The 288,358-nt window shown below is 46.5% G+C and overlaps 5 protein-coding genes across 5 annotated transcripts; 1 reads left to right on the top strand and 4 right to left on the bottom strand.

Annotated features, from left to right (window-relative positions):
• Positions 1-27,283: 27,283 nt before the first annotated feature.
• On the top strand, positions 27,284-40,100 carry LOC137535463 (zinc finger protein 605-like). Its single transcript, XM_068257295.1, has 7 exons — positions 27,284-27,362; positions 29,531-29,650; positions 29,846-29,980; positions 30,066-30,189; positions 30,310-30,407; positions 30,519-30,882; positions 37,614-40,100. Exons 1-7 carry the CDS (start codon positions 27,318-27,320, stop codon positions 39,149-39,151), a joined length of 2,424 nt encoding a protein of 807 aa, XP_068113396.1. The 5' UTR covers positions 27,284-27,317; the 3' UTR covers positions 39,152-40,100.
• A 30,014-nt stretch (positions 40,101-70,114) lies between these two features.
• LOC137535444 (zinc finger protein 208-like) lies at positions 70,115-265,638 on the bottom strand. The gene is made up of 15 exons (XM_068257272.1): positions 265,620-265,638; positions 258,629-258,748; positions 258,367-258,501; positions 258,158-258,281; positions 257,258-257,355; positions 256,710-257,145; positions 254,639-255,387; positions 243,922-243,926; positions 231,047-231,461; positions 207,921-208,646; positions 181,159-181,164; positions 164,039-164,962; positions 124,489-125,485; positions 109,990-109,997; positions 70,115-72,138 (listed from the first exon to the last, which is right to left on the bottom strand). Exons 2-15 carry the CDS (start codon positions 258,731-258,733, stop codon positions 71,245-71,247), a joined length of 5,622 nt encoding a protein of 1,873 aa, XP_068113373.1. The 5' UTR covers positions 258,734-258,748; positions 265,620-265,638; the 3' UTR covers positions 70,115-71,244.
• On the bottom strand, positions 75,601-84,737 carry LOC137535871 (gastrula zinc finger protein XlCGF53.1-like). The gene is made up of 6 exons (XM_068257750.1): positions 84,681-84,737; positions 78,769-78,888; positions 78,510-78,644; positions 78,301-78,424; positions 76,087-76,184; positions 75,601-75,975 (listed from the first exon to the last, which is right to left on the bottom strand). The coding sequence occupies exons 1-6, from the start codon at positions 84,735-84,737 to the stop codon at positions 75,601-75,603; spliced, it is 909 nt and encodes a 302-aa protein (XP_068113851.1).
• Positions 125,736-134,288, bottom strand: LOC137535870 (gastrula zinc finger protein XlCGF66.1-like). The gene is made up of 7 exons (XM_068257749.1): positions 134,244-134,288; positions 128,807-128,926; positions 128,545-128,679; positions 128,336-128,459; positions 127,433-127,530; positions 127,233-127,320; positions 125,736-125,755 (listed from the first exon to the last, which is right to left on the bottom strand). Exons 2-7 carry the CDS (start codon positions 128,909-128,911, stop codon positions 125,736-125,738), a joined length of 570 nt encoding a protein of 189 aa, XP_068113850.1. The 5' UTR covers positions 128,912-128,926; positions 134,244-134,288.
• On the bottom strand, positions 210,898-221,464 carry LOC137535869 (gastrula zinc finger protein XlCGF66.1-like). Its single transcript, XM_068257748.1, has 5 exons — positions 221,440-221,464; positions 213,080-213,199; positions 212,818-212,952; positions 211,830-211,953; positions 210,898-211,019 (listed from the first exon to the last, which is right to left on the bottom strand). The coding sequence occupies exons 2-5, from the start codon at positions 213,182-213,184 to the stop codon at positions 210,898-210,900; spliced, it is 486 nt and encodes a 161-aa protein (XP_068113849.1). The 5' UTR covers positions 213,185-213,199; positions 221,440-221,464.
• Positions 265,639-288,358: the final 22,720 nt, after the last annotated feature.

The raw sequence follows: 288,358 nt of genomic DNA, 5'->3' as shown, positions 1-288,358 counted from the left end.
ACTGAACAACGTAGTTTTTCTTCCAGAGGAGAAAGTACAGAGCGTCCAAAAATTGATGTATTGGACGATGGGCCAGACCAATGTTTCGGCAAGACAATGTCTCCAGATATTAGGTGTAATGTCATCGGTAATTCCAATGGTGAAATGGTCCAGGTGGCATATGAGGACTTTTCAGTTGAATTTCATAAGACAATGGAATCAGTCCTCAATGAACCAGAGGATCAAGTTATCAATGACTTGCAAGATTTCCCTCCTTTGGTGGACCAACCAGAACAATTTAAACCAGGGCTTCTCACTTATTCCCCACGAATGGAGCATAATTACTTCGGATGCGAGTCAAGAAGGTTGGGGAGCCCATTGTCTCCATCATTGGGCACAAGGTCAGTGGCCGAAGGTTCAGAAGAGAGTTGTCTCCAATATACTAGAGCTCAGAGCGGCATTTCAAGCAACAAAAGCATTCGCTCATATTGTGATGAATACAGCCCTATGCTTACAGATGGACAATCGGGCAGCAGTGGCATACGTCCAGAAACAGGGTGGCACCAGGAGCTTAACCTTGATGAGGGAGCTTACTCCCCTGATGATCTGGGCGGAAGAAAATCTGAAGGCAATCAGAGCAGTTTACCTTCCGGGGAAAGCGAATCTGCAAGCAGACTTCCTATCGCGGAATATGATCAAGAACAACGAGTGGAAATTGAGCTCAGTAATCTTCAGACAGATAGTGCTCTTATGGGGACTTCCTCAAATAAACCTTTTCGCATCAGATCACAACAATCAGTTACCAATTTTTCTCTCCAGACATTGGGTTCCAGGAACGAGTGGAGTGGATGCTTTGACATTTCCGTGGAAGGCATCCCTGGTATATGCTTCCCCTCCGGTTCCCTTGCTACTGAGATTTCTGAGGAGACTGTTGATAGAACAAGTGGATGCAATAGTTGTTGCCCCATACTGGCCCAAGAGGCCGTGGTTCCCACTTCTAGTCAAGATGTCCCTTTGCCCTCCCCTGAGGCTGCAGGTGACACAAGACATATTGACGCAGAACGGAATGAGCCATCAGAATCCAGAGATATTGTCTCTAGCGGCATGGAGATTGAGAGGCAGATTCTAATGGAAGCAGGTTTCTCTCAAACAGTAGTAAACACCTTACTACAGGCAAGGAAAATATCAACAAATAAATCATACCATAGGATATGGAGAAAGTTCATCGACTTTTCATCACTGAAAGGAATTAATTTCATGTCTCCTATTCCGCATATTTTGGATTTTCTTCAATCAGGGGTAGACCTCGGTTTAAGTGTCAGTACCATAAGAGGTCAGATTTCGGCCATATCAAGCCTGATAGGGAGAAGATTATCATCTGAGAGACTAATCCAGTTATTCTGCCAAGCTTTAATGAAAATTAGACCTCCCATTAAGAAGATACTTCCTTCATGGGATCTGCCGCTGGTGTTGGAGTATCTATCGGGAGCTCCATTTGAACCTATCGAGTCCTGCTCTATTTGGAACTTAACCCTAAAGGCAACATTTTTGATAGCAATATCATCTGGTAGGAGAGTCTCAGAAATTCAAGCCTTGGGAGTAAATGATCCTTATATTACCTTTTTCTCAGATAGGGTAGTTTTGAGGCCAGTATTCAGTTTTCTACCAAAGGTGGTTTCAACTAAGCATTTGAACCAGGAATGGACTTTGCCGGCTTTTCCGGACTCAGAAGAGGGATCATCATGTAGATATTTGGACATATCTAGGATTCTGAGGGCCTATATAAGCGCTACAGAAGCTTTTAGAGACTCGGATCATCTGTTCATTTGTCCTACAGGTCCCAGAAAGGGCAAGGAGGTTTCAGCAAGAACAATAGCTACTTGGGTAGTTAGACTTATAAAGTCAGCTTACAGAAATAGAGGTTCAGAGGAAATGCCCTCGACTTCAGCCCATTCAACTAGGAGTGTATCAGCTTCATGGGCAGCTTCATCTGGGGTTTCGCTCACAACAATATGTAAAGCAGCAAACTGGTCTTCCTCAAACACATTTATCAGACATTACAGAATAGACCCATCTGTGTTGACTTCTGTTAATTTTGGAAGAAACGTGTTGGTATCTGTTGATAAATAATTATTATCTACCTTTATATAAATATTTTGCATTATACCCACCCGTCTGGTTTTTTGTGTACTAGTTAGATCCCAGGAAGTATGGAGACGTGGAGGTATCAGGAAAGCCGGAAAATTTGTACTTACCTCTGTAATTTTCCTTTCCTGATACTACTCCACGTTGACATACGACCCTCCCTTATTTTTGTGGTGTCTGAGTACTATATACAAGAATGGGGAGTAGGGGGTCATGACCTTTATTTATAGTTTTACATGGGTCCTATAGGGGTTAGAGGGGAGGAGCTAACCCAGGAAGTATGTCGACGTGGAGTAGTATCAGGAAAGGAAAATTACAGAGGTAAGTACAAATTTTCCGGCTTTCTTTCCCTCATGCGGTGCCGCCTCTAACTCCGCCCCCCACCTGTCAAACACTTGTGACACGCATTCAGGCGCTGGCTGCAAGATAGGAGACTGTGCTTGTGCTCCCCCACTGTGCACCCTGGTTGGTCCCGCGTGTCTGCATTCTCCAAAACACATGGCTGCTTGTGTCTCCCCCAGAGTCCCAGTCACAGACCAGTCCAGGCAGACGGCAGCCTAGAGAAATTAAGGTGAGCCCCAATCATTGCTGCCTCCCTATGACTAGTTAGTCCCACTATTGGGGGGGGGGGTTGAGCAGTCACTAGGTGTGGGCAAGCTGTAATGGGCAGTTTGTGTGATGCTGAGTTTGAGTGACGCAGCTTGCAGCACCACTTATGATGATATTAGCAATCATTCTGTCTGAGGGGATGCTGCATTGCTGCTGAATCTTAAGGCTAGTACACACTAGCAATTTTGATTGACCAATGATTGCTCAATTTTACCACCTCCATGTAGTATGACCATTTACCTATATAATCTGCATAGAATTGAAAATCTGTTTGGCCCTCATACTACATGGAGGTGGTAAAATTGAGCAATCATTGGTCAATCAAAATTGCTAGTGTGTACTAGCCTTTAGCCTCAATCTGTCTGTCTCAGTGTCTCTGATGCTAAAAGATACATTTGTTTTTAATGAATTCTATATTCGACACCCTGTGTGTGTGGAGGTGCTCATAGGCTTACTGCAAGTCCCATGGCCCGGCATCTGTTTCTGTTCATATGTAAAAAGATCCTCTTCCAAAGTAGTGGTCGGTGGGGTCGGCGCTGGACTGGACTAAAGGTCAGTGGGGAGCATGATCACCAGATGCTCAAGCGGACATACTGCATGCATCAGAGGGTACCGCAAACATACTGCACCTGGGCCGACCACTACTTAGGAACAGGACCTTTTACAGATGAACGGAAACAGACTTTGGGCACCTCCCCCCACACATGGCATCAATTACAGAATTAATTAATGGTAACCTTAACGGAAACCAAAAAAAAGTTTCACTTTCTTAGGACATCTACCAACCCCCTGCAACTACCCTGTGTCCGTGCCATCACAGATTGAGTCTCCGGTCCCCTACTGCCACTTAGTTTCGTTCTTGCCGACTGGCCAGTCGATGGCCACTGTGCGTATGCAGCCCTGGCTGCGCATGTCTGGGAGTATGCGCAGTACGCTCCCAGCTGCTGGAGCGTGATCGAGGACCCCAATGGCCATCAACTGGCCATTCGGCAAGAACGAAACTAAGCAGTAGCAGGGAACCTTAGACTCGATCTGTAACGGCACGGGCACACGGCGGCTGCAGGGGTTTGATAGAAGCCCCAGGAAAGTGAAACTTTTTTTTGGTTTCAATTTAGGTTCCCTTTAAGGACCAAGGTATCATTTAAAGTGATCCCGAGCCAAAGCTCGGGTTCAAAATAAAATATTGAGGCTTCAGGCTTCCCTCGGTGGTCTGATGTCCCCCGTTGCTGAATGCACCACCCCCTGCCGCATCGGGATCGCGATCCTCCTCTTTTACAAGCGCGGTGATGCAGCAGCCATGCGAGCACAGCCGCACATGCATAGTAGCGTGAAGCCCACGGCTCCGGCTTACTGTGCGGGCGTTGCTTGTGCGGCTACTATGCAGCCACGCTGAAGAAAGAGGAGGTGCGCAGCCCCTATATGATTAGCGACAGTGCCTTGTCACTAATTTTCCCGGGGGCCACCTTCAGTGATGGGGGTCATCAGAACCCCAAAGGAAGCCTCAATGGGATCCTGAGGCTTCCCTTCACACTGTATTCCAGCCAAGGCACCATCTGCACGACGTTTGTATGTTCTACCGTGTCTGCGAGGGTTTCACTTCAGTCTCCTCCCACATCCCCAAAACATACAGATAAGTGAATTGTCTTCCTCCTAAATTGACCCTAGACAATAATACATACATTACATGATACATACATACAGGGGCGTAACTAGGCCCCACTGGGACCCCCTGCAGAAATTCAGAGCGGGCCCCCCCCCCCCCCCCGGTCGCAGCATGAAGGGAAACGCAGGCTGGTGGAGCGCATGGAAGGTATGTATCGTATCTGTTTGCTGCCCGCCGCTGTTCGCCGCTGCCCACGGACACTTCTTTAAGCTGGAGGGGAGCGCAGAGGGGAGAGCCCCGAGGTGAGGGAGGGGGGGGACGTCCCCCCTCCCCCCCGACTGTGGCCACGGCTTTCCCCTCATGCTGCAACCCCTCCAGCTCCCCAAAACGGCCCCGAGCGGGCTCCAGGGGGAGCATGGGCTGCAGGCCCTATAGTTACGCCAGGGAGGGCATACATAGACTTATGACTATGGTAGGGATTTTGAGTACCTCTGAGGTGCAATTAAGTGTCAAGAGACAATAAACTCTGTACAGTGTTGCAGAAGATGTAGACACTATATACATACTAAGTAATAATAGCAGCAACAACTTCTGTAGCACTTTACAGCGTATATAGTCAAGCCCCTAACTGCTCTCAGAGAGGCTCACACTCTAATCCTATCATAATCATAGTGTAATAGCCTACCATATTATTATTATTATTATGCATTTATGAAGCACTGACATGTTCTGCAGCACTTTACCGAGTACATGTCACTGACTGTCCTCAGAGGAGCTCACAATCTAATCCTACCTTAGTCATAATGTACTACCATATTATTATTATGCATTTATGAAGCACTGACATGTTCTGCAGCACTTTACCGAGTACATGTCACTGACTGTCCTCAGAGGAGCTCACAATCTAATCCTACCATAGTCATAGTCTAATGTCCTACCATATTATTATTATGTATTTATATATCACTGACATCTTCTGCAGCACATTACAGTCACTGACTGTCCTCAGAGGAGCTCACAATCTAATCCTACCATAGTCATAGTCTAATGTCCTACCATATTATTATTATGTATTTATATATCACTGACATCTTCTGCAGCACATTACAGAGTACATGTCACTGACTGTCCTCAGAGGAGCTCACAATCTAATCCTACCATAGTCATAGTCTAATGTCCTACCATATTTATTATGTATTTATATAGCACTGACATCTTCTGCAGCACATTACAGAGTACATAGTCCTATCACTGACTGTCCTCAGAGGGGCTCACAATCTAATCCTACCATAGTCATAGTCTAATGTCCTACCATATTATTATGTATTTATATAGCACTGACAACTTCTGCAGCACTTTACAGAGTACATAGTCATGTCACTGACTGTCCTCACAGGAGCTCACAATCTAATCTTACCATAGTCATGGTCTAATGTCCTACCATATTATTATTATGTATTTATATAACACTGACATCTTCTGCAGCACTGTACATAGTACATAGTCATGTCACTGACTGTCCTCAGAGGAGCTTACACTCTAATCCTACCATAGTCACAGTCTAATGTCCTACCATATTATTATTATGTATTTATATAGCAATGACATCTTCTGCAGCACATTACAGGGTACATAGTCATGTCACTGACTGTCCTCAGAGGAGCTCACAGTCTAATCCTACCATAGTGATAGTATAATGTCCTACCATATTATTATGTATTTATATAGCACTGACATCTTCTGCAGCACATTACAGAGTACATAGTCATGTCACTTACTGTCCTCAGAGGAGCTCACAATCTAATCCTACCATAGTCATAGTCTAATGTCCTACCATATTATTATTATGTATTTATATAGCACTGACATCTTCTGCAGCACTGTACAGAGTACATAGTCATGCCACTGACTGTCCTCAGAGGAGCTCACAATCTAATCCCTACCATAGTCATAGTCTAATGTCCTACCACATTATTATTATTATTATTATTATTATGTATATAGCACTGACATCTTCTGCAGCACTTTACAGAGTACATAGTCATGTCACTGACTGTCCTCAGAGGAGCTCACAATCTAATTCCTACCATAGTCATAGTGTAATGTGCCACCATATTATATTAGCAGCAATATTTATTTGTCTCTTACTGAAGATATAGAACATTGGAAGTATAGAAAATACATACAATGTGGAACTTTATGATTACAGCATATAGCGTTTATGTGTGTGTGTGGTGGTGGGATAAGGGTTGGCGCCATGTGGGGGGGGCACCAAAGATTTCTTTGCCTTGAGTGACAAAATGGCTAGAGATGCCCCTGCTCATCAGTGCATGGCATAGATTAATATTGCTCTATGGGGTAGGGCTTGGAACACCCCCTCAGTTACAGATTGCCCAGCAAGCTAAACAATCTATTATCATCATCATTATTTTCAGTTGCTACACAACAGCCTCATCTACAGATACATCTACAAGAACTCACACCCCGGAGTACTTACTAAGATGAGCGCATGATTCTGGGCTTACAGACGGGCTAGTCTTTGGCAGTACTCGGAAATGTGAGTATTTCTGAGGCTTCCTGAACAATACTGCAGCGCTATATTACCTGGCGGGTCAAAGAAGTTATACAGGGCGTAGCACAGTAACGACGGCCACTGACTGTCCTCAGAGGAGCTCACAATCTAATCCCTTTCATAGTCATAGGCTAATGTCCTATCATATTATTATTATGTATTTATATAGCACTGACATCTTCCGCAGCACATTACAGAGTACATAGTCATGTCACTGACTGTCCTCAGTGGAGCTCACAATCTAATCCTACCATATTATTATTATGTATTTATATAGCACTGACATCTTCCACAGCACATTACAGAGAACATAGTCATGTCACTGACTGTCCTCAGAGGGGCTCACTAATTCCTTTCATAGTCATAGTCTAATGTCCTACCATATTATTATGTATTTATATAGCACTGACATCTTCTGCAGCATGTTACAGAGTACATAGTTATGTCACTGACTATCCTCAGAGGAGCTCACAATCTAATCCTACCATAGTCATAGTCTAATGTCCTACCATATTATTATTATGTATTTATATAGCACTGACATCTTCTGCAGCACGTTATAGAGTACATAGTCCTGTCACTGACTATCCTCAGAGGAGCTCACAATCTAATCCTACCATAGTCATAGTCTAATGTCCTACCATATTATTATATATATTTATTTAGCACTGACATATTCTGCAGCACATTACAGAGCACATAGTCATGTCACTGACTGTCCTCAGCGGAGATCACAACCTAATCACTACAATAATCATAGTCAAACTTTGTAGAAAACCAACAAACATATTGGGCTTGATTCACAAAGCGGTGCAAACTGTTAGTGCTAAACAGTTAGCACGTGTAGTGCTTTTCGTGGACTTTTGTGCGTGCAAAGTGCCGCGATTCGCGCGATCGCGGACTTTTGCGCGCAAAAGTCCGCGAAAAGCACTTCACGTGCTAACTGTTTAGCACTCCCGTGCTAAACAGTTTGCACCGCTTTGTGAATCAAGCCCATTGGGTACTGCTATCCAGGCTGCACTCCCCAGCCCTTCCAAATTTGTTAATTACACAGGGGCCAGCAGGGGGCCCTAGCCATAATAAACACATTGCCTGGCTTTAATATCGGGTGGCTAATGATGCTGACACCCACATGTACTAGGCCCACATCAACACTCCATTATTGATGCAATGACTGGGAGCCTCTTCCGTATATAACACGGCCAGTGGAGCCAGTATAGAGCCTGTATTAGGCTAGGTACAGTGCTGCTCGGATACCTCTTTTTGGTTTCCGAGCGGGTTCGAATCCGGATAGCCAGAAATCCGGATAAGACCGGATATCCAAATTTGAACTATTCACCTACTCGAGTCGATCCGGATATCCGAACCCATTATCCGGGAAAATCCGGTATCCAAACTGAAATCCTGGACTGGCCTTTAAATTGCTTCCAAAACTTCTTTTATAGTAAATGATGCATGAAGCACCATGTTTTTTTTTTGTTTTTTTTTAAGAAAAACAACAATTGTTTATGTGGGGAGGCGTTAAAAACAGGCGTTGCTTCGACACAAGTGGCATAGGCGTTAAAAACAGGTGTTGCTTCGACACAAGTGGCATAGGCGTTAAAAACAGGCGTTAGAACACAGGCACAAAGAGAGAGGTGAGAGGAAGCAGGTAAGGACTATAATAAAAAAAAAAAAAAAAAAAACTTCAACCAATATTGCGTTTTTTTGCATTGGTTAGAATGTGCTAACACGTTGTGGTGTAGTCTTTAAGTTTTGAGGACTCCACCCCAGCTTCACTCACTCCCCCTCCCCTCCTCCCCCTCCTCCCCCCACCCCAAATTTACTCACTGCCCCTCCCCCCCTCCTCCACCCCTCCCCCTCTTCCACCCCAGCTGCACTCTATCCCGAACTTCACTCACTCTCCCATTTCATCTTTTACCGCCACAGTTTACTTTAAATAATTTTTCCCCACACAATAGTCATCATGTTGGAGAATGCAGTACAGTGTACATCCTGCAACATGTATGCATGCCTTGATCAGCGGATTGAGGGTGTTTACTGTTGCCCTGGGTGTGTGCGTGTTGCTCAGTTAGAGGCGGAAGTCGCAGAGCTAAATAAGCATCTCGCAACACTGAGACGCATACACAACATGGAGATGAGCTTGGATCTCACGATCCAGACACTGGATGGAACCCTTGAAGATGAGGTGGGTGGAGTAAAGCCAGAGCAAGAAGCAGAGGTAGCCGCTAGTTGGGTCACAGTTAGAAGGGGTAGGGGAAAAAGTGGCAGGGAGGCTAGTCCTGAGTTGTCCCTCACTAATAAGTATGCTTGTTTTCGTAATATTGGGGAGGATGATTCAGGAGTAGCAATGCTGCAGCAGGATGTGCTCCTTAGCAACCAAGGGGCAGACTGCTGTAACGAGAAAGGGAATAGGAGTGCAGCTAAGGCTAGACAGGTACTGGTGATAGGGGATTCAATTATTAGGCGCACAGACAGGGTAATCTGTCAAAGAAACCGTGAATGCCGTACAGTCTGTTGCCTCCCGGGTGCTCGGGTTCGGCATGTAGCGGAAAGAATTGACAGATTATTGGGTGGGGCTGGGGAAGACCCGGCTGTCATGGTACACATTGGCACCAATGACAAAGTTAGTGGGAGATGGAAGGTCCTCAAAAATGATTTTCAGGTACTTGGAGATAAACTTAAAGCAAGGACCTCCAAGGTGGTGTTCTCTGAAATACTGCCAGTGCCACGTGCTACATCTGAGAGACAGAGGGAGCTTAGGGAGTTAAATAAGTGGCTGAGAAATTGGTGTAGGAAGGAAGGGTTTGGGTTCCTGGAGAACTGGGCAGACTTTGCAGTCGGCTACAGGTTCTACAGCAGGGATGGGCTGCACCTTAATGGGGAGGGTGCAGCTGCATTGGGGGAGAAGATGGCTAAACGGTTGGAGGAGATTTTAAACTAGGATCTGGGGGGGAGGCGGGAGGATAAAGTCTCAATATGTAGACAAGATAAGGTAAAAAGACAGTGGGAGCCTAACATTAAAGGGGGTGGAGAGGGGGGTGGGGACAGTGTAAAGATTAAGGAGGTTGGTAAAACTTCAAGTAGCCCATTTCAGGTAAACAAAATTGGTAAATGTGGTGGTAAAAATATAAAGTGCATGATAACCAATGCTCGGAGCCTTGCAAATAAAATAGACGAACTAGAGTTCATTCTGAATGACAAAGGCTATGACATTGTGGGAATAACCGAGACATGGATGGATGAAAGCCATGACTGGATAGCTAATTTAAAAGGATACAATGTGTTTAGGAGGGATAGAACAGGGAAAAAAGTGGAGGGGTTTGTCTCTTTGTTAAGAATTCTTTTACAGCTGTCCTCAACGATGAGATGGAGGAAGATTGCGAAGATGTGGAGTCCGTTTGGGTAAATATTCATGGTGGAAATAAAAGTTGCCAATTGCTTATTGGGGTATGCTACAGACCACCTCATATTAATGAAGCTGCAGAACTGCGATTACTACAGCAAATTGAAAAAGCTGCAAGTAAAAATGAGGTCATAGTTATGGGCGACTTCAACTTTCCAGACATTGACTGGGGTATTGAGGCTACCCATTCTGGTAAAAGCAGCAGATTTCTGGCAGCACTACAGGACAATTACTTGACTCAAATGGTAACTGAACCAACCAGGGGGAATGCGTTACTGGATCTGATCATTTCTAATAGACCAGATAATGTATCAAATGTGCAGGTTCAAGAACATTTGGGAAATAGTGGTCACAACATGATAACGTTTGATCTGGTGACTGATAGGCCACGGGGCAGCGGGACCACTAAAACTATGAATTTTAGAAAAGCAAAGTTCAATCAAATTAGGCAGGCACTAAGTTTGGTGAACTGGGATAATGTACTACAAGGGGAGGACACTGAAGGGAAATGGCAAGCTTTTAAACGTATTCTCAATCAATATTGTAGTATGTATATCCCATATGGAAACAAAATGTCTAGGAATAAAAAAAGGCCTCTATGGATGAATAGAAAGGTTAGAGATAAAATGAAGAGGAAAAAGAATGCCTTTAAGGTCCTAAAACAGGAGGGGACCGAGGCTGCACTCAGCAATTATAAGGAGTGCAATAAAAATTGTAAAAAAGAAATTAGGCTGGCAAAGATCGAAGCGGAAAATCAAATCGCTAGGGATATCAAATCTAACCCAAAAAAGTTTTACAAGTACATCAACTCTAAAAAAAGAAAGGTTGACTGTATAGGACTCCTAAAGGATGAGGGTGGGAACTCAATGGTGGATGACCAAGGTAAGGCAGAGTTATTAAATGCTTTCTTTGCTTCTGTCTTCACAAAGGAAACAGCACTGTTGCAAATTACAGAGGCAGAAGAGTCTCAATCTTCTAACTGTAATATTAAATACTTAACGCAGGAAGAAGTAAAGGCAAGACTAAAGAAATTAAAAATAGACAAGGCACCTGGCCCGGATGGCATGCATCCTCGGGTCCTAAGGGAATTAAGTTCAGTTATAGATAAACCCCTTTATCTTATCTTTTGTGACTCTCTTGCAACTGGCAGAGTCCCAGTGGATTGGCGTACAGCCCACGTTTTCCCATTGTTTAAGAAGGGCAAAAAATCAGATCCAGGAAATTATAGACCTGTAAGCTTAACATCAGTTGTATGCAAACTATTTGAGGGGTTACTAAGAGATACTATACATGACTTCATAGTAGAAAATAATCTTATTTCTCAGCATCAACATGGGTTTACTAAAGACAGGTAATGTTTGACTAACATGCTCAGCTTTTATGAGGTAGTGAATGCTAATATGGATATTGGGAATGCTGTAGATGTGATATACTTGGACTTTGCTAAGGCCTTCGACACTGTTCCCCACAAAAGTCTGGTGCAAAAGTTGGGGATGCAAGAACTGGGGAAGAGTCTGTGTGCTTGGATAGGGAACTGGCTAATGGACAGAAAACAAAGGGTTGTGGTCAATGGATCATACTCAAAATGGGAGACTGTTAGCAGTGGGGTCCCACAGGGGTCTGTGCTGGGTCCAGTGCTCTTCAATTTATTTATTAATGACCTAGTGGATGCAGTAGTGAGCAATGTTGCTATTTTTGCAGATGATACAAAATTGTGCAGAATCATCAACTCTCAGGAAGATAGTGTCATATTGCAACAGGATCTGGATAGGATGGCTATATGGGCACATAAATGGCAGATGAAATTCAATGTTGAAAAATGTAAAGTCATGCATTTTGGTCGTACCAATGGTCTAGCACAATACAAAATAAATGGGAGACAGTTGGGGACATCAAACTTGGAGAAGGACTTAGGAGTACTCATCGACAACAAGTTAAATAATCGTACTCAATGCCAAGCCGCTGCAGCTAAAGCTAACAAAATTTTGGGATGCATTAAAAGGGAAATAAAAACTCGAGATGCGAGCATAATATTGCCCCTGTTTAACTCTCTAGTAAGGCCACATCTGGAATATGGAATTCAGTTCTGGGCACCACATTACAAAAAAGATATTGCAGTTTTAGAGCAGGTGCAGAGACGAGCAACAAAATTGATACGTGGGATGGAAGGTCTCACTTACCAAGAAAGGTTAGATAAACTGGGTTTATTTAGTCTAGAGAAAAGACGCCTTAGAGGAGATCTAATTAACATGTATGAATACATCAGAGGGCAATATAATAGCTTGGCAGATGAGCTTTTTGTCCCTAGGCCTTCTCAAAGGACTAGAGGACATGATCTGCGCATGGAGGAAAAACGTTTTAGCCATTTATTTAGGAAAGGGTTCTTTACAGTAAGAGTGATTAAGATGTGGAATGCATTGCCACAGGAAGTCGTTATGGCAAACTCTATACCTGCATTTAAAAGGGGCTTAGATGCTTTCCTTGGGTTGAATGACATCCATGGCTACAATTACTAGGTAAGGCCTAATGATGTTGATCCAGGGATTTTATCTGATTGCCATCTGGAGTCGGGAAGGAATTTTTCCCTTTTGGGGCTAATTGGACCATGCCTTGTAACAGTTTTTTCGCCTTCCTCTGGATCAACAGGGATATGTGAGGGAGCAGGCTGGAGTTGTACTTTGTACTGGTTGAACTCGATGGACGTATGTCTTTTTTTAACCAAAATAACTATGTAACTATGTAACTATGTATAAAAAGAAGAAAAAAAAAAGAAAAAGAAAAAAAGAAATGGCTGTAAATAACATCGGGACTCAGGAGGTTCCAGACAGCGCTCGTGAAGCCCACATTGTGTCCAATGCAAAACTGGGACATTACAGTTTTCAGCCCAGACATCTCAAAAAAATTAAACATTTTTTTTTTTTTTTTTTACAAAATACAGCTATTGTAGTGGCGTTCTAGCTGGTGGCAGACTGGCAGCAGAAGATATAGTGCTATGTGGACCCTGGCGGTGGGAAACACAGGCTGAGACAGCAGCAGGAGGAGGCAGATGCAGCTATTGTAGTGGCGTAATAACTGGTGGCAGTGCCAGACTGGCAGCAGAAGATATAGTTCTGTGTGGACCCCGGTGGTGGGAAACACAGACTGACACAGCAGCAGGAGGAGTAGGTAGATGCAGCTATTGTAGCAGCGTAATAGCTGGTGGCAGTGGCAGCAGAATATTTGTTCTGTGTGGACCCTGGCGGTGGGAAACACAGGCTGACATAGCAGCAGGAGGAGGTAGATGCAGCTATTGTAGTGGTATAATAGCTGGTGGCAGACTGGCAGCAGAAGCTATAGTTCTGTGTGGACCCTGGCAGTGGGAAACACAGACTGACACAGCAGCAGGAGTAGGTAGATGCAGCTATTGTAGTGGCGTAATAGCTAGTGGTGGCAGACTGGCAGTGGCAGCAGAAAATTTGTTCTGTGTGGACCCTGGCGGTGGGAAACACAGGCTGAGACAGCAGCAGGAGGAGGTAGATGCAGCTATTGTAGTGACGTAATAGCTGGTGGCAGACTTGCAGCAGAAGATATAGTTCTGTGTGGACCCTGGCGGTGGGAAACACAGGCTGAGACAGCAGCAGGAGTAGGTAGATGCAGCTATTGTAGTGGCGTAATAGCTGGTGGCAGACTGGCAGCAGAAAATGTGTTCTGTGTAGACTCTGGCGGTGGGAAACACAGGCTGACGCAGCAGCAGGAGTAGGTAGATGCAGCTATTGTAGTGGCGTAATAGCTGGTGGTGGCAGACTGGCAGCAGAAAATGTGTTCTGTGTAGACTCTGGCGGTGGGAAACACAAGCTGAGGCAGCAGCAGGATGAGGTAGATGCAGCTATTGATAGTGGCGTAACAGCTGGTGGCAGTGGGAGACTGGCAGCAGAAGATATAGTACTGTGTGGACCCTGGTGGTGGGAAACACAGGCTGAGAAAGCAGCAGGAGTAGGTAGATGCAGCTATTGTAGTGGCGTAATAGCTGGTGGCAGACTGGCAGCAAAATATATAGTTCTGTGGTAACCACAGGCTGGCACAGCAGCAGGAGTAGGTAGATGCAGCTATTGTAGTGGCGTAATAGCTGGTGGCAGACTGGCAGCAGAAGATATAGTTCTGTGTGGACCCTGGCGGTGGGAAACACAGGCTGAGGCAGCAGCAGGAGGAGGTAGATGCAGCTATTGTAGTAGCATAATAGCTGGTGGCAGTGGCAGACTGGCAGCAGAAGATGTAGTACTGTGTGGACCCTGGCGGTGGGAAACACAGGCTGAGACAGCAGCAGGAGTAGGTAGATGCAGCTATTGTAGTGGCGTAATAGCTGGTGGCAGACTGGCAGCAGAAGATATAGTTCTGTGTGGACCCTGGCGGTGGGAAACACAGACAGCAGCAGCAGGAGGAGAAGGTAGATGCAGCTATTGTAGTGGCATCATAGCTGGTGGCAGTGGCAGACTGGCAGCAGAAGATATAGTTCTGTGTGGACCCTGGTGGTGGGAAACACAGACAGCAGCAGCAGGAGGAGAAGGTAGATGCAGCTATTGTAGTGGCATCATAGCTGGTGGCAGTGGCAGACTGGCAGCAGAAGATATAGTTCTGTGTGGACCCTGGCGGTGGACAACACAAGCTGAGACAGCAGCAGGAGGAGGTAGATGCAGCTATTGTAGTGGCGTAATAGCTGGTGGCAGTGGCAGACTGGCAGCAGAAGATATAGTTCTGTGTGGACCCTGGCGGTGGACAACACAAGCTGAGACAGCAGCAGGAGGAGGTAGATGCAGCTATTGTAGTGGCGTAATAGCTGGTGGCAGACTGGCAGCAGAATATTTGTTCTGTGTGGACCCTGGCGGTGAGAAACAGACTGAGACAGCAGCAGGAGTAGGTAGATGTAGCTATTGTAGTGGCGTAATAGCTAGTGGTGGCAGACTGGCAATGGCAGCAGAAGATTTGTTCTGTGTGGACCCTGGCGGTGGGAAACACAGGCTGAGACAGAAGCAGGAGGAGGTAGATGCAGCTATTGTAGTGGTGTCATAGCTGGTGGCAGTGGCAGACTGGCAGAAGAAGATATAGTTCTGTGTGGACCCTGGCGGTGGACAACACAGGCTGAGACAGCAGCAGGAGGAGGTAGATGCAGCTATTGTAGTGGCGTAATAGCTGGTGGCAGACTGGCAGCAGAATATTTGTTCTGTGTGAACCCTGGCGGTGGGAAACACAGACTGAGACAGCAGCAGGAGTAGGTAGATGTAGCCATTGTAGTGGCGTAATAGCTGGTGGCAGACTGGCAGTGGCAGCAGAAGATTTGTTCTGTGTGGACCCTGGCAGTGGGAAACACAGGCTGAGACAGCAGCAGGATGAGGTAGATGCAGCTATTGTAGTGGCGTAATAGCTGGTGGTGGCAGACTGGCAGTGGCAGCAGAAGATTTGTTCTGTGTGGACCCTGGTGGTGGGAAAAACAGCAGCAGGAGGAGGAGGAGGTAGATGCACCCTGGCGGTTCAGAGCAGCACAGGCAGCAGGATACACAAGCAGGAGACAGGATGAGGAGGAGTGTAACGTGTGGCAATTGTGTTTTGGGCATAATATAGGTGGTAGCAGCAGCAGTGGCCTGTGGCACCCTGGCGGTGGGAGCAGCATAGGCAGCAGGAGAAGGAGTGTAACGTGTGGCAGGCAGCATAGATAGTCCACCATGGCACCTAGTGTTGGTACCACAGCTGTAAAAAAATTGTCAACCAGGCTTATTAATCAGGATGAAGCCAGGAGGTTGTGGTGGTGGTGGTAAAGGGTGGTAAGGCAGGCATAGTGATTCCCAGCCACTTCATGTCCCCCTCTTGCCAACAACAGGGGCCAGGAACTCACCAACCACCCAAGCCTGGTCCAGACAGACAAGAGCGCTTCTCGGTGACCACTCCACCGGCCGCACTGAAGCACCTCTCTGACAGCACGCTGGACTGTGGGCAGGACAGCACTTCCAGGGCATACTGCGCCATCCTGTCCAGATATCCAGGCGCTTGGCCCAGTACTCCAAGGGGTCCACAGGGGTGTCGGTGTCAAGCCCACTGTAGGACCCCATGTAGTCTGCCACCATCCGGGTCAGGCACTGGTTCTGGCTTTGAGAGGTGGATGCTGTTGCAGGCACCTCCTCTGTAAGCAGCTGTACCAGCATGGCATAGAGCACCTTTGTGAGAGACATCAGGTTTGTTGGGCGCCTGCTGCTGCTGGATTCAGGCACCTGCTGCTGTGCTGGCTGGACTGTGACAGAAGGGGGGGGGGGGGAGGCTGGGGGAAGGCTTCCTCCAAGCGCTGTACAAGGGACCACTGCAACTCCTTCAATCGGCGCACAGTGTCACCTCCTGCAGGCAGGACCAGAGCCAGCTTCCTGCTCCTGCTCTCTCCACCTTCTCACCACTGCAGCTGCACTCGGCTGTGCTCCCTCATCTTCAAGGTCAGTGACCTCCACCTCCTCCAACTGCAAGTCCTCCTCCTGCTCCTCCTCCCCCACAGAGGTGGACTTTGCAGCTGCCTGCTGTTCCTGCTAGATCACGGCTGCCTCTCCCTCTTCTACAAGACCAAAGAGGGCCCTGTCCAGCATGCATACCAGGGGCACCCACTCACACACCAACGCACGGTCCCGGCTGACCATGTTGGTGGCCTCCAGAAAGGGAGCCAGCACCGAGCACACCTGCTGCATGAGCCCCCAGTCAGCACTGGGGGTGATGGGTGGAAGGATGGTGGTGCCAGGTTCCGGAGATGGTGGCGGCCACAGTGGCATTGACCAGGTACTGGTTGACAGCCTGCCTCTGTTCAACCTGCCGTTTCAACATGGCCAGGGTGGAGTTCCATCGTGTTGGAATGTCTATGATCAGACGGTGCCATGGCAGGTTCAGCTCCAGCTGCAGGGTGTCCAGGGATGCTTTGGCACCACCCGAGTGGCGGAAATGACCCACGGTTTTCCTTGCCGCTCCCAAAAGAGTGTCCATCCCCTGGTAGGTGCGCATAAATTTCTGCACCACCAGGTTCAGGACATGGGCCAGACAGGTAATGTGGGTGAGGTTTCCCCTGTGGATGGCGGCAACCAGGTTGGCCCCATTGTCGGAGACCACTTCTCCGACTCTCAGGCCTCGGGGGGTCAACCAATTCTTCTCCTGCTCCCTGAGGTAGCGAAGCACGTTGGCTGCCGTCAGTTTGTGCTTCCCCAGGCTGACCATCTCCAGCAGTGCTTGGCAGTGGCAGGGCTTAACGCTGCTGCTGAGGTGGGGGTGTTTGGCGGCGGATGTGCCGGAGGATGGAACCAGATCAGAGGAACCTGCTGCACCTCCCCTGACCCTGCTGCAGGGTGGCACCACCCACTGGGTTGCTGGCTGCTGGTTCTGCTCCTGTGCCCGATGCTGCTGTCCCCTCCACACCCCCTTCCAGCAAACTGACCCAATGAGCCGTGAAGTACAGGTAGCGGCCTGTCCCGAACTGGTTGCTCCATGAGTCCATGGTCACATGGACCCACTTTCCCACCGCATGGTCCAGCCCACGCTCCAAGTTTGCCAATCCAAAGCGGTGCAATGCGGGAAAAGTAGTGCCGGCTGGGGATTGGCCAATCTGGCGCTGCACACTGCAGGAGCGCACGCATGTCATTCCCCCCTGCACAAACTAGAGGAGCTGGGAGGACATGGCCCATGCATGCAAGCTGTTCAGCTTGTAACGGCTGCCGGGAGACTTAGCCCTGATGAGGAAGGAGGGCTCACTCAAAAGGGTCTGGCGGCGTTTCTAGCTTGCACGGGAATCAGAGGAGGGAGCAGAGAAGGCCACTTAGGACTGGCTGCCTGAACAGGCCTCAGTGTCTCCAGACTTGGCAGGAGTGGCAGAGGGGGTTCTGGTGCTGCTCTGAGCCTGACCACTGCCAGCGCCACCTTCCTTCAGCCTCTTGAATTCCTCATGCTCTTCAAAATTCTTTTTGGACAGATGGGCCAGAAGACTGGAGGTGCCATATTTGGAGGGGTCACAACCTCTGCTCTGCTTCAGATTGCACACATTGCATGTGGCAAACTTGCTGTCCACTGTGGGCACAGTGAAGACCTGCCATATTGGGGATGTTAACATTCCCCTACAGCCTGAATCGGATGCTGCTGCTTTTCTCCCTGTGGTGGTTTGGGCCCGGGGTTGAGTGGTGCGGCTGGTGGTAGTGGCAGAAGATGAAGCAGCAGGCTGTGGGTCCCGCATTCCATGCCCACTGCTGCTCCTGCCAATGTCTGCAATGCTGATCCTCCATGCCAGACCCACCGACGCTTCCTCCTCCTCAGAGCTGACATCCCCCTCCTGTGGATCATAGTCACAGTCCTAAATCTAGTCATCAACATCATACTCCCCCTCCTCAAACAACTGCTGCTGGGATGATGACCCCCCAAACTCCTCTTCTGCTGCCACATGCAAGGACCCCCCCCAACAACCACTGTCTGCATCTGTGACTCCTCCACATAGCCCAATGCACCCAAAATATCCTCCTCAAACTCGCTGGTAACAGCCCTGATTGCGCTAATGATGCCTGGAGTGAAAAGCGTGCTCACTGAGGGTAGGCTGCCCGCTGGGGTCGACATGATGACCGAGTCCCCAGGCCTTGCTGGGCGGCTGCTGCTGCTCCTGCAAACAGGAGTGGTGGTGGGGGTGGAGCTCTCTGTTGTAGAGCTGGTGGTGGCCTGCTCATCCACCATCAGCTCCATCACAGGCTCTGTGTCTTTCTCCTCCAATTTGCGCCAACGACCCTGCTGAAAGACGGCCGCTACACGCTGCTGCGCCTCTCCAGCATGACTCCCCCTAACAGCTGGGCGCCCAGTGCATCCACGGCCAGTGGCAGAATGAACACTGACACGGCAGAACTGCCAACGGTGGCGGCAATGCTACTCCCTCTCCTCTTGGCCTTGCTGCCCCTCCCCCGGCTGCCAGTTTCAGCAGACATAGTACAACTTATATGTGATGATGTGACCAGATGAAGTGAGGTACTTGTACTTTATTCAAATTGGGGTACTTGTACTTTAACCACTTGAGGACCACAGTCTTTTCGCCCCTTAAGGACCAGAGCCTTTTTTTCCATTCAGACCACTGCAGCTTTCACGGTTTATTGCTCGCTCATACAACCTACCACCTAAATTTTTACTTTCTGTGCTGACATTTTTCAAATAAAGTAAAATTTCTGTATACATTTTTGTCCAAATTTATTGTGCTACATGTCTTTGATAAAAAAAAAACATTCAGTGTATATTTATTGGTTTGGGAAAAGTTATAGTGTTTACAAACTATGGTGCCAAAAGTGAATTTTCCCATTTTGAAGCATCTCTGACTTTTCTGAGCACCTGTCATGTTTCATGAGGTGCTAAAATTCCAGGATAGTATAAATACCCCCAAAATGACCCCATTTTGGAAAGAAGACATCCCAAAGTATTCACTGAGAGGCATGGTGAGTTCATAGAAGATTTTATTTTTTGTCACAAGTTAGCGGAAAATGACACTTTGTGACAAAAAAAAAAGTTTTCATTTCTGCTAACTTGTGACAAAAAAAATAAAATTTGCCACGGACTCACCACGCCCCTCTCTGAATACTTTGGGGTGTCTAAGGTATTACCCAAGGTATTCCGTTAGGAGTATGGTGAGTTCATAGAAGATTTTATTTTTTGTCACTGAGCGGAACAGCTGTGTGAGGAATCAAATTGCTCCTAGTACTTGTCCTAATGTGTGCTATAACATACAGCATTTAAAAATATATGCATACATCGATAGTACTAAGTATTCCTTTTAAGGGTTGGCATAGGGAGAGTTAAGCCATTGGGGGGTGGTTTGCGGGGGCAGGGGAGGTTAAGATAAGCTGCCCGGGGGGAGGCTGGTTCAGGTTAGGCATCGGTGATGGGGGAGGGTTCCGTGTGACAATAGGTTTAGCTTACAATAGGTTGCTCACAACCACGAGAATCCTTTGTGTACATTAGCCCCTGATCCCCTCAGCCAGTGAACTGTGGGCAGATCGAGTTGGCCGATCGCTGGCTGAGCACTTCTCCAACATCCCTCCACCTCCCCACCTCACATAGCCAAAAAGAATGCATCACTAGCTTGCAGGCTAGTGATGGGTCTGTACAGTATATCAGCCCTGCAATGTCGCCTGGATCAAGTAATGATCTCTGGTTGGCACTGTATGTGCTTACCTTCTGGCAGTAGGGGAGGTGGGTGATGGCACTGCTATCCCCTCTGGGCTCTGGCTCCCTGGGACTACAGTGTGCTGCTGTCATGCCTAGCCGGATGTCTCTGTCATGTTGTCTGTCTCTCCCTTCTCCTGATTCCAGCTTTCCAGCAGGTGAGGGTGACCACTGGAGGGCAGGCAGGTGACTGAGGTGCAGAAGGCTGATCCTCATTTAATGGCCTTCTTGCTGCTGCTCATTGAGTCCCCAGCTGCTCCTATATCACCCTTCTTTTTTCTCTCTCTCTCTGTATGCCCCACGGCCACTGCCCCCTCTTCCGGTGCTGTGACCAAGCAGACACATGGGAAGGGGCGGAGCCACGTTCAGTACCGGGTGGGAGGGGCGGAGCTATATGTTGGAGGGGGCTGGGTCACGCATAGCACTAGCAGGAGGCGGGGCTACAACCAGCGCTGCTATTTTGTGTTCCGGTCAAGCCAGGCCGGAACTATACATTAACCATTTAAGCCTTTTGGATGTAGAAGCTACGTCCAGAAGGCCATGTGCGCTCCCACGGCCGATCGTGTGTGTGCACGCGTGCTCCCAGCCGCGGATCGTTAGCCCAGGAATCAATTAATCGGGACATGGTGCTCGATGATTGATTCCTCTCCCCGGCAGAAAAAGCGACCGCTTCTCTCGGAAGCCTCGCTTTTTCTGCTTCTTGCGTCCCCCTACATCCCTCTAAGCGTACATGTTACGCTTAGAGTGACATCATGTAAACAAACTCAAGGTTGCCATCTTGTGGCCAAAAAGGAAAACTACATCTACATGTAAAAAAAAAATACATATTTACATAAAAAAAATACTATTTACATCCCACTCTCCCAAAAATACTCAAATAAAATGTTTAGTTAAAAAAAAACAAAAAAAAATTACAATAAAAAAAACAAGTAAATATTTACCTAAGGGTCTAAACTTTTTAAATATCAATGTAAAGATAAATATTTCTATTTTTTTTTTTTTTTTATTTTATTATAGGCTTGTAAATAGTGATGGATGCAAAACGGAAAAAAAGTCACTTTTATTTCCAAATAAAATTTTGTCACCATACATTGTGATAAGGACATAATTTAAATGGTGTAATACCCGGGACTATCAGGCAAATACAATACGTGGGTTTTAATTATGGAGGCATGTATTATTTTAAAACTATAATGGCCGAAAACTGAGAAATAATGAATTTTTTCTGTTTGTTTCTTTTTCTTCCTATTAAAATGCATTTAAAGTAAAGTGGCTCTTAGCAAAATGTACCACCTAAAGAAAGCCTAATTGGTGGCGGAAAAAGCAAGATATAGATCAGTTCATTGTGATAAGTAGTGATAAAGTTATAAGCTAATGAATGGGTGGTGAACATTGCTCGGATGCATAAAGTGAAAACGACTGAAGGCTGGAGTGGTTAAGTGTCGGGAAACATGCATGTGCAGAGAGATGGCAGTGAAAAAAAAATAGTCCCATTTTACCTGCCAGCCTCTCTGCTATAAGCGGCAGCCGGGGCCCGGGTTCAGGTGGCTGTGGGGCCCAGGGGAGGGTGTTACACTGACAGTCCGTGGGCTATTGAATTAATAAAAAAGCAAAAAACTAAAACAGGCAGCAGGCGAGGCGGGCCCCCTGTGGTGTTCATGAGCAAGGGGCCCCATAGCAAATGCTATGGTTGCTATGGTGATCCCTACGCCCCTGCTGCTAGGGAGATCTGCAGCAGCCCCAGCACTCACTCCCTGGGATCCAGCGCTGCAGTTTTCCCTCCGTCCTCCAGGTGGTGCTGTAACCCTGTAGTGAGATTCCCGGCTGTCGTCATGACGACAGATGGTGATCTCACCAAGGGGAAGCAGAGCCTTGGAGGAGAGGAAGAAGAATTGCGGCCGACGTCGGGATCCCCCGGGAGGTGAGTAAAAACGCCGCTGTGCACATTGCTCTGCATGGACCTCCAGATTTCAGCTCGGGGTTACCGCTTCTGGCTTGTTTTTTCCACCCCGAGCTGAACTCCTGATTACCGCTAAGGAGGTTACATTTTAAGTTTGAAAGACGTCTGTAATACCCACTTGTGGATCCTGGACGTGAGGTTCATGTCCAGTAGTAAAAGCTGCTGCCGCAATCGTGTGCGTAATCATTCACATAAAGCTAAGCGGGAAAAGAAGTGTTCAGGATAAACACCCTCAGAGCGTTGTCTTCAGAGGGACCAACAAGTGGAGCGTGTGCTCTGATTTTCTGGGCCAAACCCCCCCCCCCCCCCCCCCATTCACTATATGATGGTCATGTCACGGTTCTTTTGCCTACTATATATATTATGGTTACTTCTGATAGAAGAATGTGCATGTTCTTACCATAATGTCAGGAACCAGCCCCATATAAGTAACATGCTACTCTGTATATTATTGTGCTTACCCCCATGTATTGCTATGTTCTGCATGACTGTACAATAATCACCATGTATATCACCGCAAGCACTTCAGGCTCATTCACACTACAGGCGGTTTTGTGTTTCTTTTTTTAAGCGCTGGCGATTTTTCAAAATCACCCTGAAAGCGTTTCTGCAATGATTCTCTAGGAGAGAGTTCACATCTGAGCGGTTCGTTTCTGATCTGCTCAGAGAAGCGCTGCATGGACCATTTACAGGGCGGTTTTGCCTCAATGGAAGGTATAGGGAAATCGCAAAACGCTTGTAAAAGTGCTTTGCATAGCAATTTCCCAGCACTTTTAAGAATAAATACATTATATTTATTATTTTCCGGTTCAAAGAGTTCACTTCCTGTCTGACGTCAGGAAGGGAAAAAACAAATCGCTCTGCAAAAGCACTTAGAGAAGCGCTTTCACAAATAATGCAGCGCTCAGAGATCACCGGAAATCGCAAAGAAAAAAACAAAAGCATAAAAAAAGGCCAACGCAAACATTAATGCTATCGTAACGCAATGTGAATGAGGCATTACACTTTAATGTTAAAGTACACCTGAGGTGATGTGTGACATGTTGAGATAGACATGTGTCTATCCAAGCACACAAATAACTGTGTTGTGTTCCTTTTTTTCTTTCTCAGTCTGAAAGAGTTAAAGGGGAACTGAAGAGAGAGGTATATGGAGGCTGCCGTGTTTATTTCCTTTTAAGCAACACCAGTTGCCTGGCAGCCCTGCTGATCCTCTGCCTCTAATACTATTAGCCATAGCCCCTGAACAAGCATGCCGCAGATCAGGAGTTTCAGACTTTAAAGTCAGATCTGACCAGACTAGCTGCATGCTTGTTTCTGGTGTTAGTCAGATACTACTGCAGAGAAATAGACCAGCAGGGCTGCCAGGCAACTGGTATTGATTAAAAGGAAATAAATATGGCAGCCTCCGTATACTTCTTACTTCAGTTCCCCTTTAAGGCTGCTTACACACTAAGACGTTACAGGCGCACGTTAGTGCGCCTGTAACGCTCCCCCAACGCACAGCAATGTAACACAAGTGGGCTGTTCACACAGCCCACGTTGCGTTACATGTAACGCTGCACGTTGTCGGGAAAGTGCTGCATGCTACGGCGTTAGAGCGGCTATAGCCGCGTTAGACTGTTTGCACATGCTCAGTGGGGGGCGGAGAGGAGGCGGGGAGATGCAGCTACAGTAGCCGCGCACATGGCTACTTAATATTCACTGCACTCGCGGCCGCTGATTGGCCGGCGGGACCACGTGATGCGGAGTGTCTCGCTCCGTATCACGTGGTCCCACCGGCCAATCAGCGCCACTCTGGGAGACCTTATATGGATAGAGCCGCCTAACGCGGCTCACTCTACTGTCCTCTCCCGCACCACCATACGTTGCATTAGGTGCACGTTATGCGACCTTAACGTATGCACCTAACGCAACGTCTTGGTGTGCAAGTAGCCTAAATATCAAGTATGTAAGTGGCCGACTCAGTCCTGACTCAGACAGGAAGTGACTACAGTGTGACCCTCACTGATAAGAAATTCCAACTATAAAACACTTTCCTAGCAGAATATGGCTTCTGAGAGCAGGAAAGAGATAGAAAGGGTGAAGAGTTCATAGATTTTAGCTCTGGCATACTTCAATGAATGTGTCATTGAGCAAAAACAATAAAACAGTTAAAACTTGAAAAGTAGATTTAAACATAAAATAGAACTGTGGAATATCTTAAAAAGTCATTTTTAGGAGAAGGTAGATAGATGTAATCATTTATTTCATTCATTTATTTTCACTTCAGGTGTCCCTTAAGTTGGCCACACAGCATTCAAAAAATGTTCTATGTATTTCTTTTCAATTCACGGAGTACAATTCATTTTTCTGATTGATTGTAACATTTCAAAAAATCTGACTGATGCGTCACACACGTTTAATTTTCTCCCAATTATGAAAAAAGAAATTGCATCTATAATTCAAGAAATTGACAATCTACCATACACCATTCACATTTCATAAATATTGATGAGAAAAATCCAACACTTCTGATTTGACTTTTATTGAAAAAAAAAAAATAATAGAAATTTGATCAGATATCTTGAACAAATTAAAAGAAAAAAAGTTCTGTACAATCATTTTTATGGAATTGTTGTAAAATCGGATCATTTTTTATTGTATAGTGTGTGGCTACCTTTAGGCTGCTTACACACTAAGACGTTACAGGCACACGTTAGTGCGCCTGTAACGCTCCCCCAACGCACAGCAATGTAACACAAGTGGGCTGTTCACACAGCCCACGTTGCGTTACATGTAACGCTGCACGTTCTCCCGAAAGTGCAGCATGCTACGGCGTTAGAGCGACTTAAGCCGCGTTAGACTGTCTGCACATGCTCAGTCATGTTGGGGAGGAGCGGAGAGCGGACAGGCACATGGCTAATTAATATTCACTGCACGTTATGACGTGCAGTGCTTACTTCCTGGAGCGGCCGCTCTGTGCGATGATTGGCCGGCGGGACCACGTGATGCCGCATGCGCACAAGAGTACGCATCACGGCATCACAGACACCAGAGTGAGCTTCACAACGCGGCTCACTCTGACGTCCACATAGAAGAGCACCAGGCGTCGCGTTAGGTGCACGTTATGCGACCTTAACGTGGCACCTAACGCAACGTCTTAGTGTGCAAGTAGCCTTATGCTACGTACACACATGCAACAACGATCGTTCGTTGAGAACGACGAACGAGCTTTTAATTGATGAAAGAACGACCTGAGTAAAGTTAGTTTTTAAATGTGTGTAACGATCTGATCGTTAGAACAAACGTTACATCAGGTAAAGCAACTATTGCGCCTGCGCATAAAAATGAGAAGTTTCGGGGAGAAATAGTGAAATGCGCATGTCAAGCCTAGTAGGAACGACCGTTTCCAACGATGTACTACTTTTGCAAACGGGGATCGGGGAACGATCGTTACAAACGACTATAGTCGCATGTGTGTACGCACCTTTAGTCCGTTAGGCCTTGTTCACATCATAAATCGCAATCGATGACGCCAGTGTTGTGCGATTTTGTGCACAATTTCTGTAGCGACTGCCGGTGCTTACCTGCGCGGTATTTTTTTTTTGTAAAGCTCTTTTCTGAGCGCTTTTGCTGAGTGATTCATTTTTTCCCTTCCTGACATCAGTCTCTTTCACCTGGAAATGAATAAATACAATGCATTTATTCGTGAAAGCATTGGGGAAATTGCTGTACAAAGCGCATTGCGATTTCCCTATACTTTCCATTGAGCAAAAACACTCAGAAAATGGTACGGGCAGCGGATCAGAATTGAACCGCTCATATGTGAACACTCTCATAGGGAATCATTGCACAAGCACTTTTATGGCGATTTTGAAAATCGCCGGTGCTTAAAAACAAACAAAAGTGCCCTTAGTGCGATCAAATCTGTATTATTCTTATTATTTAGTATTTATATAGCGCCAGCATCTTCCGCAGCGCTGTACAGAGTATATATAGTCTTGTCACTAACTGTCCCTCAGAGGCGCTCGCCGCTCACAATCTAATTCCCTACCATAGTCCTATGGCTTTATTGTGTAGTGTATGTGTTGCAGTCTAGGGCCAATTTAAGGGGGAGCCAATTAACCTATCCATATGTTTTTGGGATGCGGGAGGAAATCAGAGTGCCTAGAGAAAACCCACGCAGACACGGGGAGAACATACAAACTCCTTGCAGATTCTGACCTAGCTGGAATACGAACCAGTGTCCCAGCGCTGCAAGGCAAGAATGCTAACCGCTATGCCACCCTGCAGCCCATGGGGGCCTCCTAATGGACATCTACAGGTGTTCTGTGTTTCACATCCATATAATTAACTAAACTAATTTAATTAACTTAACTAATGTATGATTCCCTATGAGAGTGTTCACATATGCTACAGACATGTAAAGACATTTTAGTACATAACTAATTCTGCCTGCAGAGGTCATCTATAGGCGTTTTCTCCCCCACATTACTGAGCCACGGACAGGTAAACGTGTTTTATATAAAGTTTTGGCTCAGAGACATTTTTTACTTTACGTGCAACTCTGACAACTGACCACTAGATGGCAGCAGAGTTCTATTTAATTACGTTTGTGTATTTTGCAGCCTTATGTTCACCACATAATTGTGATCTGATCTGAATAGTTCCCAGTGTATAGAGGTATAAATCTCCTATACATCTGATAACTGCCCACACTACATGACTCTACATAGTAAGGGCAGATAGTCCTATGTTTGGATACCTCTTACCAGTCTCCAAAATGGCGACTACAGCTCCACATATGCATGTATGATGTCATGATGCCCCCGCCCACTGGCTGCCATTACCCAGAAGTCCCTGAGGGCGTGTGTGTGCTGTACACATGGCAGATGCAGAGGTGCCCAATCATGGGATTCCATTGTTACAGGTAAGGCTGATTCCTTTATCACCCGCACCCCAGCACCTTCTACTCCTGATGGGCATTATAGCACACATACAGTGATATGCAGGCTGACATATGTATTTCCTTGAACCACTTGGGGACTGTAGTGTTAAACCCCCTAAAGACCAGGCCATTTTTTGCTTAATGGACCACTGCAGCTTTAAGGCCTAGCGGCAGGGCCGCACAATAAGACAAGACAAGACAAATAACATTTATATTGCGCTTTTCTCCTTGCGGACTCAAAGCGCCAGAGCAGAGCAGCAGCAACTAGGGCCCGCTCTATTGGCAGTAGCGGTGTAAGGGAGACTTGCCAAAGGTCTCCTACTGAATAGGTGCTGGCTTACTGAACAGGCAGAGCCGAGATTCGAACCCTGGTCTCCTGTGTCAGAGGCAGAGCCCTTAACCATGTCGCCCACCCCAGTAATGCCATGTCCTTCATGTGTCCCCCAGCATTGCCATTATCCTCCAGTATGTAATGTCCCCATCCCAGTATAGCCATGTCCCCCCATATCCCCAGCATTGCCATTATCCTCCAGTATGTAATGTCCCCCACCCCAGTAATGCCATTTCTTTCCCAGTATAGCCATGTCCCCCCGTGTCCCCAGCATTGCCATTATCCTCCAGTATGCAATGTCCCCCACCCCAGTAATGCCATTTCTTTCCCAGTATAGCCATGCCCCCCTGTGTCCCCCAGCATTGCCATTATCCTCCAGCATGTAATGTCCCCCACCCCAGTAATGCCATTTATTTCCCAGTATAGCCCTGCCCTCCCTGTGTCCCCCAGCATTGCCATTATCCTCCAGTATGTAATGTCCCCACCCCAGTAATGCCATTTCTCCCCCAGTATAGCCATGTCCCCCCTGTGTCCCCCAGCATTACCATTATCCTCCAGTATGCAATGTCCCCCACCCCAGTAATGCCATTTCTCCCCCAGTATAGCCATGTCCTCCCCTGTGTCCCCCAGCATTGCCAGTATCCTCCAGTATGTAATGTCCCCCACCCCAGTAATGCCATTTCTCCCCCAGTATAGCCATGTCCTCCCTGTGTCCCCCAGCATTGCCATTATCCTCCAGTATGTAATGTCCCCCACCCCAGTAATGCCATTTATTTCCCAGTATAGCCCTGTCCTCCCTGTGTCCCCCAGCATTGCCATTATCCTCCAGTATGTAATGTCCCCCACCCCAGTAATGCCATTTCTCCCCCAGTATATCCATGCCCACACTCCAGTATTTCTCCCTTCCCCCACCTCCATGCAGAGCAGTAAAAGGAAGGATTATATTGGTTTATAGCTACCAGTCAGTGTGTGCTCCAGTCCTCTGCTCCCATTAGCCTCAGTCTCTGCCTCTCCTCATATCCTCATCCATCTACCGCTACCAGCACTGCTGTAACATCACAGGAATGGTAACAGTGGGAGGGGGATGCCTCAGTCTCCGCCTCTCCTCATATCCTCTTCCATCTACCACTACCAGCACTGCTGTAACATCACAGGAATGGTAACAGTGGGAGGGGGGTGCCTCAGTCTCCGCCTCTCCTCATATCCTCTTCCATCTACCACTACCAGCACTGCTGTAACATCACAGGAATGGTAACAGTGGGAGGGGGATGTGAGGAGAGAAGGCCAGCTGGAGAGGAGGCAGAGGGAGGACAGGACTGCGCGCTGTGAGTATAGAGCACAGGTAGCTATAAACCAGCTTATTATGCTTTCCTGCAATACTCTGCATGGCCCCACCACCCACAAGTGACAGCAATGGGGAGTAATGGGGGAGGGGGATCCTGTGTCGCGTACGATAGATTTCGCTGCCGGGAGACTTGGGCGCAGGATACAGCCGGTATGGCTTATCCTGCTGCTGCACAAGTTCCCAGCGACGTTAATTACTATTCCCCCTCTAGGTCCACATGGATGCAGGGGAATGCAATAATTTGGCTTTCAGCAATTGCTGGAGGCTGAATTATAGTGTTTTATAAGTAACTTCAGCTCCGTCTTCTAATGGCGCTGAAGTTACTCACTGTGTAATAATTCCTATTATGGTCTATGGTGGCGCCGTCTCCGCCCAAGTCTCCTGTGCTTGATTGCCAGTGGTCTCCTGTATCTGTAGTTTCACCACTGACAGCTGTATAACCTATATTATCCTCCCATTATTATCTATCCAAAGGCAGCAGCATCCCGTACAGATCACATGACCACATCACTGAGGATGGATGAGGACCAGAGTCACATGACTGATAGGATATTCAACCTCACCCTGGAGATCATCTATCTGCTGATTGGAGAGGTGAGGAGGATTCTGGGAGGTCACATGACATCACCCTTATCACTATGAATAAAGCACACTTGACCAGAGTGGTGAGGAGGATTCTGGGAGGTCATATGACAGCACTCTTATCTCTAATAATAAAACACACCTGACTGGAGAGGGGAGGAGGATTCTGTGAGGTCATGTGACATTAATGTTGGTCTTTCTATACAGAGATTTCCTCCAGTGAAGTCTGGTGATCATGTGACCATCACAGTGCCCCCACCTCACTCCCTGATATCTAACGGACACAACAACAAGAAGATTCTGGATGTCATCAGGAGGATGATAAAGCTGCTGATGGGAAAGGTGAGCAGTGCTGGGAATTATGGGACATTGTTCAGTTACAGTAAGGGGTGTATCAGGGCGGTGACTGTATAATTATGTTTGTCAGGTTCCTATGAAATGCCAGGATGTTGCCACCTATTTCTCCATGGAGGAAGAGCAGTGTATACAAGGACACAAGGACCCCTACAAGGACGCCATGATAGAGAATCAGTCGCCCCTCACATCACCGGGTAAGAGGAGACTTTCATTTCTTCTAAATGAGAGCACAGTATGGAGGGTCCCCTATATCCCCCATCATCTGATAAACACATACAGACCATGTATTCAGTCAGTGTGTGTGTTTCCTACAGATGTATCCAGTAACAGAAACCCACCAGAGAGATGTACAGGTCCTCTTTATTCCCAGGATTGTCCACAAGAAGTTCCCACTATCCCCCACCATTATCAGGTAGATAGGATGAGGGTCATCAGTGACTCTGTACTGTATGACATTGTTTCCTTCTGTGAATGCCGTTATCTGTGTTCACATTTTACATTTTCTCTCATTCTGTGCACTTAGTGTGGAGAACTGATACATGGAAGTGCTGCTGTGGTTAAAGAGGAAGAAGAAGAGACGTATGTGAGGAGTGATCAGCAGTCTATGGAGGAGGGTGACATGATGAGGGCAAGTAAAGAGGAAGAAGAGACGTATGTGAGGAGTGATCGGCAGTCTATGGAGGAGGGTGACCTGATGAGGACAAGTAAAGAGGAAGAAGAAGAGATGTATGTGAGGAGTGATCAGCAGTCTATGGAGGAGAGTGAGAACATGAGGATGATTAAAGAGGAAGAAGAAGAGATGTGTGTGAGGAGTGATCAGCGGTCTATGGAGGAGGGTGATATGATGGGGCCAACGATAGAGGACCCTTTTACAGAGAGCAAAACAAGTGAGTAAACAATATTAATTTTTTTTTTTTTTTTTTTTTTTTTTTAGTTATTATGACCATGGCCTCAATTCACTAAGCTTTATCAAACACTTTATCGAACGTTTGACAATTTACCTAATGGGTAAAATCTAATTTTGAATTCACTAAGGTGTTATATATTTATCAAATGTTTTATTGATAAAACGTTCAAAAAATATATAACACCTTAGTGAATTCAAAATTAGATTTTACCCATTAGGTAAATTGTCAAATGTTCGATAAAGTGTTTGATAAAGCTCTGTGAATTGAGGCCCGTGTCACTGCCCACAGACTGGCCATATTAAGGGTTATACTAAATACTCATGTTAGATTTTTGTCTTCTAAAACCATTATTCTTGATTTTTTTGTCTTGTACTGTACAGTCACATAAGACACTTAGGGGCTCATTCATAAAGCATTAGCGCTTTTGGTAATGCAGAAAACAGCTGACTTTACCGAGCACTTAGGAAAATGTTGATTCACAAAGGCTGTTACCGCATGAAAAGCTGAAAGCACCGAGCAATGAGCTAAATTACGGACTTGTGCAGTAAATGCCTCAGCAAATGTCAGTAAATTCCAGTAAATTTCAATACATAATAGATCATCACCTCTGGTGTGGTGATTGGTGAAATGAGAGCGGAGAGTGTGCGATACTGTGGGAAGCCAGCGTTACTCAGACAAGCAGAGAGGGATAATTCATGACTGACAGGAACAAAAGCCAATAGAAACAGCCCCCGTCTCCTGTGAGTCGGGATGATGCATTTTGATAGGGCATGAAGCCTCCTCTGGCGTGTGCAGCTTTCATACCCCCAGGCAGTGAGCAGAGAGAACGGAACAAAATAAGTTTCCCCTGTCTCCCTTCAGCAGTTTAACCTCCTCAGTTTCTGTTTGAAGATGCAGAGTAGCTAGTGGGGAAATCATCTAAGCAGGGCATGTGTAAAGTCTCCTGGGAGTTCATCTAAGCTGTGGCAAATAAATAAAATGTTAAGAGACTAATAGATTCAGAGTGGGCAGAGGCAGTATAACAAACAGTATAGTAAAACATGTACATCTAAAGCAGTGATGGCTAACCGTGGCACGCCAGCTGTGACAAACCTACAAATCCCATCATGCCTCTGCCTCCCTGAGTTATGCTTAGAGCTGTCAGGGTATTGCAATGCCTCATGGGACTTGTAGTTCCACCACAGCTGGAGTGCCAAGGTTAGCCATCACTGATCTAAAGGGATGTCGGGATGCCTCTTACTATTGTAACGCTGTCTCTGCACAGAGTTTTGTCTACTGAAACCAGTACATTACCGAACTTCTACCGCACCTGTGAACATTTTCATGAATTACCACACAAGAGTCTAAAATACAGAATGTGGTGATTTACAGAGCATTTTACATTTACCGCACTGTGCTCTATGAATTGAGGCCTTAATGTTATTTGGCCTGTAATAAGCTGATAATGGTCACTGTACATTACTGTACACAGATTGGTCACAGTAGGGGTGACTTAGTGTTACCGGCCTGTAATAAGCTGATGGTCACTGTACATTACTGTACACAGATTGGTCACAGTAGAGGTGACTTAGTGTTACCAGCCTGTAATAAGCTGATAATGGTCACTGTACATTACTGTAGACAGATTGGTCACAGTAGGGGTGACTTAGTGTTACCAGCCTGTAATAAGCTGATAATGCTCACTGTACATTACTGTACACAGATTGGTCACAGTAGGGGTGACTAAGTGTTACCGGCCTGTAATAAGCTGATAATGGTCACTGTACATTACTGTACACAGACTGGTCACAGTAGGGGTGACTTAGTGTTACTGGCCTGTAATAAGCTGATAATGGTCACTGTAGATTACTGTACACAGATTGATCACAGAGGGGGTGACAGTGTTACTGGCCTGTAATAAGCTGATAATGGTCACTGTACATTGCTGTACACAGATTGGTCACAGTAGGGATGACTTAGTGTAACTGGCCTGTAATAAGCGGATAATGGTCACTGTACATTACTGTACACAGATTGGTCACAGTAGGGGTGACTTAGTGTTACCGGCCTGTAATAAGCTGATAATGGTCACTGTAAATTACTGTACACAGATTGGTCACCGTAGGGGTGACTTAGTGTTACTGGCCTGTAATAAGCTGATAATGGTCACTGTACATTACTGTACACAGATTGGTCACAGTAGGGGTGACTTAGTGTTACTGGCCTGTAATAAGCTGATAATGCTCACTGTACATTACTGTACACAGATTGGTCACAGTAGGGGTGACTTAGTGTTACTGGCCTGTAATAAGCTGATAATGGTCACTGTAGATTACTGTACACAGATTGATCACAGAGGGGGTGACAGTGTTACTGGCCTGTAATAAGCTGATAATGGTCACTGTACATTGCTGTACACAGATTGGTCACAGTAGGGATGACTTAGTGTAACTGGCCTGTAATAAGCGGATAATGGTCACTGTACATTACTGTACACAGATTGGTCACAGTAGGGGTGACTTAGTGTTACCGGCCTGTAATAAGCTGATAATGGTCACTGTAAATTACTGTACACAAATTGGTCACAGTAGGGGTGACTTAGTGTTACTGGCCTGTAATAAGCTGATAATGCTCACTGTACATTACTGTACACAGATTGGTCACAGTAGGGGTGACTTAGTGTTACTGGCCTGTAATAAGCTGATAATGGTCACTGTACATTACTGTACACAGATTGGTCACAGTAGGGGTGACTTAGTGTTACCGGCCTGTAATAAGCTGATAATGGTCACTGTACATTACTGTACACACTGGTCACAGTAGGGGTGACTTAGTGTTACCAGCCTGTAATAAGCTGATGGTCACTGTACATTACTGTACACAGATTGGTCACAGTAGGGGTAACTTAGTGTTAGGGCTGATCGGAACAGTTGAATTCCGATTTTTGTGTACCGCATGCGAAAACCGAATTTCGTGTTCCTGAATTTTCGTGTTCCGAGTGCACTTCTATTGAAGTCAATAGTTCCAACTTCTGCTTTTAATTGTGAAGCCCCCTTACATGCTATCATCACCAAATTTGGCATGTATATTAAGCAGATGAGTAGGAACATGGTAAAAAAAACATTTGTGAAAAGACCTTATAGATTTTGAGCAAATCAATTTCAAAGTTTCATAGGAAAAATGTTTTTTAAACTGTGTAAAATGACACTGCTGCAGAACAGGTTACTGCATTCCGAGTTCTGTATACATATTGTATACATTTCATGAAAACAGACAGCGTGGGGTCCCCCCTCCCAAGCCTCCTTAACTCCTTGTCTCCCATGCAGGCTGGGATAGCCAGAATGCGGAGTCCCGGCCACGTGGGGCTTCGCACCCTGAGCTATACCAGCCCGCATAGTCCATGGTATGGGGGGGCTCTGGAGGAGAGGGGCGGCCAATCTCCAATCCATGGACAAGGGGCTCTTCCCCACCTCCGGTGCCCCAGGAGGAGGTGGGGCCGCCGACGTTCTGGGGGGTTCATGGTTCCATCCGGGGTTCCCCTTTAACAAGCGGACCCGGAAGCCGCCCCCCTCCCCAGGAGAAATGAGTATAGGGGTACACGGTACCCCTTACCCATTTCAGCAGAGTTAAAAAAAGAAATAAAAACATGACAACGAAAAAAGTCCTTTATTGTTCTAAATTAACCAGGGATACTTACCTTGGGATAATCTCACGCCAGTAACCTCAGGAGTGCTCCCACGCCAGTATCCTCTTAGGACATCTCACCTCCCTCCCACACTGACGAACTCCCACCACTGAATGGTCAGTCAGCCTCTGCATCTGTATAGCAGAGGCTATGAACATGAAAATGTTGCCTTTCGGCAAACAGTGATGCAATCAAAATGGCCACTGGGAAATCCCCGATCGCTGGAGGCCACACTAGAGTGGCGAAACCAGTGATTTTACACATAGATGGTGGGTCCAGGTGACCAAAGCAGGAGGTGCCCTAATCCCCTGGACCCACCCATTCATGTGAAATAACGCGTATTCTGACACTCTGAGGTGGCCTCCGGGGAACGGGGATTCCCCAGCAGCCATTTTGTTTATGACACTGTTTGCCGAAAATACTTGTTTTAGCAAACAATTTTCGTGTTTCTAGCTTATGCAATACAGATTGCAGAGGCTGTCTACAGCCATTCAGCCCCGGGAGTTGGGCGGGTGCGTGGGACCACTCCTGAGGATACTGGCGTGGGATTATTGCAAGGTAAGTATCCCTGGTTAATCCAGAGCAATAAAGGACTTTTTTCGTTGTCGTGTTTTTATTTCTTTTTTTAACTCTCTGCTGAAATGGGTAAGGGGTACCGTGTACCCCTATACTCATTTCTCCTGGGGAGGGGGCGGCTTCCGGAGTCTGCTTGTTAAAGGGGACCCCCGGATGGCACCATGAACCCCCCAGGACGTTGGCGGCCCCCACCTCCTCCTGGGGCACTGGAGGTGGGGAAGAGCCCCTTGTCCATGGATTGGACAAGGGCTCTGGGGGAGAGGGGGAGGTTGGCCGCCCCTCTCCTCCAGAGCCCCCCCCCCCCATACCATGGACCATGCGGGCTGGTATAGCTCAGGGTGCGAAGCCCCACGTGGCCGGGACTCCGCATTCTGGCTATCCCAGCCTACATGTGGACAAGTGGTTAAGGAGGCTTGGGAGGGGGGACCCCACGCTGTCTGTTTTCATGAAATGTATACAGAACTCGGAATGCAGTAACCTGTACTGCAGCAGTGTAATTTTACACAGTTCAAAAACCATTTTTCCTATGAAACTTTAAAATTGTTTATTTCAAAAACTATAAGGTCTTTTCACAAATTTTTTTTTATCATGTTCCTACTTATCTGCTTAATATACATGCCAAATTTGATGATGATAGCATGTAAGGGGGCTTCACAATTAACCACGGAATTTAGCACTATTGACTTAAAGTTTCAAGTGCTTACTCGGAACTGCCAAATTCCGATGGCAAACTCGAAATTCAGAATCCGAGAGCTCAGCCCTGCTTAGTGTTCCCAGCCTGTAATAAGCTGATAATGGTCACTGTACATTACTGTACACAGATTGGTCACAGTAGGGGTGACTTAGTGTTCCCAGCCTGTAATAAGCTGATAATGGTCACTGTACATTACTGTACACAGATTGGTCACAGTAGGGGTGACTTAGTGTTATTTGGCCTGTAATAAGCTGATAATGGTCACTGTACATTACTGTACACAGATTGGTCACAGTAGGGGTGACTTAGTGTTACTGGCCTGTAATAAGCTGATAATGGTCACTGTACATTACTGTGCACAGATTGGTCACAGTAGGGGTGACTTAGTGTTACTGGCCTGTAATTAGCTGATAATGGTCATTGTACATTACTGTACACAGATTGGTCACAGTAGGGGTGACTTAGTGTTACTGGCCTGTAATTAGCTGATAATGGTCACTGTACATTACTGTACACAGATTGGTCACAGTAGGGGTGACTTAGTGTTACTGGCCTGTAATTAGCTGATAATGGTCACTGTACATTACTGTACACAGATTGGTCACAGTAGGGGTGACTTAGTGTTACTGGCCTGTAATAAGCTGATAATGGTCACTGTGCATTACTGTACACAGATTGGTCACAGTAGGGGTGACTTAGTGTTACTGGCCTGTAATTAGCTGATAATGGTCACTGTACATTACTATACACAGATTGGGTACAGTAGGGGTGACTTAGTGTTACTGGCCTGTAATAAGCTGATAATGGTCACTGGACATTACTGTACACAGATTGGTCACAGTAGGGGTGAGTTAGTGTTACTGGCCTGTAATAAGCTAATGGTTACTGTACACAGATTGGTCACAGTGGGGGGGACGGGTGACCGGGTACTACTGGCCAAACAAGAGAGAGATAAAGGGACATTACAAGGGCCATATGAGTGACACGAGGAAACAATGGTAATAAGAATGTGTAAGTGACACCACATTGCATTGCAAACAAAGAACAAGTTGGCCCTTTAAGAACCGCACCACAACTAAATAAGTCAAATCAAAAATAGCCTTTATTAGTATAATGTTATTACAGGATTAAAAACAAGAACACCTGGATGGCAAAGGCTCGATGAATCCAATACTATTATGCTCCATATAGAATATATCTCGTACAGTATGACAGGTAATACATCCAAAGGGACAAACACAACTCCTGCCCTGGGGCGCAAGGTAAAGATGAATGAGGGGCCGTGCTAGAGGTAGGAGAGTTTCTGCAGGACAAGGGACTGTGCACACTACAGAGGTGGAAAAGAAAGTGCCAATAGAGGAGTAGTGGACCGGACACTGCCGGAAGAGGAGAATCGCCCAAAGCGGAGAGGAAAAGAATGGCAGTGCAGTGATATAATCAGGGAGGTAGAACCGCCAAACAATTGTGTAAGTGCGCGCTTACCGGTAAGGAGATGAGAGAGGAGCGCGAGCCACCAGTGTGATCACCAAGGTGCTGACTGCTTTCCATGTATGGCCAATGCTGTAGCTGTAGGGAGGGTCAGTGACATGCAAATAACTGTGACTTGTATGCTAATTATATGTAACGTTATGCAGCTGCTGCATTTAGCTTGTTTCTAATCTGCATAAACTTTGCAACAACTTGGAATTATCAGCAGCTCACTGACCCTCCCTAATGATAATTGCTCCTCCCCTCAGAAGTCTCTAACAGGAAGTGATGATGTTTCTCTATTTGCAGGGCGGAGTCCCAGCATCAGGAACCTCTCAGAGACTCGTCTCTCTGTATCCACAGACTGTACAACGGATGATGATGACACTGGACAAGAGTCTCCTGCAGATATCCTGGGTACCCCAAATATTCCCCCAGACTCACCTCACCTGTCTAATCCCGAGCGGCCTTATACCCAGCACAGCTCTCCTGCTGGAGGGTCTTATTCCTGTTCCACATGTGGGAAATGTTATGCATGGAAATCATATCTTGTCAGACATGAGAGCTCTCACACTGGTGAGAAGCCCTATTCATGTGCTGAGTGTGGGAAATGTTATGCAAGGAAATCAACTCTTGTCAGACATGAGAGATCTCACACTGGTGAGAAGCCCTATTCATGTGCGGAGTGTGGGAAATGTTTTGTGAGTAAATCACAGCTTGTCACACATGAGAGATATCACACTGGTGAGAAGCCCTATTCATGTGCGGAGTGTGGGAAATGTTTTGTGAGTAAATCACAGCTTGTCACACATGAGAGATATCACACTGGTGAGAAGCCCTATTCATGTGCTGAGTGTGGGAAATGTTTTGTACTTAAATCACATCTTGTCACACATGAGAGATCTCATACTGGTGAGAAGCCCTATTCATGTGCTGAGTGTGGGAAATGTTTTGTGAGTAAATCTCATCTTGTCAGACATGAGAGATCTCATAGTGGTGAGAAGCCCTATTCATGTGCTGAGTGTGGGAAATGTTTTGTGAGTAAATCACAGCTTGGCATACATGAGAGATCTCACACTGGTGAGAAGCCCTATTCATGTGCTGAGTGTGGGAAATGTTTTGTATGTAAATCACATCTTGTCCAGCATGAGAGATCTCACACTGGTGAGAAGCCCTATTCATGTGCTGAGTGTGGGAAATGTTTTGTGAGTAAATTTCAGCTTGGCATACATGAGAGATCTCACACTGGTGAGAAGCCCTATTCATGTGCTGAGTGTGGGAAATGTTTTGTATGTAAATCACATCTTGTCCAACATGAGAGATCTCACACTGGTGAGAAGCCCTATTCATGTGATCAGTGTGGGAAATGTTTTGGGTATATATCACAGCTTGTCACACATGAGAGATCTCATACTGGTAAAAAGCCCTATTCATGTGCTGAGTGTGGGAAATGTTTCGTGGTGAAATCAGAGCTTGTCATACATGAGAGAACTCACACTGGGGAGAAGCCCTATGCATGTGCTGAGTGTGGGAAATGTTATGGGCATAAATCACTGCTTGTGAGACATGAGAGATCTCACACTGGTGAGAAGCCCTATTCATGTGCTGAGTGTGGGAAATGTTTTGTATGTAAATCACATCTTGTCCAGCATGAGAGATCTCACACTGGTGAGAAGCCCTATTCATGTTCTGAGTGTGGGAAATGTTTTCGGTATAAATCACAGCTTGTCACACATGAGAGATCTCACACTGGTGAGAAGCCCTATTCATGTGCTGAGTGTGGGAAATGTTTTGTACGTAAATCCCATCTTGCCAGACATGAGAGATCTCACACAATGTATTTATAAGTGCTCTTTTCTAATCTTTCATTTATACTAGATGCACATGGCAGTGTATTGCATAGAATCCTGAGGACTCTCTCATGCTGCTCAGTGCATTGCTGTGTAAAGCCCCTGAGCTGAGCTGAGATGATGAGATAAACACTGGTACATGTAGTACATAAAATGTAGGTGAATGTTCACATTTCACAGGTAGACCCAGGAAGCATCTCTATGCGGGATTCTGGCACAAGCTAGTGCAGCGTGTGATAATATGCAGCTCACTGTCAGTCATCACTGTGACTGGCTCCTCCTCCTTTATAGAATTTTATAGGTAACCTTATGGATCTGTATTGTTACACCCTCACAGAGGAAGACTGGCAGCTATATTACCTGATAATACTATAAATGTGATAGCAGCAAAACATGAGGTATTGTAAGTCAGATGTATTCCCAGGACATATTACACTCCAGCATAAATAATGCAGATACACCCCAATGCCTCAGTGCTGCACCCAAATGTAAATTAAGAGATGATTGGGTACAGGTGTTTTGGCTGGAGGTGAGATACAGGAATTCTGGGGTGGAGAGGGGACAGGTTACTGTTATGTGTTACAGTCACATGCTATAGACACCCCAATGCCTCAGTGCTGCACCCCAAATATAAATTAGGAGATGATTGGATACAGGTGTTTGGGCTGGAGGGGATATACAGGAATTCTGGGGTGGAGAGGGGGACAGGTTATTGTTATGTGTGTTACAGTACCTGCTATAGACACCCCAATGCCTCAGTGCTGCACCCCAAATGTAAATTAGGAGATGATTGGATACAGGTGTTTGGGGTTGAGGTGAGATACAGGAATTCTGGGGTGGAGAGGGGGACAGGTTATTGTTATATGTGTTACAATCATTGCTATAGACAAATATGGGAAGCTGTTGCTGGAAATGATTCTGTGTTATGTAACAAAATAAATCCTATTGCAATGGAAATCTGATGCGTCTCCAAGTGTCTCTCCTGTGATTACAACATACATAAATCAATGTCTGCACTTTTGCTGATATCTGCTGGTGACAGAGCTTTCCCTGAAGCTGATATTGAGGAGGTGGAGCTAATAATATACAAAATACACAACCCCTTGGCATTGATGGCCTAAACGCTGCATTGTACAGACAGCATAAGAAGGTTCTGGTCCCACACTTATTGCTGATGTAGAACTATGTGCTGGAATAGGAGGCACTGCCCCATCCATGCAACAGACCGAGTGCCCAAACTGCAACCCAAAGCCCACTTATTTATCACACAGTGACAACACGGCAATTTAAACACTGAGCTCTGAGATTAGAGGAAACCACTCCTACGTTAGACAATATCTTGGATGATGCAAGCTTGCCAGAGGTTCCTGTATCCACAACCACAAGGTATCAGGGCAATGGTCTGTAGTCCTCAGCGCTCACTGACAATGATCTGCAGCCACCTCCTGCACAATATACTGACTAGTGGTCGCCAACACAGTCCTGGGTCCATGAACACACAACCCCGGTACATCAACAAGCCTTAAAGTGACTCTGAAGCGATTTAAAAAAAATAACCGATACTCTGGGTCTTATAGATCCTACCCGCACCCCTCCTGGTCCCCTCATTCCTCTGCAGGCTCCTCCATTCAAATCCCCTGCTGCGAGAGATTTTGGAAGTGTGTAAGTGCTCCCAAAGAGGGGCAGCTCTATACTGTGCATGTGCGAGTGTGTGAGAGAGCGTGCTAGTGCATGTGTGAGTGTGTGGAAGAGAGCATGCTAGTGCATGTGCGAGTGTGTGAGTGAGAGAGCGTGCTAATGCATGTGCGAATGTGAGAGAGCGTGCTAATGCATGTGCGAATGTGAGAGAGCGTGCTAGTGCATGTGCGAGTGTATGAGTGAGAGAGCGTGCTAATGCATGTGCGAATGTGAGAGAGCGTGCTAGTGCATGTGCGAGTGTGTGGAAGAGAGCATGCTAGTGCATGTGCGAGTGTGTGAGTGAGAGAGCGTGCTAATGCATGTGCGAATGTGAGAGAGCGTGCTAGCTAATGTGAGAGAGACAGCGTGCTAGTGTATGTTTGAGAGAGAGAACATGATAGTGAATGTGCGAGTGTGTGGAAGAGAGCGTGCGAGTGTGTGAGAGAAAGCATGTTACTGCATGTGCGAGTGGGAAAGAGAAAGCGTGCGAGTGTGAAAGAGAAAGTGTGTGAGAGCGTGCTAGTGCATGTGCAGGTGTGTGAGAGCATGCTAGTGCATTTTCGAGTGTGTGAGAGAGAGCGTGCTAGTACATGTGCTAATGTGAGAGAGAGAGCAAGCTAGTGCAAGTGTGTGAGGGAGAGCATCCTAGTGCATGTGTGAGAGAGAGAGCAAGCTAGTGCATGTGTGAATGTGTGAGAGAGAGCGTGCTAGTGCAACTGTATTAGAGAGAGCAGCTACTACATGTGTGAGAGAGAGCGTGCTACTGCATGTATGAGAGAGCGTGCTAGTGCATGTATGAGAGCGAGCGTGCTAGTGCATGTGCAAGTGTGTGAGGAGGAGCATCCTAGTGCATGTGTGTGTGAGAGAGAGATCAAGCTACTACATGTGTGAGTGTGTGAGATAGAGAGCAGCTGCTACATGTGTGAGTGTGTGAGAGAGAGCGTGCTACTGCATGTATGAGAGACAGAGCATGGTAGTGCATGTATGTGAGAGAGACTGTACTAGTGCATGTATGAGAGAGAGCATGCTAGTGCTTGTGCGAGTGTGTGAGAGAGCGTGCTAGTGCATGCGCAAGTGTGTGAGGGAGAGAATCCTAGTGCATGTGTGTGTGAGAGAGAAAGAAATCTAGTGAATGTGAGAGAGAGCGTGCTAGTGCATGTGCGACTGTGTGGGAGAGAGCGTGCTAGTGCATGTGCAACTGTGTGGGAGAGAGCGTGCTAGTGCATGTGCGAGTGTGTGAGAGAGATTGCTTGCTACTGTATGTGTGAGTGTGTGAGAGAGAGCAGGCTAGTGCATGTGTGAGTGTGTGTGAGAGAGAGAGAGCATGCTGGTGCGAGTGTGTGGGCGAGTGTAAGAGAGCGTGCTAGTGCATGGGCGAGTGTAAGAGAGCATGCTAGTGCATGTGCGAGTGTGAGAGAGCGTGCTAGTGCGAGTGTGAGAGAGCGTGTGAGTGCGTGAGAGAGATCGTGCTAGTGCATGTGCGAGTGTGAGAGAGAGCTTGCTAGTGCGAGTGTGTGAGAGAGAGCGTGCGAGTGCATGTGTGAATGTGAGAGAGAGAGAGAGAGAGAGCTAGTGCATGCGCAAGTGTGTGAGGGAGAGCATCCTAGTGCATGTGTGTGTGAGAGAGGAAGAAATCTAGTGAATGTGTGAGAGAGAGCGTGCTAGTGCGACTGAGAGCGTGCTAGTGCATGTGCGAGTGTGTGAGAGAGACCGTGCTAGTGCGAGTGTGTGGGAGAGTGCTAGTGCATGTGCGAGTGTGTGAGAGAGACTGCTTGCTACTGTATGTGTGAGTGTGTGAGAGAGAGCAGGCTAGTGCATGTGAGTGAGAGAGAGCGAGCGTGCTAGTGCGAGTGTGAGAGAGAAAGCGTGCTAGTGCTTGTGCGAGTGTGTGAGAGAGAGCATGCTAGTGCTTGTGCGAGTGTGTGAGAACTTGCTAGTGCATATGCGAGTGTGTGAGAGAGAACGTGCTAGTGCATGTGCGAGTGTGTGGGAGAGAGCGTGCTAGTGCATGTGCGAGTGTGTAGGAGAGAGCGTGCGAGTGTGTGGGAGAGAGCGTGCTAGTGCATGTATGAATGTGTGGGAGAGAGCATGCTAGTGCATGTACGAGTGAGAGAGCATGCTAGTGCATGTGCGAGTGTGTGGGAGAGAGCATGCTAGTTCATGTGCGAGTGTGTGGGAGACAGTGCTAGTGCATGTGCGAATCTGTGAGAGAGCGCGTGCTAGTGCATGTGGGAGTGTGTGGGAGAGAGCGTGCTACTGCATGTGCGGGTGTGAGAGAGAGAGCATGCTAGTGCATGTGCAAGTGTGAGAGAGAGCGTGCTAGTGCATGTGGGAGTGTGTGGGAGAGAGCGTGCTAGTGCATGTGGGAGTGTGTGGGAGAGAGCGTGCTACTGCATGTGCGGGTGTGAGAGAGAGAGCATGCTAGTGCAAGTGTGAGAGAGAGCGTGCTAGTGCATGTGGGAGTGTGTGGGAGAGAGCGTGCTAGTGCATGTGGGAGTGTGTGGGAGAGAGCGTGCTACTGCATGTGCGGGTGTGAGAGAGAGCGTGTGCTAGTGCATGTGCGAGTGTGAGAGAGCACGTGTTAGTGCATGTATGAGCGAGACAGCGTGCTAGTGCATGTACGAGTGTGAGAGCATGCTAGTGCATGTGCGAGTGTGTGAGAGAGCGCGCTGGGTGCATGTGCGAGTGTGTGGGGGAGAGTGCTAGTGCATGTGCAAGTGTGTGTGTGTGTGTGTGAGAGAGAGTGTGCTAGTGCATGTGCGTGAGTGTGTGAGAGAGCGTGCTGGTGCATGTGGGAGTGTGTGGGAGAGCGCGTGCTAGTGCATGTGCAAGTGTGTGAGAGAGAGAGCGTGCTAGTGCATGTAAGAGCGAGAGAGCATGCTAGTGCATGTGTGAGTGTGTGGGAGAGAGCATGCTAGTGCATGTGTGTGTGTGGGAGAGAGCATGCTAGTGCATGTGCGAGTGTGTGGGAGAGAGTGTGCTAGCGCATGTGCGAGTGTGTGGGAGTGTGTGCTAGCGCATGTGCGAGTCTGTTAGAGAGAGCGGGCTAGTGCATTTGCGAGTGTGAGAGAGAGTGTGCTAGTGCATGTGCGAGTTTGAGAGAGCGCGTGCTAGTGCATGTGCGGGTATGTGGGTGAGAGCGTGCTAGTGCATGTGCGAGTGTGAGAGAGCGTGCTAGTGCATGTGGGAGTTTGTGGGAGTGAGCATGCTAGTGCTGGTGCGATTGTGTGTGGGAGAGTGTGCTAGTGCATGTGCGAGTGTGTGGAAGAGAGCGTGCTAGTGCATGTTTGAGTGTGTGAGAGAGAGCGTGCTGGTGCATGTGGGAGTGTGTGGCAGAGTGTGCTAGTGCATGTACGAGTGTGAGTGTGCTAGTGCATGTGCGAGTGTGAGAGAGAGTGTGCTAGTGCATGTATGAGTGTGTGAGAGAGCGTGCTGGTGCATGTGGGAGTGGGTGGGAGAGAGCGTGCTAGTGCATGTGCAGTATGGAGCAGGCACTGTTTTGGAGCTCTCAGGCTCCTAAAGACATCTGAAGCCTAAAGAAGCAGCAGAGAGGAGTCTCTGACCTATTGGTTGGAGGCTGCTAACAGGGGAGCCAGCGGGGGAACGAGGGCACCAGGAGAGGAACAGGAAGTCTCTATAGGACTCGGAACTGTAACGATTGGTGTCAGCACACAGAGAATCTGATTGTTGATGATCTGCAGAATCATCAACAATACAGATGTATACTTGATTATGGATGATCTGCAGAATCACCAATAATACAAGTATGACTAACCTCTGGACACCTAATGAGTATAGTGCTAAATGAACTGAAGGCCATCTCCCGAGGAGCGGGAGATGTAAACGGCTCGGCCAAGAGCCACCTGAGGGGCAGGTGGCCCTGGGCAGTGCAGAAACTATCTCCTTGATAGTGAGGACTTGGTAACCAGGGATAATGATATCAGATGGTAAACTGTACTGCAGCCAGGGTAAGAGACCACTGGCTGATAACATGCCGGACTCTCTGAGGAGCGGGAGTCCTGGTGTCAGCTGACACCTGGTGGAATGGTGTCACTGCTAGTACGGATAGACTGAGCACTCAGGGAGAGTGACAGCTTGGGTGGTCGGGCAGGCCCGGTCGGCAACACATGAGCAGATTAGGTACAGAGAGAGAGAGACTGATTCGGTAACCGGGTACAGGCAGGGTCTGGCAACAGGTAGGCAGATATGCAGAGGTACCGAATCAGAAAGCAAGAGAAAGGTCGACAGAGCAAATGGTCATAACATATAAGTATAACAAAGTCCTAGACTGGGGTGTGAGTTCCTTGGTCTCGACACCCTGGAACTAGTCTAGAGTATAACACAGTAATAGCACAGTGTTCCTAAGCTTGAGTATGTGGTCCTTGGTCACAACACCCTGGAACTGGTCTAAATATAACACAGCAATGACACAGTATCCCTAATCTTGGGTGTGAGGTCCTTGGTCACAACACCCTGGAACTGGTCTAAATATAACACAGCAATGACACAGTATCCCTAAGCTTGGGTGTGAGGTCCTTGGTCACAACACCCTGGAACTGGTCTAAAGTATAACACAGCAATGACACACTATCCCTAAGCTTGGGTGTGAGGTCCTTGGTCACAACACCCTGGAACTGGTCTAACATATAACACAAACGTAATCTGGCTAAGTGTGAATTCCCAGGTCCTCCTGGTTCTAACACACTGTGAGATCTGACTGGTCTGAGTGCTCACACGTTAGTATTTGCAACGGCAGACAACCAGCAACTGACAGGCAAGAAGTATATATAGTGCAGCGCTCCTCAGCGCCGCCCAGTCCCACTCAGCCAATCACCTACTGCGCTGGGATCAGCTGATCGTCCTGATCAGCTGATCCCTCTCCTATTGGCATAAAGGTCCTGCCTCCCAGCGCGCGCGCATAGCTCTCCATCTGTGTGCACTACTAGGCTCAGATATACCAGATGCATGCTGCTGTGCAGAAACCGCCGGTCTGAACGCGGAGACAGCCACCCCCGCTGCCAGACTACGCGGCGGTGTCTCCGTAATCCATTACAGTACCCCCCCTGAGGAGTGGACTCCGGACACCTCCCACCAGGCTTCCCAGGATGTGAGTCACAAAATCCTTTCTTTAATTCCTCCGCATGCATGCGACAATCTGGCATCCAAGATCTTTCCTCCACACCATATCCTGTCCAGTGGACCAGATACTGTACGGAATTCTGCACTAAGCGAGAGTCCAGGATCTTTTCAATCCCATATTCTGGTCGGTCATCAACCAACACAGGGGGGGGGGGAGGAATCCACGTGCACTGCTGGCTTCAATAGAGACACATGGAATGATCTCACACCTCTCATACTGGCTGGGAGATCAATCGCGTAAGTGACATTATTAATTTTCTTGGACACTGGGAATGGTCCTATAAATCTAGGACCCAGTTTGGGTGACAGCTGCTTCAAGGCCAAATGCCGAGTGGATACCCACACCAAATCTCCTGGAGAGAACTTCCACTCTACGGACCGCCTTTTATCTGCCTGTCTTTTCTGGGTTTGGAAAGCTTTCCCCAGTTTCCTCTTAACCATTCACCAAATCTCCTTTAAAGCCCTCTGCCAATCCTCCAGAGCCGGGAATGGTGTAGATGCCACCGGCAATGGAGCAAACTTAGGTGATCTTCCCGAGACTACCTGGAATGGGGAAAATCCTGAAGAGGAGCTTTTCAGGTTGTTGTGCGCAAAGTCTGTGAACGGCAAAAATTTTACCCAATCAGATTGCGCATCTGCAACATAACATCTGAGGAACTGTTCTAGGGATTGGTTAACTCTCTCGGTCTGGCCATTGGTCTGTGGGTGGTAGCCTGATAAGATTGCAAGGTCCATATCCAGCTGATGGCAAAAGGCTCTCCAAAACGTAGAAACAAATTGGACTCCCCGATCTGACACTACATTTTCCGGAATACCATGCAGCCGGAAAATGTGCTGGATGAAGAGATCAGCCAATTCCTGGGCCGAGGGGAGTACTTTCAAAGGAACAAAATGAGCCATCTTACTGAATCTGTCCACTACCACCCAAATGACTGTCTTGCCCTCAGACCTGTGGAGTTCACCCACAAAATCCATGGACACATGGGTCCATGGTTCACTTGGGACTGGCAAGGGTTGTAAGGTACCAACAGGGGCCTGACGAGAGGGTTTACTCTTAGCACATACTGCACACTCTTACAAACTCCTTACAATCTGTTGCCAATGTAGGCCACCAAGCACATCTGGCCAGCAAATCCTGAGTTCTGGTGGCCCCGGGATGACCAGCATTCTTGTGGGAATGAAACAGTTGCAAGAGTTGTAGACGGAAAGGCAGTGGCACAAACATGATCCCATCAGGCTTCCCCTCTGGAACATCCTGTTGGTAAGGACTCAGAGTGACTGTCCAATCCTTCCAAGTCTCAGTGGCTGCAAGAACTACCTTCTGAGGTAGAATGGTCTCAGGGGCTGAGGGCTGTACTGTCTCGGGCTCGAAACACCTGGACAAGGCGTCGGCCTTGATGTTTTTACTACCAGGGGTATACGTAATTACAAATCTGAATCTTGCAAAGAACAGGGACCACCGGGCCTGACGGGGGCTATGTCTCTTGGCGCCCTCTATGTACTCCAGATTCTTATGATCTGTATAAACTGTGATTGTGTGTTCTGCACCTTCTAGCCAGTGTCGCCCTTCCTCAAAAGCTAATTTGATGGCTAAAAGCTCCCGGTTGCCTATGTCGTAGTTTTTTTCTGCGGGTGAAAACCTACGAGAAAAGTAGGCACATGGGTGGAGTTTGCCCTGCAAGCCTGATCTCTGAGACAATACAGCTCCCACCCCCACCTCTGAGGCATCAACTTCCACGATAAAGGGAAAGGTGACATCAACATGTCTCAATATAGGTGCGGAACAGAACAGTTTTTTCAGTGTAGAAAAGGCAGCATGAGCCTCTGCTGACCAGTGGTGAGTATCAGCCCCTTTCTTGGTGAGACTGGTGAGGGGCGAGACTATTGTAGAGTACCACTTTATAAACCTCCTGTAGTAGTTGGCAAAGCCCAGAAATCTCTGGAGTGCCTTCAGTCCTGCAGGCTGAGGCCACTCCAGGACAGCAGAAACCTTCCCTGGATCCATTGAGAGGCCAGATGTAGAGATAATGTACCCCAAGAAGGCAACCGAGGTCACTTCGAAGAGGCATTTCTCCAGTTTGGCATAAAGCAGATTCTGTCTTAACTTCTCTAGAACAAACTTAACATGCTTGCGGTGTTCCGAGAGATTGGATGAAAAGATCAGTATATCGTCCAGATAGACCAAGACGAACTTCCCCAACACCTCTCTGAATACCTCATTAATCAACTCCTGGAAGACGGCCGGAGCGTTACACAACCCGAAGGGCATCACCAGATACTCGTAATGCCCGTCTGGCGTGTTAAAGGCAGTCTTCCATTCGTCACCATCCCTAATACGAACTAGGTTGTATGCACCTCTCAGATCTAGCTTCGAGAAAATCTTGGCGTTGGTAACCTGAGTGAATAAATCGTCAATCAAGGGTAAAGGATAATGATTTTTCACTGTGATCTTGTTTAAGCCTCGATAATCAATGCAGGGACGAAGGCCTCCATCTTTTATTTTTTTTTACAAAAAAAGAATCCTGCCCCTGCTGGTGAACGGGAGGGACGGATGAACCCCTTAGCCAAGTTTTCTCTGATGTATTCCTGCATAGCTAGTTTCTCAGGCCCAGACAGATTATAGAGGTGACCCCTGGGAGGCATACAACCAGATCTCAAATCGATGGGACAGTCGAAGGTACGGTGGGGGGGAAGTTTATCTGCCGATTTGGGACAGAACACGTCAGCAAATTCTGCGTATGGTTTTGGCACACCTTTAATCTGAATCTTGGTGTTACCCACAGTTACTTTCGCTAAACAATGATGATAACAATGGGTAGACCAGCTCGTTAGCTGACCTGAAACCCAATCTATCTGAGGGGAGTGAAGTTGTAACCATGGCATGCCAAGAATGACGGTGGAGGTTGCCATACGCAGGACCAGAAATTGCAGATTCTCCTTATGTAGCACCCCAACACTGAACCTCAAATTCGGGGTTCGAGACAGAGGATGTCTACTTGGCAGAGGAGAGTCATCTACAGCAGTGACCAAAACCTGTTTGGTCTAATGGGAGTATAGGAATCCCCAAATTTTTTGCAAACTCGTAATCTATAAAGTTAGCCGCTGAACCAGAGTCTATGAAAGCTTCAGTGGTAACAGTCTGGCCCTCCCATGTGACAGAACAGGGAAGGGGCAAACAATTGTTGTTTAGAGGTAAAGACTGCGCGCCTAGGGTATTACCTCTGACTTCACCTAGGCGGCAGCGTTTCCCAACTTCTTGGGACAATTCTGCACTTTATGACCCTCCTCTGCACAGTATAAACAGAGCTGTTCTGTTTTCTTGCGATTCCTCTCCACCCGTGTCAATTTGGACTGTCCAATTTGCATTGGCTCTGGCAGAGGTGAGACGGGTGGAGGAGAGGCGTAGGAGACATATCTTACAGTGTTCTTACCGCGGGTTTGTTTCTGGTACCGTAAACGGCGATCAACCCGTACTGCTAAAGCGATTGCCTCATCAATAGTTTTTGGTTCAGGGTGTCCCAACATCAAATCCGAGACTGCGTCTGACAACCCTGATTAAAAAACAGTCTAACAGTGCAAATGACCCCCACCTAGCTGACATAGACCACTTCCTGAATTCAGCTGCATAGACTTCTACCGGATCCTTGCCTTGACGCAAGGTCTTAAGCTTCCGCTCAGCAGTGGAGGCAATGTCTGGATCATCATAAATTATGGCCATGGCCTTAAAAAATTCTTCAACTGACGTTAAAGCCTTATGCCCTACCTGCAGGCTATATGCCCAAGTTTGAGAATCCCCTGACAGAAGGGTCTTAATAAATGTAATTCTCTGTGCCTCAGTTCCTGATAAATTGGGTCTCGGTTCAAAATACGACATTACTAGATTTTTAAAGTTCTGAAAGTCAGATCTATGACCAGAAAACCTTTCGGGTACCCATGCGTAAATCTGTAACTGGAGGGGATCGCACTGCGTTTACAGCCGTCTGAAGGACCTGTATGGACCCAGACAATGCTGTGATCTGGGTCTGATGACCGTCCAGCACCCTGATGAAATTTTCCACCGAGGTGGTGAGTGCATCAAGACGGCTGTTAAGTGCGTCCATTTTGTTTTTCAGGTCTGTCGTTCTGTAACGATTGGTGTCAGCACACAGAGAGAATCTGATTGTTGATGATCTGCAGAATCATCAACAATACAGAAGTATACTTGATTATGGATGATCTGCAGAATCACCAATAATACAAGTATGACTAACCTCTGGACACCTAATGAGTATAGTGCTAGATGAACTGAAGGCTATCTCCCGAGGAGCGGGAGATGTAAACGACTCGGCCAAGAGCCACCTGAGGGGCAGGTGGCCCTGGGCAGTGCAGAAACTATCTCCTTAATAGTGAGGACCTAGTAACCAGGGATAATGATATCAGATGGTAAACTGTACTGCAGCCAGGGTAAGAGACCACTGGCTGCTAACAGGCTGGACTCTCCGAGGAGCGGGAGTCCAGTATGCAGCTGACACCTGATGGAATGGTGTTACTGCTAGTACAGATAGACTGAGCACTCTGGGAGAGTGACAGCTTGAGTGGTTGGGCAGGCCAGGTCGGCAACACACGAGCAGATTAGGTACAGAGAGAGAGAGACTGATTCGGTCACCGGGTACAGGCAGGGTCTGGCAACAGGTATGCAGATATGCAGAGGTACCGAATCAGAAAGCAAGAGAAAGGTCGACAGAGCAAATGGTCATAACATATAAGTATAACAAAGTCCTAGACTGGGGTGTGAGTTCCTAGGTCTCAACACCCGGGAACTAGTCTAGAGTATAACACAGTAATAGCACAGTGTTCCTAAGCTTGGGTGTGAGGTCCTTGGTCACAACACCCTGGAACTGGTCTAAAGTATAACACAGCAATGACACAGTATCCCTAAGCTTGGGTGTGAGGTCCTTGGTCACAACACCCTGGAACTGGTCTAACATATAACACAAACGTAATCTGGCTAAGTATGAATTCCCAGGTCCTCCTGGTTCTAACACACTGTGGGATCTGACTGGTCTGAGTGCTCACACGTTAGTATTCGCAACGGCAGACAACCAGCAACTGACAGGCAAGAAGTATATATAGTGCAGCGCTCCTCAGCGCCGCCCAGTCCCACTCAGCCAATCACCCACTGCGCTGCGATCAGCTGATCAGCTGATCTCTCTCCTATTGGCATAAAGGTCCTGCCTCCCAGCGCGCGCGCGTAGCTCTCCATCTGTGTGCACTACTAGGCTCAGATATACCAGACGCATGCTGCTGTGCGGAAACCGCGGGTCTGAATGCGGAGACAGCCGACCCGCTGCCAGACTGCGGGGCGGTGTCTCCGCAATCCATTACAAGAACCTTCTCTCTCCTTCGGTAAGTATATGTTTTTTTTTTTTTAATCACTTCAATCTCCCAGTAAAACACAATGCACATAAAGTGCTCAGTGCAAATTAGTGCAGATCACAGGAGAAAACTTGCCCACTTCTCCAATTCCTGACTAAGGTTTTGGCCTTATGTTGTCAGCAGGGGATACTTTAACCAGTTCAGGACCACAGGCTTAGCTTACACCCCACTAGTGACCAGGCTATATTTTTACAAGTTAGTGCTCTGCAGCTGCACAAGCATACTACGTAGCACACAAATTAATCCCCCCTCTCCTTTTCTGCCTGTTGGTGGGCAGAGCGGTGATCTCTCTGATCACTGATGCCTTGTTTGTTTATTTATTATTTTTTTTTTATTTGGTTGTTTGTTTTTTAATTTCTCTATTTTTTTTTCTCCCCTCCCTCCCTCCTTCCCTGCCAGCCAATCAGAGCGATCCTTTCTTCTAGGCATCAGCCAATGAGAGGAAATCACGATCAGAGCCTCTCCAGGGGACAGCTGAGTGACACGGCTGTCCCCAGTGCAGCGCTGCAGTAGATCGCAGCTCTGTACAATGTAAATAACAGTCTCCTAGCGGCAATCGCACAGCTCCATCACTCAAGCAGGGATACGCGCGCAATCCCCTGTAACACCCCGCCCCAGGACTGGACGCCGTTCTGCGTTAGGCGGTCCTGGGGCTGCCACCTTCCCGACGCTTATGGGTGTTAGACAGTCGGGAAGGGATAAATGCACACTCTACACCCCCCCCCAGGGCTCCCCCAGGTAACAGTGTTTCCCCAGGTCTCCCCCAGGTAACAGTGTTTCCCCAGGTCTCCTCCAGGTAACAGTGTTTCCCCAGGGCTCCCACAGGTAATAGTGTTCCCCAGGTAAAAGTGTTCCCCCAGGTCTCCCCCAGGTAACAGTGTTTCCCCAGGTCTCCCCCAGGTAACAGTGTTTCCCCAGGTCTCCCCCAGGTAATAGGGTTTCCCCAGGTCTCCCCCAGGTAACAGTGTTTCCCCAGGTCTCCCCCAGGTAACAGTGTTTCCCCAGGTCTCCCCCAGGTAACAGTGTTTCCCCACGTCTCCCCCAGGTAAAAGTGTTCCCCCAGGTCTCCCCCAGGTAACAGTGTTTCCCCAGGTCTCCCCCAGGTAACAGTGTTTCCCCAGGGCTCCCCCAGGTAACAGTGTTTCCCCAGGTCTCCCCCAGGTAACAGTGTTTGCCCAGGTCTCCTCCAGGTAACAGTGTTTCCCCAGGGCTCCCACAGGTAATAGTGTTCCCCAGGTAAAAGTGTTCCCCCAGGTCTCCCCCAGGTAACAGTGTTTCCCCAGGTCTCCCCCAGGTAACAGTGTTTCCCGGGGTCTCCCCCAGGTAATAGGGTTTCCCCAGGTCTCCCCCAGGTAACAGTGTTTCCCCAGGTCTCCCCCAGGTAACAGTGTTTCCCCAGGTCTCCCCCAGGTAACAGTGTTTCCCCAGGTCTCCCCCAGGTAAAAGTGTTCCCCCAGGTCTCCCCCAGGTAACAGTGTTTCCCCAGGTCTCCCCCAGGTAACAGTGTTTCCCCAGGGCTCCCCCAGGTAACAGTGTTTCCCCAGGTCTCCCCAGGTAACAGTGTTTCCCCAGGTCTCCCCCAGGTAACAGTGTTTCCCCAGGGCTCTCCCAGGTAACAGTGTTTCCCCAGATCTCCCCCAGGTAACAGTGTTTCCCCAGGTCTCCCCCAGGTAACAGTGTTCCCCCAGGTCTCCCCCAGCTAATAGTGTTTCCCCAGGTCTCCTCCAGGTAACAGTGTTTCCCCAGGTCTCCCCCAGGTAATAGGGTTTCCCCAGGTCTTCCCCAGGTAACAGTGTTTCCCCAGGGCTCCCCCAGGTAACAGTGTTTCCCCAGGTCTCCCCCAGGTAACAGTGTTTCCCCAGGTCTCCCCCAGGTAATAGGGTTTCCCCAGGTCTTCCCCAGGTAACAGTGTTTCCCCAGGGCTCCCCCAGGTAACAGTGTTTCCCCAGGGCCCCTGCAGAGTATTTGGGGCAGCGGAGCAAACTCCCCTGTCTGGGCAGCATTTTCCCCCCAGTCTGTGTCAGTCTCTCTCCATCTCTCTGGTGCCTGTTCTCTGTGACCTGGCAGCATGTTATGTGAGAATGTACATGCTAACAAAACCAAATTGGGCAAGCACCATCAGCCAAACCCCAAGTATATGGGTGGGGAAGGAGTGTGCAGGAAGGAGCCATAAGCAAGACCACACAGTATACCAAAGAAGTTCCCTAGAAAAACCGCACCACTCCAAACTAATCTGCAGTACTAAATCATCTTTATTAACACAAAGGTATAAAAACACTTAAAAACAGATCAAGGGTATGACTGTCATAATGATCAAACAGTAAATATATATGTATAATATAATATATATATATAAGTATATGTAGTCAGGGGTATAAGAAACCTAGAAATGAAAAAACTGCATTTAGACCTACCGGGGATCTTGATCCCAATTCATGGATCCACTTTGTTTCGTGTCTCAGGAGTGAAGGTTCTATGCTGCCACCCCTGGAAGAAAGAAAGAGACGTTTTAGTCCACACACAGTCCAACCAGCTGTACTGCCCCCATGCCGTTGCAAGGTGTGATCCGCCACCGGGGTAAGTGATTTACCTTCTATAAAGTCTCTTTCTGCCAGACATTTGGTGGAAAGATGCTTCTGTATTCTAGTTTTGTGCTTGTTCTTAGTTTGACCAACGTGAAACAAGTTACATGGACATCTTAGTAAGTAAACCACAGCCTCAGTCTGGCAGTTTATATATTCCTCAATTTGATGGATCTTTTGTGTCTTCGGGCTGGTCACATTTCTGGTGGGTACCATGAGTGGACCAATATTACAGCGACCACAGGGAAAGCGCCCATTAACCCCACGTCCTCTTGTATGTGGTCTTTGGAAATGGCTTCTACACAGTTTGTCTCTTAATGTGGGGGCTTTCTTGGCCGTTCCCCTAACATACACATAATCTGGCAGCTGTTCCCCAAAATACACATAATCTGGCAGCAGCCGTTCCCCTAACATACACATAATCTGGCAGCTGTTCCCCTAACATACACATAATCTGGCAGCTGTTCCCCAAACATACACGTAATCTGGCAGCCATTCCCCTAACATACACATAATCTGGCAGCAGCCGTTCCCCTAACATACACATAATCTGGCAGCTGTTCCCCAAAATACACGTAATCTGGCAGCAGCCGTTCCCCTAACATACACATAATCTGGCAGCAGCCGTTCCCCTAACATACACATAATCTGGCAGCTGTTCCCCTAACATACACATAATCTGGCAGCAGCCGTTCCCCTAACATACACATAATCTGGCAGCTGTTCCCCTAACATACACATAATCTGGCAGCTGTTCCCCTAACATGCACATAATCTGGCAGCAGCCGTTGCCCTAACATACACATAATCTGGCAGCTGTTCCTCTAACATACACATAATCTGGCAGCAGCCGTTCCCCTAACATACACATAATCTGGCAGCCGTTCCCCTAACATACACATAATCTGGCAGCTGTTCCCCAAAATACACGTAATCTGGCAGCAGCCGTTCCCCTAACATACACATAATCTGGCAGCTGTTCCCCAAAATACACATAATCTGGCAGCAGCCGTTCCCCTAACATACACATAATCTGGCAGCTGTTCCCCAAACTACACATAATCTGGCAGCAGCTGTTCCCCTAACATACACATAATCTGGCAGCCGTTCCCCTAACATACACGTAATCTGGCAGCTGTTCCCCTAACATACACATAATCTGGCAGCAGCCGTTCCCCTAACATACACATAATCTGGCAGCAGCCGTTCCCCTAACATACACATAATCTGGCAGCAGCTGTTCCCCTAACATACACATAATCTGGCAGCTGTTCCCCTAACATACACATAATCTGGCAGCAGCCGTTCCCCTAACATACACATAATCTGGCAGCTGTTCCCCAAACTACACATAATCTGGCAGCAGCTGTTCCCCTAACATACACGTAATCTGGCAGCAGCCGTTCCCCTAACATACACATAATCTGGCAGCTGTTCCCCTAACATACACATAATCTGGCAGCTGTTCCCCTAACATACACATAATCTGGCAGCTGTTCCCCTAACATACACATAATCTGGCAGCCGTTCCCCTAACATACACATAATCTGGCAGCTGTTCCCCTAACATACACATAATCTGGCAGCAGCCGTTCCCCTAACATACACATAATCTGGCAGCTGTTCCCCTAACATACACATAATCTGGCAGCTGTTCCCCTAACATACACATAATCTGGCAGCTGTTCCCCTAACATACATGTAATCTGGCAGCTGTTCCCCTAACATACACGTAATCTGGCAGCAGCCGTTCCCCTAACATACACATAATCCGGCAGCCGTTCCCCTAACATACACGTAATCTGGCAGCAGCTGTTCCCCTAACATACACATAATCTGGCATCAGCCGTTCCCCTAACATACACATAATCTGGCAGCTGTTCCCCAAAATACACATAATCTGGCAGCAGCCGTTCCCCTAACATGCACATAATCTGTCAGCTGTTCCCCAAAATACACATAATCTGGCAGCAGCCGTTCCCCTAACATACACATAATCTGGCAGCTGTTCCCCAAAATACACATAATCTGGCAGCAGCTGTTCCTCTAACATACACATAATCTGGCAGCTGTTCCCCTAACATACACGTAATCTGGCAGCAGCCGTTCCCCTAACATACACATAATCTGGCAGCTGTTCCCCTAATATACACATAATCTGGCAGCTGTTCCCCTAACATACACGTAATCTGGCAGCAGCCGTTCCCCTAACATACACAAAATCTGGCAGCTGTTCCCCAAAATACATAACAGCGGTTCCACAAAAATGCAGACAGTCTGAAAGCAGTTCCACCAAAATAGGTACCCCCAGCATAGGTAGCCAGGTCTATAGGTGTCCCCAGTATAAGTAGCCATGAGTATAGTAGTCCCCAGTATATGTAGCCAGAGGTATAGTTGCCCAGTATATGTAGTCAGGGGTATATGTGCCCAGTATATGTAGCCAGAGGTACATGTGCCCAGTATATGTAGCCAGGGGTATATGTGCCCAGTATATGTAGCCAGGGGTATATGTGCCCAGTATATGTAGCCAGGGGTATATGTGCCCAGTATATGTAGCCAGGGGTATATGTGCCCAGTATATGTAGCCAGGGGTATATGTGCCCAGTATATGTAGTCAGGGGTATATGTACCCAGTATATGTAGTCAGGGGTATATGCGCACAGTATATGTAGCCAGGGATATATGTGCCCAGTATATGTAGTCAGGGGTATATGTGCCCAGTATATGTAGCCATGGGTATATGTGCCCAGTATATGTAGCCAGGGGCATATGTGCCCAGTATATGTAGTCAGGGGTATATGTGCCCAGTATATGTAGCCAGGGGTATATGTGCCAAGTATATGTAGTCAAGGGTATATGTCCCAGTATATGAAGCCAGGGGTATATGTCCAGGTATATGTAGCCAGGATATATGTGCCCAGTATATGTAGCCAGGGGTATATGTCCCAGTATAAGTAGCCAGGGGTATATGTCCCAGTATATGAAGCCAGGGGTATATGTCCCAGTATATGAAGCCAGGGGTATATGTCCCAGTATATGAAGCCAGGGGTATATGTGCCCAGTATATGTAGCCAGGGGTATATGTGCCCAGTATATGTAGCCGGGGTATATGTGCCCAGTATATGTAGTCGGGGGTATATGTGCCCAGTATATGTAGTCAGGGATATATGTGCCCAGTATATGTAGTCAGGGGTATATGTGCCCAGTATATGTAGCCAAGGGTATATGTGCCCAGTATATGTAGTCAGGGGTATATGTGCTAAAGTCCATAGGAGGGAAAGAAGGAAGTCTGGCACTATAGTTTATTACAGCAGATTAAAATGCAGAGGCTTATACAAAACATTGCTGTGCAAAAAAACAATGTGCAATGCAAACTGGCGTGCATAGGAGAATCATATATAAAATAGATCCAATTGCTGTACCTGGGTGGTGGGAGGTGGCAGCTTTGGGCGCCGCTGGTGCACGGCCTTACGCCCGTTTCGCTAGGCTAAATGCCAAGCTTCTTCTGAGGTGGGGTGTGCACATCGTGGCTAGAACGGCGGCGGGATTAAATGCAGACCGGTGGCTGCACTTCCGGGTCGCCACAAGAGGGAACGCCCCTCCCAGATGGTTGGCCCAAAGTGTCAGACCCTGTGTTAGGAGTGGGGGAGTGCGTGGCCGGCCAGAACGGTCATCCGAGCGCGTCATTGATGACGCTGCGATCAGATGATCTCCGGCCGAGTTCCCGCCCCCAACGTCTACGTAGTAGATTCTATTGTAAAGTTGCTATATCAACCCAGAAAAGCTCCGTGCAGTGAAACAAATATACACGCACAGAGCAATGAGAACCTCTTGAACGTGGAGATATTCTCACACGGGTTGGCGAATTCGCCTAGAGTTAACGTATTAGTAACACAGGGGCATTGACAAAGGGGAGAGGGGGGCGGGGGGCGGAGGGGAGGTGTTAGTGTGACCCAAGTGAAAAGCAGAGGTGAAAGTGAGAAAGGTGGCTGGGAAAGAAAAAGTGAGGAAAAGAGGGGGAGAGTGGATGAAAATGGATGCGCCAACCAAGATATGCAAAAGAAAGTAGTGATGGAATCTAAAAGGAAACCCTCACCGTACAAGAAGAGAGGTATTAGAAAAAGAGGGGTATATGTGCCCAGTATATGTAGTCAGGGGTATATGTGCCCACCCAGTATATGTAGCCAGGGATATATGTGCCCAGTATATGTAGCCAGGGGTATATGTGCCCAGTATATGTAGCCAGGGGTATATGTGCCCACCCAGGATATGTAGCCAGGGATATATGTGCCCAGTATATGTAGCCAGGGGTATATGTGCCCAGTATATGTAGTCAGGGTATATGTGCACACCCAGTATATGTAGCCAGGGATATATGTACCCAGTATATGTGCCCAGTATATGTAACCAGAGGTATATGGGCCCAGTATATGTAGTCAGGGGTATATGAGCCCAGTATATGTAGTCAGGGGTATATGGGCCCAGTATTTGTAGTCAGGGGTATATGTGCCCAGTATATGCAGCCAGGGGTATATGTGCCCAGTATATGTGCCCAGTATATGTAGCCGGGGGTATATGTGCCCAGTAGATGTAGTCAGGGGTGTATGTCCCAGTATATGAAGCCAGGGGTATATGTGCCCAGTATATGTAGTCAGGGGTATATGTGCCCAGTATATGTAGCCAGGGGTATATGTGCCCAGTATATGTAGCCAGGGGTATATGTGCCCAGTATATGTAGCCAGTGATATATGTGCCCAGTATATGTAGCCAGGGGTGTATGTACCCAGTATATGTAGCCAGGGGTATATGTGCCCAGTATATGTAGCCAGGGGTATATGTGCCCAGTATATGTAACCAGAGGTATATGGGCCCAGTATATGTAGTCGGGGGTATATGGGCCCAGTATATGTAGTCAGGGGTATATGTGCCCAGTATATGTAGTCAGGGGTATATGTCCCAGTATAAGTAGCCAGGGGTATATGTACCAGTATAAGTAGCCAGGGGTATATGTCCCAGTATAAGTAGTCAGGGGTATATGTGCCCAGTATATGTAGTCAGGGGTATATGTCCCAGTATAAGTAGCCAGGAGTATATGTCCCAGTATATGAAGCCAGGGGTATATATGTCCCATGAAATGTAGTCAGGGGTATATATGTGCCAGTATATGTCCCAGTATATGTAGCCAGGGGTATATGTGCCCAGTATATGTAGTCAGGGGTATATATGTCCCAGTATATGTAGTGAGGGGTATATATGTGCCAGTATATGTAGCCAGGGGTATATGTCCCCAGTATATGTAGTCATGGGGTATATATGTGCCAGTATATGTAGCCAGGGGTATATGTCCCCAGTATATGTAGCCAGGGGTATATGTGCCCAGTATATGTAGCCAGGGGCATATGTGCCCAGTATATGTAGCCAAGGGTATATGTGCCCAGTATATGTAGCCAAGGGTATATGTGCTTAGTATATGTAGCCAGGGGTATATGTGCCCAGTATATGTAGTCAGGGGTATATGTCCCAGTATATGAAGCCAGGGGTATATGTGCCCAGTATATGTAGCCAGGGGTATATGTGCCCAGTATATGTAGCCAGGGGTATATGTGCCCAGTATATGAAGCCAGGGGTATATGTGCCCAGTATATGTAGCCAGGGGTATATGTGCCCAGTATATGTAGCCAGTGATATATGTGCCCAGTATATGTAGCCAGGGGTGTATGTAGCCAGTATATGTAGCCAGGGGTATATGTGCCCAGTATATGTAGCCAGAGGTATATGTGCCCAGTATATGTAGCCAGGGGTATATGTCCCCAGTATATGTAGCCAGGGGTATATGTCCCCAGTATATGTAGTCAGGGGTATATGTCCCAGTATATGTAGTCAGGGGTATATGTCCCAGTATATGTAGCCAGGGGTATATGTCCCCAGTATATGTAGTCAGGGGTATATGTGCCCAGTATATGTAGTCAGGGGTATATGTCCCAGTATATGTAGCCAGGGGTATATGTCCAGAGAATAGGTAGTCAGGTGCCCCCAGCAGGAGGGGAGCAGCGCAGTTAAAGGAGAGCTGTGAGCAGCGGTGGGGAAGGGGGGCCATCCCTCCTCGTTCCGGCGTGAGCACTCCACTGCCGCTACTCTGGTCTGGTCCAGATCTGGCGCTGGAATGAGCAAGAGGTAAGTCCCGCCCGCTACCAGCCGCCCGCACGTTAGTTCTCACAGTGGGCTCTGTGTACTGACCTCATACTATGCCCCATTGTCCAGACCAGAGCAGCGGCACGCAGATTCCGCAGTTAGCGGAAAATGACACTTTGTGAGAAAAAAGAAAAAAAAATTCCATTTCTGCTAACTTGCGACAAAAAAAGAAAATGAAATCTGCCATGGACTCACTATACTCCTCTCTGAATACCTTGAAGTGTCTTCTTTCCAAAATGGGGTCATTTGTGGGGTGTGTTTACTGTCCTGGTATTTTGGGGGGTGCCTAATTGTAAGCACCCCTGTAAAGCCTAAAGGTGCTCATTGGACTTTGGGCCCCTTAGCGCAGCTACACTGCAAAAAAGTGCCACACATGTGGTATTGCCGTACTCAGGAGAAGTAGTATAATGTGTTTTGGGGTGTATTTTTGGGGTGTAAAAATGGTGAGTTCATAGAAGATTTTATTTTTTGTCACAAGTTAGCGGAAATTGATTTTTATTGTTTTTTTTTCACAAAGTGTAATTTTCCGCTAACTTGTGACAAAAATTAAAATCTTCTATGAACTCGTCATACACCTAACGGAATACCTTGGGGTGTCTTCTTTCTAAAATGGGGTCACTTGCCGGGTTCCTATACTGCCCTGGCATTTTAGGGGCTCTAAACCGTGAGGAGTAGTCTTGAACCCAAATGTCTCAAAATGACCTGTGAAAACCTAAAGGTACTCATTGGACTTTGGGCCCCGTAGCGCAGTTAGGCTGCAAAAAAGTGCCACACATGTGGTACTGCCGTGCTCAGAGGAAGTAGTATAATGTGTTTTGTGGTGTATTTTTACATATACCCATGCTGGGTGGGAGAAATATCTCTGTAAATGACAAATTTTTGATTTATTTTACGCACAATTGTCCATTTACAGAGAGATTTCTCCCACCCATGGGTATGTGTAAAAATACACCCCAAAACACACTATACTACTTGAGTACGGCGATACCACATGTGACACTTTTTTGCAGCCTAGGTGCACTAAGGGGCCCAACGTCCTATTCAAAGGTCATTTTGAGGCATTTGTTTTTTAGACTACTCCTCACGGTTTAGGGCCCCTAAAATGCCAGGGCAGTATAGGAACCCCACAAGTGACCCCATTTTAGAAAGAAGACACCCCAAGGTATTCCATTAGGTGTATAGTGAGTTCATAGAAGATTTAATTTTTTGTCACAAGTTAGTGAAAAATGACACTTTGTGAAAAAAACAATAAAAATCAATTTCCGCTAACTTTTGACAAAAAAATCAAATCTTCTATGAACTCGTCATACACCTAACAGAATACCTTGGGGTGTCTTTTTTCTAAAATGGGGTCACTTGTGGGGTTCCTATACTGCCCTGGCATTTTATGGGCCCAAAACCGTGAGTAGTCTGGAAACCAAATGTCTCAAAATGACTGTTCAGGGGTATAAGCATCTGCAAATTTTGACGACAGGTGGTCTATGAGGGGGCAAATTTTGTGGAACCGGTCATAAGCAGGGTGGCCTCTTAGATGACAGGTTGTATTGGGCCTGATCTGATGGATAGGAGTGCTAGGGGGTGACAGGAGGTAATTGATGGGTGTCTCAGGGGGTGGTTAGAGGGGAAAATAGATGCAATCAATGCACTGGGGAGGTGATCGGAAGGGGATCTGAGGGTTTGGCCGAGTGATCAGGAGCCCACACGGGGCAAATTAGGGCCTGATCTGATGGGTAGGTGTGCTAGGGGGTGACAGGTGGTGACAGGAGGTGATTGATGGGTGTCTCAAGGTGTGATTAGAGAGGGGGAATAGATGCAAGCAATGCACTGGCGAGGTGATCAGGGCTGGGGTCTGAGGGCGTTCTGAGGGTGTGAGTGGGTGATTGGGTGCCCTAGGGGCAGATAGGGGTCTAATCTGATGGGTAGCAGTGACAGGGGGTGATTGATGGGTGATCAGTGGGTGATTAGATGGCAGAACAGATGTAAACAATGCACTTTGGAGGTGATCTGAGGGTAGGTCTGCGGGCAATCTGATGGCTTGGGAGGGTGATCATATGCCTGTAAGAGGCAGGTTAGGGTCTGATCTGATGGGAGGCAGTGACAGGTGGTGACGGGGTGAATGACAGGTGATTACAGGGGAGAATAGATGTATACAGTACACAGGGGGGGGAGGTCTGGGGGGGTCTGAGGTCGTTCTGAGGGTGTGGGCGGGTGATTGGGTGCCCTAGGGGCAGATAGGGGTCTGATCTGATGGGTAGCAGTGACAGGTAGTGACAGGGGTTGATTGATGGGTGATTGATGGGTGATCAGTGGGTGATTAGATGGCAGAACAGATGTAAACAATGCACTTTGGAAGTGATCTGAGGGTAGGTCTGCGGGTGATCTGATGGTGTGGGAGGGTGATCAGATGCCCGCAAGAGGTAAGTTAGGGTCTGATCTGATAAGTGGCAGTGACAGGTGGTGATTGACGGGTGATTACAGGGGAGGATAGATTTATACAGTACACGGGGGGGGGGGGGGGGTCTGGGGAGGATCTGAGAGTGTGGGGGGGTGATCAGGAGCCCCCAGGGGGCAGTTTAGGGACGAATGAAAAAAATAGCACTGACAGATAGTGACAGGGTGTGATTGATGGGTGATTATGACGCGATCGCCGCACAGCCACGCTTGCTGCCGCCGATGGGCGTATTGCGGTCGTTTGGGCCCAGCCCTTGCCGCCGCCCATCGGCTTAAGGCGGTCGGCAAGTGGTTAAATAAAATCAGTAGTAGATAGTAGCACAGTAATAGAATTTCACCTAGCGGAGTGACAGACAGCAGAGTAGCAGACACTGCACACTAACTGTCTATCTGTCACACTGACTCAGCACAGCAGCACTGAAGTAATGTGTAGTAAATAATAAAGCTAACACAGTAGTACTATAACAACTAACTAGTAGTTCTAACTACACACAGTAATCGAATCCCTAATCTATACTGTAGCTAAGGCAATTAGCAGGCCAGCAGCAGGCCTGGCCTGTGCACACACAGGCCCTAACTAGCAGCTGCTGCAGGCAGCACTGAGTCTGACTGTCACTAACTGAAATCAAAATACACAAGCTAGCTAACTATATATATATATATAACTATAAAACAATACAATAATAGTGTAATGAAGGTGTTTAGCACTCAAAATGCTTGGTTTTCACAGTGTGAGAAGCACTTGCTAGGCCATCAGCACTGGACATATCTCTCAGTGAGCAGTCACAAGCAAGGACGAGATTCTGAACATGGCACCCGCCTTATATACAGGAGGGGCTGGCCAGGGTTCCCCTCTGTGATTAGTTGCTAGGGCCTCAGCTGGGAGCCCTCTGATTGGCTCAAAGACGTCAATGGACGTAATTTCCGTGTTTATGCTAGTACTCGGGTACTCGAACTAGTATCCGACCTGATACCTAATGCCTATTCGAGTTCACTTGAATAGTGTCGAATAGTGCACTCAGCTATCCGGAATCCATATTCGAACTCTGATATTGCATTCGAACTCGGATACTGCAAAACCAGTTCGAGTATCACGGTAGTTCGAGTATCCGGAATCCGGATGAGCAGCGCTGGCTAGGTTCACAGTTTTATACAGAGACTTGCATCTCACGTTAATCAATAATATATCTCCATTCTCTTCTAGCCATGCTCCTCCTCCCAGCAGCTGACAGACCGGTAGGCGGGACATGGAAGTCCTCTCCTCCTTCCACCATTACTGAGCTTATGGGAAGATTTTCATTGTACTTTTGTCTGCATTGCGCTTTCCTCATGTTCCCATTGTAGTGTTTGTAATATGTTGTCAGAGGGAGGGGGATACCGCTAATAAAAACTGATTAGGTGTTTGGCCTTGGTAATCATTCACGGCACCAGCGATCATCTGAGGAGACTGCACTTCCTCTTGTATCAGCTGGACCTTCCCACAGCTGCAGCTGTATACACAGACCAGAGACACTCCAAGTCCATTAAAGATTTATTGTTCAGTCCACAATGCACAGCTCAGCCTTGGTTACAGAAGCAGCGGGACAGAAAACACAGATGAGCAGAACGTACATCAGCTCTAAAAAGCTGTCAAACGAATACCATTCTCCCCACCTATAAACTATGATTACATCTTATATACAGAAAACTCTCCAGCATAACAAGTGATAAGTAAGCACCTCCCACTATAGGTGGGCTGTGGGTGTGTGAGAGCCGACAATCACATCCGGAGCTTTTATTGGCTTCCATGAGAATATGATGGACAGCATACCTACTACACAGGTCCAGGAACTCTGGGCCATAATTGGAGTTCTTCTGGATTCTGGGAAAGGTATGTTGATTTTCATGTTGTGATTTGTTTACACTCCTAGTGTTGGACGGTGCCGGCCTGTCTGTAGATTTGAGAAGCTACAACTCAATGGACGTTCACAAAGCATGATGTACTAGAATGATCAGAATTATGTTTCTGTAGAATAAATCTTAAGGGAGAGCTCTGAATATATTCTTCTGAGGGATTTATATGGCAAGAACCCCACAGATTCTTACAATCCCCCCTGAGAAGACTTATATGCAGAAATCTGTCCTATGTTTTGATTTCTTTTTAACCAGTAACCTCTACAGGGAGTGCAGAATTATTAGGCAAATGAGTATTTTGACCACATCATCCTCTTTATGCATGTTGTCTTACTCCAAGCTGTATAGGCTCGAAAGCTTACTACCAATTAAGCATATTAGGTGATGTGCATCTCTGTAATGAGAAGGGGTGTGGTCTAATGATATCAACACCCTATATCAGGTGTGCATAATTATTAGGCAACTTCCTTTCCTTTGGCAAAATGGGTGAAAAGGAGGACTTGACAGGCTCAGAAAAGTCAAAAATAGTGAGATATCTTGCAGAGGGATGCAGCACTCTTAAAATTGCAAAGCTTCTGAAGCGTGATCATCGAACAATCAAGCGTTTCATTCAAAATAGTCAACAGGGTCGCAAGAAGCGTGTGGAAAAACCAAGGCGCAAAATAACTGCCCATGAACTGAGAAAAGTCAAGCGTGTAGCTGCCAAGATGCCACTTGCCACCAGTTTGGCCATATTTTAGAGCTGCAACATCACTGGTGTGCCCAAAAGCACAAGGTGTACTCAGAGACATGGCCAAGGTAAGAAAGGCTGAAAGACGACCACCACTGAACAAGACACACAAGCTGAAACATCAAGACTGGGCCAAGAAATATCTCAAGACTGATTTTTCTAAGGTTTTATGGACTGATGAAATGAGAGCGAGTCTTGATGGGCCAGATGGATGGGCCCGTGGCTGGATTGGTAAAGGGCAGAGAGCTCCAGTCCGACTCAGACGCCAGCAAGGTGGAGGTGGAGTACTGGTTTGGGCTGGTATCATCAAAGATGAGTTTGTGGGGTTGAGGATGGAGTCAAGCTCAACTCCCAGTCCTACTGCCAGTTTCTGGAAGACACCTTCTTCAAGCAGTGGTACAGGAAGAAGTCTGCATCCTGCAAGAAAAACATGATTTTCATGCAGGACAATGCTCCATCACACACGTCCAAGTACTCCACAGCGTGGCTGGCAAGAAAGGGTATAAAAGAAGAAAAACTAATGACATGGCCTCCTTGTTCACCTGATCTGAACCCCATTGAGAACCTGTGGTCCATCATAAAATGTGAGATTTACAAGGAGGGAAAACAGTACACCTCTCTGAACAGTGTCTGGGAGGCTGTGGTTGCTGCTGCACGCAATGTTGATGGTGAACAGATCAAAACATTGACAGAATCCATGGATGGCAGGCTTTTGAGTGTCCTTGCAAAGAAAGGTGGCTATATTGGTCACTGATTTGTTTTTGTTTTTGAATGTCAGAAATGTATATTTGTGAATGTTGAGATGTTATATTGGTTTCACTGGTAAAAATAAATAATTGAAATGGGTATATATTTGTTTTTTGTTAAGTTGCCTAATAATTATGCACAGTAATACAGGTAGTCCTCGGTTAACGAACGAGATAGGGACTGCCCACTCGTTCTTAACCTGAATCTGTGCGTAAGTCGGGACTACCTGTTGTGGCCCGTTGAAAATGAAGAATATGGGCAGCGGAAGGTAAATAGAGGCTATCTCACCTGATCCTCGGCGGTAGAAGGTCCCTCGTGGTGCCCGGAAGGTCCGCAGCCCGTCCTCTCGCTTCCTCCATTGTTCCCCGGTGGCTCCTGGCTTCACATGCGGCGCATAATGACGTAATCAGGAAGAGCCCCCTAGTGGCGGCGCTTCCTAATTGCGTCATTATGCGCCGCATGTGAAGCCAGGAGCCGCCGGGAAACAGTGGAGGAAGCGAGAGGACGGGCTGCGGACCTTACGGGCACCACGAGGGACCTTCTACCGCCGCGGATCAGGTGAGTAGGCCTCTATTTACCTACCGCTGCCCATATTCTTCATTTTCAACGGGGCAGAACAGGTAGTCCCCGGCGGGCGTGACGTCATGCGACGGGGCGGAGCTATGGTCACGGCGTTCGTATCGTTGGGTCGTTCGTAAGTCGGGCGTTCGTAACCCGGGGACTACCTGTAGTCACCTGCACACACAGATATCCCCCTAAAATAGCTAAAACTAAAAACAAACTAAAAACTACTTTCAAAAATATTCAGCTTTGATATTAATGAGTTTTTTGGGTTCATTGAGAATATGGTTGTTGTTAAATAATAAAATTATTCCTCAAAAATACAACTTGTCTAATAATTCTGCACTCCCTCTATGTATGGTTCAGAAAGTGTACAGGAGTGGTTTTTTTTTATGTTTCACCTTCCCATGCTCATGCTCACACACTCTCCCTTATCTAGGTGTTTGCACACTGGGAGAGAGCAGAAGACCTCTCAGCCTCCTTTATCCTAGCTTTCTGTGATGCCCTAACTTCTAGGCTGATGATCTGCTCAGCAGCATTCGTGTGACATGCATGTCACTTGCACACTTGCATGTTCATGAAAAAGTGAAACTTGTTTTTAATTGACACATGAGGGAACCTTTATATGCTATAGCTTATCCCAGAACTATTGGCCTATAAGACGGTGTATCGGCCACTAACCTTCTAACCATGTGGATTTTGTTTGAGTAGTTTTAAACATAAACTCACCTGTGTAATGATGCATATGATTGTAATCTCCATCATGTGATAAAGGGGTGCAGAAAAGAAGTTCTAAGCCGCAGAGACCCAGTCTGAGGATCCCTGGAACATGGAAACCTTTCCCACCAGGTCAGACTGGAACTCGCCTGATTGTATTTGTGTCCCACCTCTTATAGAGCTCCTTGATCATGGTGAAATATCACCTCCAGTTTAGTGTTATGTTTGTCTAACAACTTATACAAAGTATGGTCTTGTTAATTATAATTATCATTTATAAAGCACCAACATATTCAGTGGCACTGTACAAAGTAAGAAACAAACATTGGGTACATAATCATACAAGTGGGGAGGGTGAACTTAGCACGTTTTTAGATTTCATTAATATTAATGATAGAAATATCGCATTCACGGTGGAATATGATCCTCACAAAATCCAGTTTCTTGACTTGGAATTGAAGAGGGAAGGCACCCAACTGAAGTCAGAAAGTTAATTAAAGCTACAGACCATAATGGGTACATACCAACCAATAGCAACCATCATCCTAACTGGATTAGAAGTGTCCCTAGAGGGCAGTTGCTACGCATGAGGCGGAGCTGTACAACTTTTGAGGACTATGACCAGCAAATTGAAGTTTTAAAAATCAGATTTTTGGAAAGGGGGTACCACGAACAAGAATTGGATAGGGAAATAGCAGAGATGAGAGAAAAGGACAGAACTGAATTGATATTTGGGAATGGTAAAAGAAATGAAGACTTTGACACACAGATAGCTATTACCCCCAACTTTTAGTTCACAATATAGAAACTTTGAAATAATTATGAAAAAATATCGGGGTATATTGGGCACTGAATATGTATTGAGGGACCTCATCCCTGGCTAGCCTAGATTTATATATAGAAGGGCACCTAACCTGAGAAACCTTATGGTGCCTAGTTGTGTGGAGCCCCCTGGTGGAAGGGCACATTTGCAGGGGTGGCAGGAGGAAGGTTTTTTCCTTGCCGCAAATGCAAAGCATGTAGAGAGTATAATCTGGATAGAACTAGGGAGGTGGTGTCATTTGTAAATGGGTGGCGGTTTAAAATTAAACAATTTATCACCTGTAATGATAAATATGTCATTTAGTTACTGTGGTGTCCGTGTAGATACCAATATATAGGAAGAACCACTAGACAGCTTAAAAGGACATCCCAGGTGAAAATAAACTGATGAGAAAAACAATTGTATCTATCCTCAGTCTCCTAAAAATTATTTTTTTTAGATACCCCCAGTTTAATTTTATATCTAAATCTAGTTTTTATGTTTTTACTGTTTCATTGTCTCTGCTCAATGAGACCTTCACTGAAGTGTATGCCAGAGCTAAAATCTATGAATTATTGATCCTTTTTATCTCTTTCCTGCTCTCAGAAGCCATTTACTAACAGGAAAGTGTTTTATGGCTGTAATTACTTATCAGTGAGGGTTATGCTATAGTCTGACCCAGACCGACCTAGTCCCGATCCGGACAGAGACTGTCACTTGCATAACTGATGTTTAACTTTTTTTAGGCAGAGAAAGAAAAAAAGGAACGCAGCATAGTTATTTGTGTCCTTGGCACTGTGCATACACATGTCTATCTCATCATGTCACATCGGGTATCCTTTAAGGAAAGGTTAGGGGAGCATGCAAGCAATGTGCAGAAGGGAAAAGTCAATCATAGTGTTCCTGCACATTTTAGGCAGCGTCATGACTGTGACCATAAATTGATGTCATTTTGTGCTTTAAAAAAAAATAAACCAGCTTGGAGAGGATCAAATATGGTGAAGAAAATCTCACAGGAAGAGACAAGTATTGTTATGAAATGGGATCTTTAAGGCTGGAAGTAATAACATAGATATTGACCTAGCAGGTTTCCTGGGGGAATCATAATGTCTGTGTGGTGTTTTTAATGTAGTATGTAATCCATAATTTTAGGTTCTGGTTTTATTGTAAACGGAGTTTCACTTGTGCAATGCTCTGTTGGGCTCTTGTTGGGTGTCCTGCATGCTTTTATTGTATGTGTATTGTATGTGTATGTGTAGGGTAGTCTGGGTTGAATGAAGAGGTGGATTTGAGCTGAGGGAGGTGGTAGGGGGACAAGTGAGCAGGAAAGATAGGAGAGGTAGGGTTTGAGCATGCACGATCTTAGTTATGCTACCATTATTTTGACTTTACCCTCTTACGACCGTGTCACGCCAATGGGCGTGACCGCAGTGGGAGCCCTAGGACCGCCTAACGCCAATTGGCGTCAAGACCTGGGGTGGGGGGTCTTTGCAGGAGATTGCACACGCCGATGTGCGCGCATCTCCACTCTGATGATGGAGCTCCGCTCCGCCATCAGTCTCCCAGCGGCAATCGCAGCTAGGAGACTGTTTGACGGTGAAACCGCCGTTTATTTAGTTAGTACAGCGCTGCAATCTATAGCAGCGCTGTACTGGGGACAGCCGTGTCACAGAAGCGATGTGCTGTGATAGGCTGATGCATATCACAGCTGATTGTTGTGATAGGCAGATGGGGGAAGGAGGGGTATTAAAATATAAAGAAAAACAGGGAAATTTAATAAAAAACAAGCAAATATTTATTAAAAAAATACACAAACATCTGGGGGGGGGGGGGATCTGACCCCACCAACAGAAAGCTCTGTGGTGGGGAGAAACGGGGGGGATCTGTGTTATCTGTGCGTGCTGTGTTATGTGGCCCTACAGCGAGGCCTTAAAGCTGCAGTGGCCTTTTTTGTAAAAAATGGCCTGGTCACTAGGGGGGTGGGGGGTTAAGCCCAGGGTCCTCAAAAGGTTAATGCTAAATATTATTGTATGCGTACATGAGGCTTAATGGGCATTTGCAGTGGCGTGAATGCGGATATCTTGGCTGATTGGGCCGTCCTCGAGCGGCGTGCCTCATTAGCATGCACGAGTTTTGCGCAGCCTGATTGGCTAGTGGAAAAGGGAAGGGGAACTTTTTTTGTTTGAGCTCCTATTTTTATCAAATGGCCCCGTATGAAAGCCTTATGTGTTAGTCAGACCGTAGTCTCTCCAACTTCCGTCTGAGAATTGATTTCAAAATATACTGTAGTTTGCTTATCAGGATACATTTTGTTGTTTTCAGTCAACAATAATGAATTATTTAGTCTCCATAGCGAGTTCAGTTTAGATTTAGAGGAGTCATCTAATGTTACACTGACAGGACCGTGGTCTGACCACGTGATAGAGTGTATTTGGGAATCCTTAAAGTAGATCCGAGATGAAAAACTAACTATAACAAGTAACTTGTATATATATCTTATCTAAAGTGTAGGTAGTACACAGCAAATCTAGCTACAAAAAACAGATTCAACGGTATATGATTATTTATTCCTATGATACAATGAGGGAAGCCATGATCTGTTTGTCACATTACACACAGGCAAGCTGATAACATCTCCAGCCCTCAGCCTGTGACAAATTCACTCCCCTCTCCTCCTCCCCTCTGCCTCTGAAATCTCTGGTTAATAACTTCCTTCTCCTCCTGCCCAGACTGAGCGCCCATAAGCCCTTGCTACCTGGGACTGAGTGCCTTGGCACTCTGGAAAAGCTGTGGGCGAGGCTTGTTTAGTTTATAGGGAATTAGAGTATTAAAACAAAAGTAAAAAAAAGTATTTGGCTTGAGGAATACCCTATAAACTGTATGTAAGGAACACAATTATGAAATGCGTAAAAGTTTCTCAGATCCACTTTAATTCTTTGTAAAGTGTATCTGTCTACTAGGAAGGAGTCAACTCTGGTGTATGTACCATGAACCGGAGAGAAGTATGTCAAATATTTTTCTTCCCGATGTAGTGAAAAAAAAACGCACCGCCCACCCAAGCACCGAGAAGAAAAAAAATGTGTCACAAAATGCAAAACGAAACCACTAACGGAACGCAATGAGAACGAGGCCTAAAACAAGCTCTGTTTATTGTGCAAAACATTTCCCACACTCAGCACATGAATTACTGCTTCTCACCAGTGTGAGATCTCTCATGTCTGACAAGCAGTGATTTATACCCATAACATTTCCCACACTCAGCACATGAATAGGGCTTCTCACCAGTGTGAGATCTCTCATGTCTGACAAGCAGTGATTTATGCCCATAACATTTCCCACACTCAGCACATGAATAGGGCTTCTCACCAGTGTGAGATCTCTCATGTCTGACAAGCAGTGATTTATGCCCATAACATTTCCCACACTCAGCACATGTATAGGGCTTCTCACCAGTATGAGATCTCTCATGTGTGTCAAGTAGTGATTTATGTCCATAACATTTCCCACACTCAGCACATGAATAGGGCTTCTCACCAGTGTGAGATCTCTCATGTCTGACAAGCAGTGATTTATGCCCATAACATTTCCCACACTCAGCACATGAATAGGGCTTCTCACCAGTGTGAGATCTCTCATGTGTGACAAGATGTGATTTCTGTACAAACGTTTTTCCACACTCAGCACATGAATAAGGCTTCTCACCAGTGTGAGATCTCTCATGTGTGACAAGCAGTGATTTATGTCCATAACATTTCCCACACTCAGCACATGAATAGGGCTTCTCACCAATGTGAGATCTCTCATGTGTGATAAGATGTGATTTCTGTACAAACTTTTTCCCACACTCAGCACATGAATAAGGCTTCTCACCAGTGTGAGATCTCTCATGTGTGACAAGCAGTGATTTATGCCCATAACATTTCCCACACTCAGCACATGAATAGGGCATCTCACCACTGTGAGATCTCTCATGCCTGACAAGATTTGATTTCTCAGTAAAACATTTCCCACACTCAGAACATGAATAGGGCTTCTCACCAGTGTGAGATCTCTCATGTCTGACAAGATTTGATTTCCACTTATAACATTTCCCACATGTGGAACAGGAATGAGACCCCCCAGCAGGGGCAGAGCTGTGCTGGGTATGAGGACCCTCAGGGTTAGACAGGTGAGGACAGTCTGGAGGAATATTTGGGGTAACCAGGATATCTGCAGGAGAGTCTTGTCCAGTGACATCATCATCCGTTGTACAGTCTGTGGATACAGAGAGACGAGTCTCTGAGAGGTTCCTGATGCCGGGACTCCGCCCTGCAAATAGAGAAACATCACTTCCTGTTAGAGAATTCTGAGGGGAGGAACAATTATCATTAGGGATGAAAGGAAAGAGGATGGTCGGCACTGCTGTACAGCTTCCTTTATTTGGCAATGTGCAGACAAGTAGGCTGTGTGTTACATCATCACTTCACAGTCCATAAGAAGAGACTAAACACGTACCAGTGCGGGGGTGGATAATGGTGGGTGCTGGTTGCTGGGAGCCTGACGGCAGTTTCACACACAAGCGCTTCTTCGGAGGCTATGACAAGGGGGCAGGGCTATATCTGCTCTAGTTGGAGAAAGTGCCTTACAGTAATAGTAACCTGCAATCCAAGATTACAGTGTGGGGAGGTCAGGGAGAGCGAGGCCAAACAACACGGCCGCTATTCCTAATGGAATTACAAGTCCTGCTGCAGCAGCTAATTATACAAGCCACTAACATAATATCCCATGATGAATATAGGTCAGGCCATGCAGAGCAGAGAATCTGGCTGACCTCGTCCTCATATACAACAAGGACTGCCTGATTAGGGGAAGCCGGGGTTAGGGAGGTTTAACAGTTATTAAAATAGTTTAGTGTACCCTTAGTTTTAGTTTAGTTTAGCTAAACTAGTTTAAAGACCTTATATATTGGGAAGTTATCCACAGAAATAGTTGATAACTAAAGTATTAGTTTAGTATGTTTATAAGAATAAGACGTTATATGATAAGCTGGAAGTTACCTCTGGGAGCTTAGTAGGGTGGTATCGGTCCCCCAGCTGCCCAGCAGGTTCTGCTCTGGATAAATGCTAATTTTTATATATACAATGTCTTATAAATACAGATATGTGTTCATTAAAGTATTTTATGAAGGAAATATAATTCCTTATTTATACTGTTGTGACCACTTGTATACAATATTATAATGTACAATCTATTATATTGTCATAGATATTGCAGAAGTTTATGTATGTAGATGTAAACAATTGTTATGCCTAAAGTGGGCACTGTTTATTTTGAAAAACCCCATAAAAAATATTGTGAAATAAAAGTTATTAAAATCCTAACATTAATTTTAAATTAAAAGAGATTGGCCATTAGAGGATGGGCAACAGCGACATTGAAGGAGAACTGGGGAGGAGATTGTGTCTCAGAAGTTCAGCAGAATAGGTGCCGTATCTATTCCTGACTCTCTCCTCTCTCACTTCAATTCAGCAGTTACTATTTTCATGCTATAAAACACAATGGCCAAAATTCACTAAGATCCTACTGGTGATAATAAGGCAAGTGAAAACTTATCACTAGGGCTGCACGATTTTAGGGAAAAATTTAAATTGCGATTTCGATTTTATTCACGATTTTTTTTTTTCAAAGCAAGCTTTAGCACTAAATTGCACATATATGCAGGTAGGGCCTTCTGTGAGGACGCTGGGCTGGGGGCAGTTAATGTGCGGCGTATTGCGGAGTGCTTGAGCCGGGCAGCGGTTTTGGTTTTACACCGTAAAACCGTGTAGCCCTAACACACGCTCTGACACACTCAGGCACACACTCTGACACACATACAGACACACGCTCTGACACACAGACACACTCTGACACACAGACACGCTCTGACACACACACAGACACACGCTCTAACACACACACAGACACACGCTCTGCGCACGCGCGTGTGTGTGCGCGCTTGTGTGTGCGCACGTGTGTGTGTGTGTGTGTGTGTGTGTGTGTGTGCGCACGTGTGTGTGTGTGTGCACGCGTGTACCCTTGGTGTGTGTGTCTCTCTTTCTACTTCTCTATGTATGATGCTGAGCATGTTTATTCAGTTTCCGTGGCCTATTCTGAGTGGAACCAGTCCTGTTAAACCTCTGTATGGTCTTGGCTATCGTGCTGCAGCTCAGTGTGAGAGTGTTGGCAATCTTCTTATAGCCTAGGCCATCTTTATGTGGAGCAACAATTCTTTTTTCAGCTCCTCAGAGTTCTCTGCCATGATTTCTCTGCCATGAGGAGCCATGCTGAGCTTCCAGTGACCAGTATGAGGGAGTGTGAGAGCGATAACACCAAATGTACCACACCTGCTCCCCATTCACACCTGAGACCTTGTAACACTAACCAGTCACATGACCTCAGGGAGGGAAAGGGCCTGAACCAATTCCCTTCCTCTTCTAAGTTCTCTCCTAGGACATCATTTTCATCTTCTGTTTAAAATGACTTCTCAACACTCTGCAAATGAAAAAGTAATGTAAAGTTATTTTTAACTAGCTGATTGCCCGGTGTTGCCCGGGTATGTATTTGGCTGGTGTTGACTGCACCCACTTTTTCTAACCCTAACACACAATTACTCAATTACCAAGTTTGTGAGCTTTGCAGTCTTTGGCATCAGTAATGTGCATTGAAATGAAACAAATCTGATTGGCTGTTTGTGGCTCCACCCCTTTTCTGAATTTGAACCCCAGTCACCTAATGACCAACTGGACCAGGTTTGAGGCTTGTGCCATTAACAGTGCAAGATTGGAGGTAAGTAAATATTACCCTTGAAAATCAATAGGTGAATTTTGATTGGCTTTTGTAGGCTCCACCCACTTTTCTGTATATTAATCCCAGCCACCCAGTGACCAACTGTGCAACGTGTGAGAAGCCTGCCATTAACAGTGTAAGAATGGCTGCAGTTTACATTTTCCCAGAAAAATTTGTATTTGTCTCCGCCCACTTTTTGGTTATGGGGATAAAAAGTATCCTATATGTTATTCCAGGTGATGTACTATGTGTGGGACAAATTTCATTCAAATCCGTTCAGCCAGTTTTGTGTGATCGAGTAACAAACATCCAAACTGTCACATTTATAATCTTAGTAAGATTTTGTTTGTTGCCTGCTGGTGGCTTAAAAGGCCATTTATTGATAAGATATGAAAATATAACCAAGGAGAAAACTTAGGGAAAAAGTGAATTGGATTGGGCCCTGAAATGTCTAATTGAGTAGAATTTTGACATTTGTCACTTAGGGGTGTCCTCACTTTTGTTGCCAGCGGTTTAGACATTAATGGCTGTGTGTTGAGTTATGTTGGTGGGACAGCAAATTTACACCATTATACAAGCTGCACACTGACTGCTTTACATTGTATCAAAGGGGTAGATTCATGAAACTGTGGTAATATTACCACACATACTGAGAGGAAGATGATCTATACTGTGCCCAGCAGGGACATATCTGTTAGTCAGTGTAATAAGGCTATTAAATATCTAATGTTTATCACTCACCAATTCTCATCTCTGCAATAATGTCTTCCTCCTTAGATGCTCTCATCATGTCACCCTCCTCCATAGTCTGCTGATCACTCCTCACATACGTCTCCTCTTCTTCCTCCTTACTTGTCCCCATCATGTCACCCTCCTCCATAGACTGCTGATCACTCCTCAGATACGTCTCTTCTTCTTCCTCTTTACTTGTCCTCATCATGCCACCCTCCTCCATAGACTGCTGATCACTCCTCACATACGTCTCCTCTTCTTCCTCCTTACTTGTCCCCATCATGTCACCCTCCTCCATAGAATGCTGATCACTCCTCACATATGTCTCCTCTCCTTCCTCTTTAACCACAGCACTTACATGTATCAGTTCTCCACCCTAATCACACAAAATAAGAAGCACTTTATAATGTGACCACAGATAACAGCAGAGACAACAGGAAACAATGTCACATAGTTTGAGGTCTCTAATGACACTCAGTCCACCTACCTGATAATAGTGGTGGGTGATGGGATCTTCCTTTAGACAATTCGAGGAATAAAGAGGACCTGTACATCTCTCTGGTGGGTTTCCATTACTGGATCCATCTGTAGGAAACACACACACTGACTGACTGAATATTATGGGCTCAATTCACTAAGCGTCACCACATTGAAAAGTAAATATTACCAACTAGTGAGGTAAATTACCGGCTTGTGCGGTGAATACCTAAAAATAATCAATTCACTAAGATTAGAGCGTTCGGCAAAACAAATAAAATGTTGGGTATTTTTAAGATCTGGCTGGACCTGTCAATAGCTAGAAATCAGCATGTGGTAAAATTGACAGACTAGGGAGAAAGCCAATAGGAAGAGCCACCTGCTACTCACCTCATTTGATCAGATGCATTGCCGGGTGCGACATCAAAAAGATAAACAAAATACAACAGCAGGAGACATTTACCGAGGCTTCCCTGTATCCCTTTAGACATGCAGATCTATATACTGGTACACAGAAGAGGGCCCTTTAGTGGCATGCATACACATCTAAAGGGATGCAGGAAGCCCTTTACTCTCTAGTAAGCTGTCACACAGGAATGGGTTATGCAGACACTTGTAGGAGAGAACCTCCGCTTGCTGCAGAGACCTCCTCCACAGCTGGGAGACTTCTGCATCACCGAGCAGGTCTTACTGAACTGAAGCAACATTTCTCAGTAAATTACCTATTACTGCATGCGTGACAATCTTACTGCACTTGGAAAAAAATCTACAATACAGAATGAGTTATTTCCCAACCTCTTGTAACGATCGGTGTCAGCACACAGAGAGAATCTGATTATTGGTGATCTGCAGTATCACCAAGAATACAGATTATACCTGATTATTGATGATCTGCAGAATCACCGATAATCCAAGTATAACTAACCTCTGGACACCTGTAAAGTGTGAGTGTTTGGTGCAACAGTAGTAACTGAGTAAGACCACCCGAGGAGCAGGTGGTCTTTGGCAGTACGGGCGATACTGCCTTTTGGAAAGTACAGAGGCCTTCCAGTAGCCTGTGAACTCCAAAGGGGTGGAGTCCCAGGGTAAAGGTAGGCGTGACACCTGAAGGTGGATGTCACTACCAGGTCTGGAGACTATCTCATAAACAGGGAGATAGCTCTCGAGGTCGGGCAAGTCGGGTCAGCAACACACAGACAGATAAAGTACAAAGACAGGAGACTGATTTGGTATCCGAGGCGTGCAAGGTTTGGCAACAGGAAATCAGATATGCGAGGTACCGAATCAGAAAGCAGAGGGATAGTCAGGAATGCAATAGGTCATAACAGATATCAACAGCCTAGTCTTGGGTGTGAGATCCGTGGTCTCTACACCCTGGAACTAGTCTGGAGTATAAGATGACAGTACAGAGTATTCCTAGACTTGGGTGTGAGGTCCGTGGTCTCGACACCCGGGAACTAGTCTGATGTATAACAGAATGATAACACAGAGTCCCTAGTCTGGGTGTGAGGTCCATGGTCTCTACACCCTGGAACTAGTCTGAAGAATAACAGAATGATAACACAGAGTCCCTAGTCTGGGTGTGAGGTCCGTGGTCTCTACACCCTGGAACTAGTCTGATGAATAACAGAATGATAATACACTAATACACAGAAGTAATCTGACTCAGTGTGAATTCCCAGGTTCTCCTGGTTCTAACACACTGTTGGATCTGACTAAGGTCTGGGTGCTTCCACGTAAGTGTTCGCAATGGCAGACAACCTGAAAGTGACCAGCAGTGACTATATATAGAGCAGCGCTCTCTGGCGCCACCCCTATGGGATCAACCAATAGCCACCTACCTTGAGGTCAGCTGACCAACCTGGTCAGCTGATTCCTCTCTGTTTGTCATAAAGGCTCTGCCTCTCAGTGCGCGCGCATTCCCCAGCCTATGTGAACTAACAGACCCAGCCACACCAGACGCATGCTGCTGCGGACAAACCGCCGCTCTGGGCGCATGCTGCTGCGGACAAACCGCCGCGCTGGACGCGGAATCAGCCGCCTTGCCGCCAGTACACTCGGCGGCTTTTCCGTGTTCTCTTACACCTCTCTTTTTTTTTTTTTTTGCTAATCAGCCCTTCATGAATTGAGGTCATTGTCGGTTTGTGTTTATCTGATGAGGGGGATCTAGGAGGACCCCAAGCACTGCTTCCTCCATTACAAAAAATTAAGAATCTCCTCTTACCTGGTGATGTGAGGGGCGGCTGATTCTCCATCATGGCGTCCTTGTAGAGGTCCTGGTGTCCTTCTATATAATGCCACTCCTCCATGGAGAAATAGACGGTGACATCCTGACATCTCATAGGAACCTGACACACAGAATAAAACAGTCATTATCCTTATACCCCACTTGCTGTTACTGGATATTGTCCCATAATTGCCAGCACTGCTCACCTCTCTGGTCAGCAGCTCAATCATTTTCCTGGTGATTTTCAGAATCTTCTGCTTGTTGTGTCCCTCAAATATCAGGAAGTGAGGTGGGGGCACCGTGATGGTCACATGATCACCAGACTTCACTGGAGGAAATTTCTGTATGGAAAGACCAACACTAACGTCACATGATTTCCCAGAATCCTCCTCACCTCTCTGGTCAGGTGTGTTTTATGAACAGAAATAAGAGTTATATCATGTGACCTCCCAGAATTCTCCTCACCTCTTCAGTCAGCAGACAGATGATCTCCAGAGTGAGGTTGAATATCCTCTCGGTCATGTGACTCTGGTCCTCGTCCATCCTCAGTGATGTGGTCATGTGATCCATACAGGATGCTGCTGCCTTTGGATAGATAATGAGGGAAGAATAATCTAGGTTATACGGCTGTCAGTGGTGAAACTACCAATACAGGATCCCCCTCCCCCCAGCACTCCCCATTGCTGTCACTTGTGGGTGGTGGGGCCATGCAGAGTATTGCAGGAAAGCATAATAAGCTGGTTTATAGCTACGTGTGCACTATACTCACAGCGTGCTGCAGTCCTGTCCTCCCTCTGCCTCCTCTTCAGCTGGCCTTCTCTCCTCACATCCTCCTCCCACTGTTACCATTCCTGTGATGTTACAGCAGTGCTGGTAGTGGTAGATGGATGAGGATATGAGGAGAGGCAGAGACTGAGGCTAATGGTAGCAGCGGACTGGAGCACACTGTGACAGCTAGCTATAAACCAATGTAATCCTTCCTATTACTACTCTGCATGGAGGTGGGGGAAGGAAGCAATACTGGAGTGTGGGCATGGCTATACTGGGGGAGAAATGGCATTACTGGGGTGGGGGACATTACATACTGGAGGATAATGGTAATGCTGGGGGACACAGTGGGACATGGATATACTGGGGAGAAATGTCATTACTGGGGTGGGGGACACTGCATACTGGAGGATAATGGTAATGCTGGGGGACATAGGGGGAGGTGCATGGCTATACTAGGAAACAAATTGCATTATTGAGGTGGGGAAACCGCAGCATAAATTGAATACACTAGTGAGTTGCCCAGTCAGCACCCGGGCCCTGAAAAGGTGCAGGAAACATACATAAAATCAAGAACAACCGAGTCTCGATCTGGATTTAAAGGCTATAAAAGCTCAAATTATTATTGGATCACAGAATAAAAGCAGAATGTTTCGGCACACAGGCCTTTGTGAAGTGCATGAATGAACTGAAGCGAGAGGGATATGGAGGCTGCCATATTTATTTCCTGTTACACAATACCAGTTGCCTGGCATCCTGCTGATCCTCTGCCTCTAATACTTATAGCCCCAGACACTAAACAAGCAGCAGCAGATCAGGTGTTTCTGGCATTATAGTCAGAATCTGCAGCCAAATAGATCAGCAGGGCTGCCAGGCAACTGGTATTGCCTAACAGGAAATAAATATGGCAGCCCCCATATTCTTCTCACTACAAGTGGTCCTTTAAAGAAAAACATTTATTTGTTACACCTGATACAAATCCTGCAATAAATCTGCATTGTGCCAACATCCTGCTTTCATGGAAGCAGACATATTGATAACATTCTGTGTTCACAAATTAGCTGATCTGCCGTGCAGAGAAGATTCCTGAGCTGACACAGCTGAGAGATCAAATTACAACTTGTGATAAGTCAAAGATGAGGGAAATTAGTAAACAGGCTAAACTCTCTTAATACATACAGGGTGCATTTCTTTATGTTTTCCTCCTGTCCTGTGTAAGAGTTCAGGTCCACTATAAATGAAATCTGCACTAGGAGCAGCGGCTGGATAGTGTACTGGATATAGGAAACAGAAGGATCGGACCAGCACCATATAGGTTAAATCATTCATTTACATAAATAGGATAGAGAGTGTGCTGGGGTAACACAAATAGCACAAAACAAGAGAAAGTACCCTGTATAGCTCTACACTGACCGGAACACTAAATCTAAAACATCTTTATTATCAAATTACAATCCAACCCAATTATGAGCAATGAAAAAATCAGGAAAGGTGAAATGAGTGGTGTCCTAAATCAGTAATCAAAATACAAAATCTCAGGTTCTCCTCATCCAAAGTGTTATACATGCAATGCAAACAAATCACACGCGATATACATCAATTAAAAAATAAATAAATATTGCTCAAAAAATGACAAATCAAAATATGCGAGAGAGAAAATCCAGCAAAAATAATCAGCAAATCAGGTGAACAAGTGTCACAAGCCCCCCAGAAGGGGTAAATAGCAATAATGTTAGATAAAGAAAAACATCTATAATGTAAAGTGCAATGGCAGCAATAAAGAATAAAAAGTAAAGTGCTCACGTGTAATCAGGGCTGTGGAGTCGGTACAAAAATCTTCCAACTCCTCAGGTTAGGATTCCACCGACTCCGACTCCTCTAATTTGCATATTACAATCTTGTTGATTGAAAGTACGTAACATAAAATGCATCTCTTAACTGCCAACGCTTAGGAATTCTAAAAGACAACTGAACTGAGAGGGAAACGGAGGCTGCCATATTTATTCCCTTTTAGACAATACCAGTTACCTGGCTATCCAGGTGATCTTCTGCCTCTAATACTTTTAGTTATAGACTTAGCCCTCATTCACATCATACGCGCTGTCGTGCACATTTGGAAGCGCGTATGGCGTGGTAACATGCAAGAACAGCAGAATGGTATAGACAGCCCTTCTGCTGTTCACATCAAATGCTCTGTGCAGCAGTATGATGCTCTATGATGGGCTTGTGTACTGCTGCATGCATTCTGCCTGCAAGCGCAGAGCTGACCCATTCACGGTCAATGGATGGGATCAGCAGTGCAACAGGTTGCAGCGCAGATGGGGTGTGATCCTACGCGTTGTGTTCCAATGGCACGGCCGTCTGCGCTGCATAGATGTGAATGAGGCCTAAAACTACTCCTTGGTAAGAGTACTTGTAGAAGGTACAGAGCGGAACAAAGAACATCTATCAGGCCCTAGGCAATGTAAGTGTGGGTACATGTAAGAGTGATGTGCAGGTACTCTGCAGGGGAATGAGGGGATTCTTCCTCTATTACACATTCTTCATGTACAATCTGAGCATGGATCAGGCCCTAGGCAATGTAACTGTGGGTACATGTAAGGGTGATGTGCAGGTACTCTGCAGGAGAATGAGGGGATTCTTTCTCTATTACACATTCTTCATGTACAATCTGAGCATGGATCAGGCCCTAGGCAATGTAACTGTGGGTACATGTAAGGGTGATGTGCAGGTACTCTGCAGGAGAATGAGGGGATTCTTTCTCTATTACACATTCTTCATGTACAATCTGAACATGGATCAGGCCCTAGGCAATGTAACTGTGGGTACATGTAAGGGTGATGTGCAGGTACTCTGCAGGGGAATGAGGAGATTCTTCCTCCATTACACATTCTTCATGTACAATCTGAACCAGGTTTATGGGCGATAGACAACACCATGTTCAATGTGCACAACATTCTCAGTGGACCTGAGACTGATGAAAGTTTTATTCATACCTGGGGCTTCCTCCAGCCCCCTTCAGGCTAATCAGTCACTGTCCTCCTCCGCCACCTGGATCTTCTGCTATGGATCCAGGCAGTTGAGCTAGTCAGGTGCAGTGCGCATGCACACACTCCGCCGCCAGGAACTTACTACATCTGCTCAGCACTATTGCGCAGATGCAGAATGATCCTGGCAGGGGAAGCAGCATGTGGTCGTAGTGCGCTGACTGGCTGAATTACCGGGACTCATAGCAGAAGATCCAGGTGGTGGAAGCATGAACCCACTTTTGAACCAGAAACAGCGGCAGAAGCGCCTGACCTGGGCTACAGAGAAGCAGCACTGGACTGTTGCTCAGTGTTTCAAAGTACTTTTTTCGGATGAAAGCAACTTTTACATGTCATTCGGAAATCAAGGTGCCAGAGTCTGGAGGAAGACTGGGGAGAGAGAAATGCCAAAATGCCTGAAGTCCAGTGTCAAGTACCCACAGTCAGTGATGGTCTGGGGTGCCATGTCAGCTGCTGGTGTTGGTCCACTGTGTTTTATCAAGGCTTATCAGGAGATTTTAGAGCACTTCATGCTTCCATCTGCTGAAAAGCTTTATGGAGATGAAGATTTCATTTTTCAGCACGACTTGGCACATGCTCACAGTGCCAAAACCACTGGTAAATGGTTTACTGACCATGGTATTACTGTGCTCAATTGGCCTGCCAACTCTCCTGACCTAAACCCAATAGAGAATCTGTGGGATATTGTGAAGAGAAAGTTGAGAGACGCAAGACCCAACACTCTGGATGAGCTTAAGGCCGCTATCGAAGCATCCTGGGCCTCCATAACTCCTGAGCAGTGCCACAGGCTGATTGCCTCCATGCCACGCCGCATTGAAGCAGTCATTTCTGCAAAAGGATTCCCGACCAAGTATTGAGTGCATAACTGAACATAATTATTTGAAGGTTGACTTTTTTTGTATTAAAACACTTTTCTTTTATTGGTCGGATGAAATATGCTAATTTTTTGAGATAGGAAATTTGGGTTTTCATGAGCTGTATGCCAAAATCATCAATATTTAACCACTTAACGACCGCCTAACGCCGATAGGCGTCGGCGGGTCGTTAGTGGTATAGCATGGAAACGGCCGTTCGATCGAGCGGCCTTTCCATGCCGGTTCACGGAGACTGCCTCCGTGAACAGTGTGCGAGCCGCCGATCGCGGCTCGCACGCATAATGTAAACAGGCGGGGAAGGAATCCCCGCTGTTTACATCACACGGCGCTGCTGACGTAGATCGGCGATCCCCGGCCTCTGATTGGCCGGGGATCGCCGGCATCTGATAGGCAGATGCCTATCCTATCAGGCGCAGGACGGATATCCGTCCTGCGCCGCTCAGAGGTAAAGGGAGAGGGAGGGAAAGCAGGGGAGCCCGGAAAACGCTGCGGAGGGGGGCTTTGAGGAGCCCCCCCTGCAAATCAGTAGTAGCCGGCGGCGATCAGACCCCCCCTGCAGGACATCCCCCTAGTGGGGAAAAAAGGGGGGAAGTCTGATCGCCCTGCCACAAAAAAATAAATAAAAAAAATGGTGGGCGTGTCTATGGGGTATTGGGGGTGTGGTTTGGGTGTGGCCTAAGTGTCCCATTTTCTGTGCTGAAAATGTTGGGAGGTGTATGTGTGTGTGTGTGTGTGTGCGTGCGTCCGTCCCTCCCACTGACACTTGCATTTACAGCCCTGTCAGTCGTAACTGGCCCTTGCTAATTGCTGTACTGTGCAAGGCCAAGCACATTCAGTGGCTACCTTTTCACTGCACCTGTGTGTGACAGCTGCATATTTGTAATACCAGTCACTGCATACCTGTTCATGTTTACTGCACCTGTGTGACAGCAGCACGCAGTGTTATATATACCAGTCACTGCATACCTGTTCACAGTACCTGTGTGTGTGTGACAGCTGCACATTTGTAATACCAGTCACTGAATACCTTTTCATGTTTACTGCACCTGCGTGACAGCAGCATGCAGTGTTATATATACCAGTCACTGCATACCTGTTCACTGCACCTGTGTGTGTGACAGCTGCACATTTGATACCAGGTGGCTGCGCCTACTTTCCACAGCACCGCCCATTGGATGGAAGCCAGAGTCCTGCGGCCGGGACATCCTGCAGCCAAAAGTGGGACATTTCTCGGGACCCCATGCAGCCTGGGACAGGGGACCCCAAATCCGGGACGTCCCTTCTAAAGCGGGAGGTCTAGTCACCGTATGTAAGAGAGCTGGGTGCAGAGTGGGGAGCACATCCTGGCTGGAGGCAGCATCTGTTTAGTGATACATTTATTATGCAGCTTAATGCCCAGGAGGGGAGGGGTGCTACTGACTGTGCCTTCTGTGGCTGCAGCTCCCAAGCACTGTGAGTCAGACAGGAGAAAAGCCCTGTGTGACTGCTCACATTCCATCTAACACTAATGCTCTCTTCCCCATCTCTCCTATATACAGTTATTGCTGCATACAATCTCTATGCTCATTCATACTATTACTATCCTCATACTTGCCCATGTCTGTACTGATCTCCCCACTGCAATACATCCTGTACAATGCCCAGCAGCCATATATGTGCTAGTATATAACAAGACTCACACAATTACCTCTTCCAACAACGTATCCTCTCCACTTCCTGCAACTTCTCTTTTTCCTGTCTTCATCATTTCCTGTGTGTGTGATCGCCATCTTGTGGTGAATAGACTAACTGCAGCCACTGTTTGTGGGATCTCCTTCACTAAGAGTTACAGAATGCCCAGCAAGTTAATGCTGAACCAGAACCCCTAGGAGTGTGTAAAGGGCCTAAAAGGACCAAAATTGACTCAATTTTAAGCAAAACAGAAATATGCCCTTTTAAAACAGAAGATATTTTAGATTATTCAGATTGGAGTGATCATATGATGTCTCCCACAATGCATCACTGATGAATATGCAAATCACCCCTTTTTATGACCCTTTAAGCTAGCCACACCCAAGGACAGATCTAGACCAAGTTGCGCCTGGGGCAAGAGACCCGCCTACATCCCCCCCCCTTAGAACCATCCCTGGCCACACCTCCAGAGCCGCTGGAATGCAATGATGGGTTAGCTTGTTAATATTACAGAGCCACAATAATCCAACATGTATACAGACTGGCTGATCCTCATCAGTGCAGCTTTGACGAGGAAGGGACTCCAGGCGAGAAGTAGCGGGTGGGCGCCTTGGATACATTGGGAGCGGATCTCTGTGTGTGCAGCGGTTGAGACGTGACTGAGGACTAGAGATGGCCCAAACTGTTTGCATGCGAACTTATGCGAGTGCGACCCACCCCCTATGCTACATCATCAGGCTCAACTTTGACCCTCTACATCACAGTCAGCAGACACAGGGCAGCCAATCAGGCTGCACTCCCTCCTAGAGTCCTCCTTCCCAGGTATAAAAGGCACCTGGTCGGCCATGATATCACTCTGTGTGCTGCATAGTTAGTGATAGAAGGGAGAGAGGTTGCATAGTCCCCAACAGTCCCGATTTGATCGGGACTGTACCGATTTGGGGGGGCCCTCCCGCCATCCCGCGCTGCCCCCCTTCTGCCTCGGCCGCTGGGCAGAGAGAAGGAAAAAACCTGATCGAGGCACCAGCCCCGGGGATCTGTATGCGGGATGGATTGCCGCCGCTATTTCTCCCTTCCTCCCTCCCTCCCTCCTAACATGCCCCCCAGTGTCGCCCCCACCTGCCTGCAGAGAGTTCAATGTGGAGCGGGCTGTCATTTAATGATCTGGCAATTGCCTCTCCGTGCGTTTCATCTGCTCTTCTTGGCTTCCTGTGATGTCACAGGAAGCAGGAAGCCGAGAAGAGCAAATGAAACGCACGGAGAGGCAATTGCCAGATTAAATGACAGCCCGCTCCGCATTGAACTCTCTGCAGGCAGGTGGGGGCGACACTGGGGGGCACGTTAGGAGGGAGGGAGGGAGAAATAGCGGCGGCAATCCATCCCGCATACAGATCCCCAGGGCTGGTGCCTCGATCATTTTTTTTTCTCGCCTCCTCCCCATCCACACGCTCCCCCACACCCACGGGCACCCACGCGCTCCCCCACACCCACGGGCACCCACACACTCCCCCGCACCCACGGGCACCCTCACACTCCCCTCCACCCCTTTCAAGAGGCATATTAATAATAATAAAAAATAATAATAAAAAAAAAAGGTGGGCGTGTCTAGGGGGTATTGGGGGTGTGGCCTAAGTGTCCCGTTTTCTGTGCTGAAAATGTTGGGAGGTATGGCTAATGTTCTTTTGATGAGTTTTTTTTTTGTGTGTGTGTGTGTCCCACTGACACTTGCATTTACAGCCCTGTCAGTCGTAACTGGCCCTTGCTAATTGCTGTACTGTGCAAGGCCCAGCACATTCAGTGGCTACCTTTTCACTGCACCTGTGTGACAGCTGCATATTTGTAATACCAGTCACTGCATACCTGTTCATGTTTACTGCACCTGTGTGACAGCAGCACGCAGTGTTATATATACCAGTCACTGCATACCTGTTCACAGTACCTGTGTGTGTGACAGCTGCACATTTGTAATACCAGTCACTGCATACCTTTTCCTGTTTACTGCACCTGCGTGACAGCAGCATGCAGTGTTATATATAGCAGTCCCTGCATACCTGTTCACTGCACCTGTGTGTGTGACAGCTGCACATTTGTAATACCAGCCACTGCATCCCTGTTCACACTACCTGTGTGACTGCACATTGTATTAGTCAAATCAGTGCATACCTTTCACTTCACCCCCCCCCCCCCCCCCCCAATATGGGCAAAACAGGCAGAGCCAGAGGCAGGCCACCTGGCAGGTGCAGGTCTGTTCGAGGTCATGCTGTCGTGATTTTGTGCGGCCCTGGACCAAAGTACAGTGTTCAGAAGGTACGTGCCATATAACCCCAAGATTGTCAGGATGTAGTTGACTATTTAACACAGAACACCTCATCTTCCTCAGCTTCCGCACGGAACCGTGACATATCTTTCTCCTCCTGCTCTGATTCTGGCACCCCACTTAACACTCAGTCGGCCACCACCACCAAAGTGCCATCATCCCAGGGCTCAGCGGTGTGGACATTTTTTTTGTGTGTCTGCCTCAGATGAGAGCAATGCCATCTGTACTCTCTGCCACCAAAAATTGAGCCGTGGAAAGACCAAGACCTGCGTAGGGACAACTTACTTACGAAGGCACATGATGACAAAGCACAAACTGCAATGGGATGTCCACCTGAGGAAAATCAGCACACAAAAACAAAGCCACACACCGCAGTGGAAGATACCAGGCCACAATTTTTTCTCAAAAAAGGCGATACCCAAACTGTACCGCTATGTTGAAAGGCAGGTGGTGTCATCTCTGGCACACAGCATTGGATCAAGGGTCCATCTGACCACGTGGTCTGAAAAGGACGGTCAGGCCTGCCCGAAGAAGTCAGTCCCCACACACAGCATCTCTGCCTGCCCAAAGACTAAGTCGCTCCTCAGTCCCCACATAGCATCTCTGCCTGCAGGCCGCTTGACTGCCTTCTCCGCCACCACCAACAGGGTCCAGGACTCCAGGTGGATTCCTGAATTTTTAAGCCGCTGCTAGCAGCGGCCGCTAACAAAAACAATAACAATTTTTTTTCTGGTGCGTGTACATGCCTGCCTGATTTTTCTGGCTGCACTGCGGCTGCAACAACAAAACAAAAGGCATGTACATGTGTCAATTCCCCTTTGTGATTGTTACCTTGCTGCGGTGAAGGGGCTTGCGTATCACAATGAAGCAATGACTGCTGGCTATATGAGTGTGTCGGGGGAGGGGGGGCACACCCAAGATAATAAGGTTGTTGCTTCATTTTGGACAGACCAAATTCGATCAGCTGGACAGTCACTGTTGTTCTATCATTGAGCTACCTCAGCCGACCATATGGGCTTGAAAACCGCTATCGCCTGCACTCTCGCCATGGTGCGCACCAGTCCAGCAAGGCCGTCACTATACAAACAGCTGTTTGTGTTGCGTTACACAGCGATTTTTTTGTGTCAGTGTGAAGCAGTACACCAATTACACTACCTGATTGATGTATACACATGCAAGATGTTTTAAAGCACTTTATGCCTTCAATTTAGCATTGCAATGTGAGGTCTTTCCTTAAAACGCTGCTGTGCGTAAAATCCAGATCTTTCCCGGGACTTTTGGTGTGTATCCCACTCCGCCATGCCCCCCTCCAGGTGTTAGACACCTTGAAACATCTTTTCCATCACTTTTGTGGTCAGCATAAATGTTTGTAGTTTTTAAAGTTCGCCTCCCCATTGAAGTCTATTGCGGTTCGCGAAGTTCGAGTGAACCCGGACTTTTGTGGAAGTTTGCATTTGAGGTTTGTGAACCTAAAATTGGAGGTTCGAGCCATCTATACTGAAGACAGCCCAACTAAGCCTGCCAGCCAACTAGCGGGGGAGAGCCCGCGTCTAAATTACTCTGTGCGATTTGATTTTAAAGGAATATGTGAGTGCATTTCAATTTTATTGTTTAATAAATTAAGGAGATTTTACTACTATGAGGAGCTTTTTTATTGAGGTATACGGAAGGTCAAGTGTGCTGAGATGAGGTGTCAGCAGAGGACAACTTTCATAGAGATCGTTGGGGGACGACCCGGGAACGGTCCCAAGGTGTGAATAGACCTAAGTGGAGGTCTCACTACACAGTGAGTGGATCTCAGTATGGTGTGGTGGAGGCTTACTGTCTCTGAAGTTGCTAGAAGTGCTGTGGAGAAGTGACATCAATTGCTGCATCTGTTATCATTGTATTAATGAGACTTTGTTGCTGTCGGGGTATTTCACTGAGGACAGTGATATTTGTAGTCTATGGCAGTCAGGGCCGGGCCGAGGCATAGGCTGGAGAGGCTCCAGCCTCAGGGCGCAGTGTAGGAGGGGGCACACAATTCATTCAGCTGTCATTCCTAATTGTGTTTGAAGCAGTAAGAAATAAGAAAAGGGGATACATGGCAGTGACTGCAAGCCAGATAACTAGATATTAAGGTGTTGGTGAGGTTGTGGGCCCTGTGGTGCCTCTTAGGGTGGCCACTAATGATCCAATCTTTTTCATCCAATCTTACCAAATCTATGTAGTATAAGGGTAAATTGAGTGAATATACTGAATGGATACTTCAGGCAGTTACCTTATATTACATAGAAATGGTAAGATTGGATGAAAAAGATTGGATCATTAGTGGCCACCCTTAGTCTAATAGCAATCAGTGAGTGATGGCTGGGGTGGGAGGGATGGAGGGGCGCACTTTGGTGTCTCAGCCTTGGGTGCTGGAGGACCTTGTCCCGGCTCTGATGGCAGTACTCGGAAATATGTGTACTTCTTAGCGACAGCTGCCGTTAGGGTAGATATTACCCACTTTTCTAAGTTAATCTGCCAAGTGATCAATTGAAGCTGGGCTTCCATGATAACTGGAGTCACCCTCAGTTGATTTAACTGAAAAGGGCAAATTTTTACAACTTGATGTGTATCACATGACGGTAGGTGGGGTTCCTGGGTAGTCACTGGCAGGGTGACTACCTGAGCTATAGGAGTTGTGGGAACCCCCACTTTTACTGTCAAGGTTCCCCTTCTCATTATGCAAGATCTATTTGGACCTTTAAACTCTAGGGACTGTGGAATGCAAAACCCGTAGGTCCAGGGTCCTTCATCCTCCTGTACTAAGGGCGCTATTTTTAAACTCCCCCATTTTACTCCCATCACCCTTCCATCATAGAGAGTCCCCGGGGAGCTACCTGATGTATCCCAGGATTCTACCTCTCTACTCCAAAAAGTCCCCTGATCCATTAACCTCCCTGTCGGTAAGCCCGGGCTGAGCTCGGGCTATGCCGTGCAGGAGGATTTCTCAGGCCCTGCTGGGCCGATTTGCCTAATTTTTTTTTGCAACACGCATCTAGCACTTTGCTAGCTGCGTGTGCACTCCGATCACACGCCAAGCTGCCCCCCCCCCCCAGACCCTGTGCGCTGCCTGGCCAATAAGTGCCAGGCAGCGCTGAGGGGTAGCTCGGGACTCCCAATGACGTCACGATGTCGATGACGTCATGCCGCCCGTCGCCATGGCGACGGGGGAAGCCCTCCAGGAAATCCCGTTCTTTGAACGGGATTTCCTGATCGGAGATCGAAGAGGGTGGGGGGATGCCGCTGCTCGGGACTCCCAATGACGTCACGATGTCGATGACGTCATGCCGCCCGTCGTCATGCCGCCCGTCGCCATGGCAACGGGGGAAGCCCTCCAGGAAATCCCGTTCTTTGAACGGGATTTCCTGATCGGAGATCGAAGAGGGTGGGGGGATGCCGCTGCACATGATTTAAAAAAAATTAAATAAAAAAAAAACTGCTCTGCTGCCCCCTGGCGGTTTTTAATAGACCGCCAGGGAGATTAAACTCATGTCCCTTGCTAACCCTTGTGGACCTCCCCAGAAGAATTCAGTAGGTACTCTTTCTTCTGGGAAATTGATTAGCATATTAATGACAAAAGATGTTCCCAACTGTCCTGATTGGGCCTTTGCCCTTTTGCATGTACCCATTGTACTGCAATGTACCTTTTAACAAAACTTTGGATTGGTGTGTTGGTTCCGGGAGTGTGACATTCCAGAGCAGATTTATGCTGCTGTTCATATTACCCTTCCAGCACACCTGACCCTTCAGACCTTTCACCAACATTGTGCCATGGAATTTGTTTCCACCTGGCACGAGTGACCTTTTCCTCCTTCCCGGTTCGGTCCAGTCGGGCCAATCAGAGGGAAGTGGAAAAGGATCAGTACCTTTTTCTCAAAACATTAACATGCTTGGGCCTTGTGTTCTCATTAACCCCTTATTGTTCATGAGAATGTCCTCTCCTCTGTCTCCTAGGATGAACTGGCAGCCTAGGATCACCATCAGCACGGTACTTTTCATTATAAAAGCACCTCCTTGGGAAAGAAAAACATTAGCAATTTGCATTATGCTTTGCTCGGTCAGTTTTTTTAGTCTCTTTCCGATCTCAGAAATCTCGCTGTTCTCCAAACCCGGATTGGCCTCTGGAAACTGTTTCTTATCCGACTGACATGTCTGTCTCGGCTGCAATCATCTCAGCTTTCTCGATTCCATATTGCCAAACTCCTGAAATCGAAATACAAGCAAATCAATTCTTCTTAATGATTTGGGTTTTGTCCTGCGGCTTGTAGTCTGTACACTTTAGATCAGGGGTCTCAAACTTGCGGCCCGCGGGCCATTTGCGGCCCTCGATACAATATTTTGTGGCCCGCGCCGGCAAAAGCTTCATTACAGTTCGCTTCAGTGCTCCCAAGTAATCCGCCGCATGCCCGCCGCTAAGCGAGGGCTGCAGAGCCCCCAAATCGCCCAGGGAGCAATCCGCCGGCATTTCCTGGAAGGGGCAGAGCTTTCAGCTTCAGCTCTGCCTCTCCTGACATCAATCGCCGCCTCTCCCAGCCCCTCTCTGTGAAGGAAGAGTGAGAGGGGCGGGCAGAGGCGGCGGCACGATTGACGTCAGGAGGGGCAGAGCTGAAGCTGAAAGCTCTGCCCCTTACAGGAAATGCCGGCGGATTGCCCCTTGGGCGATTTGGGGGCTCTGCAGCCCTCGTTTTGCGGCGGGGACATGGCGGATTACTTGTAATGGGAGCACCCCACTGAAGTGAACTATAAGGTAAAATAGTCAAAATAGTTCGCTTCAGTGTGAATTTGATTTTGAAATAAAAATCAATGCAAGGGATGGGGGGGTGGGCGGGTACTGCTGATTGTGAAATCCCTTATGCGGCCCAGCCTCATCCTGACTTTGCCTCCTGCGGCCCCCAGGTAAATTGAGTTTGAGACCCCTGCTTTAGATTGATCAATATATACTGTAATTGATCTCGTTGCTTTATATTCTCATGAACTCTGTTTACTCTTCTTGGTAGACTGGAGCTAAACTCCTCTCCACTACCCAAGTACTATCCTAAGTACTTACCTTTTTAAAATATGCTCCCATGGACTTCACCTTTGGAAGCTCTCACCTCATTGCAACCCCATACCTCATCCCCCCCCTGTACATTCTCGGCCATAGTATGCACAGTGTACGGATGCCACACACCTGTTGCTGCTTTGCAGGTGAGCTTGCAATGCTCTTACTCATTTTCGCATTTACTTACCTAGAACTTCATTGAGCCCTACCAGCTCTGCTAGAAGTCCTGTTTGTTGTACCCTCCAACCAATGTCTGCCAATGCTGCCACCCCCATACTACACGTAATGGCTACCTCCCTGTAGGAAGGTGTGCCTTGCACTTTAAATACACAGGGTGCAGGGCCACACATGCCAGCTTCAGATGCCTGCATGAGAATCCCTGAATGCCCACTTGGTAGGTAGTCCTATGGCAAACACTGTACTGTTACAGTGACACTCCGTAAATGGCAATTCCTTTTTCTTTGTAATTGCCCCATGAACTGCTTTCAGTTCTGTTCTTTGTGCTACACTTGGTAGGAGCTGGAAAAAATATATTTGACCAATCAGTGGACGAGAAAAAACGCACAAACAGCCCAGCATTGACCTCTTTGTCAAGTTCTGGCCCTGTCCACGACAAAAAACGGAAAAAACGTTACCGCTCTGCAGCCGCATCGAAACAAAAAAAACATTCACCGCTCGACGGACACCTGGATTGGTCAACTCCTTTTTTTTCCCCAACTCTGGTACCCCTTATGCACTGTTCCCCCCTTTGCTCTATTGGGAACTTATGCTGCACCACTCATTAAGGTGCCTCACTTAAAGGAATAATCCCATAAATTACCCTGTCCAGATACCCCCCTGATCTGCTTTTGCAAATCACTCCCTAGGAAATATCTGACTTCTATGTGTCTCCATGTACCTTGCTGGAAAACACTTCCTATCGGTAACCAAGCTAGTCTCATAGCAACTGCTTGGTTCCCGTATTCTGGCATTCCTTTCCCCGGGCCCAGACTCTGGGGAAATAATCTGGAATCCAAGATACTCAGTAGAGTGTCTCTTTATCTCTACTATCCCATCTATGTATCTCTCCCGATCAGCTGCCATGCACGGTGCCGTGTGCACAGCCTGACGTGCATCCCCCAGCCCCTCCTAACCCCCCCTGACATGATGGGTGGGGGCGGGCCCTCCCCTCACTGTGTCTCCATTTTGAGCCCTGGAATACCAGACAAGATGGCGGCTATGCAATCTCCCATAGCAACCTCTTAGTCCTATACACGCTTGGAAAGGAAAAAAAAACTGTCAGAAAAAAAACATTGCACACTTCAGCATAGTTACACATTCCAGAAATTTAGCATCCGGCTAGATACACCCTCGTTATCATGTGCCTGCGAGGAAAAACCCTACAAAATATCACACTCATTTGGGAAAACACTCCTCCGCATGAAGAGAAAAAAAGGAGAGCAAAAAAATAAATAAATCTTACAGCTGTTAGCAGACGTCCGCAGACATAAAACACCATAACCAGTAAAATCTCAGTGCCTCAAACTGTTATGCACCGTACGATCTTAGTTACAAAAACTTATTTTGAGAATGACATCAGCCACAGCTGGCACAGCCTGTCTCAACACGCAGCTCCTTACCCCCCCCCCCCCCTTACACTGCTGTATACACTCACACAGACAGACCTAACCTGTCCCTCCACTCTGTAGAATACTAGGAGGGAGGGGGATGCTGTACTGCTCCACACAACTAATAATAAAACCATGTGAAACCTACGCTCTTCGAACCGTGAAAATAACAGGACATATGACACTGAAACCTTGCAGAAATGAAAAGAAAATAACACACTAGTAAGGAACAGCCGGCCTCTCTCTACGCTCTCTGTACTCTCTAGGCTCCCGCTGTACTGTACAGCCCAGAGAAAAAAACACAGGAACAATAGAATGGAAAAAAACACAGTTTACAGCTGTCAAATGGAAAAAAAAACAAAACATAACTGTGCACAGACAAACACACAACCCAGAAACCACAGTAAATCACAGAAACTATGACCACACCACTATGTACTCTGCCCACACTGGATCCCCCCTCCCCTCCAGAATACGCTGGAGGGGGAGAGAATTTTGCAGCCACAAACATAATACACAGACAGAAACTTTAAATCACAAAAAATATTCCCCCCCCCCTCCTTCTGGGGAAGGAATCTTCACATGCAGAAACTGCAAACTCCCAGAGCTGAACACACACTGGAGTTCGCCGCCCACAAAAACACATAGCAGTACCACACACTGCAGAATGAATTATTACTAAATAAACTAAACGCCATACTTGCCTGTTCAGTTGAGACATTCCTCGATTGAAGTTAGACGCTCTCTGCCAGTGAAGTTCATACAGCTTGCGGCAAATTTTCTCCCATCTCTCTCTTGTGTGACGTCACCCTGGAGCTTCTGAGACTGACTTCTGCTCAGTGGACCCTTCGTTCCCCTGACGGCAACTTGCCCCACCGCTGCCTGGGAATGCTCTGCCCTCTCTGGGTCCAGTTTTGGCATCAGCCGTGTGTACAGCACGGCCACCTGACGTCTCATGAGAATCTTTGCTGTTTACTCGAACTTCCGTGCTCCGGGCTCCATCTGCCCTGCACCCCACTTATCTGCTCGATAGGCCTGTCCACGTCTTCTCCGCTGGTTTTGCTGTGAAATTCCTTGATAGACTGAAATCAATGCCCGGCCCTTCTCTGCCTTTTCCTGCTAGACAGCACTGGGTTCACGGCACCAATTGTATGAAACTATACGTTGGTTGCTATTGACAACAACACTACACCTTTATTCCGGCACCAGCAACTCGTTGACAAGAGCTGCAAACACGACTGTCATCACAGCAACAGCATTTGGAGATAGAACTTCTTAGGCGTCCTCAAAGTTTAGGAGTTCATTCCGTCAACATATAAGACATTACAGTTTGTTACATCTTAGCAAATAAGCAAGTAAGTCCGTTGCGTTACAGCTTCTTGTTTCCATTCCTGGTGAATGGTAATCAGGTTCTCTTCTGTCTATACTACGTTACATCTAACTACATAGCCCAGAGGCCTATCTACTATATACTGCTTACAGTTAGGTAAAATGACAAGACATAAAAGGAAAAGGTTCAAGCCAGCTTTACAGGAAGCAAAGAGTTCCCCTGAGTAAGCCAGCTGCTGGTTTAATACTGACCAGGAAATAGTTAAATGTGACATCATCTGAGCCATCCCCTCCAAGCCTACAATTGGCTCAGACCCCTCATGGTGTCATGACACGCACCTAATTCATTAATATTCCGGTTGCTTTCTAACCCAGTTACAAGGAATGCAATATTTGGTAAATATGGGCTATGTTTACTTTTCTGTAGCCTAACTAATCTTCCCCTATGAGAGTCTGACTGCAGCAGCAGCAGCACCTGTCCCTTCACTAATTACTGCAGGCACACGAGTGAGTGAAAAGCCTGACTCTGCCTGCCTTTTATAAGGGGGTGGGGCTCCACGAGGGAGTGTAGCCTGATTGGCTACAATGTGCCTGCTGACTGTGATGTAGAGGGTCAAAGTTGACCCTAATGGTGCACTATGGGGGCGAACCGAAAAGTTTGTGGTTCTCCGCAAACGCGAACCATCCAAAGTTCGCCTGGAACCATTCGCCGGCGAACCGTTCGGGCCATCTCTAATCATTTCTGAAACAAATGCATTGGGCAATTTGGACATGAATGAAAAGAATGATCTAGGTGGCTTCCTGGAGCCGTATTAAAATGATCTTTGAATATGTATGACAATTATGAATATCTGATTTTGAATAAGAATTCCTATTCCCCAATCCGATAGAAGTTAATGTATATAATGTGTAAATAAATTGTTGATTCTCTCTCTCCCTTCTTCTCCATCCTTGGCTCCTTTATATGGATCGGGTTTCTGGTTCTCTGACCCTCCTTTGTCTATACTTCTAATTTTCCTGCTTAATTTACCATCTATGGTTAGTGTCTTGTAGCCCTTGCTTCCGCTTTGTGCATGACTGATAGGTATATGCGTACCTTGTTACGCGTTCCCCAGGATGTATACGCATAGCGTTATGTGGTCACAACAAGTGAATTGGGATATGTGTAGGAGCGTGGCCATTTGTGGATTGATTGGCCTGCCCTTATCCCGCATGTTGCTGATAGACCACGGTGTGTAGCGCTTGCGGATTACGCATACTGTAGTAGGCATGTGCAAGAAGGTATGCGTAGGACTTGCGCCTGAACAGTACTCATGCCATAGTGGGTGCGCGTAACAGGATACGCAGAGGATGGGAGGGGCACCCGGTGATGTCAGACGCCACGCTCATTTGAAAGAGGAGCTCAGTAATGGCGCAGTATACCGGCCTCCCTGCACCCCCAGAATACCTCTGATGATGTGAACCCCTCATGTAATGGCTGTAAGGTAGGGGGAGCGCTCTCTATCGGGGGCCTCCTCTGTTTTTACCATCCTGAAGCACCTGATGGTGCTCGGCCAAACCGTTCGGCCACATGGCCGAATTAAGAGCGCATGGCCGAACGTTCCCCGAACGTTCGGCTAGCGCTGTGATTGGCCGAACGGGTCACGTGGTTCGGACCCTGAATGCGCTCTGATTGGCCGAACGGGTCACGTGGTTCGGCCCGAACGCGCTCTGATTGGCCGAACGGTCACGTGGTTCGGGTAAATAAATACCCGAACCACGTCATATCTCCGCCATTTGTCTGTGGGTTTAGCTTTGGGTAGGCAGGCAGGGTAGTTCGCGCTCCAGCCACGCTAGCCAGGGTCCCCCCAGTCATTGTGTGTCGCTGCTGGGAACAGTAGTACACCGCTCGCTCAGCCACACTATATAGCATTGTGTGTACTGCCACTGTGTACCTCGCTCAGCCACGCTATATATAGCATTAGTTACTGCCACTGTGTGTACACGGCTCAGCCAGACTATATAGCATTGTGTGTACTGCCACTCTGTGTACACCGCTCAGCCAGACTATATAGCATTGTTTACTGCCACTCTGTATACACCGCTCAGCCAGACTATATAGCATTGTGTACACCGCTCAGCCAGACTATATAGCATTGTTTACTGCCACTCTGTGTACACCGCTCAGCCAGACTATATAGCATTGTGTGTACTGCCACTCTGTGTACACCGCTCAGCCAGACTATATAGCATTGTGTGTACTGCCACTCTGTGTACACCGCTCAGCCAGACTATATAGCATTGTGTGTACTGCCACTCTGTGTACACCGCTTAGCCAGACTATATAGCATTGTGTGTACTGCCACTGTGTGTACACCGCTCAGCCAGACTATATAGCATTGTGTGTACTGCCACTCTGTGTACACCGCTCAGCCAGACTATATAGCATTGTTTACTGCCACTCTGTGTACACCGCTCAGCCAGACTATATAGCATTGTGTGTACTGCCACTGTGTGTACACCGCTCAGCCAGACTATATAGCATTGTGTGTACTGCCACTCTGTGTACACCGCTCAGCCAGACTATATAGCATTGTGTGTACTGCCACTCTGTGTACACCGCTCAGCCAGACTATATAGCATTGTTTACTGCCACTCTGTGTACACCGCTCAGCCAGACTATATAGCATTGTGTGTACTGCCACTGTGTGTACACCGCTCAGCCAGACTATATAGCATTGTGTGTACTGCCACTCTGTGTACACCGCTCAGCCAGACTATATAGCATTGTGTGTACTGCCACTCTGTGTACACCGCTCAGCCAGACTATATAGCATTGTTTACTGCCACTCTGTGTACACCGCTCAGCCAGACTATATAGCATTGTGTGTACTGCCACTGTGTGTACACCGCTCAGCCAGACTATATAGCATTGTGTGTACTGCCACTCTGTGTACACCGCTCAGCCAGACTATATAGCATTGTTTACTGCCACTCTGTGTACACCGCTCAGCCAGACTATATAGCATTGTGTGTACTGCCACTCTGTGTACACTGCTCAGCCAGACTATATAGCATTCTTTACTGCCACTCTGTGTACACCGCTCAGCCAGACTATATAGCATTGTGTGTACTGCCACTGTGTGTACACCGCTCAGCCAGACTATATAGCATTGTGTGTACTGCCACTCTGTGTACACCGCTCAGCCAGACTATATAGCATTGTTTACTGCCACTCTGTGTACACCGCTCAGCCAGACTATATAGCATTGTGTGTACTGCCACTGTGTGTACACCGCTCAGCCAGACTATATAGCATTGTGTGTACTGCCACTCTGTGTACACCGCTCAGCCAGACTATATAGCATTGTGTGTACTGCCACTCTGTGTACACCGCTCAGCCAGACTATATAGCATTGTGTGTACTGCCACTCTGTGTACACCGCTCAGCCAGACTATATAGCATTGTGTGTACTGCCACTGTGTGTACACCGCTCAGCCAGACTATATAGCATTGTGTGTACTGCCACTCTGTGTACACCGCTCAGCCAGACTATATAGCATTGTTTACTGCCACTCTGTGTACATCGCTCAGCCAGACTATATAGCATTGTGTGTACTGCCACTGTGTGTACACCGTTCAGCCAGACTATATAGCATTGTTTACTGCCACTCTGTGTACACCGCTCAGCCAGATTATATAGCATTGTGTGTACTGCCACTGTGTGTACACCGCTCAGCCAGACTATATAGCATTGTGTGTACTGCCACTCTGTGTACACGGCTCAGCCAGACTATATAGCATTGTTTACTGCCACTGTGTGTACACGGCTCAGCCACACTATATAGCATTGTGTTTACTGCCACTCTGTGTCTGCTGGGAACAGTAGTACACCGCTCACCCGCAACTGTATAGCATTGTGCTCTGTGTCGCTGCTGGCAATAGTGGTACACCGCTCACCCACCACTGTATAGCATTTCTGTACTGCCACTGTACTGCTGCCAGTCAGCGTGTACTTTAAGGATAAGTGAAATGAGGAAGAAATCCGGTGAAAGAGGGAGGGGCAAGGGAAGAGGTGTTTCCCCTGACGGTTCACGTACAGGCCACAGGGGAGCACCCAAGAAAACCCACTCAATACCGCCCATGTTGTCCAGGACAACAACCCTCACAGATCCAAAAGAACAGGACCAGATAATTACTTGGATGACCTCTCAAGCGTCCAGCAGTGGGTTAAGCAGCACCAGCACATCACGCACGAGGTCCGAGTCCTCAGCCAGTTACAAGGAGCCAGTGGGCACAAAGCTGACACAACCGGCAGCGACACCACGCACACAACTGCCAGATAACCAGTCCGATGAATTACCTCAGGACACAATGGGGTATTCGCAGGAGCTATTCCCAGGCCAACAAACTTCCACCTTTGAAAGGTCAATGGAGGAACAGCCAGAAATGTTGTGCCCGGATTCACAACCATTAACTGTGGGAAATGCACCGGGCACTGAAATACAACAAGGCGAGTCCGAGGACTTTGAAACCCAAATCCCAGAGCAAGTTGGGCAGGAGGGGTTGCAATTGCAGGAGGTCGGCCGAGAAGCTCTGGAAGACGATGTTGGAGTGAGCTGCGCAGAGGTTGTTCTGGGGAGCTCTACTCCACGGCGGCGGCCCCCCACAATGACATATGACGAGTTTGAGGAGATGGAAGAGGAGGGTATGGACAATGTGGACATAGACCCAGATTTTTGTTTGTGAACGAGAACATCGCCGTCGTAGCAGCAGCACAGATGAGTCTGTTGAAGAACCCACTGCTGCACGAGTTCGCCTTGTGCCACAAGGTAGGCGGCGCGCTATTTCAGGCACCACAAGCGTGGAAGTTCAAGTGAGAGGCAAAAGAGGCGCAAACAGAAATCGCCAGCAAGGCAGGTGCTCCAAAGTCTGGGCTTTCTTTGAAGACTGCACTGAGGATGTTACCATGGCGATTTGCAAGGTGTGCAAGACCCGCCTGAGCAGAGGGAAAAGTATTAACAACCTCTCCACCACCAGCATGAGCCGCCACATGCTATCCAAACATCCCACTCTGTGGGCAAACTCGACAGGACAGGGTACCAGCAACACTGCCTCCCTTGGGTTCACCAGACTCACCACCAGACCCGCCTCAGCAGCAGCAGTAGCCCAGCCATTGCGTGGTTCACAACATTCACAAACATTAGACGACGCTGACACTGTCACTTTCCGGAGTAGTGCTCTTGAGGTCTCCCAGTCTTCATCAAACACAACAACCAACAGCCCTTCAGTGTGCAGCCCTACGGTTCAGTTGTCTGTCTCGGAGATGTTTGAGCGCAAGAGGAAATTGCCAGCAAATGACCTCCGGGCCGTGGCAGTAACAGCCAGCATAGCCAAGCTTCTGGCCTGCGAAATGCTGCCATATCGAGTGGTGGAGACAAACAGCTTAAAGGGCATGATGTCAGTGGCCATCCCACGTTACGTGGTTCCCAGCCGCTACCACTTTGCACGCTCTGCAGTGCCTGAGTTGCATGAGCACGTGGTCAGCAAAATAACCCGAAGCTTGAAGAATGCCGTTGCCTGCAAGGTTCACCTCACCACTGACACCTGGACGAGTGCGTTCGGCCAGGGTCGATACATCTCCCTTACCGCGCACTGGGTGAACCTTGTGGAGCCTGGCAGCGATTCCTCACCTGCTACGGCGCGGGTGTTGCCCACGCCGCAAACAGCTGCACCGCCGTCCCTCCCACTGGATAACAACAGCAGCACCTACCTCTCTGACTCCTTCTCCTCCAACGCATCTCAAAGCTGTACCTCATCCGGAAACGCTAACCCAGCAGCAGTAGGATCGTGGAAGCAGTGCAGCACAGCTGTTGGCATGCGTCAGCAAGCGTTGCTGAAGCTGATCTGCCTTGGGGATAAGCAGCACACAGGGGAGGAAATTTGGAGGGGAATAAAGGAACAGACGGATTTGTGGCTGGCACCGCTGGACCTGAAACCGGGCATGGTTGTGTGTGATAATGGGAGTAATCTCATTCGCGCTTTAAGGTTGGCTAAGCTGACACACATCCCTTGCCTGGCGCACATGATGAACCTAGTAGTTCAGCGGTTCCTGAAGACATACCCAGGCGTGGCCGATCTTCTGTTGAAGGTGCGACGAGTGGCCAAACATTGTAGAAATTCAAGTACTGCTTCGGGGGCACTCGCCAAGATGCAGGAGCGCTTCAATCTCCCCCACCATCGCTTGCTGTGTGATGTCCCTACGCGCTGGAATTCTACGCTGCACATGCTAGCCCGCTTTTGCGAGCAGAAGAGTGCAGTGGTCCAGTACATGACGGCGCAGTACCGAGGCGCATCCGGCCAGCTGCCAAGCTTCTGTGGATCCGATTGGGCCAACATGTTGGACCTCTGCCAAGTCCTCCAAAATTTTGAGCAATCCACGGTGCTTGTGAGCAGTGACAACTCTTCAGTCAGCATTACCATACCACTGCTGTGTTTACTGAAGAGGTCAATGTTGAAAATCAAGGAAACAGCTGTCATGATGCAACTGGGGGAATCTGAAGGAGAAAACGATCAGCGTGATGGTACCAACATCAGGCCATCCGCCTCAGGAAACGCTGGCCCCAGCAGCTATGACGAAGAAGAGGAGGAAGAACAGCTGGAGTTGGAGCTGGAATTTCCTGCCACCACTGACGAGGGCCAGAGCGGTGCACGTTGGACTTCCACAATTCAGCGCGAATGGTCAGCAGAAGCAGACCAGGAAGAAGGTGACGACTATGATGCATCACAACAACTATCACAACGCTCACAAGAGGATGATGACTGGTAGGACTCTGGCACACATGGCTCAATTCATGCTAGACTGCATTGAACGCGACCCACGCATTGTGCGCATTCTGGACAACACCAATTACTGGGTTTATACCCTTCTGGATCCACGGTACAAACACAATGTTTCAAAACTGCTTGAAGAAAGAGTCAGACAGGTCAAAATGGAAGAATACCAGCAGGCCCTTGTGGAGACTTTAGAGAGGAGATTGACATCCTCCCCCTCCTCTAGCCAGTTGTACGCCGACAGACTGACTTCCGCAAACCCAGGACGACCAGGAGGGCAGCAAACAACACAAGCCGCAGCTAGTGCCCAAAAGGGAATGGTATCGGCAGTGTCCTTGGAGTGGGAAAATTTTCTGACACCCATGCAGCAGCAGCCCACAGAACAGCAAGCGTGCAGATCCACCTCCAACACCGATCGCCTGGAGAAGATGGTCAAGGACTACATGTCAGATGGCGTAGCTGTGTCTAACAATCCATCTGCACCCTTCAACTATTGGGTATCGAAGCTAGACACCTGGCACGAACTGGCAATGTACGCAATAGAGGTGCTGGCTTGCCCGGCAGCCAGCGTTATGTCAGAACGCTGTTTCAGTGCTGCCGGAGGCATCGTCACAGATCGGCGTATCCGCCTCTCCACAGAAAATGCAGACCGTCTGACTCAAATTAAAATGAATCAATCCTGGATTGGAAACGACTACGCAACAATCCAGGACCCCAACCAAGTAACATGACCAATGAACATCTGGGATGGTTTAGCGTTTCCGGTCCCTGTTTATTGAACCTCTCATCTGTATTACATTTATGACTGCATGGCGGCAAAAAGCATTGCTGCTATATCCGCACGCTTTTTGTCCTCACGCAAGGCCTGTGTTGTTGTGTCTCAAAAAGCGTGGCCTTCTCCTCCTGCGCCTGCTCCTGTTCCATCACGTCTGCTGCTGCTGGGTTAGCGTTGCCGGTCCCTGTTTATGGAACCTCTCATCTGTATTACATTTATGACTGCATGGCGGCAAAAAGCATTGCAGCTATATCCGCACGCTTTTTGTCCTCATGCAAGCCCTGTGTTGTTGTGTCTCAAAAAGCTTGGCCTTCTCCTCCTGCGCCTGCTCCTGTTCCATCACGTCTGCTGCTGCTGGGTTAGCGTTGCCGCGTGGTCCCTGTTTATTGAACATCTTATCTTTATTACATTTATGACTGCATGGCGGTAAAAAGCATGCTATCCGCACGCTTTTTGTCCTCATGCAAGGCCTGGGTTGTTGTGTCTCAAAAAGCGTGGCCTTCTCCTCCTGCGCCTCCTCCTGTTCCATCACGTGTGCTGCTGCTGCTGGGTTAGCGTTACCGGTCCCTGTTTATGGAACCTCTTCTCTTTATTACATTTATGACTGCATGGTGGTAAAAAGCATGCTATCCGCACGCTTCTTGTCCTCATGCAAGGCCTGGGTTGTTGTGTCTCAAAGCGTGGCCTTCTCCTCCTGCGCCTCCTCCTGTTCCATCACGTGTGCTGCTGCTGCTGCTGGGTTAGCGTTACCGGTCCCTGTTTATGGAACCTCTTCTCTTTATTACATTTATGACTGCATGGCGGTAAAAAGCATGCTATCCGCACGCTTCTTGTCCTCATGCAAGGCCTGGGTTGTTGTGTCTCAAAAAGCGTGGCCTTCTCCTCCTGCGCCTCCTCCTGTTCCATCACGTGTGCTGCTGCTGCTGTTGCTGGGTTAGCGTTACCGGTCCCTGTTTATGGAACCTCTTCTCTTTATTACATTTATGACTGCATGGCGGTAAAAAGCATGCTATCCGCACGCTTCTTGTCCTCATGCAAGGCCTGGGTTGTTGTGTCTCAAAGCGTGGCCTTCTCCTCCTGCGCCTCCTCCTGTTCCATCACGTGTGCTGCTGCTTCTGCTGGGTTAGCGTTACCGGTCCCTGTTTATGGAACCTCTTCTCTTTATTACATTTATGACTGCATGGCGGTAAAAAGCATGCTATCCGCACGCTTCTTGTCCTCATGCAAGGCCTGGGTTGTTGTGTCTCAAAGCGTGGCCTTCTCCTCCTGCGCCTCCTCCTGTTCCATCACGTGTGCTGCTGCTGCTGGGTTAGCGTTACCGGTCCCTGTTTATAGAACCTCTTCTCTTTATTACATTTATGACTGCATGGCGGTAAAAAGCATGTTACCTGTGCAAAGAAACATGACATTTTCAGCATTTAAAAGACAGTTTTTCCTTTGAAACTTTACAATCAATTTTCTCAAAAAATATAAGCTCTTTTTCAAATATTTTTTTTTCCTCTTGTACCCACTCCCAAGGTGCACATACCCTGCTAATTTGGGGTATGTAGCATGTAAGGAAGCTTTACAAAGCACGAAAGTTCGGGTCCCCATTGACTTTCATTATGTTCGGAGTTCGGCGCGAACACCCGAACATCGCGGCGATGTTCGGCGAACGTTCTCGAACCCAAACATCTAGGTGTTCGCCCAACACTAGTGCCCGCCCTGGACTTCTTTCTGAACCAAATTGTATGCTGAGAACGGAAGAGGCACAGTGTGACTGGATCCAAGCTGTGGATATTTCACATGGTCTGGTTTGGATGCCGAGTGGTGGTCTTTTTTTTGCTATAACTACCATACTTTGATTAAAAAAAACTAACAAACATATTGGTGCTGCTCTCCAGGCTGCACACCCCAGCTCTTCCAGATGTGTAAATTACACAGGGGCCAGCAGGGGCCCTAACCATAATAAACACCTTACTTGGCTATAATATTGGGTGTCTAATGATGCTTACACCCACATGTACTAGGCCCACATCAACACTGATGGGAGCCTCATCTGTAAATACTGTAACACGGCCAATGGAGCCAGTATAGAGCCTGTATTAGGCTAGGATCACAGTTTTATACAGAGACTCATCTCATGTTAATCCCTCCATAGCTCTCCATTCTTTTCTGGCTATGCTCCTCCTCCCAGCAGCTCCTCCTCCCAGCAGCTGACAGACCGGTAGGCGGGACATGGAGGTCCTCTCCTCCCTCCACTATTACTAAGCGTATGGAAAGTGTCCTGGGATTAGGTGATTGGACGGGTGACAGCTCGGATGTAGAATAAAGGGAGGAGCAAATCATCGCTGGTGTGCTCTCAAGATTTTCATTGTACTTTTGACCCCAATGCACTTTCATTACTTCAGTAGTGTGAGCACAGTGGGCTGTGTGTGTACAATATCATCCTGCTCATTATTGTGTACTAGCTACTGACCCGGCGTTGCCCGGGTATGTATTTGGGCTGGTGTTGGCTCCGCCCACTTTTTCTAACCGTAACACACAAACACTCAATAACAAAAAAATTTTTGTGAGCTTTGGCATCAATAATTTGTATATTCCCATAGAAATTAAATCATATTAATGGTTTGTGACTCCACCTCTCTCCAGCGTTTGGACCCCAATGACCAACTATAGCAGGTTTGAGGCATCTGCTATTAACAGTGTAATGATGGCAGCAATTTAAATATTCCCCTTGAAAATCAACAGTTGAATTTTGATTGGCTATAATAGGCTCCACCCTCTTCCCTGAATATTAACCTCAGTCACCTAGTGACCATCTTTGGCTCTTCCCACTTTTTGTACACTGGACACACAGTCACTCAGTGACCAAGTATGTGAGCTTTCAAGTCCTTGGCATCAATAAAAACAAATCTGATTGGCTGTTTGTGGCTCTGCCTCCTTTTCTTAGTTTGAACCCCAGTGACCCAATGACCAACTGCACCAGGCTTGAGGCTTGTGCCATTAAAAGCACAAGAATAGCAGCAATTTTAATACTCCTTTTGAAAATCAACAGGTGAATATTGATTGGCTTTTTAAGGCTCCACCCACTTTTCTGAATATTAATCCAAGTCACCCAGTAACAAACTGCAAAATTTGTGAACCCTGCAATTAAGAGTGAAGAAGGTGCTACAGTTTATATTTTCCCGGGGAAATCTGTTTTTGACTCCACCTAGTTTTTTGTAACCTTGACACACAGTAACTCAATGTCCAAGTTTGTGAGCTTTCAAGTTCCCGGCATCAAAATTGTGTAAATGGAAGCAGTTTATCCAGCAAAGAAATCTGATAGGCTGTTTGTGGCTCTGCCCCTTTAGTGAATTGGAACCCCAGTCACTTAGTGACTGAATGTAGCAGGTTTGAGGCCTCTGCCATTAACCGTGTAAGAATGACAGCAGTTTCAATATTCCACTTGAAAATCAATAGGTGAATTTTGATTGGCTCTTGTAGGCTCCACCCACTTTTCTGAATATTAATCCCAGTCACCCAGTGACCAACTGTGTCAAGTTTGAGAACCCTGCCATTGACAGCGTAAGAATGGCTGCAACTTACATTTTCCCATTAAAAATGAATGGCTGAAATTCGATTGGCTGTTTTATGCTCCGCCCACATTTCCTTGATCAAGTGACCAACTGTGCCAAGTGTGGGGACTCTGGCTTGATTACTGTGAGAATGGCAGCCTTTTCCATTATTTCCATTGACATGAATGGGGAAAATCTGATTTGCTGTTTGTAGCTCCGCCCAGGTGTGCAGGGGGGACCCGAGACCCCCAGAACATATCATCACAGGTAGTAAGGGATCTGTGTACCAAGTTTCGTTCAAATCGGTCAAGCTGTTTTCAAGTGATCGCGACACACACACACGCACGCACGCACACACACACGCACGCACACACACGCACGCATGCACACACACGCACGCACACACACAGGCACGCACACACACACACACACACAAACGCACACACGCACGCACAAACACACACACGCACGCGCACACACGCATGCACAAACACACGCGCACGCGCACACACGTGCACGCCCACACACACACACACACACACACAGGCACGCGCACGCACACACACACACAGGCACGCGCACGCACAGGCACACGCACGCGCGCACGCATACACACGCGCACGCACACACACACACGCACGCACACACGATTTGATATATATAGATTTACACAGAGCTGTCATCCTCTGCAGTACATAATATATTTATTTACGTATGTATATAGTCACGTCACCAATAGGGATGATCAATGAGATGCAAATGTTTCCAAAATTATGCAAATTTTTATACAAATGTATGCAGCTTGAAAATGGACCAATCAATTTTAACCCAGGTTTAAATTGATTGGTTCATTTTCAAGCTGCATACATTTGCATCAACTTGCATTTGCATATCTGTGATCATACCTAGTCACCAACTATCCCTCAGGCCTCAGAGAAGATAACAATGAGAAATGGCCCGAACTGTTCACCGGCAAACAGTATTCTGCGAACTTCAGCTGTTTGCATCTGTGCCGAACAGCAAACATTTGGCGTTTCGACCCGCCCCCCCTATATATCATCAGCTAAACTTTGACCCCTTACCTCACAGTCACCAGACACATGGCAGCCAATCAGCTAGCACCCAGTGTTGCCAACTCATCCCTTTAATTACTGACACATATGAATTATACAGGTTTTGTGGCTAGGTAGATGCAGTTAAGGCACTGATTATGTTCAAATAGCCCCAGAACCTGTATAACTTAGATGTGTCAGTAATTAAAGGGATGAGTTGGCAACACTGCTAGCACCCCTCCTGGACCTCCCATTCCCCTATCAAAAAGCAGTTGCGGTGGCCATATTGGATTCATTCTCTGCTGGCTGCTGACTTTTAGTGAGAGCAGGGTCAGACTTGCTGCAGATAGGTAGGGAAAGCATTAGCTAGGCCTGTGTTCTTGTTCCTCACTTGCTGTGAAAGCACCCCAAACAGCCCATTTGAGGGCTAGCACATCGGCCTCCTGTGTTTTTTGTGTGTGACACCCCACAGCCCACTGACACCCAGAGCTGTGTGCACAAAACTGCTACTGTTGTTGCCTCAGTTGTCATTGCACACACAGAACCACTCCTGTGTATTATCATTTCACTGTATTCTGATAGCACTATTGCATTTCTCTGTGTGAGACACTCCACAGCCCACTGACACCCAGAGCTGTGCACAATGTGATTTCTGCCCTTTAGGGATTAAAACCCAACATTGCATCAACTCTGTAAATGTAGGTGGGACTTTTGGCATGGATCCCCCTCTGGTACACCACAGTCCAGGTGTTAGACCCCTTGAAATCTTCTCAATCACTTTTGTGGCTAGAAACAGTCTTTGTAAGTTTTAAAATTCGCCTGCCCATTGAAGTCTATGGCTGTTTGCCAGATTCCCCTGTTCGCGAACATTTGCGGAAAAATGTGATGTTCGTGACATCTCTAATAACAATCCAACCCCCATCATAGACAGTCATTGTCTCATGTTCCCATTGTAGTCTTTGTAGTATGTTTTTCAGAGGGAGGAGGATACCGCAGATAATAAAAACTGATTAGGTGGTTGCCCTTGGTAATCACGGCACCAGCGATCATCTGATGAGACTGCACTTACTCTTGTATCAGCTGGACCTTCACACAGCTGCAGCTGTATACACAGACCAGAGACTCTCTGAGGCCATTGTTGTATTTTATCAGTATAAACGGTGTATTTCCATGTGTGCCTTAATGGAAAAAGTATGTCTGGACATTTATGTTGCTATGAGAGATTTGCAGTGAATCTAGTTGATCAGCCGGGGCCTTGAGCAAAGCCTGTGTTTCATAAATGACTTTTTACAACCACACACATCTGCATATGAGTAAATAAACAGCAAAGACAATGGCCTCATACACTGACCCCAGCCCCCGCAAATGGCCATTGAGGAAATGGCTACCCAAGCTGAGAGGAAACTGAGTTATCTGGTTTGTCAACACAAGAGTTTCTGGGAAGGACATGTCCTCTTTCAACTGAAACCAAATAATTTCTACAACCAGGTTTGAGGAGCTTGTAAATCTGAAATGGCGAAGGGCTGTGCTAACTGCAAGTGGACTAGCTACAACAACCCCAACAGGTTCCTCTCCTCCCCCAGCTGCTAAGGGCAGGAACTATTGATGTATAACACAGAGGAGGGGTCTACATACCTGTGGTGTCCAGATAAAAGACTTGTTTTTGGGAAGCTCTCTCTCTCTCTCTCGGAATGCTGACATGGACTGTGGGATAGAACAGCTTTTTTCCTCAAGTGGTAGCCATACTTAATGCTGAACCACGTTAGAGCTGCTATGACTTGATAGTAATCAGCACAGAACTGAAAATGAACAATTCTCACATTGCTTACTGCCACTATACTTATAATGTCCTTGACTTGTAATATACACACTGTCTGTCCTTGTATTGCTTTTGTTTGTGTTTGTTAAGCAACTGCCAAGACAAATTCCTTGTAGGTGCAAACTTACTTGGCGAAAATAAATTGATTCGGATTCTGAAAGGAAAACAAAAAAAAAATTCTGAAAGGGGTTCAGCTAATGAAAGTATGTGACTGTGCCTAGGGTATATAGAGCCATTATGTGAGTCACATAGTTTGCGTGCTCTAACTTTTATATATGTATATTTGTAAATAAAACCCCTTGTATTTAACCCCTTTGAAATGACCTCAAGTGTCTGGTCAATAGACATCAGTATCATAAGCTAGAGTACATTCTACATCCATTAAAGATTTATTGCCTAGGTCACAATGCACTGCTCAGCCTTGGTTACAGAAGCAGCAGAACGTACATCAGCTCTAAATTGCTGTGTCAAGCGAATACCATTCTCCCCTACCTATAAATTACAGCTACATCTTATGTACAGAAAATTCTCCAGCTTAACAAGTGTTAAGCACATCCCACTATAGGTGGGCTGTGGGTGTGTGAGAGCCGACAATCACATCAGGAGCTTTCTATTGGCTTCCATGAGAATGTGATGGGCAGCATACCTACTACACAGGTCCAGGAACTTCAGGCCATAATTGGAGTTCTTCCGGATTCTGGGCAGCACAGTGGCGTAGTGGTTAGCGCTCTCGCCTTGCAGTGCTGGGTCCCCGGTTCAAATGCCAGCCAAGTCAACATCTGCAAGGAGTTTTTATGTTCTCCCCGTGTCTGCATGGGTTTCCTCCGGGCACTCCGGTTTCCTTCCACATCCCAAAAACATACGGATAAGTTACGGATAATTGGCTTCTCCCTAAAATTGGCCCTAGTCTACAACATTTACAGTACACGATACATACACATAGGACATATGACTATGGTAGGGAATAGATTGTGAGCTCCTCTGAGGGACAGTAAGTGACAAGACAATATATACTATCTACAGCACTGCGGAAGATGTCGGCACTGTATAAACATTAATATAACATAATAATAATATTTTCATGTTGTGATTTGTTTACACTCCTAGTGTTGGATGGTGCCGGGCTGTCTGTACATTTGAGAAGATAAAGCTCAATGGACGTCCACAAAGCATGATGTACTACTAGAATGATCAGAATTATGTTTCTCTAGAATAAATCTTAAAGGATACCCGAGGTGACATGATGAGATAGACATGTGTATGTACAGTGCCAAGCACACAAATAAGTACGCTGTGTTCCTTTTTTTTTCTTTATCTGTCTGAAAGAGTTAAACATCAGGTATGCAAGTGGCAATTCCTGTCTGGGTCAGACTACAGTGTGACCCTCACTGATAACAAATTACACTTATAAAACACTTTCCTAGCAGAAAATGACTTCTGAGAGATAAAAAGGGTCAATAGTTCATAGATTTTAGCTCTGGAGGGGTACAGCTAGGGCGTTGCCAGCTCATTATGGATCTCCTGCAGATGGTCCTCACCCTTAATTGTTTTAGATTTGACAGGACCTTCTACCGCCAGATTAAGGGGACGTCAATGGGCGCGGCGTGCGCCCCGGCCTATGCGTGCCTCCACCTTGGTCTGTGGGAACGACAGGAGGTATACGCAAGTGTGGAATTTGGGGTGCACGTCGCGGCCTGGATTCGATATATCGATGACGTCCTCATGATCTGGCGGGGTACCATGGAAGAACTAGGTGTGTTCTTGGATCACTTAAACATGAACAATAGAAATATTGTATTAACCCATACTATTGATGGGAATGAGATAAGCTTTTTGGATCTAAGAATCAAAAAAGATGGAGACAGGATCAGGACTGAAACATACCGCAAACCGACCGCAGGAAATACTCTCCTGCATGCCTCAAGCTTTCATCCTCCCTCTTTGCTGCAAGGTATTCCTGTGGGACAATTGTTGCGGGTCCGCAGGAACTGCAGTGAAGGGGTGGACTACGAAAAGGAGGCTGAGGAGATGTGTGGTCGCTTTAAGCGCCGTGGCTATAGTACAGAGGTGCTTGAGAGGGCAAAGCTACAGAGTAATGAGACCCCTAGGGAAAGACTCTTGACACAAAATAATAAAAAGAGGACACCAAAAAATGAAGTGACAAGGGTAGTGACGCAATATGGAACCCACTGGAATCAGTTGCGGAGACTTCTAGCCAAACAATGGCACCTGTTGAGACTTGATCCTAAAATAATACAGATAGTAGGGGACTATCCTCATATGGCGGCTAAAAGGGCCCCTAACCTGCGCAACATGCTGGTGAGGTCTGATTTTAGATCCACTACAGCTCAATCGTCGCGCATGTGGTTGGGCCCCTCGACACATCCAAAGGGGATGTACCCGTGTGGAAAGTGCACAGTCTGTCATTTAGTTGATCGTGTGGGAAGTTTTTCAGACTCACAGTCCAGAAAGTGCTATGAAATCCGGTCCTTTATAAATTGTGAGAGTAAACTTGTGGTATATATGATCACATGTCCGTGTGGAAAGCAGTTGGCTGATGGTGTAATGGTTAAGGGCTCTGCCTCGGACACAGGAGACCAGGGTTCGAATCTCAGCTCTGCCTGTTCAGTAAGCCAGCACTAATTCAGTAGGAGACCTTTGGCAAGTCTCCCTTACACTGCTACTGCCAATAGAGCGCGCCCTAGTGGCTGCTGCTCTGCTCTGGCGCTTTGAGTCCGCAAGGAGAAAAGCGCAATATAAATGTTATTTGTCTTGTCTTGTCTAAATATAATCGGAAAAACGACACGTATGCTAAAACAAAGAATACAACAACATGTGGGGAATATTAAAGAGGGGGATGAAACTAGCCCATTAGGCCTGCACTTTAAATTATTCCATCATATATGCATGTATGTATGCATATATATAGAAAAGGAGACAATACAGCCAGATGTGTGGGAGCGGCTGGGATGGATCTAATTGAAATGTTAGATGGAGGTTTTCCTCTTGTAAAATATGCATCTCATACTCCCTTGGTTTATTTAGCATAACTGTGAAGAATCTCAATTGAACTGATCTGAAGAGGTTTATAACGTTATGACCACTTGTTGTGTATCGAGAAGTGGTGAATAGAATGACCAATGACTAATGAGCAGAGGCGGAGATATGCAAATCAGGCAGGAGTGGATGGCTTTTAAAACAACATGACGGCGCTGCCCATGTGACCGTCTGAGGAAGCCCGAGGGGCGGGCGATACTAGTCACGGGAACGAGCCGGAGTGACGCCACACGCTGTGCGCTTGTCGGCGCATGGATCCAGAATGGCGTGGATTACTGCTGTTAGCAAAAGGGGTTGAGAGGAGGAGGAAGCGAACAACAGCCAAGAACAGCCGGGAAAGGTGGGGGCCCGAAGAGTTGCCAGGGAGGACCTCAAGCCTGTGGAGGTGGTGAGAGCCCGCAGGGCAGAGTATTATGCTTTGGCTTATGAGGGTAGTGGAGAACGCTGTGTTACCCAAGCGCCAGCCCTCTATGTGTTACTGAACTTATCTAATGCCCTATGACTGGCTTTAGTTGTGTGGTCGCTTATGCTAATTGGAACCCCCCGCTGCATGGACTAACATGGCTTGCATGCTCAACCTCACTCCCCCTGCATGAACTTCATAGGAGGAAATATATGATAAGATAGCACAGCAGTTGTCACAGATGTTTATGTGAGGATTGTATCTGGATTGGATCTGGGACTTTTCCACTATAGATTGTGCGCAGTACTGGATATGGAGCTGGACTGAGGTCATAGCTTACACAACAGGAGACTATTCACAACCCTGATACTCCCAGGAGTGTAGCTCTGTGTTTGAATGGTGTGAGCTTGGCTGTGCAGCGTGAGTGACACGGCCGGCTGTGTATGCTAGGCTGGTACACACTCTAGGCTCGGTTTTATGGGGGTAAATGGGGGGGTTTGTATGCAGATATGAAATAAAATTGAAGTGATTATTGAGACTAAGTGAGACAGTCCTTTTGTTTAGAATAACCTTTTATCACTCTTAGGCTCCCCCATTAAATTGGGGTTCCACACTTTCCGCATATTTTGATGGGCACTGGATACTATTACAGTTGTCTATTGAAAAACAGTAAAAACCTACCAAGTAGATTTAAATATAAAATAAAGCTGTGGAATATATTAAAAAGTCATTTTAGGAGGAGAAGGATAGATACAATTGTTTATTTCATTAGTTTATTTCCACCTCGGGTGTCCTTTATGGGAGAACTCTGAATATAGTTTTCTGAGGGATTTACATGACAAGAACCCTGCAGATTCTTACAATCCCCCCCAAGAAGACATATGTAGAATTCTTACCGATGTTTGCATTTGTATTTAACCTTTACCTTTGGTTAGACAGTCCATATGAGTGTGTTTTCCTTGTTATGTGTCACCTTTCCATGCTCATACATTCTCCCTTAATTAGGTGTTTGTGCACCGGGGGAGAGAGAGAGAGAGAGCAAGACCTCTCGGCCTCCTTTATCCTGGCTTTCTGTGATGCCCTAACTTCTAGGCTGATGTCACACATCTGCTCAGCAGCATTCGTGTCACATGCATGTCACTTGCACACTTACATTCTCATGGAAAAGTGATACTTGATTTTCGTTGACACAGCAGAGAACCGGTGACAGGGGTCTTCTAAAAAAAAACCAAAAAACATTTAAACAACCAGCTCCTCTTCGTATTTACTGCCTGAAGTTTTAGAAAACAACCTTTATATGCTACTAGCTGATAACCCGGTGTTGCCCGGGTATGTATTTGGATGGTGTTGGCTCCGCCCACATTTTCTAACCCTAACACACAATTACTCAATGACCAACTTTGGGGTCTTTGGCATCAATAATTTGTATATTTCCATAGAAAATAAAAAAATCAGATTGGCCGTTCGTGGATCCGCCCCTCTCCATCATTTCAACCCCAGTCACCTATTGATCAACTGTAGCAGGTTTGAGGCATCTGCTGTTACCAGTATAAAAATGGCAGCAATTTAAATATTCCCCTTGAAAATCAACAGGTGAATTTTGATTGGCTATTATAGGCTCCACCCACTTCCCTGGATATTAATCTCAGTCACCCAGTGACCATCTGGGCAAAGTTTGAGAACTCTGCCATTAACAGCGTAAGAATGGCTGCAGTATATATTTTCCCAGTGAAATTTGGTTTTGGCTCCACCCACTTTTTGTAACCTTGCCGCACAGTCACACAATGACCAAGTTTGTGAGCTTTGGGGTCCTTGGCATCAATAATTTGCATTTCCCCAGTGAAAGGAAACAAATCTGTTTGTGGCTCCACCCCCTTTTCTGAATTTGCACCCCAGTGACCCAATGAATATTAATCCCAATCTCCCAGTAACCAACTGTGAAAAGAGAACCTTGCCATTAATAGTGAAGGGCTGCAGTTTACATTTTCCAAGGAACGTTTGCTTTTTACTCCACCCACCTTTTATATCTTTGACACACAGTCACTCAATTACCAAGTTTGAGAGCTGTCCGGTTCCTGGCATCAAAATTGTGTGGATGGAAGCCGTTTATCCAGCAAAGAAATCTGATTGGTTGTTTGTGTCACTTAATGACAAACTGTAGCAGGTTTGACACCTCTGACATTAACAGTGTAAAAATAGCAGCAGTTTCAATATTGCCCTTGAAAATCAATAGGGGAATGACCAACTTTATGAGCTTTGGGGTCTTTGGCATCAATAAGTTGCATTTTCCGCATTTTCCCATTGAAATTAAACAAATCTGATTGGCAGTGTGTGTCCCACCCCCTTTTCAGAATTTAAATCCCAGTCACCCAATGACTGACTGCATCAGGTTTAAGGCCTCTGCCATTAAGAATGTAAGAATGGCAGCAATGTAAATATTCCGCTTGAAAACCAATAGGTGAATTTTGATTAACTGTTGTAGGCTCCACCCACTTTCCTGAATATTATCCCACTTTCCTGAATGTCACCCAGTGACCAACTGTGTCAAGTTTGAGAACCCTGCTATTAACAGTGTAAGAATGGCTGCAGTTTATATTTTCCCGTGTAAACAATTTAGTTGTTGGCTCCGCCCACTTTTTCTAACCTTGACATACAGTCACTCAATTATCAAGTTTATGAGCTTTGGGGTCCTTGGTATCAATAATTTGTATATTTCCATTAGCCCTTAACAACTCAGGAGTATCTTCTGCAGAAAAAAGATATTTTGACCCCCTAGAAGTAGAGGGTTCTTCCTCCAGTAAAGGATTATCTCTTTGCTCTCCTTCCTCCATTGAATCCTGCTCTGAGGCTTCACCTTCCTCCAAAGCAACCTCAGGCTGGGAAACTTGACTACTCACAACCTGGCCTTTTAGCTCCGGATCAACCATAGCCGTACGAAAAGCCTTGAAAATAGTACATAATTCCTCTCTAATCATAGAGACCAGATCCTGAACCACATTCGCATTAGACTTTACAGGGGTTTCACATTTTTGACAAATTGACTTTTTCCAAGTACTGGATAACTTTACATCACATACATCACATCTTCTGGATTTTTCTATACACTTAGCAGGACGACTAGATCTAGCAGAACTACTATCTGATTCTTTTTTGTATCCACACTGGTCCCATCTTGCTCCTCTGTCACCTCCCCCTTAGGTCTGGATGAGCTGTTTCCTTTCTCTGTATTTTTATTCTGAAAAAATACCAGGGAAAAAAAGTTTTAGAAATCTAGAAAATCTCATATACACTCTGCCAAACTCCAAAACAACCACATAACACCTGTCCTGAGGCAAGAGCATTGCTCTGGGCGCTTTGCACTGTAGCAGGCAGTATAGAATCTGCAGGAGAACAGGGCTGCTCCATCTCCCAGATTCAGCACAAACAGAGTGTCAGGATGAACACAGACCCTGAGTCTGTTAAATAAAACTTCCTCCGCCCCTCGTCAGGCAATTCATTAAAGTTTAATTACCTGCAGCTGTCCTCTGCCTCCGTTCGCATCCGGACGCCGAATCCACGAGGCGGAAGAAACAACAGAAGACGCAGTACCTCCGCCGGAAATGCGTCATCGTAGACGCAAGTACGTATGACTCATGCATCCCAATAGATGCATGTACGCGTGACGTATGCGTCCCAGCTTACGTAAGCACGCCTGACTCCGCGCAAGATCCAACTTTCCTCGCCGTCATGGCCGCCGCATCAGGCTCTGCATCAGCCGCCGCACCAGCCGCCATATAAGCCTCCTCCCGAGCCAACGCAACCCGGTAAGAGACCACACAGGGGGAAATACAGGGGGACCTGGCTCCCACCAGAACCACCAGGCCATGCTAAAAAAAATAAAAAAATTTGTCGCAGACATTGGCTTATGCTCCCGGGTGGACCGGGAAACACAAAAAACTGAGGATAGGGGGAAGAGGTGGAGCTATTTATTGCTTTTTTAATTGGCTTGTGTTTCCTTAGGGGGAGGGGCACGGAATCTCTCATTTGAGGCCATCCTGAGGGACGTTGGAAAGAAAATATATATTTAATCAGTACTCCTCATTAAATTATGCAACGCATTTCGCGGGTACCCAAGCCCACTTCCTCAGGCAAATACAAGAGCAGGAGTAACTCCGAGGTTGTGCAGATAGGTGCAGTGCCTCTGTACTGGCTATATCTGTATGCACCTTAATGTGGAGTACTGATTATATATTTTTCTGGATACCATATATGGTGGTTGTGTCATATATATTGGGGAGACGGATCCACCCCGGTCCCCCAATTTTTTTATTTGGTTTTAATAGTCTATTTTTATTCTGCTGGCGCCTCTGTAACTACTACAAATCTGATTGGCTGTTTGTGGCTCCGCCCCCTTTCTGAATTTGAACCCCAGTCACCCAATGACCAACTGTACCAGGTTTGAGGTATCTGCTATTAACAGTGTAAGAATGGCAGCAATTTAAATATTCCCCTTGAAAATCAACAGGTGAATTTTGATTGGCTGCTGAAGGCTCCACCTATTGTCCTGAATATTAATCCCAGCCACCCAGTGACCAACTGGGCAAAATTTTAGAACCCTGCCATTAACAGTGTAAGAATGGCTGCAGTTTATATTTTTCCAGTGAATTTTTTTTTTTTTGGGCTCTGCTCACTTTTTGTATCCTTGACACAGTCACTTAATGACCAAGTTTGTGAGCTTTCATATTCCTGGCATCAAAAATGTGTGACTAGAAGAAGTTGAACCACCAGGGATATCTGATTGGCTGTTTGTGGCTCCTCCCCTTTAGTGAATTTGAACCCCAGTCACTCAATGACCGAGTAGTAAGTTTGAAGCCTCTGCCATTAACAGTGTAAGAATGGCAGCAGTTTAACTATTCCCCCTGAAAATCTATAGGTGAATTTTGATTGGCTGTTGTAGGCTCCACCCACTTTCTAGAATCTTAGTCTCATTTACCCAGTAACCGACTGGCAAGTTTGAGAACCCTGCTATTAACAAGTCTAAGAATGGCTGCAGTTTACATTTTCCCAATTAAAAATGAATGGCTGAAATTTGATTGGCTGTTTTATGTTCCACCCACTTTTCCTGGATTTGTAACCTCGGTCACCAAGTGACCAACTGTGCCATGTGTGGGGACTCTGGCTTGATTACTGTGAGAATGGCAGCCTTTTCCATTATTTCCATTCACATTAATGGGTGAAATCTAATTTGCTGTTTGTAGCTCCGCCCACGTGTGCAGGGGGGACGCAAGACCCCCAGAACATATCATCCCAGGTAGTAAGGGATCTGTATACCAAGTTTAACAAGGGACAAGTTTTGTTAAAATATCGGTCAAGCCGTTTTCAAGTGATCGCGGCACATACATACATCCAATTATATATATATATATATATATATATATATATATATATATATATATATATATATATATATATATAGCTTATCCCAGAACTACTGGCCTATAAGACTGTGTATCGGCCACTAACCTTCTAACCATGTGGATTTGTTTGAGTAGTTTTAAACACAACCTCACCTGTGTAATGATGCATATGATTGTAATCTCCATCATGACCATCAGGGGGTGCAGAAAAGAAGTTGTAAGCCGCAGAGGCCCAGTCTGAGGATCCCTGGAACATGGAAACCTTTCCCACCAGGTCAGACTGGAACTCACCTGATTGTATTTGTGTTCCACCTCTTATAGAGCTCCTTGATCATGGTGGAATATCACCTCCAGTTTAGTGTTATGTTTGTCTAACAACTTTAAAGAAGTGCAGTCTTGTCTATTATTATTGCTTTATTAAGTAAAGTAAGAAACAAGCATGGGGTACATAATAATACAGACAAATGGTGTACAACACCAATATATATACAAAATACAGAACTGGTAACAAAATGCAGAATCAATACAAAATACAGATCTGGTAATTACAGTGACAATTGTTACATACTGAATAAAATATATAATACTGTATATTTTGAACTATAAGACTCACCTTTTCTCCCACAAAACGGGAAGGGGGAGGGAAGGTCAATGCGTCTTATAGTCTAAATTGCAGGGAGTTCCTGACTTGTGAACGCCAGCCAATACAAACCTCTAACCCGCCGCAATGGCAGAGACTCCCTGTGCTGTGCCCATGAAGAGGACGACACGGGGACAAACGGAGGACACAGGGACACAAAGGGACATAGAGGAGGACACAGGAGGACAGAGGGGGACACAGGTAGACACAAGAGGTAAAATATGGTACATCCCAAGACATTAAAGGGTGAGAGAGCCCTGCCCTTGCTTATAGTCAATAAAGTCACCAAGAATAAATGCAGATCACCTCTCTTGGATGTTAGGATCACTGTGGAAGGTGGTCAATCTCTCAGCTAAATGATAATAATAATAATAAGCTAGCCTGCTAGGCCTTTCATAATAAAGAGTTCAAAAATAGTGTTTTTTTAGGGGATTTATGGTGATGCGCGACAATTAATAATTAAAGGACAAGTGTAATGAGAAGAATAAGGAGGCTGCCATATTTATTTTCTTTTAAACAATAACAGTTGCCTGGCTGTCTTGCTTATCTATTTGGCTGCAGTAGTGTCTGAATCACACCAGAAACAAACATGCAGCTAATCCAGTCAGATGTGACAATAATGTCAGAAACACCTGATCTGCTGCATGCTTGTTCAGGGTCTATGGCTGAAAGTATTAGAGGCAAAGGATGAGCAGAATAGCCAGGCAACTGGTATTGCTTAAAAGGAAATAAATATGGCAGCCTCCATATCCCCCTTGTTACAGTTGTCCTTTAATTTTACTTCATACATTCTCCAAACTGTGACATTATAAATGATCAGATTATTAGGGGTAATTGCTGCAGATGCACACACAGCACAGTCCCCAGTTTCCGGCACCAGCGGGGATCACCTGAAGTGGGATACATGTGCTTGTTCGTTGCTTGAGTAACCGGCCTAAAAAGCACAACCCCTCCCCCCAAATATTCCCCAAGCCTCCAGTTATGTCTTGCAGCCTTCCTCTTGCTCCTAGCAGGCTCCTAGTGGCTTTCCAGCTTCCCCTGTGCATGGAAGCCAGCGTGTCACCTGACCTGCATTGGGTCATGTGACATGCAGACTTGTGTGCACGGATGCTGGAAGCAGCTAGGAGCAAGAGGAAGACTGCTAGACGTCGCTGGAGGCTCAATAAGTATTTAAGAGGCTGTAAACACCCTAAAAACAAAGTCCCCATTATCCCTCAGGCATTCCGGTTAGTTGGGGCTTCCAGTTGCCTCAACTAATGGTAGCAAAGAGAGAGTGCTACTGACAAGCTATGGAGGATGGACAACTGACAATCTACGGAGGATACACAACTGAAAAGCTTCAGAGGATGCACAACTGACAAGCTACAGAGAATGCGCAACTGACAAGCTACAGAGGATGCGCAACTGACAAGCTACAGAGGATGCGCAACTGACAAGCTACAGAGGATGTGCAACTGACAAGCTACAGAGGATGTGCAACTGACAAGCTACAGAGGATGCGCAACTGACAAGCTACAGAGGATGCGCAACTGACAAGCTACAGAGGACGCGCAACTGACAAGCTACAGAGGACGCGCAACTGACAAGCTACAGAGGACGCGCAACTGACAAGCTACAGAGGACGCGCAACTGACAAGCTACAGAGGACGCGCAACTGACAAGCTACAGAGGACGTGCAACTGACAAGCTACAGAGGGTGCGCAACTGACAAGCTATGGAGGAATGCTCATGTTAAGCTCTGTAAGCAAAAGAAGCACACAGCGCTCTACTTATGCCGGGGACACTCGGGGTGCAGGGACACAGAGGATCTGTCTGCCTTACATTCTGTTCTGGTGGATGGCAGCATGGTGGTAAGCCTTTATCTAATGGGCATTACTGTAATCAGCTGCACACAATACGGGACACAGGGCACATAGCGGGGGACACACAGCACTCTGCTTATGCCGGGGACACTCGGGCTGCAGGGACACAGAGGATCTGTTTGCCTTACATTCTGTTCTGGTGGGAGGCAGCATGGTGGTAAGCCTTTATCTAATGGGCATTACCGTAATCAGCTGCACACAATACGGGACACAGTGCACATAGCGGGGGACATGCAGCCATTACTGCTCAGCCTAAATACATATATTGCAGTGGCTGGTAGACTCAGGGGCGGCACAATCACGTCAGAATCTGGTACAGCACATTATGCATGGGGGAGGGGGACACACAGAGGTCTGCCATTGCCATCAATATATGTCATGGCTAACAACACAAGATGGGCCAACATCACTCCGCACATGGGGGGTACACAGAGGTCTGCCATGCATACTGCTCCGCTCTGGATGGGGAGGGGGGATCTTTCCTCGTACAGCCACAACTATACATGCATTTCTGTGCATTGTCTGCTGAATTGAAGCAAGTGAGTGTGCAGAATGTGGCACACATACCATTACATGTATAGATCTGCTTACAGTATACAGTAAGGCTCTGGTCACAGTGTGTCTTTGTAGCATAACAGCCGAGGTTTGCCACATTGCAATGCACCACCTATGCGATGTTCACAATGCAGCAGGTGTGTAGCAGTGTAATGGTGTCCACATAGATGCCCCTGAATTTTATAGTCTCTGCTACCACTGAGGTGTAAAGCAGAAGAGACCCGAGCCTCAATGTACTGCAGTGACACCCAGATGCCCTGTGGCCAGTGCAATAGTCCACTCCTGGGCTGACAATGCTTTAGCTGTAACTGGCAAAGCACAACAGTGCCTCTACTTTATGAGAACGCTAAGGAGCACTAACCTTCCACAGAAGCTGCCGGTTAATTACTACAGATGCCCTATAGAAAGCGGTCTGACCAACTGCATGCCGGCCTGGTACACCAGCTGCACCAAGGCTGCCAGAGAAGCCCTGCAGCCAGCTGTAATAACAGCAGAAGTCATTATTGGCACTGAACTACCAGCACTGGAACGCTTGTGCAGTAAAACCCCCATTATCCAGCACTGACGGGGATTGGCAAATGCCGGATAAGTGTAGTTTCTGGTTGCTTGAGGGTCAATGTCAAAAATAGGCCTAGCTAAAAAAAACAGTACTATACCCCACACTATATACGAAACTGAGTATTAATGTTGAAATACTGTAGCTAAAAAAAAAAAATTAAGACAAAAGACAGACTTACCTTAATGTAACAGAGGATTATTACTGCATAAAGAACTGTAAAACTAGATTTATGCATCCTGCAAGGTCAGAATTTTTCCTTCTGGATGCTGAGATTTCTGGATAACTGTATAAGACTCGCTGTATGAGAAGGGCCAAAAGCATTATCAAGGACACCGCTCACCCTGGAAACGCCTTGTATGAGCTCCTTCCATCAGGTTGACGTTTGGATCAATCTGCATACACACAAACAGACTGAAAACCAGCTTTTTCCCATCTGCCATAAACTTGTTAAACTCTGAATCCTACCTACAATAATTAACACTGTGAACAAATTGTTTAAATATTTGAAATATCTGGCATACTTGTATTATTCCTCCATTTCCACCTTTGTTACTATCACTATGCGGTTTGTTCTTTAAGCTTACATTTTCGGGGACCGACGTACGTTGAATCTATGTCCAGCATGTGGTGCTACTGTCCTGACTGTACGATGATTTAACATCCGCGCTAAGAACCATCCCGACGCGATCGTGCGCACTGGCGAGGGGAGATTAAGCTGTCATATGACAGCTGGCATCTCCCCTCAGTGATCAGCAGCCATCGCGTATGGCTGATAATCACTATGATCGCTGCTGGATCGTAGTGATCAATTTGACGGTAGGAGGGAAAGAAGAGGATCCACTCACCTCCCTGCCGTTCCCTTCGGCACTCTCCACCGCTCTTGCCGACATGTCTGCTCCTTCAGACACCAGCACCGAGTCCCAGCTTGATGACGTCATCAAGCTGCGACCCGGAACTGAGCGTCAGTTGGAGCAGAGATGCTGGCCGGAGCAGAGGGGTCTGCTGTGGCGCATCGCTGGAGCCTGGAAGGTGAGTGAAGGCTGCTACACACAGGGGGGAAGACAGCCCAGAGAGACCCTGCAGGGATCCGGCTGCCTGACCCCCCAAAAGCGCCCTCCCCCCCTTCTGCAAAAATGCCTGGTACTGAAGGGGGGTTAGGCAGCCGGTCCTGAAAGGCTTAAAGGGAATACTGTAGGAGGGGGGGGGGGGGGGGGGGGGGGGGGTTGGGGGAAAATGAGTTGAACTTACCCGGGTCTTCTAATGGTCCCCGCAGACATCCTGTGCCCGCGCAGCCACTCACCGATGCTCTGGCCCCGCCTCCGGTTCACTTCTGGAATTTCAGACTTTAAAGTCTGAAAATCACTGTGCCTGCGTTGCCGTGTCCTCGATCCCGCTGATCTCACCAGGAGCGTACTACACAGGCCCAGTATGGTTTGCGACTGCACAGTAAGCTCCTGGTTACATCAGCGGGAGTGAGGACATGGCAACGCAGTCACAGTGGTTTTCAGACTTTAAAGTCCGAAATTCCAGAAGTGAAACGGAGGCGGGGCCGGAGCATTGGTGAGTGGCTGCGCGGGCACAGGATGTCTGCGAGGGACCATTAGAAGCCCCGGGTAAGTTCAACTAATTTTCCCCCGACCCCCTACAGTATCCCTTTCAGCACGCTTAATTAAGCAACTTAATTGGCGCTTCTGTTTATTTGGCCCAATAGGCTTCCTGTCACGTGACAAATAGCCTATTGGGCCAATAAAAGTGCTGAGATGTCATCCTGTGCAGCCAGGGGCTCAGGGCGGGTTCAGTGGCGCGCCCAGTAAGCTAACAGAGCACGCGTAAGTTAGCACTACCGCAGCATAGAGTGCGCTGGAGATTTTTACCTCACTCTCCTGTCATTAAGCTGTGCTGCTTTAGCATTGGCAACAAATAAACAGACATTGGCAGACAAAACCAAGAACAATAGTCAAGTAGTGTAGGTGGAAAACATTTACAACATGAGGGTAATAATACACCTGGGCAGGCGATATTGCGCTACAGAGGTGCTAGGAGGGTGCTGCACCCTGAGGTGTTTGGAGGACCGGAGCGGGTGCTGGGGAGTCTCTGCTGTCTGAGGGGTAGGATTACGGCAGGAGGGCGGGCTCAGCAGGGGAGGGATAGAGTTCAGCAGGAGGACAGCCTGAAGGTGCTGCTAAGCATGTTTGTTCTAGAGGAGATGGTCATAGAATGGCGGCCCAATGGGAGGCGGTCAAAGAAGCGGTTGCCTGGGTGGGAGGGGTCACACTAGATCTTGGTGGCACTAGACCTCTTTCTCGCCGTGTGGAGATCGGGAGGTGGCAGGGATGATCCAATGATCTTTTCCACAGCGCTAATCACTCTTTGGAGTTTGTACCTGTCGCTGGTAGAGATGGCCCAAACTGTTCGCCGGTGGAGAGTTCCTGGTGAACTTGGGCTGTTGACTGTAAAACAGAGACACAGGGAGAGGGAAATCTCCTGTCCTCAGTTCAGTCTGGATGAATGGGAGCTTCTAATATCCCCACATCTGCAGCTCACAGCAGGTAAATAACAATGTTATACAAAACTTTCCTGGAGTCTCACATTCTTATTTTCACTTTAAGGGGGTGTATCCTGACTCTGAATTATGCACAGCAGCAAAATCAGTGTGAGTTAAAATCTGGTTTATTCAGCTCCCAGCAAAAACAAATAATGATAATTTCAGCACTTTTGTGTTATCAGAGTGTTTGTTCAGCCAGATAAAAGTGTTTTGGGCTTTTGGCTTTTATTTACTCTTCAAGAGAGCCATGGCTGCATATGACAGCAGATCCTTCCTCGTTTGCATAGATGTTGAACAAGGATTGATTTACATGCAAAACATTTCCCACACTCAGAACATCAATAGGGTTTCTCACCAGAGTGAGAGCTCTCATGTTTGACAAGAGTTGATTTACTCACAAAACATTTCCGACACTCAGCACATGAATAGGGCGTCTCACCAGTGTGAGATCTCTCATGCCTGACAAGATGTGATTTATGAGCGAAACATTTCCCACACTCAGCACATGAATAGGGCTTCTCACCACTATGAAATCTCTCATGCCTGACAAGATGTGATTTATGAGCGAAACATTTCCCACACTCAGCACATGAATAGGGCTTCTCACCAGTGTGACATCTCTCATGCCTGACAAGAAGTGATTTATGAGCGAACCATTTCCCACACTCAGCACATGAATAGGGCTTCTCACCACTATGAAATCTCTCATGCCTGACAAGATGTGATTTATGAGCGAAACATTTCCCACACTCAGCACATGAATAGGGCTTCTCAGTATTGTGCAGTCTCTCATGCCTGACAAGTTGTGATTTACTCCCAAAACGTTTCCCACACTCAGCACATGAATAAGGCTTCTGACCAGTGTGAGAACTCTCATGAATGTTAAGACTTACTTTATGACCAAAACATTTCCCACATTCAGAACATGAATATGGCTTCTCACCAGTGTGAGATCTCTCATGTGCGAAAAGATTTGATTTCTTAGTAAAACATTTCCCACACTCAGCACATGAATAGGGCTTCTCACCAGTGTGAGATCTCTCATGAAAGATCAGACTTCTCTTATGCCCAAAACATTTCCCACACTCAGCACATGAATAGGGCTTCTCACCAGTGTGAGATCTCTCATGCCTGACAAGTTGTGATTTACTCCCAAAACGTTTCCCACACTCAGCACATGAATAAGGCTTCTGACCAGTGTGAGAACTCTCATGAATGTTAAGACTTACTTTATGACCAAAACATTTCCCACATTCAGAACATGAATATGGCTTCTCACCAGTGTGAGATCTCTCATGTGCGAAAAGATTTGATTTCTGAGTAAAACATTTCCCACACTCAGCACATGAATAGGGCTTCTCACCAGTGTGAGATCTCTCATGAAAGATCAGACTTCTCTTATGCCCAAAACATTTCCCACACTCAGCACATGAATAGGGCTTCTCACCAGTGTGAGATCTCTCATGTATGACAAGATGTGATTTCCATGTATAACATTTCCCACATGTGGAACAGGAATAAGACCCTCCAGCAGGGGGAGAGCTGTGCTGGGTATGAGGCCCCTCAGGGTTAGACAGGAAAGTGGAGTCTGGGGGAATATTTGGGGTCCCCAGGATATCTGCAGGAGATTCTTGTCCAGTGACATCATCCGTTGTACAGTCTGTGGATACAGGGAGACGAGTCTCTGAGAGGTTCCTGATGCCGGGACTCCGCCCTGCAGATAGAGAAACATCATCACTTCCTGTTAGATAATTCTGAGGGGAGGAGCAATTATCATTAGGGATGAAAGGAAAGGTGATGGTCGGCACTGCTGTACAACTTCCTTTATTTGGCAATGTGCAGACAAGTAGGCTGTGTGTTACATCATCACCTCACAGCCCATAAGAAGAGACTAAACACGTACCGGTGCGGGGGTGGATAATGGTGGGTGCTGGTTGCTGGGAGCCTGACGGCAGTTTCACTCACAAGCGCTTCATCAGAGGCTATGACAAGGGGGCGGGGCTATATCTGCTCTAGCTGGAGAAAGTGCTTTACTGTAATAGTAACCTGCAATCCAAGATTACAGTGTGGGGAGGTCAGGGAGAGCGAGGCCAAACAACACGGCCGCTATTCCTAATGGAATTACAAGTCCTGCTGCAGCAGCTAATTATACAAGCCACTAACATAATATCCCATGATGAATATAGGTCAGGCCATGCAGAGCAGAGAATCTGGCTGACCTCGTCCTCATATACAACAAGGACTGCCTGATTAGGGGAAGCTGGGGTTAGGAAGGTTTAAAAGTTAGCTTAATATTTCCTCTGTGCACGCTACAAGCAGCGTAGAGTTGTTACTTAGCAATGCCTTGATTTGCCACGCGGTAGTGATGTATTGCTTCCGCGATACTTCACTAAAGTGTCCACTACGTAGTGTGCACAGAGGAAATACTAAGTCATGTGATGTAGCGTGCACAGAGGAAATAAGTAGCGCTGCTCTATTAGTGTTCGTAACAGTAGATAAGTCACGCTGTTTGCCAGCACTATAGTTAGTGAAGTTTGTGTTTTATAGCATGTAAATAGTAACTGTAGAATTGAAGTGAGAGAGGAAAGAGTCAGGAATAGATACGGCACCTATTCTGCTGAACTTCTGAGACACAATCTCCTCCACTGCACACTGACTGCTTTACATTGTATCAAAGGGGTAGATTCATGAAATTGTGGTAATATTACCACACATACTGAGAGGAAGATGATCTATACTGTGCCCAGCAGGGACATATCTGTTACTCAGTTTAATAATAAGGCTTTTAAATATCTATCATTTATCATTTACCTGTGTTCATCTCAGGAATAATGTCTTCCTCTTTAGATCCTCTCATCATGTCACCCTCCCCCATTGACTGCTGGTCACTCCTCACATACAGCTCTTCTTCATCCTCTTTATGTGGCCCCATCATGTCACCCTCCTCCATAGACTGCTGATCACTCCTCACATGTGTCTCTTCTTCTTTAATTATCCTCATCAGGTCACCCTCCTCTGCAGACTGCTGATCATTCCTCACATACGTCTCTTCTTCTTCCTCTTTTCTTGTCCCCATCATGTCACCCTCCTCCATAGACTGCTGATCACGCCTCACATACATCTCTTGTTCTTCCTCTTTTCTTGTCCCCATCATGTCACCCTCCTCCATAGACTGCTGATCACTCCTCACATACGTCTCTTCTTCCTCTTTACTTGTCCCCATCATGTCACCCTCCTCCATAGACTGCTGATCACTCCTCACATACGTCTCTTCTTCTTCCTCTTTAACCACAGCACTTACATGTATCAGTTCTCCACCCTAATCACACAAAATAAGAAGCGCTATATAATGTGACCACAGATAACAGCAGAGGCAACAGGAAACAATGTCACATAGTTTGGGGTCTCTAATGACACTCAGTTCCACCTACCTGATAATGGTGGGGGGTGGTGGGATCTTCCTTTAGACAATCTTGGGAATAAAGAGGACCTGTACATCTTTCAGGTGGGTTTTGATTACTGGATCCATCTGTAGGAAACACACACCATGACTGAATACTATTAGATCAATTAACTAAGTGTTACCACATTGAAAAGTAAATATTACAGACTAGTGAGGTAAATTACAGGGTTGTGCGATGAATACCTCAAAAAATCATTCGGTAAAACAAATAAAATGTTGGGTATTTTAAAGATCTGGCTGGACCTGTCAATAACTAGAAACCAGCATGTGGTAAAATTGACAGACTACAGAGAAAGCCAATAGGAAGGGCCACCTGGTCCTGCTACTCTCCTCATTTGATCAGATGCATTACCGGGTGGGTTATCAGAAAGATAAACAAAATACAATAAAGAGACATTTACCGAGGCTTCCCTGTATCCCTTTAGACATGCAGATCTATATACTGGTACACAGAAGAGGCCCTTTAGTGGCATGCATACACATCTAAAGGGATACAGGAAGCCCTTTACTCTCTAGTAAGCTGTCACACAGGAATGGGTTATGCAGACACTTACAGGAGAGAACTTCAGCTTGTTGCAGAGACCTCCTCCACAGCTGGGAGACTTCTGCATTACTGAGCAGGTCTTACTGAACTGAAGCAACATTTCTCAGTAAATTACCTATTACCACATGTGTGACAATCTTGGTGCAAAAAAAAAAAAAAAAAAGTCTACAATACAGAATGCGGTATTTCTCCAACCTCTTTTTTTTTTGCTTATCAGCCCTTACTGAATTGAGGTCATTGTCTGTTTGTGTTTATCAGATGAGGGGGATATAGGAGGACCCCAAGCACTGCTTCCTCCATTACAAGTAATAAAGAATCTCCTCTTACCCGGTGATGTGAGGGGCGGCTGATTCTCCATCATGGTGTCCTTGTAGAGGTCCTGGTGTCCTTGTATATAAAGCCACTCCTCCATGGAGAAATAGACGGTGACATCCTGACACCTCATAGGAACCTGACACACAGAATAATACAGTCACCGCCCAGACACACCCCTCACTGTTACTGGATAATGTCCCATAATTCCCAGCACCGCTCACCTCTCCTGTCAGCAGCTCCATCAGCTTCCTGCTGATTTCCAGTATCTTCTGCTTGTTGTGTTCCTCATATATCAGGAAGTGAGGTGGGGGCACCGTGATGGTCACATGATCACCAGACTTCACTGGAGGAAAACTCTATATGGAAAGACCAACATTAATGTTGCATAATCTCTCAGAACCCTTTCTCACCTCTCCAGTTAGCTGTGTGTTTTATTAATAGAGATAAGAGTGATGTCATGTGACTTCCCAGAATCCTCCTCACCTCTCCAGTCAGCAGATAGATGATCTCCAGTGTGAGGTTGAATATCCTCTCGGTCATGTGACTCTGGTCCTCGTCCATCCTCAGTGATTTGGTCATGTGATCCATAAAGGATGCTGCTGCCTTTAGATATATAAGGGAGGAACAATCTAGGTTATACTGCTGTCAGTGGTGAAACTACCAATACAGGATCCCCCTCCCCCAGCACTCCCCATTGCTGTCACTTGTGGGTGGTGGAGCCATGCAGAGTATTGCAGGAAAGCATAATAAGCTGGTTTATAGCTCCCTGTGCACTGTACTCACAGCATGCTGCAGTCCTGTCCTCCCTCTGCCTCCTCTCCAGCTGGCCTTCTCTCCTCACATCCCCTCCCACTGTTACCATTCCTGTGATGTTACAGCAGTGCTTGTAGTGGTAGATGGATGAGGATCTGAGGAGAGGCAGAGACTGGGGCTAATGGGAGCAGAGGACTGGAGCACACTGTGACAGCTAGCTATAAACCAATGTAACCCTTCCTTTTACTACTCTGCATGGAGGTGGGGAAAGGGAGCAATACTGGAGTGTGGGCATGGCTATACCGGGAAAGAAATGACATTACTGGGGTGGAGGGACATTACATACTGGAGGATAATGGCAATGCTGGGGGACACAGGGGAACATGGCTATACCGGGAAATAAATGGCATTACTGGGGTGGGGGATATTACATGCTGGAGGATAATAGCAATGCTGGGGGACACAGGGGGACATGGCTATACTGGGGGGGGACATGGCTATACTGGGGGATAAATGGCATTACTGGGGTGGGGACATTACATACTGGAGGATAATGGCAATGCTGGGGGACACAGGGGGGACATGGCTATATTGGGGATAAATGGCATTACTGGGGTGGGGGACATTACATACTGGAGGATAATGGCAATGCTGGGGGACACAGGGGGGACATGGCTATATTGGGGATAAATGGCATTACTGGGGTGGGGGACATTACATACTGGAGGATAATGGCGATGCTGGGGGACACAGGGGGGACATGGCTATACTGGGAAAGAAATAGCATTACTGGGGTGGGGGACATTACATACTGGAGGATAATGGCAATGCTGGGGGACACAGGGGGACATGGCTATACTGGGGAAGAAATGTCATTACTGAGGTGGGAGACATTACATACTGGAGGATAATGGCAATGCGGGGGACATGGGGAGGGGGGGGGGGGCATGGCTATACTGGGAAAGAAAGAAAGAAGCGAGAGGGATATGGACGCTGCCATATTTATTTCCTGTTAAACAATACCAGTTGCCTGGCATCCTGCTGATCCTCTGCCTCTAATACTTTTAGCCCCAGACACTGAACAAGCAGCAGCAGATCAGGTGTTTCTGACATTATAGTCAGAATCTGCAGCCAAATAGATCAGCAGGGCTGCCAGGCAACTGGTATTGCTTAACAGGAAATAAATATGGCAGCCCCCATATTCTTCTCACTACAAGTGGTCCTTTAAAGAAAAACATTTATTTGTTACACCTGATACAAATCCTGCAATACATCTGCATTATGCCAACTTCCTGCTTTCATGGAAGCAGACATATTGATAACATCCTGTGTTTACAAATTAGCTGTTCTGCTGTGCAGAGAAGATTCCTGAGCTGACAGCTGAGAGATCAAATTACAACTTGTGATAATCACAGATGAGGGAGAGTTAGACAGGCTAAACTCTCTTAATACATACAGGGTGCATTTCTCTATGTTTTCCTCCTGTCCTGTGCAAGAGTTCAGGTCCACTATAAATGAAACCTGCACTAGGAGCAGCGGCTGGATAGTGTACTGGATACAGGAAACAGAAGGATCGGACCAGCACCATATAGGTTACATCATTCATTTACATAAATAGGATAGAGAGTGTGCTGGGGTAACACAAATAGCACAACACAAGAGAAAGTACCCTGTATAGCACCACACTGACCGCAACAATAAATCCAAAAAAATCTTTATTATCTTTAATAAATCTTTATTAAAATCCAACCCAATTATAAGCAATGAAAAACCAGGAAAGGTGAAATGAGTGGTGTCCTAAATCAGTAATCAAAATACAAAATCACAGGTTCTCCTCATCCAAAGTGTTATATATGCAATGTAAACAAATCACACATTATATATATATATATATATATATATATATATATATATATATATATATATATATATATATATATATATATATATATATATATATATATATATATATATATATATATATATATAAATATATATATATGTATATATATATAAAAGAGACATAGGGTTGCAGCACACAGCTCTTTTTTTATTTGGAGCAAAAAGCATAAGGTACAGGCAAACAGTTTCGGTCGTCCCCGACCTTTCTCGATGCCAACACAAAATGTAGTGAATCAAATCATTATATACCTGACAGGCAGGAAGTGACATGCTAATGTGGGACGACGCCCAGTAACAGGGAGGTAACATATGTTAAATATGGGATCATGCCCAGTATAGAGCAAACAGTGTTAAATTTCACACTTAGCTTCAAAATAATCAAGTCCAATCCAGCATCAGTGTCCCATCGTTCCTGGTCCAATATAGTCGCATCATACAATCTGAAATTTACAGAAACAGATGGAGGTCAAAATCTTTATTAAGACCCTCAGGGTGTAAACATTTCAATTTATGTATCCACATAACCTCCCTTTTCCTTAGGAGGAGAACTCTGTCTCCCCCACGGCTCGGTTTGGGTTGATGGTCAATGACCATAAACTTTAACTCAGTGTCTCTGTGGCCTGCATTGCGCCAATGTTTGGCTACTGGCAGCTCAGAGGTCTTGCTCCGCACAGAGCTCCTATGTTGTGAGACCTTTCACGATGACCTTAATCGGTCACATGAGAATATCAAATTTGATTTGACATATGATTCATTGGAGATCAATTTCCTCGATACTACGATTAGAGTTCAGAATGCTGCCTTGGTCTCAGATTTTTTCCAAAAGCCCACTGACCGCAACCAACTTCTCCGCTATGAGAGCTTCCACCCACCTGCTGTCTTCCGCTCGGTCACCAGGAGCCAATTACTTAGGGTTAACCGCATTGTGTCGGATGCTAACATTATTGAGCATAGAAGACAGCAGATGGTGGGAAAACTCTCACAGCGGGGATATCCTACCACACTAATACAGAACGAATTGCAAAGGATCTTGGATCCTACTGAGTCTGTGACTGACCAAAAGTGTGATCTGGGTCCTAGATTACCTTTTGTGTGCCAGTACCATGGATTGTCCTATAAAGTACTTTCTTGTATCAAAAAACATTGGCACATTCTAAGTAGTGTTTATCCAGAGATTCCCGAATTCCGCTCTCCACCGATTCCTGCCTATAGGCGCAATGCAACTGTGGGCAGCAAATTGGTCAGAGCGGACTGGTCTTTTCCTCCTAAAGACACCACTTCACTTACTGGCATCAAACGTGTGGGTTGTTACCCTTGCCTATCTTGCAGTGAATGTACCCATCTCATTAAAGGCACCACTTTTGGTGGAGACTATAGGATAAGACACTTTCTTACCTGCCAGAGCTCCTATGTTGTGTATCTATTGACTTGCCCATGTGGCCTTTTATATGTGGGTGAAACCACACAGAAGGTGCGAGATCGCATCTCACAACATAGGAGCTCTGTGCGGAGCAAGACCTCTGAGCTGCCAGTAGCCAAACATTGGCGCAATGCAGGCCACAGAGACACTGAGTTAAAGTTTATGGTCATTGACCATCAACCCAAACCGAGCCGTGGGGGAGACAGAGTTCTCCTCCTAAGGAAAAGGGAGGTTATGTGGATACATAAATTGAAATGTTTACACCCTGAGGGTCTTAATAAAGATTTTGACCTCCATCTGTTTCCGTAAATTTCAGATTGTATGATGCGACTATATTGGACCAGGAACGATGGGACACTGATGCTGGATTGGACTTAAATATTTTGAAGCTAAGTGCGAAATTTAACACTGTTTGCTCTATACTGGGCATGATCCCATATTTAACATATGTTACCTCCCTGTTACTGGGCGTCGTCCCACATTAGCATGTCACTTCCTGCCTGTCAGGTATATAATGATTTGATTCACTACATTTTGTGTTGGCATCGAGAAAGGTCGGGGACGACCGAAACTGTTTGCCTGTACCTTATGCTTTTTGCTCCAAATAAAAAAAGAGCTGTGTGCTGCAACCCTACGTCTCTTTTCTATAATCCAGAGGGGATTGGGCACCCCTGGCTGCGTGCACACCCACCCATTGAGGGTTCACTGTGACAGCTGCTGACCTCCATCGGACCTTATATATATATATATATATATATATATATATATATATATATATATATATATATATATATATATATATGAATAATGCTAAAAAAAAAAATGACAAATCAAAATATGCAAAGTAAAAATTCCAGCATAAAATCATCAATTCAGGTGAACAAGTGTCACAATCCGTGCCAGAAGGGGTAAATAGCAATAATGGTAGAGATAAATGTCTATAATGTAACGTGCACCGTGCAATAGCAGCAATACACAATGAAGAGTAAAGTGCTCACGTGTAATAGAAGAGATGAGGGGACTGCAGGACTACCAACCAAAGCCTTAAAGGACAACTGTAGTGAGAGGGATATGGAGGCTGCCATATTTATCTCATTTTAAAGTGAATGGGAACCGCATTTAAAAAAATGAGACAGATACTCACCCAAGGAGAGGGAAGGCTCTGGGTCCTATAGAGCCTTCCTGCTCCTCTCCTGGTCCCCTCGGTCCAGTGCTGGCTCGCCCGGTAGCAGTAGTTGACTAAATTAGTCAAATACTGCTTTATCCGGCCGAAGGAGGCTTCAGGGAGCCTGAGTGCTCCTGAAGAACTGAAGAAGGGCAGCGCCCTGTACTGTGCCTGTGCATGCACGCTCTCTTGCACGCTCACGCCTGTGCAGTATGGAGCCACACGTCTTCGGGAGGACACGGCTCCCGAAGACTTCCAAATAACCTTTCGGCGGGGGATTGAAATGGGAGGGGGGGGGGGGGGGAGCCAGCACAGGATAGAGGGTACCGAGAGAGGAGACTGAAGGCTCTATACGACCCAGAGCCTTCCCTCTCCTTAGGTGAGTATTTGCTTCATTTTTTTTTTTAAATGCGGTTCCCATTCACTTTAAGCAATACCAGTAGCCTGGCGGGGGTGTGTGTTATGTTCGCCGTGCTCCATGCCAAAAAATGGGTATGGCCATGACATCACATGGGCGGAGCCAACTATACTGTAACAGTGAGGCAGCGAGCCAGAGTTTCCTCCCAAAAGTTAGGCAAGTGACCCTAAGGGTAATTACAAAGAGAGGACACAGAAAGCCAATATAGTGTAGTAAGTACTGGCAAAGGATGAATATGCAGAGTAAGTAAAAGAATACTCACACACCCGGGTCGCCACAAAGGTAACCACTGTAAAGGCAGGTGGGGAGATTAGACCTGTCCCCACTCAGGATTAAGCAGTCTCTCTCCATAGATAAAGAAAAAGGAGTTACACCCCTCCACCAAGGGTGGACTCAGATATTGTACAAGAACAAGCAGAGGCACCAACAGGATAAAAAGGACTACAAATCTTACAAATATATATGTATAGTGGTGGACTTACCTCCTCCAAGCAGACAAACAGAACTGTTGATCTGAACAGTCACAGAAAATTGTATTTACACACTCCCAGTTATTGTGCAACGCGTTTCACAGGCGTGACCCTGCTTCATCAGGCAGTAAAAGTTGGAGCATTTCTTTTTTGGGGACAACGTTCCCCAAACACATAAGAAAGAGGTGTTTTTGACATATTGTGATGAAATGGGAGATTTGCATCATTGATGTGCAGATGATAAAGCTGCAGAAACTGCATGATGCTATTTATAAGCATATCATTTAGTAATAATAAGCCCCCAAAATGCCAAATTCTGCAACAATAACCCCAAAGTAGCAAATGCAGCCAACTATGACCATCAACACTAACCGTTTCCTCCCACACATGAAATGCAATAATTGTTTTCCCGACACATGAAATACAAGAACCATGACCTCTGACATATCAAAAGTGCAAGAACCATTACCACCGACACATGATATGCAACAACCGTTTCCTCCGTCAAATGAAATGCAGGAAACTTTCCCCGCGACATATACAATGAGGCAAGCATTACTTCCAGACACATGAAATGCAGCAAATGGGCAAACATTTCCCCCCGCACGTTAAAATTAAGTAAATGTTACCCCCCCCCCCCACACACACACACACACGCACACACACACTTGGAATACACTGAATGGAGGGGAGGAGGGTGACAGACTGGAAGGGGAGGTGGGGAAGAGGATAACACTGACTGGGTGGGGAGGAAGGAGAAGATCACACACAAGAGGGTTCATTGGGGGGGGGTTGCAAGAAGGGCAGCAGAGGAACACACACTGAGGGACAATGCTGGAGGGGAGGGGGGGGTCACCACACTGGAGAGAAGAGGGAGACACATACACATTGGCTATCATTCATAAAAGTGCTGTCGGTAAGGAGATTCAGTGCGGGAAAACACTGCTGTCGGTATTTTAGATTTCTGGGTGGTCATTCAGAAAAAGTTTGCCTGTTGCGATACAAGTGTGGAGATTTTCTGGAAAAGGCTGTCGGTAGGCTTGCGGAAACAGAGAAGCTGCCTGAGTCCCTCCGTGCGCTGCTCTCTCTGCTGCTGCTTGGGAGGTCTGTCCCATGTAGTTACATGTACTTACATGCTTATTGTTACTGCCGAGGGAGCGATAATCCCCCGTCCGCATACCGCTGTGCTCTAATCTTTATGAATGGACATTTTGTTACTTTTTCTAGATAAATCTAGAAAATCACCGCACAAGGCGGAAATTTATCGCTCTGCACGGGAATGTTAGCTTTTCATGCGAAGAGAGCCTTTATGAATGAAGATTTTGCTTAGTGGTCGGTAAAGTCGGCGGTTTTCAGCATTTCCGCATACGGGAATGCTTTATGAATGATAGCCAAAGAGGGACAGTGCTGGGGTAGGGAAGGACACACTGTGGTGGAAGAGAGGGGGGTACACGAGTTGGTGCTGGGGAGTGGGAGAGGAGGGGTACATGTTGAGGGACAGGGCTGGGGGAGAGAGGGACACACACATGGGGAAGGGGCACCGAGGGACATTGCTGGTGACACGGGCTGCTGTGAAGCTTATATGCTACTCTTACCAGCCAGCGGATGCAGTACACACCGGTAAGGTCTCTCCTGTATGGATTGGCTATTCAAAAATAACACCTCCCTGTCCCAGCGATCCGTGCGGTTAGGCTGGGCAGAGTTGGTCGCACTGATTGGAGGGAGGGCAGGGCTGAGGGGGAAGCAGGTTGGGGAGGCGAAGTTGATGCCAGGTGGCCACACCTACTTTCCACAACACAGCCCATTGGACGGTGGCCAGAGTCCTGCGGCCGGGACATCCCGCAGCCAAAAGTGGGATGTTTCCCGGGACCCCATGCAGCCTGGGAAAGGGAACCCCAAATCCAGGACGTGTCTCTGCTAAAGCGGGAGGTCTAGTCACCATATGTAAGAGAGCTGGGTGCAGAGCGGGGAGCACATCCTGGCTGGAGGCAGAATTCCTGTTGCAATAAAAGTGCAGAGATTTTCTGGAAAAGGCTGTCGGTAGGCTTGCGGAAACAGAGAAGCTGCCTGAGTCTCTCCGTGCGCTGCTGCTTGGGAGGTCTGTCCCATTTAGTTACATGTATTCCACATGCTTATCGTTACTGCCGAGGGAGCGGTAATCCCCCGTCCGCATACCGCTGTGCTCTAATCTTTATGAATGGACATTTTGTTACTTTTTCTAGATAAATCTAGAAAATCACCGCACAAGGTGGAAATTTATCACTCTGCACGGGAATGTCAGCTTTTCATGCGGAAAGAGCCTTTATGAATGAAGATTTTGCTTAGTGGTCGGTACAGTCGGCGGTTTTCAGCATTTCCGCATGCGGGAATGCTTTATGAATGATAGCCAAAGAGGGACAGTGCTGGGGTAGGGAAGGACACACTGTGGTGGAAGAGAGGGGGGTACACGAGTTGGTGCTGGGGAGTGGAAGAGGGGTACATGTTGAGGGACAGGGCTGGGGGAAAGAGGGACACACACGTGGGGAAGGGGGCACCGAGGGACAGTGCTGGTGACACAGGCTGCTGTAAAGCTTATATGCCACTCTTACCAGCGAGCGGATGCAGTACACACCGGTAAGGTCTCTCCTGTATGGATTGGCTATTCAAAAATCCCACCTCCCTGTCCCAGCGATCCGTGCGGTTAGGCTGGGCGGGGTTGGCCGCACTGATTGGAGGGAGGGCAGGGCTGATGTGGTGGGAAGCCGTGCCGATTGAAGGGAGGGCAGGGCTTAGATGGAAGCAGGCTGGGGAGGCGAAGTTGATACCAGGTGGCTGCGCCTACTTTCACAGCACAGCCCATTGGATGGAGGCCAGAGTCCTGCGGCCGGGATATCCCGCAGCCAAAAGTGGGACGTTTCCCGGGACCCCATGCAGCCTGGGACAGGGAACCCCAAATCCGGGACATGTCTCTGCTAAAGCGGGAGGTCTAGTCACCGTATGTAAGAGAGCTGGGTGCAGAGCGGGGAGCACATCCTGGCTGGAGGCAGCATCTGTTTAGTGATAAATTTATTATGCAGCTTAATGCCCAGGAGGGGAGGGGGTGCTACTGACTGTGCCTTCTGTGGCTGCAGCTCCCAAGCACTGTGAGTCAGACAGGAGAAAAGCCCTGTGTGACTGCTCACATTCCATCTAACACTAATGCTCTCTTCCCCATCTCTCCTATATACAGTTATTGCTGCATACAATCTCTATGCTCATTCATACTATTACTATCCTCATACTTGCCCATGTCTGCACTGATCTCCCCACTGCAATACATCCTGTACATCTGGATTCTGGGAAACTTGTGTTTATTTTCATGCTGTGATTTGTTTACACTTCTAGTGCTGGACAGTGCCAGGCTGTCTGTACATTAGATAAGATAAAGCTCCATGGCCTTCCACAAAGCATGATGTACTAGAATGATCAGAATTATGTTTCTCGATCAGGGTGGGCGTGGTTTGCACACGGTGGAAGATGGAAGCCTAAGTTCAGAGCTCCTGCAGAGACTCACAAATCCCCGCAGCTAACACCCTTCCAGCGCTATGCTATCGAAACAAAAACATACAGGAAGCTTCACAGACACCCAGAGAACAAAAGGCGTGCAGCCAAGCAGAAACATTCCAGACATATTTCGCTTGCAGAAGACGGACAACTCCAGGCGTGAGACATCTAAGATGACGCAGACACCTGCACCAGCAGAAGGCCCGCAGACCAGCTCTGCTACAGAACCTCTGGTGAGCCATGCTGTCATGTTTGCGTGGCCAGAAGAGAATGGGGAGATATTAAGGGATTAACGTGAGATGCAAGTCTCTGTGTAAAACTGTGATCCTAGCCTAATACAATTCTATGCTGGCTCCACTGTCCATGTTACAGATGAGGCTCCCGGTCATTGCCCCAATAATGAAGTGTTGATGTGGGCCTAGTACATGTGAGTGTAAGCATCATTAGCCACCCGATACTATAAAGCACCATTGATTACCATCGGGCCTGCTCTGTATGCCGTTCTGCACCGCGGACTAACTAAGACTGGACTGTTATCTGTTATCCGCGCCCCTCTCCGCTCGCCGCTGAATCTATCCTGCCTTGCACTGCCTGCTCAGACTGGCCTGGCACCAAACTGATCCCGGAATGGGCCAAGAACAGCCCCTCTCCCAGCACATCGTCACCTTGTCCAGGGAGGAGCTGCTGCACTGGGAACCCCTAGTCCACAACAATGAAGATGCTCCCCTGCGCGACGTGGTTAATGCCCACTTCAATAAGCTGGTTGCATACCGCACCATGGGAAAACGCCGCCACAGGGGGAGGAGGGCAGTAGCACTTGTGAGACTCAAGAAGAAGGGCCTTCACTCTCCTGTCCCTGCCATCCTTCTAGCGAAAGTGCGTTCACTCCCGAACAAGATGGACGAACTGCTTCTTCTACTAGGGAGCAAGCCCTTAATTGGCAGGAACACCCCAGTTCTCTGCTTTACTGAAACCTGGCTGAGCAACAGTACCCCGGACAATACTCTTCTGGTGCCAGGCCACGACATCTTTCGAGCTGACAGAGATCAGGCTCTCTCTGGGAAAAAGCGCGGAGGAGGCATATGCTTCTACATAAACACCTCCTGGTGCACCAACTCCACCATCCTCAGCAAGATCTGTTCCCCCGATGTTGAGCTACTGGCCATCAACTGCAAGCCACAGTACTCACCCAGGGAGTTTACATCCTTTGTTCTCTTTGGAGTCTACATCCCCCCCGATGCAAACACCAAGAGCGCCCTGCAAATTCTTAGCGACAGCATCCTGAGGTGGGAAACTGCTCTTCCAGAAGCCCTCTTCATCATCCTGGGGGATTTCAACAGCGCCAACCTCCGCCAGGAACTGCCCCGGTACAAGCAGCACATCACCTGCCCCACCAGGAACCACAACACCCTGGACCACTGCTACACAGTGCAAAAGAACGCGTACAAGGCCACCCAGGGAGCTGCCCTGGGGAATTCCGATCACTGCCTAATTCACCTGATCCCCACCTACCGCAGGCTCCTGGAAACTGTCAAGCCTATCATCAGGACTGTCAAAAAGTGGACAGAGGACGCAAAGCTGGAGCTGCAGGCATGCTTGGATTGCACAGACTGGTCGGCCCTGCAGGCACCCACCTTGGCGGAATGGACAGAGAATGTGACCTCCTATATCAGCTTCTGCGAAGAGTCGTGCATCCCAACTAAGACCTTCAAGGTCTTCCCTAACAATAAGCCCTGGTTCACCAGTAAACTGCATCGACTCCGGAAACTCAAGGAAGAGGCGCACAAGTCCGGCACCCCAGCTGAGTTCAGGGAGGCCAGAAATACCCTGAACCGGGAACTAAAAGCTGCAAGGAGGGCCTACTCCGACAAGCTGAAGCTCAGTCTCCAATCAAACAACTCCCGGGAGGTCTGGAAAGGTCTGAAGTTACCAACTTCAAATCCACCCACCAACAGGCGATCCCTAGCATACAACTAGCCGAGGAACTCAATGAGTTTTATTGTAGGTTCGAGCACCTCACCACACCGAAGGATATCCCCCCCCCCACCCATCCCACGGGGGCATGACGATGCCTCGGCGTCTATTAAAGTCCAGGAAGAGGATGTACTGCGTCAACTCCGCAAACTCAACCGCAGGAAGGCTGCAGGCCCGGACGGCGTGTCATCAATGTGTCTAAAAACCTGTGCAGTCCAGCTAGCTCCCATCCTTACCTCCATCTACAATAGGTCCCTAGCTGAAGGCGAGGTTCCCCCTTGCTTCAAAAGGTCCACAATTATCCCAGTCCCCAAGAAAACAGGAAACACTGAACACAACAACTTTAGACCCGTAGCCCTCACTCCCATCATCATGAAGGTCCTTGAGCGACTAGTTCTTGCTGTCCTGAAGAGCTCCACTGATGCCCTCCTCGATCCTCATCAATTCGCGTATAGGGCGAACAGGTCAGTTGAGGATGCCATCAATGTCAGCCTGGCGTACATCACAGAGCATCTCGACAGACCTGGCTCCTATGCCAGAATCCTGCTCTTGGACTTTAGCTCGGCCTTCAACACCATTCGCCCGGACATTCTGCTTAACAACCTGGTGCAACTTGAGGTCGACCCATCCCTCTGCAGGTGGGTCGGGGACTTCCTCACGAACAGAACACAGCAAGTCAAGCTCGGTAACTGCTCCTCCAGCGTGAGAACCACCAACATAGGGGCGCCGCAGGGGTGTGTACTGTCCCCACTTCTGTTCTCCCTTTACACCAACAATTGCACCTCAACTGCTGACTCCGTTAAGATCATCAAATTCGCGGATGACACAACCATCATCGGTCTCATCAGCAGCAACGAAGAGCAGGCCTACCGCAGTGAGATTGAGAGGATCTGCAACTGGTGCAAGGAGAACAATCTCGTCCTCAATGCATCCAAGACTGTCAAACTAATTGTAGACTTCAGAAAACTCCCTCCCGCCCTCCCACCAGTTCTCATTGAGGAGACTGAAGTCTCCAGGGCTCCAAGTGTTCGGTTCCTGGGCACCACCATCACCAGTGACCTAAGATGGGGGCAAAATACCACCAGAAAAATGCCCAGTGGAGGCTATTTTTCCTACGCCAGTTGAAGAAATTTGGCATCCCACGTGTTCTGCTCACCAGTTTCTACTCCGCAACAGTCGAGTCTATCCTCTGCTCCTCCATCATTGTCTGGTATACGGGGGCCAACGCTAGGGACAAGTACAAACTTCAGAGAGTAATCAGCGCTGCGGAAAAGATCATTGGCACGACCCTGCCCCCTCTCGATCTCCTCCACGCTGCCAGAATGATGAAAAGAGCCAGCAGGATCTCCCAAGACCTCTCCCAACCGGGAAGCCACTTCTTTGAGCCCCTCCAATCGGGCCACCGCTTCAGAGTAGTCCGCTCCAGAACCACGAGGCGTAGAAACACCTTTTTTCCCCAGGCAGTCCTAATCCTGAACACTCCCCCCGAACACTCCACCCACCTGGTCCCCTCAAGCTTAGCCCATGCACAACGCAGTTCCCCAGTCGCCAACACTGACTCTAGCCCCCGCCTGTAACTATGCACCAATGTTATGCTGATATACCTGTTAATGCATGTATTTATGTATGTATGTATGTCTTATTTCTTTTTGCTCTCCGCCATTGCCATGTGTACCACAACCAATTCCGGGGGCGCCAACAGCGCACTCGGCGAATAAAAGCGATTCTGATTCTGATTATATTAAACAACTTCCTACGATGTCTGACATGAACAACTTAGCTGCAGACATTAAAAACAGTATGATGGGTGCAGTGTATGAGCTCAAGGAGGATGTACAGGGCCTAGTGAAGCGGATTGAGGATGCAGAGAGGGCGGGAGATAATAGAGATGCAGCCATTGAGGAACTACAGCAAGCAACAGTTTCTCATAACTTGCATTTAATTGAGATGAACAGACATATGGAAGACCTAGATAATAGGGGACGACGACACAACATCCGTGTGAAAGGCGTACCAGAGTCTGTGCAGCCCAGCGACATTAACGCTGCCCTCCTTTCTATCTTTAACAGTCTGCTGGACAGGCCTAAGGACACTGCCATAGACATAGAACGCGCTCACAGAGCTTTAAGGCCGCGTGGTGCAGAGGGCGAAACTCCTAGAGACATTGTGTGCTGTTTGGTTAACTTCATGCTAAAAGAAGAAATAATGCAAAAAGCAAAGGGAACAGGACACCATAATGTTTAATGAAACAGAAATCAAATTATACCAAGACCTCTCACAGATCACATTAAGGAATAGGAGAGCCCTTGCTCCCTTACTCACTGAGCTCCGCTCACACAGCATCACGTACAAATGGAAATTTCCTTTCGGTCTGCAGGCCTCACGAGATGGGCGCATAGCGGTTCTGCGTCTTCCGGGTGATGTTCACAAGTTCTGCAAAATCCTACGTATATCCTCTGTTGATTTACCTGACTTTTACGCAGATTTCCGTCTACCCGTAATCATGGGACACATGTTTAATGAAGGAGCCATCATCCCAGCAGGAGATATATGGCCTAATAAGCCTGGACTCAGACCCTCTTACCGCGCTAAGAAAAATGGCGGTACTGATCGTAACAGGTCCAGAAATCGTTCTCCCCTCGCTCCTGACCGAGATACCTCCACCGATAGAACAGGAGATGAGGACTGATATACCTCCAAGCTAATTACATTTGCTGTGTTAGCCTTTACTTACTTGCCCGTCTGAGTCTCAGCTCGCTGGGCTTTTGGGTGTCATGATTATGGCTCTAAAATGACTGGTTGCCTGTGTTAATAAGTTTATTTTTTCATCACTACTCTTTATGACTGCACTATTTCTTGTTCCAGGATATTAATATGCTTAGTGGGGTTCATAGAATACTGTCCACTCTCATGTGCTCATAAAATGATTCCTCAGGCTGAATAGGTACTCTAAAACTTTGACTTAATACTGTTATAATAAGACTGTTTCAGCACAAGTAATAGGATAGATTTTAGTCTATTGTCTAGTGTGATAGAGTTATATGATAATACTGATTCACTATGAATCCACATCTGAATGTTTGACCTATTTTTGATAAGTTTTTTCTTCACAGGTGCTTGATAGCATACACTTAGATAGTAGGGGGAATGTGAGATCTCTATATATGGAGTGCTTCTCAGAATTACTTTTTGTTCCCACTTAAATATCATAAGTAGTTTTCTATTCTATTGCACTTCTAGAACAGACAAATTAAAAGAAAGTAACTTTGACCCTTTGCTTCGGCATGTCCAGCACACATTGGATAACTGGCAGCGTAAGCCATTGTCCTGGTTTGGACGAATGGCTAGCCTAAAGATAACGATATTACCTCGCATATTGTATTACTTCTCTACTATCCCACTCTTTCTTCCTAAACTCTGGTTTGTGACCTTGCAGAAAGCTTTCACTAAATTTATTTGGGGACAGAAACCTGTTAGAATTAGAAAAGATAAACTAACTTATCCTAGAGACAGAGGAGGAGCAGGACTTCCTGACATTTGGAGATACTACCAAGCCTCCATGATTAGCAGAATTGTGGATTGGCATTGTAATGAAGACTCTAAAGATTGGGTGAGGCTAGAAAAAGATTTCTTTGGCCAAGACATTAAGTGGTGCCCATGGAATCCTACACTAGATTACAAATTCTCAGCCCTACAATACATTAAATTTCATCCATTAATTAATGCTACCTTATTGACCTTTCGAAAGTGCTGTTCAGAAACAAAAGTCTCGACTATACCTGGCCCTTTAACTTCATTGAGAACAACCAATAATTTTCTTCCTGGACACCAGACAGATTTTATGCCCCACTTGAACCTACGAAAGGATCTTCTTATAAAAGATTTAGTTGATGGACAGACTTGTATCCCCATAACTACTCTGGAAACTGACTCAGAAAATAAGATCCCTTTTTGGCAATACTTCCAATTAAGAACATTCCTCTCAGCAAAAGACCTGATTAAGGTAGTCCAAAATAAACTTACAGACTTTGACTCCTTGATTCTACAGAACTACTTAGTCTCTAAACTATAGAAATCCCTTCTGGACCTATCTCAGCAGCTCATATTTTTATTTAAAGATGAGTGGGAACGCAGATTAAAAAAAATCGTTTGATGAAGATGACTGGGAAAAAGTTTGCATTATGGGATATAAAAGCTCAGTAAGTGTACTGACTCAAGAGATGAACTTTAAACTGCTAGCTCATTGGTATAGAACACCCGTCTTTCTTCATCAGTGCTTCCCTCAGGTCTCTGATGTGTGCTGGAGGTGTCAAAGTGCAAGGGGTACTCTTCTTCACATTTGGTGGGATTGCCAATCAATTGTTCCCTTCTGGACCAGAGTCCAATCATTTATAGCTACTATTGCTAGTGAAAAATTAGAATTTCTACCAGAAGTATTCTTATTACATCTTTCTAGAGAGAGCATGCGTTCATACAAAAAATCTCTTGTCAAACATTTGCTCAATGCAGCCAAGGCATGTATACCTCTCAAATGGAAATCTACTGACCCTCCATCGATCTCCCTTTGGTTCCAAAAGATAGAACAGATTAAAAATGGAGCAATTACGCCACTCCACTACAGAGGAGGTTGAAAAATATGTGATTATGTGGGCCCAATGGTTTGACTTCTTAGATAGCCAGGAATATCGAGACTTAATGATAGATAGGCAATCAAGGCCTCCCCTCAATGCACATCTGTGTTTAGGCCCAACTGTTATCCCACCCTCCCAGGTATCATGAAATATCTCAAACTTCATTATGGACCTAATCAATAGCTAATTTCTGATAACTTGCATTCTCTTAGGTTGCTTCTAATTAAGATTGTATCCTCTATGGTCAAGACATATACTATGCAGGTGTTATTATTTTCATTACAATGTGCACAGATGTGTATTCTTTTTATCTCTACTCATCTATATCTCATAATTAAACAACCACCAGCTCTTATGTGAATATATAATTGTGAACAGTTAAGATTTATAGTATAGTACTTTTTATCATTCTGTTTATTATGGGACACTTAGTCTCTGTTTTCAGTACTATCTTCTGTATTACCTTTGTCCCTTAAGTGTGAAGTCTGTTCTTATCAGAAGATATGTATGTAAACAAGTGGTTTGACCCAGCACTCTCAATGGAGACAAGCGTGCTATAGCTGATCAGAACTTGTTGCTCATCAAGTTCAAAAATAGCAAAAAAAGAGATATCAGCAGCACCGCTACAGTGAAAAAGTCCTGACCATACCTTTAAAGAACGGGATAGTAGACCTAGACGCCAGCAGGGCCTTAGACTCCCCTTTGTTTCCACTTACAATGCCTGCAGTGCTAAGCTGGGGTCCATTGTACGGAAACATTGGGGCCTCTTACGCCAGTCCTTCCCACAAGTTCATGAGTTCAGATATCCCCCACTTCTGTCTTTTAAAAGACCTCCCACTATTAGAGACAAAATGGGACGAGACAAGTATGGGACAACACCTGTAGTTACTGACTCGGCGAGCAGATTTGGCACTTATCCATGTTTAAGTTGCCATGCTTGTAGCCATATTGTCAAAGGTGATAGTTTTAATCACCCATCTTTGGGAACTGAGTTTAAGATCCGTGGACGCTATTCTTGCGATTCAACATATGTAGTGTATCTTATTAAATGCCCTTGTGGCTTAGCTTATGTTGGCATGACGACACAATCTTTACGTGTACGTCTTTCATCACACAAGTGTGCGATACGTGGTCAGAATCGAGAACAGGCAGTATCGTCCCATTTTGTCGAGTCTCGACATTCAGTGTCACAACTTAGGATACAGGTCATAGACAGTGTACCTAGGACATTACGTGGTGGGGATAGATTGAAAGCATTACTAAAATGTGAAGCAGGATGGATTAGACGTTTAGGAACTGTAGGTCGAGGAGGTTTAAATAGGGAGTACGATTTATCGTTTTGTATTTAAGAAGATTGGGATCTGGGTGGCAATCAGGACCAGTAACATAGGTTTGGGGTTTTTTTCTGCAATTTTTGGAATAATTTATGGGATGTATCTAGTATTTATATTCTGAGATAACATTTTCTTAAGGTTGTTCCTGTACTTTTCTATATCTGATGTGATTAAGGTTCTTTATGTTTATGCATGAGCGGTGACCAATCAGAGCATATCAATATTTGTACATTTTTGCATATGTATATTTTACTGGTTTTTGTCTTCTGTAGTGTTATGCACAGTTTACTTTAACTATTTGCGTATGTTTATACGCCACTCCCATCTTTTTACGCGTACGCTTTGTTAGCATTTATTCAGAGGTTTTTACGCATTATTCTTCCACGCGTTCCTAGATTTTTGCGTAAATTTTTACGCTTTTTACGCGTCTTTTCTTGTTGGCATTAATTGTGGATGCCTTTAGCATACTTTTTTCATGCGTTCTCGCGTTTGGGGTTTATGCGTACATTTTTACGCATCAGGTGATTTTTACGCGTACATGGCAGTTCCCCATCAGGTCCGTTTTGGGTGTGGTTTAGCAACCGTTTTTCTTATGGGAGTGTTTTCTTGCAGTGAGGTCACTTGTGGGTTGTACTTCCTGTGTACTGAAGTTCCCCATCAGGTCCTCCATTCTTTTGGTCTGCTCTGATTGGTCACTTCTCAAGTCTCATTTGTGGATTGGCTGACATTTGAATGTGTGGCCATATTTAAGAAGGTATGAGAACATTGTTTGTCATTATGAGCTTGCAACTTGAAGAAGAAGCATGTCGCTTCGAAACAGCGGGCTGTAGTTGCCTTCAGCTCTATCTTTGCCACATGATTTTACTGCACTAATAAAAGAGCTAACTTTCGGATGGCGTGTCTGCCGCGCGACCGAGCTGGACGCCTAGACACACAGCTCCGCAAACCCTCGCCTAATAAAGCGGCTCAACGCACCGCCAGCAGCACCCAACCTAACATCACAGATGGAGGGAGACCCGATGGAGCTGGAGACCTCCAACAAAAGAAAAAAAGCCAACAGAAGCCCCAGAAACTGCCCGAACTGTTCGCAGGCATGCAGGCCAAAGCAGCAAGCAAAGATGGCGCCGGCTCCGGAGCGCGCTCTGCACAGCCCGCACAAGATGTGGAGAAACAAACAGCCTCAAACACACAGCCAGCTCTACTGATCCCCGCAACCACCACAGGAGACTCCTCACCGGAGACAGCTTCCCCGGCCTCTCGCAGCCCGGCTAAATCTCGCCAGAGACTTTCTGCGCACGAAGACCAGGTAGGAACTGACACCATCTTTCCACACACCCTGCTTGCAAATTCCTTACCGCCTACCACACAAGGAAGCTCCCTTGAATCATTCCCTGCCTCAGACCAGGGCATAACGCAGGAATACCTGAAAAACATGATGCTGACTCTAAAGGCATCCCTCTCTGCAGAAATGGCAGTAGTAACCAACCACCTACAACAGTCAGTGAACACCCTAGGGGAGAGAGTCTCCACAGTAGAGAACAGTGTAGCAAGGCTGACAGCAGAGCACAACAAAGCTGTGGACTGTATGGAGGACACACAAAACGACATCACTTGGCTGAAGGTAAAGGCAGCAGACTTAGAGGATAGAAACCGAAGATCAAACTTAAAATTCAGGGGCATAGATGAAAAAGTACAACAACCGCAACTTAAGCAGTTTGTACAAAAGCTTATACACACAGCCCTCCCTCATCTATCAGAAATAGAAATGATGATTGAAAGAATCCATAGACTTCCGAAGCCCGCCCATCTTCCTGAAAACATCCCTAGAGATGTAATATGCAAGTTCTTCTTCTACCCCACTAAAGAGAGCCTACTGCTTTACATCAAAAAACAAGGATCCCTGCCTGACCCCTACAAAAGTATCTCACTATACTCAGACCTCTCTCAGGCCACACTAACAAAACGCAAGACACTGCTGCCAGTTACTAAAGCTCTACGAGATCACAACATCCCTTACCGATGGGGATTCCCCACGAAGTTACTAGTTAACAGAGCAGGCACCCTCTTCACCATCTCAAACACAGAGGAGGGCATTAAACTGCTCACCTCCTGGAAAGTTAAAATCACAGAGACGGCTCCCAAACCTAGAAGATCTAACCCTTCATCAAAAATTCAACAAGACTGGCAATTAGCACCATAGAGGGTTCTACGGAACAAGTTGATACTCCTACTCAACAAGAAGGTGGATCTCTGCTCCTTATTAGAGATGCCACCCATTAACCCCCCTGATGGAGTCTTAATTGGCAACCTCATAATGCTACTACTTCTTGCAACTAATACACACCCTCTCCGACCAAGAGTTAGGAGCCTCATGGTACTACGTTCTTGCACAGTAGATCTGCAATACCCCCACCCCCATCCCACCCCCCCTCTACACTATACCGCCATAACCTCACAGCTCATTGAATGGATCAAATATTATCATCCACCACTCCAAGATGCTGATATGCACCTCAATTAACGCTCATGGTCTAAATATTCCTGTTAAAAGACACTCACTCTGGAAAGAGGCAATCAACCTCCGCTCTGATATCCTTTTTGTACAGGAAACACATTTCCAAGAGGGGAAAGCCCCATCCTGCCAGAATACCAACTATCCACTCATTATTTTTAATAACAACACCAAAAAGAAATGCGGGGTCCTAACGGCATTCCACAAGGACTTAGAAGTCAAGATATCACAAATAGAGAAAGACCCACAGGGAAGGTACATCCTGATCTACTGCACAATTAATAATTTACAGTACACTCTACTTAATCTATACGCACCCAATCAAGGTCAACTAAAGTTCCTCAGGAAACTACTCACAAGAGTAACAGCTGTCAATCCACCAGGACTAATCATAGGAGGAGATTTTAACTTAATACAGGATCCCAAGACAGACTCTTCGAACTCTCAAAATAAACAACCCAGGACCCTGGTCACCCTCCTAGCTAAACTCGACCTCTATGATCCCTGGAGAGCAGCCCATGGAACTGAGAAAGACTTCACCTTTTTCTCCCACATTCACTCCTCATATTCAAGAATTGATTTCTTCTTGACCGACAGACACACTCTCCAAAGAGTCTCGAACTCCAAGATTCATAACATCACTTGGTCGGACCATGCCCCGGTAACCATTAATATAGATCCCTCCCTTAAGTTAAACACTAGACCACCTTGGAGACTCAACACTTCATTATTGATCCCGGAGAAAAACAAGAAGCTCCTAGATAACCAACTAAAGGAATATTTTACCCTAAACGAAGGAGGGGAAGTTGGAGAGGCCTCAGTCTGGTCAGCACACAAGGCAGTGATAAGGGGATTACTGATTCAGATAGGGGCCCAAACCAAAAAAGCGAAACAAAAAGAAATTAACGATCTTTTAACTGAAATTAAATCCACGGAGCATAAACACCAGACAAACCCCACCCTAGTAGGCACGAAACTATTATTTGAGTTACGGCAAAAACTACGGAATGCACTCACAGTGGAATATGACTCCCGTCTAGCCAGGCTTAAATTAAATCGCTACCACCAAAACAACAAAGCGAGCCCACTCCTGGCAAAAATTATACAAAACAAACAAGCAAAGGCAAAAATCTCCAAACTAATCCACCCATTTACCAAAAAATCCCTCACAAACCCCCAAGAAATTGCGGACGCTTTTAGCGATTTCTTCTCCTCCTTATATAACCTTAAGAATGATGATAATACCCCCCAACCCAACCCGGAACTAATTAAAACCTTCTTAGCTAAGATCAATCTTCCAATAACGACAGAGGAGCACAATTCCACTCTGAGTGCACCCATCACCAAAGCCGAAATATTAAATACAATCCTAAAGTCCAAATCCAACAAAGCCCCAGGCCCTGATGGACTACCAAATGAATATTATAAATTATTTGCTCCCATACTAATCCCTAGACTGACCACCCTCTTTAATAACTTCATTACTTTGGGCACTATACCAGATGAATACACCAAGGCAATAATAACCGTAATACCAAAACAAGGGAAAGACCAGACCAGCCCCTCCAACTACCGCCCGATATCGTTATTAAACTGTGACCTCAAGCTGTATGCTAAAATACTAGCAAACCGGTTATTCCACATTCTACCTCAGCTTATAGCGTTGGACCAGGTGGGATTCACGGAGGGCCGCCAGGCACCAGATGGGACCAGGAGAATGCTAAACATAATTCACTCCTTGGAGTCCTGTCGGAGGCCTTCTCTGCTCCTAGCTTTGGACGCGGAGAAGGCCTTCGACAGGGTCCATTGGGGATTCCTGAGTGAAGTACTAACGAAATTCGGAATCCAAGGGGCCTTCCACCGAGCCGTCATGGCCCTCTACAAATCCCCTTCAGCTTCAGTAAATGTATCTGGGTTTCTATCCAAGCAATTTAATATCACCAATGGCACAAGACAGGGGTGCCCCCTGTCCCCACTTATCTTTGTGATGATAATGGAGACCCTCGCTGAAACCATCCGCGCCAACCCTAACATAGAAGGTGTCCCAATAGGGCCTACGGCCCCCAAAATAAGTCTCTTCGCAGATGACGTTCTACTATCAGTTATTAATCCTCTCCCCTCACTTAGACACATCTTAGACACACTAACTAATTTCTCCAAAGTTTCGCTTTACAAAGTGAATGAGTCCAAATCTTCCTTACTGGGCAAAAACTTGCCAAAGAAATTAAAAGGAATAATCTCCCAGAACTTCCCCTTCCCCTGGGCACACAACAGTGTCTCCTACCTAGGTGTTCAAATCCCAGCCTCCTCGAAGGATATCTATAAGTTGAATTACCCACAGCTATTAAAAGAAGTAGCAAATGACTTGAGCCGCATAGCCCCTTTTGAGTTTTCCATCTCCGGTAAAATCGCAGCATATAAAATGGCAATATTTCCAAAGATTCTGTACTACTTCAGAACCTTACCCATAGCTCTCCCCACATCCTTCTTCAAAGAGCTTAACAAATTAGTCTCCCAATATCTCTGGGGGAAAAAAAAACATAGGCTTTCACACCAGATCCTAACAACAAGCACGTCAAAAGGAGGGTTCGGACTTCCGAACCCCCTACAGTATTACCACGCAGCAGTCATCGACATGTCACAATTTTGGGGGAGCGTAGCCCAGGAAAAATATTGGGTTAATTTAGAAAAAGTCCACACCAAAGGAAATCCACTAGAATTAATCTATTTGGCATGGGCGGGACTACCTCTTCATATAGACTACCACCCCTCAATTACTCAGACAATAGCGTCATGGCAAGCGGTAAAGTCAACCTACCCTCAACATGCTCACAAAGTCCCAATAAAATTATCCCTCACGGCCCTAAAATGGGTAATCCCTAACCTCAAAGTAAACAACTGGACAAAACGGGGTATCTCTTACCTAGAAGATATTATGATAGATGGTAATCTACAACCCTTTGATTTTCCAAAGTGGAAATTTAAACTAACAAACAACGACCTTTTCCCTTATCTCCAAATTAAACACTTACTCTCTTCTCATCCTACATCCACATGGGTCATACCTAAACTAGCGCAGGACTTTCTAGTACTCCCTAAGAAAGTTCATAAAGGAGGAATATCCCTATGGTACAACCAACTCAACAACGCGCTCCCTACCCCAGTGATCAAATATATCGATTCCTGGGCACAGGACCTCCAACTACCATTATCCTCAACAGATATAGAAAAAGCACTGTTAAACACAAAAAGATACTCTAAATGTGCCTCCCATGTCGAAACGACCAAAAAAATATTATTTAAATGGTATCTAACCCCCCACATTCTAGCCAAAATGGCGATCCAACATTCGTCAAATTGCTGGAGAAGTTGCCTAAATACAGGCACACTGAAACACATCCTATGGGAATGCCCAAAAATCAAAACCTTCTGGACCCAGGTATTCAAATTAATAGCCACAATAACAAAAAAACGAATTTCCCCTTCACCTTTAACAGCACTCTTTTTAACTGACCTGGACAATTACCCACAACAATTTAGGTTAGCAATAACTCATCTCCTATGCGTTGCTAGACAACTACTCCTCTCAAATTGGAACTCACCCGAGATCCCTTCCATTTCACAACTAACTCGACTAGTAGATTACAATCTTAAAATGGAATACTTGATCAGGTCAAGGAATAACCAAAACAGCTGGCAAGACCAAAGGTCATACGATTGGGACACACTTATAACAGGAAGACAGATAGACTAAAGATAGACTACCTTCAGAAGACCAGAGCCATACACCCCCCCCCCCCTAATGGAACTTGATCCAAAGAGCCCAATCCCAAACCTTAACCATAAATTATGGTTTAAATAAAATAAAACATAACAGAACCCAACCGGACCCACAGAGTAAGAGCGGTAGAAACCCCCCCCACCCCCTTAAAACCACAACCCCCCCCCCCCAGTTCGCACTTCCCCACTTTCAGCAGAACTACTCTTACTAGCACATCCAAGTCTACTTGATAACTTTCAAGGTTGAGACTTGGTTTCCCTGCTAAAACAGCTTAATTATCCAACCATGATAAGGAAGAGCTAATACAGGATGTCAGACTCCAGGAACATTCCTACAAGTAGAAAGTTCCTGTTTGTCCTACGGGACATACGTTGATCCCAAAACAAGGAATGTCCCAGTTCTTTACATGTTCTAACCCAATGTGTTCTTAATGTTCAACATTTATATACCAATATACCAACATTCTCGTTGTAACCTATCCCATATTATTTGTGTTATATTTGTCAGTATGTCTGCACAGTATGAATATCTGTATATCAGTCTGTAACCTATGGAAACACTATAAGATTGTTATACTCACTCTTGTTACTGTATAAACTCCAATAAAAATTTAATTACGAAAAAAAAAAAAGAGCTAACTTTCACTGTAGCGGTGCTGCTGATATCTCTTTTTTTTCAGAAGATATGTATGTACACAAAATTGTCATGCTCTTGATTATATGTTGAACTTACCTGACCATGTATATATATGTGGTTGTTGCACATCTACCAATAAAATTATAATTGTTTGAAAAAAAGAATTATGTTTCTCTAGAATAAATCTTAAGGGTGAACTCTGAATACAGTTTTCTGAGGGATTTACATGACAAGAACCCCACAGACTCTTACAATCCCCCCTGAGAAGACATATGTAGAATTCTTACCAATGTTTGTATCTATATTTAACCTTCAAGCTCTACCTTTGGTTAGACAGTCCATATGAGTGTGTTTTCCTTGTTATGTGTCACCTTTCCATGCTCACACACTCTCCCCTAATTAGGTGTTTGTGCACCGGGGAGAGAGAGAGAGAGCAAGACCTCTCGGCCTCCGTTATCCTGGCTTTCTGTGATGCCCTAACTTCTAGGCTGATGTCACACATCTGCTCAGCAGCATCCGTGTCACATGCGTGTCACTTGCACACAATGAATAAAATGTATAATACATCCCAAGACATAAAAGGGTGAGAGAGCCGTGCCCTTGCTTATAGCCAATAAAGTCACCAAGAATAAATGCAGATCACCTCTCTTGGATGTTAGGATCACTGTGGAAGGTGGTCAGTCTCTCAGCTAAATGATAATAATAAGCTAGCCTGCTAGGCCTTTCATAATAAATAGTTCAAAAATGGTGGCTTTTTAGGGGATTTTTGGTGATGCGTGACAATTATTAGTTAAAGGACAAGTGTAATGAGAAGAATATGGAAGCTCCCATATTTATTTCCTTTTAAACAATACCCATTGCCTGGCAGCCTTGCCGATCTATTTGGCTGCAGTAGTGTCTGAATCACACCAGAAACAAGCATGCAGCTAATCCTGTCAGATGTGACAATAATGTCAGAAACACCTGATCTGCTGCATGCTTGTTCAGGGTCTATGGCTGAAAGTATTAGAGGCAGAGGATGAGCAGAATAGCCAGGCAACTGGTATTGCTTAACAGGAAATAAATATGGCAGCCTCCATATCGCCCTTGTTACAGTTGGCCTTTAATTTTACTTTATGCATTCTCCAAATTGTGACATTATAAATGATCAGATTATTAGGGGTAATTGCTGCAGATGCGCACACAGCACAGTCCCCAGTTTCCAGCACCAGCGGGGATCACCTGAAGTGGGATACATGTGCTTGCCCGTTGCTCGAGAAACTGGCCTAAAAAGCACAACCTCCTCCCCAAATATTCCCCGAGCCTCCAGCTATGTCTTGCAGCCTTCCTCTTGCTCCTAGCGGGCTCCTAGTGGCTTTCCAGCTTCCCCTGTGCATGGAAGCCAGCGTGTCACCTGACCTGCATCGGGTCACGTGACATGCAGACTTGTGTGCACGGACGCTGGAAGCAGCTAGGAGCAGGAGGAAGACTGCTAGACATCGCTGGAGGCTCAGTAAGTATTTAAGAGGCTGCAAACACCATGAAAATAAAGTCCCCATTATCCCTCAGGCATGCCGGTTAGTTGAGACTTCCAGTTGCCTCAACTAACGGTAGCAAAGAAAAAGTGCTACTGACAATCTACGGAGGATGCGCAACTGACAAGCTACATAGAATGTGCAACTGACAAGCTAAAGAGGATACACAACTGAAAAGCTATGGAAGGTGAACAACTGCCAAGCTACGGATGAAGCGCAACTGACAAGCTACGGAGGATGCACAACTGAAAAGCTACAGAGAGTGCGCAACTGACAAGCTATAGAGGATGCGCAACTGACAAGCTAAGGACGAATACTCATGTTTAGCAAAAGAAGCACACAGCGCTCTGCTTATGCCTGGGACACTCGGGGGCGGCACAATCATGTCAGTATCTGGTACAGCACATTATGCACGGGGGAGGGGGACACACAGAGGTCTGCCATTGCCATCAATATATGTCATGGCTAACAACACAAGATGGGCCAACATCACTCCGCACATGGGGGGTACACAGAGGTCTGCCATGCATACTGCTCCGCTCTGGATGGGGAGGGGGGATCTTTCCTCGCAGAGCCACAACATTCATTTCTGTGCATTGTCTGCTGAGCTGAAGCAAGTGAGTGTGCAGAATGTGGCACACATACCATTACATGTATAGATCTGCTTACAGTATACAGTCAGGCTCTGATCACAGTGTGTCTTTGTAGCATAACAGCCGAGGTTTGCCACACTGCAATGCACCACCTATGTGATGTCACAATGCAGCAGGTGCGTTGCAGTGTAATGGTGTCCACATAGATGCCCCTGAATTTTATAGTCTCTGCTACCACTGAGGTGTAAAGCAGAAGAGACCCGAGGCTCAATGTACTGCAGTGACACCCAGATGCCCTGTGGCCAGTGCAATAGTCCACTCCTGGGCTGACAATGCTTTAGCTGTAACTGGCAAAGCACAACAGTGCCTCTACTTTATGAGAAAGCTAAGGAGCGCTAACCTTCCACAGAAGCTGCTGGTTAATTACTACAGATGCCCTATAGAAAGCGGTCTGACCAACTGCATGCCGGCCTGGTACACCAGCTGCACCAAGGCTGCCAGAGAAGCCCTGCAGCCAGCTGTAAAAACAGCAGAAGTCATTATCGGCACTGAACTACCATCACTGGAACTCTTGTGCAGTAAAACCCCCATTATCCGGCACTGACGGGGATTGGCAAATGCCGGATAAGTGTAGTTTCTGGTTGCTTGAGAGTCAATGTCAAAAATAGGCCTAGCTAAAAAAAAAAAAACAGTACTATACCCCACACTATATGCCAAACTCTGTACTAATGTTGAAATACAGTAATTTAAAACAAATTAAGACAAAAGACAGACTTACCTTAATGTAACAGAGGATTATTACTGCATAAAGAACTGTAAAACAAGATTTATGCATCCTGCAAGGTCAGAATTTTTCCTTCTGGTTGCTGAGACTTCTGGATAACTGTATAAGACTCGCTGTATGAGAAGGGCCAAAATCATTATCAAGGACAACGATCCCCCGGAAACGCCTTGTATGAGCTCCTTCCATCAGGTAGACGTTTGCATCAATCTGCATACACACAAACAGACGGAAAACCAGCTTTTTCCCATCTGCCATAAACTTGTTAAACTCTGAATCCTACCTACAATAATTAACACTGTGAACAAATTGTTTAAATATTTGAAATATCTGGCATACTTGTATTATTCGTCCATTTCCACCTTTGTTACTATCACTATGCAGTTTGTTCTTTAAGCTTAATCTTAGTGGTGCTACTGTCCTGACTGGACGATGATTCAATGTCCGCGCTAATGAACCATCCCAACGCGATCGTGCGCACTGGAGAGGGGAGATTAAGCTGTCATATGACAGCTGGCATCTCCCCTCAGTGATCAGCAGCCATCGCGTAAGGCTGATAATCACTACGATCGCTGTTGGACCGTAGTGATCAATTTGATGGTAGGGGGGAAAGAAGAGGATCCACTCACCTCCCTGCCGTTCCCTTCGGTGCTCTCAACCGCTCTTGCCGACATGTTTGCTCCTTCAGACACCAGCACTGAGTCCCAGCTTGATGACGTCATCAAGCCGCGACCCGGAACTAAGCGGCAGAGATGCTGGCCAGAGCAGAGGGGTCCAGTGCGGCTCTTTGCTGGAGCCTGGAAGGTGAGTGATGGCTGCTGGCTAAAAGGGGGACACCGGGTCACAAAGGGGGGAGACAGCCCAGAGAGACCCTACAGGGATCCGGCTGCCTGAACCCCCAAAAGCGCCCCCCCTTCTGCAAAAATGCCTGGTCCTGAAGGGGGGTTAGGCAGCCGGTCGCGAAAGGCTTAAGCATGCTCCATTAACTTAATGGGCGCTTCTGTTTATTTGGCCCAATAGGCTTCCTGTCACGTGACAAATAGCCTATTGGGCCAATCAAAGTGCTGGGATCTCATCCTGTGCAGCCAGGGGCTCAGGGCGGGTTCAGTGGCACGTCTGTTAAGCTAATGGAGCACGAGTAAGTTAGCAATACCGCAGCATAGAGTGCGCTGGAGATTTTTGGCATACTTGTATTTGTTACTATCACTATGCGGTTTGTTCTTTAAGCTTAAATTTTCAGGGACCGACGTACGTTGAATCTATGTCCAGCAGGTGGTGCTACTGTCATGACTGGACAATGATTCAACGTCCGCGCTAACGAACCATCCTGACGCAGTCGTGCGCACTGGAGAGGGGAGATTAAGCTGTCATATGACAGCTGGCATCTCCCCTCAGTGATCAGCAGCCATCGCGTAAGGCTGATAATCACTACAATCGCTCCCGGATCATAGTGATCAATTTGACGGTAGGGGGGGGGGGGGGGGGGGGAAGAAGAGGATCCACTCACCTCCCTGCCGTTCCCTTCGGTGCTCTCCACCGCTCTTGCCGACATGTCTGCTCTTTCAGACACCAGCACCAAGTCCCAGCTTGATGACATCATCAAGCTGCGACCCGGAACTGAGCGTCAGTAGGAGCAGAGATGCCGGCCGGAGCAGAGGGGTCCGCTGCGGCTCATCGCTGGAGCCTGGAAAGTGGGTGAAGGCTGCTGCACACAGGGGAGACAGCCCAGAGAGACCCTGCAGGGATCCGGCTGCCTCACCCCCCAAAAGCACCCCCCCTTCTGCAAAAATGCCTGGTTCTGAAGGGGGGTTAGGCAGCCGGTCCCGAAAGGCTTAAGCACGCTCCAATAACTTAATGGGCGCTTCTGTTTATTTGGCCCAATAGGCTTCCTGTCACGTGACAAATAGCCTATTGGGCTAATCAAAGTGTTGGGATCTCATCCTGTGAAGCCAGGGGCTCAGGGCGGGTTCAGTGGCACGTCTGTTAAGCTAATGGAGCACGAGTAAGTTAGCAATACCGCAGCATAGAGTGCGCCAGGGCTGTGGAGTCGGAGTCGTGGAGTCGGAGTCGTGGAGTCGGGCAATTTTGGGTGCCTGGAGTCGGAGTCGGGAAAAAATGCACCGACTCCGACTCCTAATGAATTTGTAACTGTAATTAAAATAGAAAATATGATAAAATGTTCTATTTCTCAGATAATAGTCATTAAAAATAATGTATATATACAGTATATATACAGTAATAGCTGTGCTTAGTATACAAAAATGAAATAAACCAATCAAAATTAGTTACTTGTGCTGCTTCAATAAAGCAGTCCACGTATTTTTAAGGTCAGATATACATATCTGATTGTGACTGTATATATGATGTGTACACAGGAATCTCTTATATATACTAAATAACATCTATGCTGTAAGAATAAAGCCTGATGTGTAGCTATGTCACTAATAGAGATGGTCAACAAGATGGAAATAATTCTGCATTGATGCTGATTTATGCAAATGTATGCACTCCCTTTGCTGATGAAATAAAATAATTTGATATGTTATTAAAATTTGGTTTGGTGACTACAAATTAAAGGGTAACTGAGACGGATGAAAAGTAAAGTTTTATACATACCTGGGGCTTCCTCCAGCCCCCTTCAGGCTAATCAGTCCCTCACTGTCCTCCACCACCCGGATCTTCTGCTATGAGTCCCGGTAATTCAGTCAGTCAGCGCTGTCCGGCCGCATGCCGCTCCCACAGCCAGGAACATTCTGCACCTGCGCAATAGTGCTGCACAGGTGTAGTATGCTCCTGGCGGCGGAGTGTGTGCATGCGCACTACGCCTGACTGGCTCAAGTACCTGGACTCATAGCAGAAGATCCAGGTGGTGGAGGAGGACAACGAGGGACTGATTAGCCTGAAGGGGGCTGGAGGTTACCCCAGGTATGTATAAAATTTTAATTTCATCTGTCTCAGGTTTACTTTGTTACACAGTAGTACTATACTCTACATATGCACTCCCCACAGAGCTGCAGGGAATCCACTGAAAATGCTGTGCACATTGAACACAGAGGTGTTGTCTGTTTACAATCTCCTCATTCCCCTGCAGAGTACCTGCACATCATTCTTACATGTACCCACACTTACATTGCCTAGGGCCTGATAGATGTTCTTTGTTCCGGTTTGTACCTTTTACAAGTACTCTTACCAAGGACTAGTTTTAGTCTAAAGGGAATAAATATAGTAGTCTACATATCCTTCTCACTTCAGTTGTCTTGTAAAATTCCTAAGCGTTGGCAGTTATGAGACGAATTTCATGTTACATACTTTTAATCAACAAAATTGTAATATGCAAATTAGAGGAGTCGGAGTCGGTGGAATCCTAAACTGAGGAGTCGGAGTCGGTGGATTTTTGGACCGACTCCACAGCCCTGGAGTGTGCTGGAGATTTTTACCTCGCACTCCTGTGATTAAGCTGCGCTGCTTTAGCATTGGCAACAGATAAACAGACATTGGCAGACTAAACCAAGAACAATAGTCAAGTAGTGTAGGTGGAAAACATTTACAGCATGAGGGTAATAATACACCTGGGCAGGTGATATTGCACTAGAGTTGCTAGGAGGGTGTTGCACCCCTGCAGTGTTTGGAGGACTGGAGCGGGCGCAGGGGAGTCTCTGCTGTCTGAGGGGGTAGGATTACCGCAGGAGGGCGGGCTCAGCAGGGGAGGTATAGAGTTCAGCAGGAGGGTGGGTTTAGCAGGGGAGGGATAGAGTTCAGCAGGAGGGCGGGCTCAGCAGGGGAGGGATAGAGTTCAGCAGGAGGGCGGGCTCAGCAGGGGAGGGATAGAGTTCAGCAGGAGGGCGGGCTCAGCAGGGGAGGGATAGCGTTCAGCAAGAGGGCGGGCTCAGCAGGGAAGGGATAGAGTTCAGCAGGAGGGATAGAGTTCAGCAGGAGGACAACCTGAAGGTGCTGCTAAGCATGTTTGTTCTAGAGGAAATGGTCCTATAACGGCGGCCCAATGGGAGGAGCTCAAAGAAGCGGTTGCCTGGGTGGGAGGGGGTCACGCTAGATCTTGGTAGCACTAGATCTCATTCTCGCCATGTGGAGATTGAGAGGTGTCAGGGATGATAACAACAACAAATAACATTTGTAGAGCGCTTTTCTCCTATGGGACTCAAAGCGCATAAGCATGGATCAGACCATCGTGGTACAAAGTAAGAATTTTATAAGTCTGGAAATGCCCGGCTAAACAGGTGGCTTTTCAGTCTGGATTTAAATAGCTCCAGGGATGGTGCTGTCTTTACTGGGTGTGGCAGGGAGTTCTAAAGAGTAGGGGCAGCATGACAGAAGGATCTATCTCCAGATTTTTTGAGGTGCACTCTGGGAGTGACCAAGTTTATAGAACTGGCTGATCTGAGGTTATGGGAGGTATGGTGCAGCTTCAGCAGTTCCTTCATGTATCCAGGGCCCAGATTGTGCAGGGATTTGAATGTAAGCAGTCCAATCTTGAAGAGTATCTGTCTTGAAGAGAGCTGTCAAACCACCGTGCATGGTGAAGTGGTGTAGACCGTTTAATGCGAACTAGAGCAAGGGCGTCATAGGCAGATGACACTGCATGGTTGTATATCAGGACCATGGAGTCTGGGTCTGCGCAATGATTGGTTAATGCGTTGAAGTTGAGGGTGTTCTGAACAGGCTAGGGTGAGACATCTTTCAAAGAACGGTATTTTATGAGTTCTTTCCCTCTGTGTTTTATCGCTGGTGCTGTCAGAGAGAAGTGGATAGTGTGGTGGTCTGACCATACCACTGGGTTTATTTCCGTGTGATATTAAAAGTCCGGAATGAAATATAAGATCCAGGGTGTGCCCTTTCTTGTGGGTGGGGAGGTTGATAGTTCACTCATTATGATACAATGATCTTTTCCACAGCGCTAATCACACTTTGTAGTTTGTACCTGTCGCTGGTAGAGATGAGCAAAACAGACAAATGATAAGCGCTCAAGGATGCACCTGAATTGTAAGCCATCAGCGGCAATGCAGAGCCCCCTAGGGCTGAATACATGCCTCTAATGCAAAACAGATGCAAAATTATGTGCTAACTCTAATCTAAAAATTTGAGAGTGAATTTAAAACAGTGAAGGCAGCTAGCCACTAGTATACTTACATTTAGGTTTGCACAGTGGGAGACATGGCAGCGCTTTCAAACAACCTCATACCTGAATGATTTAACTGCAATGGTGAGCAGAGCTCCAGAAACTGGACTAAATTACACACCCAGCATACACTGCAGGCAAAGAGAGGGAGGGGGAATTAGTGATTAAGCTGCATCAGTGGGCAGAGCTCCAGAAACTGGACTATATTACACACCCTGCATCACTATAGACCAAGGGGGGGTGTTAGCTTCAGTGATAATTAGTGCACAAATTATGACCTAATAGACTTCCCCACGGCGGTGACGTACCCCCTTGGGGAAGACCTACCTCTAACCTAGCAATAAAAACATAATTCCTCGTGCTGCTATTCATAAATGGTATACACATTTCATAAGACAAGCAAAACAGACAAATGATAAGCGCTCAAGGATGCACCTGAATTGTAAGCCATCAGCGGCAATGCAGAGCCCCCTAGGGCTGAATACATGCCTCTAATGCAAAACAGATGCAAAATTATGTGCTAACTCTAATCTAAAAATTTGAGAGTGAATTTAAAACAGTGAAGGCAGCTAGCCACTAGTATACTTACATTTAAGTTTGCACAGTGGGAGACATGGCAGCGCTTTCAAACAACCTCATACCTGAATGATTTAACTGCAATGGTGAGCAGAGCTCCAGAAACTGGACTAAATTACACACCCAGCATACACTGCAGGCAAAGAGAGGGAGGGGGAATTAGTGATTAAGCTGCATCAGTGGGCAGAGCTCCAGAAACTGGACTATATTACACACCCTGCATCACTATAGACCAAGGGGGGGGTGTTAGCTTCAGTGATAATTAGTGCACAAATTATGACCTAATAGACTTCCCCACGGCGGTGACGTACCCCCTTGGGGAAGACCTACCTCTAACCTAGCAATAAAAACATAATTCCTCGTGCTGCTATTCATAAATGGTATACACATTTCATAAGACAAGCAAAACAGACAAATGATAAGCGCTCAAGGATGCACCTGAATTGTAAGCCATCAGCGGCAATGCAGAGCCCCCTAGGGCTGAATACATGCCTCTAATGCAAAACAGATGCAAAATTATGTGCTAACTCTAATCTAAAAATTTGAGAGTGAATTTAAAACAGTGAAGGCAGCTAGCCACTAGTATACTTACATTTAAGTTTGCACAGTGGGAGACATGGCAGCGCTTTCAAACAACCTCATACCTGAATGATTTAACTGCAATGGTGAGCAGAGCTCCAGAAACTGGACTAAATTACACACCCAGCATACACTGCAGGCAAAGAGAGGGAGGGGGAATTAGTGATTAAGCTGCATCAGTGGGCAGAGCTCCAGAAACTGGACTATATTACACACCCTGCATCACTATAGACCAAGGGGGGGTGTTAGCTTCAGTGATAATTAGTGCACAAATTATGACCTAATAGACTTCCCCACGGCGGTGACGTACCCCCTTGGGGAAGACCTACCTCTAACCTAGCAATAAAAACATAATTCCTCGTGCTGCTATTCATAAATGGTATACACATTTCATAAGACAAGCAAAACAGACAAATTATAAGCGCTCAAGGCTGGTAGAGATGGCCCAAACTGTTCGCCGGCGGAGAGTTCCTGGTGAACTTGGGCTGTTGACAGTAAAACAGAGACACAGAGAGGGGGAAATCTCCTGTCCTCAGTTCAGTCTGGATGAATGGGAGCTTCTAATATCCCTACATCTGCAGCTCACAGCAGGTAAATAACAATGTTTTATAGAACTTTCCTGGAGTCTCACATTCTTATTTTCACTTTAAGGAGGTGTTATCCTGACTCTGAATTATGCACAGCAGCAAAATCAGTGTGAGTTAAAATCTGGTTTATTCAGCTCCCAGCAAAAACAAATAATGATCATTTCAGCACTCTTGTGTTATCAGGAGTATTTGTTCAGCCAGATAAAAGTGTTTTGGCTTTTATTTACTTTTCAGGAGAGCCATGGCTGCATATGACTACAGATTCTGCCTCATTTGTATAGATAAAGCACCTGGTTCATAAGCCTTACATTAGAAAATAAAAAAGTGAACACAAAGCAAGTGTTAACCAGGCACAGTACTATATGTACCCATATTTATCTCATCATGTCACTTCAGTTCAGGGACTTTTAACACTTTATAAACCAACGCACTGAGGAGCATGAAAAAAATCCTCACCATTCGGTGTATATGTTACGGCCAGAACCCGAAGTTTGGCCACTTCTAGTTCTGGCCGGCCAATTTGCGAAGTGGCCGCTGCGCTGCGGCCAATGTTAGAAATGGATTGTTTACTCTGATATTAATGTATCTTCTGGCCGCAGCGCAGCGGCCAAACGTATAACCACTTAGTTAATTAGTTGCAATTAAGCCGGCGGCAATGTAACAATTCAAGCCGCCGGCTTTTTATCTGCCTCTCTCTCTCTCCTCTTATGGCCAGCCGGCGGGGGACACGCGAGTCCCCCAGAGTCGTTCGTCGCAGCAGGGGCAGCAGAGCGGGGAGGCTGCAGACATTGCTTCTTCCAGCACCCGCTCTGCAAGAACGGCAGGCTTCCCTGCCGCGACGAACGACTCCGGGGGGACACTCGTGTCCCCGCCGGCTGCCCATAGGAGAGCGAGAGAGGCGGGGGGAGGAGAGAGAGGCGGGGGGAGAAGGAGAGAGAGGCAGATGAAAAGCCGGCGACTTGAATTGTTACATTGCCGCCGGCTTAATTGCAACAAATTAATACGTTTGCCCGCTGCGCTGCGGCCAGAAGATACATTAATATCAGAGTAAACAATCCATTTCTAACATTGGCCGCAGCGCAGCGGCCACTTCGCAAATTGGTCGGCCAGAACCCGAAGTGGCCGGCCAGAACTAGAAGTGGCCAAACTTCGGGTTCTGGCCGTAACATATATATGGTAAAAACAGAAAAAAAAACAACAACGTGCATCAGAACATTTGTGGCCAATACATCTTCCACACTAAAGTGTCTGATAAGCTGTTACTTATGCCAAAAACATTTCCCACACTCAGCACATGAATAGGACTTTTCACCGATGTGAGATCTATTATGTTGAACAAGGATTGATTTCCATGCAAAACATTTCCCACACTCAGCACATCAATAGGGTTTCTCACCAGAGTGAGATCTCTCATGTTTGACAAGAGTTGATTTACTCACAAAACATTTCTGACACTTAGCACATGAATAGGGCGTCTCACCAGTGTGAGATCTCTCATGTCGAACAAAGTCTGATTTCCGTGCAAAACATTTCCCACACTCAGTACATGAATAGGGCTTCTCCCCAGTGTGACATCTCTCATGTCGAACAAAGTCTGATTTCCGTGCAAAACATTTCCCACACTCAGTACATGAATAGGGCTTCTCCCCAGTGTGACATCTCTCATGTTGAACAAGGTCTGATTTCCGTGCAAAACATTTCCCACACTCAGTACATGAATAGGGCTTCTCCCCAGTGTGACATCTCTCATGTTGAACAAGGTCTGATTTCCGTGCAAAACATTTCCCACACTCAGCACATGAATAGGGCTTCTCACCAGTGTGACATCTCTCATGCCTGACAAGAATTGATTTCCTCACAAAACATTTCCCACACTCTGCACATGAATAGGGCTTCTCACCAGTGTGAGATCTCTCATGTTGGACAAAGTCTGATTTCCATGCAAAACATTTCCCACACTCAGTACATGAATAGGGCTTCTCACCACTATGAAATCTCTCATGCGTGACAAGATATGATTTATGAGCGAAACATTTCCCACACTCTGCACATGAATAAGGCTTCTCACCAGTGTGAGATCTCTCATGTGCGACAAGATTTGATATACGCCCAAAGCATTTCCCACACTCAGCACATGAATAGGGCTTCTCACTATTGTGCAGTCTCTCATGCCTGACAAGTTGTGATTTACTCCCAAAACGTTTCCCACACTCAGCACATGAAAAAGGCTTCTGACCAGTGTGAGAACTCTCATGACTGTTAAGACTTACTTTATGCCCAAAACATTTCCCACATTCAGAACATGAATAGGGCTTCTCACCAGTGTGAGATCTCTCATGTGTGAAAAGATTTGATTTCTGAGTAAAACATTTCCCACACTCAGCACATGAATAGGGCTTCTCACCAGTGTGAGATCTCTCATGTCTGACAAGATTTGATTTCCACTTATAACATTTCCCACACGTGGAACAGGAATAAGACCCTCCAGCAGGGGGAGAGCTGTGCTGGGTATCAGGCCCCTCAGGGTTAGACAGGTGAGGGGAGTCTGGGGGAATATTTGGGGTAACCAGGATATCTGTAGGAGACTCTTGTCCAGTGACATCATCATCTGTTGTACAGTCTGTGGATACAGAGAGACGAGTCTCTGAGAGGTTCCTGATGCCGGGACTCCGCCCTGCAAATAGAGAAACATCGTCACTTCCTGTTAGAGAATTCTGAGGGGAGGAACAATTATCATTAGGGATGAAAGGAAAGAGGATGGTCGGCACTGCTGTACAACTTCCTTTATTTGGCAATGTGCAGACAAGTAGGCTGTGTGTTACATCATCACCTCACAGTCCATAAGAAGAGACTAAACACGTACCGGTGCGGGGGTGGATAATGGTGGGTGCTGGTTGCTGGGAGCCTGACGGCAGTTTCACACACAAGTGCTTCTTCAGAGGCTATGACAAGGGGGCGGGGCTATATCTGCTCTAGTTGGAGAAAGTGCTTTACTGTAATAGTAACCTGCAATCCAAGATTACAGTGTGGGGAGGTCAGGGAGAGCGAGGCCAAACAACACGGCCGCTATTCCTAATGGAATTACAAGTCCTGCTGCAGCAGCTAATTATACAAGCCACTAACATAATATCCCATGATGAATATAGGTCAGGCCATGCAGAGCAGAGAATCTGGCTGACCTCGTCCTCATATACAACAAGGACTGCCTGATTAGGGGAAGCTGGGGTTAGGAAGGTTTAACAGTTATTTAAAAAGAAGCAGGGAGATTGGCCATTAGAGGATTGGCAACAGCGACATTCAGGGAGAACTGGGGAGGAGATTGTGTCTCAGGAGTTCAGCAGAATAGGTGCTGTATCTATTCCTGACTCTCTCCTCTCTCACTTCAATTCAACACTTACTATTTACATGCTTTAAAACACAATGGGGTTGATTCACTAACTATAGCGCTGCCAAACAGACCAAATAAACTACTGTTATGAGCACATTTACTATTTCCTCTGTGCACACTACACGCGCTAGTGGCAGCATAGTGTGTGTTACTTGGCAATGGGCGCTGCCTTGACTTGCTGCGCGGTAGTGATGTATTGCTCCCGCGATCCTTCACTAAAGCAGTCCCTACGTAGCATGTACAGAGGAAATAAGTTGCGCTGCTCTATTAGCGCTCGTAACAGTAGTTTAGTTGCTCAGTTTGGCAGCACTATAGTTAGTGAAGTTTGTGTTTTATAGCATGTAATTAGTAACTGTAGAATTGAAGTGAGAGAGGAGAGAGTCAGGAATAGATACGGCACCTATTCTGCTGAACTTCTGAGACACAATCTCCTGCGCTGCACACTGACTGCTTTACATTGTATCAAGGAGGTAGATTCATGTAATTGTGGTAATATTACCGCACATACTGAGAGGAAGATGATCTATACTGTGCCCAGCAGGGACATATCTGTTAGTCAGTTTAAAAAGGTTTTTGAATATCTAATGTTTATCACTCACCAATTCTCATCTCTGCAATAATGTCTTCTTTCTTAGATGTCCTCATCACGTCCCCCTCCTCCATAGACTGCTGATCACTCCTCACATACGTCTCTTCTTCCTCTTTACTTGTCCTCATCATGTCCCCCTCCTCCATAGACTGCTGATCACTCCTCACATGCATCTCTTCTTCTTCATCCTCTTTACTTGTCCTCATCATGTCACCCTCCTCCATAGATTGCTGATCACTCCTCACATACACCTCTTCTTCTACCTCTTTTCTTGTCCCCATCATGTCACCCTCCTCCATAGACTGCTGATCACTCCTCACATACGTCTCCTCTTCTTCCTCTTTTCTTGTCCCCATCATGTCACCCTCCTCCATAGACTGCTGATCACTCCTCACATACGTCTCCTCTTCTTCCTCTTTTCTTGTCCCCATCATGTCACCCTCCTCCATAGACTGCTGATCACTCCTCACATATGTCTCTTCTTCTTCCTCTTTTCTTGTCCCCATCATATCACCCTCCTCCATAGACTGCTGATCAGTCCTCACATACGTCTCCTCTTCTTCCTCTTTACTTGTCCTCATGTCACCCTCCTCCATAGACTGCTGATCACTCCTCACATACGTCTCTTCTTCTTCCTCTTTACTTGTCCTCATCATGTTACCCTCCTCCATAGACTGCTGATCACTCCTCACATACGTCTCATATTCTTCCTCTTTAACCACAGCACTTACATGTATCAGTTCTCCGCTCTAATCACACAAAATAAGAAGCACTTTATAATGTGAGCACAGATAACAGCAGAGACAACAGGGAACAATGTCACATAGTTTGGGGTCTCTAATGACACTCAGTTCCACCTATCTGATAATGGTGGGGGGTGGTGGGAACTTCCTGTAGACAATCCCGGGAATAAAGAGGACCTGTACACCTCTCTGGTGGGTTTCCATTACTGGATTTATCTGTAGGAAACACACACACTGACTGAATACTATGGGCTCAATTAACTAAGTGTTATCACATTGAAAAGTAAATATTACAGACTAGTGAGGTAAATTACCGGCTTGTGCGGTGAATACCTCAAAAAATGTCAATTCACTTAGATAGATCATTCGGTAAAACAAAAGAAATGTTGGGTATTTTTAAGATCTGGCTGGATTTGTCAATAACTAGAAATCAGCATGTGGTAAAACTGACAGACTAGGGAGAAAGCCAATAGGAAGAGCCACCTGGCCTGCTACTTACCTCATTTGATCAGAAGCACTTCCGGGTGGGTTATCAAAAAGATAAACAAGATAAAACAGCAGGAGACATTTACAGAGGCTTCCCTGTATCCCTTTAGCCATGCAGATCTATATACTGGTACACAGAAGAGGCCCTTTAGTGGCATGTATACACATCTAAAGGGATGCAGGAAGCCCTTTACTCTCTAGTAAGCTGTCACACAGGAATGGGTTATGCAGACACTTGTAGGCGAGAACCTCAGCTTGCTGCAGAGACCTCCTCCACAGCTGTGAGACTTCTGCATCACCGAGCAGGTCTTACTGAACCGAAGCAACATTTCTCAGTAAATTACCTATTACCGCATGTGTGACAATCTTACTGCACTTGGGAAACAAAGTCTACAATACAGAATGCAGTATTTCCCCAACCTCTATATTTTCCTAAACAGCCCTTACTGAATTGTCTGTTTGTGTTTATCTGATGAGGGGGATCTAGGAGGACCCCAAGAACTGCTTTCTCCATTACAAAAAATTAAGAATCTCCTCTTACCTGGTGATGTGAGGGGCGGCTGATTCTCCATCATGGCGTCCTTGTAGAGGTCCTGGTGTCCTTCTATATACTTCCCCTCCACCATGGAGAAACAGACGGTGACATCCTGACATCTCATAGGAACCTGACACATAGAATAAAACGGTCACCATCCAGACACACCCCTTGCTGTTACTGGATAATGTCCCATAATTCCCAGCACCGCTCACCTCTCCTGTCAGCAGCTCCATCAGCTTCCTGCTGATTTCCAGTATCTTCTGTTTGTTGTGTCCCTCAGATATCAGGGAGTGAGGTGGGGGCACTGTGATGGTCACATGATCACCAGACTTCACTGGAGGAAAACTCTGTATGGAAAGACCAACATTAATGTCACATAATCTCTCAGAACCCTTTCTCACCTCTCCAGTTAGCTGTGTGTTTTATTAATAGAGATAAGAGTGATGTCATGTGACCTCCCAGAATTCTCACCTCTCCAGTCAGCAGATAGATGATCTCCAGTGTGAGGTTGAATATCCTCTCGGCCATGTGACTCTGGTCCTCGTCCATCCTCAGTGATGTGGTCATGTGATCTGTACAGGATGCTGCTGCCTTTGGATAGATAATAAGGGGAGGATAATCTAGGTTATACGGATGTCAGTGGTGAAACTACCAATACAGGACCCCCCAGCACTCCCCATTGTTGTCACTTGTGGGTGGTGGGGCCATGCAGAGTATTGCAGGAAAGCATAATAAGCTGGTTTATAGCTATCTGTGCACTATACTCACAGCGTGCTGCAGTCCTGTCCTCCATCTGCCTCCTCTCCAGCTGGCCTTCTCTCCTCACATCCACCTCCCACTGTTACCATTCCTGTGATGTTAAAGCAGTGCTGGTAGTGGTAGATGGATGAGGATATGAGGAGAGGCAGAGACTGAGGCTAATGAGAGCAGAGGACTGGAGCACACTGTGACCGCTAGCTATAAACCAATGTAATCCTTCCTGTTACTGCTCTGCATGGAGGTGGGGAAGAGAGCAATACTGGAGTGTGGGCATGGCTGTACTGGGAAAGAAATGGTATAACTGGCGTGGGGGGCATTATATACTGAAGGATAATGGCAATGCTGGGGGACACAGGGGGACATGGCTATACTGGGGGAGAAATGGCATTACTGGGGTGGGGGACATTACATACTGGAGGATAATGGTAATGTTCGAGAACACAGGGGGGACATGGCTATACTGGGAAAGAAATGGCATTACTGGGGTGGGGGACATTACATACTGGAGGATAATGGCAATGCTGGGGGACACAGGGGGGACATGGCTATACCGGGGGAGAAATGGCATTACTGGGGTGGGGGACATTACATACTGGAGGATAATGGCAATGCTGGGGGACACAGGGGGAGGGGCATGGCTATACTGGGAAAGAAATGGCATTACTGGGGTGGGGGACATTACATACTGGAGGATAATGGCAATGCTGGGGGACACAGGGGGAGGGGCATGGCTATACTGGGAAAGAAATGGCATTACTGGGTTGGGGGACATTATATACTGGAGGATAATGGCAATGTTGGGGACACAGGGGGGAGGGACATGACTATACTGGGGGAGAAATGGCATTATTGGGGTGAGGAAATGATAAATTTGTCTAATTGCTCAACCGCAGCATAAATTGAAAACACTAGTGAGTTGCCAGTCAGCACCCGGGCCCTGAAAAGGTGCAGGAAACACACATAAAATCAAGAACAACCGAGTCTAGACCTGGATGTAAAGGCTATAAAAGCGCACATTATTATTGTATCACAGTATAAAAGCAGAATGTTTCGGCACACAGGCCTTTGTGAAGTGCATGAAGGAACTGAAGCGAGAGGGATATGGAGGCTGCCATATTTATTTCCTGTTACACAATACCAGTTGCCTGGCATCCTGCTGATCCTCTGCCTCTAATACTTTTAGCCCCAGACACTGAACAAGCATGCAACAGATCATAGTGTAGTGGGGGTGTCTCAGCACCTTGCAGGGAAAAAAATATAGGAGACAAATACGGGAGCCCAATAGTGTAGTATATTAGTATGCAATTGAAAAAAGAAATTTCAATAAATTACTACTCACAAAAGGAGGTTGCAAGGGCAACCAACCGTAGGAAGCAGGTGGAGACCATAAACCCGACTCCACTCGGGGTAGTCCCAGCCGGGACCTGGATGTGGTCGCTCTCCTTGAAAAAGTAGGGACAGGTGTCCACTGTGGGGCACCCACAGGTGGTCTGTCACCACCCCTCAAACACAGATTGTTTGGGGGTATAGCTATGCACAATTGAAGGTAAAGAGGCGCCCTGGTTGAAATAAAAGCATCTAAAAACAGCTTAAAATCGATGAAATAATATGAGGTGGCTTACCTCAATAACGAAATCCTTGTATATGGCAAAAGATTTTTATTTAGCACAGGCAACGCGTTTCGCGGGTCCAAGCCCGCTTCATCAGGCCAATAAAAGTGCCTACAATAGTGAAAGAGCTCCTCAGTATAACTATATCGACCGCGTTATAGGTTAATACAATGAATACTTATGCATTATACATTTATATCCCAATAGTATACATACCACTGGGTTAAATGAAAACGATCGAATGATTCGATAGATCCATCAATCAGAAAAACGATTTTTCAAAAAATTAAATTTAACCTAATTTAAGGATCTAGACTGCCGATCTAAAATGGGAGATGGTAAATATGCAAATGCAGTGTTCAGCTGCATTTGAAGGTATTTATATAATGTTCAAAAATCAACAGTCCATGGGCCTGATTCACAAAGCCGCGCAAACCGTCCAGCACGGGTGCGCCAAACAGCCAGCACGCGAAGCGCCGCCCGCGGCCTCCCGCGCGCGCAAAACGCCGCGACCCACGCGACCGCGGCAAAACGCGTTTGCAATAGTCCGCAAACGCGCGAATCGCGGCACCCCACGCGCGCAAAAGCCCGCGAACGGCACCCCACGCGTCAACCACCCAGCACACCCGCGCCAAACAGCCCGCACGCCCCCGCGAACCAATCCCACATGCCCAAAATTTCCATATGCTGGAGGAGGTTTTTATAACAAAAATTAATTAAAAACTAAAGTTATAAAATATATATATATACAGATATACATACACATACATACATATATATATATATACACACATATACATATACATGCAGCCACAAATTAAATTAATAATAAAATAATAATAATAGTACTAATAATGCACAAATTACATATGCAAGAATCCAGCATTCATAGTACAGTATAGGAGATATTTATCTTGCCCGTGAATATATAGCTTATAAGATAGACTAAAGTGCATATATCAATCTAAAAAAGGGGGAACAATTATCACAAGACTTGGCCAGGTATAAATAGACATGTGTCTGACACTAACTGACACTTTAAGAATACCTGGTCATTGATATCATAAAAACAGCAAAAAACTGTGCATAGTTTAAACAGCAGGGGGAGCGCTTCATATAACTGTAATAATGGGAGTAAGCTTGACTTACCAAATGAACAAGTCGATATGGCAAAGGGAGCCTCTAATGGAGACTCTGAAGAGCTGCAATATATATTAGCTTTGCTAATCTCTGCAGCTGCAGTAATGAGAGCTCAACGAGGGGTGGATCAGATGTTCAGAGGGTGGGATGACATCACATAAGATGATGACTTCCGCAGGAAGTTGTGGCGCCGCCATCTTGGTTTAGGGCATTGATATATATATTGTGGGAAACTCGCCAGTGCTCATGTATGTTAGACATAACAGCAGCTGAAAGAACCCTGTTGCTGTTCTGTCACTAGATGGCAGCAAAGTGCACAATGTTTCTATTAGTAGGGTAATACAGCGTTTTCTTAGATTAGGCAAATAGAAATAAATACATTTTCTCATGACTTAATTTTGTGCTAATGTGCATATAGATATTCAGTGTGTGATCCTGCTTAACCCTTTGGGGATCTATTTTTCAGAGATAAAGAAATAAAAGGTTTTACATATAGCCTGATTTTTTTTTTTTTTTGGGGGGGGGGGGGAGAAATGAGGGGGGGGGGGGTCTGGGTAACAGGGCAGAAAATAGAGAGGAGGAAGGGAAAAAAGATAAAGTGAAGAAAATTGTATGTGAAGGGAAGACAGTGGAATTATGGGGGTAAGTGATAAAACTCTGTGGGCTGTGAAGGTAATATGGTTATTAGTAATTATGCTCCAGACACTCGTTTAGGCCCTCTGGTTTGAGTGTTCTGAGTTTAAAAATCCAGAACATCTCCCTTGCCCGTAAACGGGACATACGATCTGTTTGGGAAGAGATGTCTGTGATATGCTCAATTGGTGTAAAAGCAAACAGTTTGGGGTCGGAATTATGAAACTCAGCGAAATGTCTAGACAGACTGTGTTTGGCAAATGATTTTTGGATATTTCTTCTATGTTGTCCTAGTCTTGCTCTGATTTGCTGACTAGTGCGCCCTACATATTGTTTATTGCAGGGGCATGTGATGAGATAAATGATGTGTGTGGTGCTGCAACTGAAGGAATGGGTGAGGTTGAATGTATTATTAGTAACGGTGCATGTGAACGAAAGGATGCCCGGATGAAGGTAGTCGCATGCCAAGCATTTTGGCGATCTGCATCTTTGTATGTTTGGGACAGTATGGGAGTCTCGTATGGGGGCATTTAATGCTCGAGGTCTACTTGGGGCTAGGATGTTCTTTAAAGTTTTGGCTCTTCTAAAAATTAGCTTCGGTTTCTCTTCAAGCTTAGGACAGAGGTATGGATCTTTTAGTAAGGTTGGCCAATATTTGTTCACAACAGATCTGATATTCTTGTGATTGGAACTGAATCGGGTAATGAAAGAAGGTTGGCTAATCTTGGTCTGGTCTTTGTCTTTCGTTTGTGTGTCTAAAAGTGATTTTTGGTCTAAAGTTCTTGCTCGCTGTCTGGCTGACTTTATTAATGGTTTGGGAAAAGATCGATCTAGGAATTTTTTCTCTAGGTTGTCTGCTTGAGTGTCGAAAGTGGGCAAGTCTGTACAGTTTTTTCGTATTCGTCTAAATTGGCCGAATGGTATGTTTGTTTTCCAAGGTTTATGATGCGAACTCCCATAATAGACATAGGAGTTCGCATCTACCTTCTTGAAAAAAGTCTTGGATTTTATAATGTTATTTTCAATATACAGTGTGACGTCTAGAAAATCAATGGTTTGTGGATGGGTATTCATAGTGAATGTGAATCCCCAATCGTTATCGTTGAAAGAATTCACTAATTGATTGATAGTAGTCGTATCACCCTGCCAAATGATTATGATGTCATCAATGTAACGCCAATATTTTATCACCTGGCTTTGGAGAGGGTTTTGGTCAAAAAATAGTTTCTCGAAGAGGCCCATTGTTAAATTAGCATATGATGGAGCTAGATTTGCCCCCATAGCTGTGCCCCTGGTCTGTAAATAGATGGTGTCTTGGAATGAAAAAATATTGTGAGTAAGTATGAATTCAGTAGCATGTAAGAGAAAATTCTTTTGAGGGATTGGCATGGTGGTATCTAGGTATAGGTAATGAGCTAGGGCCTGTAAACCAATTTCATGTCTGATGTTGGTGTACAGCGCTGTAACATCCAGTGTTACCCAATGGTAACTGGGTAACCATACTATGGACATGAGTTCTTGTAGGAGCTGGCTAGAATCCTTTAAATAGGAGGGGAGTGAAATTACATATTTTTGCAAGAAATAATCAATGTATTCAGATAGGGAGGAGGTGAGTGATCCAATACCTGAGATTATAGGACGGCCTGGGGGATTTTGTATTGATTTATGTATCTTGGGAAGAAAATAAAAGAAAGGTAGTTTTGGATTTGCTGTAATAAGGAAATCTTTTTCTTCTTTAGAAATGATGTTTTCTTTAAGTGCTGAGGTTATTAATTTCTCATATTGGGATTTAAATTGATGTGTTGGATCCTTGGGTAATATTGCATAATATGTAGGATCATGTAATAACCTATGTGCTTCTGCTATGTAGTCTGTTGTGTTCATTAATACAATCCCACCCCCTTTGTCAGCGGCTCTTATGATTATGTCTGTGTTCTTTTTGAGAGAATTGACAGCGGTTTGTTCTGCTCGGGTAAGGTTGAACTTGGGTGGAGCTTGATTTTTCTCTAACTGTCGGAGTTCCTCTAATACAGAAAGATAGAAGGTCTCTATATGTGGGCCTCTATATGATGTGGGGTAAAATTGTGATTGTTTCTTAAATTCAGTGTGGATATATTTTTCCACACTGAATGTGTCTGGGTCTAAAATGACATTAGGGCAATCTATTGGTTCATTGGTGAATATAATCTGTGAATTAGGTGACACAGCTGGGTTAGATTTTTTCAGGTCTTTTATCAGAAAATATCTTTTTAGTGTAAGTTTCCTCACAAAGGAATTGAGGTCCACAAATAGCTCAAATAGATTGGATGTTTTGGTGGGACAGAAAGAGAGACCTCGATTTAGAACTTTACATTCTATAGGGGAAAGATGATGGGACGAAAGATTGAAGATAGACTTATATTCAGCCTTCTGTGGAAATTGAGGTGATGCTAATTGGACTTGGTTTCGGTTATGTCCCTTCTTTTTGATGCCCCTTCTCCCCCGTTTTCTGGGCTGGGTGCTGGTCTTTTCTGGGCCTTGGAGGTTTTTGATTGAGGGGTGTGATTCAGTGACGTGGGACTTGAAATGAGGGGACGTAAAGGTGGTTCCTTGTTTAGAAGAGTGGGAAGCTCTAAAAAAGAAAGAGTATCAGATTCAGATGAGGAGAATGTAGATATGGAAGAGGAACTCTGGTTTTGACTAGAGGTGTGGTTGGTAGCTGCAGTATGACTGGAATTTGGAGTGATAGCATAATAACCAGTGATCGTGCTGTGTGTTCTGGGTTTGGGTTTTGGGGGGTGTGGCACAAGGGATGGTGGCGGTGGGGGTAGGGAAGTGTGTGTGATGTGGTTGGAAATGGGATGTGGGGTTCGATTTTAAGCTGTTTTTAGATGCTTTTATTTCAACCAGGGCGCCTCTTTACCTTCAATTGTGCATGCAACAGATCAGGTGTTTCTGGCATTATAGTCAGAATCTGCAGCCAAATAGATCAGCAGGGCTGCCAGGCAACTGGTATTGCTTAACAGGAAATAAATATGGCAGCCCCCATATTCTTCTCACTACAAGTCGTCCTTTAAAGAAAAACATTTATTTGTTACACCTGATACAAATCCTGCAATACATCTGCATTATGCCAACTTCCTGCTTTCATGGAAGCAGACATATTGATAACATCCTGTGTTTACAAATTAGCTGCTCTGCCGTGCTGAGAAGATTCCTGAGCTGACACAGATGAGAGATCAAATTACAACTTGTGATTAGTCACAGATGAGGGGGAGTTAGACAGGCTACACTATCTTAATACATACAGGGTGCATTTCTCTATGTTTTCCTCCTGTCCTGTGCAAGAGTTCAGGTCCACTATAAATGAAACCTGCACTAGGAGCAGCGGCTGGATAGTGTACTGGATATAGGAAACAGAAGGATCGGACCAGCACCATATAGGTTAAATCATTCATTTACATAAATAGGATAGAGAGTGTGCTGGGGTAACACAAATAGCACAAAGCAAGAGAAAGTACCCTGTATAGCTCCACACTGACCGCAGCAATACATTAGTGATGGTCTAGTACAGTGTTTCTCAACATTTTATTGGTATGTACCCCTTTTAAAACCCTGTACTCACCAATTACCCCCTAGCATAGTAAACATTATCTCAAGTACCCCTTGACAAATACATTTTTAATCATAGTACATAATAATTGGTTTTAAACAATTTCCAAGCATTTACTATTGCTTTTAATTAGCTAAAATACTAATTTGGTGTTGTTTATATAGGATTTATCATTTTCTAAAACTCTAAATTTGTTATACTTGGTTAATTATATCAAGCCAAAGTACCCCCTGGAACCATGAGAAGTAGCCCCTGGGGTACGCGTACCGCATGTTGAGAACCTAGGGTCTAGTAGATGCAAATAACTGAGTTGATGCAAATATAGGCAGCTTGAAAATGAACCAATCATGTTCTGCTGAGGTAAAATTGGACTCGTTCATTTTCAAGCTGCATAAATTTCCATTAAAAAAATTGCATCAACTCGAAGTTATTTGCATCTATTTGACCATCACTACAATAAATCCAAAAAATCTTTATTATCAAATTACAATCCGATCTAGGGCTGCACGGTTTTTCGGTTTAAAACCGAAACCGCGGTTCGTGGCAAGACGATCTGCTGATCATCAGTACCATCGGTTTTGCGGTCCGCTGTTTAATACTTTGCTTCTGGCCCCGCTGTGTGCGGATTGGCCAGAAGCAGTGAATATGTATGAGTGTTAATGAGCGGGGGGCGGATCCACTCGAGCGAGCGTCCAGGGCACATACAGCAGCATTACCAATCACTGGCTAGCGATGAAATGACGGCAGCGGTAGGCGGAGCTGTACAGAGCATACAGCTCCGCCTACCACTGCCGTCATTCCATCGCTAGCCAGTGATTGGTAATGCTGTATGTGCCTGGCCGCTCGCTGGAGTGGATCCGCCCCACCCCCGCTCATCAACACTTATACATATTCACTGCTTCTGGGCAATCCGCGCACAGCGGGGCCAGAAGCAAAGTATTACAGACAGCGGACCGGGCAGTGCAGACCCCCCCCCAGCATTTGAAAAAAAAAAAAATCGGGGAAAAATCGAAATTGCAATTTCTGAGAGAAAAATCGCAATTTCGATTTTTCCCTAAAATCGTGCAGCCCTAATCCGATCCAATTAAAAGCAATGAAAAAACAGGAAAGGTGAAATGAGTGGTGTCCTAAATCAATAATCGAAATACAAAATCACAGGTTCTCTTCATCCAAAGTGTTATATTTGCAATGTAAACAAATCACACGTGATAAACATAACAAGAAAATGAATAATGCTAAATGAATGACAAATCAAAATATGCAAGGGAGAAATTCCAGCATAAAATCAGCAAATCAGGTGAACAAGTGTCACAAGCCGCCCCAGAAGGGGTAAATAGCAATAATGGTGGAGATAAATGTCTATAATGTAACGTGCACCGTGCAATAGCAGCAATAAAGAATGACAAGTAAAGTGCTCACGTGTAATAGAAGAGATGAGGGGGACACCAACCACAAAGCCTTAACCTCCTTGGCGGTAACCCCGTGTATGACACGGGGTAAGCCGCCGGAGGGTGCCGCTCAGGCCCTGCTGGGCCAATTTACATCATTTATTTTTTGCTACACGAAGCTACCACTTTGCTAGCTGCGTGTGCATAACGATCACCGCCGCTACCCGCCGATTCGCCGCTATCCAACGCGCCGCACCCCCCCCCCCCTCCGACCCCTTTCGCTGCCTGGCCAATCAGTGCCAGGCAGCGCTGAGGGGTGAATCGGAACACCCGCTGACGTCACGACGTCGGTGACATCATCGTGATCGTGATTGCTATGACGACAGGGAAGCCCATACAGGGAATCCCGTTCAGAACGGGATTCCCTGCAGGGTAAAAGCGCCGGCGGCTTGAAGGCTAGCTACATGCTTTAAAAAAAAAATTTACAAAAAAGTGCTGAGCTGCCCCCTGGCGGATTTATTGTATTAAAGGACAACTGTAGTGAGAGGGATATGGAGGCTGTCATATTTATCTCCTTTTAAAGTGAATGGGAACCGCATTTAAAAAAATGAGACAGATACTTACCCAAGGCGGTGGAAGGCTCTGGGTCCTATAGAGCCTCCCCGCTCCTCTCCTGGTCCCCTCGTTCCAGTGCTGGCTCACCCGGTAGCAGTAGTTGACTAAATTAGTCAAATACTGCTTTATCCGGCCGAAGGAGGCTTCAGAAGTCTTCAGGGAACCCGAGTGCTCCTGAAGAAGGGCGACCCTGTACTGCGCCTGCGCAAGCACGCTCTCTTGCACGCTCACGCCTGTGCAGTATGGAGCCGCACGTCTTCAGGAGGACACGGCTCCCGAAGACTTCCAAATACCCTTTCAGCGGGGGATTGAAATGGGGGGAAGCCAGCACAGGATAGAGGGCACCGAGAGAGGAGACGGAAGGCTCTATATGACCCAGAGCCTTCCCTCTCCTTAGGTAAGTATTTGCTTCATTCTTTTTAAATGTGGTTCCCATTCACTTTAAGCAATACCAGTTGCCTGGCTAGGGTGTGTGTTACGTTCGGCATGCTCCATGCCAAAAAATGGGTGTGGCCATGACATCACATGGGCGGAGCCAACTATACTGTAACAGCGAGGCAGCGAGCCAGAGTTTCCTCACAAAAGTTAGGCAAGTGACCCTAAGGGTCATTACAAGAAGAGGACACAGAGAGCCAATATAGTGTAGTAAGTACTGGCAAAGGATGAATATGCAGAGTAAGTAAAAGAATACTCACACACCCGGGTCACCACAAAGGTAACCACTGTAAATGCAGGTGGGGAGATTAGACCTGTCCCCACTCAGGATTAAGAAGTCGCTCTCCATAGATAAAGAAAAAGGAGTTACACCCCTCCACCAAGGGTGGACTCAGATATTGTACAAGAACAAACAGAGGCGCCAACAGGATAAAAAGGACTAAAAATCTTACAAATATATCTGTATAGAGCAGGTAGTGGTGGACTTACCTCCTCCAAGCAGACACACAGAACTGCTGATCTGAACAGTCACAGAAAATTGTATTTACACATTCCCAGTTATTGTGCTACGCGTTTCACAGGTGTGACCCTGCTTCATCAGGCAGTAAAAGTAGGAGCATTTCTTTTTTGGGGACAACGTTCCCCAAACACATAAGAAAGAGGCGTTTTTGACATAATGTGATGAAATGGGAGATTTGCATCATTGATGTGCAGATGATAAAGCTGCAGAAACTGCATGATGCTATTTATAAGCATATCATTTAGTAATAATAATCCCCCAAAATGCCAAATTCTGCAACAATAACCCCAAAGTAGCAAATGCAGCCAACTATCACCATCAACCCTAACCGTTTCCTCCCACACATGAAATGCAATAATTGTTTTCCCGACACATGAAATACAAGAACCATGACCTCTGACATATCAAAAGTGCAAGAACCATTACCTCCGACACATGATATGCAACAACCGTTTCCTCCGTCAAATGAAATGCAGCAAACTTTCCCCGCAACATATACAATGAGGCAAGCATTACTTCCAGACACATGAAATGCAGCAAATGGGCAAACATTACCCCCCACACGTTAAAATTAAGTAAATGTTACTTCCCCCCCCCACACACACACACACACACTTGGAATACACTGAATGGAGGGGAGGAGGGTGACTGACTGGAAGGGGAGGTGGGGAAGAGGGTAACACTGACTGGGTGGGGAGGAAGGAGAAGATCACACACAAGAGGGTTCGTGGGGGGGGGGAGGGGTTGCAAGAAGGGCAGCAGAGGAACACACACTGAGGGACAATGCTGGGGGGGAGGGGGGGTCACCACACTGGAGAGAAGAGGGAGACACATACACATTGGCTATCATTCATAAAAGTGCTGTCGGTAAGGAGATTCAGTGCGGGAAAACACCGCTGTCGGTATTTTAGATTTCTGGGTGGTCATTCATAAAAAGTTTGCCTGTTGCGATACAAGTGCAGAGATTTTCTGGAAAAGGCTGTCGGTAGGCTTGCGGAAACAGAGAAGCTGCCTGAGTCCCTCTGTGCTCTGCTCTCTCTGCTGCTGCTTAGGAGGTCTGTCCCATTTAGTTACATGTATTCCGCATGCTTATCGTTACTGCCGAGGGAGCGGTAATCCCCGTCCGCATATCGCTGTGCTCTAATCTTTATGAATGGACATTTTCTTACTTTTTCTAGATAAATCTAGAAAATCACTACACAAGGCGGAAATTTATTGCTCTGCACGGGAATGTTAGCTTTTCATGCGGAAAGAGCCTTTATAAATGAAGATTTTGCTTAGTGGTCGGTAAAGTCGGCGGTTTTCAGCATTTCCGCATGCGGAAATGTTTTATGAATGATAGCCAAAGAGGGACAGTGCTGGGGTAGGGAAGGACACACTGTGGTGGAAGAGAGGGGGGTACACGAGTTGGTGCTGGGGAGTGGGAGAGGAGGGGTACATGTTGAGGGACAGGGCTGGGGGAGAGAGGGACACACACGTGGGGAAGGGGGCACTGAGGGACAGTGCTGGTGACACGGGCTGCTGTAAAGCTTATATGCCACTCTTACCAGCGAGTGGATGCAGTGCACACCGGTAAGGGCTCTCCTGTATGGATTGGCTATTCAAAAATAACACCTCCCTGTCCCAGCGATCCGTGCGGTTAGGCCGCACTGATTGGAGGGAGGGCAGGGCTGATGTGGTGGGCAGCCGTGCCAATTGGAGGCAGGGCAGGGCTGAGGGGGAAGCACGCTGGGGAGGCGAAGTTGACCAGGTGGCTGCGCCTACTTTTCACAGCACAGCCCATTGGATGGTGGCCAGAGTCCTGCGGCCGGGACATCCCGCAGCAAAAAGTGGGACGTTTCTCAGGACCCCATACAGCCTGGGACAGGGGACCCCAAATCCAGGACGTGTCTCTGCTAAAGCGGGAGGTCTAGTCACCGTATGTAAGAGAGCTGGGTGCAGAGCAGGGAGCACATCCTGGCTGGAGGCAGCATCTGTTTAGTGATACATTTATTATGCAGCTTAATGCCCAGGAGGGGAGGGGGTGCTACTGACTGTGCCTTCTGTGGCTGCAGCTCCCAAGCACTGTGAGTCAGACAGGAGAAAAGCCCTGTGTGACTGCTCACATTCCATCTAACACTATGCTCTCTTCCCCATCTCTCCTATATACAGGTATTGCTGCATACAATCTCTATGCTCATTCATACTATTACTATCCTCATACTTGCCCATGTCTGTACTGATCTCCCCACTGCAATACATCCTGTACAATGCCCAGCAGCCATATATGTGCTAGTATATAACAAGAATCACACAATTACCTCTTCCAACAACGTGTCCTCTCCACTTCCGGCAACTTCTCTTTCTGCTGTTTCACCACTTCCTGTCTTACATCATTTCCTGTGTGTGATCGCCATCTTGTGGTGAATAGACTAACTGCAGCCTCTGTTTGTGGGATCCCCTTTACTAAAAGTTGCAGATTCCCTATAAAGCTCATGGTGAACAGAACTCATAGTAGTGTGTAAGGGGCATAACAAGGACCAAAATAGACTCAAAGTTAAGCAATAAAGAAATGTGTCTTCTTCAAACAGAAACTATTTGAAATTATTCAGAGTAGAGTGATCATATGATGTCTCCCACAATGCATCACTGCTGGATATGCAAATCACTCTTTTTTTTGTCCCTGTAAGCTAGCCACACCTCCAGAACCGCTGGAATGCAATGATGAGTCAGCTTGTTAATATTACAGAGCCTCAATAATCCAACATGAATACAGACTGGCAGATCCTCCTCAGTGCATGGCATGGATTAATATTGCTCTATGGGGTAGTGCTTGGAACACCCCCTCAGTTACAGATTGCCCATCAAGCTAAACAATCTATTGTCATCATCATCATCAATTTTAGTTGCTACACAACAGCCTCATCTACAGATACATCTACAATAACTCACACCCCTGAGTACTTACTAAGATGAGCGCATGATTCTGGGCTTACGGATGTGCTAGTCTTTGGCAGTACTCAGAAATGCGAGAACTTCTCAAGGCTTCCTGAACAATACTGCAGCGCTAGTTTACCTGGCAGGTCAAAGAAGTTAGAATCGGGCTTGGCACAGTATCGACGGCCACTGACTGTCCTCAGAGGAGCTCACAATCTAATCTCTTTTATAGTTATAGTTTAATGTCCTACTGTCAGGTATGCTGCTTCTCATCCCAGGCTATAGCTCCAACTTCTGGAGGCCTCTCAGACCTCATTGGATAGGTGGAGGATGCATTCTCAATGTGCGCTCCGCCGATGTAAGCTGTAACTCATGCTCTCTGGATCACTATTGGTTTGTTTTCAATTCTTCTTTATGTTGATGGGTTAGTCCTAGTATTTAAACCTAGTGAGCACCCCCAGTCATCGCCTGTGATAGCATTTAGCTTTATCTTGTTGCTGGGTAGCACTTGCTTGATTCCTGTTGCTATTGCCTTGTACCTTGACCATGATTAACCTCCTGTTGCCGACCACTGCCTTGAACTGGCCACACTTATACCTGCTGGATTCCTGTTGCCAACCTTGCCTTGAACCTGGACTATGCTTTGCTTGCTGCCTGGATTGACTAAATTGTGTGACCAATTTGCATTGCCAAGTATTCAGGTTCTGTCTGGTGATTAGCTATCTTTCAGACTGTATGCTACATCTGCCTGCAGGGTATTGTTAGTATTGTGTTATGTAGGAGATTGCGCAGGTGTTATGGGCTGGGCTCTGGGACAGTCATATGGGCATACAGTCTGAACTGTTTTTGTTGACCAGAAAAGCCTGACACCTACCATATTGTTATGTATTTATATAGCACTGACATCTTCTGCAGCACTTTACAGAGTACATAATCATGTTACTGACTGTCCTCAGAGGAGCTCACAATTTAATCTTACCATAGTCATAGTCTAATGTCCTACCATATTATTATTATGTATTTATATAGCACTGACATCTTCTGCAGCACGTTACAAAGCACTAGTGATGGGCGAACACCTAGATGTTCGGGTTCGCGAACGTTCGCCAAACATCGCCGCAATGTTCGGGTGTTCGCGCCGAACTCCGAACATAATGGAAGTCAATGGGGACCCGAACTTTCGTGCTTTGTAAAGCTTCCTTACATGCTACATACCCCAAATTTGCAGGGTATGTGCACCTTGGGAGTGGGTACAAGAGGAAAAAAAATATTTGAAAAAGAGCTTATAGTTTTTGAGAAAATTGATTGTAAAGTTTCAAAGGAAAAACTGTCTTTTAAATGTGGAAAATGTCATGTTTCTTTGCACAGGTAACATGCTTTTTGTCGCCATGCAGTCATAAATGTAATACAGAGAAGAGGTTCCAGGAAAAGGGACCGGTAACGTTAACCCAGCACCAGCAGCAGCACACGTGATGGAACAGGAGCAGGCGCAGGAGGAGAAGGCCACGCTTTTTGAGACACAACAACCCAGGCCTTGCATGAGGACAAAAAGCGTGCGGATATAGCAATGCTTTTTGCCGCCATGCAGTCATAAATGTAATACAGATGAGAGGTTCAATAAACAGGGACCGGCAACGCTAACCCAGCAGCAGCAGCAGCAGCACACGTGATGGAACAGGAGGAGGCGCAGGAGGAGAAGGCCACGCTTTTTGAGACACAACATCCCAGGCCTTGCATGAGGACAAATAGCGTGCGGATATAGCAATGCTTTTTGCCGCCATGCAGTCATAAATGTAATACAGATGAGAGGTTCAATGAACAGGGACCGGCAACGCTAACCCAGCAGCAGCAGCAGCAGCACCACATGTGATGGAACAGGAGGAGACGCAGGAGGAGAAGGCCACGCTTTTTGAGACACAACATCCCAGGCCTTGCATGAGGACAAATAGCGTGCGGATATAGCAATGCTTTTTGCCGCCATGCAGTCATAAATGTAATACAGATGAGAGGTTCAATAAACAGGGACCGGAAACGCTAACCCAGCAGCAGCAGCAGCAGCAGCACACGTGATGGAACAGGAGGAGGCGCAGGAGGAGAAGGCCACGCTTTTTGAGACACAACATCCCAGGCCTTGCATGAGGACAAAAAGCGTGCGGATATAGCAATGCTTTTTGCCGCCATGCAGTCATAAATGTAATACAGATGAGAGGTTCAATAAACAGGGACCGGCAACGCTAACCCAGCAGCAGCAGCAGCAGCAGCACACGTGATGGAACAGGAGGAGGCACAGGGGGAGAAGGCCACGCTTTTTGAGACACAACATCCCAGGCCTTGCATGAGGACAAATAGCGTGCGGATATAGCAATGCTTTTTGCCGCCATGCAGTCATAAATGTAATACAGATGAGAGGTTCAATAAACAGGGAATGGAAACGCTAACCCAGCAGCAGCAGCAGCACACGTGATGGAACAGGAGGAGGCGCAGGAGGAGAAGGCCACGCTTTTTGAGACACAACATCCCAGGCCTTGCATGAGGACAAATAGCGTGCGGATATAGCAATGCTTTTTGCCGCCATGCAGTCATAAATGTAATACAGATGAGAGGTTCAATAAACAGGGACCGGAAACGCTAACCAAGCAGCAGCACACGTGATGGAACAGGAGGAGGCGCAGGAGGAGAAGGCCACGCTTTTTGAGACACAACATCCCAGGCCTTGCATGAGGACAAAAAGCGTGCGGATATAGCAGCAATGCTTTTTGCCGCCATGCAGTCATAAATGTAATACAGATGAGAGGTTCAATAAACAGGGACCGGCAACGCTAACCCAGCAGCAGCAGCAGCAGCAGCACACGTGATGGAACAGGAGGAGGCGCAGGAGGAGAAGGCCACGCTTTTTGAGACACAACATCCCAGGCCTTGCATGAGGACAAAAAGTGTGCGGATATAGCAGCAATGCTTTTTGCCGCCATGCAGTCATAAATGTAATACAGATGAGAGGTTCATTAAACAGGGACCGGCAACGCTAACCCAGCAGCAGCAGCAGCACACGTGATGGAACAGGAGGAGGCGCAGGAGGAGAAGGCCACGCTTTTTGAGACACAACATCCCAGGCCTTGCATGAGGACAAAAAGCGTGCGGATATAGCAGCAATGCTTTTTGCCGCCATGCAGTCATAAATGTAATACAGATGAGAGGTTCCGTAACAAGGAACCGGCAACGCTAACCCAGCAGCAGCACACGTGATGGAACAGGAGCAGGCGCAGGAGGAGAAGGCCACGCTTTTTGAGACACAACAACACAGGCCTTGCATGAGGACAAAAAGCGTGCGGATATAGCAGCAATGCTTTTTGCCGCCATGCAGTCATAAATGTAAAACAGATGAGAGGTTCCGTAACAAGGGACCGGCAACACTAAACCATCCCAGATGTTCATTGGTCATGTTACTTGGTTGGGGTCCTGGAGTGTCGCGTAGTCGTTTCCAATCCAGGATTGATTCATTTTAATTTGAGTCAGACGGTCTGCATTTTCTGTGGAGAGGCGGATACGCTGATCTGTGACGATGCCTCCGGCAGCACTGAAACAGCGTTCCGACATAACGCTGGCTGCCGGGCAAGCCAGCACCTCTATTGCCTACATTGCCAGTTCGTGCCAGGTGTCTAGCTTCGATACCCAAGAGTTGAAGGGTGCAGATGGATTGTTCAACACAGCTACGCCATCTGACATGTAGTCCTTGACCATCTTCTCCAGGCGATCGGTGTTGGAGGTGGATGCGCACGCTTGCTGTTCTGTGGGCTGCTGCATGGGTGTCAGAAAATTTTCCCACTCCAAGGACACTGCCGATACCATTCCCTTTTGGGCACTAGCTGCGGCTTGTGTTGTTTGCTGCCCTCCTGGTCGTCCTGGGTTTGCGGAAGTCAGTCTGTTGGCGTACAACTGGCTAGAGGAGGGGGAGGATGTCAATCTCCTCTCTAAAGTCTCCACAAGGGCCTGCTGATATTCTTCCATTTTGGCCTGTCTGACTCTTTCTTCAAGCAGTTTTGGAACATTGTGTTTGTACCGTGGATCCAGAAGGGTATAAACCCAGTAATTGGTGTTGTCCTGAATGTGCACAATGCGTGGGTCGCGTTCAATGCAGTCTAGCATGAATTGAGCCATGTGTGCCAGAGTCCTGCCAGAACCATCATCATCCTCTTGTGGGCGTTGTGATTGTTGTGATGCATCAAAGTTGTCACCTTCTTCCTGGTCTGCTTCTGCTGACCATTCGCGCTGAATTGTGGAAGTCCAACGTGCACCGCTCTGGCCCTCGTCAGTGGTGGCCTGAAATTCCTGCTCCAACTCCAGCTGTTCCTCCTCCTCTTCTTCGTCATAGCTGCTGCTGGGGCCTGAGGCAGATGGCCTGATGTTGGTACCATCACGCTGATCGTTTTCTCCGTCACATTCCCCCAGTTGCATCATGGCAGCTGTTTCCTTGATTTTCAACATTGACCTCTTCAGTAAACACTGCGGTGGTATGGTAATGCTGACTGAAGAGTTGTCACTGCTCACAAGCAACGTGGATTGCTCAAAATTTTGGAGGACTTGGCAGAGGTCCAACATGTTGGCCCAATCGGATCCACAGAAGCTTGGCAGCTGTCCGGATGCGCCGTCATGTACTGGACAACTGCACTCTTCTGCTCGCAAAAGCAGGCTAGCATGTGCAGCGTAGAATTCCAGCGCGTAGGGACATCACACAGCAAGCGATGGTGGGGGAGATTGAAGCGCTCCTGCATCTTGGCGAGTGCCCTCGAAGCAGTACTGGAATTTCTACAATGTTTGGCCACTCGTCGCACCTTCAACAGAAGATCGGCCATGCCTGGGTATGTCCTCAGGAACCGCTGAACTACTAGGTTCATCACGTGCGCCAGGCAAGGGATGTGTGTCAGCTTAGCCAACCTTAAAGCGCGAATGAGATTACTCCCATTATCACACACAACCATGCCCGGTTTCAGGTCCAGCGGTGCCAGCCACAAATCCGTCTGTTCCTTTATTCCCCTCCAAATTTCCTCCCCTGTGTGCTGCTTATCCCCAAGGCAGATCAGCTTCAGCAATGCTTGCTGACGCATGCCAACAGCTGTGCTGCACTGCTTCCACGATCCTACTGCTGCTGGTGCTGGGTTAGCGTTTCCGGATGAGGTACAGCTTTGAGATGCGTTGGAGGAGAAGGAGTCAGAGAGGTAGGTGCTGCTGTTGTTATCCAGTGGGAGGGACAGCGGTGCAGCTGTTTGCGGCGCGGGCAACACCCGCGCCGTAGCAGGTGAGGAATCGCTGCCAGGCTCCACAAGGTTCACCCAGTGCGCGGTAAGGGAGATGTATTGACCCTGGCCGAACGCATTCGTCCAGGTGTCAGTGGTGAGGTGAACCTTGCAGGCAACGGCATTCTTCAAGCTTCGGGTTATTTTGCTGACCACGTGCTCATGCAACTCAGGCACTGCAGAGCGCGCAAAGTGGTAGCGGCTGGGAACCACGTAACGTGGGATGGCCACTGACATCATGCCCTTGAAGCTGTTTGTCTCCACCACTCGATATGGCAGCATTTCGCAGGCCAGAAGCTTGGCTATGCTGGCTGTTACTGCCACGGCCCGGGGGTCATTTGCTGGCAATTTCCTCTTGCGCTCAAACATCTCCGACACAGACAACTGAACCGTAGGGCTGCACACTGAAGGGCTGTTGGTTGTTGTGTTTGATGATGAACACTGGGAGACCAGAGCACTACTCCGGAAAGTGACAGTGTCAGCGTCGTCTGATGTTTGTGAATGTTGTGAACCACGCAATGGCTGGGCTACTGCTGCTGCTGAGGCGGGTCTGGTGGTGAGTCTGGTGACCCCAAGGGAGGCAGTGTTGATGGTACCCTGTCCTGCCGCATTTGCCCACAGAGTGGGATGTTTGGATAGCATGTGGCGGCTCATGCTGGTGGTGGAGAGGTTGTTAATACTTTTCCCCCTGCTCAGGCGGGTCTTGCACACCTTGCAAATCGCCATGGTACCATCCTCAATGCAGTCTTCAAAGAAAGCCCAGACTTTGGAGCACCTGCCTTGCTGGCGATTTCTGTTTGCTCCTCTTTTGCCTCTCACTTGAACTTCCACGCTTGTGTTGCCTGAAATTGCGCGCCGCCTACCTTGTGGCACAAGGCGAACTCGTGCAGCAGTGGGTTCTTCAACAGACTCATCTGTGCTGCTGCTACAACGGCGATGTTCTCGTTCACAAACAAAATCTGGGTCTATGTCCACATTGCCCATACCCTCCTCTTCCATCTCCTCAAACTCGTCATATGTCATTGTGGGGGGCCGCCGCCGTGGAGTAGAGCTCCCCAGAACAACCTCTGCGCAGCTCACTCCAACGTCGTCTTCCAGATCTTCTCGGCCGACCTCCTGCAATTGCAACCCCTCCTGCCCAACTTGCTCTGGGATTTGGTTTTCAAAGTCCTCGGACTCGCCTTGTATTTCAGTGCCCGGTGCATTTCCCACAGTTAATGGTTGTGAATCCGGGCACAACATTTCTGGCTGTTCCTCCATTGACCTTTCAAAGGTGGAAGTTTGTTGGCCTGGGAATAGCTCCTGCGAATACCCCATTGTGTCCTGAGGAAATTCATCGGACTGGTTATCTGGCAGTTGTGTGCGTGGTGTCGCTGCCGGTTGTGTCAGCTTTGTGCCCACTGGCTCCTTGTAACTGGCTGAGGACTCGGACCTCGTGCGTGATGTGCTGGTGCTGCTTAACCCACTGCTGGACGCTTGAGAGGTCATCCAAGTAATTATCTGGTCCTGTTCTTTTGGATTTGTGAGGGTTGTTGTCCTGGACAACATGGGCGGTATTGAGTGGGTTTTCTTGGGTGCTCCCCTGTGGCCTGTACGTGAACCGTCAGGGGAAACACCTCTTCCCTTGCCCCTCCCTCTTTCACCGGATTTCTTCCTCATTTCACTTATCCTTAAAGTACACGCTGACTGGCAGCAGTACAGTGGCAGTACAGAAATGCTATACAGTGGTGGGTGAGCGGTGTACCACTATTGCCAGCAGCGACACAGAGCACAATGCTATACAGTGGCGGGTGAGCGGTGTACTACTGTTCCCAGCAGACACAGAGTGGCAGTAAACACAATGCTATATAGTGTGGCTGAGCCATGTACACAGAGTGGCAGTAAACACAATGCTATATAGTGTGGCTGAGCCGTGTACACAGAGTGGCAGTAAACACAATGCTATATAGTGTGGCTGAGCGAGCGGTGTACTACTGTTCCCAGCAGACACAGAGTGGCACTAAACACAATGCTATATAGTGTGGCTGAGCAAGGTACACAGAGTGTCAGTAAACACAATGCTATATAGTGTGGCTGAGCGAGCGGTGTACTACTGTTCCCAGCAGACACAGAGTGTCAGTAAACACAATGCTATATAGTGTGGCTGAGCGAGCGGTGTACTACTGTTCCCAGCAGACACAGAGTGGCGGTAAACACAATGCTATATAGTGTGGCTGAGCGGTGTACACAGAGTGGCAGTAAACACAATGCTATATAGTGTGGCTGAGCCGTGTACACAGAGTGGCAGTAAACACAATGCTATATAGTGTGGCTGAGCCGTGTACACAGAGTGGCAGTAAACACAATGCTATATAGTGTGGCTGAGCGAGCGGTGTACTACTGTTCCCAGCAGACACAGAGTGGCGGTAAACACAATGCTATATAGTGTGGCTGAGCGGTGTACACAGAGTGGCAGTAAACACAATGCTATATAGTGTGGCTGAGCCGTGTACACAGAGTGGCAGTAAACACAATGCTATATAGTGTGGCTGAGCCGTGTACACAGAGTGGCAGTAAGCACAATGCTATATAGTGTGGCTGAGCGAGCGGTGTACTACTGTTCCCAGCAGACACAGAGTGGCGGTAAACACAATGCTATATAGTGTGGCTGAGCGGTGTACACAGAGTGGCAGTAAACACAATGCTATATAGTGTGGCACAGATAGGGTAATCTGTCGAAGAAACCGCGAATGCCGTACAGTCTGTTGCCTCCCGGGTGCTCGGGTTCGGCATGTAGCGGAAAGAATTGACAGATTACTGGGTGGGGCTGGGGAAGACCCGGCTGTCATGGTACACATTGGCACCAATGACAAAGTTAGTGGGAGATGGAAGGTCCTCAAAAATGATTTTCAGGTACTTGGAGATAAACTTAAAGCAAGGACCTCCAAGGTGGTGTTTTCTGAAATACTGCCAGTGCCACGTGCTACATCTGAGAGACAGAGGGAGCTTAGGGAGTTAAATAAGTGGCTGAGAAATTGGTGTAGGAAGGAAGGGTTTGGGTTCCTGGAGAACTGGGCAGATTTTGCAGTCGGCTACAGGTTCTACAGCAGGGATGGGCTGCACCTTAATGGGGAGGGTGCAGCTGCATTGGGGGAGAAGATGGCTAAACGGTTGGAGGAGATTTTAAACTAGGATCTGGGGGGAGGCGGGAGGATAAAGTCTCAATACATAGACAAGATGAGGTAAAAAGACAGTGGGAACCTATCATTATGGAGGGTGGAGAGGGGGGTGGGGACAGTGTAAAGATTAAGGAGGTTGGTAAAAATTCAAGTAGCCCATTTCATGTAAACAAAATTGGTAAATGTGGTGGTAAAAATATAAAGTGCATGGTAACCAATGCTCGGAGCCTTGCAAATAAAATAGACGAACTAGAGTTCATTCTGAATGACAAAGGCTATGACATTGTGGGAATAACCGAGACATGGATGGATGAAAGCCATGACTGGATAGCTAATTTAAAAGGATACAATGTGTTTAGGAGGGATAGAACAGGGAAAAAAGGTGGAGGGGTTTGTCTCTTTGTTAAGAATTCTCTTACAGCTGTCCTCAACGATGAGATGGAGGAAGATTGCGAAGATGTGGAGTCCGTTTGGGTAAATATTCATGGTGGAAATAAAAGTTGCCAATTGCTTATTGGGGTATGCTACAGGCCACCTCTTATTAATGAAGCTGCAGAACTGCGATTACTACAGCAGATTGAAAAAGCTGCAGGTAAAAATGAGGTCATAATTATGGGCGACTTCAACTTTCCAGACATTGACTGGAGTATTGAGGCTACCCATTCTGGTAAAAGCAGCAGATTTCTGGCAGCACTACAGGACAATTACTTGACTCAAATGGTAACTGAACCAACTAGGGGGAATGCGTTACTGGATCTGATCATTTCTAATAGACCAGATAATGTATCAAATGTGCAGGTTCAAGAACATTTGGGAAATAGTGATCACAACATGATAACGTTTGAGCTGGTGACTGATAGGCCACGGGGCAGCGGGACCACTAAAACTATGAATTTTAGAAGAGCAAAGTTCACTCAAATTAGGCAGGCACTAAGTTTGGTGAACTGGGATAATGTACTACAAGGGGAAGACACTGAAGGGAAATGGCAAGCTTTTAAACTTATACTCAATCAATACTGTAGTATGTATATCCCATATGGAAACAAAATGTCTAGGAATAAAAAAAGGCCTCTATGGATGAATAGAAAGGTTAAAGATAAAATGAAGAGGAAAAAGAATGCCTATAAGGTCTTAAAACAGGAGGGGACTGAGGCTGCACTAAGCAATTATAAAGAGTGCAATAAAAATTGTAAAAAAGAAATTAGGCAGGCAAAGGTTGAAGCTGAAAAACAAATAGCTAAGGATATCAAATCTAACCCAAAAAAGTTTTACAAGTACATTAACTCTAAAAAAAGAAAGGTTGAATGTATAGGACTCCTAAAGGATGAGGATGGGAACTCAATGGTGGATGACCAAGGTAAGGCAGAGTTATTAAATGCTTTCTTTGCTTCTGTCTTCACAAAAGAAACAGCACTGTTGCAAACTACAGAGGCGGAAGAGTCTCAATCTTCTAACTGTAATATTAAATACTTAACGCAGGAAGAAGTGAAGGCAAGACTAAATAAATTAAAAATAGACAAGGCACCTGGCCCGGATGACATGCATCCTCGGGTCCTAAGGGAATTAAGTTCAGTTATAGATAAACCCCTTTATCTTATCTTTTGTGACTCTCTTGCAACTGGCAGAGTCCCAGTGGATTGGCGTACAGCCCACGTTTTCCCATTATTTAAGAAGGGCAAAAAATCTGATCCAGGAAATTATAGACCTGTAAGTTTAACATCAGTTGTATGCAAACTATTTGAGGGGTTACTAAGAGATACTATACATGACTTCATAGTAGAAAATAATCTTATTTCTCAGCATCAACATGAGTTTACTAAAGACAGGTCCTGTTTGACTAACATGCTCAGCTTTTATGAGGTAGTGAATGCTAATATGGATATTGGGAATGCTGTAGATGTGATATACTTGGACTTTGCAAAGGCCTTCGACACTGTTCCCCACAAAAGTCTGGTGCAAAAGTTGAGGATGCAAGGACTAGGGAAGAGTCTGTGTTCATGGATAGGGAACTGGCTAATGGACAGAAAACAAAGAGTTGTGGTCAATGGATCGTACTCAAAATGGGAGACTGTTAGCAGTGGGGTCCCACAGGGGTCTGTTCTGGGTCCAGTGCTCTTCAATTTATTTATTAATGACCTAGTAGATGCAGTAGTGAGCAATGTTGCTATTTTTGCAGATGATACAAAATTGTGCAGAATCATCAACTCTCAGGAAGATAGTGTCATATTGCAACAGGATCTGGATAGGATGGCTATATGGGCACATACATGGCAGATGAAATTCAATGTTGACAAATGTAAGGTCATGCATTTTGGACGTACTAATGGTCTAGCACCATACAAAATAAATGGGATACAGTTGGGGACATCAAACTTGGAGAAGGACTTAGGAGTACTCATTGACAACAAGTTAAATAATCGTACTCAATGCCAAGCAGCTGCAGCTAAAGCTAACAAAATTTTGGGATGCATTAAAAGGGAAATAAAAACTCGAGATGCTAGCATAATATTGCCCCTGTTTAACTCTCTAGTAAGGCCACATCTGGAATATGGAATTCAGTTCTGGGCACCACATTACAAAAAAGATATTGCAGTTTTAGAGCAGGTGCAGAGACGAGCAACAAAATTGATGCGTGGGATGGAAGGTCTCAATTATCGAGAAAGGTTAGATAAACTGGGTTTATTTAGTCTAGAGAAAAGACGCCTTAGAGGGGATCTAATTAACATGTATAAATACATCAGAGGGCAATATAATACCTTGGCAGATGAGCTTTTTGTCCCTAGGCCTTCTCAAAGGACTAGAGGACATGATCTGCGCATGGAGGAAAAACGTTTTAGCCATTTATTTAGGAAAGGGTTCTTTACAGTTAGAGTGATTAAGATGTGGAATGCATTGCCACAGGAAGTCGTTATGGCAAACTCTATACCTGCATTTAAAGGGGGCTTAGATGCTTTCCTTGCGTTGAAAGACATCCATGGCTACAATTACTAGGTAATGCCTAATGATATTGATCCAGGGATTTTATCTGATTGCCATCTGGAGTCGGGAAGGAATTTTTCCCTTTAGGGGCTAATTGGACCTTGCCTTGTAAGGGTTTTTTCGCCTTCCTCTGGATCAACAGGGATATGTGAGGGAGCAGGCTGGTGTTGTACTTTGTACTGGTTGAACTCGATGGACATATGTCTTTTTTCAACCAAAATAACTATGTAACTATGTGGCTGAGCCGTGTACACAGAGTGGCAGTAAACACAATGCTATATAGTGTGGCTGAGCGAGCGGTGTACTACTGTTCCCAGCAGACACAGAGTGTCAGTAAACACAATGCTATATAGTGTGGCTGAGCCGTGTACACAGAGTGTCAGTAAACACAATGCTATATAGTGTGGCTGAGCCGTGTACACAGAGTGGCAGTAAACACAATGCTATATAGTGTGGCTGAGCGAGCGGTGTACTACTATTCCCAGCAGACACAAAGTGGCAGTAAACACAATGCTATATAGTCTGGCTGAGCGAGGTACACAGAGTGGCAGTAAACACAATGCTATATAGTGTGGCTGAGCGAGCGGTGTACTACTATTCCCAGCAGACACAGAGTGGCAGTAAACACAATGCTATATAGTGTGGCTGAGCGAGGTACACAGAGTGGCAGTAAGTAAACACAATGCTATATAGTGTGGCTGAGCGAGCGGTGTACTACTGTTTCCAGCAGCGACACAATGACTGGGGGGACCCTGGCTAGCCTGGCTGGAGAGAGAACTACCCTGCCTGCCTACCCAAAGCTAAACCCACAGACAAATGGTGGAGATATGACGTGGTTCGGGTATTTATTTACCCGAACCACGTGACCGTTCGGCCAATTAGAGCGCGTTCGGGTCCGAACCACGTGACCCGTTCGGCCAATCACAGCGCTAGCCGAATGTTCGGGGAACGTTCGGCCATGCGCTCTTAGTTCGGCCATGTGGCCGAACGGTTGGGCCGAACACCATCAGGTGTTTGGCCGAACTCGAACATCACCCGAACAGGGTGATGTTCTGCAGAACCCGAACAGTGGCGAACACTGTTCGCCCAACACTACAAAGCACATAGCCATGTCACTGACTGTCCTCAGAGGAGCTCCTACCATAGTCATAGTCTAATGTCCTACCATATTATTACTATATATGTAAATAGCATTGACATAGTCTGCAGCACATTACAGAGCACATAGTCATGTCACTGACTGTCCTCAGCGGAGATCACAACCTAATCACTACAATAATCATAGTCATACTTTGTAGAAAACCAATGAACATATTGGGGCTGCTATCCAGGCTGCACACCCCAGCCCTTCCAGATGTGTTAATTACAAAGCGGCCAGCAGGGGACCCTAACCATAATAAACACCTTACCTGGTTATAGTATCGGGTGGCTAATGATGCTTACACCCACATGTACTAGGCCCATATCAACACTCCATTATTGGGGCAATGACCGGGAGCCTCATCTGTAAATACTGTAACACGGCCAGTGGAGCCAGTATAGAGCCTGTATTAGGCTAGGATCACAGGTTTATACAGAGACTTGCATCTCACATTAATCCCTTAATACCTCTCCACTCTCTTCTGGCCACGCCCCTCCTCCCAGCAGCTGACAGACTGGTAGCCGGGACATGGAAGTCCTCTCCTCCCTCCACCATTACTGAGCTTATGGAAAGTATCCTGGAATCAGGTGACTGGACGGGTGACAGCTTGGATGTAGAATAATGGGAGGAGCAAATCATCTCTGGTGTGCTTTCAAGATTTTCATTGTACTTTTGACTGCATTGTGCTTTCCTCGTGTCCCCATTGTAGTTTTTGTAGTACTTTTTTCAGAGGGAGGGGGATATTTCTGATAAAAACTGATTAGGTGGTTGCCCTTGGTAATCACGGCACCAGCGATCATCTGAGGAGACTGCACTTACTCATGTATCAGCTGGACCATCACACAGCTGCAGCTGTATACACAGACCAGAGACACTCTGAGGCCATTAGAGTTGTATTGCCTAGGTCACAATGCACTGCTCAGCCTTGGTTACAGAAGCAGCAAGTCATAAAATACAGATAAGCAGAACGTCCATCAGATTTAAGTAGCTGTCAAGCGAATACCATTCTCCCCTACCTATAAATCACGGCTACATTTTATATACAGAAAACTCTCCAGCTTAACAATGGGTGGGCTGTGAGTGAGGGCCAGCTGTCCATCACATCAGGAGCTTTTATTGGCTTCCATGAGAATGTGATGGGCAGCATACCTACTACACAGGTCCAGTAACTCTGGGCCATAATTGGAGTTCATCCGGATTCTGGGAAACTTGTGTTTATTTTCATGTTGTGATTTGTTTACACTTCTAGTGCTGGACAGTGCCGGGCTGTGTGTAGATTTGAGAAGATAAAGCTCCATGGCCTTCCACAAAGCATGATGTACTAGAATGATCAGACTTATGTTTCTCTAGAATAAATCTTAAGGGAGAACTCTGAATACAGTTTTCTGAGGGATTTACATGGCAAGAACTCTGCAGATACTTAAAATCCCCCGAGAAGATATATGCAGAATTCTTACCTATGTTTGTATTTATATTTAATCTTTAGGCTCCACCTTTGCTTAGACAGCCCATATGAGTGTGTTTTCCTTGATATGTGTCACCTTTCCATGCTCACACACTCTCCCTTAATTAGGTGTTTGAGCACCGGGGGAGAGAGAGAGAGAGCACAAGACCTCTCGGCCTCCTTTATCCTGGCTTTCTGTGATGCCCTAACTTCTAGGCTGATGCCACCCATCTGCTCAGCAGCATTCGTGTCACATGCGTGTCACTTGCACACTTGCATTCTCATGGAAAAGGGAAACTTGATTTTATTGACACAGCAGAGAACCAGTGACAGGAGTCTTTAAAAAAAAAAAAAAACACATTTAAACAACCAGCTCCTCTTCATATTTACTTCCTGAAGTTTGAGAAAAAAAACTAACCTTTATATGTTAAAGCTAACCATACCATTATATGCTAACCTTCTAACCATGTGGATTTGTTTGAGTAGTTTTAAACACAAACTCACCTGTGTAATGATGCATATGAGTGTAATCTCCATCATGACCATCAGGGGGTGCAGAAAAGAAGTTGTAAGCCTCAGAGGCCCAGTCTGAGGATCCCTGGAACATGGAAACCTTTCCCACCAGGTCAGACTGGAACTCACCTGATTGTATTTGTGTTCCACCTCTTATAGAGCTCCTTGATCATGGTGGAATATCACCTCCAGTTTAGTGTTATGTTTGTCTAACAACTTTAAAAAACTGCTGTCTTGTTTATTATTATTGCTTTATTAAGTAAAGTAAGAAACAAGCATGGGGTACATAATAATACAGACAAATGGTGTACAACACCAATATACAAAATACAGAACTGGTAACAAAACACAGAATCAATACAAAATACAGACCTGGTAATTACAGTGACAATTGTTACATAATGAATAAAATGTATAATAAATTTCTAGACATAAAAGGGTGAGAGAGCCCTGCCCTTGCTTATAGCCAATAAAGTCACCAAGAATAAATGCAGATCTCCTCTCTTGGATGTTAGGATCACTGTGGAAGGTGGTCAGTCTCTCAGCTAAATGATAATAATAAGCTAGCCTGCTAGGCCTTTCATAATAAATAGTTCAAAAATGGTGACTTTATAGGGGATTGTTGGTGATGGGCGACAATTATTAGTTAAAGGACAAGTGTAATGAGAAGAATATGGAAGCTGCCATCTTTATTTCCTTTTAAACAATAACAGTTGCCAGGCAGCCCGGCTGATCTATTTGGCTGCAGTAGTGTCTGAATTGCACCAGAAACAAGCATGCAGCTAATCCTGTCAGATGTGACAATACTGTCAGAAACACCTGATCTGCTGCAGGTGTGTCGGGGGGACGCGAGACCCCCAGAACATATCATCCCAGGTAGTAAGGGATCTGTATACCAAGTTTCGTTCAAATCGGTCAAGCCATTTTTCAAATGATCGCGGCACATACATACACACAATCATACATCCAATTTTATATATATATATATATATATATATATATATATATATATATATATACAGATAGCTTATTCCAGAACTATTGCCCTATAAGACTGTATCATCCACTAACCTTCTAACCATGTGCATTTGTTTGAGTAGTTTTAAACACAAACTCACCTGTGTAATGATGCATATGAGTGTAATCTCCATCATGACCATCAGGGGGTGCAGAAAAGAAGTTGTAAGCTGCAGGGGCCCAGTCTGAGGATCCCTGGAACATGGAAACCTTTCCCACCAGGTCAGACTGGAACTCACCTGATTGTATTTGTGTTCCACCTCTTATAGAGCTCCTTGATCATGGTGAAATATCACCTCCAGTTTAGTGTTATGTTTGTATAATGACTTTAAAATAGTGCAGTCTTGTTTATTATTATTGATTTATTAAGTAAAGTAAGAAACAAACATGGAGTACATAATAATACAGACAAATGGTGTAAAACACCAATATATACAAAACTGGAAACAAAACACAGAATTGGTAACAAAACACAGAATCAATACAAAATACAGACCTGGTAATTACAGTGACAATGGTTACATAATGAATAAAATGTATAATACTGTATATTTTGAACTATAAGACTCACCTTTTCTCCCCCAAAACAGGGGGGAGGGGAAGGTCAATGCGTCTTATAGTCTAAATGTAGTGAGTTCCTGACTTGTGAACGCTGCCAATACAAACCTCTAACCCGCCGCAATGGCAGAGACTCCCTGTACTGTGCCCATGCAGAGGACGACACAAGGAGGACACGGGGACACAAAGGGGCGTAGAGGAGGACACAGGAAGGACAGAGGCAGACACAAGGGGGACAGAGGAGGACAGAGGTGAGCACAGAGAGACACAAGAGGTACAAGGGGGCATAATCCACAAGATACCCCTTCACCATGGATGCACCAAGCTTAGTATATTTTTTTTCTCCTAGTTTTTGTCCCCTAAACCTCGGTGCATCTTATGGTCAGGAGCATCTTATAGTCCAAAACATATGGTACATTCCTAGACATAAAAGGGTGAGAGAGCCCTGCCCTTGCTTATAGCCAATAAAGTCACCAAGAATAAATGCAGATCTCCTCTCTTGGATGTTGGGATCACTGTGGAAGGTGGTCAGTCTCTCAGCTAAATGATAATAATAAGCTAGCCTGCTAGGCCTTTCATAATAAATTGTTCACAAATGGTGGCTTTATAGGGGATTTTGGTGATGGGTGACAATTATTAGTTAAAGGACAAGTGTAATGAGAAGAATATGGAGGCTGCCATATTTACTTCCTTTTAAACAATACCCATTCCCTTGCAGCCCTGATGATCTATGTGGCTGCAGTAGTGTCTGAATAACACCAGAAACAAGCATGCAGCTAATCCAGTCAGATCTGACAATAATGTCAGAAACACCTGATCTGCTGCATGCTTGTTCAGTGTCTATGGCTGAAAGTATTAGAGGCAAAGGATCAGCAGAATAGCCAGGCAACTGGTATTGCTTAGAAGGAAATAAATATGGCAGCCTCCATATCCACCTTGTTACAGATGTCCTTTAATTTTACTTCATACATTCTCCAAATTGTGACATTATAAATGATCAGATTATTAGGGGTAATTGCTGCAGATGCACACACAGCACAGTCCCCAGTTTCCGGCACCAGCGGGGATCACCTGAAGTGGGATACATGTGCTTACCTGTTGCTTGAGCAACCGGCCTAAAAAGCACAACCTCCTCCCCAAATATTCCCCGAGCCTCCAGCTATGTCTTGCAGCCTTCCTCTTGCTCCTAGTGGCTTTCCAGCTTCCCCTGTGCATGGAAGCCAGCGTGTCATCTGACCGGCATCGGGTCACGTGACATGCAGACTTGTGTGCACGGACGCTGGAAGCAGCTAGGAGCAAGAGGAAGACTGCTAGACGTCACTGGAGGCTCAGTAAGTATTTAAGAGACTGCAAACACCCTAAAAACAAAGTCCCCATTATCCCTCAGGCATGCCAGTTAGTTGGGGCTTCCAATTGCCTCAACTAATGGTAGCAAAGAGAGAGTGCTACTGACAAGCTATGGAGGATGCACAACTGACAAGCTACGGAAGGTGCGCAACTGACAAGCTACGGAAGGTGCGCAACTGACAAGCTACGGAAGGTGCGCAACTGACAAGCTACGGAAGGTGCGCAACTGACAAGCTACGGAAGGTGCGCAACTGACAAGCTACGGAAGGTGCGCAACTGACAAGCTACGGAAGGTGCGCAACTGACAAGCTACGGAAGGTGCGCAACTGACAAGCTACGGAAGGTGCGCAACTGACAAGCTACGGAAGGTGCGCAACTGACAAGCTACGGATGATGCACAACTGACAAGCTATGGAAGGTGCCCAACTGACAGGCTACAGAGGATGCGCAATGGACAAGCTACAGAGGATGTGCACTGACAAGCTACGGAGGAATGCTCATGTTGAGCTCTGTCAGCAAAAGAAGCACACAGCGCTCTGCCTATGCCGGGGACACTCGGGGTGCAGGGACACAGAGGATCTGTCTGCCTTACATTCTGTTCTGGTGGGCAGCAGCATGGTGGTAAGCCTTTATCTAATGGGCATTACTGTAATCAGCTGCACACAATACAGGACACAGTGCACATAGCGGGGACACGCAGCCATTACTGCTCAGCCTAACTACATATATTGCAGTGGCTGGTAGACTCACGGGCGGCACAATCACGTCAGTATCTGGTACAGCACATTATGCACAGGGGAGGGGGACACACAGAGGTCTGCCATTGCTATCAATATATGTCATGGCTAACAACACAAGATGGGCCAACATCACTCCGCACATGGGGGGTACACAGAGGTCTGCCATGCATACTGCTCCGCTCTGGATGGGGAGGGGGGATCTTTCCTCGCACAGCCACAACTATACATGCATTTCTGTGCATTGTCTGCTGAGCTGAAGCAAGTGAGTGTGCAGAATGTGGCACACATACCATTACATGTATAGATCTGCTTACAGTATACAGTAAGGCTCTGGTCACAGTGGGTCTTTGTAGCATAACAGCCGAGGTTTGCCACACTGCAATGCACCACCTATGTGATGTCACAATGCAGCAGGTGCGTTGCAGTGTAATGGTGTCCACATAGATGCCCCTGGATTTTATAGTCTCTGCTACCGCTGAGGTGTAAAGCAGAAGAGACCCGAGCCTCAATGTACTGCAGTGACACCCAGATGCCCTGTGGCCAGTGCAATAGTCCACTCCTGGGCTGACAATGCTTTAGCTGTAACTGGCAAAGCACAACAGTGCCTCTACTTTATGAGAAAACTAAGGAGCGCTAACCTTCCACAGAAGCTGCTGGTTAATTACTACAGATGCACTATAGAAAGCGGTCTGACCAACTGCATGCCAGCCTGGTACACCAGCTGCACCAAGGCTGCCAGAGAAGCCCTGCACCCAGCTGTGATACCAGCAGAAGTCATTATCAGCACTGAACTACCATCACTGGAACTCTTGTGGAGTAAAACCCCCATTATCCGGCACTGACGGGGATTGGCAAATGCCGGATAAGTGTAGTTTCTGGTTGCTTGAGGGTCAATGTCAAAAATAGGCCTAGCTAAAAAAAAAACCACAGTACTATACCCCACACTGTATACCAAACTCAGTATTAATGTTGAAATACAGTAATTTAAAACAAACTACTTAACTTAATATAACAGAGGTTTATTACTGCATAAAGAACTGTACAACAAGATTTATGCATCCTGCAAGGTCATAATTTTTCCTTCTGGATGCTGAGACTTCTGGATAACTGTATAAGACTCGCTGTATGAGGCGGGCCAAAATCATTATCAAGTGCAACGCTTACCCCGGAAACGCCTTGTATGAGCTCCTTCCATCAGGTAGACGTTTGCATCAATCTGCATACACACAAACAGACTGAAAACCAGCTTTTTCCCCATCTGCCATAAACTTGTTAAACGCTGAATCCTACCTACAATAATTAACACTGTGAATAAATTGTTTAAATACTTGAAATATCTGGCATACTTGTATAATTCCTCCATTTCCACCTTTGTTACTATCACTATGCAGTTTGTTCTTTAAGCTTAAATTTTCGGGGACCAAGGTACGTTGAATCTATGTCCAGCATGTGGTGCTACTGTCCTGACTGGATGATGATTCAACGTCCGCGCTAACAAACCATCCTGACGCAGTCGTGCGCGCTGGAGAGGGGAGATTAAGCTGTCATATGACAGCTGGCATCTCCCCTCAGTGATCAGCAGCCATCGCGTAAGGCTGATAATCACTACGATCGCTGCCGGATCGTAGTGATCAATTTGATGGTAGGGGGGAAAGAAGGGGATCCACTCACCTCCATGCCGTTCCCTTCGGCGCTCTCCATCGCTCTTGCCAGCATCTCTGCTCCTTCAGACACCAGCACCGAGTCCCAGCTTGATGACGTCATCAAGCTGCGACCCGGAACTGAGCGTCAGTAGGAGCAGAGATGCCGGCCGGAGCAGAGGGGTGCAGTGCAGCTCATCGCTGGAGCCTGGAAGGTGAGTGATGGCTGCTGGCTAAAGGGGGGACACGGGGCCACAAAGGGGGGAAGACAGCCCAGAGAGACCCTGCAGGGATCCGGCTGCCTGAACCCCCAAAAGTGCCCCCCCTTATGCAAAAATGCCTGGTCCTGAAGGGGGGTTAGGCAGCCGGTCCCGAAAGGCTTAAGCACGCTTCATTAACTTAATGGGCCCTTCTGTTTATTTGGCCCAATAGGCTTCCTGTCATGTGACAAATATCACACTTTCTGATTTTTACTACAAACACGATATGTGACCTTTTTGGAAACCTAATAAAGCATAACTTTTACTTCATTTTATTAAAATCATTCAGTATTTTTCAATTTTTCTTGCTTTTTACTTTTTGCAATTTTTCGTTAGCCGGGCAGTATAATTCTCTTACCCCCAGGGGGCCTTGTATAATGTCTGGCCGCCTAAGGTTACTGCCTTCAGCCTAACAATATTTATAGATGTGCTGAGTAAATCTACTTAGATAAAGGAACCCCCACCAAAACCGACATGTTTCGGCTCATAAAACATAGAGTCGTCATCAGGGCATAAATAGAAAAAGTGCTAGGGTGCAAAGTGCATAGTAGTAGAAACACACACCTATTTACAACGCATTATCAAGGAAAGCAACAAATGAGAGATGTTCTCTCTAGCAAGATTAGCTAATCTTGGTGGGGGTTCCTTTATCTAAGTAGATTTACTCAGCACATCTATAAATATTGTTAGGCTGAAGGCAGTAACCTTAGGCGGCCAGACATTATACAAGGCCCCCTGGGGGTAAGAGAATTATACTGCCCAGCTAACAAAAAATTGCAAAAAGTAAAAAGCAAGAAAAATTGAAAAATACTGAATGATTTTAATAAAATGAAGTAAAAGTTATGTTTTATTAGGTTTCCAAAAAGGTCACATATCGCATGTGACAAATAGCCTATTGGGCCAATCAAAGTGCTGAGATGTCATCCTGTGAAGCCAGGGGCTCAGGGCGGGTTCAGTGGTGCGCCCGTTAAGCTAATGGAGCATGCGTAAGTTAGCACTACTGCAGCATAGAGTGCGCTGGAGATTTTTACCTCACTCTCCTGTCATTAAGCTGCGCTGCTTTAGCATTGGCAACAAATAAACAGACATTGGCAGACAAAACCAAGAACAATAGTCAAGTAGTGTAGGTGGAAAACATTTACAGCATGAGGGTAATAATACACCTAGGCAGGTGATATTGTGCTACAGAGGTGCTAGGAGGGTGCTGCACCCCTGCGGTGTTTGGAGGACTAGAGCGGGTGGCGGGGAGTCTCAGCTGTCTGAGGGGTAGGATTACCGCAGGAGGGCGGGCTCAGCAGGGGAGGAATAGAGTTCAGCAGGAGGGCGGGCTGAGCAGGGGAGGGATAGAGTTCAGAAGGGCTGGCTCAGCAGGGGAGGGCTAGAGTTCTGCAAGAGGGCAGGCTCAGCAGTAGAGATGGGCCGAACGGTTCGCCGGCGAACGGTTCCAGGCGAACTTTGGGGGTTCGCGTTCGCCTGCATCAGGCGAACTTTTGCGGAAGTTCGATTCGCCCCATAAAGCTGTATTGAGCAAAAATTTTCGCCTCCATTTTACTGTCAGCAGACATGTTATTGTGAAACACACTGCTTTCAGTGCTAAAGACCCCACCCTCCCTCCCTTCAAGCTAGGTCGTTTTATACCATTTGACTCAGTTGTCTGCCTACACTAATTAGTTATGGGACAGCTGCTACACACTCTGCTAGGGAGATTTTAATTGGCCTCCCACCTCCCTCCTCCTTTCTACCCTTCTACCTATTCCCTCCTCCCTCCTACCGGAGGGAGGAGGGTCTCTTCTGCCAGGGAATTATACTATTTTAAAAACCAGTATACATCATACCATAGCCGGGAATCAAACCCAGATCTCACTGTGTGGTGGGCACGTCACCCTAAGCACTGTACCACTACAGTAGTAAGTGAAGCTTGCCTAAAATTTAACATTTATGCTCAACGCAATAGAACCATTAGGTTGCTTAAAGGAGAACTGTAGTGAGAGGTATATGGAGGCTGCCATATTGATTTCCTTTTAAGCTATACCAGTTGCCTGGCAGCCCTGCTGATCTATTTGGCTGCAGTAGTGTGAATCACACCAGAAACAAGCATGCAGCTAATCTTGTCAGATCTTACAAAAATGTCAAACACCAGATCATACCATAGCTGGGAATCGAACCCAGATCTCACTGTGTGGTGGGCACGTCACCCTAAGCACTGTACCACTACAGAAGTAAGTGAAGCTTGCCTAAAATTTAACATTTATGCTCAATGCAATAGAACCATTAGGTTGCTTAAAGGAGAACTGTAGTGAGAGGTATATGGAGGCTGCCATATTGATTTCCTTTTAAGCTATACCAGTTGCCTGGCAGCCCTGCTGATCTATTTGGCTGCAGTAATAATAATCCAAACATTTGTATAGCGCTTTTCTCCTGTCAGACTCAAAGCGCTCAAGAGCTGCAGCCACAGGGACGCGCTCAAGAGGCCACCCTGCAGTGTTAGGGAGTCTTGCCTTGAACTCCTTACTGAATAGGTACTTGACCTAGCCAGGATTCAAACCCTGGTCTCCCATGTCAAAGGCAGAGCCCTTAACCAGTACACTATCCAGCCACTGTAGTGTGAATCACACCAGAAACAAGCATGCAGCTAATCTTGTCAGATCTTACAAAAATGTCAAACACCAGATCTGCTGCATGCTTGTTCAGGGTCTAGGGCTAAAAGTATTGGAGGCAGAGAATCTGCAGGATAGCCAGGTAACTGGTATTGCTTAACCACTTGCCGACCGCACGCTTATACCGTGCGTCGGCAAAGTGGCAGCTGCAGGACCAGCGACGCAGTATTGCGTCGCCAGCTGCAGGCTGATTAATCAGGAAGCAGCCGCTCGTGCGAGCGGCTGCTTCCTGTCAATTCACGGCGGGGGGCTCCGTGAATAGCCTGCGGGCCGCCGATGGCGGCTCGCAGGCTAAATGTACACACAAGCGGAAATAATCCGCTTTGTTTACATTGTACGGCGCTGCTGCGCAGCAGCGCCGTAAGGCAGATCGGCGATCCCCGGCCAATCAGCGGCCGGGGATCGCCGCCATGTGACAGGAGACAGCCTGTCACTGGCTGCACAGGACGGATAGCGTCCTGTGCAGCCCGGATCTCCAGGGGGGGCCAGGTAGGAGAGGGAGGGGGAGGATTTCGCCACGGAGGGGGGCTTTGAGGTGCCCCTCCCGCAACACCCAGCAGGCAGGAGCGATCAGACCCCCCCAGCACATCATCCCCCTAGTGGGGAAAAAAGGGGGGCGATCTGGTCGCTCTGCCTGCACGCTGATCTGTGCTGGGGGCTGCAGAGCCCACCCAGCACAGATCAGCTAAGACAGCGCTGGTCCTTAAGGGGGGGTAAAAGGGTGGGTCCTCAAGTGGTTAAAAGGAAATCAATATGGTAGCCTCCATATACCTTTCACTACAGTTCTCCTTTAAGCAACCTAATGGTTCTATTGCATTGAGCATAAATGTTAAATTTTAGGCTAGCTTCACTTACTTCTGTAGTGGTACAGTGCTTAGGGTGACGTGCCCTCCACACAGTGAGATCTGGGTTCGATTCCCAGCTATGGTATGATCTGGTGTTTGACATTTTTGTAAGATCTGACAAGATTAGCTGCATGCTTGTTTCTGGTGTGATTCACACTACTGCAGCCAAATAGATCAGCAGGGCTGCCAGGCAACTGGTATAGCTTAAAAGGAAATCAATATGGCAGCCTCCATATACCTCTCACTACAGTTCTCCTTTAAGCAACCTAATGGTTCTATTGCATTGAGCATAAATGTTAAATTTTAGGCAAGCTTCACTTACTTCTGTAGTGGTACAGTGCTTAGGGTGACGTGCCCACCACACAGTGAGATCTGGGTTCAATTCCCAGCTATGGTATGAACTGGTGTTTGACATTTTTGTAAGATCTGACAAGATTAGCTGCATGCTTGTTTCTGCTGTGATTCACACTACTGCAGCCAAATAGATCAGCAGGGCTGCCAGGCAACTGGTATAGCTTAAAAAGAAAATCAATATGGCATCCTCCATATACCTCTCACTACAGTTCTCCTTTAAGCAACCTAATGGTTCTATTGCATTGAGCATAAATGTTAAATTTTAGGCAAGCTTCACTTACTTCTGTAGTGGTACAGTGCTTAGGGTGACGTGCCCACCACACAGTGAGATCTGGGTTTGATTCCCAGCTATGGTATGATGTATACTCATGTATGTATTCCCAGCTATGGTATGATGTATACTGGTTTTTAAAATAGTATAATTCCCTGGCAGAAGAGACCCTCCTCCTTCCGGTAGGAGGGAATAGGTAGAAGGGTAGAAGGGAGGAGGGAGAAGGGAGGATAAAATCTCCCTAGCAGAGTGTGTAGCAGCTGTCCCATAACTAATTAGTGTAGGTAGGCAAATGGTATAAAGGACCTTGCTTGGAGGAGGGAGGGTGGGTCCTCCAGCAGTGATGTGTATTTCACTCAATTAGGTGTGGCTCCAGGTATTAGAGCTTTTGAAACATGTTTTCTATCATTTTTCCAGCTGATAGAATGTTTTAAAACTTTGAAAGTTCGCCTCCCCATTGAAGTCTATTGCGGTTCGCGAACTTTTTCGCGAACCGAACCTTTTGCGGAAGTTCGCGAACCTAAAATCGGAGGTTCGGCCCAACTCTACTCAGCAGGGGAGGGATAGCGTTCAGCAGGAGGGCAGCCTCAGCAGGGGAGGGATAGCGTTCAGCAGGAGGGCAGGCTCAGCAGGGGAGGGATAGAGTTCAGCAGGGGAGGGCTAGACTTCAGCAGGACAACAGCCTGAAGGTGCTGCTAAGCATGTTTGCTCTAGAGGAGGGGTTGCCTGGGTGGGACTGGTCACGCAAGATCTTGGTGGCCCTAGACCTCATTCTCGCTGTGTGGAGATTGAGAAGTGGCAGGGATGATCCAATGATCTTTTCCACAGCGCTAATCACTCTTTGGAGTTTGTACCTGTCGCTGGTAGAGATGGCCCAAACTGTTCGCCGGTGGACAGTTCCTGGTGAACTTGGGCTGTTGACTGTAAAACAGAGACGCAGAGAGAGGGAAATCTCCTGTCCTCAGTTCAGTCTGGATGAATGGGAGCTTCTAATATCCCCACATCTGCAGCTCACAGCATGTAAATAACAATGTTATATAGAACTTTCCCGAAGTCTCACATTCTTATTCTCACTTTAAGGGGTTGTATCCTGACTCTGAATTATGCACAGCAGCAAAATCAGTGTGATGTAAAATCTGGTTTATTCAGCTCCCAGCAGAAACAAATAATGATAATTTGAGCACTTTTGTGTTATCAGGAGTGTTTGTTCAGCCAGATAAAAGTGTTTTGGGCTTTTGGCTTTTATTTACTCTTCATGAGAGCCATGGCTGCATACGACAGCAGTTCCTTCCTTGTTTGAATAGATAAAGCACCTGGTTTATTAACCCTTACAGTGGAAAATAAAAAAGTGAACACAAAGCAAATTCTAACCAGGCTCAGTACTATATGTACCCATATTTATCTCATCATGTCACTTCAGTTCAGGGACTTTAACACTTTATAAACCAATGCACTGAGTAGCATGAAAAAAATCCTCCGCATTCTGTGTAAATATGGTAAAAACAGAAGAGAAAAACAACGTGCATCAGAACATTTGTGGCCAATACATTTTCCACACTAAAGTGTCTGATAAGCTGTGACTTACGCAAAAAACATTTCCCACACTCAGCACATGAATAGGACTTTTCACAAGTGTGAGATCTATTATGTTGAACAAGGATTGATTTACATTTCCCACACTCAGCACATCAATAGGGTTTCTCACCAGAGTGAGATCTCTCATGTTTGACAAGAGCTGATTTACTCACAAAACATTTCCCACACTCAGCACATGAATAGGGCTTCTCACTAGTGTGACATCTCTCATGCCTGACAAGAATTGATTTACTCACAAAACATTTCCCACACTCAGCACATGAATAGGGCTTCTCACCAGTGTGAGATCTGTCATGTTGGACAAGGTCTAATTTCCGTGCAAAACATTTCCCACACTCAGAACATGAATAGGGCTTCTCACCAGTGTGACATCTCTCATGCTTGACAAGAATTGATTTACTCGCAAAACATTTTCCACACTCAGCACATGAATAGGGCTTCTCACCAGTGTGAGATCTCTCATGTTGGACAAGGTTTGATTTCAATGCAAAACATTTCCCACACTCAGCACATGAATAGGGCTTCTCCCCAGTGTGACATCTCCCATGTTGAACAAGGTCCGATTTCTGTGCAAAACATTTTCCACACTCAGAACATGAATAGGGCTTCTCACCACTATGAAATCTCTCATGCCTGACAAGATGTGATTTATGAGCGAAATATTTCCCACACTCAGCACATGAATAGGGCTTCTCACCACTATGAAATCTCTCATGTGTGACAAGTTGTGATTTTTGAGCGAAACATTTCCCACACTCAGCACATGAATAGGGCTTCTCACCAGTGTGAGATCTCTCATGTACGACAAGATTTGATTTACACCCAAAACATTTCCCACACTCAGCACATGAATAGGGCTTCTCACCAGTGTGAGATCTCTCATGTGCGACAAGATTTGATATACGCCCAAAGCATTTCCCACACTCAGCACATGAATAGGGCTTCTCACTGTTGTGCAGTCTCTCATGCCTGACAAGTTGTGATTTACTCCCAAAACGTTTCCCACACTCAGCACATGAATAAGGCTTCTGACCAGTGTGAGATCTCTCATGACTGTTAAGACTTACTTTATGACCAAAACATTTCCCACACTCAGTACATGAATAGGGCTTCTCACCAGTGTGAGATCTCTCATGCCTGACAAGATATGATTTCTCAATAAAACATTTCCCACACTCAGCACATGAATAGGGCTTCTCACCAGTGTGAGATCTCTCATGTCTGACAAGATTTGATTTCCACTTATAACATTTCCCACACATGGAACAGGAATAAGGCCCTTCAGCAGGGGGAGAGCTGTGCTGGGTATGAGGCCCCTCAGGGTTAGACAGGTGAGGGAAGTCTGGAGGAATATTTGGGGTCACCAGGATATCTGCAGGAGACTCTTGTCCAGTGACATCATCATCCGTTGTACAGTCTGTGGATACAGAGAGACGAGTCTCTGAGAGGTTCCTGAAGCCGGGACTCCGCCCTGCAAATAGAGAAACATCATCACTTCCTGTTAGAGAATTCTGAGGGGGGGAGCAATTATCATTAGGGATGAAAAAAAAAAAAGAGGATGGTCAGCTAATTATACAAGCCACTGACATACTATTCTATGACGAATATAGGTCAGGCCATGCAGAGCAGAGAATCTGGCTGACCTCGTCCACATATACAACAAGGACTGCCTGATTAGGGGAAGCTGGGGTTAGGAAGGTCAGAGGGGGATGGGCAACAGCGACATTCAAGGAGAACTGGGGAGGAGATTGTGTCTCAGAAGTTCAGCAGAATAGGTGCCGTATCTATTCCTGACTCTCTCCTCTTTTACTTCAATTCAACAGTTACTAATTACATGCTATAAAACACAATGGGGTTGATTCACTAACTATAGCGCTGCAAAATAGCATGACTAAACTACTGTTATGAGCACATTTACTATTTCCTCTGTGCACGCTACACGCGCTAGTGGCAGCATAGAGTACGTTACTTGGCAATGGGCGCTGCCTTGATTTGCCGCGCGGTAGTGATTTATTGCTCCTGAAATATTTCACTAAAGCAGTCCCTACGCACAGAGGAAATAAGTTGCGCTGCTCTATTAGCGCTCCTAACAGTAGTTTAGTTGCGCGTTAGTGAAGTTTGTGTTTTATAGCATGTAAATAGTAACTGTAGAATTGAAGTGAGAGAGGAAAGAGTCAGGAATAGATACGGCACCTATTCTGCTGAACTTCTGAGACACAATCTCCTCCGCTGCACACTGACTGCTTTACATTGTATCAAAGGGGCAGATTCATGAAATTGTGGATATATTACCGCACATACTGAGAGGAGGATGATCTATACTGTGCCCAGCAGGGACATATCTGTTAGTCAGTTTAATAATAAGGCTTTTGAATATTTACCATTTATCATTTACCTGTGTTCATCTCAGGAATAATGTCTTCCTCTTTAGATCCTCTCATCATGTCTCCCTCCTCCATAGACTGCTGATCACTCCTCACATACGTCTCTTCTTCTTCATCTTTACTTGTCCTCATCATGTCACCCTCCTCCATAGACCGCTGATCATTCCTCACATATGTCTCTTCTTCTTCCTCTTTACTTGTCCCCATCAATTCATCCTCCTCCATACACTGCTGATCACTCCTCACATACTCCTCCTCTTCTTCTTCCTCTTTTCTTGTCCCCATCATGTCACCCTCCTCCATAGACTGCTGATCATTCCTCACATACCTCTCTTCTTCCTCTGTACTTGTCCTCATGTCACCCTCCTCCATAGACTGCTGATCATTCCTCACATACGTCTCTTCTTCCTCTGTACTTGTCCTCATGTCACCTTCCTCCATAGACTGCTGATCATTCCTCACATACCTCTCTTCTTCCTCTGTACTTGTCCTCATGTCACCCTCCTCCATAGACTGCTGATCATTCCTCACATACGTCTCTTCTTCCTCTGTACTTGTCCTCATGTCACCTTCCTCCATAGACTGCTGGTCACGCCTCACATACATCTCTTCTTCTTCCCCTTTAACCACAGCACTTACATGTATCAGTTCTCCACACTAATCACACAAAATAAGAAGCACTTTATAATGTGAACACAGATAACAGCATAGACAACAGGAAACAATGTCACATAGTTTGGGGTCTCTAATGACACTCAGTTCCACCTACCTGATAATGGCGGGGGGTGGTGGGATCTTCCTGTAGACAATCCTGGGAATAAAGAGGACCTGTACATCTCTCAGGTGGGTTTTGATTACTGGATTTATCTGTAGGAAACACACACAATGACTGAATACTATGGGCTCAATTAACTAAGTGTTACCACATTGAAAAGTAAATATTACAGACTAGTGAGTTAAATTACAGGGTTGTGCGATGAATACCTCAAAAAAGCATTCGGTAAAACAAATAAAATGTTGGGTATTTTAAAGATCTGGCTGGACCTGTCAATAACTAGAAACCAGCATGTGGTAAAATTGACAGACTACAGAGAAAGCCAATAGGAAGAGCCACCTGGTCCTGCTACTCTCCTCATTTGATCAGATGCACTTCCGGGTGGGTTATCAAAAAGATAAACTAAATAGAACAGCAGGAGACCTTTACAGAGGCTTCCCTGTATCCCTTTAGACATGCAGAGCTATATATTGGTACACAGAAGAGGCCCTTTAGTGGCATGCATACACATCTAAAGGGATGCAGGAAGCCCTTTACTCTCTAGTAAGCTGTCACACAGGAATGGGTTATGCAGACACTTGTAGGAGAGAACCTAAGCTTGCTGCAGAGACCTCCTCCACAGCTGTGAGACTTCTGCATTACCAAGCAGGTCTTATTGAACTGAAGCAACATTTCTCAGTAAATCACCTATTACCGCAAGAATGACAATCTTGGTGCAAAAAAAAAAAAAAAAAAAGTCTACATTACAGAATGGGGTATTTCTCCAACCTCTTTTTTATGCTAAACAGCCCTTAGTGAATTGAGGTCATTGTCTGTTTGTGTTTATCAGATGAGGGGGATCTAGGAGGACCCCAAGCACTGCTTCCTCCATTACAAGTAATAAAAAAAAAATCTCCTCTTACCCGGTGATGTGAGGGGCGGCTGATTCTCCATCATGGTGTCCTTGTAGAGGTCCTGGTGTCCTTCTATATATTGCCACTCCTCCATGGAGAAATAGACGGTGATATCCTGACATCTCAAAGGAACCTGACACACACAATAATACAAAAACAATTTGAGCACAATGAGGATATAGTACAATAAATTCATGTTCATGGACCAACCAAACACTATAATACACAACAGAGGTCCATACTGAACCAAATAGCAAAAAATGGATGCAACTCCATACAAGATCAATGATAAACTTAATTAAGGAATGCTCACATAGAAACAATTAAAACGGGATCAGAGCCCAACATTCTACGCCCAGCAGGCAATATATCCAATACTGTGAGATGAGTGTAAACAATCATATGCATACATCAAGGGAAGCAGTCATATCCAATATATGCTAATCCAGATGGGCTGTAGAAAAAATATATACATGCATCGATACGCAGCTACATTGAGTGCATAATGAACTGTACGACACCATCTGCTGGATGTGCTTACCCCAAGAATGCTGCTGCCGACTGAGCGAGGCTGGGCTCAGGAACTGTCTGACGCGTATCGGACTTCCGTCCTTCGTCGGAAGGACGATACGCGTCAGACAGTTCCTGAGCCCAGCCTCGCTCAGTCGGCAGCAGCATTCTTGGGGTAAGCACATCCAGCAGATGGTGTCGTACAGTTCATTATGCACTCAATGTAGCTGCGTATCGATGCATGTATATATTTTTTCTACAGCCCATCTGGATTAGCATATATTGGATATGACTGCTTCCCTTGATGTATGCATATGATTGTTTACACTCATCTCACAGTATTGGATATATTGCCTGCTGGGCGTAGAATGTTGGGCTCTGATCCCGTTTTAATTGTTTCTATGTGAACACACAATAATACAGTCACCATCCAGACACACCCCTTACTGTTACTGGATAATGTCCCATAATTCCCAGCACCACTCACCTCTCCTGTCAGCAGCTCCATCATCGTCCTGGTGATTTCCAGAATCTTCTGCTTGTTGTGTCCCTCAGATATCAGGAAGTGAGGTGGGGGCACCGTGATGGTCACATGATCACCAGACTTCACTGGAGGAAAACTCTATATGGAAAGACCAACATTAATGTCACATAATCTCTCAGAACCCTTTCTCACCTCTCCAGTTAGCTGTGTGTTGTATTAATAGAGATAAGAGTGATGTCATGTGACCTCCCAGAATCCTCCTCACCTCTCCAGTCAGCAGATATATGATCTCCAGGGTGAGGTTGAATATCCTCTCGGTCATGTGACTCTGGTCCTCATCCATCCTCAGTGATTTGGTCATGTGATCCATACAGGATGCTGCTGCCTTTAGATATATAAGGGAGGAATAATCTAGGTTATACGGCTGTCAGTGGTGAAACTGACAATACAGGATCCCCCTCCCCCCAGCACTCCCCATTGCTGTCACTTGTGGGAGGTGGGGCCATGCAGAGTATTGCAGGAAAGTATAATAAGCTGGTTTATAGCTATTTGTGCACTATACTCACAGCATGCTGCAGTCCTGGCCTCCCTCTGCCTCCTCTCCAGCTGGCCTTCTCTCCTCACAGACCCCTCCCACTGTTACCATTCCTGTGATGTTACAGCAGTGCTGGTAGTGGTAGATGGATGAGGATATGAGGAGAGGCAGAGACTGAGGCTAATGGGAGCAGAGGACTGGAGCACACACTGACAGGTAGCTATAAACCAATGTAACCCTTCCTTTTACTCCTCTGCATGGAGGTGGGGGAAGGGAGCAATACTGGAGTGTGGGCATGGCTATACTGGGAAAGAAATGACATTACTGGGGTGGGGGACATTACATACTGGAGGATAATGGCAATGCTGGGGGACACAGGGGGGCATGGCTATACTGGGAAAGAAATGACATTACTGAGGTGGGGGACATTACATACTGGAGGATAATGGCAATGCTGGGGACACAGGGAGGACATGGCTATACTGGGAAAGAAATGGCATTACTGGGGTGAGGGACAATACATACTGGAGGATAATGGTAATGCTGGGGGACACAGGGTGGACATGGCTATACTGGGAAAGAAATGGCATTACTGGGGTTGGGACATTACATACTGGAGGATAATGGCAATGCTGGGGGACACAGGGGGACATGGCTATACTGGGGAGGAATGGCATTACTGGGGTGGGGAACATTACATACTGGAGGATAATGGCAATGCTGGGGGACACAGGGAGGACATGGCTATACTGGGGGAGAAATGGCATTACTGGGATGGGGGACATTACATACTGGAGGATAATGACAATGCTGGGGGACACAGGGGGACATAGCTATACTGGGGAAAAAATGTCATTACTGGGGTGGGGGACATTACATACTGGAGGATAATGGCAATGCTGGGGGACACAGGGGGGACATGGCTATACTGGGGGAGAAATGGCATTACTGGGGTGGGAGACATTAAATACTGGAGGATAATGGCAATGCTGGGGGACACAGGGGGGACATGGCTATAATGGGGTAAGAAATGTCATTACTGAGGTGGGGGACATTACATGCTGGAGGATAATGGCAATGCTAGGGGACATGGGGGGGGGCATGGCAGTACTGGGGAAGAAGTGGCATTACTGGGCTGAGGAAGTGATACATCTGTCTAATTGCTCAACAGCAGCATAAATTGAAAACACCAGGGAGTTGCCCAGTCAGCACCCGGGCCCTGAAAAGGTGCAGGAAACATACATAAAATCAAAAACAACCGAGTCTCGACCTGCATTTTCAGGCTATAAAAGTTTAAATTTTTCTTGTATCCCAGTATAAAAGCAGAACGCTTCGGCACACAGGCCTTCGTGAAGTGCATGAAGGAACTGAAGCGAGAGGGATATGGAGGCTGCCATATTTATTTCCTGTTACACAATACCGGTTGCCTGGCATCCTGCTGATCCTCTGCCTCTAATACTTTTAGCCCCAGACACTGAACAAGCAGCAGCAGATCAGGTGTTTCTGGCATTATAGTCAGAATCTGCAACCAAATAGATCAGCAGGGCTGCCAGGCAACTGGTATTGCTTAACAGGAAATAAATATGGCAGCCCCCATATTCTTCTCACTACAAGTGGTCCTTTAAAGAAAAACATTTATTACACCTGATACAAATCCTGCAATAAATCTGCATTATGCCAACTTCCTGCTTTCATGGAAGCAGACATATTGATAACATCCTGTGTTTACAAATTAGCTGCTCTGCTGTGCAGAGAAGATTCCTGAGCTGACACAGCTGAGAGATCAAATTACAACTTGTGATAGTCACAGATGAGGGGGAGTTAGCAGACAGGCTAAACTCTCTTAACACATACAGGGTGCATTTCTCTGTGTTTTCCTCCTGTGCTGTGCAAGAGTTCAGGTCCACCTTAAATGAAATCTGCACTAGAAGCAGCGGCTGGATAGTGTACTGGATATAGGAAGCAGAAGGATCGGACCAGCACCATATAGGTTACATCATTCATTTACATAAATAGGATAGAGAGTGTGCTGGGGTAACACAAATAGCACAACACAAGAGACAGTCCCCTGTATAGCTCCACACGGACCGCAACAATACATCCAAAAAATCTTTATCATCTAAATCTTTATTAAAATCCAACCCAATTAGGAGCAATGAAAAACCAGGAAAGGTGAAATGAGTGGTGTCCTAAATCAATAATCAAAATACAAAATCACAGGTCCTACTCATCCAAAGTGTTATATATGCAATGTAAACAAATCACACGTGATAAACATAAAAAAAAAAAATGAATAATGCTAAATGAATGACAAATCAAAATCTGCAAAGTAAAAATTCCAGCAAAAAAATCAGCAAATCAGGTGAACAAGTGTCACAAGCCGCCCCAGAAGGGGTAAATAGCAATAATGGTAGAGATAAATGTCTATAATGTAACGTGCACCGTGCAATAGCAGCAATACAGAATGACAAGTAAAGTGCTCACGTGTAATAGAAAAGATGAGGGGACACCAACCACAAAGCCTTAAAGGACAACTGTAGTGAGAGGGATATGGAGGCTGCCATATTTATCTCCTTTTAAAGTGAATGGGAACCGCATTTAAAAAAAATGAGACAGATACTTACCCAAGGAGAGAGAAGGCTCTGGGTCCTATAGAGCCTTCCTGATCCTCTCCTGGTCCCCTCGGTCCAGTGCTGGCTCGCCCGGTAGCAGTAGTTGACTAAATCAGTCAAATACTGCTTTATCCGGCCGAAGGAGGCTTCAGAAGTCTTCAGGGAGCCCGAGTGCTCCTGAAGAAGGGCGGCCCTGTACTGCGCCTGTGCATGCACGCTCTCTTGTACGCTCACGCCTGTGCAGTATGGAGCCGCACGTCTTTGGGAGGACACGGCTCCCGAAGACTTCCAAATAACCTTTCAGCGGGGGATTGAAACGGGGAGGAGCCAGCACAGGATAGAGAGCACCGAGAGAGACGGAAGGCTCTATATGACCCAGAGCCTTCCCTCTCCTTATGTAAGTATTTGCTTCATTTTTTTTAAAAATGTGGTTCCCATTCACTTTAAGCAATACCAGTTGCCTGCCGGGGGTGTGTGTTATGTTCGGCATGCTCCATGCCAAAAAATGGATGTGACCATGACATCACATGGGCGGAGCCAACTATACTGTAACAGTGAGGCAGCGAGCCAGAGTTTCCTCCCAAAAGTTAGGCAAGTGACCCTAAGGGTAATTACAAAGAGAGGACACAGAGAGCCAATATAGTGTAGTAAGTACTGGCAAAGGATGAATATGCAGAGCAAGTAAAAGAATACTCACACACCCGGGTCGCCACAAAGGTAACCACTGTAAAGGCAGGTGGGGAGATTAGACCTGTCCCCACTCAAGATTAAGAAGTCGCTCTCCATAGATAAAGAAAAAGGAGTTACACCCCTCCACCAAGGGTGGGCTCAGATATTGTACAAGAACAAACAGAGGTGCCAACAGGGTAAAAAGTATATATATGTATACAGGATCTTCTCAAAAAATTAGTATATTGTGATAAAGTTCATTATTTTCTGTAATGTACTGATAAACATTAGACTTTCATATATTTTAGATTCAAATACACACAACTGAAGTAGTTCAAGCCTTTTATCGTTTTAATATTGATGATTTTGGCATACAGCTCATGAAAACCCAAAATTCCTATCTCAAAAAATTAGCATATTTCATCCGACCAATAAAAGAAAAGTGTTTTTAAAACAAAAAAGTCAACCTTCAATTAATTATGTTCAGTTATGCACTCAATACTTGTTAGGGAATCCTTTTGCAGAAATGACTGCTTCAATGCGGCGTGGCATGGAGGCAATCAGCCTGTGGCACTGCTCAGGTGTTATGGAGGCCCAGGATGCTTCGATAGCGGCCTTAAGCTCATCCAGAGTGTTGGGTCTTGCGTCTCAACTTTCTCTTCACAATATCCCACAGATTCTCTATGGGGTTCAGGTCAGGAGAGTTGGCAGGCCAATTGAGCACAGTAATACCATGGTCAGTAAACCAGTTACCAGTGGTTTTGGCACTGTGAGCAGGTGCCAGGTCGTGCTGAAAAATGAAATCTTCATCTCCATAAAGCTTTTCAGCAGATGGAAGCATGAACCCACTTTTGAACCAGAAACAGCGGCAGAAGCGCCTGACCTGGGCTACAGAGAAGCAGCACTGCATTGTTCCTCAGTGGCCCAAAGTACTTTTTTAGGACGAAAGCAACTTTTGCATGTCATTCGGAAATCAAGGTGCCAGAGTCTGGAGGAAGACTGAGGATAGGGAAATGCCAAAATGCCTGAAGTCCAGTGTCAAGTACCCACAGTCAGTGATGGTCTGGGGTGCCATGTCAGCTGCTGGTGTTGGCCCACTGTGTTTTATCAAGGGCAGGGTCAATGCAGCTAGCTATCAGGAGATTTTGGAGCACTTCTTGCTTCCATCTGCTGAAAAGCTTTATGGAGATGAAGATTTAATTTTTCAGCACAACCTGGCACCTGCTCACAGTGCCAAAACCACTGGTAAATGGTTTATTGTCCATGGTATTACTGTGCTCAATTGGCCTGCCAACTCTCCTGACCTGAACCCCATAGAGAATCTGTGGGATATTGTGAAGAGAAAGTTGAGAGACGCAAGACCCAACACTCTGGATGAGCTTAATGCTGGATACACACGGTGCGTTCGTGCACTCGATATCCCGCTCGATTCCCGTCGATTCGTTTATTTCCAACATGTCCGATTTGGATTTCGATGGATCGTTAGGTCGAATTGGCATACTTTGGGCTCGATTCACAAAGCGGTGCTAACCCAGTTAGAGACTTTAGGCATGATAACCATTGCACCACGCTGGTGAAAAGCCAGTTTAGGTGTGATAAGTTTAGGCATGATAAGTTTAGGTGTGATAAGTTTAGGCATGCTAAGTTTAGATAAGTTTAGATCGCTTGCAAAGTCCCGCACGCAAAGCAGCGGCATTAAACTTTATACGAAGTGCACCAGACTTTGCTAGCGTAAAACTTTTGATCAGCTGTGCATTGCGGTGCTAACGCAGTTGGTGCTTAAACTTATCATGCCTAAACTTATCACACCTAAACTTATCACACCTAAACTTATCATGCCTAAACTGAGTTTAGGCATGATAAAGGGCTTTTCACCAGCGTGCTAACTGTTAGCACCGCTTTGTGAATCAGGCCCCTTGCATGCGAATCGACCTAACATTCCATCGAAATCCAAATCGGACATGTTGGAAATAAGCGAAACGACGGAAATCGAGCGGGAAATCGAGTGCGCGAACGCACCGTGTGTATTCAGCATAAGGCCGCTATTAAAGCATCCTGGGCCTCCATAACACCTGAGCAGTGCCACAGGCTGATTGCCTCCATGCCACGCCGCATTGAAGCAGTCATTTCTACGAAAGGATTCCCTAACAAGTATTGAGTGCATAACTGAACATAATTATTTGAAGGTTGACCTTTTTTTGTTTTAAAAACACTTTTCTTTTATTGGTCGGATAATATATGCTATTTTTTTGAGATAGGAAATTTGGGTTTTCATGAGCTGTATGCCAAAATCATCAATATTAAAACGATAAAAGGCTTGAACTACTTCAGTTGTGTGTAATGAATCTAAAATATATGAAAGTCTAATGTTTATCAGTACATTACAGAAAATAATGAACTTTATCACAATATGCTAATTTTTTGAGAAGATCCTGTATATATGTATGTATAAAGGAGGTAGTGGTGGACGTACCTCCTCCAAGCAGACACACAGAACTGTTGATCTGAACAGTCACAGAAAATTGTATTTACACACTCCCAGTTATTGTGCAACGCGTTTCACAGACCTGACCCTACTTCATCAGGCAGTAAAAGTAGGAGCATTTCTTTTTTGGGGACAACGTTCTCCAAACACATAAGAAAGAGACGTTTTTGCCATAATGTGATGAAATGGGAGATTTGCATCATTGATGTGCAGATGATAAAGCTGCAGAAACTGCCTGATGCGATCTATAAGCATATCATTTAGTAATAATGAGCCCCCAAAATGCCAAATCCTGCAACAATAACCCCAAAGTAGCAAATGCAGCCAACTATGACCATCAACCCTAACCGTTTCCTCCCACACATGAAATGCAATAATTGTTTTCCCGACACATGAAATACAAGAACCATGACCTCTGACATATCAAAAGTGCAAGAACCATTACCTCCGACACATGATATGCAACAACCGTTTCCTCCATCAAATGAAATGCAGGAAACTTTCCCCGCGACATATACAATGAGGCAAGCATTACTTCCAGACACATGAAATGCAGCAAATGAGCAAACATTACCCCCCACACGTTAAAATTAAGTAAATGTTACCCCCCCCCCCCCCCCCACTTGGAATACACTGAATGGAGGGGAGGAGGGTGACTGACTGGAAGGGGAGGTGGGGAAGAGGGTAACACTGACGGGGTGGGGAGGAAGGAGAAGATCACACACAAGAGGGTTCATGGGGGGGGGGAGGGGTTGCAAGAAGGGCAGCAGAGGAACACACACTGAGGGACAATGCTGGGGGGGAGGGGGGGTCACCACACTGGAGAGAAGAGGGAGACACATACACATTGGCTATCATTCATAAAAGTGCTGTCGGTAAGGAGATTCAGTGCGGGAAAACACCGCTGTCGGTATTTTAGATTTCTGGGTGGTCATTCATAAAAAGTTTGCCTGTTGCGATACAAGTGCGGAGATTTTCTGGAAAAGGCTGTCGGTAGGCTTGCGGAAACAGAGAAGCTGCCTGAGTCCCTCCGTGCGCTGCTATCTCTGCTGCTGCTTGGGAGGTCTGTCCCATTTAGTTACATGTATTCCGCATGCTTATCGTTACTGCCGAGGGAGCGGTAATCCCCATCCGCATACCGCTGTGCTCTAATCTTTATGAATGGACATTTTGTTACTTTTTCTAGATAAATCTAGAAAATCACCGCACAAGGCGGAAATTTATCGCTCTGCACGGGAATGTTAGCTTTTCATACGGAAAGAGCCTTCATGAATGAAGATTTTGCTTAGTGGTCGGTAAAGTCGGCGGTTTTCAGCATTTCCGCATGCGGAAATGCTTTATGAATGATAGCCAAAGAGGGACAGTGCTGGGGTAGGGAAGGACACACTGTGGTGGAAGAGAGGAGGGTACACGAGTTGGTGCTGGGGAGTGGGAGAGGAGGGGTACATGTTGAGGGACAGGGCTGGGGGAGAGAGGGACACACACGTGGGGAAGGGGGCACCGAGGGACAGTGCTGGTGACACGGGCTGCTGTAAAGCTTATATGCCACTCTTACCAGCCAGAAGATGCAGTACACACCGGTAAGGTCTCTCCTGTATGGATTGGCTATTCAAAAATAACACCTCCCTGTCCCAGCGATCCGTGCGGTTAGGCTGGGCGGGGTTGGCCGCACTGATTGGAGGGAGGGCAGGGCTGATGTGGTGGGCAGCCGTGCCGATTGAAGGGAGGGCAGGGCTGAGGGGGAAGCAGGTTGGGGAGGCGAAGTTGATACCAGGTGGCTGCGCCTACTTTTCACAGCACAGCCCATTGGATGGAGGCCTGAGTCCTGCGGCCGGACATCCCGCAGCCAAAAGTGGGACGTTTCTCAGGACCCCATGCAGCCTGGGACAGGGAACCCCAAACCCAGGACGTGTCCCTGCTAAAGCGGGAGGTCTAGTCACCGTATGTAAGAGAGCTGGGTGCAGAGCGGGGAGCACATCCTGGCTGGAGGCAGCATCTGTTTAGTGATACATTTACTATGCAGCTTATTGCCCAGGAGGGGAGGGGGTGCTACTGACTGTGCCTTCTGTGGCTGCAGCTCCCAAGCACTGTGAGTCAGACAGGAGAAAAGCCCTGTGTGACTGCTCACATTCCATCTAACACTAATGCTCTCTTCCCCATCTCTCCTATATACAGTTATTGCTGCATACAATCTCTATGCTCATTCATACTATTACTATCCTCATACTTGCCTATGTCTGTACTGATCTCCCCACTGCAATACATCCTGTACAATGCCCAGCAGCCATATATGTGCTAGTCTATAACAAGAATCACACAATTACCTCTTAGTTCCAACAATGTGTCCTCTCCACTTCCTGCAACTTCTCTTCTTCCTGTCTTACATCATTTCCTGTTTGTGTGATCGCCATCTTGTGGTGAATAGACTAACTGCAGCCACTGTTTGTGGGATCGCCTTTACTAAGAGTTGCAGATTGCCTATAAAGCTCATGGTGAACCAGAACTCCTAGGAGTGTGTAATGGGCCTAAAAAGGACCAAAATAGACTCAATGTTAAGCAATAAAGAAATGTGTCTTCTTTAAACAGAAGCTATTTGAAATTATTCAGAGTAGAGTGAGCATATGATGTACCCCACAATGCATCACTGCTGGATATGCAAATCACTCTTTTTTTGTCCCTGTAAACTAAACACACCCCCAGAACCTCTGGAATGCAATGATGAGTCAGCTTGTTAATATTACAGAGCCTCAATAATCCAAAATGAATACAGACTGGCTGATCCTCATCAGTGCATGGCATGGATTGATATTGCTCTATGGGGTAGGGCTTGGAACACCCCCTCAGTTACAGATTGCCCATCAAGCTAAACAATCTATTGTCATCATCATCATCATCATCAATTTTAGTTACTACACAACAGCCATCTACAGATACATCTACAATAACTCACGCCCCTGAGTACTTGCTAAGATGAGCGCATGATTCTGGGCTTACGGATGTGCTAGTCTTTGGCAGTACTCAGAAATGCGAGTGCTTCTCAAGGCTTCCTGAACAATACTGCAGTGCTATTTTACCTGGCAGGTCAAAGAAGTTAGAATCAGGCATGGCACAGTAACGACGGCCACTGACTGTCCTCAGAGGAGCTCACAATCTAATCTCTTTTATAGTTATAGTTTAATGTCCTACTGTCAGGTATGCTGCTTCTCATCCCATAGCTCCAACTTCTGGAGGCCTCTCAGACCTCATTGGATAGGTGGAGGATGCATTCTCAATGTGCGCTCCACCGATGTAAGCTGTAACTCATGCTCGCTGGATCACTATTGGTTTGTTTTCAATTCTTCTTTATGTTGATGGGTTAGTCCTAGTATTTAAACCTAGTGAGCACCCCCAGTCATCGCCTGTGATAGCATTTAGCTTTGCCTTGTTGCTGGGTAGCACTTGCTTGATTCCCGTTGCTATTGCCTTGTACCTTGACCATGATTAACCTCCTGTTGCCAACCACTGCCTTGAACTGGCCACACTTATACCTGCTGGATTCCTGTTGCCAACCTTGCCTTGAACCTGGACTATGCTTTGCTTGCTGCCTGGATTGACTGAATTGTGTGACCAATTTGCATTGCCAAGTATTCAGGTTCTGTCTGGTGATTAGCTATCTTTCAGACTGTATGCTACATCTGCCTGCAGGGTATTGTTAGTATTGTGTTATGTAGGAGATTGCGCAGGTGTTATGGGCTGGGCTCTGGGACAGTCATATGGGCATACAGTCTGAACTGTTTTTGTTGACCAGAAAAGCCTGACACCTACCATATTGTTATTGTGTATTTATATAGCACTGACATCTTCTGCAGCACTTTACAGAGTACATAATCATGTTACTGACTGTCCTCAGAGGAGCTCACAATTTAATCTTACCATAGTCATAGTGTAATGTCCTACCATATTATTATTATGTATTTATATAGCACTGACATCTTCTGCAGCACGTTACAAAGCACATAGCCATGTCACTGACTGTCCTCAGAGGAGCTCACAATTTAATCTTACCATAGTCATAGTGTAATGTCCTACCATATTATTATTATATATGTATATAGCATTGACATCTTCTGCAGCACATTACAGAGCACATAGTCATGTCACTGACTGTCCTCAGCGGAGATCACAACCTAATCACTACAATAATCATAGTCATACTTTGTAGAAAACCAATGAACATATTGGGGCTGCTATCCAGGCTGCACACACCCAGCCCTTCCAGATGTGTTAATTTCACCGGGGCCAGCAGGGGCCCTAACCATAATAAACACCTTACCTGGCTATAATATTGGGTGGCTAATGATGCTTATACCCACATGTACTAGGCCCACATCAACACTCCATTATTGGGGTAATGACCGGGAGCCTCATCTGTAAATACTGTAACACGGCCAGTGGAGCCAGTATAGAGCCTGTATTAGGCTAGGATCACAGGTTTATACAGAGACTTGCATCTCATATGAATCCCTTAATACCTCTCCACTCTCTTCTGGCCACGCCCCTCCTCCCAGCAGCTGACAGACTGGTAGCCGGGACATGGAAGTCCTCTCCTCCCTCCACCATTACTGAGCTTATGGAAAGTATCCTGGAATCAGGTGACTGGACGGGTGACAGCTCGGATGTAGAATAATGGGAGGAGCAAATAATCTCTGGTGTGCTTTCAAGATTTTCATTGTACTTTTGACTGCACTGCGCTTTCCTCATGTCCCCATTGTAGTTTTTGTAGTACTTTTTTCAGAGGGAGGGGGATATTTCTGATAAAAACTGATTAGGTGTTTTGCCTTGGTAATCACGGCACCAGCAATCATCTGAGGAGACTGCACTTACTCATGTATCAGCTGGACTATCACACAGCTGCAGCTGTATACACAGACCAGAGACACTCTGAGGCCATGAAAGATTTATTGCAGTCCACAATGCACTGCTCAGCCTTGGTTACAGAAGCAGCAAGTCATAAAATACAGATAAGCAGAACGTCCATCAGATTTAAGTAGCTGTCAAGCGAATACCATTCTCCCCTACCTATAAATCACGGCTACATTTTATATACAGAAAACTCTACAGCTTAACAATGGGTGGGCTGTGAGTGAGGGCCAGCTGTCCATCACATCCGAAACTTTTATTGGCTTCCACGAGAATGTGATGGGCAGCATACCTATTACACAGGTCCAGGAACTCTGGGCCATAATTGGAGTTCATCCGGATTCTGGGAAACTTGTGTTTATTTTCATGTTGTGATTTGTGTACACTCCTAGTGTTGGACGGTGCCGGGCTGTCTGTACATTAGAGAAGATAAAGGTCAATGGACGTCCACAAAGCATGATGTACTAGAATGATCAGAATTATGTTTCTCTAGAATAAATCTTAAGGGAGAACTCTGAATACAGTTTTCTGAGGGATTTACATGGCAAGAACTCTGCAGATACTTAAAATCCCCCAAGAAGATATATGCAGAATTCTTACCTATGTTTGTATTTATATTTAATCTTTAGGCTCCACCTTTGCTTAGACAGTCCATATGAGTGTGTTTTCCTTGTTATGTGTCACCTTTCCCGGCTCACACACTCTCCCTTAATTAGGTGTTTGTGCACCGGGGGGGAGAGAGAGAGCACAAGACCCCTCGGTCTCCTTTATCCTGGCTTTCTGTGATGCCCTAACTTCTAGGCTGATGTCACCCATCTGCTCAGCAGCATTCGTGTCACATGCGTATCACTTGCACACTTGCATTCTCATGGAAAAGGGAAACTTGAACACAAATGACGCCATAGACGCGAGGCACATATCGTTTTTTCCGCGGTTGTAACGCGGATAGATTGACGCGTTGATGCGTCTTACTCCCAAGTCTGAAGGGGAGGAGCCCGCACTTTAAAAGACGTCGGCGCCCTTGGTGACGTCAGCCCCTGATGAGTCTATTGGACGAAACGCGTAGGGCGGACCCAGGAGCGCTGACGTCACGAGGGTAGCGGGAAGCTTGGACGGTTACCTTGGAGGAGAGCGGAGTGTCGGGACGCTGGTGCCGCTGTAAACCAGGGGAAACATTATTGGTGGGCTCTGATGCCCGAGATGCCTATAATTCATGTACTCAAGTGAGTGCGCTGGATTGCGCAGGCCATTTCTTGGTTTTAATTAATTGGATTACGCTATGTGCATTTTATGTTGTTTTACATGTGGATGTGTGCAATAAATCTGGAGCCGTTTTTTACCAATGAACAAGTGTGGAGATTGTGATTGAGAGTTAGCCGCTTGAAGGCCACACGCTAGACCCACCAGGATTCTGAGGTGGTGTCCATCTGGTGAGCTGCTATACTGAAGGGGCTATATCTCACTAAGAGTGGAACACATTGTTATCACCGGTGCACGTGTTGGGTGTAGTGTTTTTAAACCTGTTGTTTCAGTAATACACTATGTGCGATTGTATTTGTTTTTTTTAGGATTACCAGAGGAGCGCTGTCACAACAACGTTGGAATAAAGTCACCAAGAATAAATGCAGATCACCTCTCTTGGATGTTAGGATCACTGTGGAAGGTAGTCAATCTTTCAGCTAAATGATAATAATAAGCTAGCCTGCTAGGCCTTTCATAATACAGAGTTCAAAAATGGTGGCTTTATAGGGGATTGTTGGTGATGGGCGACAATTATTAGTTAAAGGACAAGTGTAATGAGAAGAATATGGAGGCTGCCATATTTATTTCCTTTTAAACAATAACAGTTACCCGGCAGCCATGCTGATCTATGTGGCTGCAGTAGTGTCTGAATCTCACCAGAAACAAGCATGCAGCTAATCTTGTCAGATGTGACAATAATGTCAGAAACACCTGATCTGCTGCAGGTGTGTCGGGGGGACGCGAGACCCCCAGAACCTATCATCCCTATCATCCCAGGTAGTAAGGGATCTGTATACCAAGTTTCATTCAAATCGGTCAAGCCGTTTTTCGAGTGATCGCGGCACATACATCAGAATCAGAATCAGATTTATTTCGCCAAGTACAACGGGGGTTGTACCCGGAATTATTTTTGGCTCATACAGGGTCGGAGATGGTACAACACATACGTGCAATCCAACACATACAATCAGGTACAGTATACACAGTAAACATCTACCTATATATACATAATGCACATAACCATAGTGAAAGGACGCGTGGGTAAGTCTGGAGTGCTATGTGAGGGGAGCAGCCTGCCGACTATCGACGGCGCTCACTCGCTCCACAGCAGTTCCAGATGCCCCGCAGTGTGTCCTGAAAAAGAGTGGATAGAGAAAGAGAGAGAGATAGAGAGGAGGGATAGCTAAAGCGAGACAGAGGAAGAAGCAGGAGAAGGAGCCAAGGCAAGAGTAGGGAGACAGAGGATGAGGCCTTTTAGGGCTGCAGATTGAGAAGCACCCCTAGTACCCGCAATCAGTCCAACAGTCCATCCCTGTGGTCCGGTGCCCTGATGTAGGAAGGTGGGCAGCTGGTCTTCAGAGCTGGATGGTGGAGCAGGCTGGCACAGTCCACAACAGTGGGTGAGGTAGACCCTGGGTGGCCGAGCAGGCTGGGGGCTGCGGCTGGTGGAGACCCTCTCTTCGAGCACAGCCGAGGATCTCTGCCATGTGGGAGGCCCAGCAGGAAGCGGCGGTGGTCAGGCCTTTTGTGCACATGAAATGAAATGTCCTCCATGCCCTGGGCTGGCGTCCTAGACTCCTAGGCAGCGGCCCACGTGGTGGAGGGGGGGGGGTCCTGCAGCCTTTGTCAATCCCGGGCTGAGGAGGATGGGTGCTCCTGCAGTGCTGGTGGCGTCCTGGGTAGCGGGGGTACAGTAGCCCGTACGACCCACACCACGTGGACACTGAGCTCTCGGTCAGCAGCTCTCCAGAGAGCCTGCTAGGTGTGGGGCCTCCTGTAGTTGCGGTGGCTGGAGGAGCTAGCTTGGGGCAGCAGTCGGGCCGCAACCGGGGATCAGACGCCGGTCCAGGTCACGGCAGCAGCGATGGAGAGCTGCAAGTGTGTCCTGCCTGACACTGAGTGCAGGGGGCAACATCCTGTGAGGCTGGAGCAGCAGCTCGTTCCTTCCGAGAGCTGAATGGATGGCGTCGGGGCCAGAGCGGTGGAGGACAGATCAGGGCACGTGGGTCCTGATCAGCTGGCCGCCCGATCAGCTGGCATGCCGCCGCCGCGCGCTGATGGTATGCGCTGATGATCGAGCGCTGCGGAGAGGCTCCTCTGTGTCCCTCCATCCTCCCCGGTAGGCTAGGGGGGACCTGGGTGGCATCGCAGACGGTCGATGGTCCGGGGGCAGCGGCAGCAGAAACAGCAGAGCACAGTGCTGCCTCTGCCTCTCCATGCCTACACGTGGTCCGCCGAACAGCTGATCCTATCGCCGTCCATCGTAGCCGTTGTGTGGCTAGTGCAGAGCCTGACCGGCAGTGCCCATATTCCCCGCCTTCTACCTCAGCAAGAGGTGAAACAAGAGATGAGTGAAGGAGAGATTTACGTCTAAAAGAGCAAAAAAGGCCGGAGCCCTGTGGCCGAGGCGTCCGAGTCCGGCGCCATCTTGGTTACATACATACATACATCCAATTTTATATATATATATATATATATATATATATATATATATATATATATACAGATAGCTTATCCCAGAACTATTGGCCTATAAGACTGTGTATCGGCCACTAACCTTCTAACCATGTGGATTTGTCTGAGTAGTTTTAAACACAAACTCACCTGTGTAATGATGCATATGATTGTAATCCCCATCATGACCATCAGGGGGTGCAGAAAAGAAGTTGTAAGCCGCAGAGGCCCAGTCTGAGTATCCCTGGAACATGGAAACCTTTCCCACCAGGTCAGACTGGAACTCACCTGATTGTATTTGTGTCCCACCTCTTATAGAGCTCCTTGATCATGGTGAAATATCACCTCCAGTTTAGTGTTATGTTTGTCTAACAACTTTAAACAACGTGCAGTCTTGTTTACCATTATTGATTTATTAAGTAAAGTAAGAAACAAGCATGGGGTACATAATACAGACAAATGCTGTACAACACCAATATACAAAATACTGAACTGGTAACAAAATAAAGAATCAATACAAAATACAGATCTGGTAATTACAGTGACAATTGTTACATAATGAATAAAATGTATAATACTGTATATTTTGAACTATAAGACTCACCTTTTCTCCCCCAAAACAGGGGGGAGGGGAAGGTCAATGCGTCTTATAGTCTATATGTAGTGAGTTCCTGACTTGTGAACGCTGCCAATACCAACCTCTAACCCGCCGCAATGGCAGAGACTCCCTGTACTGTGCCCATGCAGAGGACGACACAGGGACAAATGGAGGACACAAGGAGGACACGGGGACACAAAGGGGCGTAGAGGAGGACACAGGGAGGACAGAGGCAGACACAAGGGGGACAGAGGAGGACAGAGGTGGGCACAGAGAGACACAAGAGGTACAAGGGGGCATAATCCACAAGATACCCCTTCACCATGGATGCACCAAGCTTAGTATATTTTTTTCTCCTAGTTTTTGTCCCCTAAACCTAGCTGCATCTTATGGTCAGGAGCATCTTATAGTCCATAAAATATGGTACATTCCTAGACATAAAAGGGTGAGAGAGCCGTGCCCTTGCTTATAGTCAATAAAGTCACCAAGAATAAATGCAGATCACCTCTCTTGGATGTTAGGATCACTGTGGAAGGTGGTCAGTCTCTCAGCTAAATGATAATAATAAGCTAGCCTGCTAGGCCTTTCATAATAAATAGTTCACAAATGGTGGCTTTATAGGGGATTTTGGTGATGGGTGACAATTATTAGTTAAAGGACAAGTGTAATGAGAAGACTATGGAGGCTGCCATATTTATTTCCTTTTAAAAAAAACAGTTGCCTGGCAGCCCTGCTTATCTATTTGGCTGCAGTAGTGTCTGAATCACACCAGAAACAAGCATGCAGCCATTCCCTTGCCGACATGTCTGCTCCTTCAGACACCAGCACCGAGTCCCAGCTTGATGACGTCATCAAGCTGCGACCCGGAACTGAGCGTCAGTAGGAGCAGAGATGCCGGCCGGAGCAGAGGGGTCCAGTGCGGCTCATCGCTGGAGCCTGGGAGGTGAGTGATGGCTGCTGGCTAAAGGGGGGACACGGGGCCACAAAGGGGGGAGACAGCCCAGAGAGACCCTGCAGGGATCCGGCTGCCTGACCCCCCAAAAGCGCCCTCCCCCCTTCTGCAAAAATGCCTGGTCCTGAAGGGGGGTTAGGCAGCTGGTCCCGAAAGGCTTAAGCACGCTCCATTAACTTAATGGGCGCTTCTGTTTCTTTGGCCCAATAGGCTTCCTGTCACATGACAAATAGCCTATTGGGCCAATCAAAGTGCTGGGATCTCATCCTGTGAAGCGAGGGGCTCAGGGCGGGTTCAGTGGCGCGCCTATTAAGCTAATGGAGCACGCGTAAGTTAGCAATAATGCAGCATAGAGTGCGCTGGAGATTTTTACCTCACTCTCCTGTCATTAAGCTGCGCTGCTTTAGCATTGGCAACAGATAAACAGACATTGGCAGACAAAACCAAGAACAATAGTCAAGTAGTGTAGGTGGAAAATATTTGGAGGAGGAGGAGCAGGAGATACTGCACTACAGAGGTGCTAGGAGGGTGCTGCACCCTGAGGTGTTTGGAGGACTAGAGCGATGGCGGGGAGTCTCAGCTGTCTGAGGGGTAGGATTACCGCAGGAGGGCGGGCTCAGCAGTGGAGGGATAGAGTTCAGTAGGGGAGGGAAAGCGTTCAGCAGGAGAGCGGGCTCAGCAGGGGAGGGAGAGAGTTCAGCAGGAGAGCGGGCTCAGCAGGGGAGGGATAGAGCAGCAGGAGAGCGGGCTCAGCAGGGGAGGGATAGCGTTTAGCAGGAGAGCGGGCTCAGCAGGGGAGGGATAGCATTTAGCAGGAGAGCGGGCTCAGCAGGTAAGGGATAGCGTTCAGCAGGAGGACAGCCTGAAGGTGCTGCTAAGCATGTTTGTTCTAGAGGAGATGGTCCTATAACGGCGGCCCAATGGGAAGAGGTCAAAGAAGCTGTTGCCTGGGTGGGAGGGGACACACTAGATCTTGGTGGCACTAGACCTCTTTCTCGCCATGTGGAGATTGAGAGGTGGCAGGAATGATCCAATGATCTTTTCCACAGCGCTAATCACTCTTTGGAGTTTGTACCTGTCACTGGTAGAGATGGCCCAAACTGTTCGCCGGTGAACAGTTCCTACAGAACCTGGGCTGTTGACTGTAAAACAGAGACACAGAGAGAGGGAAATCTCCTGTCCTCAGTTCAGTCTGGATGAATGGGAGCTTCTAATATCCCCACATCTGCAGCTCACAGCAGGTAAATAACAATGTTATATAGAACTTTCCTGGAGACTCACATTCTTATTTTCACTTTAAGGGGTTGTATCCTGACTCTGAATTATGCACAGCAGCAAAATCAGTGTGAGTTAAAATCTGGTTTATTCAGCTCCCAGCAAAAACAAATAATGATAATTTCAGCACTTCTGTGTTATCAGGAGTGTTTGTTCAGCCAGATAAAAGTGTTTTGGGCTTTTGGCTTTTATTTACTCTTCAAGAGAGCCATGGCTGCATATGACAGCAGATCCTTCCTCGTTTGCATAGATGTTGAACAAGGTCTGATTTCCGTGCAAAACATTTCCCACACTCAGAACATGAATAGGGCTTCTCACCAGTGTGAGATCTCTCATGCCTGACAAGAATTGATTTACTCACAAAACATTTCCCACACTCAGCACATTAATAGGGCTTCTCACCAGTGTGAGATCTCTCATGTTGGACAAGGTCTGATTTCCATGCAAAACATTTCCCACACTCAGCACATAATTAGGGCTTCTCACCACTATGAAATCTCTCATGCCTGACAAGATGTGATTTATGAGCAAAACATTTCCCACACTCAGCACATGAATAGGGCTTCTCACCACTATGAAATCTCTCATGCCTGACAAGATGTGATTTATGAGCGAAACATTTCCCACACTCAGCACATGAATAGGGCTTCTCACTATTGTGCAGTCTCTCATGCCTGACAAGTTGTGATTTACTCCCAAAACGTTTCCTACACTCAGCACATGAATAAGGCTTCTGACCAGTGTGAGAATTTTCATGTCTGTTAAGACTTACTTTATGACCAAAACATTTCCCACATTCAGAACATGAATATGGCTTCTCACCAGTGTGAGATTTCTCATGTGTGAAAAGATTTGATTTCTGAGTAAAACATTTCCCACACTCAGCACATGAATAGGGCTTCTCACCAGTGTGAGATCTCTCATGTCTGACAAGACTTGATTTCCATAGAAAACATTTCCCACACATGGAACAATAAGACCCTCCAGCAGGGGGAGAGCTGTGCTGGGTAGGAGGCCCCTCAGGGTTAGACAGGTGAGGTGAGTCTGGAGGAATATTTGGGGTCACCAGGATATCTGCAGGAGACTCTTGTCCAGTGACATTATCATCCGTTGTACAGTCTGTGGATACAGAGAGACGAGTCTCTGAGAGGTTCCTGATGCCGGGACTCCGCCCTGCAAATAGAGAAACATCATCACTTCCTGTTAGAGAATTCTGAGGGGAGGAACAATTATCATTAGGGATGAAAGGAAAGAGGATGGTCGGCACTGCTGTACAACTTCCTTTATTTGGCAATGTGCAGACAAGTAGGCTGTGTGTTACATCATCACCTCACAGTCCATAAGAAGAGACTAAACACGTACCGGTGCGGGGGTGGATAATGGTGGGTGCTGGTTGCTGGAAGCCTGACGGCAGTTTCACACACAAGTGCTTCTTCAGAGGCTATGACAAGGGGGCGGGGCTATATCTGCTCTAGTTGGAGAAAGTGCTTACTGTAATAGTAACCTGCAATCCAAGATTACAGTGTGGGGAGGTCAGGGAGAGCGAGGCCAAACAACACGGCCGCTATTCCTAATGGAATTACAAGTCCTGCTGCAGCAGCTAATTATACAAGCCACTAACATAATATCCCATGATGAATATAGGTCAGGCCATGCAGAGCAGAGAATCTGGCTGACCTCTTCCACATATACAACAAGGACTGCCTGATTAGGGGAAGCTGGGGTTAGGAAGGTCAGAGGAGGATGGGCAACAGCGACATTCAAGGAGAACTGGGGAGGAGATTGTGTCTCAGAAGAGTTCAGCAGAATAGGTGCCGTATCTATTCCTGACTCACTCACTTCAATTCAACAGTTACTATTTACATGCTATAAAATACAATGGGGTTGATTCACTAACTATAGCGCTGCCAAACAGCGAGACTAAACTACTGTTATGAGCACATTTACTATTTCCTCTGTGCACACTACACGCGCTAGTGGCAGCATAGAGTACGCTACTTGGCAATGGGCGCTGCCTTGATTTGCCGCGTGGTAGTGATGTATTGCTCCTGCAATATTTCACTAAAGCAGTCCCTACGCACAGAGGAAATAAGTTGCGCTGCTCTATTAGCGCTCCTAACAGTAGTTTAGTTGCGCGTTAGTGAAGTTTGTGTTTTATAGCATGTAAATAGTAACTGTAGAATTGAAGTGAGAGAGGAGAGAGTCAGGAATAGATACGGCACCTATTCCGCTGAACTTCTGAGACACAATCTCCTCCGCTGCACACTGACTGCTTTACATTGTATCAAAGGGGTAGATTCATGTAATTGTGGGAATATTACCGCACATACTGAGAGGAAGATGATCTGTACTGTGCTCAGCAGGGACATATCTGTTACTCAGTTTTTTTTTAAAATTCTTTATTTAAAGTTTTACACATAGCATACAGAGAGTATGATAATGATACAAGGGATCTATAAGTAGTAGTACACCTGGTTACATTGTTAACAGATTTTCCTTTACAATAGGTCAACCAACCATATTGACTTCTAAACTTCATAACCAAGTGGATAGAGTAAACAAACATATCCCTATATAACCATTAACTGAAAAGATAGCGAGTATTTTGACGTATTGACAACTTTTCTTGAGCTAAGGAAGTTGCACATGTCTGCCACTCATGTGCGCTTAACTATTATAATCGGAGTTAGATTATAGAAGTTTTTCATCTGCATCAAGGGGGACCTGAGGCCCAGAGGGATCATACACTCAAGTGATCCCCTTGTCACAGATCTATTGTTTCCAACATAATGACTAATTTTCAATTCGTAGATTCAATAAAATATTGTTACTCAGTTTAATAATAAGGCTTTTGAATATCTACCATTTATCATTTACCTGTGTTCATCTCAGGAATAATGTCTTTCTCTTTAGATCCTCTCATCATGTCTCCCTCCTCCATAGACTGCTGATCACTCCTCACATATGTCTCTTCTTCCTCTTTACTTGTCCCCATCATGTCACCCTCCTCCATACACTGCTGATCACTCCTCACATACGTCTCTTCTTCTTTAATTGTCCTCATCATGTCACCCTCCTCCATAGACTGCTGATCACTCCTCACATACGTCTCTTCTTCCTCTTTACTTGCGCTCATCATGTCCCCCTCCTCCATAGACTGCTGATCACTCCTCACATACGTCTCTTCTTCTTCCTCTTTATTTGTCCTCATCATGTCACCCTCCTCCATAGACTGCTGATCACACCTCATATACGTCTCTTCTTCTTCCTCTTTACTTGTCCCCATCATGTCACCCTCCTCCATAGACTGCTGATCACTCCTCACATATGTGTCTTCTTCCTCTTTCTTTATCCTCATCATGTCACCCTCCTCCATAGACTGCTGATCACTCCTCACATACGTCTCTTCTTCCTCTTTCTTTATCCTCATCATGTTACCCTCCTCCATAGACTGCTGATCACTCCTCACATACCCCTCTTCTTCTTCCTCTTTATTTGTCCCCATCATGTCACCCTCTATTATTGACTGCTGGTCACTCCTCACATACGGCTCTTGTTCTTCCTCTTTTCTTGTCCCCATCACGTCCCCCTCCTCCATAGACTGCTGATCACTCCTCACATACGTCTCTTCTTCTTCCTCTTTATTTGTCCCCATCATGTCACCCTCCTCCATAGACTGCTGATCACTCCTCACATACGTCTCTACTTCTTCCTCTTTACTTGTCCTCATCATGTCACCCTCCTCCATAGACTGCTGATCACTCCTCACATATGCCTCTTCTTCTTCCTCTTTAACCACAGCACTTACATGTATCAGTTCTCCACCCTAATCACACAAAATAAGAAGCACTTTATAATGTGAACACAGATAACAGCATAGACAACAGGAAACAATGTCACATAGTTTGGGGTCTCTAATGACACTCAGTTCCACCTACCTGATAATGGTGGGGGGTGGTGGGATCTTCCTGTAGACAACCCCAGGAATAAAGAGGACCTGTACATCTTTCAGGTGGGTTTTGATTACTGGATCCATCTGTAGGAAACACACACACTGACTGAATACTATGGGCTCAATTAACTAAGTGTCACCACATTGAAAAGTAAATATTACAGACTAGTGAGGTAAATTACAGGGTTGTGCGGTGAATACCTCAAAAAAATCATTCGGTAAAACAAATAAAATGTTGGGTATTTTAAAGATCTGGCTGGTCATCTCAATAACTAGAAATCAGCATGTGGTAAAATTGACAGGCTACAGAGAAAGCCAATAGGAAGAGCCACCTGGTCCTGCTACTCACCTCATTTGATCAGATGCACTTCCGGGTGGGTTATCAAAAAGATAAACTAAATAGAACAGCAGGAGACATTTACAGAGGCTTCCCTGTATCCCTTTAGCCATGCAGATCTATATACTGGTACACAGAAGAGGTCCTTTAGTGGCATGCATACACATCTAAAGGGATGCAGGAAGCCCTTTACTCTCTAGTAAGCTGTCACACAGGAATGGGTTATGCAGACACTTGTAGGAGAGAACCTCAGCCTGCTGCAGAGACTTCCTCCACAGCTGGGAGACTTCTGCATTACCGAGCAGGTCTTACTGAACTGAAGCAACATTTCTCAGCAAATTACCTATTACCACATGTGTGACAATCTTGGTGCAAAAAAAAAAAAAAATCTACAATACAGAATGCGTTATTTCTCCAACCTCTTTTTTTTGCTAATCAGCCCTTACTGAATTGAGGTCATTGTCTGTTTGTGTTTACCTGGTGAGGGGGATACAGGAGGACCCCAAGCACTGCTTTCTCCAATACAAGAAATAAAGAATCTCCTCTTACCCGGTGATGTGAGGGGCGGCTGATTCTCCATCATGGCTTCCTTATAGAGGTGCTTGTGACCTTCTATATACTGCCACTCCTCCATGGAGAAATAGATGGTGACATCCTGACATCTCATAGGAACCTGATACACACAATGATACAGTCACCACCCAGACACACCCCTTACTGTTACTGGATAATGTCCCATAATTCCCAGCACCACTCACCTCTCCTGTCAGCAGCTCCATCATCTTCCTGGTGATTTCCAGAATCTTCTGCTTGTTGTATTCCTCATATATCAGGAAGTGAGGTGGGGGCACCGTGATGGTCACATGATCACCAGACTTCACTGGAGGAAAACTCTATATGGAAAGACCAACATTAATGTCACATAATCTCTCAGAACCCTTTCTCACCTCTCCAGTTAGCTGTGTGTTTTATTAATAGAGATAAGAGTGATGTCATGTGACCTCCCAGAATTCTCCTCACCTCTCCAGTCAGCAGATAGATGAATTCAAGTGTGAGGTTGAATATCCTCTCGGTCATGTGACTCTGGTCCTCGTCCATCCTCAGTGATTTGGTCATGTGATCCATAAAGGATGCTGCTGCCTTTAGATACATAAGGGAGGAATAATCTAGGTTATACTGCTGTCAGTGGTGAAACTGACAATACTGGATCCCCCCCTTCCCCAGCACTCCCCATTGCTGTCACTTGTGGGTGGTGGGGCCATGCAGAGTATTGCAGGAAAGCATAATAAGCTGGTTTATAGCTACCTGTGCACTGTACTCACAGCATGCTGCAGTCCTGTCCTCCCTCTGCCTCCTCTCCAGCTGGCCTTCTCTCCTCACATCCCCCTCCCACTGTTACCATTCCTGTGATGTTACAGCAGTGCTTGTAGTGGTAGATGGATGAGGATATGAGGAGAGGCAGAGACTGAGGCTAATGGGAGCAGAGGACTGGAGGACACTGTGAAAGCTAGCTATAAACCAATGTAACCCTTCCTTTTACTCCTCTGCATGGAGGTGGGGGAAGGAGCAATACTGGAGTGTGCGCATGGCTATACTGGGAAATAAATGGCATTACTGGGGTGGGGGACATTACATACTGGAGGATAATGGCAATGCTGGGGGACACAGGAGGACAGGGCTATACTGGGGGAGAAATGGCATTATTGGGGTGGAGGACAATACATACTGGAGGAGAATGGTAATGCTGGGGGACACAGGGAGGACATGGCTATACCGGGGAAGAAATGGCATTACTGGGGTGGGGGACATTACATACTGGAGGATAATGGCATTGCTGGGGAACACAGGGGGGACATGGCTATACTGGATGAGAAATGGCATTACTGGGGTGAGGAACATTACATACTGGAGGATAATGGAAATGCTGGGGGACACAGGGGGGACATGGCTATACTGGGAAAGAAATGGCATTACTCGGGTGGGGGACATTACATACTGGAGGATAATAGTAATGCTGGGGGACACAGGGAGGACATGGCTATACTGGGAAAGAAATGGCATTACTGGGGTGGGGGACATTACATACTGGAGGATAATGGCAATGCTGGGGGACACAGGAGGACAGGGCTATACTGGGGGAGAAATGGCATTACTGGGGTGGGGGACATTACATACTGGAGGATAATGGTAATGCTGGGGAACACAGGGGGACATGGCTATACTGGGGGAGAAATGGCATTACTGGGGTGGGGGGGACATTACATACTGGGGTGGGGGACATTACATACTGGAGGATAATGGCAATGCTGGGGACACAGGGGGGACATGGCTATACTGGGGGAGAAATGGCATTACTGGTGTGAGGAACATTACATACTGGAGGATAATGGCAATGCTGGGGACACAGGGGGGACATGGCTATACTGGGGGAGAAATGGCATTACTGGGGTGGGGACATTACATACTGGAGGATAATGGAAATGCTGGGGGACATAGGGGGAGGGGCATGGCTATACAGGGAAAGAAATGGCATTACTGGGGTGGGGGACATTACATACTGGAGGATAATGGCAATGCTGGGGGACACAGGGGGACCCGGCTATACTGGGGAAGAAATGGCATTATTGGGGTGAGGAAATGTTAAATTTGTATAATTGCTCAACCGCAGCATAAATTGAAAACACTAGTGAGTTGCCCAGTCAGCACCCGGGCCCTGAAAAGGTGCAGGAAACATACATAAAATCAAAAACAACAGAGTCTCGATCTGCATTTTAAGGCTTTAAATGCTCAAATTATTATTGTATCACAGAGTAAAAGCAGAATGTTTCGGCACACAGGCCTTTGTGAAGTGCATGAAGGAACTGAAGCGAGAGGGATATGGAGGCTGCCATATTTATTTCCTGTTACACAATACCAGTTGCCTGGCATCCTGCTGATCCTCTGCCTCTAATACTTTTACCCCCAGACACTGAACAAGCATGCAGCAGATCAGGGGTTTCTGGCATTATAGTCAGAATCTGCAGCCAAATAGATCACCAGGGCTGCCGGGCAACTGGTATTGCTTACCAGGAAATAAATATGGCAGCCCCCATATTCTTCTCACTACAAGTGGTCCTTTAGAGAAAAACATTTATTTGTTACACCTGATACAAATCCTGCAATAAATCTGCATTGTGCCAACTTCCTGCTTTCATGGAAGCAGACATATTGATAACATCCTGTGTTTAGAAATTAGCTGCTCTGCCGTGCAGAGAAGATTCCTGAGCTGACACAGCTGAGAGATCAAATTATAGTTGTGATTAGTCACAGATGAGGGAGAGTTAGACAGGCTAAACTCTCTAAATACATACAGGGTGCATTTCTCTATGTTTTCCTTCTGTCCTGTGCAAGAGTTCAGGTCCACTTTAAGGCCTGGTGCACACCAAAACCCGCTAGCAGATCCGCAAAATGCTAGCAGATTTTGAAACGCTTTTTTTTTATTTGTATGAGGCGTTTTGCGGATTGCTGCTGCGGATTTCAGTGTAACATATTTCAGATACACATTGTTACTGAACAGCTTCTGTAACAAAACCACCTGGCAAACCGCTCTGATCTGCCGTTTTTCAGAGCGGTTTGCATTTTTCCTATACTTAACATTGAGGCAGAAACGCATCCGAAATCCAAAAAATGCCTCACCCCGGGAGTATGCGTTTCTGCAAAACGCCTCCCGCTCTGGTGTGCACCACCCCATTGAGATACATTACCCAAGCGGATCCGCAGCCGCAAGCGGATCTGAAAACGCCCAAAAAGCCGCTCGGTGTGCACTAGCCCTTAATGAAATCTGCACTAGGAGCAGCGGCTGGATAGTGTACTGGATACAGGAAACAGAAGGATCGGACCAGCACCATATAGGTTAAATCATTCATTTACATCAATAGGATAGAGAGTGTGCTGGGGTAACACAAATAGCACAACACAAGAGAAAGTACCCTGTATAGCTCCACACTGACCGCAACAATACATTAGTGATGCTCTAGTAGATGCAAATAACTGAGTTGATGCAAATATATGCAGCTTGAAAATGAACCAATCATATTCTGCTGAGGTAAAATTGCATCAACTCAAAGTTATTTGCATCTATTTGACCATCACTACAATAAATCCAAAAAATCTTTATTATCAAATTACAATCCGATCCAATTAAAAGCAATGAATGAAAATCAGGAAAAGTGAAACGAGTGGTGTCCTAAATCAATAATCGAAATACAAAATCACAGGTCCTCCTCATCCAAAGTGTTATATATGCAATGTAAACAAATCACAGGTGATAAACATAAAAAGAAAATGAATAATGCAAAATGAATGACAAATCAAAAGATGCAAGGGAGAAATTCCAGCATAAAATCAGCAAATCAGGTGAACAAGTGTCACAAGCCGCCCCAGAAGGGGTAAATAGCAATAATGGTGGAGATAAATGTCTATAATGTAACGTGCACCGTGCAATAGCAGCAATACAGAATGACAAGGAAAGTGCTCACGTGTAATAGAAGAGATCAGGGGGACACCAACCACAAAGCCTTAACCTCCTTGGCGGTAACCCCGTGTGTGTGACACGGGGTAAGCCGCCGGAGGGTGCCGCTCAGGCCCTGCTGGGCCGATGTACATCATTTCTTTTTTGCTACACGAAGCTAGCACTTTTCTAGCTGCCTGTGCATAACGATCCCCGCCGATTCACCGCTATCCAACGCGCCGCCCCCCCCCCCCCTTCCGCTGCCTGGCCAATCAGTGCCAGGCAGCGCTGAGGTGTGAATCGGAACACCCTCTGACGTCACGACGTCGGTGACATCATCGTGATCGTTGCTATGGCGACGGGGAAGCCCATCCCTGCAGGGTAAAAGTGCCGGCGGCGATCGGAGGGGTGGGAGGGATAGCAAAGGGAGGGGGGAAGCTTGTAGGCTAGCTACATGCTTTAAAAAATTTTTTTTTTTTACAAAAAAGTGATGAGCTGCCCCCTGGCAGATTTATTGTACCGCCTGGGAGGTTAAAGGACAACTGTAGTGAGAGGGATATTGAGGATGTCATATTTATCTCCTTTTAAAGTGAATGGGAACCGCATTTAAAAAAATGAGACAGATACTTACCCAAGGAGAGGGAAGGCTCTGGGTCCTATAGAGCCTCCCCGCTCCTCTCCTGGTCCCCTCGGTCCAGTGCCACCGAGAGAGGAGACGGAAGGCTCTATATGACCCAGAGCCTTCCCTCTCCTTAGGTAAGTATTTGCTTCATTTTTTTTTTAAATGCGGTTCCCATTCACTTTAAGCAATACCAATAGCCTGCGGGGGGTGTGTGTTATGTTCGGCATGCTCCATGCCAAAAAATGGGTGTGACCATGACATCACATGGGCGGAGCTAATTGTACTGTAACAGTGAGGCAGCGAGCCAGAGTTTCCTCCCAAAAGTCAGACAAGTGACCCTAAGGGTAATTACAGAGTGAGGACACAGAGAGCCAATATAGTGTAGTAAGAACTGGCAAAGGATGAATATGCAGAGTAAGTAAAAGAATACTCACACACCCGGGTCGCCACAAAGGTAACCACTGTAATGGCAGGTGGGGAGATTAGACATGTCCCCACTCAGGATCAAGAAGTCGCTCTCCATAGATAAAGAAAAAGGAGTTACACCCCTCCACCAAGGGTGGGCTCAGATATTGTACAAGAACAAACAGAGGCGCCAACAGGATAAAAAGGACTACAAATCTTACAAATATATATGCATAGAGCAGGTAGTGGTGGACTTACCTCCTCCAAGCAGACACACAGAACTGTTAATCTGAACAGTCACAGAAAATTGTATTTACACACTCCCAGTTATTGTGCAACGCGTTTCACAGACCTGACCCTGCTTCATCAGGCAGTAAAAGTTGGAGCATTTCTTTTTTGGGGACAACGTTCCCCAAACACATAAGAAAGAGGCGTTTTTGACATAATGTGATGAAATGGGAGATTTGCATCATTGATGTGCAGATGATAAAGCTGCAGAAACTGCATGATGCTATTTATAAGCATATCATTTAGTAATAATAAGCCCCCAAAATGCCAAATTCTGCAACAATAACCCCAAAGTAGCAAATGCAGCCAACTATGACCATCAACCCTAACCGTTTCCTCCCACACATGAAATGCAATAATTGTTTTCCCGACACATGAAATACAAGAACCATGACCTCTGACATATCAAAAGTGCAAGAACCATTACCTCCGACACATGATATGCAACAACCGTTTCCTCCGTCAAATGAAATGCAGGAAACTTTCCCCGCGACATATACAATGAGGCAAGCATTACTTCCAGACACATGAAATGCAGCAAATGGGAAAACATTACCCCCCACATGTTAAAATTAAGTAAATGTTACCACCACCCCCCCCCCCCCCCACCACCACCACACACACACACACACACACTTGGAATACACTGAATGGAGGGGAGGAGGGTGACTGACTGGAAGGGGAGGTGGGGAAGAGGGTAACACTGACTGGGTGGGGAGGAAGGAGAAGATCACACACAAGAGGGTTCATTGGGGGGGGGGGGGGGGGGTTGCAAGAAGGGCAGCAGAGGAACACACACTGAGGGACAATGCTGGAGGGGGGAGGGGTCACCACACTGGAGAGAAGAGGGAGACACATACACATTGGCTATCATTTATAAAAGTGCTGTCGGTAAGGAGATTCAGTGCGGGAAAACACTGTTGTTGGTATTTTAGATTTCTGGGTGGTCATTCATAAAATGTTTGCCTGTTGCGATACGAGTGTGGAGATTTTCTGGAAAAGGCTGTCGGTAGACTGGCGGTAGGTTTGCGGAAACAGAGAAGCTGCCTGAGTCTCTCCGTGCGCTGCTCTCTCTGCTGCTGCTTAGGAGGTCTGTCCCATTTAGTTACATGTATTCTGCATGCTTATCGTTACTGCGGAGGGAGCGGTAATCCCCGTCCGCATACCGCTGTGCTCTAATCTTTATGAATGGACATTTTGTTACTTTTTCTAGATAAATCTAGAAAATCACAGCACAAGGCGGAAATTTATCGCTCTGCACGGGAATGTTAGCTTTTCATGCGGAAAGAGCCTTTATAATGAAGATTTTGCTTAGTGGTCGGTAAAGTTGGCGGTTTTCAGCATTTCCGCATGCGGAAATGCTTTATGAATGATAGCCAAAGAGGGACAGTGTTGGGGTAGGGAAGGACACACTGTGGTGGAAGAGAGGGGGGTACACGAGTTGGTGCTGGGGAGTGGGAGAGGAGGGGTACATGTTGAGGGACAGGGCTGGGGGAGAGAAGGACACACACATGGGGAAGGGGGCACCGAGGGACAGTGCTGGTGACACGGGCTGCTGTAAAGCTTATATGCCACTCTTACCAGCGAGTGGATGCAGTACACACCGGTAAGGTCTCTCCTGTATTGATTGGCTATTCAAAAATAACACCTCCCTGTCCCAGCGATCCGTGCGGTTAGGCTGGGCGGGGTTGGCCGCACTGATTGGAGGGAGGGCAGGGCTGATGTGGTGGGCAGCCGTGCCAATTGAAGGGAGGGCAGGGCTGAGGGGGAAGCAGGTTGGGGAGGCGAAGTTGACCAGGTGGCTGCGCCTACTTTTCACAGCACAGTCCATTGGATGGAGGCCAGAGTCCTGCGGCCGGGACATCCCGCAGCCAAAAGTGGGACGTTTCTCAGGACCCCATGCAGCCTGGGACAGGGGACACCAAATCCTGGACGTGTCCCTGCTAAAGCGGGAGGTCTAGTCACCGTATGCAAGAGAGATGGGTGGAGGCAGCATCTGTTTAGTGATATATTTATTATGCAGCTTAATGCCCAGGAGGGGAGGGGGTGCTACTGACTGTGCCTTCTGTGGCTGCAGCTCCCAAGCACTGTGAGTCAGACAGGAGAAAAGCCCCGTGTGACTGCTCACATTCCATCTAACACTAATGCTCTCTTCCCCATCTCTCCTATATACAGTTATTGCTGCATACAATCTCTATGCTCATTCATACTATTACTATCCTCATACTTGCCCATGTCTGCACTGATCTCCCCACTGCAATACATCCTGTACAATGCCCAGCAGCCATATATGTGCTAGTATATAACAAGAATCACACAATTACCTCTTCCAACAACGTGTCCTCTCCACTTCCTGCAACTTCTCTTCTTCCTGTCTTACATCATTTCCTGTTTGTGATCGCCATCTTGTGGTGAATAGACTAACTGCAGCCACTGTTTGTGGGATCTCCTTTACTAAGAGTTGCGGATTGCCTATAAAACTCATGGTGAACAGAACCCCTAGGAGTGTGTAATGGGCCTAAAAAGGACCAAAATAGACTCAATGTTAAGCAATAAAGAAATTTGCCTTCTTCAAACAGAAGCTATTTGAAATTATTCAGAGTAGAGTGAGGATATGATGTACCCCACAATGCATCACTGCTGGATATGCAAATCACCCATTTGTTGTCCCAGAATGCTAACCACACCTCCAGAACCGCTGGAATGCAATGATGAGTCAGCGTGTTAATATTACAGAGCCTCAATAATCCAACATGAATACAGACTGGCAGATCCTCCTCAGTGCATGGCATGGATTAATATTGCTCTATGGGGAAGGGCTTGGAACACCCCCTCAGTTACAGATTGCCCATCAAGCTAAACAATCTATTGTCATCATCATCATCAATTTTAGTTGCTACACAACAGCCTCATCTACAGATACATCTACAATAACTCACCCCCTGAGTACTTACTAAGATGAGCGCATGATTCTGGGCTTACGGATGTGCTAGTCTTTGGCAGTACTCAGAAATGCGAGTACTTCTCAAGGCTTCCTGAACAATACTGCAGTGCTATTGTACCTGCCAGGTCAAAGAAGTTAGAATCGGGCTTGGCACAGTAACGACGGCCACTGACTGTCCTCAGAGGAGCTCACAATCTAATCTCTTTTATAGTCATAGTTTAATGTCCTACTGTCAGGTATGCTGCTTCTCATCCCAGGCTATAGCTCCAACTTCTGGAGGCCTCTCAGACCTCATTGGATAGGTGGAGGATGCATTCTCAATGTGCGCTCTGCCGATGTAAGCTGTAACTCATGCTCTCTGGATCACTATTGGTTTGTTTTCAATTCTTCTTTATGTTGATGGGTTAGTCCTAGTATTTAAACCTAGTGAGCACCCCCAGTCATCGCCTGTGATAGCATTTAGCTTTGCCTTGTTGCTGGGTAGCACTTGCTTGATTCCTGTTGCTATTGCCTTGTACCTTGACCATGATTAACCTCCTGTTGCCAACCACTGCCTTGAACTGGCCACACTTATACCTGCTGGATTCCTGTTGCCAACCTTGCCTTGAACCTGGACTATGCTTTGCTTGCTGCCTGGATTGACTGAATTGTGTGACCAATTTGCATTGCCAAGTATTCAGGTTCTGTCTGGTGATTAGCTATCTTTCAGACTGTATGCTACATCTGCCTGCAGGGTATTGTTAGTATTGTGTTATGTAGGAGATTGCGCAGGTGTTATGGGCTGGGCTCTGGGACAGTCATATGGGCATACAGTCTGAACTGTGGTTGTTGACCAGAAAAGCCTGACACCTACCATATTGTTATTATGTATTTATATAGCACTGACATCTTCTGCAGCACTTTACAGAGTACCTAGTCATGTCACTGACTGTCCTCAGAGGAGCTCACAATTTAATCTTACCATAGTCATAGTCTAATGTCCTACCATATTATTATGTATTTATATAGCACTGACATCTTCTGCAGCACATTACAAAGCACATAGCCATGTCACTGACTGTCCTCAGAGGAGCTCATAATCTAATCCTACCATAGTCATAGTCTAATGTCCTACCATATTATTATTATATATGTATATAGCATTGACATATTCTGCAGCACATTACAGAGCACATAGTCATGTCACTGGCTGTCCTCAGCGGAGATCACAACCTAATCACTATAATAATCATAGTCATACTTTGTAGAAAACCAATGAACATATTGGGGCTGCTATCCAGGCTGCACACCCCAGCCCTTCTAGATGTGTTAATTACACAGGGGCCAGCTAACCATAATAAACACCTTACCTGGTTATAGTATCGGGTGCCTAATGATGCTTACACCTACATGTACTAGGCCCATATCAACACTCCATTATTGGGGCAATGATTGGGAGCCTCATCTGTAACATGGACAGTGGAGCCAGTATAGAGCTTGTATTAGGCTAGGATCACAGTTTTACATAGAGACTCATCTCATGTTAATCCCTCCATATCTCTCCTGGGACTCCCATTCTCTTCTGGCTGTGCTCCTCCTCACAGCAGCTGACAGACTGGTAGCCGGGACATGGAAGTCCTCTCCTCCCTCCACCATTACTGAGCTTATGGAAAGTGTCCTGGAATCAGGTGACTGGACGGGTGACAGCTCGGATGTAGAATAATGGGAGGAGCAAATCATCTCTGGTGTGCTTTCAAGATTTTCATTGTACTTTTGACTGCACTGCGCTTTCCTCATGTGCCCATTGTAGTTTTTGTAGTACTTTTTTCAGAGGGAGGGGGATATTTCTGATAAAAACTGATTAGGTGGTTGCCCTTGGTAATCACGGCACCAGCGATCATCTGAGGAGACTGCACTTCCTCTTGTATCAGCTGGACCATCACACAGCTGCAGCTGTATACACAGACCAGAGACACTCTGAGGCCATTAAAGATTTATTGCCTAGGTCACAATGCACTGCTCAGCCTTGGTTACAGAAGCAGCAAGTCATAAAATACAGATAAGCAGAACGTCCATCAGATCTAAGTAGCTGTCAAGCGAATACCATTCTCCCCACCTATAAACCACGGTGTGAGAAAGCGTGGAAGAGCCGCCGCCGCTACATCTTATATACAGAAAACTCTCCAGCTTAACAATGGGTGGGCTGTGGGCCAGCTGTCCATCACATCCGGAGCTTTCTATTAGCTTCCATGAGAATGTGATGGGCAGCATACCTACTACACAGGTCCAGGAACTTCAGGCCATAATTGGAGTTCTTCCGGATTCTGGGAAACTTGTGTTTATTTTCATGTTGTGATTTGTTTACACTCCTAGTGTTGGACGGTGTCGGGCTGTCTGTACATTAGAGAAGATAAAGCTCCATGGCCTTCCACAAAGCATGATGTACTAGAATGATCAGAAATATGTTTCTCTAGAATAAATCTTAAGGTAGAACTCTGAATACAGTTTTCTGAGGGATTTACATGGCAAGAACTCTGCAGATACCTAAAATCCTCCGAGAAGACATATGCAGAATTCTTACACATGTTTGTATTTATATTTAACCTTTAAGCTCTACCTTTGGTTAGACAGTCCATATGAGTGTGTTTTCCATGTTATGTGTCACCTTTCCATGCTCACACACTCTCCCTTAATTAGGTGTTTGTGCACCGGGGGAGAGAGAGAGAGCACAAGACCTCTCGGCCTCCTTTATCCTGGCTTTCTGTGATGCCCTAACTTCTAGGCTGATGTCACCCATCTGCTCAGCAGCATTCCTGTCACATGCGTAACACTTGCACACTTGCATTCTCATGGAAAAGTGAAACTTGATTTTATTGACACAGCAGAGAACCAGTGACAGGGGTCTTCTAAAAAAAACACATTTAAACAACCAGCTCCTCTTCATAATTACTGCCTGAAGTTTGAGAAAAAAAAAACTAACCTTTATATGTTAAAGTTAACCATACCATTATATGCTAACCTTCTAACCATGTGGATTTGTTTGAGTAGTTTTAAACACAAACTCCCCTGTGTAATGATGCATCTGATTGTAATCTCCATCATGACCATCAGGGGGTGCAGAAAAGAAGTTGTAAGCCGCAGAGGCCCAGTCTGAGGATCCCTGGAACATGGAAACCTTTCCCACCAGGTCAGACTGGAACTCACCTGATTGTATTTGTGTTCCACCTCTTATAGAGCTCCTTGATCATGGTGGAATATCACCTCCAGTTTAGTGTTATGTTTGTCTAACAACGCTAAAAAAGTGCAGTCTTGTTTATTATTATTGCTTTATTAAGTAAAGTAAGAAACAAGCATGGGGTACATAATAATACAGACAAATGGTATACAACACCAATATACACAATGCAGAATTGGTAACAAAACACAGAATCAATAGAAAATATAGATCTGGTAATTACAGTGACAATTGTTACATAATGAATAAAATGTATAATACTGTATATTTTGAACTATAAGTCTTACCTTTTCTCCCCCAAAACAGGGGGGAGGGGAAGGTCAATGCGTCTTATAGTCTAAATGTAGTGAGTTCCTGACTTGTGAACGCTGCCAATACCAACCTCTAACCCGCCGCAATGGCAGAGACTCCCTGTACTGTGCCCATGCAGAGGACGACACGGGGACAAATGGAGGACACAGGGGGACATAAAGGGGCGTAGAGGAGGACACAGGAAGGACAGAGGCAGACACAAGGGGGACAGAGGCAGACACAAGGGGGACAGAGGAGGACAGAGGGGGACACAGGGAGACACAAGGGGGCATAATCCACAAGATACCCCTTCACCATGGATGCGCCAGGCTTAGTATATTTTTTTTCTCCTAGTTTAAGTCCCCTAAACCTAGCTGCATCTTATGGTCAGGAGCATCTTATAGTCCATAAAATATGGTACATTCCTAGACATAAAAGGGTGAGAGAGCCCTGCCCTTGCTTATAGTCAATAAAGTCACCAAGAATAAATGCAGATCAACCTCTCTTGGATGTTGGGATCGCTGTGGAAGGTAGTTAATCCCTCAGCTAAATGATAATAATATATATGTCTTTAAACGGCACTGCAAGTACACTAATGATATAGTCCAGTTCCCTTCTGATGGGGAAAAAAGTTATAGTTACTGAGTAAAAAAGTTCTTATGTGTCTGCGCCTCTAAATGGGTGTAGCCAAGCCCTTCTTCAAACAGTTTTCAAATATTAGGCAGTGCTCCACTTCATGTGGAGCGCTGCCTAATATTTGAAAATGATAATAATAAGCTAGCCTGCTAGGCCTTTCATACTAAAGAGTTCAAAAATGGTGGCTTTTTAGGGTATTTTGGTGATGGGTGACAATTATTAGTTAAAGGACAAGTGTAATGAGAAGAATATGGAGGCTGCCATATTTATTTCCTTTTAAACAATAACAGTTGCCTGGCTGCCTTGCTTATCTATTTGGCTGCAGTAGTGTCTGAATCACACCAGAAACAAGCATGCAGCTAATCCAGTCAGATGTGACAATGTCAGAAACACCTGATCTGCTGAATGCTTGTTCCGGGTCTATGGCTGAAAGTATTAGAGGCAAAGGATCAGCAGAATAGCCAGGCAACTGGTATTGCTTAAAAGGAAATAAATATGGCAGCCTCCATATCCCCCTTGTTACAGTTGTCCTTTAATTTTACTTCATACATTCTCCAAATTGTGACATTGTAAATTATCAGATTATTAGGGGTAATTGCTGCAGATGCACACACAGCACAGTCCCCAGTTTCCGGCACCAGCGGGGATCACCTGATGTGGGATACATGTGCTTACCTGTTGCTTGAGCAACCGGCCTACAAAGCACAACCCCTCCCCCCCAAATATTCCCCGAGCCTCCAGCTATGTCTTGCAGCCTTCCTCTTGCTCCTAGCGGGCTCCTAGTGGCTTTCCAGCTTCCCCTGTGCATGGAAGCCAGCATGTCACCTGACCTGCATCGGGTCACGTGACATGCAGACTTGTGTGCACGGACGCTGGAAGCAGCTAGGAGCAAGAGGAAGACTGCTAGACGTCGCTGGAGGCTCAGTAAGTATTTAAGAGACTGCAAACACCCTAAAAACAAAGTCCCCGTTATCCCTCAGGCATGCCAGTTAGTTGGGGATTCCAGTTGCCTCAATTAATGGTAGCAAAGAGAGAGTGCTACTGACAAGCTATGGAGGATGCACAACTGAAAAGCTTCGGAGGATGCGCAACTGAAAAGCTTCGGAGGATGCGCAACTCACAAGCTACAGAGGATGTGCAACTGACAAGCTACAGAGGATGCGCAACTGACAAGCTACAGAGGATGCGCAACTGACAAGCTACAGAGGATGCGCAACTGACAAGCTACAGAGGATGCGCAACTGACAAGCTACAGAGGATGCGCAACTGACAAGCTACAGAGGATGCGCAACTGACAAGCTACAGAGGATGCGCAACTGACAAGCTACAGAGGATGCGCAACTGACAAGCTACAGAGGATGCGCAACTGACAAGCTACAGAGGATGCGCAACTGACAAGCTACAGAGGATGCGCAACTGACAAGCTACAGAGGATGCGCAACTGACAAGCTACAGAGGAATGCTCATGTTGAGCTCTGTAAGCAAAAGAAGCACACAGTGCTCTGCTTATGCCGGGGACACTCGGGGTGCAGGGACACAGAGGAGCTGTCTGCCTTACATTCTGTTCTGGTGGGCGGCAGCATGGTGGTAAGCCTTTATCTAATGGGCATTACTGTAATCAGCTGCACACAATACGGGACACAGTGCACATAGCGGGGGACACACAGCGCTCTGCTTATGCCGGGGACACTCGGGGTGCAGGAACACAGAGGAGCTGTCTGCCTTACATTCTGTTCTGGTGGGCAGCAGCATGGTGGTAAGCCTTTATCTAATGGGCATTACTGTAATCAGCTGCACACAATACAGGACACAGTACACATAGCGGGGGACACACAGCGCTCTGCTTATGCCGGGGACACTCGGGGTACAGGGACACAGAGGAGCTGTCTGCCTTACATTCTGTTCTGGTGGGCGGCAGCATGGTGGTAAGCCTTTATCTAATGGGCATTACTGTAATCAGCTGCACACAATACAGGACACAGTACACATAGCGGGGGACACACAGCGCTCTGCTTATGCCGGGGACACTCGGGGTACAGGGACACAGAGGAGCTGTCTGCCTTACATTCTGTTCTGGTGGGCGGCAGCATGGTGGTAAGCCTTTATCTAATGGGCATTACCGTAATCAGCTGCACACAATACGGGACACAGTGCACATAGCGGGGGACACACAGTGCTCTGCTTATGCCGGGGACACTCGGGGTGCAGGGACACAGAGGAGCTGTCTGCCTTACATTCTGTTCTGGTGGGCAGCAGCATGGTGGTAAACCTTTATCTAATGGGCATTACTGTAATCAGCTGCACACAATACAGGACACAGTGCACATAGCGGGGGACACACAGCGCTCTGCTTATGCCGGGGACACTCAGGGTGCAGGGACACAGAGGAGCTGTCTGCCTTACATTCTGTTCTGGTGGGCAGCAGCATGGTGGTAAGCCTTTATCTAATGGGCATTACTGTAATCAGCTGCACACAATACGGGACACAGTGCACATAGCGGGGGACACGCAGCCATTCCTGCTCAGCCTAAATACATATATTGCATGGCTGGTAGACTCAGGGGTGGCACAATCACATCAGTATCTGGTACAGCACATTATGCACAGGGGAGGGGGACACACAGAGGTCTGCCATTGCCACCAATATATGCCATGGCTAACAACACAAGATGGGCCAACATCACTCCGCACATGGGGGGTACACAGAGGTCTGCCATGCATACTGCTCCTCTCTGGATGGGGAGGGGGGATCTTTCCTCGCACAGCCACAACTATACATGCATTTCTGTGCATTGTCTGCTGAATTGAAGTAAGTGAGTGTGCAGAATGTGGCACACATACCATTACATGTATAGATCTGCTTACAGTATACAGTCAGGCTCTGGTCACAGTGTGTCTTTGTAGCATAACAGCCGAGGTTTGCCACACTGCAATGCACCACCTATGTGATTATCACAATGCAGCAGGTGTGTAGCAGTGTAATGGTGTCCACATAGATGCCCCTGGATTTTATAGTCTCTGCTACCACCGAGGTGTAAAGCAGAAGAGGCCCGAGCCTCAATGTACTGCAGTGACACCCAGATGCCCTGTGGCCAGTGCAATAGTCCTCTCCTGGGCTGACAATGCTTTAGCTGTAACTGGCAAAGCACAACAGTGCCTCTACTTTATGAGAAAACTAAGGAGCGCTAACCTTCCACAGAAGCTGCTGGTTAATTACTACAGATGCCCTATAGAAAGCGGTCTGACCAACTGCATGCCGGCCTGGTACACCAGCTGCACCAAGGCTGCCAGAGAAGCCCTGCAGCGAGCTGTAAAAACAGCAGAAGTCATTATTGGCACTGAACTACCATCACTGGAACTCTTGTGCAGTAAAACCCCCATTATCCGGCACTGACGGGGATTGGCAAATGCTGGATAAGTGTAGGTCTGGTTGATTGAGGGTCAATGTCAAAAATAGGCCTAGCTAAAAAAAAAAACAACAACAGTACTATACCCCACACTATATATCAAACTGAGTATTAATGTTGAAATACTGTAGTTAAAAAGAAAAAATTAAGACAAAAGACAGACTTACCTTAATGTAACAGAGGATTATTACTGCATAAAGAACTGTAAAACAAGATTTATGTATCCAGCAAGGTCAGAATTTTTCCTTCTGGTTGCTGAGACTTCTGGATAACTATAAGACTCGCTGTATGAGAAGGGCCAAAAACATCAAAGGACAACGCTCACCCCAGAAATGCCTTGTATGAGCTCCTTCCATCAGGAAGACATTTGCATCAATCTGCATACACACAAACAGACTGAAAACCAGCTTTTTCCCATCTGCCATAAATTTGTTAAACTCTGAATCCTACCTACAATATCTAACACTGTGAACAAATTGTTTAAATACTTGAAATACCAGGCATACTTGTATTTGTTACTATCACTATGCGGTTTGTTCTTTAAGCTTAAATTTTCGGGGACCGACGTACGTTGAATCTATGTCCAGCAGGTGGTGCTACTGTCCTGACTGGACAATGATTCAATGTCCGCGCTAACGAACCATCCTGACGCAATCGTGCGCACTGGAGAGGGGAGATTAAGCTGTCATATGACAGCTGGCATCTCCCCTCAGTGATCAGCAGCCATCACGTAAGGCTGATAATCACTACGATCGCTGTTGGACCGTAATGATCAATTTGATGGTAGGGGGGGGAAGAAGAGGATCCACTCACCTTCCTGCCGTTACCTTCGGTGCTCTCCACCGCTCTTGCCGACATGTCTGCTCCTTCAGACACCAACACCGAGTCCCAGCTTGATGACGTCATCAAGCCGCGACCCGGAACTAAGCGGCATTAGAAGCAGAGATGCTGGCCAGAGCAGAGGGGTCCAGTGCGGCGCGTCGCTGGAGCCTGGAAGGTGAGTGATGGCTGCTGGCTAAAGGGGGGACACCGGGTCACAAAGGGGGGAGACAGCCCAGAGAGACCTTACAGGGATCCGGCTGCCTGAACCCCCAAAAGCGCCCCCCTTCTGCAAAAATGCCTGGTCCTGAAGGGGGGTTAGGCAGCCGGTCCCGAAAGGCTTAAGCACGCTCCATTAACTTAATGGGCGCTTCTGTTTATTTGGCCCAATAGGCTTCCTGTCATGTGACAAATAGCCTATTGGGCCAATCAAAGTGCTGGGATCTCATCCTGTGCAGCCAGGGGCTCAGGGCGGGTTCAGTGGCGCTCCCGTTAAGCTAATGGAGCATGTGTAAGTTAGCACTACCGCAGCACAGAGTGCGCTGGAGATTTCTTACCTCACTCTTCTGTCATTAAGCTGCGCTGCTTTAGCATTGGCAACAAATAAACAGACATTGGCAGAGAAAACCAAGAACAATAGTCAAGTAGTGTAGGTGGAAAACATTTACAGCATGAGGGTAATAATACACCTGGGCAGGCGATATTGCGCTACAGAGGTGCTAGGAGGGTGCTGCACCCCTGCGGTGTTTGGAGGACTAGAGCGGGTGGCGGGGAGTCTCCGCTGTCTGAGGGGTAGGATTACCGCAGGAGGGCGGGCTCAGCAGGGGAGGAATAGAGTTCAGCAGGAGGGAGGGCTCAGCAGGGGAGGAATAGAGTTCTGCAGGAGGGAGGGCTCAGCAGGGGAGGACTAGCGTTCAGGAGGGCTAGAGTTCAGCAGAAGGGCAGGCTCAGCAGGGGAGGGATAGCATTCAGGAGTGCAGGCTCAGCAGGGGAGGGCTAGAGTTCAGCAGGAGGGCAGGCTCAGCAGGGGAGGGATAGCGTTCAGCAGGAGGGCGGGTTCAGAAGGGGAGGGATAGAGTTCAGCAGGGGAGGGATAGACTTCAGCAGGACGACAGCCTGAAGGTGCTGCTAAGCATGTTTGCTCTAGAGGAGATGGTCCTATAACGGCAGCCCAATGGGAGGAGCTCAAAGAAGCAGTTGACTGGGTGGGAGGGGTCACACGAGATCTTGGTGGCCCTAGACCTCGCTGTGTGGAGATTGAGAGGTGGCAGAGATAATCAAATGATCTTTTCCACAGCGCTAATCACTCTATGGAGTTTGTACCTGTCACTGGTAGAGATGGCCCAAACTGTTCGCCGGTGGACAGTTCCTGGTGAACTTGGGCTGTTGACTGTAAACCAGAGACACAGAGAGAGGGAAATCTCCTTTCCTCAGTTCAGTCTGGATTAATGGGAGCTTCTAATATCCCCACATCTGCAGCTCACAGCAGGTAAATAACAATGTTATATAGAACTTTCCTGGAGTCTCACATTCTTATTTTCACTTTAAGGGAATGTGTCCTGACTCTGAATTATGCACAGCAGCGAAATCAGTGTGAGTTAAAATCTGGTTTATTCAGCTCCCAGCAACAACAAATAATGATCATTTCAGCACTTTTGTGTAATCAGGAGTGTTTGTTCAGCCAGATAAAAGTGTTTTGGGCTTTTATTTACTCTTCAAGAGAGCCATGGCTGCATATGACAGCAGTTCCTTCCTCGTTTGTATAGATAAAGCACCTGGTTTATTAACCCTTACATTGGAAAAGTGAACACAAAGCAAATTCTAAATAGGCTCAGTACTATATGTACCCATATTTATCTCATCATGTCACTTCAGTTCAGGGACTTTCACACTTTATAAACCAATGCACTGAGTAGCATGAAAAAAATCCTCTGCATTCTGTGTAAATATGGTAAAAACAGAAGAGAAAAACAAGGTGCATCAGAACATTTGTGGCCAATACATCTTCCACACTAAAGTGTCTGATAAGCTGTGACTTATGCAAAAAAACATTTCCCACACTCGGCACATGAATAGGACTTTTCACAGATGTGAGATCTATTATGTTGAACAAGGACTGATTTACATGCAAAAGATTTCCCACACTCAGCACATCAATAGGGTTTCTCACCAGAGTAAGATCTCTCATGTTTGACAAGAGCTGATTTACTCAGAAAACATTTCCGACACTTAGCACATGAATAGGGCGTCTCACCAGTGTGAGATCTCTCATGTTGAACAAGTTCTGATTTCCGTGAAAAACATTTCCCACACTCAGAACATGAATGGGGCTTCTCACCAGTGTGACATCTCTCATGCCTGACAAGAATTGATTTACTCACAAAACATTTCCCACACTCACCACATGAATAGGGCTTCTCACCAGTGTGAGATCTGTCATGTTGGACAAGGTCTGATTTCCGTGCAAAACATTTCCCACACTCAGAACATGAATAGGGCTTCTCACCAGTGTGACATATCTCATGCCTGACAAGATATGATTTACTCGCAAAACATTTCCTACACTCAGCACATGAATAGGGCTTCTCATCAGTGTGAGATCTCTCATGTTGGACAAGGTTTGATTTCCATGCAAAACATTTCCCACACACAGCACATGAATAGGGCTTCTCCCCAGTGTGACATCTCTCATGTTGAACAAGGTCTGATTTCCGTGCAAAACATTTCCCACACTCAGCACATGAATAGGGATTATCACCACTATGAAATCTCTCATGCCTGACAAGATGTGATTTTTGAGCGAAACATTTCCCACACTCAGCACATGAATAGGGCTTCTCACCACTATGAAATCTCTCATGCTTGACAAGATGTGATTTTTGAGCGAAACATTTCCCACACTCAGCACATGAATAGGGCTTCTCACCAGTGTGAGATCTCTCATGTACGACAAGATTTGATTTACACCCAAAACATTTCCCACACTCAGCACATGAATAGGGCTTCTCACCAGTGTGGGATCTCTCATGCCTGACAGGTTGTGATTTACTCCCAAAACGTTTCCCACACTCAGTACATGAATAAGGCTTCTGACCAGTGTGAGAACTCTCATGACTGTTAAGACTTACTTTATGACCAAAACATTTCCCACGTTCAGAACATGAATAGGGATTCTTACCAGTGTGAGATCTCTCATGTCTGAGAAGATTTGATTTCCACTTATAACATTTCCCACACGTTGAACAGGAATAAGACCCTCCAGCAGGGGGAGAGCTGTGCTGGGTAGGAGGCCCCTCAGGGTTAGACAGGTGAGATGAGTCTGGGGGAATATTTGGGGTCACCAGGATATCTGCAGGGGACTCTTGTCCAGTGACATCATCATCCGTTGTACAGTCTGTGGATACAGAGACACGAGTCTTTGAGAGGTTCCTGATGCCGGGACTCCGCCCTGCAAATAGAGAAACATCATCACTTCCTGTTAGAGAATTCTGAGGGGAGGAACAATTATCATTAGGGATGAAAGGAAAGAGGATGGTCGGCACTGCTGTACAACTTCCTTTATTTGGCAATGTGCAGACAAGTAGGCTGTGTGTTACATCATCACCTCACAGTCCATAAGAAGAGACTAAACACGTAGCGGTGCGGGGGTGGATAATGGTGGGTGCTGGTTGCTGGAAACCTGACGGCAGTTTCACATACAAGCGCTTCTTCGGAGGCTATGACAAGGGGGCGGGGCTATGTCTGCTCTAGTTGGAGAAAGTGCGTTACTGTAATAGTAACCTGCAATCCAAGATTACAGTGTGGGGAGGTCAGGGAGAGCGAGGCCAAACAACACGGCCGCTATTCCTAATGGAATTACAAGTCCTGCTGCAGCAGCTAATTATACAAGCCACTAACATAATATCCCATGATGAATATAGGTCAGGCCATGCAGAGCAGAGAATCTGGCTGACCTCATCCACATATACAACAAGGACTGCCTGATTAGGGGAAGGCGGGGAAGGCGGGGTTAGGAAGGTTTAACAGTTATTTAAAACTTTATCTTTATTTTAATGTAAAAGAAGCAGGGAGATTGGCCATTAGAGGATGGGCAACAGCGACATTCAGGGAGAACTGGGGAGGAGATTGTGTCTCAGAAGTTCAGCAGAATAGGTGCCGTATCTATTCCCGACTCCCTCACTTCAATTCAGCAGTCACTATTTACATGCTATAAAATACAGTGGGGTTGATTCACTAACTATAGCACTGCAAAATAGTGCGACTAAACTACTGTTATGAGCACATTTACTATTTCCTCTGTGCACGCTACACGCGCTAGTGGCAGCATAGAGTACGTTACTTGGCAATGGGCGCTGCCTTGATTTTCCGCATGATAGTGATGTATTGCTCCTGCAATATTTCACAAAAGCAGTCCCTACGCACAGAGGAAATAAGTTGCGCTGCTCTATTAGCGCTCCTAACAGTAGTTTAGTTGCGCGTTAGTGAAGTTTGTGTTTTATAGCATGTAATTAGTAACTGTAGAATTGAAGTGAGAGAGGAAAGAGTCAGGAATAGATACGGCACCTATTCTGCTGAACTTCTGAGACACAATCTCCTCCGCTGCACACTGACTGCTTTACATTGTATCAAAGGGGCAGATTCATGCAATTGTTGTAATATTACCGCACATACTGAGAGGAAGATGATCTGTACTGTGCTCAGCAGGGACATATCTGTTACTCAGTGTAATAAGGCTAATAATAAGGATAATATCTATCATTTATCATTTACCTGTGTTCATCTCAGGAATAATGTCTTCCTCCTTAGATCCTCTCATCATGTCTCCCTCCTCCATAGACTGCTGATCACTCCTCACATACGTCTCTTCTTCTTCATCTTTACTTGTCCTCATCATGTCACCCTCCTCCATAGACCGCTGATCATTCCTCACATATGTCTCTTCTTCTTCCTCTTTTCTTGTCCTCATCATGTCACCCTCCTCCATAGACTGCTGATCATTCCTCACATACGTCTCTTCTTCCTCTGTACTTGTCCTCATGTCGCCCTCCTCCATAGACTGCTGATCACTCCTCACATATGTCTCCTCTTCTTCCTCTTTTCTTGTCCCCATCATGTCACCCTCCTCCATAGACTGCTGATCACTCCTCACATACGTCTCTTCTTCTTCCTCTTTAACCACAGCACTTACATGTATCAGTTCTCCACCCTAATCACACAAAATAAGAAGCACTTTATAAAGTGAACACAGATAACAGCAGAGACAACAGGAAACAATGCCACATAGTTTGGTGTCTCTAATGACACTCAGTTCCACCTACCTGATAATGGCGGGGGGTGGTGGGATCTTCCTGTAGACAATCCTGGGAATAAAGAGGACCTGTACATCTTTCAGGTGGGTATTGATTACTGGATCCATCTGTAGGAAACACACACCATGACTGAATACTATGGGCTCAATTAACTAAGTGTCACCACATTGAAAAGTAAATATTACAGACTAGTGAGGTAAATTACAGGGTTGTGCGGTGAATACCTCAAAAAAATCATTCGGTAAAACAAATAAAATGTTGGTTTTTTTTAAGATCTGGCTGGACCTGTCAATAACTAGAAATCAGCATGTGGTAAAATTGACAGACTACAGAGAAAGCCAATAGGAAGAGTTACCTGGTCCTGCTACTCACCTCATTTGATCAGATGCACTTCCGGGTGGGTTATCAAAAAGATAAACTAAATAGAACAGCAGGAGACATTTACAGAGGCTTCCCTGTATCCCTTTAGCCATGCAGATCTATATACTGGTACACAGAAGAGGCCCTTTAGTGGCATGCATACACATCTAAAGGGATGCAGGAAGCCCTTTACTCTCTAGTAAGCTGTCACACAGGAATGGGTTATGCAGACACTTGTAGGAGAGAACCTCAGCCTGCTGCAGAGACTTCCTCCACAGCTGTGAGACTTCTGCATTACCGAGCAGGTCTTACTGAACTGAAGCAACATTTCTCAGTGAATTACCTATTACCGCATGTGTGACAATCTTACTGCACTTGGAAAAAAAAGTCTACAATACAGAATGTGGTATTTCTCCAACCTCTTTTTTATGCTAAACAGCCCTTACTGAATTGAGGTCATTGTCTGTTTGTGTTTATCTGATGAGGGGGATCTAGGAGGACCCCAAGCACTGCTTTCTCCATTACACGAAATTAAGAATCTCCTCTTACTCGGTGATGTGAGGGGCGGCTGATTCTCCATCATGGCGTCCTTGTAGAGGTCCTGGTGTCTTTCTATATACTGCCACTCCTCCATGGAGAAATAGACGGTGACATCCTGACATCTCATAGGAACCTGACACACACAATGATACAGTTACCACTAAAACACACCCCTTGCTGTTACTGGATAATGTCCCATAATTCCCAGCACCGCTCACCTCTCCTGTCAGAAGCTCCATCATCTTCCTGGTGATTTCCAGAATCTTCTGCTTGTTGTATTGCTCATATATCAGGAAGTGAGGTGGGGGCACTGTGATGGTCACATGATCACCAAACTTCACTGGAGGAAAACTCTATATGGAAAGACCAACATTAATGTCACATAATCTCTCAGAACCCTTTCTCACCTCTCCAGTTAGCTGTGTGTTTTATTAATAGAGATAAGAGTGATGTCATGTGACCTCCCAGAATTCTCCTCACCTCTCCAGTCAGCAGACAGATGACCTCCAGTGTGAGGTTGAATATCCTCTCGGTCATGTGACTCTGGTCCTCGTCCATCCTCAGTGATTTGGTCATGTGATCCATAAACGATGCTGCTGCCTTTAGATATATAAGGGAGGAATAATCTAGGTTATACTGCTGTCAGTGGTAAAACTGACAATACTGGACCCCCCCCCCCCCCCAGCACTCCCCATTGCTGTCACTTGTGGGTGGTGGGGCCATGCAGAGTATTGCAGGAAAGCATAATAAGCTGGTTTATAGCTACCTGTGCACTGTACTCACAGCGTGCTGCAGTCCTGTGTTCCCTCTGCCTCCTCTCCAGCTGGCCTTCTCTCCTCACATCCACCTCCCACTGTTACCATTCCTGTGATGTTACAGCAGTGCTGGTAGTGGTAGATGGATGAGGATATGAGGAGAGGCAGAGACTGAGGCTAATGGGAGCAGAGGACTGGAGCACACTGTGACAGCTAGCTATAAACCAATGTAATCCCTCCTATTACTACTCTGCATGGAGGTGGGGGAAGGGAGCAATACTGGAGTGTGGGCATGGCTATACTGGGAAAGAAATGGCATTACTGGGGTGGGGGACATTACATACTGGAGGATAATGGCAATGCTAAGGGACACAGGAGGACATGGCTATACTGGGGGAGAAATAGCATTACTGGGGTGGGGGACATTACATACTGGAGGATAATGGCAATGCTGGGAGACACAGGGAGGACATGGCTATACTGGGGGAGAAATGGCATTACTGGGGTGGGGGACATTACATACTGGAGGATAATGGCGATGCTAAGGGACACAGGAGGACAGGGCTATACTGGGGGAGAAATGGCATTATTGGGGTGGGGGACATTACATACTGGAGGATAATAGCAATGCTGGGGGACTCAGGGGGACATGGCTATACTGGGGGAGAAATGGCATTACTGGGGTGGAGGACAATACATATTTGGAGGAGAATGGTAATGCTAGGGGACACAGGGAGGACATGGCTATACTGGGGGAGAAATAGCATTACTGGGGTGGGGGACATTACATACTGGAGGATAATGGCAATGCTGGGGGACATAGGGGGGACATGGCTATACTGGGAAAGAAATGGCATTACTGGGGTGAGGGACATTACATACTGGAGGAGAATGGCAATGCAGAGGGACACAGGGGGGACATGGCTATACTGGGGTAAGAAATGCCATTACTGAGGTGGGGGACATTACATACTGGAGGATAATGGCAATGCTGGGGGGCACAGGGGGGACATGGCTATACTGGGGTAAGAAATGTCATTACTGAGGTGGGGGACATTACATACTGGAGGATAATGGCAATGCTGGGGGACACAGGGAGGACATGGCTATACTGGGGTAAGAAATGTCATTACTGAGGTGGGGGACATTACATACTGGAGGATAATGGCAATGCTGGGGGGCACAGGGGGGAAATGGCTATACTGGGGTAAGAAATGTCATTACTGGGGGACATTGCATACTGGAGGATAATGGCAATGCTGGGGGACACGGGGGGGAGGGGCAGGGGCTATACTGGTAAAGAAATGGCATTATTGGGGTGGGGAGTTGATAAATTCGCCCAGTTGCTCAACCACAGCATAAATTAAAAAACACTAGTGAGTTGCCCAGTCAGCACCCGGGCCCTGAAAAGGTGCAGGAAACATACATAAAATCAAAAACAACAGAGTCTAGATCTGGATTTAACCACTTCTGTGCCAGGGGGGGGGGGTTGCCTGATCGGTGCTGCGTGGGCTCTCCAGCCCGCAGCACCGATCAGCTGGCAGCCAGGGCGATCAGGCTTCCCCCCTTTTTTCCCCACTAGGGGGATGTCCTGCTGGGGGGGTCTGATCGCCGCCGGCTGCCTGCGCTTGCGGGGGGGCTCTTCAAAGCCCCCCTCCGCAGCGCTTCCTGGCCTCCTTCCCTCTCCCTCCCTCTCCCTCCCCGTGTGAGCGGCGCAGGACGGAGTTCCGTCCTGCGCCGGATAGGATAGGCTTCAGCCTATCAGGTGCCGGCGGTCCCCGGCCAATCAGAGGCCGGGGATCGCCGATCTCTGCCACGGCGCTGCTGCACAGCGGCGCCGTTTACATGTAAACACCGGGGAAGATCTTCCCCGTGTGTTTACATTTACCCTGCGAGCTGCGATCGGCGGCTCGCAGGGTGTTCACGGAGACACGCTCCGTGAACTGACATGGAACGGCCGCTCATACGAGCGGCCGTTTCCATGGCATCCACTTCAGGATTCAGGGGCGTAGTTAAGCGTACGCCAAATCCTGAAGTGGTTAAAGGCTATAAAAGCTCACATTTTTCTTGTATCACAGTATAAAAGCAGAATGTTTCGGCACACAGGCCTTTGTGAAGTGCATGAATGAACTGAAGCGAGAGGGATATGGAGGCTGCCATATTTATTTCCTGTTACACAATACCAGTTGCCTGGCATCCTGCTGATCCTCTGCCTCTGATACTTTTACCCCCAGACACTGAACAAGCATGCAGCAGATCAGGTGTTTCTGGCATTATAGTCAGAATCTGCAGCCAAATAGATCAGCAGGGCTGCCAGGCAACTGGTATTGCTTAACAGGAAATAAATATGGCTGCCCCCATATTCTTCTCACTACAAGTGGTCCTTTAGAGAAAAACATTTATTTGTTACACTTGATACAAATCCTGCAATACATCTGCATTATGCCAACTTCCTGCTTTCATGGAAGCAGACATATTGATAACATCCTGTGTTGTCAAAATAGCTGCTCTGCCGTGCAGAGAAGATTCCTGAGCTGACACAGCTGAGAGATCAACTTACAACTTGTGATTAGTCACAGATGAGAGGGAGTTAGACAGGCTAACCTCTCTTAATACATACAGGGTACATTTCTGTATGTTTTCCTCCTGTCCTGTGCAAGAGTTCAGGTCCACTATAAATGAAATCTGCACTAGGAGCAGCGGCTGGATAGTGTACTGGATATAGGAAACAGAAGGATCGGACCAGCACCATATAGGTTACATCATTCATTTACATAAATAGGATAGAGAGTGTGCTGGGGTAACACAAATAGCACAACACAAGAGAAAGTTCCCTGTACAGCACCACACTGACCAGAGCAATAAATCCAAAAAAATCTTTATTACCTTTAATAAATCTTTATTAAAATCCAACCCAATTATAAGCAATGAAAAATCAGGAAAGGTGAAATGAGTGGTGTCCTAAATCAGTAATCAAAATACAAAATCACAGGTCCTCCTCATCCAAAGTGTTATATATGCAATGTAAACAAATCACACGTGATAAACATCAATAAAAAATAATCAATATTGCTCAAAAAATGACAAATCAAAAGATGCAAGGGAGAAAATCCAGAAAAAAATCAGCAAATGAGGTGAACAAGTGTCACAAGCCGCCCCAGAAGGGGTAAATAGCAATAATGGTAGAGATAAATGTCTATAATGTAACGTGCACCGTGCAATAGCAGCAATACAGAATGACAAGTAAAGTGCTCACGTGTAATAGAAGAGATGAGGGGACACCAACCACAAAGCCTTAAAGGACAACTGTAGTGAGAGGGATATGGAGGCTGCCACATTTATCTCCTTTTAAAGTGAATGGGAACCGCATTTAAAAAAATGAGACAGATACTTACACAAGGCGGTGGAAGGCTCTGGGTCCTATAGAGCCTCCCCGCTCCTCTCCTGGTCCCCTCGGTCCAGTGCTGGCTCGCCCGGTAGCAGTATTTGACTAAATTAGTCAAATACTGCTTTATCCGGCCAAAGGAGGCTTCAGAAGTCTTCAGGGAGCCCGAGTGCTCCTGAAGAAGGGCGGCCCTGTACTGCACCTGCACAAGCACGCTCTCTTGCACGCTCACGCCTGTGCAGTATGGAGCCGCACGTCTTTGGGAGGACACGGCTCCCGAAGACTTCCAAATAACCTTTCAGCGGGGGATTGAAACGGGGGGAAGCCAGCACAGGATAGAGGGCACCGAGAGAGGAGACGGAAGGCTCTATATGACCCAGAGCCTTCCCTCTCCTTAGGTAAGTATTTGCTTCATTTTTTAAACAATGTGGTTCCCATTCACTTTAAGCAATAACAGTTGCCTGGCGGGGGTGTGTGTTATGCTCGGCATGCTCCATGCCAAAAAATGGGTGTGACCATGACATCACATGGGCGGAGCCAACTATACTGTAACAGTGAGGCAGCGAGCCAGAGTTTCCTCCCAAAAGTTAGGCAAGTGACCCTAAGGGTAATTGCAAAGAGAGGACACAGAGAGCCAATATAGTGTAGTAAGTACTGGCAAAGGATGAATATGCAGAGTAAGTAAAAGAATACTCACACACCCGGGTCGCCACAAAGGTAACCACTGTAAAGGCAGGTGGGGAGATTAGACCTGTCCCCACTCAGGATTAAGAAGTCACTCTCCATAGATAAAGAAAAGGGGGTTACACCCCCCCCCCACACACACACACCAAGGGTGGACTCAGATATTGTACAAGAACAAACAGAGGTGCCAACAGGATAAAAAGGACTACAAATCTTACAAATATACATGTATAGAGGAGGTAGTGGTGGACTTACCTCCTCCAAGCAGACAAACAGAACTGTTGATCTGAACAGTCACAGAAAATTGTATTTACACACTTCCAGTTATTGTGCAACGCATTTCACGGGCGTGACCCTGCTTCATCAGGCAGTAAAAGTTGGAGCATTTATTTTTTGGGGACAAAGTTCCCCAAACACATAAGAAAGAGGTGTTTTTGACATAACGTGATGAAATGGGAGATTTGCATCATTGATGTGCAGATGATAAAGCTGCAGAAAGTGCATGATGCTATTTATAAGCATATCATTTAGTAATAATAAGCCCCCAAAATGCCAAATTCTGCAACAATAGCCCCAAAGTAGCAAATGTAGCCAACTATGACCATCAACCCTAACCGTTTCCTCCCACACATGAAATGCAATAATTGTTTTCCCGACACATGAAATACAAGAACCTCTGACATATCGAAAGTGCAAGAACCATTACCTCCGACACACGATATGCAACAACCGTTTCCTCCGTCAAATGAAATGCAGGAAACTTTCCCCGCGACATATACAATGAGGCAAGCATTACTTCCAGACACATGAAATGCAGCAAATGGTCAAACATTACCCTCCACACGTTAAAATTAAGTAAATGTTACCACCACCACCACCACCACCACCACCACCAACACACACACACACACACACACACACACACACACACACACACACACACACACACACACACACACACACACACACACACACACACACACACACACACACACACACACTTGGAATACACTGAATGGAGGGGAGGAGGGTGACAGACTGGAAGGGGAGGTGGGGAGGAGGGTGAAACTGACTGGGTGGGGAGGAAGGTTAAAACCACACACAAGAGGGTTCATTGGTGGGGGGGGGGTTGCAAGAAGGGCAGCAGAGGAACACACACTGAGGGACAATGCTGGAGGGGGGGGGGGGGGTTGGGTCACCACACTGGAGAGAAGAGGGAGACACATACACATTGGCTATCATTCATAAAAGTGCTGTCGGTAAGGAGATTCAGTGCGGGAAAACACCGCTGTCGGTATTTTAGATTTCTGGGTGGTCATTCATAAAATGTTTGCCTGTTGCGATACGAGTGTGGAGATTTTCTGGAAAAGGCTGTCTGTAGGCTTGCGGAAACAGAGAAGCTGCCTGAGTCCCTCCGTGCGCTGCTCTCTCTGCTGCTGCTTGGGAGGTCTGTCCCATTTAGTTGCATGTATTCCGCATGCTTATCGTTACTGCCGAGGGAGCGTTAATCCCCGTCCGCATACCGCTGTGCTCTAATCTTTATGAATGGACATTTTGTTACTTTTTCTAGATAAATCTAGAAAATCACCGCACAAGGCGGAAATGTATCGCTCTGCATGGGAATGGTCGCTTTTCATGCGAAGAGGGGTCGGTAAAATTGGCGGTTTTCAGCATTTCCGCATACGGGAATGCTTTATGAATGATAGCCAAAGAGGGACAGTGTTGGGGTAGGGAAGGACACACTGTGGTGGGGGAGGGGGGTACACGAGTTGGTACTGGGGAGTGGGAGAGGAGGAGGAGGAAAGGGACACATGTTAAGGGACAGTGCTGAGGGAGAGAGGGACACACACATAGGGAAGGGGGCACCGAGGGACAGTGCTGGTAACACGGGCTGCTGTGAAGCTTATATGCCACTCTTACCAGCCAGTGGATGCCATGCACATCAGTAAGGGCTCTCCTGTATGGATTGGCTATTAAAAAATAACACCTCCCTGTCCCAGAGATCTGTGCGGTTAGGCTGGGCGGGGTTGGCCGCACTGATTGGAGGGAGGGCAGGGCTGAGGGGGAAGCAGGCTGGGGAGGCGAAGTTGATACCAGATGGCTGCGCCTACTTTCCACAGCACAGCCCATTGGATGGAGGCCTGAGTCCTGCGGCCGGACATCCTGCAGCCAAAAGCAGGACATTTCCCAGGACCCCATGCAGCCTGGGACAGGGAACCCCAAATCCGGGACGTGTCTCTGCTAAAGCGGGAGGTCTAGTCACCGTATGTAAGAGAGCTGGGTGCAGAGTGGGGAGCACATCCTGGCTGGAGGCAGCATCTGTTTAGTGATACATTTATTATGCAGCTTATTGCCCAGGAGGGGAGGGGGTGCTACTGACTGTGCCTTCTGTGGCTGCAGCTCCCAAGCACTGTGAGTCAGACAGGAGAAAAGCCCTGTGTGACTGCTCACATTCCATCTAACACTAATGCTCTCTTCCCCATCTCTCCTATATACAGTTATTGCTGCATACAATGTCTATGCTCATTCATACTATTACTATCCTCATACTTGCCCATGTCTGCACTGATCTCCCCACTGCAATACATCCTGTACAATGCCCAGCAGCCATATATGTGCTAGTCTATAACAAGACTCACACAATTACCTCTTCCAACAACGTGTCCTCTCCACTTCCTGCAACTTCTCTTCTTCCTGTCTGACATCATTTCCTGTGTGTGTGATCGCCATCTTGTGGTGAATAGACTAACTGCAGCCACTGTTTGTGGGATCTCCTTTACCATGAGTTGCAGATTGCCTATAAAACTCATGGTGAACCAGAACCCCTAGGAGTGTGTAATGGGCCTAAAAAGGACCAAAATAGACTCAATGTTAAGCAATAAAGAAATTTGCCTTCTTAAAACAGAAGCTATTTGAAATTATTCAGAGTGGAGTGAGCATATGATGTACCCCACAATGCATCACTGCTGGATATGCAAATCACTCTTTTTGTCCCTGTAAGCTAGCCACACCTCCAGAACCGCTGGAATGCAATGATGAATCAGCTTGTGTAAGGGATGACGGAGCCGCCGCCGGAACACACGTGGCGGCGGACTCCGCATCCCAGAGGGATTCCGCTCTGCTGCCGGCGGGGGCAATGGGACAGCCGGCGGAATCCGTAAGTCCGACGGACTCTGCCGCACGCTTGCAGCCCAGAGGGTTCCCCGCCCTCTCGCCGGCTCAGTCTCTTAGGTTAACGCGCGCGAGGAGACAGGAACTTTATTGTTCCCGAAGGGGAGTCAGCTGACCAGGCTGGTCAGCTGACTCCAGCAGTGCTGGGGATTGGCTGGGCGGCTGGGGGACAGTGCTAGAGCGTTCTCCAGCATAAAAGGAGCTGTTTGTCAGTTGCTCTGTGAGAAAACTCGGAAAAGCCGCAGCATGTACTCAGAACAAGGCGGCTGATTCCGCGTCCAACACGGCGGTTGGCACGCGTAGGTCTACATCTAGTAGTATGGTCAAACACGGAGAAACCGCCGCATGCCTTGATAGCGGTGCGGCGGATTCCGCGTCCAGCGCGGCGGGTGCTCTGCAACACGTGTCTGGTGTGGCTGGGACTGATAGTCCACACAGGTTCAAAAGGACGCGCGCGTGCGCTGAGAGGCAGAACTTATATGACAGCAAGAAGGGAGTCAGCTGACCAGGCCGGTCAGCTGATGATTCAACCACTTCCCATTGGTCCAGCACTTAGGGGAGGCGCTGGTGAGTGCTTTGCTATATATACTGGGTGCTGGTCATTCTCTGGTTGTCTACCGTTGCGATCACTACGTAGAAGCACTCAGACCATATTGTCAGAATCTGTGTTATCTCTGTTATACTTCAGACTAGCTCCAGGGTGTTGATGATCAAGGACCTCACACCAAAAGATTAGGAATCTGTGTTATCATTCTGTTATACTTCAGACTAGTTCCAGGGTGTAGATGATTACGGAGCTCACACCCAAGACTAGGAATACTGTGTATCATCTGTGTTATACTTCAGACTAGTTCCAGGGTGTTGATGATTACGGAGCTCACACCCAAGACTAGGAATACTGTGTATCATCTGTGTTATACTTCAGACTAGTTCCAGGGTGTTGATGACTACGGAACTCACACCCAAGACTAGGAATTAGCTTTACCATTCTGTTATACTTCAGACTAGTTCCAGGGTGTTGATGAATACGGAGCTCACACCCAAAACTAGGAATTAACTTTACCATCCTGTTATACTTCAGACTAGTTCCAGGGTGTTGATGACCTAGGAGCTCACACCTATAGACTAGACATTGTTGATTATTTGTTATGACCTTCTGCTTTCCTGACCTCTCTTCTGATCTCTGATTTGGTACTTCGCTATATCTGATACTCTGTTGCCAAACCTTGCTTGCCTTAGGACTCTGAATCAGTCTCTTTCCTCTGTATCTCATCTGTCTGTCTGTTGCCGACCTGGCTTGTCCGACCTCGAGAACTATCTCCTCTGTTTAGAGATAGTTCACAGATCTGTCAGTGACACTCCACCATTGGTGTCACTCACACTCTGTCCTTCCCACTCTCAGCCTGACTCCTCCCCTTGGGGAGCCTCAGGCCATTGGAAGGAGCTTGTTCTTGGGCAGTATCTCTTACTGCCTTGCACCCTCGATACGGGTGCTCTCCTCAAAGTATTACTGTTGCACCAAACACTCATATTACTCAGGTGTCCAGAGGTTAGAGATATATCTGATTATCGGTGATATTGCAGATCATCAATAATCGGGTATATATCTGTATTCTCGGTGATACTGCAGATCACCGATAATCAGATCCTCTCTGTGTTACACCGATCGTTACAGAACGGCAGATCAAACACAAATGGACGCACTCAGCCGTCTGGGCACACTTACCACTTCGGTGGATAACATCAACCAAGTGCTGGGTAGTCACCGGGCATTAATTGACGCTTTGTCCGGGTCTATACAAACCCTCCAGACGGCTGTGGATGAAGTGCGATCTCCTCCTAGCACAGACATACCTGTAACTGAAAGGTTTTCTGGTCACAGATCTGACTTCCGAAATTTTAGGAGTAGAGTGTTATCATACTTTGAGTTAAGACTTAATTCTTCAGGAACTATGACCCAAAGGGTTACATTTATTAAAACTTTGTTATCAGGTGATTCTCAGACCTGGGCGTACAGTCTGCCCGACGAACACCTGGCCCTAACCTCTGTCGAGGAATTTTTTAAAGCTATGGTGATAATTTACGATGACCCAGACATCGCCTCAACTTCTGAGCGGAAGCTCAAAATGTTGCGTCAAGGCAAGAGTCCGGTTGAAGATTATGCCGCTGAATTTAGGAGGTGGTCAGTATCAGCCAGGTGGGACACCTTTGCCCTTTTAGATTGTTTTTTATCAGGGTTGTCAGATGAGGTCTCCGATCTTATGTTGAGTCAGCCTGAGCAAAAGTCCATCGATGAGGCCATTTCATCAGCCATCAGAATAGATCGCCGGCTGCGCTATCAGAGACAGACCCAGGGTAGAAACCATGTGAGAATGGTGTCCCACGCTGCGCCCCCTGTGGCTCCACCTCCTCCTTCTTCACCTCCATCTGAGCCAATGCAGATTGGTCGGTCAAAGTTGTCTCAGAATTGATCCTGAGTGCCACCCACAAGCCCAGCCAATCCGCAAGCCTCCTGAGGTCAGCTGACTGGAGGGTCAGATGACCTTCCTCCTAAGAGAATAAAGGTCCTGCTGCTGGGCACGCGCACGCATAGCCCTTAGTCTATGTGCGGCTGAAGGACCTGCAGTCGGCGTGCTGTACGCCTGCGGGACGGGGACCACTGCTGGCTGTGCTGCGGAGGCGGCTGAAGCGCCGCCCTCCGCCATGGCGGTGTCCCCGTCAAATGTAACACCCCCGTATTAAAAAACTCAAGGGGAATGACCTGTACTGTTTTCTGGCTGCACTGCGGGCGGCTGCAACAACAAAACAAAAGGCATGTACATGTGCCCATCCCTCTTCGTGATCATTACATTGCCGCGGTGAAGGGGCTTGTGTATCACAATGAAGCAATGACCGTCGGCTATATGAGTGTCTCGGGGGTTGGCACACCAAATATAATAAGGTCGTTGCTTCATTGTGGTCAGACCAAATTTGATCAGCTGGACAGTCACTGTTCTGTCATTCAGCTACATCAGCCGGGAGACCATATGGGCTGTAAAGACACCATCACCTGCACTCTCGTCATGGTGCGCACTAGTCCAGCATGGCCGTCACTACACAAACGGATGTTTGCAGTCACTGCATACCTTTCACTGCATCTGTGACTGCACATTGTATTATACCTGGCAGTCAGTGCATACCTTTCACTTGAATGGACGGCAGACTTGCCCTCCAGAACAGATTCTCCTGAAAGGCAAGTGGTGTCATCATTGTCCGCCATAACAGATTCTCCTTACAGGATTTAAAATTGATTAATCTAATATACAGCAGGGCCTTGAAAGTCCTCCTCCTGTATTGTTATTTTTAGCCCAAACAAGTCTCTTCTGCTTGTTGCCTGTCCTTAGCAGTGGTTTACTAGCAGATATTCTACCATGAAGGCCTGATTCACACAGTCTCCTCTTAACAGAATTGAACCCTCATTCCCCGGCCATTACCCGTGGTCACTCACAAATGGCAGACTTGCCCTCAGCAGGGCCTCGAAAAAGTCGTGGTTCTTTCTTTCTTTTACTTTTACAGTCAGGACCGGTGTATCCCCTGCCATGCCTGCTGCCTTCCTTGGGGTAGCCGTTTCTTAGGTTCCAACTCCGGAACGGAATCGAAGCAGGATTCCCCGGCCTGTTTGTTACCACACCATGACACTGAGAAAGTACCAAACAAAGTTTCACACAGTTGAATGAATGACAGACTTGCCCTCCATATCACATTCATGGCAAATGCTTTCGACTTGGTTTGTCTTACGCTGGGTCAAGGGTCCATCTGACCACAGATGCCTGGTCTGCAAAGCGTGGTCAGGGCAGGTACAGGACTTATACAGCATGGGTCTCAGGCTCCCACTTCGGACCGGAATTGAACCCTGATTCCCCAACCATTACCCTTGGTCACAATGGCAGACTTGCCCTCCATAGGATTCTCGTTGAAGGTACTGAACCGCAAGCAGAAAATGTAAATTTAAAAAAATAGATGGAAGTTTTAAGAACGGTAGAGAAAGAACCATCGAAAGTTAATAAAGCAGTCAGACATTACCTGATATCACTGAGAAAGAGCAATCTTGCCATGGTGCGCACCAGTCCAGCACGGCCGTCACTACACAAACAGCTGTTTGCGGTGCGTTACACAGTGAGTTTGGTGTGTCAGTGTGAAGCAGTACACTAATTACACTACCTGATTGATGTATACACACGCAAGAAGTTTTAAAGCACTTTAGGCCTGTAATTTAGCATTCAATGGGCTTGATTCACAAAGCGGTGCTAACCTACTTAGCACGTCTAAAGTCTTTAGACGCGCTGACCAGGGTGCTAAGTAGGTTAGCACCGGATTTCTCAATCAGATCGCGCGCTAACTTTGTGCGCGCAAAGTTTTACGCGCGCTAAGTCCCATAGGCTTTAATGGTCACTTCGCGCGGAGCGCCCTGCGCTCTGTGCAGTACGCGCGTAAAGTTTTATGCGCATAAAGTTTTGTGCGTGTAAAGTTTTATGCGCGAAAAGCTTGTTTAGATGTGCTAAGGGGGTTTTCACAGGCGTGCTAACAGTTAGCACCGCTTTGTGAATCAAGCCCAATGTGATTTCTGCCCTTAAAACGCTGCTTTGCGTCAAATCCAGATTTTTCCCCAGGACTTTTGGCATGTATCCCACTCCGCCATGTCTCCCTCCAGGTGTTAGACCCCTTGAAACATCTTTTCCATCACTTTTGTGGCCAGCATAAATGTTTCCACTTTTCCAAGTTCGCCTCCCCATTGAAGTCTATTGCGGTTTGCGAAAGTTCGTGCGATCCGAACCTTCCGCGGAGGTTCGCGAACCGAAAATCGGATGTTCGGGCCATCTCTAATAGGAACTCCAACACCGCCCCTCAGCTCATATGCCTTGGCAAACGTATCTTACTGCAGAGGAGAAATCTTGCCCTGCAGAGCTGCATGCACCGACTTGTGTGTAACCTAAAAGACGCGCAATGTTTCTGTCAGGATGCACCATCAGTGCTGCAGCTGGTTGGACGATCAGTCCGTCGGTCGGTCCACCAGAAAGGGTAAAGGATGGAAAAAGAGAGAGAGAGAGAAAAAAAAGCAGTAATGCAATAAATTCATTAACATTAACTTTGATAAACTTTATTGAACCTTTTTAACCAGACATTTACATGTGGAACTTTTAACTTTTTTATGTACCTGTTTTTTTTTTAACCCTCTGGGTGATACAATTGCATCGCCCAGGAGGGGGCGCAGCACTTTTTTAAAAATGTTTTCTTTTTTAAATCATGTAGCGAGCCCTGGGCTCACTACATGATAGCTGCTGCGCAGCGGCATCCCCCCACCCACTCCGATCGCCTTCGGCGATCAGAGTAAGCAGGAAATCCCGTTCAGAACGGGATTTCCTGCTGGGCTTCCCCGGTCACCATGGCGACGGGGCGGGATGACGTCACCGATGTCATGGACGTCGTGACGTCAGAGGGAGTCACGATCCACCCCTGATTGGCCAGGCTGCGCAAAGGGTCTGGGGGGGGGCTGCGCGGCATGGCGGGTAGCGGCGGATCAGCGGTGATCAGAAGTTACACGCAGCTAGCAAAGTGCTAGCTGTGTGTAACGAAAAAAAATTATGCAAATCGGCCCACCAGGGCCTGAGAAATCCTCCTGCGTGATATACCCTGAGCTCAGCTCGGGATTATCGCCCAGGAGGTTAACTTCCCTTCCGAGAACAAACTTCTCCATCCCCATGGGACAGTGTGCAAAGTGCAAATTGCACAGAGATGTGGCGAAGTACACTATGAACTTTGTCCCAAGTGAAAGGAGAGGTTTCTGGCAGCCCTGTGTATTTGGGTCTCTCGAAAGCTGATGTCTGGTTTCACACTGCATATTGGCGTATCCATTTGGTCACGCCCACCGAGTTCCAAAACAATCTCTTCCTGAAATTGAAGGAAGGATCATTTAGTTCTCCCAGCCTTTCTGTAGAGAAAAAAAACTGTTGTACATTGCTAACTGAATCAAATAAACAGACTGTAACGATCGGTGTAACACAGACAGGGTCTGATTACCGGTGAACTGCAGTATCACCGAGAATACAGAATATACCCGATTATCGATGATCTGCGGTATCACCGATAATCAGATACAGTATATCTACTAACCTCTGGACACCTGAGATAACAAGTGAGTGTTAAGTGCAACAGCAATGCTTTGAGTACTGCACAGAAGTAAGTTCCTTCCGTTGGCCTAGACTCTCCCGGGGGAGGAGCTAGACTGAGAGTAGGAAGGACAGAGTGTGAGTGACACCAGAGAGAGGGTGTCACTAACAGATCTGGGAACTGCCTCTAACAGTAAGGTCAGTTCTCGAGGTTGGGCAAGCCAGGTCGTTAACACACAGACAGATAAGGTACAGATTCAGAAGGCAAATACAGAGTCCAGGAACGAGCAGAGATTGGCAACAGGATATCAGAAATAGCAAGGTACAGAATCAGAGTTCAGAGGGATAGTCAGGCAGGCAGAAGGTCATAACAAATAATACAGTTCAATATTCCTGACGCTAAGGTGTGAGTTCCTTGATCGTCAACACCTTTGGAAACTATGCTAGAACACAGATACAGACAAGGTCTGAGTGCTACCATGTAGTGATCACAACGCCAGACACCAGAGAAATGACCAGCACCCAGTATATATACTATAGCGCTCTCCAGCGCCACCCCTAAGTGCTGGACCAATGGAAGGTGGTGAAAATGTCAGCTGATCAGCTTGATCAGCTGACTCTTCTCTGGCTGTAATATAAGCTCTGCCTCTCAGCGCGCGTGCGCGTCCTTCTGAACCTGTGTGGACTAGCAGTCCCAGCCACACCAGACATGTTTTGCAAAGTATCAGCTAATTCGGGTGTGGGGGCCGCCGCACCGCTCTCAACGCAAGCGACGGACTCCCCGCGTCCAACCACCATGTCAGAGGTATCGCTATGCGTACAAACCGCCGCATCCAACGCGGACTCCACCGCTCTGTCTATGCGGCATGTGGCGGTTTCTTCGCGTTGTGCTGCCATGTTGGACGCGGAAACAGCCGCCTCACCCAGAACACTTGCGGCGGCTTTTCCGCGTTTCTTCACAGTTCCCCCCCCCTGAGGAGTGGACTCCGGACAGCTCCTACCAGGCTTCTCAGGATGCAACGCGTGGAACTCCCTTCTCAATTTGTCCGCATGCATGCGACATTCAGGTACCCATGATATCTCCTCAATACCATACCCCTTCCAATGAACCAGATACTGTACTGAGTTCTGAACTATACGTGAGTCTAAAATTTTCTCTACTTCGTACTCAGGTTGGTCATCTATCATCACGGGAGGGATGCAGGGACACGTGAAAGGATCTTACGCCACGCATGCTGGCAGGGAGATCAATGGCATAAGTAACATTGTTGATCTTTCTAGTTACTGGAAATGGACCCACAAACCTGGGCCCCAACTTGGCTGAGGGCTGTTTCAAGGTCAAGTGACGTGTGGACACCTAGACTAAGTCTCCTGGTTGAAACCTCCACTCTAAGGAACGTTTTTTGTTAGCTTGACTTTTCTGACTTTGAAGTGCCTTCTCCAAATTATTTTTCACGATCCACCACATGTCTTTAAATGACCTTTGCCAGGCCTCCAGAGCTGGAAACGGTGTGGAGGCGACTGGCAAAGGGGAGAATTTAGGTAACTTCCCGGTCACTATCTGAAATGGACAAAATCCCGAGGAAGAACTTTTCAAATTATTGTGCGCGAATTCTGCTAAGGGCAAAAACTTGACCCAATCATTCTGTGCTTCTGCAACGTAACACCTTAAAAACTGCTCCAATGATTGATTGACTCTTTCAGTCTGCCCATTGGTCTGTGGGTGGTAGCCTGACGAAAATGACAGTTCCATGCCCATTTGGTGACAAAATGCCCTCCAAAATCTCGAGACAAATTGGACTCCCCGATCTGACACTATGTTTTCTGGAATGCCGTGCAATCGGAAAACGTGGATGATGAACAAATCGGCCAACTCCTGGGCTGAGGGGAGTCCTTTCAAGGGCACAAAATGGGCCATTTTACTAAAGCAGTCGACTACCACCCAAATGACCGACATGCCCTCAGACCTGGGAAGCTCACCCACAAAATCCATGGACAAGTGGGTCCATGGTTCACTCGGGGTGGGTAAAGGCTGCAACGTTCCCACAGGTGCCAGCCGGGAGGGCTTACTTTTCGCACACACCCCACATTCCCTAACATACTCCTTGCAGTCTGTTGCCAGAGACGGCCACCAAGCACACCTGGCAACCAGATCCTGTGTTCTGGAGGCCCCAGGGTGTCCCGCGTTCTTGTGTGAGTGGAACATCTGCAATATCTGAAGACGGAATGGCAGTGGTATAAACATAACTCCCTCGGGCTTCCCCTCCGGGACGTCCTGCTGGAAAGGACTTAAAGTCACTATCCAGTCTTCCCAAGTCTCAGTTGTAGCTAGTACCAGTTTTTGTGGAACAATGGTCTCTGGGGTGGAGGGCTGTGCTGTATCCGGCTCAAAGCATCTGGACAGGGCATCTGCCTTAGTGTTTTTGCTACCCAGAGTGTACGTAATTATGAATCTGAACCTCGAGAAGAACAATGACCATCGAGCCTGACGGGGGCTTAATCTCTTGGCTCCCTCGATGTATTCTAAATGTTTGTGATCAGTGTAAACTGTAATCGTGTGTTCTGCTCCTTCCAACCTATGACGCCATTCTTCAAAGGCCAATTTGATGGCCAGGAGCTCCCTGTTGCCTATATCGTAGTTTCTCTCTGCTGGAGAGAACCTACGAGAAAAATAGGCACATGGGTGCAATCTACCCTGCAATCCTGACCGCTGGGACAGCACAGCCCCTACTCCGACCTCCGAGGCGTCTACCTCAACAATAAAGGGATAGGAGGTGTCAACGTGTCTTAAGATGGGTGCAGAGCAAAACAAGTCTTTCAAACTGGAGAATGCATGCAGAGCTTCTGGAGACCAATTCTGCCCCTTTTTTAGTGAGACTGGTGAGGGGTGCAATGACAGTAGAGTACCCCTTTATGAACCTTCTATAGTAATTGGCAAAGCCTAGAAATCTCTGCAGAGATTTTAACCCCACTGGTTGAGGCCATTCCAACACGGCCGAGACCTTGGCAGGATCCATAGACAGGCCTGAGGTGGAAATTATGTACCCTAAGAAGGTGACAGATGTTACCTCGAAGATGCACTTCTCCAATTTAGCGTAAAGCCTGTTCTGCCTTAGTTTGTCGAATACAAATCGGACGTGTGTCCTGCGCTCAGAGAGGTTGTTTGAGAAAATAAGTATATCATCAAGGTATACTAACACGAATTTGCCCAACACCTCCCTGAATACCTTATTAATTAGTTCTTGGAAGACGGCCGGGGCGTTACACAGCCCGAAGGGCATCACCAGGTACTCGTAATGCCCGTCGGGCGTGTTAAAGGCCGTCTTCCATTCATCGCCCTTTGTAATCCGCATCAGGTTGTATGCACCCCGTAAATCCAACTTTGAAAAGATCTTAGCGTCGGTAACCTGTGTAAACAAGTCATCTATCAGGGGCAAAGGGTAGCGATTCTTCACTGTGATTTTATTCAGGCCCCGGTAATCAATACATGGCCGCAGGCCTCCGTCTTTTTTTCTTAACAAAAAAGAACCCTGCGTCAGCGGGCGACCGGGAAGGGCAAATGAATCCCTTGGCTAAGTTTTCACGAATGTACTCCTGCATGGCCACTTTCTCTGGCCCAGATAAATTGTAGAGGTGACCCCTCGGGGGCATACAACCAGATCGGAGATCGATGGGGCAATCAAACGGGCGATGTGGAGGTAACTTATCAGCAGCCTTGAGACAGAACACATCAGAATATTCAGAATATTGTACTGGTACACCCTCCAAATGAATCCTGGCCGGGCCCAGTGTCACCCTCCCTAAACACTGCTGAAAACAATGATTTGACCAGCTAGTTAGCTGACCAGTAGCCCAATTGATCTGTGGGGAGTGAAGGTGCAACCATGGCATGCCAAGGATGACTGTGGAGGTGGTCATGTGTAATACAAAAAACTGCAGTCTCTCTGTATGCAACACCCCTATAGTGACTCCACCTCTGGTGTCTGAGACAGCAGATGATCACTTTGCAGGGGGGAGTCATCTACTGCCGTAACCTGAATGGGTGGTTTTACCGGGGTGAGCGGAATACCCAATTTCTTAGCAAAATTGAAATCCATAAAATTAGCTGCAGAGCCTGAATCAACAAAAGCTTCAGAAACCTCAGTTTTATCTTCCCATGTAACAGTACAAGGAAGAAGTAATCGTTTATCTTCTAGGGGTAAAAGTCGCGCGCCTAGGGTGTTACCCCCTACAACTCCTAGGCGGTAGCGTTTCCCAATTACGTACTCTATGACCCCCCTCAGCGCAGTAAAGGCACAGCTGCTCAGACATCCTACGTCTTCGCTCCACTTGAGAAAGTTTCGACCGACCAATTTGCATTGGTTCGGGTGGAGGCGAGACAGGAGGAGGTGGAGTCACTGGAGGCGCAGCGTAGGACACCATTCTTACACGGTTACTACCCTGTGTCTGCTTCTGGTAACGCAGTCTGCGGTCGACTCGAATGGCCGATGAAATGGCCTCATCGACCGTCTTTGGTTCAGGTAGACTTAACATGAGATCTGAGATCTCGTCTGACAACCCTGATAAGAAACAATCTAATAGGGCATAGGTGTCCCACCTGGCTGAAACTGACCACCTCCTAAATTCGGCTGCGTAATCCTCGACCGGACCCTTGCCTTGACGCAAAAGCTTGAGCTTCCGCTCAGAAGTCGCCGCAAGGTCTGGGTCGTCGTAAATTACTGCCATAGCTTTAAAAAATTCATCCACTGAAGTGAGGGCTAAGTCTCCGGTGGGCAAACTGTACGCCCACATCTGAGAATTGCCCGATAACAAAGTCTTAATGAATGTGACCCTTTGGGCCATATTTCCAGAAGATCGGGGTTTCAACTTAAAGTAAGATAACACTCTACTTCTAAAATTTCGGAAGTCTGATCTGTGAACAGAAAATTTCTCAGGTACAGGCAAACGCATGTCAGAGCTAGGAGGGGATCGCACCTCATCCACTGCTGTCTGGAGGGTTTGTAAAGAACCAGACAAGGCTTCAATCATAGTCTTGTGACTACCCAGCACTTGATTGATGTTGTCCACCGAAGTGGCAAGTGCGCCCAGACGGTCAGAGTGTGCGTCCATTTGTATTTTGGTCTGGCGTTCTGTAACAATCGGTGTAACACAGAGAGGGTCTGATTACCGGTGAACTGCAGTATCACCGAGAATACAGAATATACCCGATTATCGATGATCTGCAGTATCACCGATAATCAGATATATCTACTAACCTCTGGACACCTGAGATAACAAGTGAGTGTTAAGTGCAACAGCAATGCTTTGAGTACTGCACAGAAGTAAGTTCCTTCCGTTGGCCTAGACTCTCCCGGGGGAGGAGCTAGACTGAGAGTAGGAAGGACAGAGTGTGAGTGACACCAGAGAGAGGGTGTCACTAACAGATCTGGGAACTGCCTCTAACAGTAAGGTCAGTTCTCGAGGTCGGGCAAGCCAGGTCGTTAACACACAGACAGATAAGGTACAGATTCAGAAGGCAAATACAGAGTCCAGGAACGAGCAGAGATTGGCAACAGGATATCAGAAATAGCAAGGTACAGAATCAGAGTTCAGAGGGATAGTCAGGCAGGCAGAAGGTCATAACAAATAATACAGTTCAATATTCCTGACGCTAAGGTGTGAGTACCTTGATCGTCAACAACTTTGGAAACTATGCTAGAACACAGATACAGACAAGGTCTGAGTGCTACCACGTAGTGATCGCAACGCCAGACACCAGAGAAATGACCAGCACCCAGTATATATACTATAGCGCTCTCCAGCACCACCCCTAAGTGCTGGACCAATGGAAGGTGGTGAAAATGTCAGCTGATCAGCTTGATCAGCTGACTCTTCTCTGGCTGTCATATAAGCTCTGCCTCTCAGCGCTCCTTCCTTCTGAACCTGTGTGGACTAGCAGTCCCAACCACACCAGACATGTTTTGCAAAGTATCAGATAATTTGGGCGCGGGGGCCGCCGCAGCTCTCAACGCAAGCGGCGGACTCCCCGCGTCCAACCACCATGTCAGAGGTATCGCTATGCGTACAAACCGCCGCATCCAACGCGGACTCCACCGCTCTTTCTATGCGGCATGCGGCGGTTTCTTCGCATTGTGCTGCCATGTTGGACGCGGAAACAGCCGCCTCACCCAGAACACTTGCGGTGGCTTTTCCGCGTTTCTTCACACAGACACTTTCTTATACCAGCGTCTGGTTCTGAGGGAAACCAAATGGGGAGCCAACATCTGGTCGTTGAAGTCCACCCCTCCCATGTTAAGGTTATACTCGTGGACAGCAAGGAGTTTTTCAACAACCACGGTTGCTTGTTGAATTTGGACTGTCGTGTCTGCGTGAATGGTGGACAGAATTTAAAAGGTCCCCCTTGTCCTTCAATTTCACCGCGAGCAGGTTTTCGTTACACAAGGCAGCCTTCTCCCCCCCGAGCAAGTCGGGTACTAGTGAGACGTTGGGGGAAGCCCTGGTGACTAGGCCACACAGTGCCACAGCAGCGAATTCCGACTATGTGTAAATGCTGATAGAGGGCCACACCTGTGTAGAAATTGTCCATGTAAAGATGGTATTTCTTCTGGAACAAGGGTGACACCCAGTCCCAAACAATATTGCCACTGCTCCCCAGGTAGTCAGGGCATCCAACCGGCTCCAATTTTGAGTAATTTCCCTCATAGACTCTAAAACGATATGTATAGCCTGTGGCCCTGTCACAGAGCTTATACAGCTTGGCCCCATACCGGGCTCGCTTGCTTGGGATGTATTACTTAATGCCAAGGCGCCCGGTAAAATGTATCAGGGACTCGTCTATGCAGATGTGTAATGTTCAGGGGTGTAAGCATCTGCAAATTTGGATGACAGGTGGTCTATGAGGGGCTGAATTTTGTGGAGCTGGTCATAGTCAGGGTGGTCTCTTTGATGACAGGTTGTATTATCATAGAAGTGCAGGAAGCGCAGGATGTCCTCAAAACGTGCCCTGGACATGGCAGCAGAGTACATGGGCATGTGATGTATTGGGTGCGTAGACCAATAAGACCGCAATACATTTTTTTTAGTGAGACCCATGTTGAGGAGAAGGCCCAAAAAAATGTTTAATTCGGAAACTGTGACCTGTTTCCACCGAAATGGCTGGGCATGGAAGCTGCTCGGATGCGCGGTGATAAATTGTGTGACATTACGGTTGGTCTCTGCCACAACTAAGTCGTAGATATCCTCGGTGAAGATCAGATGAAAAGTGTCTAGGGCTGATCCTAGATGATCTATCTCCACCTGGACTCCAGACTGGGCAGTGAAAGGGGGCAGTACGAGTGAAGCGGAACCAGGCGGATGCAAATCGAGATTTGCCAGCACCTCTGGGAGGCTAGGGGTACTACGGGCCCCGTCTTTCTGGTGGCTGCAACCGTGGTCTTACTGCACGTGCCACCGAACCAGTTTCAACTGCCATGCTGGTACAGTACTGATCACTCACAGATACTATATACAGTGGGATGCGAAAGTTTGGCCAACCTTGTTGATCATCATGATTTTCCTGTATAAATCGTTGGTTGTTACGATAAAAAATGTCAGTTAAATAAATCAGATAGGAGACACACATAGTGATATTTGAGAAGTGAAATGAAGTTTATTGGATTTACAGAAAGTGTGCAATAATTGTTTAAATAAAATTAGGCAGGTGCATAAATTTGTGCACCACAAAAAAGAAATGAAATCAATATTTAGTAGATCCTCCTTTTGCAGAAATTACAGCCTCTAAACGCTTCCTGTAGCTTCCAATGAGAGTCTAGATTCTGGTTGAAGGTATTTTGGACCATTCCTCTTTTTACAAAACATCTCTAGTACATTCAGGTTTGATGGCTTCCAAGCATGGACAGCTCTCTTCAACTCGCACCACAGATTTTCAATCCTATTCAGGTCTGGGAACTGAGATGGCAATTCCAGAACGTTGTACTTGTTCCTCTGCATGAATTCCTTAGTGGATTTTGAGCAGTGTTTAGGGTCGTTGTCTTGTTGAAAGACCCAGCCCTGGTGCAGCTTCAGCAGTGTCACTGATTCTTGGACATTGGTCTCCAGAATCTGCTGATACTGAGTGGAAGCCATGCGCAGGGGCGGACTGGCCTGGGGGGATGGAGGGCCGGTGGGGCAGCATGCCTGCCACTGCCCGCTGGTAGTATTTACAATACCAGCGGATCTGCAGCGTCCCTGCTGTTGCGATGGCTACAGAGTGCAGAGAGCGTGTAGTGTAGGGGGCGGATGCTTCCAGTCGGCCGGGATCACATGGGGCCGGGCAGCCAATGAGGAAGCAGAGCCGCTCATACCATGTGATCGGAGGGCTCCGTAAGCTGGAGTCAATTGGCTTGTGTGCTGTCCTGCTCTCTCTCTCCCTGGCGCGATATTTAACACTGTGACCTGACAGGGAGAGAATGTGAAGAGCAGCTGCAGCAGCCTCGCAGAGAATTCCTGGCAGCACAGATGACAGTGCAGCTTGTGCTGCTGGAGTTAGGCTGGATTGCACAGGGAGACTGCTGTGAATACACAGCACGTCTGAATCCTGTGTGCAGGAGACAGGAGCTCGCTATAACTGCAAGGATGTGCAGTGAAGGCTGGTGATAAAGTTGTCATTCTTCTGCTTTTTTTTCTCCCCCTTTCATCTCCTGCTCTGTCTCTCCACCCCCCTCTGTTTTCATACCCCCCTCCTCCCCCTCCATCTCGTGTTCTCTTTCCCTCCCCCCTGTGTTTTCATATCCCCCCTTTACATCTCTACAGCACACTCTCCCTACCCCTCTTATCCTATACATAGTAATGTGACTCCTTGTCCTCAGAGGATCTCACACTCTAATCCTACCATAGTCATAGCCTAATGTCCTACCATATTATTATTATGTATTTATATAGCACTGACATCTCCTACAGCACATTACAGAGTACATAGTCATGTCACTGACTGTCCTCAGAGGAGCTCACACTCTAATCCTACCATAGTCATAGTCTAATGTCCTACCATATTATTATTATGTATTTATATAGCACTGACATCTTCTGCAGCACATTACAGAGTACATAGTCATGTCACTGACTGTCCTCAGAGGAGCTCACACTCTAATCCTATCATAGTCCTAGTCTAATGTCCTACCATATTATTATTATGTATTTATATAGCCCTGACAGCTTCTGCAGCACATTACAGAGTACATAGTCATGTCACTGACTGTCCTTAGAGGAGATCACACTCTAATCCTACCATAGTCATAGCCTAATGTCCTACCATATTATTATTATGTATTTATACAACAGTGACATCTTCTGTAGCACTTTACAGAGTACATAGTCATGTCACTGACTGTCCTCAGAGGATCTCACACTCTAATCCTACCATAGTCATAGCCTAATGTCCTACCATATTATTATTATGTATTTATACAACAGTGACATCTTCTGTAGCACTTTACAGAATACTTAGTCATGTCACTGGCTGTCCTCAGAGGAGCTCACACTCTAATCCTACCACAGTCATAGTCTAATGCCCTACCATATTATTATTATTATGTATTTATATAGCACTGATACCTTCTGCAGCACTTTACAGAGTACATAGTCATGTCACTGACTGTTCGCAGAAGAGCTCACAATCTAATCCGACCATAGCTATAGTCTAACGTCCTACCATATTATTATTATTATGTATTTATATAGCACTGACCACTTCTGTAGCACTTTACAGAATACTTAGTCATGTCACTGACTATCCGCAGAGGTGCTCACAATCTAATCCTACTACCATAGCCATAGTCTAATGTCCTACCATATTATTACGATGTATTTATATAAATAGCACTGACACCTTCTGCAGACTTTACAGAGTACATAGTCCTGTCACTGACTGACTTTAGTCAATTTAATCTTTGTAATATTGTAATCAGTAACCGTAACCTGATACTTAATTTCATCCGCTTTTCTATAATTCTGCTCTCAAATTCCTAGCATCACCCTAAGTTGCCCAAAAGCCTAGCCTTTAATCTTTTCTAACTGCCTTTATGTTTCTTTTACCTAACTTTAACTCCCTTTTTGTTTGTAAATGCCTAAAGGCCCATACACACGTCGGATTTCCGCGAACGACGGGTCGTTTGAACGTCCCGTCGTTCGCCCGCGAAATCGGGCGTGTGTACAGACTATCGTTCGTTTGATAAGAGTGAGTTTGTCAAACTCACTCTTATCAAACGAACGACAGTCTGTACACACGCCTGATTTAGCAGGAGAACAACGGGACGGTCAAACGACCCGTCCGTGGAAATCCGACGTGTGTATGGGCCTTTACCCATATCTATCAGTTTCCCTAACCTCCCCCCCCCCCTTCTGATGACTCTATCCTAACCCTGCTGTTGTCATGGGGTGGCTGGTGATAGTGGTACGAATCTGGCCCTACTGCCGGTAGGCACACAGGGATCCTTCACAGCAAGCCAGTCCTGAGCCCAGCATCACTGCCAGCTTGGCCTGCATCATTGCAGCATAACCACCAGCCAGGCTGCAGCATAACTGCCAGCCAGGCCAGCACAGCCGAGCACAGCGCCCAGGCCAGCTGAGGATAAGACAGAAGCCAGGTGAGAAAAGTCTACCTATTTTCAATACTGCGTATTTATCATATTTAAAGGGAACCTTAACCGGCGGGGAAAAATAAATTCACTTACCTGGGGGCTTTCCCAAGCCTCCTGCAGCCGTCCTGTGCCCGCGCCGGTCCTCCGAAAACGAAACTTAGCGGCGGAGGGAGACCGGAGGGCACCGAAGGACCGGCGCGGGCACAGGACGGCTGCAGGAGGCTTGGGAAAGCCCCCAGGTAAGTGAATTTATTTTTCCCCGCCGGTTAAGGTTCCCTTTAAGTTACATCATTGCTAGGTTCATGTACATTTGACCCCACCCATGACCACTCCCACTTTCTTGCTGCATAACCACGCCCATTTTTGGCGCGCTACGCGCGCCGCACGCTTCCTCTCTCTTGGTGCCCAGGATCTTCCAGGATCCTAGCAACGCCCCAGCAGTGAACCTGGGCACTCTGGCTGTCGCTCAGTTCAATGGGGGGGCATAAGGCCACCACCCCTTTTCAAGCAAAATATTTGATTTCACTGGAAAATTTATTTAAAATATGATTGAGCAGCAATGATGGAGCATCAGTTTCCAGCAGATTTGATCACAGTGATCGAATCTGCTGTGGAAAATCAATTAGTGTATGAGCAGTGCACTATATACATTTGGGCTCGAGAAAGATATGGATTGGGGCTGGGACTAACGTGAATGCGCCTCTAGGTTGTGTTTCCCCCCAGGCCAAAAGGTCCCAGTCCTCCCCTGGCCATGCGTCCCTCAACTTTGACAAGATGCCCAGTCCCTGCACTGGCCACACAACCCCACAGCATGATGGAACCACCATATTTTACTGTAGATAGCAGGTGTTTTTCTTGGAATGCTGTGTTGTTTTTCCTCCATGCATAACACCCCTTGTTATGCCCAAATAACTCCATTTTAGTTTTATCAGTCCACAGCACCTTATTCCAAAATGAAGCTGGCTTGTCCAAATGTGCTCTAGCATACCTCAAGCAGCTCTGTTTGTGCTGTGGGTGGAGAAAAGGCTTCCTCTGTATCACTCCCGCATACAGCATCTCCTTGCGTAAAAGTGCACCGAATGGTTGAACGATGCACAGTGACTCCATCTGCAGCAAGATGATGTTGTAGGTCTTTGGTGCTGGTCTGTGGGTTGACTCTGACTGTTCTCACCATTCGTCTATTCAAGATTTTTCTTGGTCTGCCACTTTGAGCCTTAACTTGAACTGAGCTTGTGGTCTTGAATTTCCTCAATATGTTCCTAACTGTGGAAACAGACAGCTGAATTTTCTGAGACAGCTTTCTGTATCCTTCCCCTAAACCATGATGGCGAACAATCTTTGTCTTCAGGTTATTTGAGAGTTGTTTTGAGACCCCGATGTTGCTACTCTTCAGAGAAAATTAAAAGAGGAGGGAAACTTACAATTGACCCCTTTAAATACTCTTTCTCATAATTTTATTCACCTGTGTATGTAGGTCAGGGGTCACTGAGCTTACCAAACCAATTTGGGTTCCATTAATTAGTTTTAAAGGTTGTGGAATCAATAAAGTGACAAATGTATTCACCTGCCTAATTTTATTTAAACAATTATTGCACACTTTCTGTAAATCCAATAAACTTCATTTCACTTCTCAAATATCACTGTGTTTGTCTCCTATATGATATATTTAACTGACATTTTTTTTATCGTAACAACCAATGATTTATACAGGAAAATCGTGACAATTAACAAGGTTGCCCAAACTTTCGCATCCCACTGTATGTGCCTAAAGAATGCATATGTCCAGCCTAAAAGAGTGCATGTTTGGGCATTGTAGGCTTTCAGATAATTAAATATCAGTGAGTGTTTGAATTTAGAATTCATATAGTTATTTTAGTTGAAAAAAAACATACGTCCATCAAGTACAACCAGAGAACAAAGATTCAGGCTTCTGCCGCCGCAACGCCACCAAACGCAACACCACAGTAAGCCGGGCAGACGCCCGTGTGAACCAGCCCTTACATTCCAGGCGATGCATGTAAGAACTGACATGACAATTGATATGAATAGTGTTGGGAGCAGCTCGGTTACCTCTGCAGCGGGTAGCGGTGCGGCCGCCGCTTCCGTGTCCGACGTCACCACGGCTGCGGCCGCGTCCTCACGGGCACCTCTCGCTCCTTCTGGCAGAACTGGTCTCTCCACATTGCACAGACGCAGGTCAGCACATGCGCGCGCAAGGCGGCAGGACCTTTATGCGCTGAGGAGGCGGCTCAGCTGACCTGTCGGTCAGTTGACTGGAGTTCACTGGGTCTTGCTGCTGATTGGCCAGGCAGCGCTGGGCGGGTGTTTCTGAATTGTCTGTCTGTATTTAAGCCCAGGGATGTCAGTAGCTCATTGTCTGTTGTTGCTGAAACTTCGCAGTGAAAGCTCTCAGACCTTAGTCAGATCCTTGTGTGCTTGAACCGGCAGGACCCCGGGGATTCGCACTTAGCTTTGGATTATTATTATTATTACTATTGTTATTGATTATTACTTTGTATGACCTTTTGCCGGAACCTCTGATTACTCTCTGCCTCTCGATTCTGTACCTCTGCCAATCTGATCTGTTGCCGACTGTGGTGATATATTGGGGTGCTGATAATGTTAAGGATAATAACAGAACGTATTTCTGTCCTTTTTCTATCTGCTTTATATTTTGTCAGAGGTGTAGGTATGTCAGCCAGTCTGGCTTGTGGAAGGTGTCACCTGGATAATGTGAGTCTGTATGTAGATTAAATTTGCATTCAGGGCAGAGATCAAGGGAACTGCCATTGTCTTCATTGAATAGACCAGTCACCTTCAATAGGCAAAGGAACCTGGACAGTAATTAGGAATTGTCTACCTAAACACTAGCAAGGAAACACTTACTTAGACAATTACCCGACCAGGTTTAAGCTTGACAGGTGGTCGGCTACCTCTTAGTCTGAATAGTGGGCTGGAAGTGGAATTGCTTTGAAATCTGTAAGTGTAAACAGGATACTTGTTGTTCTCAAGATACAATTTTTGCCTGTGGAAATTAGAGGAAGGGAATGTTGAAAGCTCTGACATTTGCATGTCACAGCTAGCCCAGATGTGACAAGTGGCTCGGCAGACTGTGATGTCACAAACGGGGAAATTGCGTTAGTTTTGGGGATTCAATGCTCCAGGCACCAAATGGGCCTATAACAACCTGCACATGTCCTTCACAACTCGTAGCTCTCTGGAGATAGCAAGGACACTAAGGGCTGCCTGACTACTGGTCGAAGCGGCGTTCTCCAGCCAATGACGTTCAAACAACGCGGCAACTTTTATTTTTCCCTTTTATTTCGGCAACCTGTCTTGTGTGTATCTTTGTAAACTCTTAATCTTGTAACTTTTATTTTGTAACTTTTTTACTTGTTTTTTGTAAATCTTTTGTATATATTATTTTCTGCACTGTTCCACATTTTTCCTGGAATAGTAAATTGTTATTTAATAAGCTTGACTTCTGCTGTACTAAACTAACACTCATAGCCTAGAAGAGACTGAAGTGTAACTAAGTTCATGCCTGATTGTATGATTTAGCAACACTACCGTATGAGATTGTAGTTGCATTGTGTGTACGGGGCACTTCTGCGCTCGACAGCCGAGTGGGAAGTCTAACAGTATCGTTCGGAACGACTGTTAGTGGTTTTGCTTCACTACAGTGTAAGATTGCAACTGTGTGTGTGTGCGTGGCGTTCTCGTATTCGGTCTGAGCGCAAAGCTGACCCAAATACGAAAACGCAGATTGCGTGTTGAGCACTCGACAGCTGAGGGGACGTGTCTAGCAACGGCTAGTGGTGGCAGTGGGAAGTGTTTGAGGGGTCCCAGCCTTGTTTGTAGCTTGAATAAGGCTGCTCCCCGCTTGATCTGGTCAAACCCGCAGTCGGGAACCGTATACGCAGGCGTGCCGCGGGCCGGTTACTGACACCGACTCCTGCCTGAACTCTCACTCTGATTTAGCCTCTCGATTCTGTACCTCTGCCAATCTGATCTGTTGCCGACTACTTCTTGTATACTCACTCCGATTTTGCCTGACGATTCTGTACCTCTGACTGACCGATCTGTTACCGACTTTGCCTGTACGACCACTCTCTGTGAGTGATAGCCTCTGTCACTCTGGGCTATCACTCGCCAGTGCTCCTGTTCATTACTGTGCACCCAAACACGTGTGATCACATTTTTTGAATAAAATACTGACCATTGTTCTGATAGAGCTCGTTCTGATCATCAGATATGTCACTGATCATTACAAATAGAACTAAAACACTCCATGTCTCAGAGAATTATAGAAACCGGCCAGGGGGGAGGGGACCAAAGGGACAGGAGGATCGCCCCAGTAAAAAAGAATAAAAAAGAAGAGTTTATAAGTGTGGAATTGAACACAACGCCCCACAAAGAAGAACAACTAGCTAACCCACCCCCACCCTACACCCTTTACCCAATTCATGGGCATTGTGGATGTCTGTGCCCTAACTAAACTTTACCAATCACACAAGGATAGTCAGTATACAACTTAGACAACTTACATTACAGACCAAAAGTTTGGACACACCTTCTCATTCCAAGAGTTTTCTTTATTTTCATGGACCATCATTTATTTTTCAACTAGACAATGACCCCAAACACACCTCCAGGCTGTGTAAGGGCTATTTGACTAGGAATGAGAGTGATGGGGTGCTGCGCCAGATGACCTGGCCTCCACAGAACCTAGAATATGACATATTTTCAGTTGTTTCACACTTTTTGGTTAAGTACTATACTTCCACATGTGTTAATTCATAGTTTGGATGCCTTCAGTGTGAATCTACAATGTTCATAGCCATGAAAATAAAGAAAACTCTTTGAATGAGAAGGTGTGTCCAAACTTTTGGTCTGTACTGTATAGTAAAGACTGCCTTCAGCCCAAAAAAAATTGGATAGCAAATGGGAATACATATACAGTATGTAGTATATGCACTGAATCAGAATGATCACTTACATCTGAATCAGAATTGACTTTATTCACTGAGTAAGACCAAGTCACACCTGGATTTGTGGTGGTACACCCAGCAATGGTAGTAGTGCAATTTACAGACTTTGAGGACATACAATTTTCATAACAGAAATGTTTATAACAGAAATAAAAAGAGAGTCTAGACAAAGCAGGAACATCAATAGAAGAACACCTGTGTGTCCCTATCGGAGATTATGGCTGCTAGGGGGTGTTGCTTGGGCTAGAGTTCAGCAGAAGGACGGCCTGGGGGAAGAAGGATTTACTGTGCCTGGAGGTTCTGGATCTGAAGTGATGGCCTGAGGGGAGGTGGTTGAAGTAGTGCCTACTGGGACTGGAGGGGTCATTCAAAATCCTTTTTGCCCTTGACTTCAGTCTGGAGACATGCAGGAGGTCCAGTGATGGCAGGGGTCACCCAATGATCCTTTCTGCAAAGTTGATG

The sequence above is a fragment of the Hyperolius riggenbachi genome, chromosome 10 (genome assembly GCF_040937935.1).
Source record: "Hyperolius riggenbachi isolate aHypRig1 chromosome 10, aHypRig1.pri, whole genome shotgun sequence".
Lineage (NCBI taxonomy): Eukaryota > Metazoa > Chordata > Amphibia > Anura > Hyperoliidae > Hyperolius > Hyperolius riggenbachi.
The sequence above is the reverse complement of the archived record's forward strand: the minus strand, read 5'-3'. Positions and strand labels throughout refer to the sequence as shown.

Excerpts from the sequence above, each read along its gene's own strand:
- LOC137535463 (XM_068257295.1), top strand. The coding sequence starts at position 27,318 with ATGGCAGATGCAGAGGTGCCCAATCATGGGATTCCATTGTTACAG. Across the intron at positions 27,363-29,530 it reads ATGGGATTCCATTGTTACAG|GCAGCAGCATCCCGTACAGA; the intron begins GTAAGGCTGATT and ends ATCTATCCAAAG. Across the intron at positions 30,408-30,518 it reads CTATCCCCCACCATTATCAG|TGTGGAGAACTGATACATGG; the intron begins GTAGATAGGATG and ends CTGTGCACTTAG.
- LOC137535871 (XM_068257750.1), bottom strand. The coding sequence starts at position 84,737 with ATGAAGACAGGAAAAAGAGAAGTTGCAGGAAGTGGAGAGGATACGTTG. Across the intron at positions 78,425-78,509 it reads TTGAGCTGCTGACCAGAGAG|GTTCCTATGAGATGTCAGGA; the intron begins GTGAGCAGTGCT and ends TCTGTGTGTCAG. Across the intron at positions 75,976-76,086 it reads TCACCCACCACTATTATCAG|GGTGGAGAACTGATACATGT; the intron begins GTAGGTGGACTG and ends TTGTGTGATTAG.
- LOC137535870 (XM_068257749.1), bottom strand. The coding sequence starts at position 128,911 with ATGGATCACATGACCAAATCACTGAGGATGGACGAGGACCAGAGTCAC. Across the intron at positions 127,531-128,335 it reads GCCGCCCCTCACATCACCGG|ATGGATCCAGTAATCAAAAC; the intron begins GTAAGAGGAGAT and ends TGTTTCCTACAG. Across the intron at positions 127,321-127,432 it reads CCACCCCCCACCATTATCAG|GGTGGAGAACTGATACATGT; the intron begins GTAGGTGGAACT and ends TTGTGTGATTAG.
- LOC137535869 (XM_068257748.1), bottom strand. The coding sequence starts at position 213,184 with ATGGATCACATGACCAAATCACTGAGGATGGATGAGGACCAGAGTCAC. Across the intron at positions 212,953-213,079 it reads TATATCTGCTGACTGGAGAG|AGTTTTCCTCCAGTGAAGTC; the intron begins GTGAGGAGGATT and ends CTTTCCATATAG. Across the intron at positions 211,954-212,817 it reads TGGAGCTGCTGACAGGAGAG|GTTCCTTTGAGATGTCAGGA; the intron begins GTGAGTGGTGCT and ends TGTGTGTGTCAG.
- LOC137535444 (XM_068257272.1), bottom strand. The coding sequence starts at position 258,733 with ATGGATCACATGACCAAATCACTGAGGATGGACGAGGACCAGAGTCAC. Across the intron at positions 257,356-258,157 it reads GCCGCCCCTCACATCACCGA|ATGGATCCAGTAATCAATAC; the intron begins GTAAGAGGAGAT and ends TGTTTCCTACAG. Across the intron at positions 208,647-231,046 it reads TTGCTCATAAATCACATCTT|AGATCTCACACTGGTGAGAA; the intron begins GTCAGGCATGAG and ends GTCGCACATGAG.